At 44.0% G+C, this 239,923-nt stretch overlaps 54 protein-coding genes and 1 non-coding gene across 55 annotated transcripts; 27 read left to right on the forward strand and 28 right to left on the reverse strand.

The window, feature by feature from the left end:
- Positions 1 to 20,521: 20,521 nt before the first annotated feature.
- Positions 20,522 to 22,488, reverse strand: B0T23DRAFT_404946 (glycosyl hydrolase family 71-domain-containing protein; the record flags this gene model as incomplete). Its single annotated transcript, XM_062838951.1, has 6 exons — positions 20,522 to 20,794; positions 20,899 to 21,145; positions 21,265 to 21,450; positions 21,535 to 21,727; positions 21,789 to 21,888; positions 21,943 to 22,488. 6 exons carry the CDS (start codon positions 22,486 to 22,488, stop codon positions 20,522 to 20,524), a joined length of 1,545 nt encoding a protein of 514 aa, XP_062693420.1.
- A 1,170-nt stretch (positions 22,489 to 23,658) lies between these two features.
- Positions 23,659 to 24,649, forward strand: B0T23DRAFT_380916 (uncharacterized protein). The gene has a single exon (XM_062837232.1). It carries the CDS (start codon positions 23,738 to 23,740, stop codon positions 24,176 to 24,178), a length of 441 nt encoding a protein of 146 aa, XP_062693421.1. The 5' UTR covers positions 23,659 to 23,737; the 3' UTR covers positions 24,179 to 24,649.
- Positions 24,650 to 63,623: 38,974 nt separating this feature from the next.
- B0T23DRAFT_153336 (uncharacterized protein) lies at positions 63,624 to 64,821 on the reverse strand. The gene has a single exon (XM_062832578.1). The coding sequence runs from the start codon at positions 64,571 to 64,573 to the stop codon at positions 63,728 to 63,730; it is 846 nt and encodes a 281-aa protein (XP_062693422.1). The 5' UTR covers positions 64,574 to 64,821; the 3' UTR covers positions 63,624 to 63,727.
- Positions 64,822 to 65,374: 553 nt separating this feature from the next.
- B0T23DRAFT_153334 (uncharacterized protein) lies at positions 65,375 to 68,302 on the reverse strand. Its single transcript, XM_062832577.1, has one exon. It carries the CDS (start codon positions 67,898 to 67,900, stop codon positions 65,399 to 65,401), a length of 2,502 nt encoding a protein of 833 aa, XP_062693423.1. The 5' UTR covers positions 67,901 to 68,302; the 3' UTR covers positions 65,375 to 65,398.
- Positions 68,303 to 69,576: 1,274 nt separating this feature from the next.
- B0T23DRAFT_153434 (uncharacterized protein) lies at positions 69,577 to 70,486 on the forward strand. The gene has a single exon (XM_062832579.1). It carries the CDS (start codon positions 69,754 to 69,756, stop codon positions 70,285 to 70,287), a length of 534 nt encoding a protein of 177 aa, XP_062693424.1. The 5' UTR covers positions 69,577 to 69,753; the 3' UTR covers positions 70,288 to 70,486.
- Positions 70,487 to 72,872: 2,386 nt separating this feature from the next.
- Positions 72,873 to 74,909, forward strand: B0T23DRAFT_153581 (aldehyde dehydrogenase domain-containing protein). The gene is made up of 2 exons (XM_062832581.1): positions 72,873 to 73,119; positions 73,180 to 74,909. The coding sequence occupies exons 1-2, from the start codon at positions 73,057 to 73,059 to the stop codon at positions 74,605 to 74,607; spliced, it is 1,491 nt and encodes a 496-aa protein (XP_062693425.1). The 5' UTR covers positions 72,873 to 73,056; the 3' UTR covers positions 74,608 to 74,909.
- Positions 74,767 to 76,629, reverse strand: B0T23DRAFT_316090 (general substrate transporter; the record flags this gene model as incomplete). The annotated part of the gene is made up of 4 exons (XM_062834904.1): positions 74,767 to 74,995; positions 75,056 to 75,530; positions 75,592 to 76,330; positions 76,411 to 76,629. The coding sequence occupies 4 exons, from the start codon at positions 76,627 to 76,629 to the stop codon at positions 74,767 to 74,769; spliced, it is 1,662 nt and encodes a 553-aa protein (XP_062693426.1).
- A 474-nt stretch (positions 76,630 to 77,103) lies between these two features.
- B0T23DRAFT_153530 (uncharacterized protein) lies at positions 77,104 to 78,324 on the reverse strand. Its single transcript, XM_062832580.1, has one exon. It carries the CDS (start codon positions 78,121 to 78,123, stop codon positions 77,455 to 77,457), a length of 669 nt encoding a protein of 222 aa, XP_062693427.1. The 5' UTR covers positions 78,124 to 78,324; the 3' UTR covers positions 77,104 to 77,454.
- B0T23DRAFT_442855 (cytochrome P450) lies at positions 78,325 to 80,632 on the forward strand. Its single transcript, XM_062840831.1, has 3 exons — positions 78,325 to 78,815; positions 78,866 to 79,329; positions 79,417 to 80,632. The coding sequence occupies exons 1-3, from the start codon at positions 78,526 to 78,528 to the stop codon at positions 80,469 to 80,471; spliced, it is 1,809 nt and encodes a 602-aa protein (XP_062693428.1). The 5' UTR covers positions 78,325 to 78,525; the 3' UTR covers positions 80,472 to 80,632.
- A 35-nt stretch (positions 80,633 to 80,667) lies between these two features.
- On the reverse strand, positions 80,668 to 80,760 carry B0T23DRAFT_t190. Its single transcript has one exon. It is a non-coding gene; the product is annotated as a tRNA-Asp (tRNA).
- Positions 80,761 to 81,879: 1,119 nt separating this feature from the next.
- Positions 81,880 to 83,507, forward strand: B0T23DRAFT_442857 (FAD/NAD(P)-binding domain-containing protein; the record flags this gene model as incomplete). Its single annotated transcript, XM_062840832.1, has 4 exons — positions 81,880 to 82,362; positions 82,459 to 82,571; positions 82,625 to 83,107; positions 83,172 to 83,507. The coding sequence occupies 4 exons, from the start codon at positions 81,880 to 81,882 to the stop codon at positions 83,419 to 83,421; spliced, it is 1,329 nt and encodes a 442-aa protein (XP_062693429.1). The 3' UTR covers positions 83,422 to 83,507.
- A 642-nt stretch (positions 83,508 to 84,149) lies between these two features.
- On the forward strand, positions 84,150 to 85,948 carry B0T23DRAFT_404956 (uncharacterized protein; the record flags this gene model as incomplete). The annotated part of the gene is made up of 5 exons (XM_062838952.1): positions 84,150 to 84,285; positions 84,324 to 84,806; positions 84,903 to 84,906; positions 84,970 to 85,042; positions 85,667 to 85,948. 5 exons carry the CDS (start codon positions 84,150 to 84,152, stop codon positions 85,946 to 85,948), a joined length of 978 nt encoding a protein of 325 aa, XP_062693430.1.
- Positions 85,949 to 86,335: 387 nt separating this feature from the next.
- On the reverse strand, positions 86,336 to 87,890 carry B0T23DRAFT_380949 (kinase-like domain-containing protein). Its single transcript, XM_062837234.1, has 3 exons — positions 87,591 to 87,890; positions 87,036 to 87,527; positions 86,336 to 86,974 (listed from the first exon to the last, which is right to left on the reverse strand). Exons 1-3 carry the CDS (start codon positions 87,667 to 87,669, stop codon positions 86,607 to 86,609), a joined length of 939 nt encoding a protein of 312 aa, XP_062693431.1. The 5' UTR covers positions 87,670 to 87,890; the 3' UTR covers positions 86,336 to 86,606.
- A 447-nt stretch (positions 87,891 to 88,337) lies between these two features.
- B0T23DRAFT_404958 (uncharacterized protein) lies at positions 88,338 to 90,036 on the forward strand (the record flags this gene model as incomplete). Its single annotated transcript, XM_062838953.1, has 3 exons — positions 88,338 to 88,652; positions 88,721 to 89,659; positions 89,992 to 90,036. The coding sequence occupies 3 exons, from the start codon at positions 88,338 to 88,340 to the stop codon at positions 90,034 to 90,036; spliced, it is 1,299 nt and encodes a 432-aa protein (XP_062693432.1).
- A 1,107-nt stretch (positions 90,037 to 91,143) lies between these two features.
- Positions 91,144 to 92,182, reverse strand: B0T23DRAFT_153654 (mitochondrial ribosomal protein L27-domain-containing protein). The gene is made up of 2 exons (XM_062832582.1): positions 91,533 to 92,182; positions 91,144 to 91,401 (listed from the first exon to the last, which is right to left on the reverse strand). The coding sequence occupies exons 1-2, from the start codon at positions 91,719 to 91,721 to the stop codon at positions 91,279 to 91,281; spliced, it is 312 nt and encodes a 103-aa protein (XP_062693433.1). The 5' UTR covers positions 91,722 to 92,182; the 3' UTR covers positions 91,144 to 91,278.
- Positions 92,183 to 92,194: 12 nt separating this feature from the next.
- B0T23DRAFT_380952 (Utp14 protein-domain-containing protein) lies at positions 92,195 to 95,834 on the forward strand. The gene is made up of 2 exons (XM_062837235.1): positions 92,195 to 94,962; positions 95,171 to 95,834. Exons 1-2 carry the CDS (start codon positions 92,389 to 92,391, stop codon positions 95,351 to 95,353), a joined length of 2,757 nt encoding a protein of 918 aa, XP_062693434.1. The 5' UTR covers positions 92,195 to 92,388; the 3' UTR covers positions 95,354 to 95,834.
- A 233-nt stretch (positions 95,835 to 96,067) lies between these two features.
- B0T23DRAFT_380953 (Alpha/Beta hydrolase protein) lies at positions 96,068 to 99,427 on the reverse strand. Its single transcript, XM_062837236.1, has one exon. It carries the CDS (start codon positions 98,934 to 98,936, stop codon positions 96,435 to 96,437), a length of 2,502 nt encoding a protein of 833 aa, XP_062693435.1. The 5' UTR covers positions 98,937 to 99,427; the 3' UTR covers positions 96,068 to 96,434.
- Positions 99,428 to 100,615: 1,188 nt separating this feature from the next.
- B0T23DRAFT_429186 (uncharacterized protein) lies at positions 100,616 to 101,320 on the forward strand (the record flags this gene model as incomplete). The annotated part of the gene is made up of 2 exons (XM_062840177.1): positions 100,616 to 100,634; positions 100,710 to 101,320. 2 exons carry the CDS (start codon positions 100,616 to 100,618, stop codon positions 101,318 to 101,320), a joined length of 630 nt encoding a protein of 209 aa, XP_062693436.1.
- A 484-nt stretch (positions 101,321 to 101,804) lies between these two features.
- Positions 101,805 to 102,696, reverse strand: B0T23DRAFT_359059 (uncharacterized protein; the record flags this gene model as incomplete). Its single annotated transcript, XM_062836216.1, has 1 exon — positions 101,805 to 102,696. The coding sequence occupies exon 1, from the start codon at positions 102,336 to 102,338 to the stop codon at positions 101,805 to 101,807; it is 534 nt and encodes a 177-aa protein (XP_062693437.1). The 5' UTR covers positions 102,339 to 102,696.
- A 7,611-nt stretch (positions 102,697 to 110,307) lies between these two features.
- B0T23DRAFT_153724 (kinase-like protein) lies at positions 110,308 to 113,125 on the forward strand. The gene is made up of 7 exons (XM_062832583.1): positions 110,308 to 110,576; positions 110,653 to 110,775; positions 110,832 to 110,943; positions 110,998 to 111,202; positions 111,264 to 111,419; positions 111,517 to 111,968; positions 112,018 to 113,125. The coding sequence occupies exons 1-7, from the start codon at positions 110,534 to 110,536 to the stop codon at positions 112,841 to 112,843; spliced, it is 1,917 nt and encodes a 638-aa protein (XP_062693438.1). The 5' UTR covers positions 110,308 to 110,533; the 3' UTR covers positions 112,844 to 113,125.
- Positions 113,126 to 115,719: 2,594 nt separating this feature from the next.
- On the forward strand, positions 115,720 to 117,653 carry B0T23DRAFT_153748 (aspartic peptidase domain-containing protein). Its single transcript, XM_062832584.1, has 2 exons — positions 115,720 to 116,322; positions 116,394 to 117,653. The coding sequence occupies exons 1-2, from the start codon at positions 115,815 to 115,817 to the stop codon at positions 117,500 to 117,502; spliced, it is 1,617 nt and encodes a 538-aa protein (XP_062693439.1). The 5' UTR covers positions 115,720 to 115,814; the 3' UTR covers positions 117,503 to 117,653.
- Positions 117,654 to 118,174: 521 nt separating this feature from the next.
- B0T23DRAFT_153774 (uncharacterized protein) lies at positions 118,175 to 119,638 on the reverse strand. Its single transcript, XM_062832585.1, has 2 exons — positions 119,357 to 119,638; positions 118,175 to 119,195 (listed from the first exon to the last, which is right to left on the reverse strand). The coding sequence occupies exons 1-2, from the start codon at positions 119,547 to 119,549 to the stop codon at positions 118,375 to 118,377; spliced, it is 1,014 nt and encodes a 337-aa protein (XP_062693440.1). The 5' UTR covers positions 119,550 to 119,638; the 3' UTR covers positions 118,175 to 118,374.
- Positions 119,639 to 119,777: 139 nt separating this feature from the next.
- On the forward strand, positions 119,778 to 120,405 carry B0T23DRAFT_153801 (cytidine deaminase-like protein). Its single transcript, XM_062832586.1, has one exon. The coding sequence runs from the start codon at positions 119,867 to 119,869 to the stop codon at positions 120,371 to 120,373; it is 507 nt and encodes a 168-aa protein (XP_062693441.1). The 5' UTR covers positions 119,778 to 119,866; the 3' UTR covers positions 120,374 to 120,405.
- B0T23DRAFT_442867 (enolase C-terminal domain-like protein) lies at positions 120,406 to 121,904 on the reverse strand (the record flags this gene model as incomplete). The annotated part of the gene is made up of 2 exons (XM_062840833.1): positions 120,406 to 121,632; positions 121,743 to 121,904. The coding sequence occupies 2 exons, from the start codon at positions 121,902 to 121,904 to the stop codon at positions 120,439 to 120,441; spliced, it is 1,356 nt and encodes a 451-aa protein (XP_062693442.1). The 3' UTR covers positions 120,406 to 120,438.
- A 2,518-nt stretch (positions 121,905 to 124,422) lies between these two features.
- Positions 124,423 to 126,193, forward strand: B0T23DRAFT_153816 (uncharacterized protein). The gene has a single exon (XM_062832587.1). It carries the CDS (start codon positions 124,512 to 124,514, stop codon positions 126,150 to 126,152), a length of 1,641 nt encoding a protein of 546 aa, XP_062693443.1. The 5' UTR covers positions 124,423 to 124,511; the 3' UTR covers positions 126,153 to 126,193.
- A 647-nt stretch (positions 126,194 to 126,840) lies between these two features.
- On the forward strand, positions 126,841 to 128,561 carry B0T23DRAFT_153833 (mating-type switching protein swi10). The gene is made up of 2 exons (XM_062832588.1): positions 126,841 to 128,186; positions 128,413 to 128,561. The coding sequence occupies exon 1, from the start codon at positions 126,914 to 126,916 to the stop codon at positions 128,111 to 128,113; it is 1,200 nt and encodes a 399-aa protein (XP_062693444.1). The 5' UTR covers positions 126,841 to 126,913; the 3' UTR covers positions 128,114 to 128,186; positions 128,413 to 128,561.
- Positions 128,562 to 131,142: 2,581 nt separating this feature from the next.
- On the forward strand, positions 131,143 to 133,551 carry B0T23DRAFT_396265 (mannosyl-oligosaccharide alpha-1,2-mannosidase precursor; the record flags this gene model as incomplete). Its single annotated transcript, XM_062838235.1, has 4 exons — positions 131,143 to 131,297; positions 131,345 to 131,797; positions 131,861 to 133,178; positions 133,288 to 133,551. 4 exons carry the CDS (start codon positions 131,143 to 131,145, stop codon positions 133,549 to 133,551), a joined length of 2,190 nt encoding a protein of 729 aa, XP_062693445.1.
- Positions 133,552 to 135,364: 1,813 nt separating this feature from the next.
- On the forward strand, positions 135,365 to 138,690 carry B0T23DRAFT_153879 (Sodium/hydrogen exchanger family-domain-containing protein). Its single transcript, XM_062832589.1, has 3 exons — positions 135,365 to 135,938; positions 136,006 to 136,608; positions 136,659 to 138,690. The coding sequence occupies exons 1-3, from the start codon at positions 135,620 to 135,622 to the stop codon at positions 138,527 to 138,529; spliced, it is 2,793 nt and encodes a 930-aa protein (XP_062693446.1). The 5' UTR covers positions 135,365 to 135,619; the 3' UTR covers positions 138,530 to 138,690.
- Positions 138,691 to 139,531: 841 nt separating this feature from the next.
- On the forward strand, positions 139,532 to 140,377 carry B0T23DRAFT_153937 (uncharacterized protein). The gene has a single exon (XM_062832590.1). The coding sequence runs from the start codon at positions 139,662 to 139,664 to the stop codon at positions 140,097 to 140,099; it is 438 nt and encodes a 145-aa protein (XP_062693447.1). The 5' UTR covers positions 139,532 to 139,661; the 3' UTR covers positions 140,100 to 140,377.
- Positions 140,378 to 140,406: 29 nt separating this feature from the next.
- Positions 140,407 to 142,254, forward strand: B0T23DRAFT_429197 (uncharacterized protein; the record flags this gene model as incomplete). The annotated part of the gene is made up of 7 exons (XM_062840179.1): positions 140,407 to 140,458; positions 140,532 to 140,795; positions 140,870 to 140,875; positions 140,937 to 141,103; positions 141,556 to 141,632; positions 141,685 to 141,781; positions 141,835 to 142,254. The coding sequence occupies 7 exons, from the start codon at positions 140,407 to 140,409 to the stop codon at positions 142,252 to 142,254; spliced, it is 1,083 nt and encodes a 360-aa protein (XP_062693448.1).
- Positions 142,255 to 143,017: 763 nt separating this feature from the next.
- On the forward strand, positions 143,018 to 145,900 carry B0T23DRAFT_359087 (P-loop containing nucleoside triphosphate hydrolase protein). The gene is made up of 4 exons (XM_062836217.1): positions 143,018 to 143,827; positions 143,899 to 144,763; positions 144,821 to 145,117; positions 145,198 to 145,900. Exons 1-4 carry the CDS (start codon positions 143,342 to 143,344, stop codon positions 145,578 to 145,580), a joined length of 2,031 nt encoding a protein of 676 aa, XP_062693449.1. The 5' UTR covers positions 143,018 to 143,341; the 3' UTR covers positions 145,581 to 145,900.
- Positions 145,901 to 146,956: 1,056 nt separating this feature from the next.
- On the forward strand, positions 146,957 to 148,552 carry B0T23DRAFT_153956 (cell differentiation family, Rcd1-like-domain-containing protein). The gene is made up of 4 exons (XM_062832591.1): positions 146,957 to 147,383; positions 147,466 to 147,621; positions 147,688 to 148,063; positions 148,127 to 148,552. The coding sequence occupies exons 1-4, from the start codon at positions 147,026 to 147,028 to the stop codon at positions 148,305 to 148,307; spliced, it is 1,071 nt and encodes a 356-aa protein (XP_062693450.1). The 5' UTR covers positions 146,957 to 147,025; the 3' UTR covers positions 148,308 to 148,552.
- A 25-nt stretch (positions 148,553 to 148,577) lies between these two features.
- B0T23DRAFT_404977 (uncharacterized protein) lies at positions 148,578 to 148,799 on the forward strand (the record flags this gene model as incomplete). The annotated part of the gene is made up of 1 exon (XM_062838954.1): positions 148,578 to 148,799. The coding sequence occupies one exon, from the start codon at positions 148,578 to 148,580 to the stop codon at positions 148,797 to 148,799; it is 222 nt and encodes a 73-aa protein (XP_062693451.1).
- Positions 148,800 to 150,197: 1,398 nt separating this feature from the next.
- B0T23DRAFT_153968 (uncharacterized protein) lies at positions 150,198 to 152,211 on the reverse strand. Its single transcript, XM_062832592.1, has one exon. It carries the CDS (start codon positions 151,923 to 151,925, stop codon positions 150,300 to 150,302), a length of 1,626 nt encoding a protein of 541 aa, XP_062693452.1. The 5' UTR covers positions 151,926 to 152,211; the 3' UTR covers positions 150,198 to 150,299.
- A 1-nt stretch (position 152,212) lies between these two features.
- On the reverse strand, positions 152,213 to 155,094 carry B0T23DRAFT_153983 (prion-inhibition and propagation-domain-containing protein). Its single transcript, XM_062832593.1, has 2 exons — positions 154,631 to 155,094; positions 152,213 to 154,571 (listed from the first exon to the last, which is right to left on the reverse strand). Exons 1-2 carry the CDS (start codon positions 154,686 to 154,688, stop codon positions 152,365 to 152,367), a joined length of 2,265 nt encoding a protein of 754 aa, XP_062693453.1. The 5' UTR covers positions 154,689 to 155,094; the 3' UTR covers positions 152,213 to 152,364.
- A 1,205-nt stretch (positions 155,095 to 156,299) lies between these two features.
- On the forward strand, positions 156,300 to 159,239 carry B0T23DRAFT_380985 (uncharacterized protein). The gene has a single exon (XM_062837237.1). The coding sequence runs from the start codon at positions 156,482 to 156,484 to the stop codon at positions 159,032 to 159,034; it is 2,553 nt and encodes an 850-aa protein (XP_062693454.1). The 5' UTR covers positions 156,300 to 156,481; the 3' UTR covers positions 159,035 to 159,239.
- A 2,546-nt stretch (positions 159,240 to 161,785) lies between these two features.
- Positions 161,786 to 164,310, forward strand: B0T23DRAFT_359104 (Sodium/calcium exchanger protein-domain-containing protein). Its single transcript, XM_062836218.1, has 4 exons — positions 161,786 to 162,550; positions 162,610 to 162,821; positions 162,900 to 163,739; positions 163,808 to 164,310. Exons 1-4 carry the CDS (start codon positions 162,139 to 162,141, stop codon positions 163,889 to 163,891), a joined length of 1,548 nt encoding a protein of 515 aa, XP_062693455.1. The 5' UTR covers positions 161,786 to 162,138; the 3' UTR covers positions 163,892 to 164,310.
- Positions 164,311 to 165,663: 1,353 nt separating this feature from the next.
- On the reverse strand, positions 165,664 to 169,416 carry B0T23DRAFT_339018 (glycosyl hydrolase family 81-domain-containing protein). The gene is made up of 3 exons (XM_062835854.1): positions 167,351 to 169,416; positions 166,153 to 167,283; positions 165,664 to 166,088 (listed from the first exon to the last, which is right to left on the reverse strand). The coding sequence occupies exons 1-3, from the start codon at positions 169,293 to 169,295 to the stop codon at positions 166,072 to 166,074; spliced, it is 3,093 nt and encodes a 1,030-aa protein (XP_062693456.1). The 5' UTR covers positions 169,296 to 169,416; the 3' UTR covers positions 165,664 to 166,071.
- A 1,976-nt stretch (positions 169,417 to 171,392) lies between these two features.
- B0T23DRAFT_317144 (uncharacterized protein) lies at positions 171,393 to 171,671 on the reverse strand (the record flags this gene model as incomplete). The annotated part of the gene is made up of 1 exon (XM_062834981.1): positions 171,393 to 171,671. One exon carries the CDS (start codon positions 171,669 to 171,671, stop codon positions 171,393 to 171,395), a length of 279 nt encoding a protein of 92 aa, XP_062693457.1.
- Positions 171,672 to 171,712: 41 nt separating this feature from the next.
- B0T23DRAFT_154142 (uncharacterized protein) lies at positions 171,713 to 174,263 on the reverse strand. The gene is made up of 4 exons (XM_062832594.1): positions 172,905 to 174,263; positions 172,353 to 172,847; positions 171,988 to 172,254; positions 171,713 to 171,917 (listed from the first exon to the last, which is right to left on the reverse strand). Exons 1-4 carry the CDS (start codon positions 174,078 to 174,080, stop codon positions 171,783 to 171,785), a joined length of 2,073 nt encoding a protein of 690 aa, XP_062693458.1. The 5' UTR covers positions 174,081 to 174,263; the 3' UTR covers positions 171,713 to 171,782.
- Positions 174,264 to 175,735, reverse strand: B0T23DRAFT_154146 (telomere regulation protein Stn1-domain-containing protein). The gene is made up of 2 exons (XM_062832595.1): positions 175,343 to 175,735; positions 174,264 to 175,265 (listed from the first exon to the last, which is right to left on the reverse strand). Exons 1-2 carry the CDS (start codon positions 175,482 to 175,484, stop codon positions 174,448 to 174,450), a joined length of 960 nt encoding a protein of 319 aa, XP_062693459.1. The 5' UTR covers positions 175,485 to 175,735; the 3' UTR covers positions 174,264 to 174,447.
- Positions 175,736 to 176,575: 840 nt separating this feature from the next.
- B0T23DRAFT_315667 (uncharacterized protein) lies at positions 176,576 to 178,267 on the reverse strand (the record flags this gene model as incomplete). The annotated part of the gene is made up of 2 exons (XM_062834874.1): positions 176,576 to 177,366; positions 177,424 to 178,267. 2 exons carry the CDS (start codon positions 178,265 to 178,267, stop codon positions 176,576 to 176,578), a joined length of 1,635 nt encoding a protein of 544 aa, XP_062693460.1.
- A 2,164-nt stretch (positions 178,268 to 180,431) lies between these two features.
- Positions 180,432 to 182,791, reverse strand: B0T23DRAFT_154228 (PLC-like phosphodiesterase). The gene is made up of 2 exons (XM_062832596.1): positions 182,678 to 182,791; positions 180,432 to 182,607 (listed from the first exon to the last, which is right to left on the reverse strand). The coding sequence occupies exon 2, from the start codon at positions 182,512 to 182,514 to the stop codon at positions 180,772 to 180,774; it is 1,743 nt and encodes a 580-aa protein (XP_062693461.1). The 5' UTR covers positions 182,515 to 182,607; positions 182,678 to 182,791; the 3' UTR covers positions 180,432 to 180,771.
- A 1,152-nt stretch (positions 182,792 to 183,943) lies between these two features.
- On the reverse strand, positions 183,944 to 186,996 carry B0T23DRAFT_154244 (uncharacterized protein). Its single transcript, XM_062832597.1, has one exon. The coding sequence runs from the start codon at positions 186,805 to 186,807 to the stop codon at positions 184,060 to 184,062; it is 2,748 nt and encodes a 915-aa protein (XP_062693462.1). The 5' UTR covers positions 186,808 to 186,996; the 3' UTR covers positions 183,944 to 184,059.
- A 1,205-nt stretch (positions 186,997 to 188,201) lies between these two features.
- Positions 188,202 to 190,062, forward strand: B0T23DRAFT_381008 (Alpha/Beta hydrolase protein). The gene has a single exon (XM_062837238.1). The coding sequence runs from the start codon at positions 188,654 to 188,656 to the stop codon at positions 189,767 to 189,769; it is 1,116 nt and encodes a 371-aa protein (XP_062693463.1). The 5' UTR covers positions 188,202 to 188,653; the 3' UTR covers positions 189,770 to 190,062.
- Positions 190,063 to 190,375: 313 nt separating this feature from the next.
- B0T23DRAFT_316803 (uncharacterized protein) lies at positions 190,376 to 191,650 on the forward strand (the record flags this gene model as incomplete). The annotated part of the gene is made up of 2 exons (XM_062834958.1): positions 190,376 to 190,994; positions 191,076 to 191,650. 2 exons carry the CDS (start codon positions 190,376 to 190,378, stop codon positions 191,648 to 191,650), a joined length of 1,194 nt encoding a protein of 397 aa, XP_062693464.1.
- A 682-nt stretch (positions 191,651 to 192,332) lies between these two features.
- B0T23DRAFT_316183 (uncharacterized protein) lies at positions 192,333 to 193,421 on the reverse strand (the record flags this gene model as incomplete). The annotated part of the gene is made up of 1 exon (XM_062834912.1): positions 192,333 to 193,421. One exon carries the CDS (start codon positions 193,419 to 193,421, stop codon positions 192,333 to 192,335), a length of 1,089 nt encoding a protein of 362 aa, XP_062693465.1.
- A 2,047-nt stretch (positions 193,422 to 195,468) lies between these two features.
- Positions 195,469 to 195,798, reverse strand: B0T23DRAFT_396283 (uncharacterized protein; the record flags this gene model as incomplete). The annotated part of the gene is made up of 1 exon (XM_062838236.1): positions 195,469 to 195,798. The coding sequence occupies one exon, from the start codon at positions 195,796 to 195,798 to the stop codon at positions 195,469 to 195,471; it is 330 nt and encodes a 109-aa protein (XP_062693466.1).
- Positions 195,799 to 196,770: 972 nt separating this feature from the next.
- Positions 196,771 to 197,847, forward strand: B0T23DRAFT_286088 (uncharacterized protein; the record flags this gene model as incomplete). The annotated part of the gene is made up of 4 exons (XM_062834250.1): positions 196,771 to 196,973; positions 197,151 to 197,567; positions 197,661 to 197,687; positions 197,754 to 197,847. Coding segments are annotated over 4 exons (741 nt in total), but the record flags the coding sequence as incomplete, so codon positions are not given.
- A 1,377-nt stretch (positions 197,848 to 199,224) lies between these two features.
- Positions 199,225 to 199,986, reverse strand: B0T23DRAFT_396285 (uncharacterized protein; the record flags this gene model as incomplete). The annotated part of the gene is made up of 4 exons (XM_062838237.1): positions 199,225 to 199,269; positions 199,380 to 199,514; positions 199,604 to 199,646; positions 199,697 to 199,986. 4 exons carry the CDS (start codon positions 199,984 to 199,986, stop codon positions 199,225 to 199,227), a joined length of 513 nt encoding a protein of 170 aa, XP_062693468.1.
- Positions 199,987 to 200,064: 78 nt separating this feature from the next.
- On the reverse strand, positions 200,065 to 200,818 carry B0T23DRAFT_429214 (uncharacterized protein; the record flags this gene model as incomplete). Its single annotated transcript, XM_062840180.1, has 2 exons — positions 200,065 to 200,212; positions 200,694 to 200,818. 2 exons carry the CDS (start codon positions 200,816 to 200,818, stop codon positions 200,065 to 200,067), a joined length of 273 nt encoding a protein of 90 aa, XP_062693469.1.
- A 1,511-nt stretch (positions 200,819 to 202,329) lies between these two features.
- On the reverse strand, positions 202,330 to 203,161 carry B0T23DRAFT_453960 (uncharacterized protein). The gene is made up of 2 exons (XM_062841193.1): positions 202,721 to 203,161; positions 202,330 to 202,632 (listed from the first exon to the last, which is right to left on the reverse strand). The coding sequence occupies exons 1-2, from the start codon at positions 202,944 to 202,946 to the stop codon at positions 202,532 to 202,534; spliced, it is 327 nt and encodes a 108-aa protein (XP_062693470.1). The 5' UTR covers positions 202,947 to 203,161; the 3' UTR covers positions 202,330 to 202,531.
- Positions 203,162 to 204,048: 887 nt separating this feature from the next.
- On the reverse strand, positions 204,049 to 205,222 carry B0T23DRAFT_442897 (uncharacterized protein; the record flags this gene model as incomplete). The annotated part of the gene is made up of 1 exon (XM_062840834.1): positions 204,049 to 205,222. The coding sequence occupies exon 1, from the start codon at positions 205,025 to 205,027 to the stop codon at positions 204,050 to 204,052; it is 978 nt and encodes a 325-aa protein (XP_062693471.1). The 5' UTR covers positions 205,028 to 205,222.
- Positions 205,223 to 206,164: 942 nt separating this feature from the next.
- On the forward strand, positions 206,165 to 207,952 carry B0T23DRAFT_442905 (uncharacterized protein; the record flags this gene model as incomplete). The annotated part of the gene is made up of 1 exon (XM_062840835.1): positions 206,165 to 207,952. The coding sequence occupies one exon, from the start codon at positions 206,165 to 206,167 to the stop codon at positions 207,950 to 207,952; it is 1,788 nt and encodes a 595-aa protein (XP_062693472.1).
- A 463-nt stretch (positions 207,953 to 208,415) lies between these two features.
- B0T23DRAFT_381013 (uncharacterized protein) lies at positions 208,416 to 209,542 on the reverse strand. Its single transcript, XM_062837239.1, has 2 exons — positions 209,323 to 209,542; positions 208,416 to 209,228 (listed from the first exon to the last, which is right to left on the reverse strand). Exons 1-2 carry the CDS (start codon positions 209,396 to 209,398, stop codon positions 208,699 to 208,701), a joined length of 606 nt encoding a protein of 201 aa, XP_062693473.1. The 5' UTR covers positions 209,399 to 209,542; the 3' UTR covers positions 208,416 to 208,698.
- Between the last annotated feature and the right edge of the window lie 30,381 nt (positions 209,543 to 239,923).

The raw sequence follows: 239,923 nt of genomic DNA on the forward strand, positions 1-239,923 counted from the left end.
TTCAACTCCTTCGTTCTCCGACGCCCAACCTTCTTCTATTTCACTTATATCCTATTACTATTCCCTCTCTTCTACTACTATCCTTTAAATCTCCCTTTTAATTAAAATTATTCGTTTTATTAGCGCCCTCGCTATTTAATTTTCCTTTATTATCTAACCCTTCTTTTTACCTCCTTTAATAACTTTTATTAATAAGTAATCGCCCCTTACCTTCTATTCTTCTCTTTGCAATTATAATTTCCTTAATAGCTTATCTGCCCGATTTAATTTTCTTAAATAATATTTAATCTTAAAATTATATATTACTAATTCTAATACCTACTAATTTTACTTCGCGCTAATCCGCTTTTTTTTTAAAAAATATTATAAATTTAAATAATTTATAATTATTAGGAACAATTTATCCATATATAATAAGTATTGCTTCTATACTTTTAGTACTCCTACGATTATTAATAGCTCTCTATTTCTAACCCTATATTTAATTTCCTCCGGTAATTTCTTCTTCGAAAAGAAAATTACCGAATACTATTTATTACTATACAATTGTATAAGAACTGCCCTAATTACGAAATCCGATATATCCGTCTTTACTCAAATCTATAATATTAAATTAAAGTAGTATAATATAGGAACCTCCTAAAATAACTTTTTAAATTCTACGAATACTTCTTTTACTTCCTTTATAAATTCGAATAGCCTCTATTTATCTTCCTTTAATAATTCTATTAGGAGTATAATTACTTTAGAATATAATATTACAAAATATTAATAGAATTTTATAAACCCTAGGAAGACCTAAATATTATAAATACTCGCTGGAACCTCCTATTCTATAATTACTACTATTATCTCTAAATTTATTACTATACTTTCTAGGGAAATAATATATTTTAAAAATAATATTTACTTTATATAAAATTTATATTTATTTAAATTTATATAGAAGTTATAATTTTACAACTATTAAAGAACTTCCTTAATATAATTAATATAGTTTTTTTCGTTTTTATTATAAATTAGGATATCGTTAAGGTAAGTAATATATATAGTATTTATTAACCCCGTTAACGCATTATTAATATATATTTAAAATATCGCCGGCGTATTCACCAATCCTATCGGTATAATTAAGAATTTATAGTACTTGTACTTTGTACAAAACGCCGTCTTCTCTTTATTTCCTTCTTAAATCCGAATTTTATAGTATATATTTTTCAAGTTTAATTTTATAAAGACTTTAACCGATAATAACCAATTTAGAATTTTCTAAATAAGGGGTAATATTATCCGATTTTTTTTTATAACTTTATTTAACACTTTAAAATCGATATAGAGCCTTAATTTTCTACCCTTTTTTAAAATAAAAATAATAAGAATATTTACTAAATTAATAGAAGGATGAATTTACCCCTTTTAAAATACTTCCGTTAATTATTTATATAATATTTTTAATTCTTTAATATTTAATATATAAATTAATCCCTAAAACGCTAACTCCCTTTTAATTAAATTAATATAATATTTTAGCTAATTATATTAGAATAGGAGTATAACCGAGGTTTCGAATATTAATTAGAATTCTTTATATTCTAGTAGGATAATCGGTTTAGGGACGGCGGATTTACTTTCTATTTCCTTTAATAATTTTAGGGGTTATAGTAGCGTTAATTCCGTAGGGGGTATTAGAATAAGGTAAACGCTATTAAATACTACTTAAAAAATTTTAATTAGGGGGGTAAGGGCCGGAGGCGATTCGACCGACTCTGTTATAATAAATAGGGTTACGAATTTTAATACTAAAGAAGGGGGGATTTTAAATAGAATATTTATATATATAGAAGGGTAGAAACCCTCCTTTACCTTTACTATTTCCTAAAGGTTTAATAATAGAATTAAATTCTACTATAGCCCCGCTAAAACGGTTATAATATTATATACTTCTTTCGCTAATACTATACTCAATACGAAATCGCTAGCCTTAATACAAAACCGAAACAACTATCGCTATTAATTAATATTAGGATTCTATTTATAAAGCTAGGGGTAACCGAAAATAATTTTTATAACTAGGGATTTAATTATAATAAAAGTAATTCGCTTCATCCACTTAGTACTATAGGAATTATATATTTTAATAAAATAGGTAATTATATTATATATAGGAATAAATTAAAGGGAGAAATTAATAAAATAATAGGGTATTAAATTAATTTTTATATTCAACGGGAATAAATACCTATTAATTAGATTTAATTCTACACTTAAATTTATTAACTCTTATATACTCTACTAATTTCTATAAATCTTTACTAATAACCTTATTTTTAAATATATTTACAATTTATTTATATTATCCTAAACGGTTATAATTACCATTCTAATTATAATTAATTCGGTATTTACTCTATATAAGGGGGTACCTATAGAGATAGGATAATTCCGTACTAAATAGCTAATTTAATTATAATTATAATAAATTCAATTTAGGTATACTACTATAAAATAGCCCGTTATATTATATTTATAGTAAATATTCAATAACTTCAATTAGGTATACTAATTTTACGTATAATTTTTCTAATAATAAAGGAAATAAATAAATTGGAATTTATTTAAAAAGTAGTAGGGGGGCGATAGGGAAAATTAGAGGGGTTATTACTATAAGATAATTAAAAAGGAATATTCGAAGAGGAGGTAGGAGGGTGCGAAAATAAAGAAAACGATAGATTATACCTTAAAAATATTTAGTATTAGTAATACAATACGGACGGTTTAATACTTTTTAAACCTTCTAACCGTTCCGCGTATACTATTATTTTATTTATTGTATTAATATTAATTATTGAAAGGATATTTTATTTAAAAAAGGGGTATAATTGGTTAGTTTAAGTAATAATCCGAGTATATTCTAATTAATTATATAATAAATTAAGTTCTTTAGTATAATAATAATTATAGAAGTTACGAATAGTTTTTAAAGTACTTTACTATATATATTCGAATTTATTAAGAGTAGATTATTTAATAGCTTAGGTATTACTATTATATTCGATTTCTAAAAAGGTACGGAAATCGCTTTATATAAGTATATTATAAATAGTTGTTAGGAGGCTAAGAGCTCGTACATAGAGGCACCTTAGCGGCTGCTACTCCCCTTCGTTAACGGAAGCGTAGGATTATTTACGATAACGCCTATATTGGGTCGGACCCGCGGGAAGGATAATCCGGCACCGCACTAAGGCGCTAGATTAGTATAAGGCTTTATAATGTTCGTTAGCGGAGGAATAGAGTTTATATAGGTATAAAAAAGATTTAACGGAGCGTATCTTATTATAATCGGTAATTATTAATACACCTTTAAATTAACCCCTAACTTACTATCCCCTACGTACGGCTACGACCGTAGTCACCTTAACCTACCTTTCGCCTACGTTCTTAATAAATTAATAATTCTTCTTTTAGGAATTAAACCAATACTATTAAAATATATATATATAGCGGCCAATTTATCTCTTATACCGCTAAGGCTATTCCTTATCCCTCTCGTACTACTACCCCTATAGTTATTACAATTGAAATAATCTAACCCCCCCCGCCCTTATTATAATAATGCTAATTTATTATAGAGTCTATTGAAGAAGATAGTAACGAAGATTACCCCCCTATACTACCCCGGGCTCCTTATTCGTACCCCTAAACTTTAAAAGTTAATAAATTTATGTGTAAGTAGTAATTATTCGAATTTCAATTCGCTATAATTAAATTCCTCCTTAATTACTTCCCTTTATATATATCCTAATAGGAGTAATTCGTATTTATAGGCCTTACCGAATAAAATTTAATAAGAAATTACCCCTCTATTTCTATTAAATTTTATTACTAAAATTACTTCTTCTATAATTAAATTTATATTTTTACTATATTTCCCTTTACTATTCCTTCGTTAATAGTTATTATTATAGTTACCCCTTTACTAGCTGCGGCTACATTAGCCTATATTAAATACTATTTTAAATATAATATTACTAAATTTACTGGCGAAAATTTCTTATAGTTATAGAATTACTTTTATAATATCAATATATATTTTTAAGAATACCCTCGTACTTCCCTTTTATTCGCTATTAATTATATTAAAAGTAATCCTAAAAATATATAAATTAAATATATATTAGTTCTCTATAGTAAACCCGGGTATAATATTATTTATAATATATTTATATAGAGCGACCTCCGTACTTTTTTAGAGATTAAATATAATAGTAATACCTAAATTATTAAATAATCCGCTTTCAATAAATTTAAATATATATAGTAAAGCACTTCGGAGACTATTCGTACCTTCTATAACCGCTATTATACTAAAGAATTTAATTTATCGTACAATTAATTAGAATATATTTGGGTTATTATTTAAATTAATTAATTATACCCCTTCTTTAAATAAAGTATCCTTTCGACGGCCGGTATTAATATAATAAATAAAATAATAATATACGTAAAATAGTTAGAAGGTTTAGAAAATATTAAATTATCTATATTGCATTACTAATACTAAATATCTTTAAGGTATAATCCGTCGTTTTTTTCGTCTTCGTACCCTCCTACCTCCTCTTTGAATATCCCTTCTTAATCGTTCTATAGCAATAACCCCTCTGATTTTCTCCGTCGCCCCCCTACTATTTTTTAAATAAATTCTAATTTTATTTATTCCCTTTATTATTAGAAAGGCTATATATATAACCGGTATACTTAACCGAAACTACTAAATACCTACTACGAATATAATATAACGGACTATTTCGTAATAGCGTACCTAAATTAAACCTATTATAATTACAATTAGGTCGGCTATTTAGCATAGAATTGCTTTATCCCTATAAGTATCCCCTTATATAGAACAAATATTAAATTAATTATAGTTAGAATAGTAATTATAACCACTTAGGATAATACAAATAGATTATAAATATATTTAGAAATAAAGTTATTAATAAAGATTTATAAAAATTAGTAGAATATACGAAGGTTAATAGATTCGGGTGCGGAATTAAACCTAATTAATAAGTATTTATTCCTATTAAATACGAAAATTAATTTAGTACCCTATTATCTTATTAATTTCTCCCTCCAACCTATTCTTATATACGGTACAACTACCTATTTTATTAGAATATATAATTCCTATAGTACTAAACAAACAAAGCGAATTACATTTATTATAATTAAATCCCCGGCCGTAGAAATTATCCTTAATTACCCCTAACTTTATAAATAGAACTCTAATATTAATTAACGGTAATAATTATTTCGGTTTTATATTAAGGTTAACAATCTTATATTAAATATAGTACTAGCGAAGGAAGTATATAATATTATAATTATTTTAACGGGACTATAGTAGGATTTAATTCTACTATTAGACCTTTAAAAAATAATAAGGGTAAAGGAAGGTTTCTACCCTCCTATATATACGAATATCTTATTCGAAATCCCCTCTTCTTTAATATTAGAATTTATAACCCTACCTATCGTAGTAGAATCGGCCGAATTACCTCCGGTCCTTACCCCCCCAATAAAGATTTTTCGAATAGTATTTAATAATATTTACCCTACCCTAATACCCCCCGCGGAATTAGCGTTACTATAATCCTTAGAATTATTAAAAGGAATAGAAGGCGAATCCGCCGTTTCCGAACCGATTATTCCACTAGAATATAAAGAATTCCAGTTAGTATTCGAAACCTCGGCTATACCCTTACCCTAATATAACCGGTTAGAATATTATATTAATTTAATCGAAGGAGAATTAGCGCTTTAGGGATTAATTTATACATTAAATATTAAGGAATTAGAAGTATTACGCAAATAGCTAACGGAAGTACTTTAAAAGGGATAAATTCGTCTTTTTATTAATTTAATAAACGTTCCTATTATTTTTATTCTAAAAAAGGGTAGAAAATTAAAATTCTATATTGATTTTAAAATATTAAATAAGGTTATAAAGAAGAATTAGATAGTATTACCTTTTATTTAAAAGATTTTAAATTAATTATTATTAATTAAAGTCTTTATAAAATTGGATTTAAAGGACGCGTACTATAGGATTTGGATTCGAGAGGGAAATGAAGAGAAGATAGCGTTTCGTACGAAGTACGGGTACTATAAATTTTTAATTATATTAATAGGATTAGCGAATATACTAGCGATATTTTAAATATATATTAACAATACGTTAATAGGGCTAATAGATACTATATATATCATTTATTTTAATAATATTCTAATTTATAATAAAAATAAAGAAAATTACATTAATTATATTAAGGAAGTCTTTTAATAATTATAAAATTATAACCTTTATATAAATTTAGGTAAATATAAGTTTTATATAAAGCGAATATTATTCTTAAAATATATTATTTCCCTAAAAGGCGTAGCGATAGATTTAAAGAGGGTTATAATAATAATAGAATAGGAGGTTCCGGCGAGTGTTTATAATATTTAAATTTTCTTAAGGTTTATAGGATTTTATTAACGTTTTATAATATTATATTCCAAAATAATTACGCCCCTAATAAAATTATTAAAGGGGGATAAACGGAAGTTATTTAAATTTATAAAGGAATTAAAAAAAGTATTTATAAAATTTAAGAAACGGTTCTAAGAAGTTCCTATATTATATTACTTCGATTTAGCATTATAAATCCGAATAGAAATAGATATATTAGATTTTGTAATTAGGGTGGTTCTTATATAATTATATAGTAATAAATAGTACCTAATAATTTTCTTTTTAAGGAAGAAATTACTAAAGGAAATTAAGTATAGGGTTGGGGATAGAAAATTATTAATAGTTATAGGAATATTAAAAGTATAAAAGTAATACCTATTATATATAAATAAACTATTCTTAGTAATTACAGATTATTTAAATTTATAATATTTTTAAAAAAAGGAACGGGCTAATATAAAATAGAATTAGTAGGTATTAAAATTAATAATATATAATTTTGAAATTGAATATTATTTAAGAAAATTAAATCTAGCGGATAGGCTATTAAGGAAGTTATAATTATAAGGAGAAGAACGGGAGGTAGGGGGTAATTACCTATTAATAAAAATTATTAAAAGGAGTAAAGAGAAAGGTTAAGTAATAAAGGAAAATTAAATAGTGAAAGTATTAGTAAAATAAATAATTTTAATTAAAAAGGAGATTTAAAGGATGGCGGTAGAAGAGAAGGAATAGTAATAGGATATAAATAAAATAGAAGAGGGTTAGACGTTAAAGGACGAAAGGGTTAAATTGTAGGAAGAAAGGTAGAATTTATAGAAGAAGGGCGAATTAAATAGGGAGGGGAGGAAGTAAAAGGGAATTAAAAATAATAGTAGAGAGAATAGAATAGTAAGGAAGAGGGTAAAGTTCGTAAGCGAGGCCGCCATTAAATTAGGGAAAGGGGATGAAGGTATTATTATAAGAAATATAAGTGGGTATATAATAGTAGCGAAGGTATAGAAAAATGAAGAATAATTATTATTATTAAAATAATAATTATTAAAAATATAGAAGGAAGACTTATTTATTATTAAGGAAGTATAGAAGAATAATAAAGGGAGGAGACGGGCGAAGAATTAAAAAATAGGGGAAAATAGAATTTTATAATATTAATATTAGATTTATATTTTAGAATAGATACGGGCCGAATTACTCTATACTTACTATAATATAGCGATAATAGAATACCCGGGTTAAAGGAAGATATTAAAATATATTAATTAATTCTATTATTAATTTACTATTATAATTAACATTAAATTATACGTCTATAAATATCTAGCGTATTAGAAGGCTAAACCTTATAATTATTAACTATATAAATTATTAAGGTCGTTACCTATCCCTACTATCCTTTAATAAAATATTTTATATAATTTTATTATTAGAGTACTAAAATTATTCAACCCTATATTTAATCGGACTTATAATACAATCTTTGTTATTATTAACCGTTTTACTAAATATATTTTATATATCCCTATATAGAAAATAATTAATATTTAATAATTTATATTCCTTTTCTAACAAAATATTTTCTAATAATTTAGCCTTCTAGATTCAATTATATTAAATAGAGGTAGCCTTTTTATAAATTAATTTTAGAAAATTTATTATAAATTCCTAAATATCCGTAGATACTTTAATATAACCTAATACCCCTAAATAGACGGATAAATGGAGAGGTAAAATTAAAATTTAAAATTATACTTCCGGATCTTTTATAATATAAAGTAGGTCAATTGGGCTAAAAAAATTATATTAGCGTAGTAAATATATAATAATTATTTCTATACTATTATTAGAAAATCCCCTTCGAAACTACTCTTTGGGTATTATCTTCGGGGATTAACAGACCCGGAGTGAGGACGGAGGATAGTCCTTTTAATAGTAATTACTAATTGGATTAATAAGTTATTTTGTAAATAGTTAAAAATTGTAGCGGTTTTAAAGGTTATTAATTAAGGGTATACGAAATAGTATAATAAAGTTCGGAAATTAAAGGAGTTTAATATTAGAAGTTGGGTTTTATTTAATACGAAGTATATTAAATAATACCATCTAAGTACTAAGTTAGTAAATGAATTTTTAGGACCCTTTTAAATTACTAAAGTTATTAGGGAAAAAAAGATAATATACTAATTTGTACTCTCTATACGTTATTAAATTTACTTAATATTCTTTATTATTTTATTAGAATTATACTATAGGGATCCTATTATAGCGGTACTATAAAGGGAAATTATAAATATTAAGGAGGATAATATTTAATACGAAGTTGAGGCGATTATAAAGTATTATAAATCCGGTTACTAATATTAGTTTTAGGTTAAATAGAAGGGGTATCCGGATAATAAGAATTCGTAGGTTTTACAAAAGGATATAAATTGTCCGAACCTTTTTAAAGAATATAAAATTAAGGAGATATAGCGGTAGTATATTGGCGGCGGGCCGACCACTAGGTCGATAAGGGTTAATTAGGTAGTGGGAGGAGAATAATAATTATTTAGAAATTTAGAATAGAGATATAAAATATAGATATAAGCCGTAAAATAGAGATGTAAAATATAAACGTAAAATGTAAGATATAAATGTAAAATATAGATGTAAAACGTAAGATATAAATATAAAATGTAGATGTGAGATATAAAATATAATTATAAAATATAAATGTAAAACGTAAGATATAGACGTAAAATATAAATGTGAAATATAAGATATAAATGTAAAATATAGATATAAGATATAAGTGTGAGACGTAAGACGTAAATATAAAACGTAGATATAAAACGTAAAATATAAACGTAAAATATAAATATAAAACGTAAATATAAAGTATAAAGTAGGGATATAAAAATAGAAATATAAAGTAGAAATATAAAATAGAAACGCTAAAGGGGATAAAGGATAGGAAGGGAAGGTAATTTAATTTAATATAGGATGCTAATAAAGCGCTAGGTAGAATATAACTTATATTTTCTATTATTACTCTAAACAAAAAAATCCTTAGCGGCGTCCGTTAATATTAATATAGGATTGGAATTTACAACCTTAAGAGGAATATTCCTATGTACTATTATACTTATTAATAATATTTATAGATACTATTTTATACTATTTATTTATAGTCCTCCCTTATAAATTTTAATAATTCGTTTAATTTCCTATTTATAAATACTAGCCTCCTATTAATTATTTAACGCTAGGGACCCTAATTATAATTAGGGGAGGGGGTAATATAAATAGGAGAATTCGGTATAGAAATATTTATAGGAGAGCCGCCGTTATTAGTAATAAAACCACTAATAGGGGTTATTAAATTAATATTAGTATTAGTATCGCTAATATTATAGTAGTTAAATTTTAAATAACCTTTATAATTAAAATTCCTAATTCGGAGTATACTAAGTAATATTGTAGGGAGATTATTATTAATAAGGTGTATTTATATTACAATTTAAAATACTACTACGGACCAATATAATTATTATAGGAGGGGGGTAAATAGGGGGCTACTAGTATTAGTAAGGCGTATAATTTTAATTATTATATTTTATATATTATTCTGGAGATTATAAATACCGTAAAGAATTTCGAATATATAACGGCGTAGCGATAGCGAATATTGCGATTTTTCGTTGAATTTTAGAAGGAGAAGATGTTAGCGAAATAAAAAAAAAAAAAAAAAAAAAAAAAAAAAAAAAAAAAAATGGGAGAGATAATAGGGGAAAATAGCGTACCTTTGGTCTGGTAGGTGTGCGTGCTAATTAAATAGAGTATTTCGTATAGGTTTAGAATTGGGGTATTAGTAAACGCCTAGGCTAAAGTAATATTATATTTTAAATAGGCGAAGGGGCGGATATTATTAGAGGATAAGAAAGGAATAATTAATTAAAGGTTAATTATAGGCGTAAGGCGAAAGGAAGGAGAGGATAGAACGAAAAGGAAGAAAATAGGAAGGAAAAAATAAATATATTAATTAGGCTTATAAAGGAAATAGGGATTAGTATATAAATATATAGTAAAAATATATATATTTATAATGAAGGGTAATTTAAGCGAAGGGGTAGGCGAAGCGGTTATAGAGTTAAAAGAGGGGGTAATAAATATAATTATAAAAGTAAAGATAGGAGGAAGAAGAGAGGAAAGGCGAAGAAGGTAGGTAGAAGGGATATTATATAAATAAAGGAGGAAGTCTTTATATAAATATAAATCGAGGTAGGCGAGTATAATTTAAAGCGGGTAAATATAAAATAATATAGGGTAAGGAGAGTATTAAGTAATTATATAAGTAGTAGGAGGGGGTAAATAGAAGGATAAAATAAAGGTAATAATTAAAAAAGGAAGGATAGGACGAATAGGTAGTAGTAGCGGTTATAAAAAGGTAAAAGAAAAAGGCGGAAAATAGGAAAGTATATAATTCGGATTATAATAGGGAAGGTAGAGGAAATAGTTAGGAATTATATTATTAGAATAGAGGGAGTAATATAAAGAATAAAGTAAAGGTAATAGGAAGGCGATTAGGAAAGAATAATATAAATAAGGGAAGTTTATAGAGGAAATAATATATAGAATTATAGGGGGTAGAAGAAGGAAATAAAGGTCCCGAGGATAGAATTTATAGGGAGGGGGATTATATTTAGGTATTATAATAGGTTATAGTAAGTGCGAATAATAAAAAATAATTTATAAAAGGAATTTTAGGTTTTAATTATATAAGTATTATATAATAGGTATAAATAATAAAGGGTACTTTATAAAAATATTAAACTGTATTGTAAGCGTAGATAACGGAGAGTATTTAGGGAGAGGAATTATAAGGTATATTTATATTAGTATTTTAAAGTATTTATTAATATTTTTAAATTTAGCGTAGTATTCCTCGTTGGGTAAAATAAGGTTTACTACCTTATACGCCTACGGGATAACGGTTTTAGTAACGGTTAGGAACCTAACTAATTTTTAAATTTAATAATAATTTTATATTTATATTTAGAATTTATAAGAATAAATATTATAATATTAATATTTTGGCGGGCGGTACGTTATAAGAATAGATATTATAATACTAATATTCTAGTAGACGGTATATTATAAGAACGGATATTATAATGCCGATGTTCTAGCGGGCGGAATGTTAACGCTTTGTATTTAATATTGGTTTTGTGTTTGTATTAGAATTTACGAAAATAGATATTATAATACTAATATTCTAGCGGATAGTATATTATGAGAATAGATGTTATAATATTAATATTCTAGTGGGTAGAATATTAAACGTTTAAGCCCGATGTTGGTTTTGTGTCCGTATTTGGAATTATAAGAATGGATATTATAATGCTAATGTTCTAGCGGGCGGTATATTAACGCTTTAAATCTAATATTAGCTTTGTAGCTATATTTAGAATTTACGAGAATGGATATTATAATACCGATATTTTAACGGGCGGTTCGCTAGTAGCGGAGCGGTTATAATCTAGAATACGGTATTGGCGGTTATAGTAAGTAACGTTTAATAATATTATGGTACCCGGTATTTATTATAGAGGTTCTAAGGACGGAATTTATAAAGGGGGGGGTTGTATTAGGAGGCTAAGAGTTTGTATATAGAGGTATTTTAGCGGCTACTACTCTCCTTTATTAATAGAAGCGTAGGATTATTTACGATAACGTTTATATTAGATTGGACCCGCGGGAAGGATAATCCGGTACTGTACCGAGGCGCTAGATTAGTATAAGGCTCTATAATATTTGTTAATGGAGGAATAGAGTTTATATAAGTATAAAAGAGGTTTAATGGAGTGTATTTTATTATAATCGGTAGTTATTAATATACCTTTGGATTAACCTTTAATTTACTATCCCCTACGTACGGCTACGACCGTAGTTACCTTAACCTACCTTTCGCCTACGTTTCTAATAATAGTATTATATTCAGGCTTATTATAGAGAGTTAATATATATTTAATTTATATATTCTTAGGATTACCTTCGATATAATTAACGGCGAATAAGAAGGAAATATAAAGGTATTCTTAAAAGTATATATTAATATTATAAAAGTAATTCCGCAATTATAAGAAACTTTCGCCGGTAAATTTAGTAATATTATATTTGGGACAGTACTTAATATAGGCCGGCGTGGCCGCGGTTAGTAAAGGGGTAATTATAGCGATGGCTATTAACGAAGGGATAGTGAGGGGAAATATAGTAGAAATATAAATTTAATTATAGAAGAGGTAATCCTAGTAATAGAACCCGGTAAGAATAGGGGGGTAATTTCCTATTAAATTTTATTTAGCGAAGCTTATAAATGTAAATTATTCTTACTAAAATATATACGAAGGGAAGTAATTAAAGAGGAATTTAATTATAATAAATTAAAATTTGAATAATTATTTTTTATACGCAAATTTATTAGCTTCTAAGGTTTAAAGATACGAATAGGGAGTTTAAAGTAATATAGGGGGGTAGTTTTTATTATTATCTTCTTTAATAAATTCTATAGTAAATTAGTGTTATTATAATAAAAGTAGAGGAAATTAAGTTATTTTAATTATAGTAACTATAAGGGTAATAATATAAGAGGAATAAGGAATAGTTTTGGTAGTACGAGAAATAGACCGGCCGCTACGTATATATATTTTGATAGTATTGGCTTAATTCCCGGAGGAAGAGCTATTAATTTATTAAGAACGTAGGTAAAAGGTAGGTTAAAGTAACTATAGTCGTAGCTATACGTAGGGGATAGTAAATTAGGGGTTAATTTAAAGATATATTGATAGTTATCAACTATAATGAATTATATTCCGTTGAGCCTCTTTTATACCTATATAAATTCTATTCTTCCGCTAACGAGTATTATAAAGCCCTATACTAATCTAGTACTTCGGCGCGGTGCCGGATTATCCTTCCTACGAGTCCGACCCGATATAAGCGTTATTATTAGTAATCCTACGCGTCGGTTAACGAAGGGGAGTAGCAGCCGCTGAGGTACTTCCGTATACGAGTTTTGAGCCTCCTGATATTAATTATAGGGAGTAAAAGAGAAGAAGAGAAGTGCTACTTTTAGCTAGCACGGTTAAATATAGGAAGGAAGCGGGTCTTAAGGAGGGATGTAGCTAATTAAATAACAAGCCTGGATGCGATAGGGATACACCCAACTAGAGGACGCAAATAAGAGCACAGATTGCGGGAGCAGTCTTGGCAGTCTTGGCAACCAGTCTAGCTCAACTATAACATTTAGTATTAAACTTAATAAGTATTATACTATAATTACTAATAATATTAGGAGCCTTAACCCCGCTTATTTCCATTGCATTAAATTAATTAACTTTTCTTTAAGTATTAATAAGGTAGAGGTATTCTATTAGTTATATACTCCGCCCGACTATAGTTATTCGGGGCTATCCCCTTATAATAATAATTAATTGTCTAACTTTAATTTACGATTATTTTTTAGATATAATAATTGTATATTGGATTATTATTTGGCTAAATTTTAAGAGCGCTTCGAAGTTACTATTTAATTTCAAAAGAAATTAACTGTAAAGGTCCGCGTTATAACCGATTAAATTAAAAGAACCCGGGTTTTTAGTTCTAAAATTTTAAATTAGGGTAATAGAAGTGGTAAACTTCTTAAATTAAAGAATAATAGCGATCCGTTGTTAAATTCGAATTTTAAGGAGTCGGATTTAAGTAATTCGGAGTACGAGTGCTATTATAAGAAATATTATAAAATTAAGAAGGTTTATTATAATAAATATTATAAATTAAGCTATTGTAGTTATACTAACCTTAATTCTAATAATTTTAATTCCGAAGACGGAGATACTCTTTCTCCTTAGCCCCCTCCCGGCGGTAGTCCCTTTGGAAGCGGTCCTTCTAATAAAAATAGAGACCCCGAAAATGAATTTAATAATTATTATCGTATTAGTACTATCGATATTAGATACTCCTCCAATTTTTAAAAGTTTAATTTTAGGTTAAAATATAAAAATATTAAATAATTCGTTCCCTTCTATACCGATCCGGATAATATTAGTTTAGTTATTAATAATAAGATATTAGTCTATACGGACGCCTTCCTCTTTTATAAATACCTCCTCTTATTTTTCGAAAACGAGAATACCGCTACCGATACTAAGAAACAAATTATATAATATTTTTCTACCCTATTTGGTAGTACTGTTATATTATAGTAGAGTTGAAGAAGAGGAATCCGGGTCTTCGAAGAGGGTAATAGATTCGACGGTAGATTAGATATGGAAATCGGAAGGATGAATAATAAGGTAAAAATGGTCTTTCTTTCTTTGGTGAAGAAATAGGGTTGCAGTGTAGGAAATTGATCTTTCTCGAGGCATAGGCGTGTAGAGGAGTCAAAGACGAGTAGAATGGTATATGGTTTGTGTGTATAGCTCTTATATTGGTAAAGATATAGAAGAGTGACTATTTAAAAGAAAGAAAACTTCTTCTTTAAGGGAAGGCTTCCTTCTTATAGACTTTCTGAACTAACTAGTAGTCCTACGGACTAGCCGTTTGTTCTGTCGGATTTTTCGGTTTCCGGAGATTCCGGAGATGGTCTGTTTGTTCATTTCCGTTGGGAAATAGCCGAAGGGGGTAGTGGTGAAACCGATGAGTTAAACGAAATTAGGTCTCCACTTTTCATTTCGACCCCTGTCTACCCGGGAGATTTCCTCCACCCTAGAGCTCTTTAAGGCTCCCTAAGCCTCCCTGAGCCACACTGGGTTTCTAGGCCGCCTTAGCAAGCCTAGTAGACTACCCTCTACGAGGGTTAGGGTTATATAGTAGAATTTTAACTACGAATATATATAATCGAATAAAATCGATAAAAATCAACCAAAAATACTAGGTATATATATATATTATATATTACCTATATATAGTTGCTTATATTCGTAAAGTATAATATAGACCCGTAAATCGGTTATATCTATATAATATTATATAATATATATAGTAAGCCCAACAAGAGTAATAAAATCGACTTCTTTAAATATAAATATTTTTATTAAAACGGTTTTAAATTTATATTTAAAGCGTTAATTAACCGTTTTTTACTTAACTCTATTATTAAAATACAGTTCCCCTGGGCGGAGCCAATGTCCAGGGGAGACAGAGAGACGCCCCTAGAAATTACTTGCTATATAATTGAAAAAAGAAAAAAAAAAAAAAAAAAAAAAAAACTCAAAACTGAACTGAACAGGTAACCTTTAAAAAAGGTAGTAGTAAGAATAACCACTAAGCTACAAAGCTTTAATAGTTATTTAAATCAACTGTCGAGTTTTTTTCCTTATATTATTAACCTTTGAAAAAAAAAAGGGTAATGAAAAAAAGAAAAAAGAAAAAAAAAAAAAAAAAAAAAACTCGAAGGCAAAATTTTGAAATTTTTTTTTTTATTTTTTTCTCTTTTCCAGAATTTTCCATCTTGGACCCTAACCCTAACCCCCTCCCTAACTCTTTAGGGTTAATAGTGTAGTTTAGAACTTAATTATTTTTGGGACTTGGTCATTTCTAGGACTTGGTCATTTCTAGGACTTAGTTATTTCTGGGACTTAGTCATTTACTACGGTCGCAACTAAAATCTTCATTTTCGATTTCTTTTGCTTTTTTCTCAACAACCATCGCGTGCACCACAATGCAACCGGTACCAAAATAACCGCCTTTTCTTTCTCGTCATTCTAATACTATATGCATTTCGATGTACGCGACAGTCGCGGAGCAATCTCCATTGCAAAGGAAAAAGTAGCTTTTTCACTCTACTATTCAAACCGTATCCTACTTAGCGCCAAATTTTCCCTTTTAGGACTGCCAAGACAGAACGCACAGATCACAGAGTGACCATTTTTTTTACATTCTAGCCCATTATAGACAAATACGCCGCGCCTTCCTCACTTGCAGCGTTGGGTAGGCCCATAGACCACGACCTTTGGTACGGATCTTCCATGTCACCTTTCGGCCCACGACAACGCTCGAGCTCTGAATGCATGGGCGTCTTAATAATTAGAAAGTTTATTAAAAATCGCGTTAAATTTAAGGATATTACCTATAATAAAAATACTTTATTTTAATTCAGTTAGCGTAAATTCTATTATATTTGTACAATAGGTATTTCTTATTGTACTAGTGAAAATTAGTATAGTATCATAATTTAGATTTAGATTAGTATAGACTTTAAAATTAAATAATACTTTAACCCCCTTAGTAAGAAGGGTATATTCGCCGAATATTTAGTAGAAATTGAAAGTACTAAAGTAGTCTTACTAGTAGTTACCCGTAAATAATACTTATATATTTATTAAAAGATTATTAGTATCGTTATAAAGGTTAAGGTGATTATTCCTACTAATTAATACGGATAAAATTAAGATAATTGTACTAATTAAGGATTTTAATATAATAATCGCCGTAATAACTATAATCGACGCAATAATTACGACCGTTAGGACAACCGTAACTGCCGTAATAATTGTAATCGTTATAATAATTGCAACCGACGTAATAATTGTAACTAATATAACGACCGCAATTGCTATAATAATTGTAGGGATAGATTTTATTATATTAATAATACAAGTAATAAAGAAATTAACTAGAATTTGAAGGATAACTAAATTACTTATATTAGCGATATTTTGCTTTTATTAAGAAATTCCAATTCTACTAATAGTACCAGTATTTTCTATACGGCGGATATAGTTAATTCTAATTTTAGTAGTAAATTGAAGTATACCTATTATTATAAGAAATTCCTTTTAATAAAGGTAAAATACCGTTATATAAAATTGTATTTAATATATAAGTAATTATGTACGCCCTTTGTAATTGCCCCTTCGTATAGAATATATATATATTGCCTGGAGGTATTCCCTTCCCGAAATATTTTATTTAATTACGTTAATACTTACACTAATACTAAAATAGGGTATAGGTATTTATTTCTTCAGAAATTAGTATTTCCCGCCGACGGACTATTAATAATTAAGGTACCGGTTTATAAGGATAAAGAAATATTTAAGGGGCCTCTTTCAAATTATATTTATTTTTGTATTATAGTTAAAGCTTCGCCTAAGGTAGAAGAAACCGAAATTTACGTAGATTTAGGCGCTATAAAATTAATTATTAATTAAAATTTCTTATCAATATTCGAATATTTAATTTCGATAAAATATACTACTAAAATCTAAGGGGTAAATAGCCGGTCTCTAAAGTTTATTAAATAAGTAATTTTTATACTATATTTTAAAAGAATAGTTAGCCAAGAAGAGGGGACGGGGGAATGATGGTGAGAGCCAGGAAGTGGGAGCGGGGGAGAGGAGGAGCAGTACCCGTCGGAAGGGACGGAGGGGGGAGGTCGTTGCTATTGGACATGGGGGCGATGAGGAGGAGGAGAGGATAAGGAGGCTTGAGGCTGAGAGGGAGAGTGCGCGGTTCAGGGATTAGAGTCTGGTTGATTGATCTGGCTGGGGTTGGCTGGCTGTAAGTACTGTGGAGAGGGAAGAGGGGAGGGTTGATATCAATCTGGTCTGGCGGATAGGGGCCTGGATGATTTGTCTGGGGCTGTAATGAGAGACTTGGAGGGCTTGCGGATCAGAACATAACCTGGAAGGACCAGTGAGAGTTCGGGATACCAAGACGACTGCCCTTCACGGTGGCTCTTCCTACTGGGAAGGAGCGTGAAAATGGTAGATTATCTGCACTGGTTATAGGAATGAGTATCATGGATTCGGTACTAGGGTTTTACCCAACTACTGTGAGGCAGCCTCTACCAGTCGTCCACTTGCTCTCTTACCTGGTGTGACCTGTGACTTGTGGAAGTTCCGCGTTTCCTGGCACTTGTCATGTATGGGCTCTTGTATTCATGTCTAATGGTTCACATACAGGCAGACGCACATCCATATCGTGATGCCCAGCCATAAGCCCATATCAAAGCCTTGGGTGTATGATCTCATACTCGGCATCCAAGATAGACCGCCCAGTTATTGTCAAGTATAAACCATCGCCGTCGGACGCGGAGCCTCAACCGAAGAGACGTACGAGGTTCGCAGCGTCGAGATACTGGGAAGAGACACGGGGCGACTGGACCAAGCCACCGTGGCGTTGCCGCCTGCCGCCGTACCGTTGCCCACCGTCGTGCCATTGGCGAACTTCTTGGCCCCAAAGGCGCCGCACCTCAGGGACACCCAGTTCTTGATATCGAACGCCGAGGCATCGTAGTTATGGCAGCCCTCATACGGCGTGTAGGCCTGGCTCAAAGCGCTGTGGCTGCACGTGTTACTCGTGTCGTAGGCGGTGCAGGTGCCGCCGAAGACGATCCACGACAGGGGATGCGTCAGGGTGCTCTTTTCGCACGAGTCCCAGGCACCGCCGCCCTTGGTGAACCAGCGGCAGGTCGCCCCGTCGTCCGACGTCTGTGGGAGACTCCCGCCACGGAGAGCCAGGCACGGCATGTCCAGGGACTCGATGTTGTGGCCATCCAGCGAGTAGTAGTCGCCAGAGCAGTCTTTCTCGCTGTATATGGCCATCCGCCAAGTTGCGGTCGGCGTCGGGGCGCTCTTGGTCGTCGTGGGCGTCAGTCCGTGCCAGGACGACAGGCTGGAGAGGTAGTCTGCAGGATAGTCTGACTGGAGAGCGAAGCCGCCGCCGCTTATTGTGAGGAAGGCGCTCGGGTCGGTGTTGCTGCTGTCGCCGTCGTCGATGGCGGCACAGACCCCGCTGCCGTCCCAGGCCACCTCGTCGAGCAGCGTGGTGTTGGAGGCCAGCGTCACCGTGCCGTCTGTAGTTATGCTGAACAGGTCTGAGTCCACGAATGGTTCAAACGCACTATCTGGTGGGAGCGGTGCCAGCGGTAAGTGTGGGTAGAGGTTTTCCATCTTGTTCTGCACGTAATTGGCCAGGGCGTAGAGAGTCAAGCTGTCGGCGTTGCGGATTGTCCAGTCCGCGGCGTTTTGCCTCAGCCGCGCCAGCGCCTTGCACAAGTAGGGCGAATAGGCATCGTAGATCAAGGGGCTTGGCTTGTGCGGAAAAGATAGCTTTAGGTCCACGACCCTTTCGTTGTCGCCGTAGTCGCCAGAGAGTGATACCCAGTCGATGTGCAGTAGCTCGTGAAACCAAGTGGCCCCTTGGTTCGGCTCGTATCTCGTCAGGTCGGCCCAATAGGACAAGGGATAACCCTTGTTGGCGTTCTCCATTGCCTGGTCGAGGGTATCTGAGGCAAAGTATGCATCGCAGAAGTTGATGCTCGCCCTTTTGTAATTTCGGGTCGAAGTTCACTGTGTAGGCCTGCATTTTCGACGACCCTAGCTTGCATGTGCATTGCAGCGCCCAGTCATCGCACCGCACAGCGATTTTCCAGGCAAAGGGGTCGAAGATGTAGCCGGGCTGGATTGTAGCCAGATTGAGGAAGATGTCCTTGAAGTCCTGCCGCCGTGAGAGGGTAGATCCTGGTGCTCCGAGATACTCGACAGCGGATGCCTCGTTGAAGTTTATCCCCTTTGAGGCCAGCGAGTATATAAGATTCATAATCTTCCAAGACTGCTGCCAGCCCGAGTATACAGTTTGCCAAGGCCTCCCCTTAGCAGCTGTACATTCGTCCCAGCCGATGAGACGTGTGGAAAGGTCGCTCAGATTGTAGTTTGCGAAATCAGCCACGTTGATGCCGTTCAGCTTCAGTGCGGCGGTGAAATCATCTTCAAGCGCTTTTGGTTGAGGCGATGAGACACAAACGTCTGGACAATAACCTGTGTTGCAGGCAAATTGGCAGAGACCTTGGTCCTCTAGTCCGGCAATCCCCGTGGCCGTGAGTCTCTGATCCGCTGGCGGTGAGCTGATCAAAGCGCCCTGTGCAGTGCAAGTGCACGCATTTCTTGGGCAGTATCCTGTTGAGACTTCTGTTAGCAACCGGCCACACCGCAACCACGAAAGCGAAGACAAACAGTCGCGCTAGGTACGGGATCGAGCAGACTCACCGAAGTTACAGCTGTACTGACATAGACCCAATAGTCCACCCTGTCCAGTACCCTGCCTGCAAGCCGGGGGAGCGAAGTCCGAAACATCTGGAATGGTGAGCGGAACCTTGGTAGTCCCGCATGCGGAGGAAGGGCAATAACCATGATTGCAGACCCATGAGCAGAGGCCAGAGTAACTTGCATCCTCTCCAGTAATTGGGTATCCCTGGATACCTGTTTCCTTGGGTGCTGTGATGGGTTTGCCCATCTGCCGGCATGTACAGGCCGAGATAGGACAGTAGCCCTATCATAGTAGAAATTAGAACATGGACCAGGCGGACGTGGCGGTTGAAGAGTTAGCTTGAGACTTACAAACTGACAGGCATAACCGCAGAGCCCACCAAAGTTATTCACGCCTATGCCGCTGACGCATGTCTGCTGTGAGAGGGGGAGTGTCGGGCTCCTGGACACGCTACCAGCCACAGGAGCAGAGCCGACCCAAGCATTGTAGAGACTGGCAGGGCATCCGCCCCCGATTGCCCGTCCATTGATTTGGGCAATCTGAGCTCCATTCCGAACCAGTGTGACAACGACATTGCCAGTGCCGCTGAACGGAACGCTGCCGTGATAGACGCCAACCCTATCGTCAGGTTTCCACGTCCTTGATATAGTTGGGTTAGCATAAACTCAGTGGCAGCCATCAGGCATCTGCGGAGCAAGATAGAGATCAGAGCATACCAACCACCTCCCGATTGAGGTACGCCACCCACAGTGACCGAGATCGAGGCTTCGGAGGTGAGCAGGGCAGAGAAGAAAATCCTGTCCTGGACAATCTCAGCGGGCGAGAACTCGATCTGAAGCTGGCTGGCAGTATTGCCCGAGGTGCCGGTGGAAACACAGGCTGCACCCGGCGATAAGCGGTACCTGGTGTCAATTTCTCTTTAGCACTAGGCTCTCAACGTCACCTCCGGTGCCCAGCATAGAGTTGGCATGTCGACGCAGACTTACCAAGCCGTCAGACCTTCCTGGGTAATGGTGGCAGTCCCGGTCTTGAAAAGGTCAATAACATAAGGCAGGAACATTCGCCACCCGTCATGCGGCATGTCCTTCGCGAAGTTGCTAGGAGCTTGGCCAATGGTGAAAGCCTCCATCGCCTTGTCGTAAAGGGGACCGATGTAGTGTGACTCGCCATAATCATTCCCTATACAACGTCAGATCGCGCCAATGTGAGGCAGAGAGGTCAGCCACCAGGGGGTTCTTACAAGAGATTATCTCGACGAATTCTGTGCTATCGATGATGCCGGGGGTCGTCTTGTTGAACGCCGCCTGTACCCAGCGATCATACCATAGACTGTCTCCTCTCTATAGCCAGTTCTTGTTGTAACCAGGAAGATTGGTGAAGAACCACGGTGATACAGGCATCATGTATGGCTTCCCGTTTAAATACTGAAGGTATGAGGCATCGGTATATGTGTCCATGTCCTGGGGACCCCAGGGCCAAGCAGCCCAATTGAACAGGCCATCGGCAACACCGCCTCCCCTCAGTAAGGCCTCTTTGGCTCCCAGTGAAGACCAGTCAGGCATGAAAAAGACATTGTACTGGGATTTCAGATCGATCCAGTCGTCGGCGGAGTCCGGGCTCTCGAACGTGGAGACAAAGTACTTGCCCTTATATATGAAGTATGCTGGGAGTGTTCTGTACTTTGTGAGCATTGTACCGACACTGTCCTTGGGCCATGCCCCATGACCAGCGTAATCGAAGGAGAAGAAGAGCTTGAAGCCCCGGTTGGCAGCTGCTTGAAAGGCCAAGGGTAGGATGGAGTCCAGGTTATCCCTATAAGCCACATTGAGGGCAAATGCATCAATGTGAGCCTGTTGGGCGAGCTGTATATCTGTTGTCAAGTCACCCAAGGTGTAGTTGGAAGCATTGTCGACCTTGTAGGGGTCAGTTCTTGCTCTCATGTACTCTCAAAGACTGATAAGTGGTAGACCTGCCATAAAATGTGCGAAGACGCTTCTGGCCGACGCTAGACCGCTGCTAGAGAGGCCAAGAGCCAGGGTCGTGAGCAGCCGTACTACCCTCATCGTAGAAGCTTGTTGTTAGGGCCCGCTGCTGGCTATCTCTTCACGAATAATAATATTTCCAACATCGCTCAGTCGGCCGACAACACCGTGACCTTTATACTCCGCCCCTGTCGTCCTACTCGGCCGTCTTGCTACCAATGAACAACCCCGTGGTCAAGAAGATGTGCCCGATCAAGCGTGCCGCCCACGCACTGTTGACCGCAAGTGACACCAAGGAGGATGCGGCCCCGTCCATGGCGACGCTATCTGGCGCGGAAAACTCCATCTCCGCTGCTGTAATGGCACATCGTCGTCAATAGGTAGTCTGGTCAGTTAGCGTCAAGAATTGCACCTAAAAGGAGGGCTGTCACAGACTTGATGGCCGACTCACGTCCGAGTCCTCGAACCAGGTAGCAATCCCATCGTTGAACACAACGGCACACGGAAGTCACTTCCTGACTAAGGAGGAAAATACAAGGGCGCATCGGCGTTGCACCAGGAATGTTACGACTATCGGATTTGAAACTATCAGGGAGTAGAGCGACGAGTACATCTGCGTCAACATCAAGTCCACCCTTCCGGGGTTTGTAGAGCCTTAAAGCATTTATATAGCGGGCCTGGCTTCTATGTTACGTTGTAGTTAGATACAGCACGCAAACCGGGAACGGCGGCAACTCACCATATGGGAGAGGGTCGAAATGGGTTAGACTCAAGCACACTCAAGGAGTCGACGATGGCGAGAGAGTTGCGTTGTTGAGGGCGGTTGAGGGGGAGAGAAGTTAGTGTCGGAAGACGGCGACGGTCCGTGGGCCGCGGTCCGTAGGCGGTTACAATTGCGACAGGAAAGACCCTGACTATCGTGCTGTGCAGACGGAAGCCTCGGTTTATTGAGCCAGAGAGGAAGGTAGGGACGAGAATGGTAACCCTGTGGTATTTATCGGGATATAATGCTACGCTACTGTGATAGATGTAGTTCTGGGTCTACCACCTCGTCTCGTTCGATTAGGTCTATAGATAAGGTATGCAAGTATGCAGACATGGCTCGCTTAATTTCAATTCGAGGCCTCTTCGCCCCCTCCAAGCTTGAACTATTTACATGCCTCCTCAATTCAGCCCTTCCTCAGCAAATGCAGAACCATGAGCCGTGATGAACTCAATGGCGATCTTATCTACATGCCTCTACTCACTTGCCGGAATTCTCCTGCTCGCCTATGGCACTAACTTTATGATGTATAACGTCTTTACGGGTTCTGCATCGCATCCTCCGAGTAGAGAAGCAATAAGTGCAGGTACTGGATCCAGGGGTTGTCCCCATGAGCCTGTCGAACGCTTCAGAGTCGACTTCGGTCTCGGTCCCGGCGCGACGCTGTTCGGCTACCCGTCGAAGAAAGGCGGCGTCTACGTGCTAGAAGGCGTCCTGGGCGTGGAGCTTGACTTCCTGGGCCTGGACCGTTTCCACCCTACGCCACGAAAGTCATTTTCTGACCCTGCTGAAGAGGAGGCCGATGAGGATGCGTGGTGTTACAAGCGTATGTTTTCCTTATCCGTTCCCTTTATTACTCTTTCTTTTCAGCCGGGTAATAACTGACGAACCGGTGGGATCAGTACGACAACTAGGCGCAATCTGGTGGAAGGCCAGGTACGATTATGACATGATGTTGATAGGGGGGGACATCTGGAGAGGAGACGATCCCTTCGTCACGACCGGGTGGCCGGCGACGGGAGGAGTTTGGATACTGAAGACGACGAAGGGTGATGCTCGCGGGAGAGGTGTAGGTATCATACACAATGCGTATAATATGGAGGAACGGTGTAGGGCTATCGAGAAAGTCGGGGGTGTCTTTTATGCTGATCCGAAGGATTGTCCTGATTTGGATTTGGATTAAGGATAGTGTCTACCTACATCGACGACTGTTCTGTCTCTAGCTTAAACCAACCTCGACGCAGGAACTAAGGGATACTACAAAAACATAAAACATTGAAACAATGGAAGCTCAGAAACTTAGCATTAGCCGGTCCCCGGAGTTAACTTTGATACGCGGGGTAACTTACAGTGTGCGTGACCTTCCCCCACCCTGTCATGATCGCCCATTATCTATTGAGTGGAACTCCGCGGGCTGTATAGTTTAGCTACCGGGGCTGTACAGCCCGTACAATCCGCGGGCTGTATGCCTTATTGGGGCTGTAGGTCTGTGCAAAGCGCTAAACTGGGGTCCGTGTACGGCCCCAGCCTACTTAGATAAGATAGAGCTATAATTAGCTATAATTCAAGCCCCAATTAGCCGCAATAAGCTACAATTACAGCTAAAGATTCCACCTTACCAAGTGTTTGTTTATAGTACCAACACACTCTTGCCGCCGCGATTCCTTTATAACGCGTACGTGAAATCAATTCAAATAATCAACTGGTATTCTTTGACTGCTAATAAACACTTGTGTAGGTTTAACCGTATATAACAACTAGTATTTCGTCGAATTCTAGCGCGAAGATGTCGAACGCGTTTGTTACGCATTGGTGGGAGGATAACAATAATAGAGATACCGAACCGCCTGTATTAGGAGGACGACAGCTTGCAAGGTCTCCAGCCCACACGCCGTAACTAGAGAATTATAAAGCGGAGTTATTACGGGCAAAGGGTAGGTGGTAGATGTGATTATGTGTAATTGTACGAAGGAGAAAGGAAGAGAAGTGCAGCCGAGTGCCTAGAAGGCTAGCCTTATAAAGGCAACCGCCGGCGGGTCTAACAGACCCGCGGCAGGCAGCGTTCTAACTAATTAACTACCGGCAATAATCGGCTTACCGGTAATAATAATAATATACGGTAATTTTAAAAGCTATTGTACGCTAGTACTAGGTATAAAGTATATAGACTAACCCTATAATACTTCCTTAAATTAAAAGAAACTATATAGTTAACTAATATTATATAAAATAATAGAAATCCTTATTAAATAAGCGGTCCGCTCTTAAAAAATCCTTACTATTACTAATAATTATCGTTGTAATTTCCGCCGTAGAATTAGAACCTTCTGCTCTATTTCCTTTTTCTTTTCCTTCCGCTTTTTTTCCGCCGCTACCTAAGCCGGTAAGTATAGTACTTCCGGGTATCTATCGTAGAAGGCCCGTATTATATTGGGGGTTATAAATATATTAATATATAGTTACTATAATAATATATATAGGGGTATTTAAATTATAAGGTATTCCCAACGGCCCTTATTATTTTTTTAATATCTATTTATTTTTTTAAATTTATATTCGATAGAATCCTCCCTATTGTCGGTCCTCCTTATAGTTCGGCTATAATTAATGCGAACGTCCTATTCTTCCGAATTTATTTATCCTAGGAGACCATTTTTATTCTATAATTTAATTTTATTAATATAAAACGTTAGACTATATTTTATATTAATTAGAAATTTGAATATTACCTAATAATTATTTATTTTAAGGATTTCGAAAGGGCCCTTAAAGAGAAGCGTAAATTTAACGTAGGGGTAGTTAGTATTAAAATTCTTAATATTAAAAAGGACTTTATTTTTTATTTTATATTTTAGGGCGTCTGACTATTGAACGTTCGTATTATTTTCGTAATATTATTATATTTAACGGGCTTAATTAATAATAAAGTTTAAAATTTTCCTAAAACGGTCGGTTAGTTTATTAATTTTAAAATACTCTATTTATTGTACTATTAATATTTCTAGCGGGTATAATTTTACTAGTTTAATGCTTATATGGGGGTAAAATCCGTAGTTAGTAAAGAAGGGGGAGATATTAATAATTTTAAATATTAAATTATTGCTAACGAATTCTATAATTGGTAATTAATCTATTTAATTATCCTGAGTCTAATTAATATAAAAATATAAATATTTTTCTATTTCTATATTAATATATTTAATTTAATTATTAGTAGCGGAGTAGAAAGTAGAGGAGGGTTTAAGGGTAATTTCTAATTATAATAATAAAGTTCTCTAAAACTACGAAATAAATTAGGTGTTATAGTTGGAGATAATAAAATCCGGTAGATTATAAATATTATAAACCTTTTTAATAAAATGCTCTATTAATTCTTCTATTATTAGGCCGATAGTAGGGATATAGTACTTTATTTTAGTTAGGCGGTCAATAATGACTACAATGTATTTAAATTCTTGCCCGTAGTATAAATATAGAATTAGTAAAGTAATATAATTAATAGAAATATCCTTCTATAGTACGAATAGTATTATTAGTAATTTTAAAAAATTGTAGGGGGCGTATCGTAATAGCTTGGACTTAGTGTATACTAGATACGCCTTATAGTACAATTTAATAGTAGTATATATTCCTAATTAAAAGAAGGATTGCAATAATAATGAATAGGTCTTTTTACAGCCCGGGTATCCGGCCGACGGCGAATTATAAATATAACAGAGGAATAAAAAATAAAGTTTTATATTAATAAAATTAACAAGGATAATACTATAAAAATACGCCCGTCCTTAAATCGCTCGGCATTTAACAAATAGGACCCTCTTTATATAATCTTTAACTTCTTTAAATTATATTCGGCGGTTAGGGTCGGATAAATAGGCGATAATATTTTATAAAATAATTAATTTTTTATAACCTTCTATTACTAAATCATCTATTGACCTTTCGTTTAGAATTTCTAACTTATAAATATATTCGGTACCGACGGGGACCTTTTTACCTCTATCCTCTAAAACGAAAATTCTATTAATAAAAATATTATAATTAAATAAAACCTTATTTTTAATTAATAATTATTTATCGGCTTTATTTTTAAGTAAATCCTCCGACTTTCTATTTAGTACGTTAGAATATACTTATAATAATCCGGGGTGATATTTAATAGTAAAATTAAAATAAAAGAGAAAATAAAATTAATATATATAATAGGGAATAAATTGTTTATTAATTATAAAAGTTTTTAAATTCCTATAATCGATTAGAATTTTAAAAGGCTCTTAGGCTCTTTCTAATTCGGGGCGCTACTCTTTAAGGGCTTTAATAATAATTAATAATTCTTTATTATAAATATTATAATTATATTTAGCCGAAGAATATTATTAATTGAAGTAGGCGATTAAGTATAAAATACCCTCCTTATTATATTAGGATAGAGTGCTACTATAAGCCTAATTCGAAGTATCCGTTTTAATAATAGTCTATTTTAATTAATTATAAATTTAAAGTACTAGGCTACTATTAAAAGCCTTTTTAAAAGTTTTAAAAGACTTTTAATAGCGGTTGGTCTATTATTATTCTACCGATTTTTTTATTAATTCGTATAATAGACCGGCGATAATCGAGAAATATTTAATAAATTATCGGTAGAAATTAGTAAAACTTAAAAAATACTATAGTACCCTCTTAATTTTTAGAACCTCCTAAATTATAATAGCGGATACCTTATTAGAATCTATTTCGAGTCCTCCTAGGGTAATAATTAAACTAAAATATTTTATCCTTATAATATAGAATTCGTATTTATTAATATCGATTTATAGTCCAACTCGAATTATCTATTATAGGACTTCCCTAACGTAATTTTCGTAATTTTCTTTATTATTTAAATAAATTAAGACGTTATTGAAATACGCTATTGTATATATATTAAAAATATTATATAGGACGTTATTAATATAATTTTAGAAGGTTCCTAGGGCCTTTTAGAGGTTAAACGGGTAAATAATAGATTCGTAGAAATTGAAACGGGTAATAAAAATAGTAAGTTATTTATATCCTTCCTTTACGTAGATTCTATTAAATATAATAATTATATCGAACTTAATAAAAATCTTTACGTAGTAAATAGTATTAAGGGTCTCCTTAATTAGTAAAAGCGGGTAATACATTTTTAACATTATATTATTAATACTATAATAATTAATATAAATATAGACGCTACCGCCGGGCTTCTTTATTAAAAGGATAGGAGATGCGGCCGTAGACTATAATAAATAAATAAAATTCTTTCTTAAATTCTTATTAATTTACTTCTTAATAACGACGGTTTCGATCGGGGATATATAGTACGGGCGCGTATTGGGGGGGGTTATTCCCGGTTGGAATTTAATTTTATAATTGTACGAATAGTTGGGCGGGATTTCTTTAATTAATAATAGGAGGAAGGCTACTACTTTATTAATATATTATTATCCCTCTAATTCTTTTAAAATAGCGAGAATTTCGTCCTTTATTTTAATTAGATAATTAGCCTTATTAAGAAATTTCTTTATATTTTTATTAGAAATTTTAATTAAGTATATATAGCGGATTATTTCCTTATAGAATAAGGTATCTTCGTTAAGGTTTCTAATAAAGTAAATTATTTTAGTAAGGACTATAGCCTTTTTAAATTCCCTGGAAGAGTAAGTATTAGTTAGGTTATTAATAAAATTATAGAGGAATAGGGGAAGACTTTCTTTAAACTACTATCCGTTACCCTCTATTATACTAATAATTATTTTTTTAATTAAATTTATATCCTAGACTTCTACTATAGCCGCTAACTTTTTGATTTTAATATAGTTTATAATATACGGTTATAATTACTAAAATTCGTAGATAAAGTTGAAAGTAGCTACGTTAAACTTTTTAATATTGTTAGATTTAATAGGAGAAGCATCGTTGGAGTTATAATAATAGTAGGCTTAGGGGCGTTTTATACCCGCGGAGACGCGTTAACTATTAAGGCGGATATAAGGTTCGTAGGGTATTGGACTTTTAATTTTAATAAGAAATACGGCCGTACCTATAATACCGATTTTAGACCCGGCTTTATTAATTATTAGTATTTTAATAGAGGTAGAGGTAGATTAATAACCGGCTTCGAAAATTCTTAATATAGGGTTTAATAGTACTAGTATTATTTAATTAAGGTTAATAATTTTATTAATTAATATTAGTTCTAATAGTATTATAGCTACTTTAGTAGGGGTAGCGGCTTTATTCCTCGGGGTTAGTCGAGGAGTTAAAGTTAGTAAAGGAGTAAGAGCGGTCCTATTACGGATAGTTGTAATTGAAATTCGGTTAATAAGAATTTTCGGGGCTGCTAATTAGTCTTTAGTAAAATCGATAGGTAAGTAGCGGCCCTTATAAATAAAATTAATAAAATATATTCTATATTAGTCGTAGTTGATTTCGGGTTTATAGTATTATATTTATAAGAAATTTAAAATAACCGGGTATTTTTTTGAAATATTGTAAATTAAGAAGGTAATTATCTTATTATAGTACTTAATATAGAATTTAATTATTACTCTTTTAAAAATAATGCTTTTAATAATTCTATTGGCGAAGATAAACTTCTTTATATAGTAGAGGCGGAAATAGGGAAGGTTATATTTAATAATAAAAGAATAATCGATAAAAATAAATATAGAATAGTTAGTATTAATAAAGGAAATATAATAATCTTTATATAATTTAGTTATAATGTAAAATAATAAGAATATTAAATTTAGGGAAGTAGAACTATTTAATAATTATATTCTAACCTCCTTTAAACCTTTTAATTCCGAAGAACCTAAAATTTATCTCTATAATAATAATTAGAAGGGCCTTTATATGTAATTAAATATAAAGGTTAAATATTTTCCAGTTTATTATAGTATTTGCTATTAATAGTAGTAGCGGCGGGGGCTATAGCAGGAACGGCGGGGGTAGTAATAGGTATAATTTCGGCACTATAAACCTCCTTTCTATTATAGCGGCCTTTATTATAGCTTTTACTTTTATTCTTCTTATTTTTATTATATTAAGGGCCCTAAGCGTTAAAATTAATAAAAGTAAGGTAATTACTAGTAATATAATCGTTACTACTATAACGGCGGTATTTACCGTTATAGGTACGTTAGTTAAAAACGTTTTTATAAATAAAGATAGCGAGGTTAATAATATTAAGGTCTATCTTATTACTACCCTAGTTAATCGGAATGTTATTAGTGTTATAGGAATTAGAGGCGCCGCCCGTATTAATATTATTATTAGAATTTCTATCGGCGGCGAGGGTATTATTATTAAAAAGATAAATATTTATTTTATAGTAATAGTTAGTATCCTTTAGATTACCTACGATAGTGCGGTAAATTGCGAACTACTTTTTAAAATTATTAGCTTTAAGAAGGTTATAATGCGTAAAGGTATTGCGGAGGCGCTTATTAATTTTATTACATAGGTGGTAAACCTTTATAAAATTATCGAGGCCGTAGAAATTTATTAGATTAGTAAATTCTAATTCGAATTCCGTAAAAAATATATTCTTTATAAAAAATTCTTCGAAACGATAGCTAGCGTTTATCTTTAGGTTAATATTCTAAAAACGGGTAATTAAATATTCTATAAATTCGATACTAATCTTCCAACGCTAGGAATTTATATTTCCTTTATTTTAAATAATATTTAAATTATCCTAAATATTGGATAAGATTTCGGGACTTAGTAGTATAATAATATAAATAATTTTAATATCCTCGTTAATATAAAGAAAGGGGTCGTACTTCTATTAAAATAAAATATAGAAATGCTATATTTTAAAAATCTTACATTTACGGGCCGCACTAATATTCTCCTTACTAGTAAAGATCGGCGGGTTCTCTACAATCTGCTTTAAAAACGATATTTTACTAATATTAGTACTGGTAGTTTTATTAAAGTTATTAAATAAAGACCGGATATTAGTATTATAAGATTTGAAGGTAGTATAATTTATATTAAGGTTATTATATTTTTTCTAGAGGTCGTTAAATTCGATTGTTAAATTGAAATAGTCGAAATTCTTCTAATTGAAATTATCTTAGGTTCTAATAATTACTTTATGAATAATCTTTAATTCGTCCTTACTATGTTTAAAGTCGACGGCGACGTTTTTGTATTAAGTAAAATCGTTATAGTAAAGACGACCGAACGGGGTAATAATTAATTGGAAAATAGGATCCTAAATAATAATATTAGTTATATCGAGGTAGGCGCGAAGGATAATTTTCTTCTCCTTATTATTATTAATACTAATAAGAAGATTATTAATTATTATCGAAGGAAGGAATTTAATAAATATAATTTAAGAAATAATAATATCGGTAATATTAATAATTTCGTTAAATACTTTATAAATATTATTCAAATTAAATAATATACTCTTAGGAAAGGTATTGAAGTTAATAAAATCGTCGGTACTACTAACGGGAGAGAAGGATACGTAATTGCTACTTTTATTGTAAAATATAAGAAAGGTAATTATATAAAATAGTCTTTTATCTCTTAAATAAAGAGTATTTACCCTTATTTACTAAATAAAGGGAGTGAGATTATAATTATAATTATTATAATTTATAATTATTAGTATTTAGAGTATTAGATTCGGCGATTCGACGAATAAAGTAATTCCTATACGCGTGCTAATTAAGAATTAATAGTGTAATAAAAGAGAATAGGTTTGTGTTGTGAATATAATAATTAAAAGGTGTAATTAATTATTATGGGTAAAGGGTAGGTAGTAAATATAATTATATGTAATTGTACGAAGGAGAAAGAAAGAGAAGTGTAGTTGAGTGTTTAAAAGGTTGGCCTTATAAAAGTAACCGCCGGCGGGTTTGATAGACCTGCGGCAAATAGCGTTTTAACCAATTAACTACCGGTAATAGTTGGCTTGCTAGCGGTAATAATAGCGTACGGTAGTCTTAGAAGCTGCTGTACGCTAGTACCAAGCACAAGGCACATAGGCTAACCCTGTGACAGGAGCCGAATTGCAGTTGAGGTAGAGGATACGGCTGCGCTTGTGGATGTTACACTTGGCGGCGGAAAACGTAAGAAGCGATATTATTGAAGTAAGGATAACGGCATTCCGAGGATATTATAAGGAGGCCTACCTGGGCGTCAATTGTATAACAATACAGCGTCGGAGAACAATGTGGACTGTACCGTAGTGGGAAAATCTGTTTCCAGACATGCGTTGTGGTTATTGGACAATAACTACAATTAATGTTTCAAAAACAATGCATGTTTCTTATAGAGGGTAAGCGCTGTAATATAGTATCTTTGGTTTTAGAGCCGGGTCGGGTCCAAATTTCGAAATTTCTTAAAGTCTCAAAGTCCTACCTCGCCCCCCCCCCCCCCAAGGATATTTATTAAGGGAAAGAACTAGCTATTTCTTTCAGAAAAACCAATTAGCTAAATAGTTAAGCGGTTAATAAAGTAGTTCTTCATTTTCATTTCCATTCTTGCTCGTAACTTGTATTCGATTCCTATTCGTAGACAACTTTTTGAAGTTATTCTAATACTCTAAAATTAGATACCGGCCTTCTCTAAGGGCTACTAAAAGAAGGCTACTAAAGTATAGAAGGTTATACTTTATATTTTTTTTTTTAGGAGCTTAGGAGACAATTAATATTTAAGAGACAATTAATATTTAAAAAACAATTACTATTTTCTTTACACGTATTATTTCCTAAACAAAGCTTGTTACAACCTAGGGTTTCCCGCTTTAGTACAATTTAATAGTTCTATTTAATATAATATATTAGAATGTTTGGATTCGGGCCGAGTGAATAACCGGTTAGTTATATCACTCGTGTATATAAAGATTAGGAATTTCCCTTATCTATTCAGTACCCCAATCAAGCAACAACTCTTCTCTTACATTATGTAGTTTACGCGTACAATGGTGCCTACCTTCTAATAGGTTATAAGCCTGGAAGCGCTTTTACGAAGCTAAGTAACCTTGATTGGTACCGGATAATTGCTGAATTGTATATAGATTTATTTTTAGGGAAAGAACTTAGTTGTTTGCCTAATATTACCTAGTTGTTTACTTAATAGCGCCTAGTTGTTTGTTCAATAGCGCCTTGTTGTTTTGCCTAATATACCTGGAAACGACATTCTGTTAGGACTTTACATTATTTCTTAATAAACTTAGCTAACTACCTAATTTTAGTACTAGGCTCTAATATAGACTACCCAATTTTAATTTAACTCTACGGTTTTAACTTCTAAATATCTATCTTTGACTTTTAATAGATATTTCTATAGTAAAGGACTAGCTTTCAATAACTATTTCAACTCTTAACGAATAAAACCCAACTAAATAGCTCAACCAACCTCTTCCACAGCCGGCTCTTTAAACAAAATTACCGTCCTTAAATTTCTAAACGACTATATTAAGTAGGAGAGGGAGATTACCGATTACCTTACTATAAACGAATATATCGACCTTCGAGGAAGAAATAAGAGCCTACCGACTACTATTAATACTAATAATACTACGCTACTAGCCCGACTTGAGTTGTGGTATACTAGGTAGGAACGAGCAGTTGGGATCGTTATAAACCGTTGCGGAACTAACGCTCGAGTAGAAATTAAAATCTTACCCCTAGTTAATACTGAGCCCGTCTTACGCCTAGAGGATTGTCTTTAGGCTATCAAATAGCGCTTTCTACCTAAAGGAAGCGTTATCTTTTAGTAATTAAATAGGAACTATAGCTTACTTACCCTCGACTAGTGTAAGGACGTTTCCAACTTTATAGCTTGCTTTTAAAAAGTACGGAACGAAATCTACGAACTAGATTAGGACTATCGAATTAGAAAGTATTTCTTTATAAACAAATTCCTATTAGGACTCACTCCTATAGAACTATTCCACCTTCTTAATAACCTTTTACTAAACGTATAAGTTAATCCCCGAGTGTGATAACGCGGGTATTGTAACCCGGAAGGCCGTTACCTTTAATAAAGCTGTTATAACTATAGAAAAGGAGGAACAATTTCAACAACTTACTAATAAAACTATACTAAGTACTTTCGCCGCTATATAGAACGGGCAATAGTAATACACACATTATACTAAAACTAGGTATAAGGAGAGAGCTGTTGGAAACTCTACCTAGAACTCTGAGTCGAATTTTATAAAACGAGGGATAAGTACGAAAAGAAGAGGAAGAAGGTTAAGGAAGAAGACGCTACACCCGTTAGTACCTTAGCCTAGTAGCCTCCTTCTAAAATAGGAATTGTTTCTTTTATTACCTTAGTAGGATTTACTATAACCTCCTCTACTACTACGCCGAATATCGACCTTTTATATAGTAATTAGTTATTAGATATAGGATATAACTAGTATATTTATAGGGAGAAGGCCTTCTTTGAATAAGGATCCTTACGTCCCTATTAAAGGGAGCCTATTTAAAGCTTTAGTAGTATATTTAAGGAATAACTCTATATTAGGACTATACGGATTCTATATTACTTTTTAATTAAAAAACCCTTCTAACTTACACTACGTAATACACTCTTCTACCTCTACTTATCCGTATTATTATAAGTATATTCTAGACGACGTACGTAACCTATTTTTTAAATACTTTAACTTAGATATAACTAAAACGGGCGCCAATTTTATCCTTTCGGGCGAGGAAGGTTTGGCAGACTGTGTTATTTTTAAACACAAGGGTGAATCCGGTAGGAACCTTATAATATTTAGGGATATTAGTAGGAGCGAGGTAAAGAAGTATTTATACCTCTTTACGAATAGTATAAGTATTTATATCAGTGTAGGGGGAGTCTTTATTAAGTTGTAGGAAGATACGACTATTGCTTTAGGGCGATATAGGAGGTAGAGTAGCTTTATAAGTAGATTCGGAAGTATAGGTAGTAGAGCCGGAATAGGAAGTAGAGCGGGAGGTAGAGGCGGAGTTTACGCTTTTAGTAGCTATTTCCGCAAATATAATGGGTCCTTTTTTTATATTTACGAAGTTAGTAGAGTCCGGGGTAGACGAAGGTAGGTTTAGGATAGACGAAGGTAGGTTTAGAATAAGCGAAGGTAGTAAGGATATAGAATTCTTCTATAGAGTGGTAGTAATAATTCGTGTAAGGCGGTCGGCTTTGCGGGCGTAGGTTGGAGAGATAATAGAGAAGCGAGTAAGTTAAAAGTCGAGGGTAGCGGCGAAGGAGCGGTAGATTTCCGCTCTCGCGAGAGCTTTAGAAATAAAATTCCCTACGAAGGACGAGATAGGCCCGGCGGTAGTAGTAGTGGCGGTAGTGTAGATATAACGGACTTCCTCGTCCGTAGTTCGGGCTTTCTTAGCCGACTACACTGTTGTAAAGGGCGGGGGCGGGACGAAAAGGGTGTTTAGCAGAAGGGTAACCGGTATTATAGCTAGCGGCGACGGTTTGGGGGCCCTAGGGGGCGAAGGTGTAGATATTTCGTTGTTGCGGTTATTGAAATATCGACTATAAAAACGGCAATCTTAGTAGTGTTAAGGGTTTTACAAGCAACCTAGTGTTAATACTAATACTTAACGCTAAGATTTTTTATTGTAGGAGGAAGGTGTACTGTAAATTTAAAAAGTATTAATATGTAATATTAAAGAAAATAGTAAAATAATAAAGTATATACCTAATACGGTCTATTTTATATATATAGATTAGCTTAGTAATTAACAGTGCATACAGGTCGCTTAACCGCCCTGCCCAGCCCGCCTGCCAGGCTACAGGGTGGGTCTAAATAATAAAATAAGGAGGTGGGTCCGCCCAGATGAATTATATTAATCCATTTGCGTGCGGCTCCTACTCTTCCTAATTCTTCCTTCTACATCACACTTTACATAGGAATACTATTACTTTTATATTAATTATAGGGTTATTCTTTAAAGTACAAACAATCCTTATTATATAATAGCTACAACGATTTTAATCTAATTACCTTTTTAATACTCTTCTCTGTCAATCGAGTCGTAGTAGATCGTATAGAAACCTACAATCCAATCGAATTATAATAAGCTAGATAGTATTGTAATAACCGATTTAAGTAAATTGTATTGCTCCCCCATTCAAATAACCCTTCCCTTGCCTAATTGAATCGTAGTAAACTACGGCGATACGCACTTCCCCCATCAAGCAGTCGAATCGTAGTAAATTGCGTAATAAATTATTACTTCGTTAATTGGCCGAGTTGTAGTAGGCCGAACGATATATTACTCCGTCTAACGAACTTTTAAAGTTCTTACGCAATTTACCACCTGGATTTAAGGTTTTTAAATTGCTAAATTATAGTAGGTATACGCGAAATACCCTTAATACAAAAGGTTTCCCTCTATTCTCGAACTTAGGTAGATAGTAGGTATTTCCTAATCCTTTATATTTATTTAGCTTTATTTTTTACCCTTATTTAAGTATTAACAACCGAAAATCGAAATATTAATAAATTATCAACTAATATAGTATTATAATAGTTAAATAAGCCACCCAACGAGGACTCTCCGCCTAATTGTATTAAATCCAACGCCGGTACAATATTGCCCTTTAAACAATTTATAACACCCTACGACCTTCGAATTTTAGTAAGAAATATACGCTCTAAGTCGATTAGCGAATAGGTCGATTACGAATTTAAAATAATAAATTTACCTTTTAATTAACCTTAAACCTAAGGCGAAGAAAAGTTCGATTCCGTCCGGCTACCTATATTAATTGTATTTAAAAGAATTAGAAATAATACAGAAACGATAATATATACGTTAAATAAGATTAATTAGAATGCTTATAATTAAGATATTTAATATCGAAGGATCGACTATAATATTAATAGACTGCGGGCTAAAATAGATAAAACTACAAGCTATATAAAGAATATTAAGAATACCCTCGATAACTTTAATTAAATTAGCGATTAAAGATATTAAACTATAGGAGTAAGAATAAATACTATAGAGTAGAGTATAAATACTACACTCAATTTAATAATAGAGAAAATAGATAAAATAATAGTATATTGTACTCTAGTATTACTACCGGCCCAATTACTAAATCACTATTCCCTTCGATACTCTTCTTCTTCTTTAATAAACCCAGCTTCTTAAGTCCGGAATACCTAACTAAATAGTTTCACGCTTATAATATAAAGTTAATTGGCTAAAATTATAATAAATATAATAAAGAGTCTTAAACTACTTAAGAATATCGTTCTTCCCCCCTACAAAAATAATTCTTATTAGCTTTCTCCCTATCGCCTAAAAACTATAAATAAACAATATAATAATACCTTCCCTATTAATAATTTAAAGGATACTATTATTTATTACGGCAGCCTTTTAACCTAAAGTTAATTATTTAGGCTATTTTTAGGATTTTCCGATTTTCCTAAACAAAACAACTCCAATCTAATAATAGGATTCTTACTAATTAAATTAATTAAAGCCTAACTATCCAAATACAAATCGCCTTAGGCGGAAAAAGGGAGTAAAACCCTAACTTTAACGTATAAAAATCCTCTACGCTCGATAGTAACCGAACTAACTATTCCTCTTTTTTAAAATAGGGTCCCTATATATAATTTTTAAAATATTATAATACCGCCTTATTAGAGTAATTAATTAGCAGCGCCTAAAATTAAACCGCCCGTAATTCCGAAGATATAGTAAAATAAATAATTGTTAATAAATCTAATTTAGCCTTTATAAAAGGTTTAAGCCTTAATTATTATAGTTCCTTAAAAATATTAAGGCTTATTGGATTAATAATATTTTGCCGTCTAAATTATAGCCTAGCCGTAAATATCCTTTATCGATTTAACCTTATTAATAACTAAGTTTATAGCCCCAGCCTTATTTTAAGTTATAAGCGATAAAGTATTGTATAATAAATTATATAAAACTATTTAGAATATAGAACAGAACCCTATATTCGTTACCCTTATCCTATAAATAATTTATTACTAGTCCGAGGAATACTTAAATTTACGTATATTCGGAGAATATAAGTATTTTATTTCTAAAGTAGCGTAATTTTAAAACGATGCTATACTCGTTAACCCGTTAACCGGCCTACTAAACAGCCTACTAAATAGCCCGTTAAATAGCCTACTACTAAAAGTAAGAGATTTTAGCGATTTAAATAATAATAGTAATAACAATCCTAGCAATAGAAACGGCCGTAGCCTACCTTACCGTCCGTTTAATTGGGAGCGATTTTATTGCAAGCTTTTATTATATAAATTCGAAATAAGATTTAAGAGGGAAGAGATTGGCCAATTCTACCCCTATTAGGAAGATCTTAACGATATAGGAATTATTATTAATAGTTGTAATTTGATTTATACTAATGTATTTTATTTTATAGACCGGCTTCGGTCCTTTATTAAAAATAATTTATTATTTAAATTAATTGAACGTTAATTTAAAGTAATATTTTAAATCCTATTAAGAGGATTTGCTATTCGATAATAGAATATAGAAATATCCCTAAAAATTAGATGTATTTTATAGTAAAATTCCTTCGAAAATTTATTAAACGCCCTTATTAAATATTAGACGCCGGATCCCGTTATTGCTATTAGGAAGTTTATTGAAGGCTCAATTTCCCTAAAAGACATTATAATAAACGAGAACGCCCTATCCGACTTTATACAAAAACAACTACGCTATACCCAAGCTATAAGTATCCTAGGTAAAAATACAGCAAATTAAATAGGCGTCATAGTCTAGATTTGGTCTAAAATGGATTTATACATCTAGACTTACCTTAAGCTTCTAAAATACGGCTTACTCGGCGATTATATTAAGGAAATTAATAAAGTTAAAACTATATTAATATTGGTAGTTACTAAATGTTACCCCTATATTAAATATATTATATATTCTTTAAATAAAGATAATAATATTAAGTTATTGATTAAATCGATTTAGTAGGAAGGAAGAAAGAAGTATTGGAATAACCGGAGCGGTTATAGGGACTAGGGATGAGACGGTAATTATAATTGTAACTATAATTAAAACCGGCGTAACTTAAATTAATACGACCCGGACCGACGTAATCGGGATTACAATAAAGACCGGGCTTACTATGTAGTTAATAAGTAAACCGCCAATAAGGTTTATTATATTAATAATAATAATATTATATTTAACTATTCAACTTTATTAAATTCGGACAACGAGATCGTTTATATAGTCTACAATACCTCCCTTATATACTATAAATACTATTATACGTTCGCATCCAATATAAAGGTTTAACATTACTAATATAAATATAAGCTGAATAAGCGGGTAAAAACCGAATTAATAGTACTTAAACTAATAAAAGAGATTTATATTTATTATAGATATTAAATATTATCCCGAAACTCGTTCTTTCAATATATAAAATATTATACTAAAGTTAAGGCCGGTATTATTGATAGAATACTGGTGGATTTATTGTATTTAACCGAAGAAAGCGATAAAGAACTAAAGGAATATAATGTTGTAGAAGTATTATTATTAGATAAATAAGATATTAAGAAGGGCCTATTATTAAATTACACCTACTTAAAGGTAAAAGTTAAAGCCAATTTACAATCCCCTAATACCGAAGTCTATATTGACCCCGGCGCCGGAAAATCACTAATTGACTACGAATACCTATAATCCCTCAATTATATAATCGAATATAAACAACCACAACGTATAAAGGGTATTAGCGGATCTTAAACTATTAACGAATAAGTAACTTTCTATTTATATTTAATAAGTACTAAAAATAGTAAACTAATTTTAATAAAAATAATAAAATTAATTTAGATTGTAAATAACCTTTTAACTAAATTATTATTAGCTAACGACTTTATAGATATTAGATAAAGTTATATCGATTATACTATTAGAATAGTTTAGTTTAAAACAATAGAAGGATTTATACTTCTATTTATAATAGACTACTAGTATATTCCTTATATAAAGAAAATTACTACGCTAAAGAAAATTACCCTATTGCCCGGGTAATAAGTTTATCTTCCGGTAAATTATAAACCACTACCTAAGGGTAAGAGTTTTATATTTAATATAAAGTACGCCCTCGCTATTAATACAATTATTAATACTAAAATATTAATAGTAGTCCTTATTAAAAATAATACTAATAATATAGTAATAATTAATAAACGTTTCTACATCGGCTCTATTACTAAGAATAATAAAAGTATATATTTTAAAGCTTTATAGGATAGAGTATAAAGAGCGGTAGTATTAAATTAAATAATAATTGCCACTTAGGATTACTCTAGTATAAATAGTCGAAGAGTATGTAATATAATCCTTACTCTACTAGCAGTACTATTAAGAGGAGAGTTTAATTTAAATCCCCTTACTCAAATAATAACCTCAAATATAAATCCAATATCGGTTATAAACACCTTTTATATCAATGTTCTCCTATAGTAGGAATTTACAAGGATACTATAGTACGAAGATTCTACTAAGAAAAAGCCGTATATACTTAAAAAATACTCTATATTAGGAATCCATATAAATAGCGACATCCCGGACAAAATCTCTAAGTAAGGTGTCTACGTATATAGAGGGTATTTAAAAATAGAGTTAGAGGAATTTATAGATCTAATTTATAAATACAAAAATATATAGAAGAAGGCCGAGTAATAAAAGTTAAAGAAGAGGATAAAATGAAGGTCCTATTGGTCGAAGGTTGGTAAAACTAAAAAATTAGTATAAGAATATACCTATTGAGTAGAAAAGACTAGGTTGTGGTTGATAAAGTCTTTAATAAACTCTATATTTAGGGAAAGATGAAATGGTGTAAGGAAGCTACGCTATTCGCCTACCCAATTTTTATTATATAGAAGATTGTAAAAAATAAAATAAAAGGCCGCCCCGTTATCGATTTAAGAGCCTTTAATTGTATTATAATTCTAAATAATTACCTACTACTATTTTAATTAAAAGTTATTATAAAACTTCGTAGTAAGCGATATATTATAATAATTGACGCTATATTATTCTTCTATTAATTCGGTATATAGCCGCTATATTGCAATCGCCTTACTTTAATTAATTATCGAGGATTCGAAACCCTAATTATTACCTTAATAGGCTTTCGCAACTCGCCGGCTTATATATAACAATTTATAAATAGGCTACTCGTATTGTATAAAATATATTGCTAAACCTTTATTAATAATATTATTATTGCGTTAAATATATTAGAGGATCACCTCAAATATTTAAATATAATTTTCCGCCTTTTTACACAGAAGGGTATTTTAATCTCCCCTAAAAAATCTTACTTCGGTTACCCTAATATCAAATTATTAGAATTTAAAGTTAATACACTAAGCCTCTCGATAATTATTAAATATATTACGGTATTAAAAAACCTAGCCTTCCTAAATTAATTTAAAGTACTCGAATAATATATTAAGAACTTAAACTTCTTTAAATACTTCGTTCCTTATTATATTTAATTAACCGAACTTCTTTAAACGAAGAAAATTATATTACTAATTAAAGGAAGAGAATTAAATAAAATAATAGTCGGTAACCCTAATAAGCAAGCGTATTACTATATTGCGATTAAATACGAATTAATACTAGCCGAATTGGAGTCCTTCCGGGCATTCTAGGAAGCCCTATATAGTTTAGACGACGGTAAGAAACTAAATATCCTATATTATTATAACCTAGACAAACAATTATTTATATAAATCGATAACTCCTTCGAATAGGGTTTCGGAATAATAATTTTTTACCTTAAAGATAAATACGAATAGCGAATAGGAATTTAAATCCCAGCTAGCCAAATATTACTAATTATATTTTTAAATAAATATTTAATTAAAGTAAAGACCCGATATAGCCCCTCCAAATTAGAAGTAGCGTACCTAGTATAAGTAGTATAGCGATTTTAAATTATAATTTATTTAATAAACTAACCTATTATTATATTTATTAACTATTTAGTAATAAAAGGAATCGTAGAACAAACTAATTTATATATAATATCGACGGATCGAACGAATAGACGCCTTATTAATATATTTATTTATTTATCGTAATACGACCTTTAAATCTTCTATATCCCCGGCAAGCTCAATTTCATACTAAATACTTTTAATTATTTACGTACGGTCGGCGACGGACCAAACCTAAACAGAGAACTAGCCTTAGATAATTTGTAAAAGGACAATAAAGTTTACCCTACGGTAAAAGAAGAAGGAGACCAATACTCCTTTTTAATAAAAGTAAAAATAAATAAAGTACTTCGGGCCCGTATAGCAAAGGGTTACGGCTCTAATATAAAATTTAAGAAGGTACTAGCCGACTTAAGGGAAGCTACTAAGGATAGTAGAATACTTTACCGACCTAGCTACCCCTTCGTAATTAATAAATAAAACTAACTTATCTACTATAATCGCCTAAATAGTTCTAGGGTATTATATATACCTTTCAATTATATTAAAGAAATCTTGTAAATAACCTACAATAATAAATATTATTTCGGTAAATAACGAATAATATATAACCTTTGCGATTTAACTATCCCTTATAAAATAAATTTAATTAAAAAGTATTTAAAGTACTATTTAGAATACTAATTAAATTAAACAAGCCGCAACCCCCCTAACGGAAGCTATTAAATAATTAGATTAAAGTATACGTACGTACTACCTATAAGCGTTATTATTATTAATTTTATTATAGGTTTACCTAAAGTTTCTACTAAGAATTCACTATAGAAGTTTAATAGGTACGATATTTTTAATATTTTAATAACTATAACCAATAAAGCTATTAAACGTACGCTCCTTATTTTAAAATATTTTTTTTATACAGTAGAAGAATAGGGTATAGTATTAATACGATAATTTATTCTAAACAATTAGGGTATACTTAAAGGTATTATTTTAAATAGGGACTATAAATTCACTTCTAGCCTATAGATTAGTATATAGAAGGCGTAGGGAATTAGGCTATTAATAATAATTGCTTACTACCTTTAAACCGATAAACTGTCGGAGCAAAAGAATTAAACTATTAAAATCGCTATACGGTTTTACTATTTCCGCTTTCCTAATTCTAATTAATATAATATCCTCCTAATATTCTAATAGAATTTAAATAGTACCCTTATATAACTAGCTAATATATCCCCTTACGAATAATTATACGGATTTAAATTATACGGCCCCCTCAATACCCTACTACTATTAAAATACAATCCCGAAGCACCCATTCTTGAAAAATATTTAAAATAGGACGCTATATTAATAATAGACTTTATAGTAGCCAATATAAAAAGGAAATACAATAATTACTATTACGATATTCAATTCTAAAAGAGAAATAGGGTATTTTTACGATTTTACTACGGATACTATTATCCCGGTAACCCCTCGTATAAACTCTTATAATAATATTCGGGACTATATATTGTATTAGAAAAAATCGGAAACCTTATATACTAGCTTAAATTACTTCGGGGTATAAAAATTCATCCCGTAATATTTATAGCGTATTTATTATTAGTACTTAATAGAAAGGATATCTTTGGACGAGACTTATTACCTCCTAGCCCTATTAAAGATTCCTAGTATAATAATAAATATAAAGTAGAGACAATTTTAAAATATAAGAAAGTATAGAAAAAATTGAAGTTCCTTATTAAATAGAAGGGTTGGGGATATTAATATAATTACTAGATAATAGAGAAAAGTTTAGAAAATTATTAGAAATTATTAATAGAGTATTAGGATTATTAAAGAGGAAAACCCGGCTAGAAACGTAGTAAAGGACGCTTTAAGGGGTCGGGAAAAAAGAAGGTCTAATCTTTGAGGATAGTTGAAGATAATTGTTTTTTCCTCCAGCGAGCCGGGATTTAATATAGTCCATTTCATATATATAAATTAATTTAATAATTAACAGTATATATAGGTTACTTAACCGCCCTACCTAGCCTGCCTACTGGGCTACAGGGTGGGTCTAAGCAATAAAATAAGGAGGTGGGTCCGCCTAGATGAATTACATTAATCTATTTACGTGCGGCTCCCACTCTTCCTAATTCTTCCTTCTATATCACGCTTTACACAGGAATACTATTGCTTTTACATTAATTACAGGGTTGTTCTTTGAAGCACAAGCAGTCCTTATCAATACCTATTCTATAAATACTACGCGCGTTCTTACTAGGCTTTAGTCTTCTTACAAAGCGAACGCTTATATATTATTATTGTAAATTCGTCGACGTTAGCAAATGCTCTTCTTTTCCCTTCTTCGATATCGAGTATAGTCGGCGGTATTAGCGGTTTTTATAGCTCTATCCCTTCCGTATTGTATATAAATAGAGTATAATCGGCGCTATAAAATTTAAATAATACCTTCTTAAACTATAATAGTTAACGAATTTAATATATTTAAAAGGAGAAATTTATTAGAAAACTCGGAAGGAGGGTTTTATATAAAAAATTAACGTAACCCTTATAATATAAGGGCCGTAATTTATATAGTAGAATTAACTAGGAAGAATAAATATAAAGTGAATATAATAAGAATAGGATAAAAGTATACTTGTTTGGTTCAGTTAGGAATTTGAGGGTAGAGACGTAATATATATTTTAAAACCCTTCTAACTCGCTTAAAGTAATATACGTACTATAACGGCGCGGCTCAGCCGCTAGTTAACACAGGTCTTATAGGGCCGGCACGGTAGGACCTATAGTAATAGGGCTGTTACTCTTAGCAACGCACAGGATTATATCTGTCGCGTTACAACTATTCTTTATATTCTAGTTTTTCCTTTTTTCTTTATCTTTCGATCTTCTACCAAATGGGATCATTGTTGTTTATTACAAGCCTTTCCTCTTTGCTATAACACGTACGGAGAAGAGTGTTTATTAAAGCCAACTATACCTCCCAAAAGCTAACTATACTTCTTAAAAGCCAACTACACTTCCTAAAAGCTAATTATACCTCCTAAAAGCCAATTACACCTCCTAATTAGAAGTATTAAATATATAGAATAGGAGTTAGGGGTAAATAGTAGGGGTAAATACCTTATATAATATATACCTAACCTAGGTATTTAATTAGGTTTGGCGTAAGTAGAACGGTACATTCGACAGCGAAGGTAATAGGAAAACGGTTTTAAAAACAGGGGCGGCGTTTTTAGCTGAGTTATCCAAACCCCTGTCGAAAACAGCTCCTATAAATAATCTTCCCCTTACTAGCTTATTTATAAGAGAGCGGACGGGATCCCGAGTTTTCCAATAGGTATAGTCGTATGTATTTATTTTGTTTTTTTCAGCCGCTTATAAAGTCTTTAAGTAGGTAGCTACTATTGAGTTGTTGTACGCCCGCCCGCGCCCGCCCACAAGTTACTGCGCGGGGGATGTCTGCGCGGAATACATACGTGGACAAAACATCACCGTGTGGTTCACAATCTTAGCTACCGAGTTTAAACACCTTAATTACCTCTACTTACTATGAGAGAGAGAGAGTTTTTTACAATTCTAAAGAGTTGTAGCGAGTTACCTACCTCTAGGTAGAGGGATTTTGGCCGTGGGGGGGGGGGGGGGACTGGAGGATCTTAATATTGTAGCTAGCAGCTTGGCAATGAATACCTCTATAATCTAAGACCCACTTATTATAGTTACGTACTCTCTAGAACTCTTCACCTATTTAAAACTAGCTTGGGTGGGGTTCTTCGGAATCTTTTCCCTTTTCTTCTCTTTAACCTACTTTACACGAATGAAGAACTATTACATTTTATAGTGGACAATACCGGATGTCTATTGAAGTTCTAATCTTCATCAACGCTTTGTCTTAATTTGAACGAACGAAACAAAACGAATTATTTTCTAAATTATTACTTTTGTATACTACACAACGTATTAGAAACGTCACTATGACCAACCATCCGATACGATATCAACACCCCACCCTAACATCACGCACATATACTACTACCTATTAAAATCCAAGAAGTCTCGACAAGTCTCGATAACCTTCGATAAGAATAGACAAATCAATTATCGAACCCCGTCCTTGGGCACTATTTTTGAATGCCGATTAATATCGATATCGAACAGCGAACTAGACTTCTAATACCCCGAAACAAAAAAAAAAAAATAAGACTTCGGACGGAAGACCCTTCTCTCAAGTACCCGAACCTTAAAGTATTAGCCCTATACTTTAAATATTAGACGGAAGATAAGATCGGTACTGCAGTTTACTCTTAGTAAGGCTGAGTTTGTACCCCGAAATCTAGGGTTATAGAGTAGAAGTACCTTTTTGCTTCCTACAAGATTTTAGCTATTATCAAGCAAAGTTTTTGTATAGATAGATATAACTAAATTAGGAACTCTAATACCCAAATGTTTACCCTTTATCGGGGGTACTTAGTACTATAATTATAGGGCGTCTATAGCGTCCGCACTTCTAGAACGTTTTATTTATTTCAATTTATTTTAGTAAAATATTTATAGGACCTTCTTACGCACGTTAAAACTTTGTAAATTACTAATAACCTATACGTTACTAATAACCTACCCGCTGCTAACCTAGAACTTAACAACCGATAAAATATTAATATCGGAGGTGCCGAACCAGCGATATCGTTCTTAGAAATCCTAGTAGGCCTAGAAGCTATTGAAGATCTCTCAATTAATTCGGGAACACCCCTTTTCGGGACAATAGTAATACTAACCCTCACAGAAGTGTTACTAGTAGGAATTCCCGTCCAAATAATCCTAATAGAATCGCAAGTAATAATCCCGCTAATATTGCTACTAAACCGAACGGGGACGACGATACTGTCGCTACTAATAAATATTTCAATATCCTCGAAGGAAAGTTTACCGTTTATTTCCTAGCCGAGTCCGCTACTAACGAGGCTACGAATGAATATAGCCAATTTGATATAGCCGTACTTCGCGGGATGGAGTACCGATAATATTGGTAAATATATTAAGGAGATAGAAGCGACCCTAGCTTTGGCTAGAATTAATAATATTAGCCAAGATATAGTATTTAAGACTTAATTCCGGAAAGGACTAAGAGGTAACGCGAAAGCATAGTAGAAAGTAGAATTGGACGCAAAGGAGAAGACGGGGAAGGCGAGTATTACGTAAACAGCGAAGGCTAAGTGGGAAATAACGATAATAGACTCTAATATTATATCAGACATTGTAGGACTTTGAAGAAGGTTTGAGGAGTCAATCGATAAATATTTTAAACGGGCGGAAAAATTATTTATTAAAATTAAATTAAAGGAACTAAGGTCTATTACGGCTAGTACAGTATTGAATAGAATAGTAAGAAATAATTAAAGAGTAATAATTATTAATAAAGGAATTAAATAGAGGTTGGAGGATAGATTAATAGTATTGGGGTATATAAAGTTAACGGGTTCGGGTGTTACGGCACTGGCAGATCGGGCCCAGTCGTGGCACGGCACAATGACCGGCACGGTAGGCATCGACCGCGTACACAGGCCGCCTAGGCTCTGGGTCAAAACCCCAAACGTAGGGCGCACCTTTGCACGTTTCCCTCTTTTCTTCTTCATCTTATAATTCTACTATAGACCTAGAATTAATGTATTAGCTTGCTTCTCGTAATTACATCGCTCGTAACAATTACAAAATCAATTTTACACTTTCCAAGGAGGAAATCAAACATCCTATCACTATAAAAAGACAATTTGATTGTATTATATATAATCCTAATTGTGTTGTATCGCTAAAATTACCTTGTAATAGTATATACCCCCGAAGAAAAGGCGACGGCCTAGGCTTCGCCGAAGAAGTAGAATACTATATTAAAGGTGTCTACCGCCGTAAATATTCAAACTAGTAAGGTTTAAAAGTAAGCTATTAGAGCCTAGAAAAATAAGGTTACTACCGAATAAATTATCTTTAATATTAATAATATCCCTATTACCCCCGAATCTGTAATTGAGTAGGATAACGCTTTTCGTTAACGTTCGTTAAACGTTATTACTATTAAAGATAAATAGAACGCCTAATTTAAGACGTTAGATATATTTAACCTAAATAATAAGGAGGCGCCTAATAACGTAGAGGAAGCAATCGTATTTTTCAACTAGGAAATTACCGAAAAGATAGCCAACGTTCGTTACACCTTTAAAAAAGAAGACTTATATAAATTCCTATATACGAAGATTAGTACGATTATAAAATATTATTCTAAAAAGGGTAATAGCCCTTCATTTACTTTCCGGCTATTAATAACTATTAGTAAAGAATATTAATTAGATTATTTATATTATAATAAATCTCGCGCGGGACCTTTACTAGTAGATTTTCCAATATTTTAGAATATTTGCTAGGACTTTACTAGCCTAAAGGCGATCTTCTAAGAGATTAAATTACGCGCTATCTTTATAAAGGCAGTATTTACCTAGTAACGTAGATATTAGGTTATTATTATTAATCTAAATACTAACCTAAGTAAAATATACGAATATGCTATAAACTTTTTCAATTATTAGAAATTAACTGAGGATAAGAACTTCGAATTCAAAAAGAAAGTAATTTTCTTCGAAAATACTATAATTAATTCCGGTACTCCTATAGTAATTATTAATTATAGGGACGAATTATAGATATTACGTTATAAAAACATATTACTACGCAAAAAGAATATTAATTTAATTAAAGAACTATACTTAAAGTTTACTAAGCTAGGCACCGCTATAAACAGCTAAATAAATAATAATATTAAGGGTATTAATAATTTTGAAAATTGAGACTATTCCCGTCCCAACTACCGAAGTTCGTATAACGACCGGAGCCTATTATTTAATCCCCCCTATAATTACGAATAGTCGGACCCCGAAGAATATTGCGAATACCCTAAATTATTAATTAAATTAAACGAAATTAAATATAACCTCGCCCTAACGTATTACGAACTATCTATAGTTAAAGATATACTTATTACTATCGAAGCTTAAGTAGAAGAATTAGGAATAGAAGTAGCCTTAAAGGAGGGAGAGATTGTCGATTTGAATGCCGTTATTATTTGCCTTACTAAAGAAAATATAGATCTGTAAAAGTAAAAAAAGAAGGTTACTATTAATTTATCCGCTTAGAAAATCCTAGAGTAATATATAAGTAATTATAATTCTAACGACAATTATAAATATAAAGGTACCCCGGCCTCCAACCTCTCTACTTCCAATATTAACCGGTTATTAGCGAAAGAAAAAGACCCGCCGTACTTCTATAATAAGAAGGATAAGGATACTATCTCTTTTAATATATAGTACCGCTATATCTAAAATAAGTTAAAACTTAATACTAACTATTTTATAAACAACGAGGCTAAGAAAATATATATTAAGAATCGTACGGCCGGTAAGGCGGCCTAAGACTTAGAACCCTATTTAGAAAATAACTTATATTATTTTAAAATTTCTTAATAGTTATTTAACTATTTTAAGAATAAGTATTACAATTATAATTGTAAGGAGAAGGCTATCCTTAAATTTAATAAACTATAATATAAAATAAGTCAAGATTTCTAGGACTTCCGCAATACCTTCGTACGTCTGGCTAATAAGTACAACCGCCCAATCAATACTTAGAAGTAAGAATTTAATTAAAAACTCCCAACCAATATCTAAAACGCTCTCCTTTTCGATTATAGAGAAAATATAATTAATTTTATTATTTTTATACGTATGGCGAAGAAGTATATCGAAAATAATTAATACTTATAGAAATCTAAATAGAAGGATAAGGGTAAGGATAGAGAAATTAAAACTTCTTCTTCTTTATCGAATACTTTTAGTAAAACTAAAAATTTATCCTCTTCTTCCTTATCTATAATTAAGGGTTCGGGCTTAAGTTACTAACATCCCTCCAATATATTAAAGGAGGAAGCCCGTAAATTATTAGAAGAGAATAAATATTTTATTTATAAATAAACTAGCTATTATTTTAGGGATTACCCCAATAAACGTAGTAATTCTAACCGTATTAATAAACTAATTGAGTAATTTATTCGTAAGGCCGAGAGGGATGCTAAGGAACCGAAAAACTAATTACCCTAGGAATTATAAATTCCCTCCTAGGGATTAAATTAATAATAGAAATAAAAATAGAAATAGATTTCTTAAATAGTTATCTAAGTAGGGAAGTATTACTTACCTCCTATATTATAGTAAATAATAAAAAATCTTTAATTACAACTAATATATTTATTAATTTAGGAGCAAATAGAAATATCTTTATAAATAAAATATTCGTTAACCGTCTTATCGATTAAATTAAAATTAAAAAGCTTCGAAGTTTTAAATTATATATAGTGGGTAATTATAATAGTAAATATAGTAAAATAATCGATTTATACCTTAGGGGTACTCTTCAAATCTAGAACCGTATTCTCTCCAACGAAATAATAATAATTATTAATTTAAGCTACAACCTAATCCTTAGTAAGTATTGGATATAGAGATATTGCGTCCTAGTAGATATAGCCAACTAATATTTTATCTTTCCTTAAATAAAGGAAAAGGAGGCTATTAAAAAGCGGGAAGAAAGGGCTAAAACATCACTCCTTAAAAAGGTACACCGTTATATTTAGGAATTAAAATTAACTATTAATCAAATACCAAAACTAAAGCCCCAGCCGATAATACCGGTAAATCGTCCTATTAAATTATTTAAAAAATCTAAAGTTAGGGTAATAGAAAAGGGAGAAAATAAGAACCTAGTTAAAATAGAACATGAACTCTATAATCAATACTTACCTCTCAAAGAGGCCGATTAATAATTACTATTATAATAGGAATATATAATAATATTAAACGAAAAGTGCAAAGCGGACCCTTATTAAAGAAAAGACGTTCGGGGACGCTACCGGCTAAAAAGGGACAGACTAAACTAATATAAACATTATAATAATTTAATAGTCGTAAGTGCCGAAGCTTTCTTTAAATTTATAGAACGGGAATATATCGGAATTACTAATTTTTACGAACTAAATCGGTTTATCGAAGACCAATAGTAAAAGGACTAAATAATAAAGGACGAAGAGGAGTTTAAAGAAAGAATAAAAAAGGAGGTACTTGAATATACATACCAATACTTCGATATCTTTAGTAAAAAATAATCTAATACTTTGCCGGACCATCGTCCGAACAACCACAGGATTGATCTAAAAGGAGGGAGATTTAAAGACTTTAATTATAATCCCCTCTATAAAATAACGATTAATAAACTAGAAACTTATCGGAAATACATTAACGAGGCTCTCGTAAAAGGATTTATTAAAAGTAATTCAACCCCGTAGGCTATACCTATCCTTTTTATACCTAAGGTTAATAGCGGTTTATATTTTTATATAGATTATTATAAATTAAATACGATTATAAAGAAGGATTAATATTCATTATTACTTATTAAAGAAACTATCTCGCGTATTAGTTAAGTAAAAATCTTTACAAAAATTAATATACGGCAAGCCTTCTACCAGATTCGCATATATTCCAACGATAAGGAATTAACGATATTTCGTACTCGATATAGGGTATATAAATATAAGGTACTACCTTTTAGGTTAATTAATAGATTGTCGATATTTTAATAATATATTAATAATACTTTGATAGGATATTTAAATAATTTTTATAATATTTATATTAATAATATTCTTATTTTTTCTAATAATTTAGAAAAATATAAGATATATATTAAGAAGGTCCTAGCTAGATTGGAGACAACCGGTTTATAAATTGATTTAGATAAGTGCGAATTCTACGTAGAGAAAACGAAATTCCTAGGTTTTATTATCGGTAAGGACGGCGTTATTATAAATCCCCAAAAAATTACTATTGTAAAAGACTAGTAGATTCCAATGAATATAAAAGGAGTATAGTCCTTTTTAGGATTCTATAACTTCTATAGGAAATTTATTAAAGATTATAGCCGTATAGTAAAGCTATTAATAGTACTTACTAAGAAAGGGGAGGAATATAATTAGAATAAAGATTGCTAAATAGTATTCGAAGAATTGAAGTTACGCTTGTTAAACACGCTTATTTTAATTTACTTTAGGTATAATCGGCTAATACAAATCGAAACGGACGCTTCTAACGGTATTATAATTAGTATTCTATCGTAGGAAGTGGAGGGTAATTAGAAGCCGGTCATATTCTTCTCCGAGACTATGTATAGTATAGAGTACAATTATTCAATCTACAATAAAGAGCTTATAGCCATCATACAAGCATTGTAGTGCTGGCGAGTGGAATTCGTAGGACTATAAACGCTATTCTTAATTATTATGGATTATAAAGCATTAAAGTATTTTAGTATAAAACAATTATTAAACTTTTATTAAATAGATTAGGCCGAATTCTTAGTTTAATACTACTTCGTTATATCCTATTATTTAAGTAAAGATAATAGAACGGCCAATACCCTCTCTAAGAAATCCGAAGACCTAAAGACCTAAAAGGTAAAATAGGAAGTTCACCGGACGATCTATATTTTTAAGACCCTTAAAGACGGCTCTCTAACACACACGGACGGCTCGGTCTCTACTATTAACACCTACCTACCCAAAATTATTAGTACTATTAGTATAGTTATTATAAAGGTAAATCCGGAAATTATTAGAATACTAAGGGATTAAGGGGCATTAATTACGGATAAACTATTGGAAGGCTACGTCCTAATAGATCGCTTAATCCTTAAGAATAAGATTAATATTAAATTCGAAATCTATTAAAATATAATTCGCCGGGGGGAAAATAAGTATCAATTTATTGCCTATAATAAAATACTAATACGATATAGAAAATTAATAGTACTACTAAGTATATTATAGGTTGGAGTAATCTATAAATTATATTTTAAAATTATAATTACCTACCCGGATTATAATAAGATTAGACGGTTGGTCGCTATTTAATATTAGTAGCTAGGGATAATAGGAGATATCGATTGTTTTATTGTAAATTACCTAATATACTATACCTTAAAAGTCCTTTATAATAAGACCCTAAGAGAATTTTATTTATTATCCGTATTAGAGCGTACTTAGAATAATTTAATTATAAATTATAAATTAATATTAAAAGATTATTATAGCTTTAATAATATATTGGTTATGATCGACCAATTTAGTAAGGTTATTTAGACTATCCTATATCATACGAGCGTAATAGTAAGGGATATAGCGTATATATACTATAAAGGTCTATATTGTATTTACAGCCTACCGAAGGAGGTTATTTCCGACTATAGTCTATAATTTATTATAGACTTTATTAACGAATTAGTTAAAATCCTAAATATTAAATAGAAATTAGTATTATTAGGATATAATTAGATTATAGGCTAGGTTGAAATTATAAACGAATACTTCGATTAGTACTTGCGTCTATTTATAAACCACTTCTAAGATAATTAATCTAAAGCTATTCCGGCTATAAATATAGTATAAATAAATATACTTTATAAAAACCTAGGAGGGATATAACCCTACGAAGTACTTCGCGGATTCCCTATACCTAGTACTTTCGATTAGGAATTATATATTAACTTTAATAGTGTCCGATTATCGATATAGGAGAAGTTTAATTGTAAGGATGCCTAGAATATAGTTAAAAGGATATAAAAATATATTATTAAAGTAAGGGAATTGATATTAAAAGTGTAGAACTGGATAATAAGGTAGGCAAACTAATATTACTATATACCTAACTTTAATATAGGGGATAAGGTTTTTATTATTAAGAAGAGTGAGTTATCCAATAGGCCCAACTATAAATTAGATTTCCCCTTAATTAGTAAGTGGTTTACAATTAAGGAAATAAATAGATATTTTTATTACTTAAATATATTAGAGGGTTGGCGGGGCACCGATATTTTCTATACGGATTGTTTAAGGAAATACTTAAATAACCCCTTACCTAGATAATATACTAAGGAGCCGGATAGCGAATACGTAGGGGATAATATTAAATAGAAAGTAGAAGAACTCCTAATATCGAAGATATATTGTAGAAGGCTTTAATACTGGGTAAATTAGAGGGGATATAACCCCAACCCGGAATATTATAATATATAAAATTTTAAAAATTCGGTATACTTTGTAAAGGTATTCTATAAAAAGTATTTAAATTAGCCGGGTCCTTTAAAGAAATTAGATTATTAATTCCGAATAGCGGAAGTAGAGGAATTCGACCCGGATTATAATAATAATAATATACCGGTAAAAAAAGGGATATAATATATAAGGCGGCGTATTAGTATAAGGAAATAATATAATTCTATATTAGGAGGAAGAAATATATTAAGGGTTTACTTTAATATAGTTACCGGGTAGGTTGTTCAATATACTATAATAAATAGTTGGCGCAGCTAGTAATAGCGTAGGGGCCTAGAACTAATTAACTAATTAAAAATCTAAAGATACCCCCCCTTTATTTAGAAAGTAATTATATTCGAATTAAAGTAACGGCGAACTTTTTTTTTTATTTTTTATATATTTTTTAATTGGTAGATATAGGCTAGGGGCCCACTTTATATATATTTAGCTTTGGATGGTGCGTTGTGTACGACTCGGGACGAATCTTTTTGTACCGGGGGGGTAATATTACGGCACTGGCGGATCGGGCCCAGTCGTGGCACAGTACGATGACCGGCACGGTAGGTATCGGCCGTATACATAGGCCGCCCAGGCTCTAGGTCAAAACCCTAAACGCAGAGCGCACCTTTACACGTTTCCCTCTTTTCTTCTTCATCTTATAATTCTACTATAGACCTAGAATCAACGTGTTAGCTTGCCTCTCGTAACCACGTCGCTCGTAACATCGGGTATAAAGGAGTTTATAGCGTTATTTGTAGAAATAAAAAAGACGGTGAGATCGCTGGGCGTAGAGATAGGAGTATACAAGGAATCGGATAGGGAGGAGGACAGTATAGTAAAATTAAAGGACGTAACGAAGTTATTTAAACAATTTCCAAATCTCGGAATTGGAGGACAGTAATAATAGATATAGACGCCGATAATTACAATTTATAACGCAAATTTCTATAACCCCGGCGGATAAAGCGGATATAATACCAATACGGGCTATAATTCTAATAATGTAGAATATAATTCCAACGGTCCCGGATATAACTCCGGAATGTCTAACTATAATAATAGGGGAAACGGGGGCTATAATAGATCGATATTAAGAATATACTATAATAATAGTAATTATAATAACGGTTAATCCCGCCCCCTACCTAAGATTTCTAATTCCTAGGATCTTTGGAAGTACGGATTATCGCCACACAGAACGTACTAGTATAACAACTATGCAAACCTATAGGGCGATTACATAGATTCGCAATATTCGTTCCTAAGAATTGAGAATTGGATAAAGATAGCTAACCGTCGGAAAAGAATATAGTTAATAAAAGTAAATAATACTACAATTCTAAGTTCGAACTAAACTCAAAGTTAATAAATTTAAAACTAGCTATAGTAGAACCAAAGCTAACGGAATAATAGCGCGCACAATACCCCACAAAATCACCAGAAAACAATACATAGAATAACGAACTGGCGTATAAATTTCGAATATTACAAAGGCTCTTTGGATAAAATCCGCATATTAGAGAGAAAGGCGAAAACTAAAGGAATATAATTACTAAAAACCGAACAAGAAAAAATAAAGCGAAAATCAACTACCGTAGTAGAAAGAAATATTATAGTAAATACTCGCGCTTTCAATAATTTGCGTAAGGACGCGCCCTACAAACTAAGAAAGAAGACGGCCTAAAATTTAACGGTTATTATAGAAAATACTCTGAATAAAATAAAAGAAAGAGAGAAATAGGCAGAATCTCTTCAGTAGAATACTAGAGAAATAAATATCGATATAGGAGATATTTTCGGTAAAGAGGAATTTCCTAGAGACTTTGCGGAAGCCCCCGATGCGGTGCCGCCAATAATATAAAATAAGAAATATCGGGAGAAAACTTTGGATCCAACGTTAAAAATTACTAAATAACCACTACAAAAAAAAGGATTAATACTCTAGCTGGTTATAAAACCGAAAATAGTAAAACCGGTTATAATAGGAGATAATAATCCGAAACCAACTAAACCACACCTAACGGCTATTGTAATAGGATTAATAGAAGTTTCGGAGAAAATTAAAAACCCCCCTCCAAAAATTATATAAAATATTATTAAGGAGATAGATTAATAAACTAAAGAGATTCTAGAGAAGGCCGAAGAAATTTTAAGAATAAGGTATGCCCGGTTATATATCAAAGGTCTAGAAGAATACAGTATCGAACTATTCGATATTAGAAAAATCTTAGTAGATATAAATCTTCCTATTAATATTCTTTAACTCTTCAACGCCGCACCAAAAATTAGAATAAATTTTACAAAATCTATTACGGCAACCCAAAAAACAAATAAAGGAAGGAAGCTATTAAGGAAATAAATTAGAGCGTGCTTATTCGAAGCTATCGAATACAATACTATAAATTTAAATTAGAGGAAGCAGGTAATAAATACCGGCCTAAATACTAAAGAGTTCGGAAAAGTAAATATTAACTTCGTTAAAGGGTTTATTTGCAGAATAAAATCATTATTTATTTTATTAAATAGTAGAGCTACAATAGAATATATTAGTGTACTATTTACGAGAAAATTGGGATTAATAATTAGGAAATTTCTATAGCTATAGAGGGTGGCGTTAGCGAACGATACGGTTAATACAATTAATAATTGGGCTATAGTTAAAGTGAATATTAATAGGATTATGTGTGCAATAATAGCAATAGTATATAGGAGCGGAACTTACTGTAATTTTATACTATCTCAAATATAGCTTTTAAGAGTTAGAGCGATATAGGATTAGGGAGAGAGAAATATCATATTATATAGGAAGGAAGGCGCAGTAAAGAAGATTCCCTTTTATATAAAAGAGAAGTCGAAGGATTTGGCGATATTAGCACTAGGCTAGGAAGAGAGCTTAGGTAAAATAATAAAGAAAAGAGAAATTGTAAGGGATATAAAGGTAAAGGGAGGTAAGGCAAAGGATAATAAGGAGGTATCGGACGCTAAGGGAAATAAAACGAATAGAAAAATATCAGAAATCTTAGAGGGATTGGAAAGTATTATTATCCTCTATTCATATTTAGAAAGAATAGGAATAATAAAGAAAATAGAGGGTATCCCAACTACAATTTAATTCTCAACTCAGGGAAAAATTATAGTTTAATAAATAAGGCTCAAACCGATTAAACCTCCTTATATAAAGAGCCGGCCTAAAAGCCGGGGAATTCATTATTATTACTATTATAAATAGGCAAAATATCTTTAAAAATAGAACGCGCTATCCTAACATCCATAGAATATATAAACAATATTCCCCGCTACTTCAATAATAATAATAAAATAAAATTCTCTATTACTTCGAGGGCGCTTTAGAAAAGAAAGACTATTACTAGGATATTCGAAAGAAGTCCTACTCCACTATCCTTAATAATCCGAAGTTTTCTTCTAGAAAAGTCGATATTAGCGACTATTGAAGGAAAATTAAAGAAGATCGAAAATTATTTTTTAATAGTTCTAGCGATAATAAGAGACGGTAAAAACCCGGCAGATATTCCGAAACTAAGTTTGGAATAAAGAATAAATAAATTATTGAACGCCGATTCTTTAACTAAATTCGTACTCCGAACTACTAAATACTAGGAACCGGAAAACGAAACGACAACCAAGAAATATCGAAATATACTAGCGCGAAACCTAATAAATATAAATACATTATAGGCTTCCGACGCCTATAGATAAAACTAAATAATTAATTTAATCGAGAGAGTCCGTATATATATTATCGACTATAATGCTCTATTAATCAAAGTATCGGGAGTAAAGGTTTTTAGAAAGCTTCACCTCAAGAATAAAAATATTGAACTTCGGATGAAAGATACGATAAGGCGGGACGGCCTACTAGTTTAAACCTTATATAGTAATAAAGAAATAGCTTCATTTAGAATCAGAATTCAAGCCCGATTTTTAATATCGGAGGTAGAAGTACCGGTCTTAGGGTTATATATAGGGAAGCAACAAAGCAAGGGAAATACCTTCAAAATCTGGAAATTCCCGCAAAATCGTATATTTACTATAAAAAGTATAGATAATATTAATATTTAGTGGAACAAATATAGTATAACAATTAGGGATTGGGCCGATACCCTAAATAAAGTCGAATTAATAAAAAGACTTTATTATTCCTAGAAAGATTATTTCGCACTATCGTTGCAAGACTTAATAAAAATAGAAATTATAGAATATACTATTAACCTTATAGAAAATTTTCGACCTTAAACTTTTCGACCTATCTAATATTTAAAGGATATAAGGGCATTCGTAGAAAAAATATTCCTAGTAATAAAAGAAGCGGATATAATTTTCTATACTAACTCCCTATATATTATAAATATACTTCACCCCCCTAAACCCAATATAAAAATAAGGAGAGAACGAAGAACTATCTATAATTTCCGCCCTATAAACGCTAATACTATTAAATCGGCATATCCGTATTACAATATAAAAACTAGCGTAGATAACTTATTCGTTAATAGAATAGCGGTAATATCTACAACGGACGCGAAAAATGGATATTAGGCTATAGGAATAAGACCGGGATATTAATAAACAACTAGAATACGGACGCCGTACGGGATATTCCTATATAACCGAATACCTTAGGGAATAAAAAATTCAATAATAACATATACTAGGATAGGAGATATAGCTTTTAGAGCCCATCTACCGAAAATAGCGGTTCTAAATAAAAAAATATATAATAAATATAATAACTCAGTAAACGGATTCCAAGAGAATAATAAAGGCAATTTCAATACTACTTACAATTAAGTAAAATCGAAAGCCGGAAAACTAAATAATAAGGAAGTTCAAAAATTAAAAAGGGAAGGGAAAGAAATATTATACTTTCCCGTAGAACTATCAATCTTAGGATATAACACAGATATAGCCAATACGCTATCCATTTATATCGATAATTATTGTATAGTTAATATAGATTTTTAAATATACTTATAATTCCTATTAAAAAAATATTTTCCGTATATAGCCTTCAAACCTATCCTACTAGCGGGGGATAAAACAAAATTTTTTATAAAGGATGCCGAAACATTAGGTTTCTATATCCGTAAAGGAAAAATTTTACTAATTAAGAAGTATAAATAAAAATTCTGGAGATAAGTAAATAAATAGTAAAAGGAACCGCCAAAAATATAGGAAGAAATTTAAGAACTAACATACCTAATACCATTTATACGTAAATATATCCCCGGCCGAACGGACCTAGTTCGAGTACTATATAATGCCTTCTATATCCGAATACTAAAGAAAACAGCGAAAGGAGGAAAATCTATATAGATTAAAGTAGTTAGGAGAGATAACCCGGAGTAGGGGGAAACCCAAATAGTAGTAATAAAAAATATATACAAAGCTATCGAAAATAACGTTCTAATTAGAATTAATTACGGTAGAGGAATTTATATTACAATAGATGTGTCTAGAACGGGAACGGGGGTAGTAATATTCTAAATTAATAAAAAAGAACCCGTAAAAAAATATAATAAGAAGAAATACTAGAAGGATATAAAAATTAATATATTTATATTATAGAACCTAATAAACATAGAATTTCGATATAATAACCCTAAAAGAGAAATATTAATAATAGTAAAAATATTAAAAGAAACCCAATAAATAATTCAAATATCGGAATTTCCAATCTATATTTATACCGATCATACCTCTATTATCGATACTATAAATACAAGGTTAATAATTTACTCTAAAGTTTCCAAATAAATTAATATAGTAACGGAATTTAATATATATTTTCACCATCGCCCAAATATAGATAAAATAATCCGAATCGCTAATAGCCTATTACGACTAACCCCGAAACTCTACAACTCTCTAAGAGCCGAATTGGGGAGGGAGTTACTAATAAAGGGAATAGAAATTATTAATTAGGGAGATATAGTACTACTATTTTCCTTTAGCAAAGAGAATATTATAGATTTTAAATATTCGGAGCCGGGTAGGCTAGAATAATATAGAAACATCATCTCTTAATTCTTCGCCGGGGATAAAGGTTTACAATATTAGAGGAAACTAGAAAGAAGAAAAATCAAGAATAGAACAACCCATTTTTATATACTAGAAGGAAAACTACTACAATTCAATATAAACAATACTCTAACGGAATATATAATTCCTAGAGAACGTGAGCGAATATTACGAAGAGCACACAACGGCTATAGACATTATTCTACCGAAGTAACGTCCCGAGAACTCCGAAGGAGGTTCTAGTAGCCGATATAAGCGGTAAACGTAATTAATTTCTATTAGAATTGCTAAATTTACTAATAATATTCGAAAAAACAACCGGCAGCCGTCCTAAGAATTATTACTGTGTTTTAACCGATAGGGCTATTCGGTATCGATTTCTTAGGACTACTTTCTCCGAAATTAAAGGATAGGAAAGAATTCATATTAATAAACGTCGATTACTTTTTACACTTTATACTAGCAACAGCATTAGAAGAGGCTACGGTATTAATAATCGCCAATACGTTATTATATATATAGTTCCCAATTTTAGGATAACTATAATAGACTTATTCGGACAACAGGAAGCACTTCCGAAACGAAGTACTAAAAGCTATCTTAACGAACCATAGGACGGAGATACTATTCGGCCTAGTAACGAGTCCCAAATTAACGGGCATAATTGAAAAATATATTAGCTTAATTGTGAACCAACTGCGAAAATAGGGAATATTGAGAAATAGTAAGAATTTAGGAGTGTAGCCGGCCGTGTTGCCATCTATAGTTAGCATATTAAATGCCAGGTTTGTATTAAGTATTAGAACCATACCCTCCAAGGCCATATTAGAATTCTAGCCGGAATACATCGAATTTACTAATAAAACAACTAAGTAATGTGAAATCTTAAAATAAAAGTCGGAGGAAGACGAGGAAAGTTACAATAGAGTATTATCTTTTATAAGTAAGAGGAAAGAGGAAAGAGCGAAAGTAGAGGATAAATATATATCAAAAGCGGTGAGGAACGGGGATAAAAAGCCACGGAGGTAGTTTTGTATGGGGGATTGGGTATAGGAGTAGAATCGAGATAAGATTTATTTAAAGTTTAAACCTTTATAAGTGGGGCCGTAAGTAATAATAGAAGTAATAACCCTATAATTATACGAAGTAAAGTATATTAATAGGAAGGGAGTGAGGAGGAAGTTATATATAGATTATATTAAGGAATATAGGGGGCGTATAGAGTGGGCGGAAGACAATACTTTATAAGAGATTAGCGAGGTGGATGTAGTATTGATTAAAGAATTGAAGAAGTAGGATATAAAGGCGGGGTTTGGAGAGGAAGTTTTATTGTATCCGGGGGAGGAAGTTTTATTGTATCCGGGGGAGACTATTTAGAATCGAGCGAATGGGAGGTTTTGGTGGGAGCGGTTTACTTCGAGGACGAAGCTATTTTGAGAAGGGTTAGGAGGGTGCTAAGACCCACTTATTATAGTCACGTGCTCTCTGGAACTCTTCACCTATTTAAGACTAGCTTGGGTGGGGTTCTTCGGAATCTTTTCCCTTTTCTTCTCTTTAGCCTACTTTACACGAATAAAGAACCATCACATTTTAGATCTAATCCACCCGGGCAGACCCGAACTCTAGTCTATATTCTACAGAGACACTCGAAGGGTTTAACGGCTTCCCAGTGCATTGTATAATCAAAAAGATGACGAATGAATAAACCATACCCAAAAGAGTTCAGACACCCGCTTTTCCTTTTCTTTTTCTTTTTCTCTTTTTTCCCCCCTTTCTACAAGAACTTCACTTCCCTCTTTTTGCTGCTGCAAGATACGTATGGATTGCTTGCTTGATGGTACAAGCTGGCCGTTGGTGGGTGGTAACAGTTTGGATAAAATGACCCTAGAATAACCCAACCTGGCTGTTGGTGTTGTACTTACTAAAGAGATGTTGGAGACGGGATTTGGTGGGGTTGTGAGTTACTAAAGTTGATTTCTAGTGTACACTTCTGAAAAGCGTACAGGACTGGACGGGGATGGAAGGACGGGGGCATGTTGTAACTATTCAGCAGGTGTTGAATGTTCTCTAGATGTGATTTAAGGTATCAAAAAAATTGATACAAGCGTGGCGTAGAGATATTGGTGTAGTGAAGTCGAAGAAAGGTGTGAACAGTGATTACCATGCGAAGAAAGAAGAGAGGAGTCTGTGGGATGGACGCGCACTTGACACACTTAGTTAGCAGAGAGACGCAAAAGACTGAGGCAAAGACTCGATCGTCGGTCGTGAAGGTGAGACGAGCAAAAGGTCAGTTTTCTGGGGAGTTGCTTTGTACAGCAGTCCTTGAAGCATCGCCCTCAAGCGCTCTTGCCAATTCCAGCCGATGTATCTTTCATGTTCCCAGTCGTGTTTGCGCATTCATGGAACAATCACGACAACGGAGGAAAGCGCGACCCAACTTCAGCGGACTTTTACCCAGACCCGGTTTTGGACTGGAGGGCAGGTGCGAATGTCATGCGTATCTGCCTGCATGATGGCAGCGAGGCGGCATCTCCAATCGCTGCACGTCCGCATCACCATTTGCACCATTTTCACTGCGCCCTACACGAAACATCCATCGTCCGCGGGCTCCCTCGATTCTAATCAATTTCCATTGTTTCTTGTTTCCAGGCTTCAACTACCTTGACTTGAACAACATCAACTGCCGCGAAACTTGGTAGACTCCACTCCCTCGCCCACTCATCCACTTCCTTGTCCGCCCCCATTGGCAATTCCAACAAGCTCCCTTCAATTAGAATGCTGTATCAGGACCCCGAGTTCCATAATCGCTCCTTCATCATTAGCCGGACAATTAGCGATGTGTTTATCATAGCACTAAAGGCGAAAAGACGCTTTGAAGCGGCCGCTATCCTGACCGCTTTCCAGAAGTTAGCACATCACGGACACTCGTCAATTCCAATGCCGACAATGAGGTACGGCGCAAGAACAAGACCCCATGTGTGTCACATGATGCTGAAATAACACAGCTCTCCATGTTAGTGGACTACGCTTTCTCTCAATCCTCAATTCTTTTCCCCCAAAGGCACCGTATCCTCATGGCATTTGCCGCAATGGAGAGCACACTTCTTTACACTTGGAGAACTAGGTAAGCTTCCTTGGACAAATGTGCATCAACAAGCTAACATTTCGTGGAGACACTGGACAGAAAGATAACAAACCAACGACCAACCTATTTACCACGAAGCTTTTGCCCAATGCCCACGACGGATTTGTTGGTTTTGCCATAGCAGCGTAACCAATAAAGTCTGAGGGCGGTAACAACAACCATGAGGGTCCAACGGTCGCCCATCTCCCCTGAAGCAGCCGCCCCCTTCAGCTCCAACACAAACAAGTGGTTAACAGACATTACATTGCAAAACGTAAGGTCGGCGAGTACCTCGATTTCCTCTTGTGTCGAATAGGAGGATGAAGCTGAGGTGGACGAGGGTGGCGGCCGAACGAGAATAAACCGGGCGTGCTGGGTGTTGGTTTTGTCCTTCCCGGTCAACTTCCTCCACTCAAATTCCTCGCGACTTTTCATCTTAAGGCCGACCTCAATGGAGAATCGGAACAATACGGTACCGTCGCTGGTCTTTTTGGCGTACATGATTTCGGTAACCAAGTCGCGGGGGTTCTTGACCTCGACGTCCGGCGGCGGCGGCAGCATGATGAGACTCTTAACGCTAAAAGTCGACATCAAAAGGGGTTCTCGGTCTTCGTCGCCGGCGGCCGCCAGGATAGGGGCCTTGGTCCCCGTCCCGTTCCGGAGGTAGAGGCCCGGCCTGAAATGGAGCGGTCCTCTGGGGGTAAGGCCGTGGTGGATCTCAACGACGTATAAGAAGTCGCTCTTGTCCGCACCACAGAGCTTTAATGTGGTCACTGCGTCAATGACACCAGAAAAGTTGCCGTAGAGATTGATGACCGGAGGGAACGGGCGGTATCCCGAAAACCATGCTGCAGGCATCCTGCTCGATGCCGGACGGACGTCGTCGTCGTCGTCGTCGTCCAGCGATGTTATGCTCTCGGTGCTATGCATGATGCGGACCCAAGCTGTTATTGACTATGGAAATGGTTCAATGTTTGGTGAGTAGAACATGAAGCGAGCAAAGAAATGCCAAAGGCCGCCCCGCGCTGGCTTTATCGCCGAGGCCACACAGTCAAACGGGTAACGCCATGGTGCCAACGGCTAAAGAGACACTGAGCAGCTGATGCACTCGATACCGTATTTCCGCTGCAACTATGAACCAACAGTCAGTTTTGGGGAGATCAGGGTAACATCAGAAATTCGCCTGCCTAATTCTGGAGCCTTGGAGCCAACAAATCGCTGCTGCGGATTGGACCCCGGCTGAGGCATTTTTGCAATGAAGAAGTCGGACCACGTCGCGAGGAAACATGTGAATCCGGTTGGTCACCAACAGAGTCGGACCACCTTTAGCGGAGCAGATTATACGAGCTTGAGTTCCTGTTCTCCAACCTACCCCCACTGATTGCTGGAATGCTGCCTTCTGGCAGTTGATTCTGTGTACTGTTGGATGCTCCTAGGCATCCTACCCCTATTATGCCTGAAAACACCATTACATGCACCGAACTGGGTACTTCCAGAGGTTTCCCACCGCCAGTTTTCCACCCCCTTCTCCGTTCCCCTGCCAACCCCAATGCTTCATTCGCCAAATTCTCTTCAAGAGGCCCTGTCATGTTCTTCTTCTCCGAAGCTCCATGGCATCATAATGCTGATAAGCTCCATGTACCCGTCTTTTAGGTGCACGCTGAGACCTGCGCTTTCGCCTCAAATGTCACAATATACAATCAGTTGAGTGCCTAGTCCCCCGTGATAGGTATACAAGACTTCTATTTAGCAAAATCAGCTGGCCGGTACCGCGGGGAGAATACTCCACAAGTGATCCTTGGTCCCATTATCCTCAAACTGCACGATATCCGCGCCATTAGCAGTCGACATGCCATCCACGCCAACAAAGAGACCGCTATTCTTATTCTTGAGCAAGAAAAGGCCGTTCCCTTGGGAGACGACTCGCCAAAGATGGTCGCTAGTGCCGTTATCTTCATACTGCTGAAGCACAGCGCTATTAGCAGTTGACGCGCCCTGCACGCCCAGCAAGAGACCACTATTGAGGTTCCTGATCTTGAACCAGCCGCCCGGGGCGCGCACAAACTCCCACAGGTGGTCGCGTGTGCCGTTGTCGTCGTACTGCTGGATGTTGGCGCTGTTGGCCGTCGACATGCCGGCAACCCCCATGAGCTTGCCACTGTTCTCGTTGCGCAGCTGGAACACGGCCGGGGTCCAGACTTCAAACTCGGACAGCCCCCAGCCGTTTCCGGCACCTGGGTTGGGTGCGATCACGCGCAGTTGCGAGGTGACGATGGTCGGAAAGGTGATCTTGGTCTGGCTGTTGGAGGTAGCAGCGGACATGGACCCCCCGCTGCGTTGCTGGTCAGGCACCGTGAGCCAGGCGTTGCCGGTCCAATACTGGAGGTCGTAGCTGGCGGGCCGCCGAACGCCACCGCCGTCGTCGTAAAAGTACAACCTGACGTCCGACACGGCCTGAGGTCGCCGGAGGTCTAAAGCGAAGTAGTCTCGCGCATTGGGACTGCCGTAGGAGGTCCAGCGGCTGTTCTCTGGGATTCCAGTGCGCCAGATAATGCCGTCGATGGCTCGCCAGACGTCGTCGTACGGAGAGGTGTAGGAGGCAGAGGGCGTGGTGCCCTGGGGGAACTTTTGGCCATTTGCGGCGATGTTGACCTGGGAAGAAATCGTCTGGGCCACAACGGGCCCGACATTGACTGTCAGAGACCCCAAAGTGCTACGGCTGCCGGCGAGGCTGCCGTCGACATATACCCGCAGGCCTTGGCCCTGGCCATAGTAAGACCCGGTGCTGTCCCACAGAACGGTCACGCTATGGCCGTGGTAGGCAGCGTTCTCGAGTGCGAAATGGTCCCATGAGGACGGCGCCAATGGGTTCACCACCAAGGTGTCGTCAGGCTGAGCACGCAGGCCGATGAGGCCGGCGATGATGTTGTCCACAAAGGTGGAATGGTTGTAGTCCTCGCTGTGGTCGTGGGTGTCATACATCCAGACATCTGCATCAGGATCATGCGCCTCGGCCACATAGGGCTGCCCGTTCTTGTATTGTGTCGCAGCGTACCCTCTCAACAAGCTGAGGTAGTCTGCCGCGGAAAAGTACGTCTGCGCAGGATAGTCGTTCAGCAGATTTTCCACCGCCGTCAACGTCTGTGAGGTGGCAAAAGGCCACGAGGGTCCGTCCCATCGGCAGCACGTAGCGGCTTCGTGCATATACCACTTGCTGCGGCGCTCAGCCGTCGTGGGCCCATACCTGGCGGAAAAGCCCTGGGGGTCCTTCAGCTGCGCAAAGGCTGCCGAGTGACTGGCGGCCGTGGGCAAGTTGAACATCCACGGCAGATAGCCCATGATCTCGCGCGTCGTCAACAGCGCTCCAGACGGATTATTGTCACGGGCCCTGTGCTTGTAGAAGTGGGCGTTCGTGTCCCACAATATCTGCTGCACCGCCTTCTGCAACGCATCAGCGCGCTGTGTGTACTCCGTGTTGAGGTCCCGATTGCCGGCTAGGGCGGCAATGGCGGCAATAGCGCGCGCATCACCATACTGGTACGAGTTGATGGTCGGTCGGTAACCCGCACCGCCATGGTACGGGTCGCTTGACTCGTACGACGCAGCTGTGTACTCGGTGGCGTCCCAGACCGGAACCTGCCAGTACAGCCCAAGGGAGCTGTTGAAGTGGTTGTCCCATCCACGGTACTGCTTAACCAGGTTTTCCAGCTGGCCCACGACAAAGTCGCGATCGCCTGTAGTCAGATACTGCCGCCAGAGGGCCGTCGCAGCCCAAAAACTGTACTCGTGGGCCCAGTCGCGAGTATCGGCGTTGACATTATCTGAGGTGGGCTTGGAAAAGGTGCCGGGACCGGATAGCCAGTAGTTGACTATGTCCTGGCCGTACTGGTGGTTGCGCAGCCAGCGGCTCTCGGTTATGTGATGGCCGGCAGCGGCTACCACGCCGCCGTAGGGGGCGCCGTAGTCAACTGGGTGCAGGAACTCGCTTGCCATGTACCCGTACTGGGCACCGGTGTAAACGAGATGCTCCTTGTAGGTTTGGCAACGGTAGTAGTACACTGCTTGGATTTGGGCGTCAGGGACGTCGAGAAAAGGGATGTTTTCTTCGAACCAGTCTGGATCTTCACGGCCGGTCAATAGCGAGGTGTGGTTGAGGAAGTTGGTTCCCAACGCTGCTATGGGTCGGGAGAGTAGCGTTAGGGCAAAGACGACACTCATGCCCATGCCCACGCCGCTTGGGGCATGCATGGTAGGCATGAGAATTACTTTCACCGACTGCTGTGGAAGTGGAAGATATGGAACGAAGACAAAGATGAGCGAAAGGATCTGTTAAATTGAAGATACGGAGAAGGGAATAAGGGAGTGAATGAGGTTCACGAGGTTATGAACATGACCTGTGTGGGAAACGATAGGATGTCGACAAGACTGGCACGATGATAGCCGTGTTCAACTTTCAACAGATGCCGTGGATGAATACGGGGTTTAAGAAACAGTCAAGACATTTAGAGTTACCTACGTGTAGCAAGAGAGGTCGACAAAGACATACCGGGATTCAAAAAGACATTATAGGTACGGGGGATAGAAGAGGCCAGGAGGTTCGTACCTCTATGATCAGAATCGAAGAGGGACCCCAAGCTGACCGGAGTCCACCTCAGCATGAGATTGATCTACCCCATCTCGCCACGGCGGACGTAGTTACGACATCAATCCCCAGGGATAATAACTGCCTGCCGCCTTTCAATGTCGGAGGTAGTAGGTGTACCTACTTAACTCCAGGCGGTCGGTTTCCTCGGTTCGCCAGCGAGATTCGATGCGGGAGTTGCATGTTGGAGGCAGAGGTGAGATCAGGGTGTCCTTGAGATCCTCCAAATGAGCCGGCCGCCCCTGTTCTTTCCTAGTCTCTATCACTTAACCTCCGTCGACAACGCTTCAGCGGACCCGCCCCACAAATATGTGGGTCTCCCCTCCTCGAACTTTTGTGCTAGGTAGGGTGGGGTGGGTTTTGGAGGTTAAGTGGGTCTGAGAACTGAGACTATTCTTTCCCCGTACTTGTCCAGACCCATGCCGCTTACGGAGACTAGAGGTACATACGCCACATTACTTACTGCCTGTGTCGTGAGGTTTATGTCACAGGTAGACGTTGAGATCTCCGGGGAAGCTAGAGGTATTTACATCTGTGGGGTTTCATGTGAGAGCAATGGGCATATAATACTCGGATTTACAATAATCTAAGCACAAGGTAGTATTTCCGGTTCCCTACCAGGTATTGTGGAGAACTGGCCCTCCATCCACAAAGGTCATCATCTGCAGAGTTCTTTTTTCTCAATCTGGGGCATCTGGACCTGCGTCCCGGGCTCGACTTCCGCTGCATGATTGATTGGTGACCCTAACGATGTATGGGGTATAGGTACCTCTAGGGTGATCACTGATCCGTACCAGGCGGGCAGATACCTCTAGGCATGTTTGGGGAGGAGGACTGCTCATTTCAACAGCGAACGCCCTTCGAATGACTATCTACCTCTAGGTAGGACCGTTGGCTGCCCAGAGTCTTACGTTATATTCCGGTCGTAGCCAGCTGTAGGTGCATACCTGTCGTTGTATGCGTGCGACCCTGTTCCGGCAAATACCTACCTCTATCATGCGATTGAGTGCCTGCGTTCATCCATTCCGCGTCTTCTCGCCGCCATTCGTGGTTTGGAGCCTCCTTCAGACTCTTCACCAATCCTTTTGGCACGGGCTTAGGCGCTATTCTCATGGGCTGACAGGATCAATCGAAGAGGAGAAGGAATGAAACCATGTCATCCGTGATTTCAAAGCATAAGATGATGATGATTACCAATTCATAGGCTTGACCGGCGATATAGTTGTTCCTCTGAGACTGGTGAGAGAGGCATGGAGTTTAGAATACGCGGACATGAACGTATAAAGGGGACGGCAACGTCACTCTTCAACGATTCCCTCTTGCTCTCCGATCAGAGACAACATCAGCCCTCAGCTCATCTCCTCATCCATCCATCACTCTCAACGAACACACCTCAACAACAGTCTCGCACCCACACAACTAGCAACCTTCAGAAATCCTCAATCAACTTACCCCCTACGCCATCACAATGCAGCTCTCTTCCACTCTCGCCCTCCTAGCCTCCTACTTCGGCCTTTCCACCGCCCTCCACCTCCCCGACGGTGTCTGGGAAGGCACCATCCTCGCCAACGGCACCTACTCCATCAAAGCCGCCGGCGCTCCCGACAGCGACTCCTTCCTCGTTGAGCCAACCACCACCACCACCACCACCCAAAAGCGGTCCGGGCCCATTGCCAAGCGCTACGTCGGGTGCTTCGGCTACCAACTCGATGCGAGCGGCGTCGACGCCGCCGTGGTGGGCTTGAAGAACTGGGCAGGCAGTGGCCACACGCTGACGAGCGGTGACAAGAACACGTTCTTGGCGGTGTCGGCCGAGGGCATGATTGCGTACTATTGCATTGATGCGCCGAGGAGCAGCGGAAACCTCGATGTTGATGATGTCAATTATGCGCTGGCGCAGATGGACGCTACTTGCCGTCGGTACGAGGCGAGTTACTTCAAGTGGGACGGTAGCGTGGAGATTGTCGGCAAGGGTCGCGCTGGAGACAATGTCTGCGTTTGAGAAGGGGGTGAATGTTGGTGCTGGTTCGCGGACTTGGGGTTCAGAAGGGAAGTGATGTAGCAGATTTTGGGGAGTCGGTCGTTATAGTTTGAGGAGCTTTGTCGGAATGGGAACGGTCGTTACCTACCTGTACTGTTTGATGTTTGGCGGAATGGAAAGAAAGGGTCGCGTGTTAGTTTGTCTAAACTCGTCTGGTTCATTCACTCTCTCCCACTTTGGTTGAAAGAAAATATGGAAAGGAATTACCACTTGTTGATCTGCCTCAACTTCACAGACATCGCCTCCGTGACCTTGAATACCCCCCGTAGTTCCTTCTCGGAGACATACCCGTTGTAGACATATCTGTAGACCTCGAAGAAGGCCTTGATGTTGTTCGGGTAAGTAGTAAGCAGCTTACTATGGTAGACATCAACTCTACCACGCTGCCTGCTAACCAATCAAAAGGCCGCGGCGATGCAGGACGGCCCGGCCCCTTTGAGCGCCACTCAGCTCGGGAGGATTTGTTAGGTAATCATCCGCCCGCCTGGCGCTCAAGGGGGTACTCATCTCTGTAGCAAGCTCTCCTGAGGCCCTGCTAGGTCTGACCCCTCACCGGTTTCCGCTTTCTTACCGGAACGGCGAGATCGCCATGACTGCTTGAGAGCCTGCTTGAAGTCGTGTTCGTTGTCACAATCCCGACATTACCTCCCGCTTCTCCTCCTTCCTTACCCGTCAATGAAACAGCTTGTGTTCCTCTTTTCAGATGTTCTCACCCACCGCAAAAGAAAGCTAGTTATGCCCTAGATGACGAACCATTCGGAATGCAAGGGCTTCACCTCCAATTTCTCCCCCAGCAAGGCTCGTTGATGTAGGTGCTCCGGAGAACATGAGAAAGAGACACTTACACGACCGCGCATCTTCCATCCCCAACGCGACTTCTCAATCACCGGCCACGATCCCACATCTCACTCACTCACTCACTCACTCATGAGCCTTGACCGAATCAGTTTTGAGGCTTACAACCAAAAAATATCGATGGCTAACAGGAGCTTTGGTCTTTGGCCCTCGCTCTGGAGCTTTCGATAGTGTCCGCAATGTCATCAATGTTTCCGGCAGGACGACCACCGGTATGCGGCAAGAAGAAAGTTGGATCCTGGCCCTGAAATGGAACGTACAGCTGTACGAAGTGTATGCCCCCGTTGACTTGGGTTTGATCTGGAACGACGACGACGACGACGATGGAAGTATCTATTCGAGAGAAGAGGTGTACTGCTCGTTGGAAGTCGATCATTTCGCACGGAGGGTTGAGCGACGAGCTCTTTAGCTGGGGTTCATGGTTGCTGTTCAGTTCTGTTCCATATCGCCGACGGGAGTCGAGAGGTGGGAACACACTCGGGGCCCGCTTGCCATTACAAGAAAGAGGAAGAGACGGTGATGTATCTGTGTTGATGCGCTGCAAAGCATGGGCGTACATCGTGCAATTGCAATGTTAAAGGAGGGAAGGCGTGCCCAACGCATGGCTTACATATGCGATGAGTGTTGTCCGCGTCCATATGACCCGCGTCTCTTGTGTTTCTGGAGCATATGGGGCTCGGAAGCAAGGTACCACCAAAAGGGTACTGGGGTGGACAGAAGCTTCTTGATCAACGGTCAGGGAGGCAGAATAAGATACAGCTCGTCTTTGAAGTGACTTCCAAGTACTTACCTAGGCACAGGTCGTGTTGGTCCCCGGCTTTCCTATCCCGTATCCCTGGTTGATCTCCTTATAAGGTAGATACCAAGGTACTTGGGCACAAAAGCATGCACTCTATCTCGTGCCTATTCACTGATTGCCGGCGTAGGAGTAATTGGGGGTTTCACTTGAGAGAGGGTTCATAATAGTCAGTCAGACATCTTCATCCTTCGAAGCATATGTAGGTGTTCCAAGCAGAAAAGATACCCTGTGATAAGATTCCCGTCTTCGGTTCTCGATTGGTCTCAGGTTTCTCGCTGATGCAACCACCTATCTTACTGTACCTCAAAGAGGTATTCATCCCGTAAGCTCCTCAATAGGTTGCGGGGAGACGTTTAGGACCTCGCAAACAATTTACCTTATCAGCAAGAAGGTAACATGAAGTCTTGGTTGCGGGGCAGATTCAGGGGAGTTGACGCCATCAAGGTGATATTGCATGCTGCCGAATGGAAGAACCCACGATGATTGGGCAATAGGTGACAGTCCTTCGTACTGCCCTGTGGGTTATGGTAGCAATGGGGATATTGGTGTAGTGGTCGATTGTCAGTCGAAACACCACAAGACACCAGTCGTGACGACGGCAGAGAAGGTGAACGAATCCGGTGGTACTCTGTATGACATGAAACCCAGTGAGTTGCTCACAAGGTGGTGTGGATGATGACAAAACACTCCGCCTGGGCCATTGATCATCGGCGGCCGATGCGGCCGCTGACCGCTGATGAACTCGGAATTTTGCCTGTTGTACCTGTAAACTCCAGACTATGTTGATTGCCAAGAGTCAATGTTCGACAAGAAGAAGAACCGGATGGTTGAGTTTCATTGATGGTAACATCCAGATCGGGCAGTCGAAGCGATGTTTGCCCCTCCCCTTGTGTCCCCAGGCTTCATCATCCTTGCTCACTCTCGTCCTTTAAAAGTGGTTGAATCCCCCCTCCCCGGCAGTTTCAACCTCAAGCATCAACCGGCAGGACCATCTCGACATTGTAGGAATCTAATATCGAGCCGTCAGTCATCAATCCACCTCGTATCACGAGCTTCACCCATATACACCATCCAAGATGTCGACTTCAGTAAACATCAACGGTGTTGAGTTCCAGCCCAGGCTTCTCATCAACGGCGAGGTAGGTTACTCTTGTCACACCCTGATGAACGAGCAAGGCTAACAAACACCCAACTGCCAGTTCGTCGAAGCCTCCGACAAGGGTACCTTCAACGTGTTTAACCCGGCCACCGGCGAGATCTCGTGTAAGGTCCCTGAGGCCACCGAAGACGATACCAACCGTGCTGTTGCTGCGGCAAAAGCAGCACAACCCGCATGGGCTGCCCTCGACCCTACCAAGCGCGGTGCCTACCTCAAGAAGCTCGCCGCCTTGATCCGTGAGCACAAGTCGACCCTCCACCACCTCGAGGCCATCTCCATGGGCGTGCCCGTCAACCACTTCTTCCACGCTGACTTCGGCGCCGATGAATTCGACTACTTTGCCCAAGCATGGCCGCACATCCAGGGCCAGTCCAGCGTCAACACGCCCGGCTACGTGACCATGACGTTCCGCCAGCCCTTTGGCGTCGTTGCCTGCATCATCCCCTGGAACGCGCCCCTGTACTTATTCGCTGCCAAGGCCGCTGCCGCTTTGATCACGGGTAACACTGTGGTCCTCAAGTCCTCCGAGAAGGCTCCCCTCGCCGTCGCCTATGCCGCGGAGCTTGTCGCCAGGGCCGGTTTCCCACCTGGCGTCTTCAACATCCTCTCCGGCCACGGCCTTCCCTCCGGCCGCTGCCTTGCCCGCCACATGGACGTGCGCGCCATTTCCTTCACTGGCTCTAGCCGCACCGGCAAGTTGATCCAGGAAGAAGCGGCCAAAACCAACCTTAAGAGCGTTACGCTCGAACTAGGCGGCAAGTCCCCTGCCATCATTTTTGACGACGCCAACATCGAGCAGGCGCTCACCGATACCATGTCGAGCATCCTTCTCAACGCGGGCCAGATCTGCGTCGCCAACTCGCGCGTGTACGTCCAAAAGAGCGTAGCGCCCAAGTTCATCGAAGCCTTCACGAAGCGCATAGCCACTATTCACGGCGGTAACCCGCTAGACCCGCAAACGCAGATGGGTCCTCAAGCGGACGAGGTCCAGTACAAGAACATCTTGTCCTACATTGAAGAAGGCAAGAAGAGCGGCAAGTTGGCCGTTGGTGGCAAGGGCAGGCTGGACGAGACGAAGGGGTACTTTGTGGAGCCGACGGTGTTCCTTGATACGCCGGAGGACGCCAAGATCATGAAGGAGGAGATCTTTGGGCCAGTGTTGAATATCAACACGTTTGAGACGGAGGAGGAGGTGGTGGCCAAGGCGAACGATACCGAGTATGGATTGTGGGCGGCCGTGTTTACCAATAATCTTAGTAGGGCGATGAGGATGGCCAAGGCGCTGGAGAGTGGCTATGTCAGTATTAACTGCTCGAGTCCGTCGATGGGGAGGGATTTGCCGTTTGGGGGGTATAAGGGGAGTGGGCAGGGGCGGGAGGGGAGGTTGCACAGCATGAATCACTTTTTGGAGGTTAAGAGTGTTATTATCAAGCTGGATGAAAAGGCTTCCTCACAGTGGAATATGTAGAGGGAGAGATTGGTGGTGATGATGGAGATACCAACGCGGAGGAAAATAAAACGGAATATTTAATCGGATGTGTTTTGAAATGGTAATGTGAATAAGTGTTCTTGCGCTATCAGATCCCACCCATTCTGCCGTGATTCCAGCACCTTTCCTGTTAAGTGACTAACTGGACACCACCCGCTTCACCTCTTCCGCATGCACCAGCTCGTCGCCCTTCTTCTCCCAATTGACACTGTTCTTGTCCCACTCGTTTGCAACACCACCACCACCACCACGACCAACACACACAGACTTGCGAAACTTCCTCGCCGGTAACCGCGCCTCGAACATTTGGTCAATCTCCTCCAGGGTACGGCCCTTGACTTCTGGTAGGTAGAAGTACACCCAGAGACTACGCGCGCTCTTCTCGTTAGCGCATCGTCAACTGATCGGGGGACAGGGGAACACTCACGCAGAAATCCAACACGATGGCGTCCAGATATACCCATATTTCGGCCCCCAGTTCATCGACTCGGGGTTGATAAAGTACGGCGCCGTAAACGTCGTCAACCAAGCCGCAAAGAATCCAATCGCTGTCGCCAGCCCGAACGTGTACGACCGCAACCTCTGCGAAGGGAGTTCGCCGCCCGAGATCCACGCGTACGTCGCTACCATGCCGTTATACCCCAGGATATAGACAACAGCGAGTCCAACTATGGCTTGGCCAGTGGACTTGGTGCCCGGCTTGACGGTATACACAACGGCTATAAGGAGCTGGGCAATACCGCAGAGGATCAGACCGCTGATGAGGAAGACGCGCCGACGACCAAAGTGCGTGACCATAGCCGAGTTGACGAGGATAGCCACCACGCCAAGGGATGTCAAGATGACGTGGTTCTCGAACGGCTTGCCGATACCAGCCATCTTGAAGAAATAAGTGCCGTATGCTGTTGCTCGTCAGCCATCATCCATCACCACCACCACAAGGTTATCATGAGTCAAACATACCAATCATATACATAGCACCTGACGCCCCTTGCACCGACAGCCCACAAACCGCCAACACCGTCCGTCTCCTATTCACCGGATCCCTAAACATATCCCACACACTCGCCCCCTTGACCGTCTCCCCCTCCGCCGCCAGCGCCAGCTGAATATCCTTGATCTCCTCCTCCACCATCCGATCCGTATACGGGCGATGCCACCTTAGACTGCTTCTCGCCTGCTCTTCGCGTCCCTGCATCATCAACCACCGTGGACTTTCAGGAACCGCAAAGAGTCCCACACTAATCACCACAGGAAACACAAAGATCAACCCCAGTGGGATCAAGTAACTATCCCTTCCATCAATCTTCTCAGTAAAGTTATCCACCACCCCGCCAATCACTGTACCTACGCTCGTCCACACCTGAAAACTGGAAATCATCAGTCCGCGATACCGAGCTGGCGCTACCTCTTGGATGTACAGCTGCGAAAAGGTCATGTAGAACCCGTTTGCTAGACCAAGTAACAAGCGGCCGGCGTAGAGACCGCCGATGGAGGTGGTGGCCATCATGATGACGTTGGAGACGATACATAGCAAGGAAGCAGCCCAGATGGTTTGGCGACGGGAGAGGAAAGTGGCGGTGGGGCCGGCGAGAGAGGAAGACAAAAAGGCGCCGAGGGTCATGAGCGAGGAGATTAGTTGTTGTCGGGAGGGGGAGATGTTCCAGCCGCCGGCTACGTGGGGGGCTGGGTGGCCGAAGACCTGTTGATGTTAGTGTCTCTTGGTGGTGAAGTGGGAATGAAGAGGAGGATGGAAGAAGGGGCTGAGGTTGTTTAAGGTACCTTGAGAAAACCAATCATGGCTTGCAACCCGCCGATTAACCCAAAGTCGAGCCCATATTGGAAGGGACACATGGACACTAAAGTGCAGGCCGCGAGACACTTCCAATGGGCTTTGATGCCGTACTTCTCTTCGACTTCGGCGGTGATGGCTACGGGCATGTCGACGGGATGTTCGACGTCCTTCTCTGCCATGGTGGAGGCTATCTCTTTGGCGGACATGGTTGGTGTTTTCTCGCACTCTGACCGATGGACAAGCACTCGATCAAGAGGGAGCTGGGAGTTGAGATCAAGTCAAGCTAGAGTTGCAACCTTGGGGGGGATAGTGGGACGATTCCAACGTCGATTGCGTGGGGAATTAAAGGGGTTCCATGGTCTGGAGAGGAGAAGGAATGAAGACCACGTGCGAACGTACGACTACCGTTGGTGATCAACACTCATACGGCATCGACACGGCATCCAGAGTTCCAGACATCCAGACCGTGGCGGCAAGATTCACCGACGGCACAGTTCTTTCTTTTCGAATGTGAAGGTGTAGTCTTCATTTCGAACCGGTCAATCCCGCACTACTGCACAAGAATTTAGGAGCTCGACAACCAATGAAGATGGTCCATAAGCCGACTGCCAATACTGGCCATTCCGGCTCTAGACGCTCCTATACACACACGTCTTTGTATTCGTACTCACTTCTGATTTGCGGTCGGCCGTCTGTTAATTGATATTGACAGCCCAATTCCGCTTCTGTCCTTTCTTTCCATATGCATATGGCCACCAAACCGCCTGCACAGCTCCCGTATCTACCGTGGCTTTGTCCTCATACCAGCTCTTTCTAGGCTCCTCCACCATGGTTCATCGCCATTCACTACTCCCCCTCGGACTAAACCCCCAATGTTTGTCCAGTTTCATTCTGCCTCCTCACGGGGCGAACTTGTCCATCTCTTCAGGTCCAATTATTTCAACTACCGGCGTTTGATCAACCGTCTTTGCCGATAGCATACTTGTATGTATGTGTCTTATGTATGAGGGGTGGTACCCATCGCTTGAAGCCTAGCCGGTTAAGTGGGCACTGGCCGGTGACAGGGTGTAACGAGGTGATCTGAAGATGGGAACCATATTCGCCAAGACATAGACGAACGTTGGCCGGCAATGAACCAGCCGCTCATTCTGGATACCTACTGTACATCCGGCACGTCCTAAAGTTCGGTTGGATGGCCACCCGGTGTATGTCTTGGATGGATTGGTCCCCGTTGAGTGTGGGGTAATGGATGAGGTTGCAGCAGAACCACAGTTTGGGAGGGAGGGAACTGAACTGGGGAATGAGGGGGTGTAAGTTGGAGAGAATGGGAGTGGACTGTGTCTTTTTGAACCGTCGTTGTCGTGGTGTAGAGGAGAAGAAGCCTCAAGCGGGAATGAGGGCATCTCGATGTTTCGGATGGCACGAGGTGGACGGATACGGGGGTGATGGGAAGGTCCGAGCTGTGAGTTAAGATGTTCAAGTTCAAGGGCTTGTCTGACATTCGGCGTCATTCTTATTGAAGCTGCACATACGAAACCGAAGGGAGATGAAGAGCAATGGAAAATGTGCAGTCGATCTAGCTGTTTGCTTCCCACCTCGCAAACACAACTACATACGGCATGGTATATTCCTCCTCCCGCATTTTCCCGCATTTTCTCGCACTTCTCAACATTCCGTTGGACAAAAGCATGGCGGGACATAGATCTATAGCCGACACGGGATTCATGAGGCTGTGGGACATCACGTCAACAATAACCATCCGAACCGCAGCAATTACTCTTCCTCATAGGCGAATCAGATCCTGGCATACCCCTCTTGCTACCTCGTAACCTCCCACCCACCATCCGTAGGCTGAAAGGCTTCGTGATGGCTTGTATCAGGTCGAAAGGGATGCTATATTGGCCAAGTCAAGAATTGGGTATGACTTGATGGGATACGGCCCTTGAGTTTTTACAAGTCACTTAATCTGCATCCCAGACACTGACTGCCAGTGTCGGCCACATTTCAACAAACAACCCTTGGCCATCAAAGACGTTGTTGATTTTCCTGTTCTACAGAAGACAAACAGAAGAGTTTGCCCAACAGCGCTACTGACGGGCAAAATGCTGTCAGACAAGCTGCTAGATCTATTCGCCCTCCACAAAACGGAGGAAGCTCTGACCAATGTCAATCTCTACAAGCTCTTGGTCTTCACTCTCGCCCTAGTGCTCACCGCAATCATCATCATCGACTATGGCTACATGCTATGGCTTCGCTCCAAGATGCCTCCGGGCCCCTTCCCGTGGCCCATCATAGGCAACACCTTCTCTTTACCAGAGAACAAGCCATGGATTTATTTCGAAGAGCTCTCCAAGAAGTATGAGACGCCACTGATCACCTTTTGGATAGGCCGGTACGCTCATCCCCAACATCACCATAGGTCCTGTCACTAACACATCCCAGTAACCCAACAATCTGGATCAACGACGCCTGGTGCGCCCACGAAATCCTCGAAAAGAAAGCGCAGATCTACGCCTCCCGCCCTCGCATGGTCGTCTTCGGCGAACTCGGCACCGGCCAAAACAACCTTGTTACCATGCGCATCCTAAACAACAATGACCGCGACCACTGGCGGATTCACCGCAAGTTGATGCACCTGGGTGTCGGCATCCAGTCCGCCCGGGGGTATCGAGAGATCCAGAACAACGAGAGCAAAGTCGTTGCCTTGGATTACTTGCGTGAGCCAAAGGAATATGTCAAGCATTTGGAGCGGTATGCGACCAGTGTTGTCAGTATCATTGCGTTTGGGAGGAGAGTAGCGAGTTACAATGACCCGATTATCACGGAGGTGATTGCGTTGATGCAGTTAGCTGCTGATTTGAACGTGCCGGGGAAGAGGTTTCCCATGTTGCTTGAAACTTTTCCTTGTGAGCATCCCCCTTCTCTTTCCCCTTTCCCTCCCTCTTTCTCTCCCTGTCTGTCTCTCTGTCGATGCTAACAACCCAAACATCAAGTCCTCGCCCGCTTCCCCCGCTGGCTCCCCTTCTTCCGCGGCACCAGCTACCGCAGCGGCGGCCGCGGCGGCGGTCAAAAAGGCGGGGGTGGGCACTACTTCTTCCACTCCCTCGCCCTCGAAGCCCTCGCCCAATACGAATCCAAGTCCCCCCTCGCCAAAGCCTCCATACCCACCCCCTACATCAAAACCCTCATGGACGCCTCCCGCCAATACTCCCTTCCTGAAGCCGAGCTCTCCTCCCTCACAGGAAACCTCTTCGGCGCCGGCTCCGACACCTCCTCCTCAACCCTCATCACCTTCATGCTCTCCTGCCTTGCCTTCCCCGACGCCATGCACAAAGCCCAATCGGAACTCGACCGCGTCCTTGGCCCCGCTGGCCGCTCTCCCCACTGGGACGACGCGCCCAATTTACCCTACATTAACGCCTACGTGAAGGAAGTCCTCCGCTGGCGCTCCGTCGCCATCATCGGCGGCCAACCGCACTCTAATACCTCACCAGACTATTACAAAGGGTACTTCATCCCGCCGCATAGCTGGGTGCAGGGCAACGTGTGGGCCATCCACCACCATGAGCGCGAGTTCCCGGACCCAGACAGGTTTTATCCGGATCGGTATCTGCCGGGGAATGATCACCACCGACCGTTTCCGGGAGAAAAGGGGTACATGACGTTTGGATGGGGACGAAGGGTTTGTTCGGGGCAGGCGCTGGCGGAGCAGGGGACGTGGATTACGGTGGCGAGACTGTTGTGGGGGTTTACGATTGAAAAGTATAGAGACCCGGAGACGGGGAAGGAGGAGGAGGTGGATATCTTTGCGTATACGAATGGGCTGAATATGCGACCGCAGCCGTTTCGGTGTGAGATTGTACCGAGAAGTGAGGAGATTAGGAAGATGGTGGTCAGGGAGGGGGAGCAGGCGTTGAGGGATCTGAACGTGTTCGATGGGGAGAGTAGGTATCGGATGAGCACGTTTTACCAGCAGAAAAAGAGGGAGGTGGCGGAGATGCCCGAGTTTGATGAAAAGGGGAATATTAAGATGGTGAAGGTGAAGTGAAGGTGGTGTTTCCGGACTTGCTGTAGGCAGCTACTGGTTGTGACTAGGTTGTCGGCTGGGTTGGGATCTGTGCAGTTGGAAGAAGCTTGTTATTGACGTCTATAAAGCCGTCGTTAAAAGAAGCCAGGGGGTTTCTTTACATCGAGTGGATCCTCGTCCCCGATTATAGTAAAAAAAAAAAAAAAAATGAATTGGTCTCTCCCGCCGGGAATTGAACCCGGGTCTCGAGCGAATCGAACTGATGTTCAAGCTTGACAAGCTCACATACTGACCACTATACTACGGAAGATTCACAGTTGTTGAGCAACTGTCGTAGCTGATTGATGGGGACGAACCTTGCACCTAGTACTCATAAAGGCATGCATAATCTTGGTGTTTCGCATTTCCATTTTGGGCAACACCAAATCTCAATGCAGACAGTCTTCGATACTGTCCGCGATAATGCAATTTAATAATTCCCAATCCTTTATTCCGGTAGAGAAATGGTAGAAGCCACCTTCTAATCAAGTCGCAATTGCACGACCTTTTGCGGACGGAAATGAGCCCTCCTTGGTGACTGCCACTGCATCGCAAAGACTCCCGGAGCATGGGATGTGCAGACTACCTTACCAATATTCTGCGGGGAAGAGAGAATATACCAGCTTCTACCGTTATACTTTGTACTGCGGTTGCCCCCCTCACGAAAAAGCCTTAGTATTACGTACTTGGTCCCTTCCGTCACCCACATGCACCCGTCACAGTGTACGGTATCCTCCAGACCATAATACCCGGCCAGACTGGAATGCGGATGCGGCAGCAGGGTGAGGGGTAAGAACACCACGGCTAAAGAGAGCAATTCCAGAATGCAGCTATCATAGGTAGGCTAAAAAAAAACGATGCTGTTGGAACGCAACGCTGACTGCGTTTTGGAAAAAGGGGGAGCTTGGGGTCCGGAAACAAATTTCTGGGGTGATGGTTGACCAACCCGGCAACCCGCCTCGAGAACCGCAGTTTGTCCGGCTTTCATTAAAACACAACGATAAAAGAGACGGTAACCAAGTATTGAGACAAACACAACATTGAGCAGCTCGAGTATTGGTTTCTGGGGCACATGATTGCACATCCAAAGGAATCCCTAAGCCAGTAAGCGGGTTGGGACTTTTGGAGTTCTCATCAAGCCAATCCTCGGGCAGTAAAGCTTGTGCTCAAAGAGGGGAAAGTTGTCCTTGCCTTCAGCCAACGGAACAGATCTCAGTTACGGAAACACTTCTGCCCCCCGAAATCACTGTCCTTGGACCACGCCCCCAGACTCCTCATCCGTGCTCTTTCAAGGAAATCTCACCACTACTGCATCTCATCACAACATCACTACACCTCACCATTCACCTCCACCTCATCACTCACCTCAACACCACCTAATCCAACAACCATGCCCTCCCCATACCCCGCGCCTCCCACAGGCATCTCAATCCTCATCGTCGGCGCCGGTTTCGCCGGCCTCACCACCGCCATCGAATGCCACCGGCACGGGCACTCCGTACGAATCTACGAATCCTTCCCTACCCTCAAGTCCCTAGGGGACATCATCTCCTTTGGCGCCAACGGCGGACGCATCTTTGCGCGTTGGTCCGATGGTACCATCGCTGCCAAACTACGTTCCTTGTCCATCGATCTCACGGGATATGGATTCAGGATCCATAAGTACGATACGGGCGAGGTGGTTTACCACCAGCCGACGCCGGCGCAGAATCCGGAGGCGCCCGTGTTTAATGGACATAGAGGGGAGTTGCACCAGGTGGTCTTTGAGTATGCGCGGGATGAGTTGGGGATTGAGATTCATTTGGGGAGGAGGGTGGAGGGGTATTTTGAGGATGGGGAGAAGGCGGGGATTGTGTTGGGGGATGGGGAGAGGGTGAGTCTGTTAATTCTATGTAGCCGTTCGTTTTCGAAGTGCGGGTATTGTATTCGGAGACTTGGAAAGGATGACGACTGATGAGGTGGTACCTAGGTAACAGCCAATATTGTCATTGGCGCTGATGGCGTCCGCTCGAAAGCACGCCAGTTGGTCCTTGGGTTTGAAGATAAGCCCAAGAGCAGCGGGTATGCTGTTTGGCGAGCTTGGTATGTCACTATCATTCTCCTCCTAGGAATCAAACATCAGCTAAACGCATCAGGTTCCCAAACACCGACATGATCGCCGACCCCCGAACCTCTGAATTCTGCTCCAATGGCGACACCTTCAACGGCTGGATCGGTCCCGATGTGCACTTCCTCTTCAGCACCATCAAGAACGGTTCGGACTGCTGCTGGGTGCTCACCCACCGCGACGAGAACGACATCGATGAGTCTTGGTCCTTTCCCGGCAAACTCGAAGACGTGTATAAAGTCATCGAAGGGTGGGATCCCATTTGCAAAGCCATTGTAGAGAAAACACCCTCGCTGGTGGACTGGAAGTTGGTCTACCGTGATCCGCTGCCGACGTGGGTGAGCAAGCATGCGAGGATTCTGCTGGTAGGAGACTCGGCGCATCCGTTTTTGCCGACGAGCGCGCAGGGGGCGACGCAGGCGATGGAGGACGGGGTTACTATTGCTGTTTGTTTGAGGAGGGCGGGGAAGGAGGGAGTGCAGGCTGCTGTTAGGACTTATCAGGAGATCAGGTGCGTATTTAAACCTTGTTTTTGCCTGCTTAGAAGGGGGATGATTGCTGACACTGATGCGCAGATACGACCGCGTGAGAGCTGTGCAAAAGACTGGGGAAACAACAAGGGATAGATGGCACAAGACTGATTGGGAAAAGGTTGCCAAAGACCCAACGAGCATTGCCTTTCCTCGGGAGGACTGGATTCATCAGCATGACGCTGAGAAGCATGCTGAAGAGGTGTTTGAAGAGATTTTCATAAGGTTCACCGGCCCGGAGAAGGATAAGAATGAGTCGTTGCTTCCCAAAGAGGAGCCGGTGGCAGTTGCGTGAAGGCTGAAGAACAAGGGGAGGCGGCAAAGATAACCAAGCATTGGTATGAACCAGCACACTTTTCATGAAATGACAGTATGAACAGTGCCATCACTGCTACGCTTGACCAACCCGGCCGTGCGCACCATTTGAGGTTGATGTTTGACTTCCAATCATAAAGCTACCCGAGTAATCACACCAACTGCAAAAGTGCAAACTCTTTCCTCTTATCTCTCAAATCCCCCATGGCAACATCAATGTTCTCTTCCAACTCCTCGACACGATCAAGCCAACCAGAAATGATCTCTGTTTCGCAAAATGCTGAGAAGAGACCCATGCGGCGATAGGTCGGTAGCCAATCCCGGATGCCCAGCGACTCTACCAGCAGACCGCCTACGTATCCAGAGCAGCTGTCATTCATCATGCAGTACATCCGTAGGGGAAGAAACCTAAGGTCTTCCTGCTTGATCGAGTCGATCAGGGGTCGATCAAGGACTATACCGGTGTCGAATTTCAGAGTCCGCTCCCCGTCGATGGACAATGAGACTTCAAGACCATCTAAGGAGTCTTGGGTGGTCCACGTTTGGAGGACTTTCTCGGTATCAAATTGTTGGGCGATTAATCCGCGCAAAACGATGCGTGATCCTGTCTCGAACACCGTGTAGGTATCCCCCGGCTTGAGTGACCGCAAAGGTTGGATGGAATCAACTTCAACCAAGTCCTCAACATGGTGACCCCTACCCAAGCCCATGGTTTGGAAGAAGATCTCTGAAGGACATGAGGCCCAAGACCAGGAAGGGAAGAGGTCGAGAATCTCTCTTGCGCGAGCATTCATGTCCTCGTCGTCCTTATTCATCTCACCACATCGTTCCCAAAGTAGTTGCCGTACGAGATGCTGCTTCCACAGCCCAGCCACGCACCAGCCCGGCTCGCGCTCGGTCCACATATGCCCAAACCGGTTGAAGATACCCCGGAGAGCAACCAACCTGTCCGTCTGCTTCGTCACCTGAGTCTGGGCATAAAGCTTCACGATATTTTCCCAAGTGTCACGCGAGTCCTCGAGGAGCATAAATCGTGCTTCCAAAGCTTGCTGCCGGTGAGCGTGAACAGACATTTCCGAAAACGGATCATAAGGCCCTCGCCAGATCCACGACGGAAAGGCTTCGCTGGCCATTTGGCGAGGACATTGCCAGACAAGCTGCTCGCCGAAATAGACGGTGCGGGTGGGCAGGACGCGCTCTTGGTGGCACCATGCTCGTCTGAACAAGGGCGCAAGGTCCACAAAGCTGTTGGCACCGTAGCCTTCGAAGCAGGCAAAGTGCTCATACCGCTCCTCGTGGTCGTTGAAATCAGTGGGAAGACGATGGGATATGATGCACGGCGAGACAGCCAGCGGATCTCTTTCCGTCTTGAGACCGACGGCTCGATCCGCAAACATACCGGATAAGTTCAGGCGTGCGTGAGTGTAGATGCTATCCATCATGGATGCTTGTTCGTTCCAGTCTTGTGCAGAATCTTGGATGATGCAGAGGGAGTCAATCCAGACGTAAGGGATATGTAGGGCCCGAGCGACTGCGGCGGCCTCCTTGTAAATCTGAGGCAAGGTCTCAGTGGGTATGGAATCGTGGTAAAGGGCGTTGTTGTATGTCCTTAGGCTTGTAATGGCTGTTTCGGCCGTCCAGCGATAGCTGAGGGTGATGTAATTAATGCAGCCCTCCTGCCTCTCAAGAGTTTCGCCATCGACCAGCCGAAATACTGAGTGTTCATCGGTTCCAACGTCAACGAGACGGATTTTGCTCTGGTAGCTGTAGTTTCCATCGTCACTACTGAAGGTAAGTAGTCTTTCCGAGGGTATGCAATCATGATGACCCTCTAAGCATTGCGTCAACCACTCTCGGACTTGTTTGATTGAGGACGAGCCGAAGGTAGTGGTTGATGTCGGTTGGGCTATCGTGAAAGGGCCATACCGCGATGAACTACCCAGGACGTCCATGCTTGTATCCGACATCCAGGCTGTTCCGTTGGTACACTGCCCCGACAAGTCTGGATGGACAGACTGGAATCGCAGTGTCTGAACAGAGGAAGTCTTGAACCTTTCACCCAAGGTATATTGCTCCTGATAGTTACTTAGAATCGACAACTTTATGGGGAAGTCTACATTCTTCCAGTCCTTGTCTAGTGAGCAACGGAGTTGGATTTCTTGATTAGCCTCGTACCACTCAGCATATCCTTGACGGTTTCCCACGATCATATCGGGTGGGAGTAGGGAGTCCAGAAAAACTCTGCACAAGTGACAGCCCGTCCCTGCCGACTCGTGAAGGTCGCGAACGCTGAAATCACGCAGGTACCAATCATCTTCGTCTGCAAGCGCGGCATCTTCCAGGTCCCAGAACCACGGCCCAATCGTAGGGAACACTGCTTGGCAACCATCACAGAGCTTGTTAAGCTGTCTGGGAGGGTAGCTAGACTTTATGACGGGTTCCTCTGCCAAGGTATTGTCGATCGGTCCATGGTTGAAGTGGGAAGATATTTTCATGGTATCCTTTGATTATGAGAAAGTCTGTTGTAAACATGGGCATCGGGATGACATGTGAAGAGGTAGCCAGGAGATTCAAGGGAAAGAATGGCCATGGACAAGTTCATACAAAACAATGGGACCGATGGGGCGCACTGGCGAGTTATGGTGAACTTTTTTCGACGGGATTCGCTCGTTCGAATTCGGTGATCCCTCTGTATGTCGTGAAACTTGAGCTGAAGGTAAGACAAGGAAGGGTTCCTTTGAAAATCAGGTGGTGGTTGATCAGAATAAAGTAACTGGAGGGCAGAAGAGGAAGAAACTAGGGAAGCTAGGTAGAGATACCCCTCATTGCTAGGCACACAACGTACCTTCCCAACGGCAACCAGGCAAAGGGCAAAAAGAGGTTAGGCAACAATCAACAAGACCCAAACCCTAACCCTATTAAAATCCCCGATCTCTCTCCCTCAACAATCCCACAACTGAAACAAGACCCCCTTGAATCTCGGACAGGATTCACGGGGGTGCTTGGAGGCAAGGCAAACTTGAACTTGGGGTATATGGTATATTGCAATTGGTTGTTGGGAGCTTGTGTTTGGCGTGGTGGTGGTGACCCATGAGCATCACGTGATCACGTGTGCCATGTCGTGTCCGTTTCCGAAATGTACTGGCCCACGCAAGGTACATAATATCAAGAATCGACAGGATCCTCTCCCTCACCTTGTAGCTGCTCGTAGAATAACCTTTCGGTCCAGTCGAAAATGTAGTCGTATTTGAATCCCTTTGCTCGAAAGAGACGGCTGAAAATTCGACGGAGGTACGAGTAGTCCGGCTTATCATCAAAACCCAGTGATCGGGTATAGTTGATATACGTAGCGAATTCTTCAGGGAGAAAGCCGTCACATAGTTCCTCACCTGACAAGCTCTCCTTGATTTCCCCTACCCGCGCCCTCCGTTCGTCCTCGGTGGCGGCCTTGATGCCCTGCCACGGTAGGGAGCCGCGGGCAAATTCTACCAAGACATAACCGAGAGACTCCAAGTCGTCGGCCCAAGATTGTTCTTTCCGGCGCGTTAGTAAAGGGATGGATGGATGACTGTGATATTATTAATTTTTACTTACGGCGGCCATTGTGGGCTCTGACGCTTGCGTATCGTCTGGTCCCAACTAGCTGGCGACCCGTTGCATTCCTACAAGACTGAGCCTCTTCAAAAGACTGTGCGATGCCAAAATCGATTGCGTAGAGCGTATTGCCCTGCTTTCCCACCCCCATGACGAAATTTTCTGGTTTGATATCGCGATGGAGGATGCCCTTGGAATGGATGTATTCGATCCTGGAGATGGCTTGGTCGGCGATGAGAAGGATGGTCTTGAGCGAGAAGCTTTTGGCGCAATAATTGAACAGGTCCTCCAGCGACGGACCCAAGAGATCCAACACCAGCACATAGTACTCGTCCTCGAAAGTAAAGAGTCGTACTTTGGGGATTCCCACCCCGCCGGACAGCTCCTTGTACACATCGTTTTCCTGTTTGATCAGCATAGGGCCGGCGCTCTTGGCCTCATCATAGTATGTGAGTTTCAAAGCGACGTCCTCGCCCGACTGCATGTCCGTTCCTACCGAGCGCAGTCAGCAACACAGGGCGGCAAACGGCAAAGGCAAGGCACGCACGCACGTACCTTCATAGACAAGCCCAAAGCCTCCCTCGGCGACTTTGCGGTTAACGCGGTACCTGTCGGCACAAATAATGTCCTTCATGGTTGGTCATGATGAAATTTGAAATTGATGAGACTCCCTGACTGGAGAATGAGGTTGAGAAACGAACGACTGGAGAATGGAAACCTGACCCCCTCCCCAACGGGCATATGTATATGTATGTATGTTGGTACTGTGTATGTATGGTCCAGCCGGGGTTAATTAGCTAGCCAGCTGCCTGCCGCAGTCCTTGATTAACTCGGCACCCTTGGCACTCAGGCCCGCTCCACTCTGATTTTCCAATTCTGTAGTATTTAGCTTCTCATCCAGCCGGCCATTTAACCCCATGCATCTAAAGAACCCCCAGCCTTCATCAATTTCTCTTCGAACACGCTCCGCTTCCGCGTCCATCTCCCCCCTCCCCCACCGGATGGCGTGGGATGACTTGGACGTGTCGCCGCCCAATGGCTTCCTGAAAACTACACCAGACCACAACAGACTGATTACCTTACATACCGGTGTCCATGCCAGCTCGGTGCTGCCTATTATGTATGCAGCCATTCCTTGGAGCAACTCGGAGGCCGTCCGTCTCGGTACGCGCTAGGCCCAATCCATCGTCACATCACGACAACACAGCGCAACGGCGAGCAGTGCCAGCTCACCTGCAGTCCTTTGTGCTTCACAGCTCCGCGCCCTCCCCCGTAGCGGCGCCGGCTCGATAAAAGCCCGTCATGGCGAGCGCGGAAAGTCGAAAGAGAGCCCGCGCGGACAACGACGACGACGACGACGACCTCTCCCACAGTTCCAGCAGCAAAAAGATCAAGTCGGGTCGCGAGAATACAGTTGAACAACAATTTTACTGCCGTTACTGGCCTCCCAAAGTCTGGGATAAGCTATCCAGGGTTCCGCTCGCGCGTATCTCACTTCGAGAACTCGACCGGCGGAACAAAACGCAGCTTGCCCCACGGCCAGCACCAGCAGTGCGTACCGCTGACCTTGCTCGCTTCGCACGACACGGCGGTCCAGATCTTCGTCATCTTCGAGGGGTACGTAGGTACCTACCTATGCCTACGCTGCAGCATATTGGCAAGACGGACGCTGACCCGCTGTCAAGTACCCCGATCCCCAAGGCGCCGTACACACCATGGGTCCGCCTAGTGGTGTTTCCACCAAGACGCCCAAGACGTCAGCGTACAATGGTGCTTTCGAACAGCTCATGATTGACTACTGCATCTATCCTCCGTTTTATACCTTCCCCGACAACCCGGACGCCGAGACCCCGGAGCCAAACAATCTGGAGGAGGAATGTGAGGTCCTTTCAAAAAGGAGGCCGTCCCTTGACTCATCCCGCTTTACCAAGAAGGAGTTTCGCATCTTCCAACGCAAGAACAAAGCTGCGATTACTGAAGCTACCGTTGAGCGCACCGTGGTCCCATTGATTACCGGCACCTCCGACGACGACATCCGCAATTTGAGCAACCTCCTCTTCTCCGACCTTGAGCCGATCGCTGGTGAAGATGTCGTCACACCAAAGCCGGATTTCTTCGACGGAGCTGACATGGGGGCTATCCATCCAAAGATCCGAAGTGCTAACGAGGATGGCAACCTGAGAAAGCTAATCATCCCCACAAACAACGTCGATGCTCCAGTACTACCCAACTTCTTTATGGAATTGAAACGTCCTGATGGTCACTCGCGCGTTGCGTGGCGACAAGCAATGCACGTTGGGGCAGTCGGAGCCCGTGCTATGCATGCTTTAATGAATTACGGTAAGGAGGAGCCGGTCTACGACGGCAATATGTATACATACAGTTCAACCTATCACGACGGGAGACTCAACTTGTACGCGCACCACGTCGCGCCGCCGACCGCGCCAAACGACCGGCCCAAATATTATATGACTGCGGTTAAAAGTTACGTATTAGAAAGCGACATGGACTCTTTTCGGCAAGGAGTTACGGCATTCCGGAATGCACGGGATAGGGCGCGATGGCACCGAGACAATTTCATTCGGGCGGCGAACGCAAAGGCATGCCAGTCCGACGGGGTGGTGGTAGCAGCGCCACCTGAAGCAGGAAGCACAGCTGCTGCCGCGGGCGTGACGGCGCAGTCCGGGGAAGCGACAGCAGAAACCACAACTGCTGCGGCGGGTGTGGCAGAGCAGCACAAAGAATCGACTGTTGATGATGACCTGGGGGGTCGCGACACTGATGCTGAGTCGCAAAGTACCATAACTTCTATCGGCGCCGAGGAGAACTACACTGCATCTCAGGACTTGGTCGCCGGGGAACCGGCTCACTCTCAACGGCTGCTTCATCAAGTGCCTGAGCCCAGCCAGGAGTCTACATTGCGGGGTATTGAGCCGGCTACAAGCCTCGCCACCAGCTTAACGTCGAGCTTGAGCCAAAGCCAAAACAGCACATCTGGTAGTGCGAAGCGAACTAGGGTATTCGCTGATCTCCTGTCAAATGCAGGCGGCAAGAAACAGGATGGAGAAAGCAAGCGGGTACGTCGGGGTAGCTTTTAACCCAGCAGTGCATTGGGAGATGTCCCTATCCCCCCATATTTGTTCCCCTTTTGCTTTTTTGGAATTCCGTTCATGTCCGCTCGTTCTTCTCCCATGTTGGTCTACAATTTCACAATTGTTGATCTGCGTCTGATTTCTCTACATTTACAACCATGGGTATATACCCCACCCTCTGCTTGCATTTCCGACGGCGTTGATACATAGAAAGCGTCAAGTTGCATTTCCATGATACCCCCAAGACCTTGTTTCCCTTTCCTGTCATTGTTGGATTCCCTTGGAAGTTTGGGACATGGGGGACAGTTGTGAAGGGGTGGGTGGCCAGCCAGAAGATTCAAAGTAAAGTAAACCCATGGACATGATATTTATGTAAAACAATGGGATCCATCCATGGAGCGCACTGGCGAGTTATAGTAAACTTTCTCGACGGGATTCGCTCGTTCGCATTCAGTGATCCCTTATTTGAGAAGTAAAAAGCAACACAGGAAAAGGGTAGAAGAGGTTAGTTAGGCGACAATCAATAAGAGAGACCCTAACCCTAACCCTATTGAAATCCCCGACATCACATCTCTCCCTCAACTAATCCAACGACTGGAACAAGAACCCCTTTGAATCTCGGACAGGTACCATTGGACACCTTTGGGCATAGTCATATTCTCTGCCTTATCGCTTCTAGAATAAAAGAAATGTGACGGCGGGATCATCAAGGCCTAAAAATTCAAAGGGCCAATCCGAAAAGAAGATGTCTCGTGGGCACCTCTGAATGTGGGCGAATGTTGTTTTAGGTATGGTTAGCAGGCTGTATCTCAATGGTAGGAATGTCGAGACCATCGGCCTAGGTAGCAGCGTAGTGACTCCAAAGGCAGAGAACCTGGACATGTTCCGATTTCACATACGACCCGGAACAATGGAGCTGCTAGGTGGTTGATTCTTGGTGGTCAGGTCATATAATGTACAGTGGAGAGTGGCTCGTGGTGCATCGAACGGGTTGTGTCGGCAGCCTTTCGGAATGTAATCAGAACTTGGGTATATATTGCGTTGGTAGTTTGATAGTTGAGTGAGCCTCGCTCCATTCGTCGCCGTGGTCTGGTATCGTAATGTCCTCCTCCTCTCCATCCTTTCCCCCTCGATGGTAGCATGACGACCATTTAATCGAGACCGTTCTCAGACTTCCAGCGAGCAAGGTAAGTGGCGGGGTTCTTGGGGCCGAGCTTGTCGCCGGGGAACTGGTCGTGGACGGGGCGGATGGTCTTGGAGACGAAGGGGGTGAGCTTTGTTGTTGGATCTTGTTAGCACTTTTCTTTATTCTCTGTCCTCTATTCTCGGTCATTCCACCAGCACCAGATCCCCCATCTCATCCCATTCCAACCCCAAACCCGGACGATAATAGAGGACCACCCACCTTGAAGCCGGTCAGATCCGGGCACACATAGGTGCGGACCTTGGTGTAGTCGATCTTGTAGGTACCGTAGCTGGTGTGCGTACCCATGGAACCGGTACGGTTACCCTTGTAGAAACCCTTGTTGACATCCTTAGTGGTCAGGCGCAACTTGCGGTACTTGAGACCTTGGAGGATGCGAGTGGGCTGCATGGTGGGCTAGGAGGATTCCGCTTTGCGGGGCGACGACGACGGAGGGTTGTTTTTTGTTGTCGGTGATCTGGGTGGTGGGAAACCCTCGATTGGTAGAGGGTTGAGGTAAGCGGAAGTAAGACGGAGACGGGATCCGCTACAAGGGATTGAAGATCCGGCGCACGCAACAGGAACGGAGACGGGCCTCGGACTCGGACTGGCGCTGGACAACACGGACGGCGACGGGCGACGGGCGACGGGGTTGAAATCGAGAAATCGCATCCAAGCCGGGGCCGCGCCGGGTTAAAGTGGAGCCTTGTCAAGAGTTTGGAGCTCAATTGAGCCAATGATGTGAGATTACGAGAGACAGGTACCCTTGTAGCCTGCTGCGGCCCCGCAAAATAGGTGGGTGTTGCGCGCTCACCGCCCAAAAATTATCGATTACAGAGGCGGCAGAAAAAGTTTCGGGGGAGCTTGTTCACTGGCAGGAAGTTGAAGGCTTGACTGGAGTTGTTGAAGGGACCTGACCACTTCGACCTTCTCAGGACCCGTGCAGGCCAAAGTTGGACATTTACATCCATTCCATTCAACGATAACCTCGCCACCCACTTTTGCTTGCCCGACCTCAAACTTAATTGACTGAACTACCCTCTGACCCCCAATCAGTCAATCCCCAAATACCAGCGAAATGCCCGGCCGTCAAGCCCACGGCAGGCCTTTAATGCCCAAGTCGGGCGGCGGAGGGCGTCCCAAGCACAGAGTCAACAACAAGACCGCCGATAGGAAATCCCGAAACAATGTCCTCGACGCCTTCGCCATCGCCGCCGAACAAGTCCCCCAGAAGAAAGCCAAGGGCGTCCGCACACGAGACCTTGACGAGCCCGAAGAGCGCCCCCAGAAGAGACAACGAGATGACGAAGACGAGGACGACGAGGACGGAGACGAGGATGAGGAAGATCTCGAGGACGCCAGGCCACAAAAGAAGAAGGCCAAGAACAGCGACGACTTTGAAGGCTTCTCCGACGGTGGCGAGGACAGCGATGGCGAGGAATGGCATGTTGGTGTAGGCGCTGATGACGAAGATTCTGAACTCGACTCTGACGAGGCCTTTGGCGAGAGCGACGAGGAAAAGTTCGATGGCTATGCCTTCAGCGGGAGCAGCTCCAACAAGAAGGGCAAGAAGGCGAAGAAGGGTGGGAACGACAGTAATGAGGAGGAAGAGGAGGAAGATGAGGACGATGACTTGGAGTCGCTCGGTTCCGACGCCATCGATCTCGCCACAGCACTGGATCAGTATGAAAGCGACGAGGAGGAGGAGGGCGAAGAGGAATCCGGATCGGAAGACGATGCGGACAGCGAATCGAGCGAAAGCGAAGACAGCGACGACGATATGGAGGACCCTTCCAAGCTCGACGACCTCCAAAAGATGATCTCCGGGTTTGCGGGCGACGACGACGACGACGAAGAGCAATTAGGCTCGAAACCAACAAACAAACTCAGTCTCTCAGATCTCGGCCTCCTTGGCGTCCAGGACCCCCACATGAAGAAGTCTCTCAAGCTCATGAACAAGGAGGAAAAGGCCGCCAAGCCTGGGCAATCCAAGAAGCTCGACATCCCCCTCGCAAAGAGGCAACAAGACAAGCTCCTCCGCTCCGCCGCCTACGAAAAGACCTCCGAGACGCTCGAGCGCTGGATCGACACCGTCAAGCACAACCGCCGTGCGGATCACCTGGTTTTCCCCCTCGCGCAAAATGCCCACGACGCCGGCCTCGACAGTCAAGAACTCCTTCCCGTGACCAAGACCACGGCCGGTACCGAGCTCGAACAGACCATCCTGGCCATCATGGAGGAATCCGGCTTGGGACCCACCAACAAGCCCAAGAAGGAGGACCAGGATAACGTCGAGGAGATTGCCGCTCGCAAGGGTCTCTCGGCCGCTGAGATGCAAGAACTCACCCGTCAAAAGCGCCGCGAGCGTGAGCTCTTCTCTCGCGAGCAGGCCCGCCAGAAGCGCATCAAGAAGATCAAGTCCAAGGCGTACCGTCGCATTCACCGCAAGGAGCTGCTCCACGACGAGCAGGAGATGCATGATGCCATGGTTGAGGCGGGAGAGATTGATTCAGAAGAGGAGCGCGAGGCTCTGGACAGGAGGCGAGCCCTCGAGCGTGTCGGTACTCGTCACCGGGACAGCAAGTGGGCCAAGCTCGGCAAGAAGGCCGGTCGCGCAGTGTGGGATGACAACTTCCGCGCTGGGTTGACGGAGGCTGCTCGCCAGAAGGAGGAGCTGCGCCGGCGGATCGAGGGACGCAGAAAGGGCGAGGAGGATTCTGAAGACAGTGGTTCCGACGATTACTCTGCTGAGTCTGGCGATGATAAGCACAACAAGAAACGGTTGCTGGAACAGCTCGAGCACGCTGCTTCCTACGCGGACGGCGAGGCCGAGTCGGGGCTAATGCAGATGAAGTTCATGCAACGCGGCGAAGCCCAGAAGAGGAAGGAAAACGAGGAGATGATTGCACAGATCCGCCGAGATCTCGACTCCGACTACGACTCTGACGATGTCGAAGAGACGGATATCGGTCGGAGGCAGTTTGGTATGGGCAAGAAGGAGATCATACTCCCCGGCCAGCAAGCTGCTCAGAAGAAGAAGGGGAAGAAGAACATCACAAACGACATGTCCAACCTCCAAGTAACACCACAACAAGCAGCCACAACCCAAGTCGAGGACACTTCCCTTGCCGCCTCCGTCGCCGGTGCCTGGTCCAAGGCTCCCCAAGAAGGTCGCAAGAGCACCAAAAAGGCCGCCAAGGTCTCCGTCGGCGAGTTGGACCTCTCCAACGCCGCCATGCTCGCTTCCAAGCCCAAGCCCAAGTCCAAGGACGCCGGAGCAGCCAAGGAGAAGAAGTCCTCCTCCTCTGCTCCCGCCGCCACCACCGTCGACGACTCCTCGTCCGACGACGAAGAAACCATCCACCTCCCCCTCGCCATCCGCGACCAAGAACTCATCAAGCGTGCCTTTGCGGGCGAGGACGTCGTAGGCGACTTTAACCGCGAAAAGGCCGAAGTGGAGAAAGAAGACGACGACAAGGAAATCGACAACACGCTTCCTGGCTGGGGCGGCTGGGTAGGCGAGGGCATCTCCAACCGCGAGAAGAAGAGGCACACAGGCCGGTTCGTCACCAAGGTGGAGGGCGTCAAGAAGGAGAAGAGAAAGGATTTCAAGCTCAAGGGGGTGATTATCAAGGAGGGACGGGTTAAGAAGGTTTGTTCTTTCCTTTTCCCTTTCTCTCTCTCTCTCTTTTTTTTTTTTTTTTTTTTTTTTTTTTTTTTTTTTTTTTTTTTTTTTTTTGGGGGGGGTTCTCGCTTCGCTCGATATTTTCTTCTTTTTTTTTTTGCGGCCACAGTCTCAAGTTTTCTTTGGTTGAAGTCATGATAAACGGAAAGCTAACACACATGAAACACAAAAACAGAACGACCAATACCTCGCCACTTCCCTTCCCCACCCCTTCGAAAGCCAAGCGCAGTACGAGCGCTCGCTCCGCATCCCCGTTGGTCCCGAGTGGACTACCAAGGAGACTTTCCAGGATGCTACCAAGCCCAGAGTCATTCTCAAGCAGGGCATCATTGCGCCCATGTCGAAGCCTGTTCTCTGATGAGTTTGGACATACCTATAATAGGTATATGTCGGACTCAGTTGGGTTCAACTTTGTGGTTATTTTTTACAGTCGGTTGGTTGGTTGGTTCGCTGGTTCGCTGGTTCGCTGTTGTTGTTCGAGGCTTGGTTCTTTGGGTACGATACCTAAACATCTACTCTGTTTTTTTCTTGTTTCATAGTTTTATGTCAAGGGGCTGGGGACTTTTGTGATAGTCGCATACAAACATACCCACATATATAAAGTGTCTGTTTGGGGACAAAAAGGGGAGGGTATCATTATCAAAGTTCAAAAGTTTTGCATGTTTACACCAAGTTTCGGAGGAGAGGGGACTACACTCACTACTTGTGTAAGAGTAGCTAGGTAGCCTCTTGTGTTTATATAGATGCCGTGGTCGGGGAGTTAATGGAGGTGTGGTTGGTTACATGACATGCACGTTGCAGTTCGTTTATCTAGAGAAAGTTGTTCTGGAGAAAGTTCTGGGTGAACAACTAATTACCTAGCTGGCCATGTCTTTCGACAACGAACTTGTCGCTCTCGATTCGAGTTTGCAACTACATTCAGGAAGAGGGCTCTAGCTGAGGTTAGTGCGTGTGATTTCACCAACGTTCCTTAATCACATCGCCCTCTCATGTTTCGACCTAGGGCTCACGGATTGACTTAACAAGGCAAGTTAATACCTCTCCTCTTCTGAAGGAATCACCATGGTGAACGAAACAACTACTGACTGAACGCGTCACTAGCAACTCAATCATTGACAAAACGCTTACTAGTAAAACAGTGGTATCATAACTCAAGGAAACCTCGACTCAAAACTAACTAACTGAAACGGAACAACAACTAACTTATCACCGTGCCTGGCACATATTATTCCCTCCACTTTTACCCCAAACCACTCACTCCCCCCTTTGCTCGCTTGATGGATAGGTATCAAACTGACTGATTGACTCTTCCAAACTCTCAACCGACAAAAGAACAAAAGGATATCTATTTTAAATCAGACTCAAACTTGAGGGATATCAAACCGTAAGGAAACAACAATTACATAAAAACACACTCCCCCGAGATCTCTACTCAGAAATCAAAGACCGTTAAGCTTGGGCTCACTAGCCGTAGGAGTAGGAGTCCCCCCCGTACTGAAAAACTCATCAGCAGTCACGAACCGATCCAATCCCGGCCTGCTCCCCAGCGTCCCTGGTGTTCCGGGCGTAAGAGGCGTAGGCAACGACATGCCGATTCCCCTCGTGGCATCCAGTGGGAGTGTAGCATAGTTCCTGACCTCTACTTCACGGGGGACGATGCGTTCTTCAGCCTTGCTAGCCTCCATCTTCTCGGTTTCAACCTCCACTTCGTGCTTCAGTGCACTTCCACCAGTGCGGTTTCCAGCTGCTGCTGCTTCACCGTCACCTTCGGCCAATGAAGTGGCGTCATCAGCAGCACCAGGCATCAGCGACAAGTTGTCCCTTGACGCACCAGCGCTGGTGCCCGGCGGACTCTGCAGAACGCCGGTGCCCGCTGTCATCCTGCTCTTGCCACTCTGCAGCGTAATCATGCTAGCTGTCTCGGCCTTCTTGCCTAGACTAAACGGCGTAGCCAAGCCATCCACAATGGGCCTCTTCCCCGTCGCCCCGACCTCCGGAGGCTGATGGTGCTGTTCCTCCAGCTCTCCCTTCCTGTACGCCAGGATATCCTCGATCTGCGGCCTCTCATGCTCGTGCTCGTCATCATGCAGATGATGTTCCCCCGTCTGTCCCTGGTCTGCAACGCTCTTGTATCTAGAGCCCGACGCTCTGGTTCCGAGACCGGGACGCTCGACGCCCGCGGCCGTCTTGCCTTGGACGCCGGTCCCTTCCTGGTTTTTGATGTCGGAGTAGCTGCGAGCGCCCTCGCCGCCGTCGGCCGCCTGGACGGTCTTGGTGGAAACGTCTCGGCGGTCGGCCTTCTCCCCGCGCGCCACAGTCATCTTGTCGTGCTTGCTGCCCCATACGCCCCAGAGACTGAGACCCCAACTCTTCTTGTCCTTCTTCAGGTCCTCCTCGCGGTGGCCAATCTTTCTGCGGCCTGCGAGTGCCGAGGGAGGAGGGACGTCACCGCCAGGAAAGACTTCGTAGCCGCCTTCGCGCATGTCCTTGATTCTCTGCTTGTGAACCTTGGACTTGGTTGAGGCAAAGCGGGAATCGAATTTCTTCTTGTGGGCGAGCCATTTGCGCACTGGACCGGGTTTGATGACGCCAATGGCGTTCCGGTCGACGCAGCAGGCTGGGAGGTCAGAATGCTCAGGAAGGGGGAGGAGCAGACCGGTGGTGGTCACGCGTTGGCGGATCATGTGATGGTGGAAGGGCGGAAGAGGGTCGCCGGCTTTGCCGACGGCGTTGGCCTCGTTCTCCTTTTCGGCAACCGTCTTGACTCTCTTGTTTTTGGACCTTTTAGTCTTTTTCTTGGGCATCGGCTTGGGATCCAGGTTAGGTTGGGTTGGGTCAACGGCAGGCTCGTGGGTAGCGTCATCAGAGTCATCCTCGCCCTCGTGGCCGGAAATGACAGAGATGTCGTCATCATCGAGAATGTCAATCTCGGTCCGCTGAGCGCGAGCAAGTGCCCAAGCGCCGAATTGGGCGATGGCTCGGAACTGGTACTTGGCTGGCCGTGTGAAACTCAAAGTAGGAGCCACATGGCACAGGTCATCCCAGACTTGGAGCTGGACGTCGGTTGGTGGGTATTTCTTCACTTGTGCCCAGGCGTGCTCATCCATCATGGCTTCGGGTGGAAGGTATTGCTCGGGGTTGGCGCACTTGTGGGCCAGGTAAATCTGCTCGTCGCGCAAGATCTCGGCGCCGCCGGTCATGATAAGGAGGGGAGGGAGACCACCCAGTGTAGGTTGCAGAACAGGGCTCACAAGAGGGTGGTTGAGCATCTCATTGGTGGTGTACATCTGGATCTGCTCCTTGATGTCGATCTGTTGGCCGTCGATCATGAGCGACAAGCGAGTGGGTTTGTCGATAACGTCGCCAATGGTGGGAATGCCGCTGTTGGAATCCGAACTGCCCTCTTTCACGCCGTCGCCCTTCTTTTGCTCGATGGCAATCTTCTTGAGCTCCTCCATCTCATCCTCATCCGGTGGTGGCCATGCCCTCGACGGCCTATGATGGAACCCAGAAGGCGGAACGTAGTCCAATGGACAGTCTCCCGCAACACTGGGAAACGAATGCGTAAGATCGACCCAGGGACTGATCAAAACTGCACCAGCGGGTAATGGGATGCCCTGGTCTCTTAGAATCACCAACAACGACAAGACCATGCCACCACCCGCCGAATCACCCGCCAAGATGATCGTTTTGGGCTCCTGCTGCGTCAACAGGTACAGGTAAGCAGCCAGGCAGTCCTGCAATCCACACGGGAAGGGGAACTGCGGCGCCAGCCTGTACTCGGGCGCAAACGCTCGGGCCCTCAGCTTCCGCGCATGTCGCTGAATCATGAAGCGGTGCTCATTGACACTACCAAAGAAGTACGCGCCTCCATGAATATAGAACATGACGCGATTGCCCGGGTCTGCGTTCTTCTTGCGCTCTTCGTAGTCGGCCTTCATCTCGATCCACTCAGCCTTCAACGGGCTCTTTGGTCTGCGCCATTGCCACCACTCGCGACCGCCGACGCGGCGAATGCCCTCGGGACCGAGTTGTTCGTGGAGAAGGTTGGCGGCGTAGGAGAGTTTATCTTGGGGGATCTCGACCTCATCGACGCGAACCCAGGAAGGATGAGGGACCCATTGGCCGGTGAAGGCCTGGAGTTCTTCGACAGGACGGGTGGAGGCAAAGGCGAGGAAGGAACGGATTAGGTGGAGGCCTTCGTCGTACGAGAGTCGCTCGGTGGGTTTTTGGCGGACTTTTTTACGGTCGAGGTACTGATTTGAGTCATGTTAGAGAACCAACCATGTGTGGGTTTCTTGATGTGACAGAAACAAGATTAAAGCCCGTTCCTCCCGGTGGTGGATCGCAAGTAAAAGTGGAAGACGGGATGATTATACGTGGAATAAATACTAAAGAAAAAGACTTACATGACTGAAGAGGGTGGAGACGACTGTTGGCGTGACAGCCATGCCAATCGTCGCCGTGTTGAGAGGAGGCATCTTGCTCTCTCTGTTTTGTTTACTTAGGTATTCATGAATGAAGGACAAAGGTGTTTACTCGGGAAAAGGAACGGAAAAGAGAGAAGAGCACAGACAAGATCGATTAAATATCAGCCAAAAAAAGCCCAAACCAAGGGATCGGGCAAAGTTGAAACGAGAGCTGTCAAGGGGCTGGGATGGAGGCCTGGACTGGCTGAGTGGCCATCTGAAAAAGGGATTGGCTGGTACCTGAACAGGACACGGGAAGGAGCCTGGAGCGGGCGCTGATTTGTTTTGTCAAGGAACACCATCCAATGGGCGACATGATGTCATCCCGTCCATTCACAAGGAAAAGACGGACTAGTGAAGAGCTACAGTATGAATGGACATGTTTGGTTTCCATCGAGTGGGGGCAATCACATCTTGCCGCGTTGTGGATTAGGCGTATTCGGTATCGAGTAACACAAAAAGGGGAAAAGAGCAACTCCAAAATTGGATCAAGTGTTGGTGCCGAGAGATTATTGAAATGACGATATCTTCTGAAAGGGAACCTCCAGGGATCATTCCAGGTCCAGGCCTTCTTTATGCTCGTCAGGTCAGGCACTGGAAGCAGTCTGGGGTGCATAAATGATGTGCTGTAAGTGCACGGGCCACTTGGAGTCACATAGGTAAAGCGATAGGCACCATTGCACGCGTGTTTTCAGTGGATGCTTCCAGGGGACCAAAGCCCCGCGTCACCTCGAGCTGCCTGTCTCGCCGAAGCTATTTCCACTGCAGCACGATTTGTATCCAGGTCATCCGCATCGTCTTCAAGATTATACCTAGGTACCGAGATTCATCTCCATCATATTACTCAAGGAAATTATATAGTCTTGCGACACCAACAATTCAGGTCCATCTTCCACTTCTTCAGCTACCATAGTGTTGCTTTCGAATTATTGTCCTCACAAAGCGACCCAACTCCTCCACTCAAGCCCCAACAGCATTGCGTCGGTATCACCTCAACACCCCGCAGACCTTGAATCACAGGGCAGAGCTGCGCACCTTTGACTCGACTCTCAACCTTCACCCACGACCATCCTCACGAGTCCTCCCAGCATTACCATCTCTCCAACACAGTCGCATACCCAGTCCAGCTTCGGCGCATACAACTACTCAAAATGGCGACCCAATACGAAGGTACGCTCCCGTCTCCTCTCCCCCTCCCTTCATCTCCTCCCACCAGCGCATCACTAACCATCCTTCACCCTCCAGTCGAACACAACATTAAACCCTCCTCCATCGCGCCCCGCCGCCGCAAAGTCGACATGTCAACCTTTACCTCCCATCTGCACAACATCGCCCCGGAGTCCTCCACCTCCACCTCCAACTCCTCGCAGTCACAGTCGCACCACCACAACCCGCACGCGACCCCCAACCCCGTCGACCTCGCCGCTCTCTACCGACTGCTCCAAGACCAAATGGGCGTGCTCGCCCTCTCGGCACCGACCGACGAAAACCGCAACTTTCTCAACTCGCTGATCGATTCTCTGGAAGAGGACATCCACCGCCCGCCCACGCAAATCGAGGGTGTCTCGCAAGAGTTTTTGGATGGGCTGGACAGGGTGGACAGGAAGAAACTAAAGGAGGACGAGCAGTGCCCTATCTGCGCCGAGAGGTATCTGGATGATCAGTATTGTCTGGTGGTGGAACTGCCGTGTCATCATAGCCATCGGTTTGATCTTGAGTGCGTGGGGCCGTGGTTGAGGAGTAAGGGGACTTGTCCGATGTGTAGGAAGGAGATGGGGAAGAGGAGGGAGGTGGTGACTAAGAAAGAGGAAGAAGAAGAGGAGGAGGAGGATGATATGGATGGGTTGTATGCTTGAGGGATTGGGTAGTAAAGGGAAGGAGGAATGAATGAATGGGGTTTCGAAGGATGGATGGTATACCACGTGGACACTTTGCGCTGGATGAGAGATATGTATATATATGTAAAGCGTTAAATGATTGATGTTGAGCACAAGGAAGCAAGCATGATGTCGATGTCTATTAGGCCTATATGCCGATAGGAGCAACAGTGCTGTTGTACCTGTACCATCTCCCATACCATCGATACCTATAACAAAACAAAAGCCAACAAATGAAACCCATCATATCTCATAACACAAGATGCAACCCAGAACCGTCTTCTCGTCTCCGGCATAGTCCTCCATGGCGCTCGATCCCCTCATTACATCGCGGCAGCCCCCTCCTCGTCAACACGAGTTGTCTTTTCCTGGCAGAATACTGTTCCTTCATACCAGTCCTGTTGTGTAAACAATATCGCTCTCATCCATCTCAATCCCCTCAAGCATCCATCGCACTAACCCCCTACTCCTTACTCCCATGATAGTTCGTCGTCCCCCCCTTCTTACTCCCCGCCGCCGGCCCACCACTCTTCTTCTTCTCCTTGCCCCCACCAGCCGTCGTCTTCTCCCCCCTGGACATGTCGCCCTCAGCAGGATTATCGCCCTGGGGCTTGGAGAACTGTCTGTTGGCTCCACTGGTCTCCAGCGGGTTGCCGTTGGACTCCTTGCCCGCTGACTCGGTCTCTTCCTTGGGCGAGGTCTTGTTGGGGTCAAAGGCCGTCTTGTCGAGGTGCGCCACGTCGTCGTCCGAGGCCGAGACGGTCCCTTCGGAGCTGGCTGGGCGGAGGGTGGTCCGGTCGGATTTGAAGTCTTTGGCGGTTTGGAGGAGGGGAGTGGAGTGGTAGGCGCGGGTTGACCCGGACATGAGGGGAGGAGTGGATCTCGTGATGGAGATGGAGATGATGGATCCGGTTTGAACAGGTTGGTTCGTGGCGGCGGCGCTGGCGCTGGCCCGGAGGAGGGCCGTGGCGCGGGTGAAGAGGGTTCGGGAGGCCATTTGTGATTTTGTCCTGACTTGGTTTCTTGGGTAATTTAATCTTCTAACTGCGAAATCTGCAAAGTTTTTACTCGTTTTCTTTTTCAGTTTTGTTGTGGTGTTGAGGAAGACGCGATCACATTGGAAAGTGTTGTTGTCCGGTCTAAAGTGAAGTGCCTTGATGCCTGTCAGGAACAAGTGACGTCACCAAGGAACAGATCGTCCGCTGTGGGGCCAATGGACGGCATTGAGGTTTAACAACTCAGCATCTGATCCAACACATTATCTCGATGCCGGCGAGTATTGAGCTTTTATAAGAGCACTAATGGATATCAAGAGTGAATCGCTTGTCAACATTCTCTGGTGGTTTTCGATTGTTAGAGCATGTTCTGTCCAAACATCCCTCTTCTGTCTCCGGCCCTCTCTCCGTCTCTTGCCTGCCGCCGCCCACCACCTGCTCTAGTATCTGTTTGACAGTATCTGCCTGCCAACACCACTCTGCCATTTGACGTCCGTGCGCAAGTGCAATTTCCGCCAGGTGCAGGGAAGTTTGCACTCGTGCACAGGCCATCTCTCAAGACCTACTTAAACAGGGCCTCCCCTCCCACTTCTTAGCCTTTTCTTCTTCTCTTTTTTTTCTTCATACTTACCTTGGTTGACTGCGCGGAGATCAAGAAAACCGAGTAGTATGGCGGAGAGCCTGCATTGCACATCGTGGTGCTAGCCGTCATGAATTGTCCTTCGGGGCCGTTCCGGCCGTAATTTTTGATGTCGAACCAAAACAAATCTTTTTTTTCACTGTGATCGTTCCTCGAGGGGGGCGACGTGGGGAAGAACGAAGCTTCAGTTATCATGGCTCGGGATGTGATACATACAATGGTGATATTACGCTGATATTTCTGTTGCTGTGGTGAGCAGGGCTAAGTTCTGTCGGTCGACTCATTTCGTGATCAACAGACTTGTCGCCGTCGTCATTCTTGCAAGTCGGCAGGCAGCCACCGCGATGTCCAGCGCTGCCCGTCTCTTGTGTGAGTGATCTTGACTGTAATTTCCCATCCTCATCTGTCACAGCAACGAGCTTTCATCTCCCGGTGCCGTTCCATTCGGATCACCGGCACCGCATTTCCTCGCAATCCACCTCAGCTCGTCCCCGTCGCATTGCGGTCCGTGATGCTCCCGTCTTGGGTTTCAATGGCAAATCTCCACGTTCCACCATGTTTCAACCATCAATCTCCATCAGCTCCCTGCCGGCTCCACGGACGGACGTTTATCAAGGTCGGCTTGCAACCCTATCCCACAACATCACCGCCGAGGACCCTTGATGGCTCAGCATTAGGTAATCGGTCCCTTCCGGCATGTTCCGTTTGCCATGTAGTATGTATTTTGCGCTGCAGATTGCGGTGAGATGTTGATGGGATCATAATCGCCATATCACAGATTTGATATTCCTCACAACGGGTTTGCCAAGGCATACGAGATGTCGTACCATTATCTCGAGCAAGCTAAAATGGTTCATTGTGTCTCCTTGTTTCCGGTAAGATCTTCAGGAAACAATTTCACGACGGTTAAAGAAAGGGTCAAGACAGATATGATAGAGTCTCTCCGACTGGTCAAAGTGCGACGTCAGTTACAGTAGTTGTCTTGGATTCGAGCTTGAAGCTTATTCATGCTTGCACACTGAAGCTATCGTCAACAGAGCTACACTAGGTAGTTTCAGAGAGGCACTAGCCTAGTTCCAGCACTGGTGCATCCGGTAGTTCTCCTACCGAGGCCGTGCCAAGTGATGGATTGATGGAAATCGCGGAATCGTTCCATTGTCTCTTTCAGTTGTTTCCCCAACCCATTTCAGCATGTCCGCCCTCAGAGGCACGACCAAGGGAAGTTGAGAGAGAGAGAGAGAGAGATGAGCGAACCCCCAGATTGGATGACGTATAACTGTGGTTCGGTTTATTTTCTCCGCTGCTTTGTTCGATTTACGCCGGAGTAATATCCGAAGCGAATCCATCGTTAATTTGATCTCGCAGACTGCTATCAATCACGGACATCAGGGCATACCATAGGTACCTATCATATCGTAGCTGATATGTAATCAAGGATCGGACTGCTTGCAGTACGCTAGAGGTAGCTTTCGGAATTCGGCTCAGGAGACGACGATATCGAAACCTATTATGATCGGTATGCTTCCGCGATGAACGAACTCTCCGAGAGCACTATCTCTAGATATCCAAGCACTGTGTTTCACAAACCATTAGAAACATGCTAACTGCTCTCCACAAATATAGTCTCCCGGCATATCACACTGTCTTAATGCTACGATATATAATGTACTATCAAGGGTAAGTAGCGTAGACCGCTAAACTAATCTAAAGAGAAGTCACCAATCGATGCCCTCGTTCGTCTTCGGTAGTTGTAAACGGGAGTAAGAAGCAAGATATCCGATTACGAAGAGATTCAGCCATTGTCTAGGTACGTGTGCCTAGAACTCTAGGGAAGCGAGATACACTATGTATGTATGTACCTACCTGTGCGCACAACTCCTCCTGCTCTGCCTAGAGGTACACTACCTACCTACCTATGTAGACTAAATATCTCGGAATGGCTGTACCCTTCACCGATTCTAACGGCGTTGCCTATGATATGATGTTTTTCCATGCCCTCCCCCTTGAGGTTCATGTTCTCCACGATCATGATGTTTGAGGTACCTACACACGGGTTAAGTTTTAGACCGGGCATCAATGATCACAAAACAGTGTTTGTTAGTACGTAGAGGAATGTAGTGAACATGGAACAAGATTGCATTGCAGATAGCGATCTCTCGATGCAATGATCCCAGGTTTACCTACCTACCTACCTTATTCAAGGATAAACGTTCAATAGGTAACCCCCGTCGCACGATCGATTTGGATTTGAATTTCGTTTAAATCTTCCACAACGGGAAAGGTAGACGACTAGTGTAGGTAGACGGACGGATTTCCCCGAACGTCACACCGGATAAGATTGAAAAACATCGGAACATACGAAAATGGAAAGCTTCCAGAAGAGCGGTAGAACAGTGGACTGGGCATTACCCATCCTGGTTCCGGGGGGGTCAAGTGTCAGGCCAGACACGCGCGTTGTCGGTGGTTGGGGTTCGAAAACCAATCAAGGCAGTGAGCCGACCAATCGACCCCGGATCACGTTCACCTCTCTTTCTTCAATGGCTTTTGTCACATTCGGAGGAGGAGGAAGAAAGAGGCGGGCGTGGCGGGAGGCCAGACCAGGTCTAGTCAAGCCAAGGGGGGCGCTCGTGTGCGTGTGCGTGTCGTGTGCGTGTGGTGTGGGAGAGACGGAGAGGCCCTTGAACGGACAATGAGCGGAACGGAAGGATGGCAATGGTGGGATGGTAGAGATGCCCGGGGATGGGATTTGGTTGTGTGCCACTTGACAAAACTGGACCATCTTATCCGTTTCTTGCTACCATAACATGATGAATTGATGGTAGGTACATACACGGCAGCTGCGATGTAACCCCCTCATTCGTTTCAGAGTGAACACAACTTGAAGTTGGGATTGAAACAACATCGATATCAGTCAGCACCATTAGACAACTTACTCTCACCAGGACTGGAGCGCATTGATACCTCCCGCTATATACGATGCGCTGCTATCGCGCAAGAAGTACTTGGGTAGAGGTAGGTACGAACCGGGTGGGTTGAACGACATGGACATACATACCTATATGTGTAGGACACTACATGTACATACCTGGGCGGTGATAACTGATAATAATAGGGACTCGCGGGTTGTGGTTGCGGATGAGTGCTACCTACGGTTTGTAACGGTGAGAGGGTGAGACGGTGAGACGCGTACAAACATTACGACAAGATGTCACCTACCCTTGGGTGTATTGATAAGTTTGATGATATGCCTGGTCGTCAGTCGAACACGGTAATGAGAAAAAGAGAAAATGTGAGCAATCAATTACTCAATCGATATGTTTCATAGGTAACCTTGGTTACGCCAATTGCTTGTAAATTAAGTAGTTGCGAGCAATCCTTCAACGTTGCAGCTACCCGAACGTTGGTTAAACCAGGCACAAAGCACAAGGAAAGCACGAAGCACGAGAAGTCGAACGGGCCCCTGCCGTTGAAGGAAGACTGTGGACGCGTAGCACTATATTCTTGTCATCTGTTTACTTACACCAGATGAGAGTAATTCGGGCAGGCCGTGGTGAGAATGTTATTATCAGCAACTCGTTTCGGATGATTTGAGTTACCGTTGGCGTTGGAGGTTTCTTCATGTCGTTTGCCTAATATCATCATCATCAACATGTAAGCACTTGTTCCTTAGTTCCCAACAAGATGGTAATCCGCAGTCAGTATGCCCAAACACCCTAAAGATAACCCGCCATCAAGAAATCATGGTTCTGAACGTGGGTAAGTAACACCAACCCAATGAAATAAATGGTGGTTGTGACGGTTACACACATCTGCACTTGCCATGCTCCAATCCTATAGATTATCCCATCCTGCCGCCTTTCAAACAGTGATAACTGGTGCATATGTAGTGTAGTGTAGTGTAGTGTATGCATTTCTTGTGCCGTAGTTCGCACGTGGTAAGGCAAGGATATTCCTATTCCGCCCTCGTTTCTGCCTTGTGTCAATGGTTACTAGTGTAGAGCCAGGGAAAACGCTGCCAGGTTTTGATTCATGGTGCGGAAATGGCGGAAGGAAACCTAATTCTTTTTTCCTCTTTTTTCTTTTTCCTTCTTTTCTTCTCGAAGATGACTTTTTTTTTTTTTCTCTTTTTCCTTTTTTCTTTCGTTTGCAGTTGGTTTTTTCTTTTTCTTCTTTTCGTGTTTGGTGTTGAACCGAGATTTTCGCATATCAGGGGGGGGGGGGGGGGGGGGGGGGGACCTCTACACGTGTACACTTTGCGGTTTTCTCTCGGGTTTTGTTGCGGTGAAGCATTGATGGCTTGGTATCAGCATGGTGTGTGTGCAAGTAAAATGACGAGACGCTGTGATGATCGAATCTGATCTGCGTCTGTTGGTGCCGATGACAACCCCCCTCCATCCCATGTTCCGTTTCAGAGCAAACAAGAAGGAAGGATCAATGTCGGTTTCCGTGATATTCATGACCAAAAAAGGTGTCTTTGTCCTGCTGAACACACGTCAAACGCATAATGTCGTGAACTCTAACGAAAAGATGACTCGTCTGTTTTTTCTTCTTTTCTTTTTTTTCTTCTCATTTCTGCGAAATCAATGTTTCGTCTATTTCGGTAACTTGTATGCGGGGATGTTGCTGGTATGCGCATTGTTCTGGATGGTTTCCTTTTCTCGGAGACAAGTTTCATCCTGTCTCCCGGCAGACATGGGCACCACGCGCACAAAATGTGACAAGGTAGTGTAGGAAAACGGGAATCCGACCGAACACATGTTCCCCCAACAAAAACGAACGAACGAACGAACTGTGAGTGACCGGTGACGTGGTCAGCGTGTTCCGTTGGTTATGGTAGACGCCACTCTCACCGCGCTTCGACTTTTCATGCATGGACCGTCATGTCGGAACCGAGCTAGACTGGAAAAGCACGATAGTACCACCACCGACCGGTTTCGGACATGTCCGGCTAACGTTAAAACTGGAGATTTCCTAGTGTACACACTACGGGGATGGGTAGTGGAAGCGAGCGAGTGAGGAACCGAGGATATTTTGAGGCTTCCGCTTCAGTTTTGCAGGTAAAAGAAAGGGAAATTGGGGAGTGGAGGGTTGCTTGGCGCTCGCCTAGGGAAAAAAAAAAAAGAGAGTTGAGGTGGCAGGGCATGATTAGGTAGGTAACGCTCGTCCATCCGCTAAACTCGAAACAGTCCACTGTCCACGAGGAGCTAGGTCGCCCAGGACGCCAGGTGGGTGTGATGGCGGTGGTGGTGAGCCCAGCCCAGCAGCCCAGGCAGCCTGAGGCGAATGCCCAGACTGGCGCTTTTTTTTATTTTTTATTTTAGTTTCCCACGCGATGGCCACGCTCTGTCGGCGGGCACTTTTCTGGGCATCACACATCTTGCGCAGGGCAACCGCATCTCATCACACTGCCCGCCTGGCATCCTGCCATGGACCTGACATGGTTTCACGCAGGACGCAGGGGCTGGTTGTCTAAAATGTAGGAGCTTGTGATCATGATGTTGCGTTGCTTGCGATGCGACTGTCGGTGTCAGTTTCAGTTTCCCCAGATTGAGATCTTGGAAATTTGGAATGTTCCATTTCACTTCTTCTGTCTTTTACGTATTTGCAGATGACAGCGGACAACTAAAATATTCACCACGAGAAAGAAAGCGTGGGAGAAGCAAGGAGCAGTAAAATCATATCGGTGGATCTGTATCTCTCTCGCTGTCTCTCCCCCCTCTTTCTCCAACAGCGAGGCTCTACACTAGAGGTAATGGAAAAGGCAAAAGGGGGAGTTATCACCAATCACAATCGCCATTTGCTCAGAACCTCGGAATCTCGCAAAGACACAATATCAAAGACCACTATCCCCTCATACGGTTGGCGGGCGCTGAATGGTGTTTATCTCGGGAGTGGATCTCCCATCTGTACCGGTTGCCCGTCTGGCTGGGATGGGGCGTGTATAACATGGCCCTGGACGGTGGTGGGCATTGGCCACTAATCTGGCGCATGTCAGGGTACCCACGGAGGCTGCCTTTTGCGCGGGCCACCACTGGTCACTGATCATTTTAGCTGTTAGAGGTGGTCCCCACCACCCACCTGCACAACAACCCAAGGACATGCGACCAGGGCACCACCACTCACTAGAGGTACTACCTAAGGTACCTACCACCACTGCACCACCACGGACCGCTTTCCGTTGTTGTCGTGTCAATTGTCTCTTTTTCTTTCCGTCCGTTGCCGCCCCCGTCCGTCCAGCAGTCTTCCTTGGTGTCCCCGGCTACCTACTTACTTACTGCGTGGACTCCAGTCATCCATCCACACGCATTGGCATTGCATCCTGTCGCCGCCGCTGTCCAACCTACATTTTTCCGTTTCGTGGTCGACGGTCTTCGTTGTCGGTCTCTTCAGCTTAGGTCGGTACAGTCCCATGAACAAAGCACACCAAAAGCAAACATAATTTCGACCCGTCGTCACCCCAACCCAGCACTCTCCCCCTCGCAATTGACAACGGGGTCACCTCAGATCTCCCCCATTGCGGCACTACACTAAAAAAGCGACGGGGACCTCGATCCATCCCTCCACTAAAACGAAAGATAGACTACTATCGCTGCTCTTCATTCCGGCCTAAACCCCCCCCGTTTCCCGAGACTCGTTCCAAGACCTGGCTGGTTGAGCCTGGAGCTTCTTCCGCTTGTCCCCGCTTCCTCCAAAGTCCTCGCTCGTGTCTTTCAGTAGTCTGCTAGTGCTCACCATTCTCCGGCTCTGTCCTTCTCATCTTTCACGTCCACGAAACTCCAGGAAACTCGAGTCGAATCGACCACAACAGCAACAACGACGACGACGACCACACCACCACCAGCTGCCGTCCACCACACTCAACCGAGTTTCGCAAGTTTCACATCCTCGCTCGCCAATCGCGTCTCACCGCATTCCGCCATCGATACCAAATAACATTTGTTAGTCGCATACGATAGGCCCCAAGATCCAGGGTCCAGATTTCGTGTGTGTTCACGAAGCGCGCAAAGTCAACCGCCACCTCAGACAAATCGACAACCGTACCCGCCAGTCCACCGCGGTGGTCTCGACCAACGGTCATCCTCAACTTTTGATCCGACCTCGCCATTCGCTGCGGCCAGTCCGTACCGTGCGTGACGTAGACAAACAGAAAAGAGGATTTCAGCCAGCACACTCCACACACCCGAATTTGCGTGTTCAGGAACGAAGAGACGGAATATCGCCGCTTCGAACCCGAAAGAACAAAGAGACCAACCTCGGGCCGTCTGCCGTTCCAAAACTTCTTCGTGCGCTGCTGCTTGGACTCGACTAGTGCCAAGACCTGAAACCCGAATAATCATTAATCTTGGGTTCCCACTTGGCGACTTGTGACAGACCCACCAAGCCAAGCACACCACCAGGCACACGCAACACTTCCAACTACCAGCAGCCCTCTCAGCTGTCCCCGGCATGGACTGTGTCGCCTGAATATCCTGTTCGATCTTTTATCTACTTTGAAAAGAAGGGTACCTAGTCAGCCGCGTTTGTCATCGCATCTAGAGCAGCTGTCGGCAGGGCGGGATGGGAAACAGCCAGGGAAAGCCCGTCGATCTTGACGGCGAAGGTAAGACAATTTTCTCCTTTGGGCTGAAATGGCCAGATGATCTCAGGTTGCAATGCTGACTGAACGTATGTCGTAGTGAACCTGAATCACTTCCGTCTCCTGCGAGTAGTCGGTCGAGGTGCCTTTGGCAAGGTGCGCATTGTCGAGCGAAAAGATACCGGTCTGACATTCGCCTTAAAATACATTAGAAAAGATGAAGGTAGGTCTTGTACGACTTTTCGAGTATCCCAAGGCACAATGGCTGACCCTCCCTAGTTGTACGGTCCGAGAGCGTCAGAAATATCATTCGAGAACGGCGAATGCTCGAACATGTCAACCACCCCTTTATCTGCAACTTGCGATACAGCTTTCAGGATATCGAGTACATGTATGTGGCCACCAAGCTCGACATTGGCGGAAAAATCAGCTGACAGTGGACCAGGTACTTGGTTGTTGACCTCATGAGCGGCGGTGATTTACGTTTCCACATCTCGAGAAAGACCTTTACCGAAGCGGCGGTAAGGTTTTGGATTGCAGAGCTCGGCTGTGCCTTGCGCTACATCCACGGGCAAAACATCATCCACAGAGACGTCAAGCCCGACAACGTGCTTCTCGATGCTGATGGCCATGTCCATTTGACTGACTTTGTGAGTTCCAAACCCTGGGCCCCTATTTTTGTGTAACCAGGCTAATTATATACGCTATCAGAATGTTGCTTCGGACATTGTGCCGGGAAGGACATTGACGAGCAAGTCCGGTACCTTGGCATACCTTGCCCCAGAAGTCTATGCTGGTAAGGGCTACGATGTCCGTGCTGATTGGTGGTCGTTGGGTGTTTTGTTCTACGAGTGCATCTATAACAAGGTACGTACCGTCAGAGTTCTGGGGATGGCAGACTACATTGTCTTGCTGCGCTCTCTCATTTGACAAGACAAGCCATGCTGACCGACTCTACCATCAGAGGCCATTCGAGGGCAACTCCGAACAGTCACTCAGCCAGACTATCCAAGCCGCCAACCCCAGATTCCCCGTAACACAGCCTCCAGTTCAGTTGAGCTGTATGTACGCCATAAAGGACGCTTTGGAGTTCAACCCAGATAAGCGTCTGGGTCACACCTGGGAGAGCTTCATCTACCACGAGTTCTTCTCTGGCATCGACTTTGACGCCCTAGAGAGGAAGCAGGTAGAGCCCGTGTTCGTCCCGTCATCGGAGAAGACAAACTTTGATGCCACATACGATTTGGAGGAACTTTTACTGGAAGAAGCACCATTAGAAGCTCGTGCAAGAAGGCAGAAGCCGCGCGAGAAGCTAAAGGATGACGCCACAGAGAAGGAGATCCGTGAAGAGGAACTCTACCGGATGATTGAGACCGACTTCCGTCCCTTCGATTACACATTAGCTGCCTACAAGAAGTATGTCCGACATTCTTTGCACTACGATCACCATGCTAACAAACCCCAGAATTACCGAAGGACAAGCCGAGACACCCGACGGCCAGCCTACCCCCGTGACAGACGAAAACACCCGCCCGGCACAAGCCCTTACAACAGACGAAGCGACACAGATGACCTCGCACGCGCCGTCGCACGCGCATTCGCACTCACAAGCGGTGCAAACCCACCACCCCAACGGCAGCCACTCCTCTTTCCAACACTCCAACGCCCCCAACGGGCAAGTGGCTCACAACCCAAACATACCCGAGCGAAGCAACTCGATGCCCAAAAGCTCTGAACGAAACGTTCCTGAGAGAAGCAACTCGATGCCAAAGAACACCGAACGAAACGTCCCCGAACGAAGCAACTCGATTCCCAAGAACCCCGAACGAAGCAACTCGATTCAAAGCGCCCACTCACATTCCCATGGCTACAACGCCTACGACTCGCAACGGGCCGCCGTCGGTCCCCGACCTACCAGTTCGCACCGCCCAGGCCGCAGCGGCGGCGTCCCGGCTAGCCGTCCTCCACCATTACCTCCTTACCCGCAGTCATACACCACCCCGGTTCGTCAGGGCCGGGGCAACGGATCGTCGTCGTTGATGGTGGGGAGTCCGACGGGGGGTGTGCAGGTTACGCTGGATGGAGGGGGTAGCTGGAGCGATTTGGCGAGACAGGATGCCACGCTGCCGACGGATGCGGCGGCCGCACTCGGTGGGGGCGCTGGTGGGAAAGACAGTGGAGGTGGAGGCATTTTTGGATTGTTCAGAGGAAAGAAGGGGAGGGGGAGCAGTCCCAAACCGAAAGAGAGGGGAGTGCTGGGTAAGGAAGGGGCTAGGGTTGTTGTTGGTTAAATAAATGGGGGAGGGTAGAGAAGAGACGAATGGAAAATGAAGGAGGAGGATATCACGGCCATATATAACGAAACTACAAGGGAGGACCTTCTACAACAACAAGAAGAAGACTAGGAGGAGAATATCTCAGGGGTATCATTGGGTGCATACATCATCGTCTTTCCACATTTGTCCATGTCATACATATCATCATCATCATCATCATCATCCATCAGCGCCATGTTGAAGGGAGTTGGCTCATTGGGAAGAGTTGGTTCACGGGCGCAAACGGGAGGGTGGGGTTGGTGTTGGTTGGGGGGTTTTTAGAAATGAGGCATCAGAGAAAGCCGTCACAAGTGTTTTGTCGAAACAAGGTATAATTGAATCCATAAAAGATACTGGAACTTTGTTTCGAGCTGCCCTGTTCTTTTTGTTTTAATCTGTGTTGAAGATTTATGCTGTGGTAATTGTGTTTGGATTTTACTTATCCGTTTAGGTACTTTGTTTTTTTTGCGTTGTCTTGGTTCGTTGTTTGCAAGATCTCCTCTTTCTCGATACCCACCCACCTAGATAAAGAATAATGTTATTGAAATACTCTTGATATCTAGGTTTCTTGTATAAGTACGGTTAGTTCTCAACTGGGACCCCTCGAGGGGCAACTCGCCGTCGGAATTCTTTATCTTCACATTTTGTGATTGATCTGTCTTGACTCTTCTTGACCTACATCCGCTAGTCACAGAGGTACGTATGTACCTATCAACTGGGTATTGTACCCGTGAGGTGTCGAGCAGGAAGAATGTACAAGTGGCTCGTGCTTTACTTGGAATATGGGTTTAGTTATAAATCTATCTTAGTTCACTAGTCTAGGTGGTCGGCACTGACCCGACCGACCAACCTCATGGAAGTTTGGATGAACCATGCGCCCATGCGACCATGCGTTCTGCCAATTGACAACAAGATAATAACCAGGGTACCTACCTAGCCAATAACAGCAACCCGCAAAGCTATCCCAAAGCGAAAGACCGAGTGATGGGAGGCATGGCATGGAAGGCCGTACCTACCTACCTACCTACCTACCCTCCTACCGTGCCAAAAGTGGACCAGATCTTCAATACATACTTTATGGCTTCGCTCCGTTGCTTCGATGCGTGGCTTTGGTGCGTGCCTGGCTTTGCTTCTTGTGGTGTAATGGTGGGCTTGTGTCACACTCCCTGTTGTGTGACACCAGCACGTTGTGATGGGCAATGAGGACGGTGAGCACGATGGAACAGCCACCAGCCTTGACGATTATGCTTGTCGTGTTGTGTCGGAGTGTCAGGCACCGAGAAGCAGGACTGGCAGGCACCAAGAAGGCTGGCTGGGCTAAGGTGCCGTGGTGGTGATAGTGATGGCTGGTGGCTGAGGGTCCATTCGATGGTTTGCTGAAAGGTGCCTCCCTGGAAAGAACGGAAACGTGCCAGTGACGATGACAATGACAGCGACAGTGAGTGATGTGACACTGCCTAGGTGCCCAACTGCCCCGCAGTGATGGTCTGCCCTGGTGGAGGCTACTTGAGGCTTTGTTTATGCTGACAGCGCTGTCTTTTGAGGCTTTTTGATCTCATTTACAGGCACGCTCACTCAGCTCAACAAGCATTCCCCATCACAAATCACATATAACCGTTGGTTCACCGTCATCTCGACACTTTTAGTGTACATAAAATCTTCAAAGTCAAATGTGGAAAGGATGGAACAACCTAACCAAGCCCTGGAAACAAGGTTTGACTCGCCTGTATGTAAGAAACCGCTAGCGGCCTTCTAGCGTGCGGGGAGAGAAGAGAGAGGATGGGTGACACTGGATGAATGGAGGGGCTTGAAGGGGTTGAGGTTGCCTGGGGTGGGGATTATGCCAAGCGTGGCGTTTACAAAAGACGTTAACGAAACGTGAATTCTGCAGAAAAAGGACGGGAGCTGTGAGGTGAAAGGGTGTTGAGAGGAAAGAAGGCTGGGTTGTGACATGAGTTGGGACAAGACTCTAGGTTGAAGAGACAGAACAGAGTGTAGGTAAAGAGAAGGAACTCAGCGTGAGGAAAAAAACTGTAGTAAGACGAGGCTCGAGACTCTTCAAAAACGAACCTCAATCCTCACTTATCACATATCTCAACCTGCTCGTTTATTGACGTCGCACCAGCTGAACAAAGTCAATCCCACCTCACTCTTCCCTCGCCAACCCACCCCTGTCTTTCCTCCTCCTGCTTTACAGTAACAGAACACCCTTCTCAAAATGAACGAACCCATAATGACTTCTACCTCTACCCAAAAAAAAAAAAGCCGACAACATGCGTCCGTCCCGGATCAGAGCCACAGGGGCTGAGGATAGCTCGATACAGGCGTGCACAGTACACAACACCAGCTAAAAGACAAAAAGAAACAGACAAAGAGACAAGAACTGAAAAGAGGCTGAGCCGTCTGCCTGCCGGGCATCCGTCTACAACATGGATCAACAACTTGACACTACAGTACGACCCTGATCATGGTCTGCATGTTGATCCCCCCCCTATACCCCTGTCACTGCCACCCTCCAGTCGACCACCTCTCAAAGCTCATTGGGTGTCGCGATGCGCCATCGAGTGTTGGAAAATCGCCTCCTGGATCCCTCATCTGGACAAGAGCCGAGACAAGGACTGGTCTGACTGGACACGCTATCAGCCTGCCTAGGCTTGGTAGTGTAGCTAAAACTCTCGGTGGCACGAAAAGGGTATACAGCTTGCAGACTGGAATGGAAGCTGGGGTTGAAGCCCAATAGCCTCGTAAGCGTAGCATGGATGGATGGATGGATGGTTCTGTTCCATTTTTGGTAGGTAGATAGATGGGTTATAAGCCATTCACATAAAAGATCCCATGGTTCCAGCTCTCTCTCTCAGTCTCATCGAGAGTTTGACGCTGGTCGTCTATGTCTGGTTTCATACAATTTCCGGGCCGTTGTTGAGCACCCCGTCCAACCTCCATCACCATGCTACCTCTCACCACCCTCTCCCTATATGTATCCCTGCTTTCACCAGCAGCAGCAGGAGTCTTGGCATCACCAAACCTACCCATCAAACTCCCAATCTCACCCGCCCAAGGACATCGTTCAAGCCCTTCACTCATAAGTCGCAACGGCAATGGCAACGGCTTCATCCGCGCCTCCGTCCACGCCGCCCACGGCGCTCCTCGCAAGCTTCGACAGAGACAGGAAGACGAAGGGCTGAAGAACCAGAACCTAGGCACGACTTATACCATTGACATTGACATCGGGACGCCTCCGCAGACTGTGACGCTCATCTTGGACACGGGGTCGCCGGATCTGTGGGTGAACCCGCAATGTGAGACTTCGGGCCAGGAGAAGTACTGCAACAGTTTCCGGCAGTTTGACTACACCAAGAGCAAGACGATTCAGGATACAGGGGCAGCGGATATTTTGAAATATGGGAAAGGGAACGTGACGATTGAGTATGTGACTGATGATGTGATTATTGGGTGTACGTACCTTTTGTCCCCCCCCTTTTTATCACCCTTTATTCCATGCCAGTAAGCTAACAACCACCAACAGCCGCCAAAATCAAATCCCAAATCCTCGGCATCGGCTTCGAATCCATCGACATCCCCCTCGGCATCCTCGGCCTCTCCCCCTCCGTCTCCCCCGACGGCCAATCTCCCTATCCCTACCTGCTCGACTCCATGGCCTCCCAGGGCATCATCTCCTCGCGCGCCTTTTCGCTCGATCTGCGCAGCATCGACAACCCTAGCGGGGCAATCATCTTTGGCGGCGTCGACCTCGGCAAGTTCTCCGGCAGCCTCGCCAAAGTGCCCATGCTCGATCCGTCCCAGACCCCCTCGGGCGTCGACCGCTACTGGATCGTCTTGTCAGGCGTAGGCATGACGTACCCCGACGGAGAGGAAGTCGAGTCCGAAGAGATTGGCGTCCCTGTTTTTCTGGACTCGGGTGGCACTTTGTCCCGGCTGCCGGAAACGATCTTCCAAGCTATTGGCGATAGTTTCCCTGGCAGTCAGTATGATAGCGAGTCAGGGTTTTATGTCGTTGATTGCGCGGTGGCGGAACAAGCTGGCTCGGTTGATTTCCTTTTTGGATCGTCTACATCAGCTAATAAAAAGATTCGGGTTCCTTATGGTGATTTCATCTGGGAACTGCAAACGGGGGTGTGTGTGGTGGGGGTCCTGCCGACGGATGACGAGCCCGTGTTTGGGGATTCGTTCCTGAGAGCGGCGTATGTGGTGTTTGATCAGGATAACCGAAACTTGCATCTGGCGCAGGCGGCAAATTGCGGAGAGCAGATTGTGGAGATTGGAAGTGGGCAAGATGCGGTGCCGTCCAGCACGGGCAAGTGTAAGGATGGTTCTGCGGGATCGACGAAGACGGCTGGGGGTGGGGGACTGGATGTTACGGCTACGAGAGCGCCGACGAGGACGGCGGGGGGGAGTGGGCCGGCTGTGACGAACTCGGACTTTGGACCGGGACCGGCGGGGACGAGGGTTAGTACGGGCGGGATTGGGTTGCCGACGGGGACTGGTGGGGGTGGAGGTTCGGAGGGTGGAAATGGAAATGATGATGATGATAGTGCGGCGAGTGGGTTGGATGTTGGGGTTACGGCTGCGGCGGTGTTGGCTGGGTTGAATATGTTGATTGTTTGGTTGCTATGATGACGGGATGTAGACGATGTTATGACTTCCTTGGGGATGGGTATTGGAAGATCGTGATTAAGCATGTTGGCGCTGGAACATACCGATATACACCGTCGATCAGTAATACTGGATGTGTGCCGATGATTCGAAGGGACCATGTGATACACTTTCCTGTTACTGAGCAGTAATGGGAATTGAACACAATCCAACTTTCGCTATGGAAGGTGAGAGTGAAGAGATGTGGAATGATGGATTGAGAGTGAAGAAGCAACCAGCTGTTTTCCTGCGTTGGAGGCAGAAAGACTGGGGAACTCTTCAAGTCAAAGTCTTCTCAACGTCACCTCCTTCTCCCACACAGCTTCGACTTTCATGGCCACAATATCGACACAAGGACTGCGACGCATCCGAGCGAAAAGCATAATGACCCGAGAGTGGAGTTGGAGACGAAGGGGACAGTGACGGTTGCCGATAAAGAGGCGAAGAGGGTGGAAATGGGAAAGGTAGGAGTTGGAAGGGTTCTCATGTTGAAGGTCATGATACCCACAAATAGACGCTTGTGAATAACGAAACATGGATAAACTCGCTGGGTTTGTCTCGGACTGGGCGTTCAACAAAAGAATCGTCAGTATGAAGAGAATGTGGTAAAAACATATTTCGAGCTAGCCAACCTGTGAATAACCAGCACTTGTCAGAGTCATCTGCTGGTTTCGCATTGATGATTGATGTGCTGATGTTGAACGAAACTCGCAACGTTTGGTATCCCTTTGAAACATTCATAACCAGAACACCATACTTGAACAAATTAATAAACCCACAAAAGGACCGGAACTCCAAAACCCATTGACCCGTTGCAACCACTTGGAATCATACTCGGACAATCAAGCACTTGCTTACGCCTTTCTCTTCTTCGCCTTCTTCGTCCCGCCATTTGACGGACCGCCCTTCCCCAACCCAGCTTGTATCCTCTGAAACTCCTCCTCATCAATCTCCGGTGGCTCCTCCGCCTTCCTCTTGCTTCCCTTCCCCTTCGGCTTAGCTCCATACTTTTCCGCCAGTTTATCAAACATATCCCCCCTACTCTGCTGTCTCGCCAGGATCAACGCAGCCAGGGCACCTTCACCATCGTCCTTCTTGCCTTTACCTCCCTTAGCCCCCGCCTTTCCCTTTGTCGCCGTCTTCGCATCTCCAGCTTTGGAACCCATAAGCTTATCATAAACTCCCAACTCCTTGGCAAATTCCTCCGCCTCTTTAGCCTCGCCCCTCGCAGCCTTTACTCGCGCCGCCCGCTTCTTCTTCGTCTCCTTGGTATAACTCGGATAAGCCTCCACCTCCCCCTTCTCTATCGCTTCATTAATCCAAGTCCTAAACCGCTCATCATCTTCCAGAACGTCGGAGAGCATCACGGTCTCGTATACCCCGTCCATGTCGCCCTCAAAATCAGTGTAAGCGGCCAGGACATCTGCTCGTTCCTCGTCGGAGTTTTTGTACGACTTGGCAAAGGCTTCGATGGTATCGGGGGAGATGGAATCGGCGAAACAGAACTTGTAGTATTCGGCCCAGTTGAAACCGTCATCGGAAGCGAGGGTTTCGGAGGTGGAGCCTGTGGTGTCGTAGAGTTGGCGGCGGGTGGGAGAGGAGAGGATGGCGTAGGCGAGGGCGATTTGTTGGAATTTGGCGGTGGCAGAGTCCTTTTGTTCGGCTGGCACCTTGTCTACATAAATGGAGATGGGGTTAGCATGCTGGTATGAGGAAGCAATAGGGGAAAGAAGGATGAGGGAAGACGCTGGTGGGAGAAGAGGAGGGGTGAGGACTGGAGGAGAAGAGGCAAAAGGGAATTGGGAATGGGGATGGAAAAGGGAAATGGAAACATACCGGGATGGTTCGTCAACGCAGACTTCCGATACGCAGTCTTGATCTGGTCGGCTGTCGCATCGCGCTCGAGACCAAGGACCTCATAAGGGTCGATGGTGGGGGGTTCTTCGACGTCGGAGAGGTCATGTTCGTCGTGGTCATCTTCGCCGGAGTCGGAAGGCGGTTTCGCGGCTTTTTTGCTGGGACGTGGCATTTTGACCTGAAGATGTACAACCAGGTTTCGAAAATACGCGGATATTCTAATTCTGACGATGCGATGCGATCGATTGTTCAGTTGGTGATTTAGGATAATCACTGCTTCTGGGGAGACGCGACGACGCGGCTTATCTTATCGGTGGAACAGGGGTCCGTGAATCTGGGGGTGGGGTCTGTGATGTCGTTGTTGTGAATGACAGACCGACAGCTGTCAGCGGCAATGACGGACCGGCCAAGATCCCCGAGGTGTTGGCAGTTCAGCGCTGCCAATTGTCCTCTCTCTTCCCTCATCATCAACCAACAGCAAGTCTCAAGATGGCGTCCTCAATCCAACCAGGAGACCACAAGGCATACATGCGCCTGGCCCTCTCCTTGGCCCAAAAGTCGCCTCCAAAACCTACCAACTACCGGGTAGGAGCCGTCGTCGTGGATGTCCCCTCCAACACCATCCTGGCGACCGGGTACACCTTGGAACTGGAGGGCAACAGCCATGCCGAGCAATGTTGTTTTATGAAACTAGCCCAACAGCATGGAGTCCCCGAAGAGCATCTGAGTGAGGTCCTGCCCTCAGACTTGGCTCTCTACACCACTGTTGAGCCGTGCTCCAAGCGCTTGAGCGGGAACTTGCCATGTGTGGAGAGAGTGCTGAAGCTGGCTGGATGTATCAAGACGGTCTATGTTGGGATTTTGGAACCTGAAAAGTTTGTTCAAGAGAACACGGGCAGGAAGTCTCTGAAGGACGCCGGCATCGAGGTTGTTCATGTCGAGGGAATGGAAAAGGAGATTTTGGACGTTGCTACAGCTGGGCACGTCAAGGAGTGAACAACACCAAAAAGACCACTATCAAGGCACGAGTTCAATTCCACCGCTACATCGCTAGCTTTTGGCTAAAACTTGGGTCCCTCGAGAATAGGCTTGGCCTCCTCAGTCCTCCACCAGCTTTTCTCACCACCAGGATACTCGAACCGATCCATGCTGTCCGCCTTCATCTCCACGGAATACCCAGGCTCGGTGGGAGTCTGATAGTACCCATCCTTGATGACAGACGGATACAAAAAGTGCTCATGAAGATGATCCACATACTCCAACACCGACTTCTTCCCGCTCACCACCACATAGTCGATCGTGCTCAAGTGCTGCGTATACTCAGGCAACCCAACACCGCCCGAATGCGGCACGATCGGCACGCCATACTTCTTCGCAATCAGCAACACCGCCAACACCTCATTGACGCCTCCCATCCGGCACGCATCAATCTGGCACACATCAATCGCCCCGCTCATCAACAGCTGCTTGAACACCACTCTGTTCTGACACATCTCGCCCGTAGCCACTCCAATCCCATACTCCTTCAGCGCCTCCCTGATCGCCTTGTGACCCAGAATATCATCCGGGCTCGTCGGCTCCTCAATGAACCACGGCTTAAACTCCTTCAGCTCCTTCATGTACTCAATCGCCTCCGGCACGCTCCAGACCTGGTTCGCATCCACCATCAGGACATTCCCCTTATCATAGCCAATCACCTCCCTCGCGATCCCCAGCCGTCTCTTATCCTGCTCAACACTACCGCCCACCTTGAGCTTGAAATGCTTGTACCCCTTCTCCATCGTCTCCCTCAACAACGCCCTCATCTTATCCTCCCCGTACCCCAACCATCCCGCACTCGTCGTGTAAGCCGGCACGGCCCTATTCGCCTCGGCGTCTTTGATCCTTTCCGTCTTGGTCTTCTCAGTCTCCTTCAACATCTCCACTGCCTCCTGGGGGGTGATGGCGTCCGTGATGTACCGGAAATCAATACACCGTACAAACTCCTCGGGCGACATTTCGGAGACGATTCGCCAAACGGGTTTGCCCAGCACCTTGGCCCATAGGTCCCAGAGGGCGTTGACGACGGCGCCGAGAGCAAGGTGGATGACGCCCTTTTCTGGACCGATCCAGCGCAGTTGCGAGTCGTTGACGAGGTGGCGCCAGGTTTGGCCCCAGTTGGCGACGAGAGAGGAGAGGGTGCGGCCGCGGATGCGGTCGGCGACGTGGTTGATGGCGGAGCAGACAATGTCGTTGCCGCGGCCAATGGTGAAGGTCTGTCAAAGAGATTGTGTTAGTTTACATGATTTTTTTTTTTCCTTTTCTTGAAGACTCCTTTTCTTGAAAGGGGAAAACATTGGGAACAAAGGGAAGAGAAAGGACGAACCATGCCATGTCCGGTATATTTGGAATCAGTCTGGAGAATGCAGTAAGCGGCCGAGTAGTCGCCGGCGGCGTTCATGGCGTCGGAACCCGTCTTGTCGAGGGAGGTGGGGAAGCGGACATCGCGGGTGGTCCAGCCCGTTATTGTGATTTCCTGGTCAGACATGTTGACTGTTCTTCGTAGGTGTGTATGAGTTGAGTATGCCTCTTGGCGAGTTGTGGTATGATGGTGAGAAATGCAAGACAGGAGCAGCTTTGTTTCACGACGACGACGACGACAACATTGAGGAATTGGGGACAAGATGTATTTCAGTCTACAGAACAATAATTCCCCCGAACCAGCGAAATACTTTCTCGGTCTCGGTTCATCATTCGCGCGGCCCAAAAGCTGCCCGTCGTCGGTCATCTTCACTACACTAAAGGCCGTTGGAGACTGGGGGTAAACTGGGGGAAAACTGGGGAAGAGGGGACAACTTGTGAGGGGCATGGTGGGGTTACTTGGGGGGATGCCTGTTAGTGCAAGACTTATTGTACCCAAAGTTAACGCGCTTTGTGTCCAGTACTCGGCTAAACTGATATTGTCGCTAATTGAGCCTTCTGATTGATGGATAAATACTGGACAGAGCTCCTCCAAGTGGGGGTCACTGGTGGTGTTCATTCTTCACCTTGGAAAGAAGCTATCAGGGGTCGCAAAGTCACCAGACATTGAAGATATCGCAGGCTTCGGATCCGAAATAGGATTCTTCCAGCAGGTCCAATATGGGGTAATGCTGCGTTTAACTCAATCAAGAGTGTGTTGGAAGGGAACCTGTGCTCCCATCTCGATTCATTGCTGAATAGACGTAAGTTAGGTATGGAGTTGAGTCGAACGAGTCAAGACTTACACGGTACCTCTACACGTGGATATCGTCATCCTCAGGAACGGCGCCATGCAACTGGCGATTATCTGCGAACACTTGGTCAGTGACCGCGTTCGGGTCGTCCAGGGGCATGACACGACAGGCTGTCAAAGCGGACGAGGTACAATAGGTATCTGTGTACACGAGTGAGATGAGTCTGTGCAAAAGACCAAATTGATACCTCTAAGCTTCGGTCTCATCAATCCAAACTTCAGTTTGCCATCACGAGCAACAATTAACAAACCCAACTTTGAATCTTGCTTTGAATGACGGGACCCAAACTCCGGAAAGTCGAAAAGATGGTAAATTTGATGCCTTGATTTTCATGTACCTAAGGATAACAGACTTGGCAACCCTCTTGCAATGGCAAAGTTTACTTAGGTCGACGGATGTTGGCCTGTTCCGATGATTTTCATGCGGCAACTGAGCTGAGCTCACAAAGTCAAAACTCAGGTCGATCTGCTGAGATCTGTTGGAAAATGTTCGCCGCTTTACTAGTGTAGGTCACTGTTGCTTGATCGCCATGGAAGTTTTCTAGAAACCTTGTGTTGTTGGATCGTCTGCTCACAGCCTCGTCTGCATCATATGAAAGGGCAGCGTGGTACAGCCGAGGAGCTAGTGGTACTACAGAAAACTAAAGTTCTACTATAATTATGTATACCATTTCCTGTACAGACTGTGGCACCTTGGAAGTGAAGACATCGCCACCATCAGAGATCGCCCAATTCACGAGGTGCCCTTTTCTTTTTTATATATCCATACCGTTGCTGGTATATAACTTTTAAACATGGTTTTCTGGAGTGGCAATGAATTACCTTCATTTGGTACAAGTAATAGCCCATTTGGACGTCAGCCCATCGCTGTTTCTTGTAGAGCCTAGCCTCCCTCCAAGCTGGCACGTTACATGCCAGCAGAGGTGGAGGCTCTGGTCTCACAATTCTGATTTCTCTGATATCTCAGACAGTTACGCATCTACCCCAAGGTACCAGACTTCAACGCCTCAAACAATGTTTCTGAACCATTCCAAGAATCTGGGGGAAGCCTCGCAACATGACCTCATTGGACAGTCATGGACAGGCACATATGTTGGGGTTAGGCTTGACACCGTCGAGATGCACTAACAATTACCTCCAACTTGGACTTTTTCTTTTTGTGGTCGAGAAACCGTTGATGAGCACGCAGCTCCACATTCAACCTCGCCCCATCGGTGTCGTCAATCAAGATGACCGTTACGATGAAGGCTCTCCCTGCTTTTTTTTACACAGTAACTGCCTCTGTTCCTGCATGAGTGGAATCGATACACGTGTACGGATCATCGATCAACTAACTACACGTACACTACCGCAAGGACCGAACCGTGAAAACCTAGCGTCAGAAAGCTTGGATGATCACGGGGACTTGGTGGAGGTCATCGAGGAACGCTTTCAAGGGTTGTCCCAGAATCAGCATCTTTTTGCGTTCTAGACTTCGACTTTACACTGGAAGCCCAGAATGGTTAACGTCCAATGACAATGCGTCACTTCCCCGGACCTTTTTCCCTGACCACCCTCTTCCCGCTCCAATGGAAGTAGTCAGGGTGCCAGCCCTGTGAGCTGAGTGAAGCCAAATCCGGTTTTGGCATGGGGGTGGGAATACGCCATAGGTCCCCCATCCACTATCAAACGAGTGACATGATGGGCGTTCCAACGTCGTCATATTTTCCAAAGAAAATCCAGCCCTCGTGATGAAGCTTCACATTCAATATGAAGTGCCCTTACTATTATTATTACCCCAGCGGTGTTGCACCCATTATCTCCTTTCATGTTGACTGACCATCACCAGAAGTCCTCTGTCTGTCTGATTGTCAAACCACCACCATACCTACAGCTCACACCATGCCAGCAATGGAACGAACAAGAGAGGCCTTCCACTTCCTGACCTGCACCAACAAGAAGGTGCCAAAAGTGAGGAGCAAACTTCGGAAACCTGTCACGAGGCAGAAACGCAAAGATGATTCGAGGAGGGTGGTATCGGACACTCACGGCAAGAGCAAGTCCTCAAAACACCGTAACACCACTGCCGACATCAGCATTACCATCACAGCAGCACCCCCACATCTGCCTCCCGTGACAGTCTCACCGGAATTCAAAGGGCCAGAATGGTTGGAATACCCATGGTCATCTTTTCCGCGGGCACAACCGGGACCTGAGGATCTCCCCGGGCCACTTCCACCCGCCGGAATCATTCCCGAGTTCTCCCACCTTGCCGTCAGCGATGCAGACCGCAGTGATTTCTTGTCCCCGGCGGCTCAAGTCTCACCAAAACGGCGCGCAAAAACACCCATCTTATTCATCGGCCAGCTGGAAAGTGCAAACATTCCTCGACCACGAAACGCCCTAGCGAACGAGGGGCGTTTCAGCGCCTCGCTACTCGCCGAAGAATATCGGGCCCTCCTCGATTCCCCCAGCTCCTCCCTGTTGGCCCCCACCTGGTCAGATCCGACTCTTATTGCCCGGGAGAGGCTGAGGAGAAAAAAAGCCAGCTCCTCACTACGAGAAGAGCAGTCACAACCAGCCATTCCGCGTAGAGGCAGCATAGCCCCTCTCAATTATCACACTGGGAACGTCAACAGCCAGAAAGTCCCCCCTCAACTATCCCTCTTTGCCCATGTGCACCCACCACCACCGACTCTCAACAGTCAAAGTCTGCAACCAGAACCATCCCTCCGATCAGACGCCGACGCCGACACCCTAGTAGCGATCGACGAAGAAGGCATTGACTTGAAGCCAGAATTTGCTCCCCCTCCTCCTCCTCGCCCCCCCTCATTCTCACACTCAAGCTCCGACTATTCCCTCCCCCCGTCCACGTCCTCATCTACGCCCACGTCTGCATCCACCCCCACCTTCACATTTACGTCCCCGTCCACTACATCCACGCCCACACCCATGTCTACGTCCGCGTGCACGTCCAGGTCGACATCCAGGTCCACGCCCGCGTCTAGATCTACATCTACATCTACCTCTACGCCCACGGCTCCGGCCACATGCACATCCACGTCCAGGACCTCGCCGACTCCCCCACCCATAGTTCAAAAAGACCTATCCCTCCAGATCTGCCTCGACCTTCTGACCAGGGACCTCTCATCGCACTTGATGCCAGGGTTAAGACGCAGACAGAAGCGCAACTCGACCAAAGGGATGGAGAATAGACTGTCGACGGAAACGGCGGCGTTGCAGGTGTGGGTGATGATTGAGGGGTATGAGAAGTTGAAGGAGGAGTTGTTGATGCGGGAGCGGCAGCGGCAGCAGCAGCTGGAGCAGGAAGGAGAAGTGAACGATGGGGAGGACTCGAAAAAGGATAGGAAGACGGCCAAGGCCATGTTGGAGACGTGGTTGAGTGCCTTGTATAAGATTTATGATGAGTTGAGTGTGGAGGCTTTTGAGGGGAGGGGTGAGGAGAATGGTGAGGGGAGTGATGAGGGGAGTGACAGTAGTTTTTCGGGGGATTATGGGGATAGGGGGTATGGGTCGGAGTAGAATGATGGGTGGAAAAGGCAGAGGATGCCCTTGGGAAGTAATGGTACCTGTTGGAATTAGGAATAATTGTGTTTTGGGGGATTCAGGTGAGTGGTCTGGAGGTTATGGATTGGATATGACTATACCCTGGAAAGACATGTAGGATGCAATGGCTAAGTTGGAAGTTTTGGAGTTTAGCTTTCGATTGTTTAGAGACTGTTCTACAGGACAACCCATTTGGTACATGTTCGTATCATGTTCATTCATATTTTCTACGTGATTAAGTTACACGACCGTTGCCTATCTTCGAACAAACCATGATGGAAAAAAGACCATCAGGGGAAAGTTTTCCTTCGATTCCAAAGGAGGCTTCGATCCTCTCCATCATCACGGCAGTACTACCGGACTCTCGCCTTGGCTACCGTTCTGTATTGTGTCAATCTCAACGCTTGTGATGATCACCATGAAGATCCGTCGAGTAAGGATTGGCTACCATTTGCTGTCGCCCGGAGCTTCCCGAGAGGATATGGTGAATGGTGATCACTGAAGGCTTTGTTTACATTCGTGGACAAATTCACTGACGTCATTGTGCCTTTCGCGACGTACCGTAAATAAGCAAACATGACACTGTATATTGCACGGTCCCCGCATCGCACTCATCAGGCAATTCCCTTCGAGGCTTCCCCGGATCTTGGCACATTCAATCTCCATTTCATCATCCTCGATCTGAATTCGCGATTCTCTCGTCGCGTGTAACTCCCACCTTAGGTAGCAAAAACAAAATGGACGACGACTTTGACGATGCCGAGCTCCTCCAAGCTCTCGCCGCCTCCGAAGCAGCAGCAGCAGCCAGACAACAACCCCAACGCCCACCAGCACCACCACCAGGTCGCGGCATCGTCCAACCCACCCCCCAACGCCTTGACAAACCACCACCCTCCAACTCCTCCTCCTCCTCCACCACCGGGCCGCGAATAGTCCAGCCCACCCCACAACCCCTCCCCGGCGCCCGCTCCTCCTCGGGCTCCTCCATCCTCGTCTCCCCGCGACAAAAAGGCAACCCGGTGCTCGCCTCCATCAAGTCCACCGCCTGGGAATACTCCGACATCCCCGCCGACTACGTCCTCGGCACCACCACCTGCGCCCTTTTTCTGTCCCTCAAATACCACCGTCTGCACCCAGAATACATCTACACGCGCATCCGCCTGCTGCAGCAAAACCGGTACAACCTGCGCATCCTGCTCACGCTCGTCGACATCCCCAACCATGAGGAGCCCCTGCGCGAGCTCTCCAAGACGTCGCTCGTCAACAACGTGACGGTCATCTTGTGCTGGTCGGCGCAGGAGGCGGCGCGCTATTTGGAGCTGTACAAGTCGTACGAGCACGCGAGCGCGAGCGCGATCAGAGGCCAGCAAAAGACGACGTATGCGGAGCAAATGGTGGAGTTTGTGACGGTGCCGAGGAGCGTGAACAAGACGGATGCGATAGCGCTGGTGAGCACGTTTGGGAGCTTGCGGAATGCGATCAATGTGGCGACGGAGGCGAATGGGGAGGAGCGGTTGGGGAACGTGCAGGGGTGGGGAGAGAAGAAGGTGAGGAGTTGGAGGAGGGCGGTGGAGGGGAGTTTTAGGGTGAAGAAGGCGGCGGCGCAGGGACGGAAGAAGGCTGCGACGGGTTCCGGTTCCGGGTCAGGAGGAACACAGTCACGGACGATGCAGACACAGACACAGACACAGACACGGCAGAAGGAAACTGGATCATCACTGGACAGGAGGGCTGGCGCTACCGGGCACGGGCACGGGCCGAGGGGGGAGGAGTACGATGAGATGGAGGCTGTTATGGCTGCTGCTGAGGAGGCGGGGTCGACGGTGGCTGCGGGCTCGAGTTCTACCAACAACAACACTCCAGCTTCTCGGAGACAAGAGGAGGAATTGGGCGGTGGGATTGCTGCTGCGTTGGCCAAACTGAGGCAGGGAGGTTGAGGAAGTGTTGAACCCTTCAGACACGTTGTCTGGGCGGACTAAAACACGCCTGTCCTACGATGAACACGTGGAGATATCGAAGAAAAGTCTCAGCTCAACGGGGTGTTTCGCTCATGTCTTGACAGACACGACGAACACAACACCACAGCTTACCCCTCACAAGAAACGTGCGGTGGTAGTTCCCTTGCGGCTCGCTGCAGGTTCCTGGACCACAAGAACATGTTCGTCTTAACACAACATCCGCGCGTGGCCAAGGATGAACAAACAGATGATAGACAACATCCTCCGTGCACGGGAACACCAGAAGCCCGTGGTTGTACGACAACCACAACCCGACACTCCTTCTAGAGTACCTAGGCATTGATGCCGAGCCACAAGTCCCAAGACTCAGTTTATTCCAGGTCCATGTTGGGACCCTTTGAAACCAAACCAGACGAATGACCACATCACGTCCAAATTACCTACCCAGACATGATTACTACAAATGTATAACCGTTGGAATTACTGTCATGCATTCATCCCATTTGCGATACTCTGTTTACGCACACTATGTGGGTAGATGGATGAGGAAACGCATTAGGCCCTGGCAGCTGGCAGCTCTGAATTCCTACCTCTATCTATGTATCATTGGAGCAAGGCAGCACAATACACGGCATCTCGTATATAGATATGCGATGCAACTATGGACGGGTCGGATGCCTTGGTTTATCTAGCTTGGGGTTGGGACTGCGAGGAATCGATACAACCCACATTCGGTCGGACCTTTCTCGTCGTGATGCTGGGTTACATTTCTCCCTCTCGGGTCGAGGAAAACAGGAATCGGAATTGGGCAAGGTACCTACCTACCTACCTTGGCCTTGTATACCTGGTATCATGAACATGAAAGGACCTCTTTCGATATCTCCTTGGTCCAGCTTCAATGTTTGTTGTTGTTGTTGCGCGTGCAGTCAGTCAGTCATTCAGTCATTCAAGTTGCATCGTACTATCAGATCTGTTGTGAGTTGGGTTCAGCTTTTACTTTTCGAAAACAATTTAAAAAATCCTCGGTCGATCTTGGTTTCCATGTCTAGAGGTAGGTAGGTAGGTACCTAGGTAGGTACCTAGGTAGGTACCTAGGTAGGTAGGTAGGTAGGTAGGTAGGTAGGTAGAGCTAACTGGACCAAACTCTTGATAATCCTCGCTTTCTCTCCTTCCATGTCCATGATGTACATAGCTGAGGTTTATTCACCACACTCCTATCCCTACCTAGGTATCTTCCAGAGTCGGTCCCCCTTTTTACTGTGATTGGAAGGGGAAAGTTACTAGTTACCGCGTTTGTTTTGTGTCTTGTGATCCCCTTGGAAAGAGAGAGAGAGAGAGGGAGAGATGCAAGCATGGGAAGGATGAAAGGAAGGAACCAAGGCCATCTTGTTACCTACCTTTTGGCAACCAGGGTACGGCGCGCCAGGGGTCGTGTAAGGGAAACCACAGCTGTGGCAAGGGTTTACTGCGCCGGACATTTTTGGTAGGTGGTTTGGGTTTGGGTTGAGATTTGGTAAGTGATGTCTGGATTTGACACGGTCACTAAGTGGTTGTGATGAAAGTTTTTGGTGTCGTGGGGTGGGAAAAAAGAAAAAAAAAAAAAAAAAAAAAGGGAAAGAAAGAGCAGAGGGAAAGTTATTCTTTTTCTTGAGGTATTTATACTATTCTATTTTTCTCTTTTTTTTCTTTTCCTCTCAGTATCTCCATCATGAGATGGGGGAAGAAGGAAGGGGGGCAGCTGAAGTCTGCGGGACTTCCTTCTAGTAGTTGCCTCACTAGTCAGTCTACAATAAGGTATGTAGTCCCTTGGGTTATTTCCAACAATCTCTTGCCCTACTAAAATGCGATACAGCTTTCGAGAGATGGAGGAGGATCAACGAGACTAACGAACTGCATCATGCGGCTGAATTCAGATTTTCGTCGTCGTTTCAACATACGTAGGTAGTGTATAGCCGTTCGGACATAGCACGAGAAAAAAAAAAAAAAAAGGAACAAATGCTGCAGTGGCCTTTTATAACTCCGGGAAAATCCACCGAGCTGAATGAGACTCATCCACCCATTCCCGGTTCATTTCCCCGCCAAAACACCCCGTAGCGTGTACCAAGTATGCACATCACTTCTTAGCTTGTGTAGATCTTTCTCCAACCTTGGAGGGCGGATGCAGGTTTTCGGTCTCCTGGCCATTGACACGAGCGTTGGTGTACCTGTAGTGCTACACTACCGAGACTACCATACCTACTTAGTATTTGAGAGGAGGTGAGAGAGGCACGGGACAATGTCCGTTGACGCTTCAATCCCAAGTTATCTACACCTTCTCACAGCTTTCAAGATATTAACCAACCAACCCTTTGTGATTCACTCAAATGAAGAGGTAGTCGAAATCCCATCTGATCCAGAACCCCCATCAAACCTCGACGGACAAGTCAAAACAACCGGCCTCAAATCCTGCCTGTAGGATACTGCATACCTAGTGGTACAGAATGCATTGCATATGTTGTCCTGCTGCATACAACACGACGATGTATATGTAGAGGTACATAGTATGCGGTGTAGGTATTCAGTGACAGGAAAGACCGGCAAGAAAGACAACTGAACCTTCCGCATTTGTAAGGCACATACATGCCTACCTACCTAGAGGTAGATACCTATCGATCCAATTGCCGACCTCCTCAATCAATCCTCCCTCACCCACTCCATTTATTGGCCGAACCAAGAAAGTGATTGACACCTCATGACATCTGGAACCATCCGATTGAACCTCCAGGAACCAGGTTATTTCTGTCTTTCTTTTGCCAGATCCAAGTTTGTGGTGCCTGGCCTGACCACTCTAAAGACCCCAACCCATGTCAATACAGAAACTGAACGAAACGTTGTTGATGAATCGCGGTGTGAATAAAGGTACACTAACCGGGGGGCCGGGGTAAAGATGGCGGGCGGGGCCTTGGCGATCTTCGGTAGTGTAGTGTAAAGAGGTATGAAGAAGGAAGGAAACCGGAGTTATATACATCATGCAATTCCCACCTCCCGCCGCCTTTCTTGCTCTTTGTGCTTGGAGTTTGTTTGAAACTGGGCACGCAGCGAGGGCACGGTTGAACCCACTCTTTCTTAGTTCATCCCCTTCAGTCGGTCTATCCTTCACCTCGGTCTCTCTTGCCTCTGCAGAGTGAGTGAGTGAGTGAGTGAGCGAGCGTGGGAAATTGCCTCTCACAGTTGGTTCCTTCAGTCGGAACACTCATTGACTCGTTATCTGGCGAGCCACGGTAAATCCCCAAGTCCGCGTTTGGACCACCGTTTGACAAAGGGGCCATTGTTTACATCCGAGCAACAACAACAACAACATTGCTCGCTAGCATCGTTACCGGTATCGTCATCGAACATCATGTATCCCAAGTTCAACAACGTTGGCCCGGCGGCCTTCTTGGTCGGCGCCTTGACCCTCACTCAAGTAGTCACTGCAACACCTTTCTCTCCGCCGCGACAAAAAAACATTGGCACTAGCGACGACTCTGCAGCAGCATCATCATCATCCCCTCAAGCCGCCTCCAACCAGGAAAGACGAGACGCCGTCAAGCAAGCCTTTCAAATCTCCTGGGACGGATACTACAAATATGCGTTTCCTCACGACTCACTGAGGCCAGTGACCAACGCTTATGAGGATGACCGGTAATTCCCCCATTCTTTTTACCCCTTCTCGGCCAACTGAACACCACACTAACACCACGGCAGAAACGGCTGGGGCGCCTCAGCAATCGACGCCTTCTCCACCGCCATCGTCATGCGCAACTGGCCCGTCATCAACCAAATCCTCGCCTACGTGCCCCAAATCGACTTCACCCGCACCTCGAGCGAGATCTCCCTCTTTGAAACCACCATCCGGTACCTAGGCGGCCTACTCTCCGCCTACGACTTATTGACCACCCCGCCTCTGTACGCCAACGCCAAAGCCGCAGACCCAGATGTCCATCTCAATTCTACTTCTTCCCAAACTGCCACCGACGCCATCCTGGCCCAAGCCATCCGCCTTGCGGACGCCCTGTCCGTGGCCTTCGACACCCCCTCGGGAATCCCGGATAACAACCTCATCTTCGACCCCGTGACAGGCCCGAAGAGGACAGGGTCGCAGACGAATGGCATCGCGACCATTGGCACGCTGGTGCTCGAGTGGACGCGACTATCGGACATAACGGGGAACAGCACCTACGCGCAGCTCGCGCAGCGGGCCGAGTCCTTTCTGCTGAATCCGCAACCTAGCGCAATCGCTGAGCCGTTTCCTGGTCTCTTGGGGACCAACGTCAATATCACCAGCGGCTTGTTCGTCGACAGCAGCGGCGGGTGGGGCGGCGGGACCGATTCGTTTTACGAGTACTTGATCAAGATGTACCTGTATGACCCGGACCGGTTCGGGTTGTATCGGGATCGCTGGATCTTGGCGGCCGATTCGTCGATTCAATACGTGGCTTCGCACCCTACTACCCGGCCGGACTTGACGTTCCTCGGCGGGTGGAAGGGACCGAGAGGGAACACCACGCTGCGGTTCTCGAGCGGACATCTGGATTGCTTTGATGGTGGTAATTTTATCCTTGGCGGATTGACTCTGTCGAATAAAAAGTATTTGGACTTTGGACTGGAACTGGTCAAGTCGTGCGCGGAGACGTACTCGGCTACAGCCACGGGGATTGGTCCCGAACTGTTTAGCTGGCAGGACAGCCGCACGCCGCTGAATGCGACGAATAATCGCGGGCCTCCCTCGGCGGAGCAAAAGGCGTTTTATGAAAAGAACGGATTCTGGATTACCAACGAGCAGTATGTCCTGCGGCCGGAGGTGATTGAGAGTATGTACTACGCGTGGCGGGCGACGAAGGATGAAAAGTACAGGGAGTGGGCGTGGGCGGCGTTTAAGGCGATCAATGCGACGACGAGGGCGGGGAGCGGGTATAGCAGCGTGGCGAATGTGAATAAGGTGGGAGGAGGGAGCAAGACGGATTTCCAGGAGAGTTTTTGGTTTGCCGAGGTGTTGAAGTATTGTTGGTTGATTTTCCAGGATGTGAGTTTTTTTTTTTTTTTTTTTTTTTTTTTTTTTTTTTTTCTTTTTCTCCCTTAGTCTCGATGTGGAGGAATCAATGATAAGAAGAAGATGCTAACGAAAAAAACAGGAGGATGACCCCTGGCAAGTCAAAGCCGACCAGACCAACGAGTTCGTCTACAACACCGAGTGTCACCCCATCAGGCTGGCAAAGGGACATGAGACTCAGCCCTCGTCTTCATCCTCGTCGTCGGATTGGGGGTATGGGTCGGCCGATGAAAGAAAGAACAACGAGCAGCAACCAAGGGGGCGTCCCGGTGTATGGAAACACGGCGATGATGGAAGCTGGAGCGACAGGAGGGAGAAGAGGTTTGCCGGGCCTAGGTATGCGTAGAGGTAATGAGAACAGGCGGAGGACTTACCATCAGAGGTAGATGAAGCGGTAGTAGTACAATTAGGATAAATAGTATATGAAAGCGGATAATTACTCTTGTTAATCATTGTCGGTGTGAAGTGCGTTCATCAAGCGAAGGTCGAGTAAATCAACGAAGCCTATCGGTGAAGAGTAAAAACACCCTCTATCTCGATCTCAGAGAATTGGTGCTCGGCGTCGTCCACTCTGTTCATGAAACCTTTTTGAGCAACACGACTTGGTAGTTTGACCGGTAAGAACGACAGCCATGACGATGAAATTGACCTGACTGGTAGGTGGTGACCAACGAGATCAAGCACCAACTGGCAAAGCACTAGCGCTGCTCTCATCTTTGCCGAGACTTTCTTGGTCCAAAGGAACATGAATGGAAGAAGTTGGGTTCGCATTCAAAGAGATACTGATGGGTTGACATGAAATGGCCACTGCGCCACTTGGACTCGGCCGTTTGTACTCGCGTGGGTAGGTTACCGAAAGGTGTCAAACTCCCGGGCGTGGCTGATAGAAACCACACCGGTTCGAGTACTTGTACGTATCTCGTGATCATCCTTGAAGCGAGGTATGTACTGCGCAATGTACAAGACAAGAGCAGAAGAAAAGCCTTGCCTTGCCTGCTTGCCCTATCTACCACCGTGAGGGAGGGAAAATGAATGCTATGGAGAATTAATTGGTGCTCTGTGATGGTGTTGTGGTTCGGAGAAGACCCGAGTTGGGCTGTTGGGGTGATCCAGGAATTTAATTCGTGTGACAGTTTCGACCACTCGGAAAGCTGTGTGACTGTGGCATAAACCTAGAATCGATGTTTGGTGTTGCCATTCAGCTTGGGTTGATAAGGACACCTGCAAAACCTAAAGTGCCAAAGTGATGATGATTTCTGTGGTGTTTTTGGCAGAAGTTCGCTGCCAAGTCCAGGGCACCACTGAAACGTGAAAATGGCCCTAACCCCGTAGATAGTGGAGTGCTCTAGTGACTAAATGCCCCACTTACAGTGGATCCCCTCGATCATGCAAAAGTGGAACTGCCCGAGATCGAAGGGAACATGGATGTGGACCTTCCCCAAGTCTTGTCATCTTGGCTTTTTCTCCTCTTTTCTTTCATCTTTTTCTCCTCATCACTTCCATCAATATCTTATATCGCAACAGGAATTCCCCACAAGCCAAGATGTGAGATCAAGGCAAGTCAGCTGTGGTCAGTCAGCGGAGCATCCATGGCTTGGATGGCTTGTAAACGCGATCCAATGGCCAACTGGACCGAGAACTGGAGACTACCCCAGATCATGGTCCCGAGTCTAGACCGCCACAGGCCCTCTTCATCGTCAAGACGTCAACACCCTCGGTTTTGCGCCATCGACCTTGTATGGATCCGAATTGGAATCCCAAGATTTGTATAACACACTATCGGGTAGCTCAGTTCTTAGCATGCCCAGTAAGTTGCGCGAGACAGCAGGGTGGTCCCATTCAGCTATCACCTCCCTCTCTTGTGGTGTTGGTGTCCATGTGAAAGCGAGAGAGGAAAAGGTGGACGAGAACTGAACAAATGCAAATCTCTTGGCCCAGCAACACGAACCTCCTTGATGGTGTTCCCCCCATGATCCTTTTGACTGACAACTGCAATTGGACCCTTTGGGCTTCATGTCCCCGAAACGAACATGATCCCCTCTTCTTGGCTTGGATACCATCACGTGGAGGCCCATTGCTTTAGCTGGTGCTTACTTTGTACAGCCAGGCATGCAACCTCTATCTAAAAGAGGCGGACGTACCAATAGATCCCCAGTGTCTCGGATCTAGGTCTGTTTTATATATCTTTTCTTTTGTGTTGTCGAGTGACAGCTTCTGTCTCGGACCTCAACCTTCTTCAATGCCTGGTCCCCTGAGGCCACTTTGATGCTGTTATATATACCTTTAATAACACTTAAGTGGTTATTCAAACACTGCATTGACGCACGTTTCGGTTGCTTTGGTCTTAAGCCATCCAGCCTTTCATCAGTTGGCTCAACAAGCAGACCACATCCACACCGCCAACCATCGACACGATGGCCTCAGTCATAACAGACGCAGTTCTCAAGACCGTCATCCGAGCCGTCGCTGCGACTTCATCGAATACCTCTCCAAATGCGACAACTCCAAGTGTCAACGGCCAGGCCGGTGTTCTGGAAGGCGCCAACCCAGCAAAATACAGCGCCTCGGCACCCATCACCTTGTTCATCATCCAAGCCGGCATCGTCATCATCTTTTGCCAACTACTCGCCTATCCACTGCGATGGATCAATCAACCCAAAGTCATTGCCGAAGTCATTGGCGGCATTCTACTCGGTCCCTCCGTCATGATGAGGATACCCGGTTTTGAAGCTGGTACCCAACTCACTTATACCCTCCCATACTCACCCACCCTCTTTCACTAACACACACAATTTGGTAGCCATTTTCCCCAAAGAATCCATGCCCGTCTTCAACAATGTCGCCAACCTCGGCCTCATCATCTTCCTCTTCCTCGTCGCCCTCGAAGTCGACATGCGCATGTTCACCTCCAACTGGAAAGTCGCCCTCTCCGTCGGTCTCGCCGGCATGATCCTCCCTTTCGGGTTAGGTTTCGGCATAGCCTGGGGTTTATACCACCAGTTCCATAATGACGGGACCACCGTGCCTATCAGCTTTGGCGTTTACGGTCTCTTCATTGGCACTGCACTCGCCATCACTGCGTTCCCTGTGTTGTGTCGTATTCTGACCGAGCTCAAGCTGTTGAGAAGCAACGTGGGCGTGACGGTGTTGGCGGCGGGGATTGGGAATGATGTTACCGGCTGGATTTTGCTGGCGCTTTGCGTGGCGTTGGTGAATAACAACAGCGGGCTGGCGGCGCTATGGGCGCTACTGTGCTGTATTGGGTGGATTCTGTTCTTGGTGTTCGCCGTGAGACCGCCGTTTATGTGGTGGGTGAGGAGGACGGGGAGCTTGCAGAATGGACCGACGCAGGGGGTGGTCGCGTTGACGTTGCTTCTCGTTCTCTTTTCTGCGTTTTTCACGAGTAAGTCGTACCTGTTCGATATCTTTACTTACAAATGCTGACTAGTGAAGACATCATCGGCATCCACGCCATCTTTGGCGCATTCCTCGTCGGATTGATTTGCCCCCATGAGGGCGGCTTTGCCATCAAGATGACGGAAAAGATTGAAGACCTCATCTCCGTCCTCTTCCTTCCTCTCTACTTCGCCCTCTCTGGTCTAAGCACCAACCTTGGTCTCCTTAACGATGGGATTACATGGGGCTACGTGATTGGAGTCATTACGTGCGCCTTCGCCGGCAAGATCATCGGCGGAACTCTCGCCGCTCGTGCTAACAAGCTCCTCTGGCGCGAGTCTTTCACCATTGGGAGTCTGATGAGCTGCAAGGGTCTTGTCGAGCTTATCGTCTTGAACATCGGTCTCCAAGCCAAGATCCTCTCTCAAAGAACATTCACCATCTTCGTCGTCATGGCCCTCGTCACCACCGTCGCCACCACCCCTCTCACCAAAGCCTTGTATCCCCCCTGGTACCAGCGCAAAGTTGAAAGATGGCGCCGCGGTGAAATCGACTGGGACGAAAACCCTCTTGTCCCCAACGAATCGGGCTCCAACATCTCCGTCCCCTCCAAACCCGTCGGCGACCAATCCTCGATCCAGCGCATGCTCGTCTACCTCCGTCTCGACAGCTTACCATCTCTCTTTGCCTTCATCACCCTCCTCAGCCCCCAGCCCGAACAAACCACTTCCAAGCCTTCCGGGGTTGAGTCGACCGACAAAGGCACCAACCCTTCTCCTCCCACCCGCAAGCAAAAACCCCTCGAAGTCCACGGCCTCCGCCTCATCGAGCTCACAGACCGCACCTCCTCCGTCATGCAAGTAACCGAAGGCATAGCCGGCGAAGAGGAGGAGCTTTATTCGGTGCGCGACCCCGTGATCAACACCTTTCGCACTTTTGCCTCTCTGTCGCCGAGCATGTCCAACAACGTGGCTGTTTCCGGGCGCGTAGCCGTCGTTCCCGAGTCTTCGTATGCTGAGACGCTCACTTCGTACGCGGCAGATACGCAATCGGAGTTTGTGCTGATTCCTTGGAGCGAGTATGGGAGTTTGACGGATTTGGGTCAACCGCTTTCGCGTTCGGTACTAGCTGGTGCCAATGCAGGCAATGATCGGTTCAAGGGTAGTGCTCATCTTGAGTTTATCTATAAAACTCTCGCTAGGGTAGAAAAGGTCTGCAACGCGGGGATTTTTATCGATAATGGGTTCGGTGGGTTTGGTACTCGGGCCCAGGGTCTAGACTCTCCACATCACCATACACCCCAAGAGCAAGACCAACCAACAACCTACCCAACCACTATCACAACCCGCACACACCACGTCTTCCTCCCTTTCATCGGCGGCGCAGATGATCGTGTGGCTCTAAACTTGGTCCTCCAATTACTTGGCAACAACGACAACGTAACTGCTACTGTTGTTCATCTCAGGTATACCTCTACCGCCTCCACCTCCAACTCTATGGGGGAATATAACGAGGACGCAACAATGCTAGCGACGTTCCGCGACTCACTCCCCGTGGGAATCGCCTCGCGCGTGGTCTTTGAGGAATCGAACTTGACAGAGGGTAAGAATGACTTGATGGAAACGGTGTTGGGATTAGCGAACGTCACGGTGGGACAACAACAGCAGAAAAAGAAGGGCGGCGGGGCGGGTGATGTGGTGGTTGTGGGACGGAGGCATGGGGTTGTTGTTGATGGTGTTGAGGGGGCTGTTGGTGGTGCTGGTGGTAGTAACAGTAGTCGGGTGGATGTAGGTGGTGGGACTGCGAATGGAGGGGGGTTGGATCTGGGAAAGACGGTGGGTGTTGTGGCGGAGGGATTGTTGGTTAGAGGTACGGGGGCGGTTAATGCGAGTGTTTTGGTTGTGCAGGCTGGTGGGGAGAGGAAGTAGGAAATAAGTAGTGGTGATGGTTGTTGGCTGGTGGTGGTGGTTATAGGGATGGATGTGGAGGATCATGACGTGATGACTGATGTAACGGAGTGGGCAGATTGGATAAGTTGAGGAATATACACTAAGTTTGTGTCTGTTATTTACACTACGAGACATGACTTGTAAAGATCTAGTATAGAATGACCCTCGATGTCTCGCACTCAACTGTACTACATACATATGTCCATACCCACTACGCGTTCTGATCGATAGTCGATCATCTCAATTAAACTTTGGATCTGAATCCAAAAAGTGGAAGAACAAAACTCGACAAAAAGCGTCACTATCCCAGCCGACCCAATGACGTGAACCATAACCAGCCCTGTCGGGATTTGCAAAAAGCTCGGAAAAGCTCCATAGGATTGACATCAGAAGCGGCCAAAGCTCCCTTTTGTTTACATACCTTTTTTTTCCTAAATAAATACCTCCCTTGACATGTCCGGGAATACCTTCGACCGCTCAACACCACCATAACTAGGTACCACCATCACGACCGTGGACAATGTCACGCCAATATCAAACATGGCTCCGACAAGCCAAGCCAAGATGACGGAAAACAAAACAAACCGGCGGCGGCGACCAGCACAGCAGCGGCATCAAATCAACAAGGAGGGGTGCCTGTGCAACGCGTCGGTCCATGTGCATCATGCCTTGCCCTTCCCCTCTCACAAGGACCAGGATGCTTGTGACACATCCGCTCATTCAGGGCGACGGTGGTTTGCAATTGGATAGCCAGGAGGCTTGGCGGTCCACCTCTTCCCGCGTTTGCTCTGCTTACCCCACTCGTCCATGCCTGCCCGCCGGGTCCATGCTTTGGTTTTCAGTGGGTTGAGTGCCTGGTTTTGGCTGTAACCTTAGCTAGTGTAGGTAGGTAGGCGGGCGCTATAGCGGCAGTTCCGAGGTTAGTGGAGGTATGTATCGTCGTCGTCGTCGCGTTGCTGACGGGATTGTTAGGTACCGTAGTGTAGCGCAACAGGGCAGGCATCGGGCTTTGACTGGGGGCACCATCGTGTGCTGCAGCAGCAGCAGGAGACCGGTCGGCGCTTGGTTGTGACGGGAGACGGAACGAAATGTTTTCTTCGTTTCCTGCGTGATGCCGTGCGTGCGAATCCCATTTTTCTCGTTTCTCTTTTTCAGTCCTTCCTTGTCCCAGATTCACGGCAGTTCCTTCAGTTGCTGCAGCAGCAGGACAGGGCCCGTCCACACTCCATTCCACTTCTCTCAGCCAGCCCGCGGGCCCCCCTCCCTCCAGCAATCCTCCCACTCACAGGTCACCCCATCCTTCCACTTCCGCCGCGTTCCCTTCCTAGGTCCAGTCCTTTTTCAATCGCTCCTCCACTTTTCTTCCCACCCACCAACACCCACCGTGTCGCATGCCCGTCACAGCTTCTCCTCCAAACATTCATCATCCTCTTCTCAACTGTTACCAACCATCATTGCCAACTTGGACGGCCAACCATCCAACACAACACCGCGACGACGACTTTACCCGCCGATTCGTCGCGTGATTTTACGTCTTGTCTCTGATTGAATCGTCGAGTGATACAAACACCCACCACAACCCGAACTTGGCTGACGCCCTCTTCTACGCTTCCCGCCTCTCCGCCCAGATTGGTCTCTCTCGTGCCTGGCTTGCACTTTGACTGGTCGGCCCGCGAACAAGGCTCCGAACAAGTTGACGCAACTTTTTCTTTTCTTAAACGAGGCTTCGGCAGGACACAGCACGTCGTCGCGCTTATTACCCCGACCAACCCCCTCCTCACCTCACCAGGCTCCCGATCTCGTCCGTCGTGTCAGCCTTCATCCTATATAGGTCCCACAACCAGCGACCCGACACAATGACTGAAGTATCGTCGACCCGTCTCTACTTGGGCAACCTGCCCCGGCACGGTGAGTTTTCCGGATCTGCAACATCAACGTCATCATCATCACCACCACCACCACCACAGCCACCGTCGACCAGCGGCCGTCTCCCATGATCAAACATCAATCGCCGCCTTGTCGCTGCGAGGCTACCTCTTCTGTCCAGTTGTCCCTGCTCTGGCGCCTGGTCTGGTCGGCTCCCATCCGACGATACACAATGCTGACTCCCGCAAAGCAACCAAGGCCGATGTGGAAGCCCACTTTGCGACTCACGGAACCGGCGAGATTACCGAAATCAAGCTCATGAACGGCTTTGGTTTCATCGAGTACAAGGATGCCATGGACGCCCGCGATGTTGTTCCTGGTAAGTTGCTCTTTTCTTATGTGCATCATAGCAATCATAAAAAGAATATGTGCTAACAATCATTCTCTCTTTAGCTTTCCGTACGTTTCCCACTTCTAACCCCCCCGTAACTTGCGATATCGACCGACTGACAATAACAAGATGGATCGGACTTCATGGGAGAGCGTCTTACCGTTCAGTTCGCCCGTGGCGCCCGTCACCGTGAGGGAGGTCCCGGTTTCACCCACGAGCGTAACAGCCAACCCAGGCCCCGACGCACGCCTCACCGGATGCAAATCTCTGGCCTTCCCAATGAAACCAGCTGGCAGGTCTGTCACCCTTCCACTTCCTTGTGCGCCGCTTGATCATCATATGGATTTCTCTCTTTTTCCGGGCTACCCATGGATTCCACACCCTACTCTGTTCTCGCCCCCACCAGCATGGCATATCTCCTGTCACCGTCACACCCAAGTTTGGCCATTCGGACTTCGTTATTTTTCCTATTACCGACTGGTGGGGGGTCCGGCCGTTCCAGCTGAACGCACTTGGCTCTCTTTTGTACACCCAACTGGCTCTTTCCGGCTTCCTTCACTACATCCTTCTCAGTCTTCCCATTGGAGTTTCTTGTTACGGGCGGGACTATGGCAGAGGACACCCCAGAGCCGGATGACAACCTGCCATACACAATCAGCTTCCTGGACACATTTTACTGGTGGTGATGCATGGGAGGACCGCCAACTGCCAAATCCCGGACCTCAACTTACTCGACTTGCCTTTTTAGGACCTCAAGGACTTTGCTCGTCAGTCCGGACTTGATGTCGTTTATAGCGAGACGACTCGCAACCAGAACGGTGAAGGGTATGTGGCCACGGTCAGAACCTTTCTACACTTCCGCTGACCGAAATTACAGCTTCGTTGAGTTCGAAAACGCCGCCGATCTGAGGACTGCTGTTGAGAAGCTCGACAACCGCGAATTTAAGGGCCAGCGCGTGACCTGCGTCGCTAACGTAAGGAATATCCTCACACCTCGATGAGTATGGTTGCTGACCTTTGAAATTAGACTCAACCCGACATCCCAAGAAACGACCACCGCGCTCGCTCGAGGTCGCCGCGTGGCCGCCCATACCCCCCTCCCATGGACGATTACGACCGCCGTGGACCCCCTCCTCGCGGATACAGCCCCCGCCGCGACGGCTACCGTGATGGTTACCGTGACAGGTCGCCCCCACCAAGGCGCGAGTACTACGACGACAGGAGAGGTGGTTACCGCTCGCCACCCAGGCGCCCGATCGATGACTACCCGCCTCCCCGCGGACGTTACGATGACCCGTACCGTGCTCCCCGCGATTACCCTCCCGACCCGTACATGAGCGGACGCGGAGATGCTTACGATCGCCGTGCTCCTCCCGTGGACTTCCCTCCGCGTGACCCGTACCCTCGCGAGCCATACCCGCCGCGTGACTATGGTCGTCGTTACTAGATTCAGCCGGCGGCTCGAGAATACGGCTTCAAGGATTGGTTATGGAGATCGCGAAGTCGGCCCAATCGGTCTTTAAGGACTCCGGACGCTGAGCTGAACTTGTCTGAAATGAGTGATTGAGATTCTTGGCTCGGGGACAGTCTGAGGCCGAATAGCAACAATGCGGAACACTGCCGTGTGGTGCTCCAAGAGTTGGACGATGATTGATGGAGAGGCTCATGTAACAGATGGACAAAGGTCATGAGAGATGAATGCTGAAGTATTTCCTTGTCATCAGACTTTTATGTTCTTATGGTTTGGTAAAATGTTGGCGTCTGAGGTTTTGTGTGATGACAGCCTGGTATGGAAGGTTCGCGCAAGTGTAGATTGGTGTGGTCAATTTCGTTTCGTGTTGGATGAATAGCTTGATTCTCAGCGCATGTTACTTGCCTCTGGTTATGTGGCTCGAGCGAAAAGAAAACGAAGAATGGCTTTAAGGATTATGGCTTATGTCAAGATGTATTTGTTTCCGGTAGTAGGATTTCGATCAAAGTTAGTCTAGTAGCGAGTTTGATTTTGTCCAGTCGTGATTGTAAGGTATGATTCTCGGTCCCATCTTGAGCCTCAACAGCCTCGTAGGGCTCATGACTGAAGGCTGACTACCTAGTGTAAGATCGTGGACCTGCGTTGAAGGTGGCAGCCCAGATGATCGATCCCCCTGGTCGCTGTGGAGGTTCAAGTTGTTGGATTAAGCTTTTGTGGGGCAACGAGCTGCCGGTGCGCTAGCGCCTATGCCCACTGTGAAGTGGACTGGTAGCGCCGCCCAATCAGTGGGTGCGACGCCTGGGCGAGTCCCCGTCGAAATTTTTCCCAAACTTTTTTGGTCGATTCGAGGAATTGGCATCCATCCGTTTCGTAGCTTCGAAGTGCAGCCCCTCCTCCTCCACTTCCAAAAACATTCTTCATCTTCCATCTTTGTCTCTATAGAACCATATCACGACCAACTTTAGTCGACTGATCACCAACCTCGACCGTGTTATTTACTTTTAACTACTGTCGCGCAAGAGCAAATTAATACCAAACTTCACAACCTAGATACCCCGACACAATGGCCAAGCGCAAGTTGAACGAGACGGACGAACCGTCAGTCGTGACCGAGCCTCAGACCCAGAAGAAGACCAAGAAGTCTTCAACCGAGAAGAAGGAAAAGAAGGAGAAGAAGTCCAAGTCGCAGAACGTCAAGACACAGGAGGAGAAGCCCGAAGCGACCCAACAACAAGAGCAGCAACAAACCGAGGAGGAGCAAGAGCTCGAGCAACAACTAAAGGACGAGCAAAAACAACAAGACGAAAAGGACGAGAAGAAGCAGGGTGAAAAGGACGATGCCGACTTGACCTTCTCCGACCTGGGTCTCGACCCTCGCCTTGTGCAGGCTGTTGCGAAACAGAGCTTTGAGAAGCCGACGCTCGTGCAAAGGAAGGCGATCCCGCTTGCGCTGGCGGGCCAGGACGTGCTGTGCAAGGCGAAGACGGGATCGGGCAAGACGGCGGCATATGTGTTGCCTGTGTTGAGCGGCATTCTTAAGAGGAAGGCTGTGAGTTACCTTGACACCCGGGAGAATAAGTTGTGAGAGGGTCGGATGCTAACGAAAAGGAAACCAAACAGACCGACCCAACCCCCTTCACCTCCGCCCTTATCCTCGTCCCCACGCGCGAACTCGCCGACCAAGTCCACAAAGCCATTGATGCCTTCTCCGCCTTCTGCACCAAGGACATCCAATCCGCCAAGTTAACCGACAACGTGTCCGACGCCGTCCTCCGCTCCCTCCTCGCCAACGCCCCCGACGTGATCGTCTCCACCCCCGCCCGCGCCTGGCACAACATCGAGTCCGGCGCTCTCAGCGTCGCCAAGCTGCAGTACCTCGTGCTCGACGAGGCCGACCTCGTCCTGTCCTACGGCTACGACGAAGACATGGAGAACATTGCCCGCTCGCTGCCCAAGGGCGGTGTGCAGACCACCATGATGAGCGCCACTCTCGTCTCCGACGAGCTCGACACGCTCAAGGGCTTTTTCTGCCGCAACCCCACCATGCTGGACCTGAAGGAGGAGTTCAGCAACGAGGACGAGAAGCTCACCCAGTTCTACGTCAAGTGCGGCGAGGACGACAAGTGGCTTATCAGCTACCTGATCTTCAAGCTGCAGCTGATCAAGGGCCCCTGTCTGGTGTTTGTGGCGGACATCGATCGTGCGTACCGCTTGAAGTTGTTTTTCGAGCAGTTTAGCATTCGCAGCTGTGTGCTGAACTCGGAGTTGCCGATCAATACACGGATCAAGATTATCGAGGAGTTTAACAGGGGTATTTATGACATTATCATTGCGTCAGATGAGAGGAGCGAGGTTTTCTTGGAAGACGAGAAAACTGAGGAGAAGAAGGGGGAGCAAGGTGAAAAGAAGGAGGGCGAGGAGAAGAAGAGCGGCAAGGGAAAGAAGAAGAAGGGCAGGAGGGATCAGGAATATGGTGTTTCGCGAGGTAAGTCTGTCTGCTTTTTGGTCCTACATGGTTCTGGATACTAACCAACTTTTCTAGGCATCGACTTCAAAAACGTTGCCGCCGTCATCAACTTTGACATGCCCACTTCTTCCTCTTCCTACATTCACCGGATAGGCCGCACCGCCCGTGCCGGCCGCGCCGGTATTGCTCTATCGATGGTCGTCCCTCACGACCTCTATGGCAAGCACAAGCCCACCAGCATCAAGCAGTGCGAGAAGGACGAGAAGGTTCTGGCCAAGGTGATGCGCCAGCAAGCCAAGCTCAACCGCAAGTTGGAGCCGTACAACTTTAACAAGGACCAGATGGAGGCTTTCCGTTACCGTATGAACGATGGTCAGTACCCCTTCCTTCTCCATGTCATTATCCCTACTTCTTTCCCCGCAAGTTCACTGACCGTATATATGCAAAAATAGCCCTCCGCGCCGTAACAAAGGTCGCCATCCGCGAAGCCCGCACCCGCGAACTGCGACAAGAACTCCTGCGCTCCGAGACTTTGAAGCGCTACTTTGAAGAGAACCCGCACGAGCTGTCGCACCTGCGCCACGATGGCGAGCTCGGCACCAAGATGCGCCAGCAAGCCCATCTCAAGCACGTGCCTGATTACTTGCTGCCCCAGGACGGAAAGAACGCTCTCACGGAAAGCCAGATTGGGTTCGTGCCGTTTAAGAAGCAGGGCGACGATAAGAAGACGAGAGGCAAAAAGGGGGTCAAGGGTGGAAAAGGTGGGCATGGGAAGTATAAGAAGGGGCCTGGGGGGAGGAAGAATGTGTTGAAGACTTTTAGGGTTAGGAAGTAGAGGACTGGCGTCTGGTAGATGAGACGAGACGGGAAAGGGGGGGTTGCATTTTCTGGTGTTTATATGTGTGTGTGTGGCTTTTTTTGTTAAAAAATACCTAGGCTAGGCTTGGTGGTCTGGAGGGGAATAAGATATCATTGCGCAGAGGAAAGGGATAGCCTGATGTTGGATGTTATGTTGATATCACTGCGTATTCCACTACAAGCAGTCAATCTCTTCAACTTGGTCTCACATTAATGATAGACATCACCTCAAAGATGGGGGAGGAAACGCCAGTACATGCTTTCTTGTAGTGTCAGGCTGATAGCAATCTGAGAAGGGATGAAGAGACGGTCACGGTATTTTGATTGCTCTTCCGGACGGAACTTGGAATTATGGCAGGTTCTGCTGCTCCCCCCTTCCATCGATTTCATCCAACTGGGAATCCGAAAGCGTTGATCACCCGAATTTTGATTCACCAAAGACAGCAGATTTGATCTCGAAATGCAGACGGCCTCTGTCATCCAATCAGGGCGTATTATCCCCTGACCATCGCAGGGTTATATGTGACCACTGCCGTGTTCCAGGGTTAACTGTGAATTCGGAATCCAACACTGGACCGAAGCTTCCCCACATGTTGAGCTTGATGGTCTGTGCGCAAACTGTCCCCGTCGGGTGCGGCTCTGGACCGCTCGCTCTCTGGCCGCTGTGGGTGAGTGGGTGTGACCCTTGAACGCCGGCAGGAGCAGGAGACGAGTCGACTCCAGCAGCCATCCACCGGGCAGCTCTTCGTTCTTCTTTCATCTGCTTGATTCCCTTCTTGGCCGCCGACAACACCACAATACATACGACCACCACCCACCCACTCACTCACTCTACATATCCACCTCCGTCACCGTCACCGACTCCAACTCTAACTCTGCCTCTCCACCCACAACACCAACACTCACTCATTTTTTTTCCATATTTCGCTTTCATACCAATACATACGTACTGTACTTCCAAGACCCGCCGCCATCGTCAAGCCTTGCCTGCCGGGCCTGTGACTAGGTGTTCTGCAATCTGCACTTTAATCCGCCGCCGCCGCCGCCGCCTTTGTTCAACAGCCCGCTTGCTCAAAGCACAACCTCCTCGCTACCCGCCTCGACGCCGCCTCGCCCACTTGTCTACCTTACTACTCTACACGGCCCGCCCGACGACGCCGTTGTTGACCGCTGCTCTGTCTGATATTCGCAATCGAGAAGGACCCTTCCTGCGCCCCACGACACCCCTCTCATGCCGCCCGGCCTGCCGTTGCTCCATCGTCAAGTTCCTGGCGAAAGATAATAACCACCACCACCACCACCAACAACAACAATAGCGCCACCCCGAGTCCTCCATCGATTATTACCCACACAGCTCCGACGTCTTTGACCCACCACCTCGCGCCGTCGCTACCATTTCTTCGTTCCAACACATAGCCCAAGATGATGCAGAATCCCCATGTCTACGGCCACCACCAGTACCCCCAGGCCGACTCTGCCTGGCTTCACCAGCAGACCTCGCACCATCAGCACGCCCAGGCTGCTGCCGCCGCCGCCAATGTTGCCCAGCAGCAGCACTACAACCGCCTGGCCGGCGCACACAACAATGTGAACGCCCTTGCCGCCGCCACCCACGCGCAGGATAATGCCATTGAGCCCGTGGTCTCGGACGACAACCGCCGCACCCTGCAGTACATTGCCGACTTGCTGAATGAAAATACCAGGGAGGCCGCGCTCCTGGAGCTGAGCAAGAAGCGGGAGCAAGTTCCCGAACTGGCCCTGATCCTCTGGCACTCGTTCGGTAAGTACAACCGACCTATACCTCGGAGCCCCTCCCCCTCCTTCCCCCCGCCGATCGATCATGCGCTAACCCCCATGTCTAGGAGTCATGACATCTCTCCTCCAGGAGATTATCAGTGTCTATACCCTCCTCAACCCCTCTCAGCTCACCGCTGCCGCCTCCAACAGGGTCTGCAATGCCCTCGCCCTCCTTCAGTGTGTGGCGTCTCACAACGAGACACGTACCCTCTTCCTCAATGGTAGGTGCCCCTTTGTTACAAGCCAGGACCGACTAGCCTGCTAACCTTTTTTTTTTTTTTCCTCAGCACACATTCCCCTCTTCCTTTACCCCTTTCTTAACACGACGTCTAAGTCGCGTCCTTTTGAATACCTCCGGCTCACTTCGCTGGGAGTCATTGGTGCGCTTGTCAAGAACGATTCCACCGAGGTCATCAACTTTCTGCTTACGACCGAGATTATCCCCCTCTGCCTGAGGATCATGGAGACCGGGTCCGAGCTCAGCAAGACGGTTGCTATCTTCATCGTGCAGAAGATCTTGCTTGATGACAACGGTCTTAACTACATCTGTGCCACTTATGAGCGCTTCTACGCTGTCGGCACCGTCCTCAGCAACATGGTTGCTCAGCTGGTAGAGCAGCAGACGGCTAGGCTTCTCAAACATGTTGTTAGGTGCTTCTTGAGGTATGTTCTCGCCCTGTTACTCGATTTTTGGTAGGTCTCTGTACTGACTTATCATCCAAACAGACTTAGCGACAATGCTCGTGCCCGCGAGGCACTCCGCCAGTGTCTGCCAGAGCCCCTTCGCGACGCCACCTTCTCTTCGGTTCTGCGCGACGATGCCGCCACCAAGCGTTGCCTGGCGCAGCTCCTCATCAACCTCTCCGATAATGTAGTCGAACCCAGCACCAGCGGTCTTGGAATTTAAACCACCCTTTGCGATTTGGCCATTTTGCCACTTTGGATGCTCGGCTTTGCAGCAACTCATGGCAAAGGAACAAACTGCTAACTCGAGATTTTTCTTCCATTTGGTTATAGGGTGAGAAGTGGATTGATCGCTACTACAAGTAGAGATGGAAATATTCAGGGGTGGGGGCCACCGGTCGTAGATGATCGAGTGGTTCAGAACTTAACCCCTAATAGCAGCGCATAGCCATACCTAGGACCGCACAAGCTATCCGACGACGAGAAGGGTCCTATGGCTACACCTCAACATGTCAAGAGTACACCACCAGCACTCGATGATATTAGACGCAAAGACCGAAACCCCAAGAGGACCAACGACAGTCAGCATAGTGGAGGAACAAGGAGCCGAGAGACGATGAAGGTGTCAGCGGAGGAGGGCAAGAGAATCATTGATGACGAAAGATACCCCCAAATTTTACGTAGCTTCCTTAACTCTTTTTTTCTGTGTGCATAACGCCTATACAGTGCTTCATAGTTTTCTTTTGGAGGTTTTTGGAGGCTGCCGCAGTGTTGTATTCATCATTTGGGACGAAACGGCGGGGTCACGAAGTCCACGGTTCACATATCTTATACCCAGGAGGAGGGGAACGGAGGGAAGGGTGGCCAGTGGCGTGGTCGAAGACCCTTGGTTGAGGATGCGAAGGACTGGTGGCGCGGTCGATATATACTTTGGAGTTCAAACGTGATCGGTGGCATGATCACGGACAGGCACATACGAGGCGGACGGGTCGATGCTACCCGCTGGACCCTTCACTCGGACTGGCTCGGATAACATCAGCGAGGGAGGGCAAGTCAATCCAGTGGCCGATCAACGTTAGTGGCACCCATCAGACACATTCGTATGGGCGGCAGGGACAATTGGATGGCACCCGTTGTTCCGTGGGCACGCCGAAGTTGGTCACAACAATCACACCGCTACCCGGACGGATCAGACGACAACAAGCCAAGTCCGTGGGCAACAATACCTCTCACCTGGTCGACTCACCTCGAACACATCAACAACACCGTCACCGCCAAAGGTATATACCACACAAAGGGGAGATTCCAGAGAGAGAGATAGGAGAGGGGGCTACCTGATAATGTCTTATGAGTAGAGGGACCTGTTTTCAAGAGGAGGGAAAAGCGAGGAATAACTGGGATGCATAGGGTTATAGAAAAAGGTGGGAAGCGGGAAATGCGGAATGAGGAAAGAGAAACAGAGAAAGAGAAGAGAGAGGTGGAAGAGGCGTTTTTCTTTTTCACTTTTTCTTCTTGTCCAAGACACACCAAAAGCATCATCATCATCATTCATGTATCTATCTTTCGGCACGACACATGGGAAAGCGAGGATTCCATCATCATATCACTTTTACTAACATTGGGTGGGCGTTATTTTGTTGATTTTGGGAGGGGAGAGAGGAATGGTGGGCCAAGGGGGAAGAAAGGGGCGACGGGAATAGGGGAAAAGGGGGTTATGGGTTAGAGGGGGACGACCTCGGGGGAGGGGGGGTAAAGAGAGAAAGCATAGGATATGGGGTGTTGGAGATGTATGAGTTACCATAGTGGATAGGGGATATAGGAATTGCGGTTGTATGCGATGGTGGGCGTTTATGAACATGATATGCTGTTTCCTTCGGTATGTGAGCTGAGGAGGCGACACTCCATATTTGAGTCTCTGGGCTTATAATCTTGCGAACGTCTCCAGTTTGTGTTACCGAACCTTCAAACCTTCTTGACTCATTACCAGTTCGATAGTCAACATGTTTACCAGCGGTCGTGGGTAGTTCAGCACAGGGTTTGATGGAGAATGTGTAACAATGGTTTTCTTCTGGGGTATAGGACAAATCTGTCGTGAAACATTGCCATAAGCAGGTCATCGTTGACAAACTCTTGTACAATTCTTAAAAGGGGTATTCTACTTTTGCACCACCTCTACCTCTATCCACCTCTACATCTATCCTGAGAAAACTTTACTTCACTCCCCCTTCCACTTCCACTGAGCCTTCCTATGCAAAAAGTAATCCTTGCTCTGAATACTCTTCCAAATGCCATAAAACCCCCCAATCGGCTTCTTGGCCAACAACCAATGCCGCTGCTTCTTGCCCGCCTTATCCGCATCCACATGGATCTTGTCCCACACCGTCGGCAAGTGCTCGGCATGATACTTTTTTCTCAGCTCATCATACCACGTCCGTCCACCATACATCTTCCAGAATTTCTCTTGTTGATAATACGTATGCGCATAAAACCACTTCATCCCACCCAACTCCTTTACCTTGTTCTCCAATTCAATGTTCTTGGCGACAAACTCGTGTGGTTGATCGGGACCCCAGCCCCAGACGCCAATGTTGAGCATCATTTTATCTTGCGCCTTTTCGTCAGACGGGTGAGTGCCAGGACGGGTAGTATGCGGATGAAAAGTCGGGGGCGCGCGGCGCTTCAAGGGGCAGAGCCATAGTGGCCAGATGTTTAGAGAGGAGGAGGTGTAGTTGATGAATTCCTCGGAGGTCTCAAACGGCATGGCGATGTCTTGCACGACGAAACGGGCGGACTCGCCGGACCCGTGCAAAGCGCGGTACATCATGCGTGTGTGCAGAAAGTCGTCGAGGAACCACCGCGTGAGCCGGGTGAAGGGAACCCAGCTGAAGTATTGAAAGGCTGCGGCGCCGACCCAGAATCCACCCCGGTCGTAGCGGAAGAGGTATTCGGCGAGGGGGACGTAGTCGGTCGCCACCGGGGAATTTGTGGTGGTGGTGGTTGAGGGAGAAAGGGTTTGGGACTGGCAGTGCAGGTAGAACCAGGGGTCCCATGGTCCACTGAAGGTTTGGGGTTTGATTGGCTTTTCGGAGGAAGAAGAAGAAGGGGGAGGAGGTAACTCGTTGACGAGTTTGCCTGTTACGATGACGCCGTGGTCTTTGCTGAACAAAATCCCGTCCACGTAGTCGTTCTCGGCATTTTGGGTTTCTTCGCGCACCATGCGGATCGCTTCCGCTACGCTGTTGGCGCGCTTGTATTCGGTCTTGACGAATTTCTTGGCGTCCATTAGTTGGACTTCTAGGAGTGTTGTGGTGCCGAGAGTTCCTACGGCACCGGCTGCTCCGCGGAAGAGATCCCCTTTTTCCACTTCTCCGGTTTTCCCAGCCGCTGCCTCGAGATCCGGATTCTTCACTTTGACCACCTCCCCATTACCAAGAACCATCTCCACTTCCCGCACGGTATCGTCAAAAAACCCATGGCGAAACGAACTAGACTCCCCTGCTGTTCCGGCGAATCCACCACCGGCAGTGATACCGGGAAATTCCATGACGATGGGCGGGACTAGGCCGTGAGGCAGCGTGGCTTCGACGAGCTTGTCCATGGGCACGTTGGGTTCGACGAGGGCTGTCTTGGTGGCGCGGTCGACGGAGAGGACATTGTTCAGGGAGGAAATGTCGACGAATTTGGTGTTGGTGCCTTTTTGCGTGGGTGGACGGGTCGAGTTGGTGGAGCCGTGGAAGATGCGGTAGGGCAGGCGGGCGGCGTAGTAGGAGGAGATTTGGGAGGAGAGGCGGGTGACGGCGGTGGCGTGGCGCTCGAGGGCGGCGGTGATGTTGCCGGTCATCGTGGTGGACTGCAGTGCTCACTGACTGCCGCACCGGAACAACGGAGTTGTGAGACTTGAGATCGGTCCCGGACGTTGTGAGACCCGAGGTGATGTGATATGTGGTGGGCCGGGTCAGAGTTGTGACACCAAACGCTGTGAGACCAGAGGTGAGATGAGGTTGAAATTTCACGGGCACCGATATTGAGTGAAATTCGGACTTCGGCCGGCCGATGCCGTAATGGGCGGGGACAGTTACGGCTCGGCGCTGCGGGACGGAACAGGGTTACTGTAAATGTGGGGACTCACAGTGCTCATTGGGGTTCTGTAATCTTGGCATTTGAGGGCATCATCTTCAACTTGAACATTTTCTTTCATCCATTTGTCCAAAACCAACACCATCATCATCAACAGTGGATCGTAACATCATGAACTCTTCTACCTTGGGACATATTCATCATCAAACATTCACGCCCTGAAGCTCCTCAATCACATACTTGGTAAACGCCTCCTGCAATCGGATCCCAACCCCCGAATCCGTCGATTGATCCGGAAGGTCCTCCACTCCGAATCCCTTCTCGCCGTGAGCCCACAGACACCTTTCCACGGCCCTGGTATACTTATCTCCCATGAGGTTCCGAAGCTCCCCCAGGGGGTTGACTTTCTTGGCCTTAATGAAGGGGGCATCACCCAGCGTACCAAGCAGCCAGTCCCTTGCCTTCTTGGAGTCAGAAAGGCTTACCGACGGCGGCTTCCTCTCAGGCACCACCGTTTGAACAAACAAAGGCATCACCGTTACCGTTTGATCAAACGAAGGGGAAGGTTCCGACTCCTTTAGGCACAGAATCTCATCAAGCGGCTTCCAGTGCCCAATCTCAAGCAACACCAGCCCAAGACTGTACAAATCATACGTCTTGCGAGAATTGTGATCGGTCGGATGCTCGCGCTGGATGGCCGGCCAGCGGTAGAGATCCCACGCCATGTTGAGACTGCGTGCGGTAGTCTTGCTCTTCTCGGGTCGGGAATACCCAAACCCACAGAGGTAAGGTTTCTCGGGATCATAAGCCTGCTTCATTTCAGGCCCGTTATCGCAGTCAAAGTAGAAGAGGACGTTGCCACTAAAGATACCCTTGTGCAGCCAGTTGACAGTGTGCAGGTTCAGGACGGTGGTGCAAAGCTTCAAGGCCAAGTCAAACCGTTGCGACAGACTCGGCTTGAACATCTCCATCTCTGTGCCCAACAAATCGTAGAGGGAGACAATTCTATGACCCCAAAAGAGTCTTTCCTTCTCCGCCTTGAAGATGAAACCATACATGTCCGCTCCGCATGCATCCCGCGCATCCAAGTAGCCGATACATTTTGGGACGTGAAGGGAATCGGGCTTGGGAAGATGCAGCATCTCCGCGAGGGTCAGCGTGCGCAGATCGGCCGCTTTCTCTTCGATCGAGCCTTCTGCGTAGTCCCCCATGGGCTTCCACTCAATCCAGACCGGGACTTCAGCCATGCCTTCTCTCACGGTTAGGTAACCCTGTGGTCGTTTAACACGAGCGAGGTTACCAAAGTGCAATTCTCCGTCGGAATCTCGATCGCCATCGCATATAATAAAGACCTCCAGAAAATCTTTCTGGCCCTTGCGTGGGTCGCCAAACTGGGCAATAGTGATCTTGGTATCGCTCGCCTCGAGTCTCGACGCCGCCGTCGGATCTTGTCCTTGATGAAGCCTGGAAAGCAACTCCTCCGATACTCTCGCCATCTTCTTCAGCCTGATCAAATCCTGCACATCATTCACCATCTTCTTCTTCCTCCCTTCTCTCCCTCCTTCTCCATCAGCCGCCACCTCCATCCCTTCCACCATCTTTCCCAGCACATCCACCATATCCTTCAATTCCCCAATCCCGTCTCTCGCCAGGATCATCTCTCGGTAAGTCTTGCCAATGATGTCGTCCATCTTGGACTGCTGATACCCCCGCATCAGCTCGTCCAGCCTCTCCGTCAAAGAGTGCAAGTCCAAGAGCAAAGCCTCAAAGGCTTCCTTGTCGACCATGACCCACCGCACGCGCGAGGGGTGGGTAACTACATCCTTGGATGTGCGAAAGAAGCGGCGGATGTGGTTGGTTCCGCGTCGGTGTTCGGCCTCCTTTTCCTTTTCGACCTTGAGTTTCTGCTCCTTCTGGGATTGGTCGTAGGATAAGGCCAGAGAGGAGATTTGGGAGAGGAGGGCTTCGTCTGTTGCTGGCTTTGGCTCTGAAGAGGTTGATTTTTCTTTGGACGAGGAGGCCCCACCGACAGCTTTGGGATCTTTACCTCTGCTGTCCGTACTGTTGCCTTTGACGTCCTTACCGGAGCCCTTGACGTCCTTACTCTCTTTACCATCTTTCTCCTTCTCTTTATCTTTTGCAGGAGAGATATCGGATGGAACAAGCTCATTTCCATACCTGGCGTTCAAATCCCTAAACTCGGCTAAAAGCCACTGGATCCGAGCCAGAATGGTGATCAGCTCGGTGGCATTGGTCCCCAAGGTGGAGGCTAGTGAAGAGCTGGGAGTGATTTCAATGAGTCCGGCGGCTTTGGCCCAGGCGAGAACTCGATTATATTCGATGATGAGCTGCAATCGGTATTTCTCGCACTCTTCGGGGTATTCGACGAGGGCCGAAACGAATTTGAAGACTGTCGTGATATTAGTACCTACGGGTGGAGTGAATAAAGGGAAGGGAAGGGTGACACACGCCGGACGGTGTTGTCCAGGACTACTTGGGCGAGTTCAAAGGCTGATAGGGGGTCCATTGTGAAGGGCTGTTGAGCTCGATGAGTGTCAGCGCCAAGACCCGGTCGTGATATTCACCACGGTGAAGCAAAGCAACTCTATCCAGAAGAGCTTCTTTCACGGAATTGTTGTCAGATGGAAAAGTGAAGTTTTCACGCACACAGGCAAACATCAGTGCCTACCTAGCACATTGCCTAGGGCTGAAGGTCCCTTCCATCGTCCTGCCGGACGGGGGACTCAGGTTACCCCTCTGTTTGGCGTTACACTCTCAGCCCAAGCATGACGCTACCCGAACGACCAATCATTGTGAGCTTGGGCGGTTGATCTCCAGGCCTCACGCGGACCCCTCCTCCTCGTGGACATCAGGGACAGGCAATTGTCAGATGCACGTCAGCTCCATGATAGCTTCACATTTCTCGGTAACGGGTGCTACACCAGTTCTCAGCATAGCCATCGGAAACTAGCCTTACCCATTCCATTACGTTTTTTTACACGGATGAGGCTCATCTCTGTCAGATCGTGAGATTCGAGACTCGATCACATCATCGCGAGAAGAGATGGCAGCTGAGTTGACTTACAGAACCGAAGTTAGTTCACAACTGCCTCATCGCAGCATCACAGCAGCACAGCCGCGCATCCATCACTCTTTCCAGTGAAATTCATGCAATCGAAAACTTGCAAACAGCAAGTTCCAGACGGAAACAGCAAGCAACCGAGATGCCTGCCTGTCAACGTAAACGGCCAGAATGTCAGTGTCGACGTGATTGTTGATTATTAGGTAGTTTGGGTTCCAATATTTTTCAAATACCACCAAAGAAACGAGCAATCCGAAGATGTTCAGAACACCAGGCGTGCCGCAAGAGCGGCCTCCTGGTCGCGGTGGCAGTCTCGCTTGTAGTGTCTTGAGGTCACACGGGTATCTAGGTATATTTCTACCCTTTGTGGCAGATGAAGCACCATGGCAGTCAAATGGTTCCCCAAGCAAGTGCTATCGGAGATATCACAGTGGTAGAGCTTCAACTCCATGGCTTTCTGGCGGTAGAGGTCGATTAGGTAACTCACAGCCTCGATCGCCTGGCGTTGTATGCAAAACAGTTCCTTACATGGAATCATTCTTGATGGCGATACAGGCTCGACAGGAATACCTAGAAGGAAAGATATCGATTGCCACGGTCTTCATTGTAAGGTGTTTTGTCAGATGTTTCGCGCAATCCCGACGGCCTGGCACACGACTCGCCACTCCCTTCTGGAACGGCAACTGTAACTAGAGGTATTCCCGTTCAGGGGCAATTCTCAGCGAGGCTCGTCATCTGTTTCTTGGACTGGTGACAGCTTCAGCCACCTATGACCACTGAAAAGCGGCTGGTGATGGTGAACGATGCAGGGGGGGCTTTATCGCCTGGTATGGTCAGCGAACGGGAGGCCAATGGTTGCACGAGAAGTGGAATTAGGGGGCCGGACCAAGATACACGAAATCCGCCCAATCGGGGGGTCCTATGAGCCACTCAATCAGTGAGTAACACCTTGACGCCTCAAACGGGTTGATGAATGATGGGACGGGCGACAATGTGACCAGTAAGAGGAGAATATTAGAAGGCTGGAGTTCTGGTCGTTAACTTTCCTTCTTCATTCCAAGTTTGGCAATCAATCAGCCACAGAGTCCATTGCGACTTCTTTTGCTCGGTGAGCACTTGAAGCCATCATCATCAACTTCTTGGAGTTATCACTGGCGAATGCGCAAACAACCGCCAGACAAAACCGCGCGTGTCGTTTAAACCAACAGTGGTCACCTCGGTGACCCAAAACAGTCAACATGACAGAAGTCCTCAATCCACGCCGCCAGCAACAACCCTCCTCCTCCTCAGACTCACCATCACGAGAACGTCCCCGTCCTCCCGCTCTCAAAACAAGCCACTCCGCTCTCCGCTCCATCAACCGCCCGCCCAACGTCCGACGAATATCCAACCGCGTGTCCATCGCCGAGCCCGAACCCCAACCAGAAGAAACTCAACTCAAAGCAGAAACCATCACATCCTCCGTCCCGAAAACTCCAGAACCAAGTCATGACAACCAACCCAACCACAACTTCACAAACCCATCTCCCACCCTCGCCACAACCGCAAACCCCATTGCCCACACCGCCTCCACCCTCAAAATCGCCCAAACCCTACACTCCTCCCTCTCCTCCCGACTGCAGCTGCACGTCACCACCACGCCCTGGGCAACCCGCAACATCCTCACGCTCGACGGCGGCGGTATAAAAGGGTACTCCTCTTTGATCCTCCTGCGTACCTTGATGCAAGAAATCGCTGCTCTCGAGCAATCTCTTAGTCCACCGGCCTTTTGCTCCGCTGACCCGACGGGCAACGAGAATTACTACTTTACTAAATCTGACGACGAAGAGGATCGTCACTTTTGTAGTGGTGTCGAGACGGAAATGGAGATGCTGGACTGCGAGAAGAGGGCGGGGAAGTTGCGAGACATGCACATGAGGGGAAAAGGGAAAGTGAAAGTGGGTGAGTTAAAGGTGGATGTACCCCCGGAGACGATGAGAAAGGGGGAGTACCTCCCTAGTCATTACTTTGATTATATTGCTGGGACGTCAGTGGGGGGATTGATTGCGATTATGTTGGGGGTGATGGGACGGACGGTGGAAGGGTGTTTGGAGGAGTTTAGGAATGGAGGAGAGGGAAGGAGTAGAAGGGATGGGAGGGGGCTGCCGGTGTTGTTTTTGGAGATGGAGGAGGATGCTGCAGCGGAGGAGGAGGAGGAGAAGAAGCAGGTTGATGTGGGCGATGGAGGGAGTCAAAGTCAAAAGAGGGAGGAAAGCAGCAGCAGGGCGGAAGGAAGAAGAAGGAGGGTGATTAGTTTCCCCGGTTTGAGCGGCACTTTTGAGATTCCGCTGCCGGGGTTTCATGGTGGTGCGGATAGGGAGAAGGATAAGAGGAGGACGACGTGGCCGACCAAGAAGAGTAGAGCGTGGTTTGACACGTTTGCCAAGTTCAGTGTGACTAGTACGGACTTGACTGGAAGCGGGAACAATACCGCTGCCTCGCGAGCAATCGTTAGCGACAGTGAGGATATCTCACCAACGACTCAACGGGCGAATACGAACAACACCGTCGCCTCCAGTTGCTCGAGCACGACAACCAGCAGTCCGACCTCGTCGATTTCTTTCAAGAAAACATCCTTTCAATGCCAGACCCTGGCCTGGTGCAGCGAGATCGACGCGGCCACTCCCACAGAACGACAACCTTATGCGTTCTGCACGTACGAAGAAGTCCTCGTGGCCGACGGTTCCGACGAAGAAGGTAAAGTCCCTTCGATCCCTGAGGTTGCCAAGGCCATCACCACCCCTTCGGACTCTTCACAATTCAAGCCATTCAAGCTCCCCGCCATCGGCCAATTCGTCGACGGCAGCAAGGAAATCCGCGACCCAACGCTACCAGTCCTCAAAGAGATTTCTTCCCTGTTAGGCGTCGACCCTTCCACTCCTTCTTCTGTCCCAGACACCTCCAACCCGCCCATCGATTTACTTTTGAGCTTGGGAACAGACGAACACAACGCTTGGTTTTACGAAAAGCTCGTTCAACCTTTCTCTTCCCGATCTTCCCCGTCCGAGTATTCCTCCTCCATGTCCCCCTCCACCACCAGTTCCAACTCTCCCTCCCCTACTTCGTCCCCATCGGCATCAACCACCTCCCCCTCCCCCTCGGCCCCCGCCTTGGAAGAACTCCGCAATTCCAAAGGCCATCTTTACACGCACTATCACCGCTTCCAAGTCTCTCCACTCTCCCTCTCCCCTTTTCCTTTTTCTTTTTCCTCTTTACATGCACCTTTCCGTCGTCGTCATCGGACCACCAATAACCACCACCTCGACGAAATCGAACAAGCCACGGAACGTTGGTTATCTGCCAATAACGGCGAACAACGACGGTTGCTCAAGAAGTATGCAGAGGTACTGGTGCGTAAACGGCGGGCGAGGAGCGCGACGACGAGGTGGGAGACGTTTGCGTTGGGGGCGAGGTACTTTTGTTGGGTGGAGGGGTGTGAGAGGAATCCTTCTGAGACTCATAAGGGGAAGGGACAAGGGAAGGAGAAGGGAAAGGGATATGGGGATGTAAGTGGTGGGGGGAGGGGGAAAGATGGGGATGGGAATAGGGAAAGGGAAAGCAGAGAGGGAAGGAAGGAAGGACAGGAGGGAGAGGAAGGAGAAGGAGAAGGGAAAGGAGAAGGGGATAAAGGATTTGATACGCGAGGAGACTTTTGGGATCATTTGAATGGTAGACATGGGTTGTTGTCGAAGAAGGGGGCGAGGGAGGTTGAGGATGAACTGGATAAGGGGAGGAGGTTTGGGTTTGAGTGATTTTGTGTGTTTGTGTTTTTTGTTTGTGATACCCTTTTGTGCTTGTGGTTTGGATTGGGATTGGATTGGGATTGGATTGACGAACTATTTCAAAGGCAGAAGTACATAAAGGAAGAATGCATAGCGATGGAGTTTGGGGGTTTGTCAAATTGTTAGTCTGTTGCTATCCCCGACCAGTTGTTGTAATACCACAATTCGATTTTCATCGAGATACCAATCCCACCACGGTGCAACTTCCTGTCCTCATCCAAACTTCCGGGTGACTGATTCCGAGTATCGGGACGGGTGACCCACAAATCCGGTAGTCCAGCCCCGGTCACTCGGAGGTAATGCGGGGGAGACGATTTGTCTGGCGATGATTGTTAACCACACACACTTCGTCTTTTCGTTTCTCCGCGTGCCAATGGAAGTTCAGTGCCCAACCGGTAGCTAGCACGCCGTTAATAAGAAATGGGGATGCACACATAGAGGCACACAAACGGCATTTGTACCTGGGTCTCATTATTGGCTGAATATGGGCGGAGGCCTCAAAGTTTCCCCACTTTATGCCGCCCAGAAATGCACTCGACCTGTTGTTATAGACTTGTAGTATAGTATCGTAGTCGGCATCCATCCGCGACTGGTGGGTGGTTTGTATCACTGAAGCACTCCGAGGCATTTCTGGAGTACCATTCAGAATATTCTGTTTCGGAGGGTGAATTGGAGGTGGTGTTGTGTTGTGCTGTGCTGCCTTGCCATTTCTTCCCCGCATCAGTACCTACCTAAGTACATATACCAGATGTTGAGACATGGAGCGTCAAATAGACTAGACCATGCATGTCTTGTGACCCTTTTCTCTGGCGCACCGACTGCACTGTCATGACTCTTGTCCGCGTTTCTGGTTTCGGTGGTGCGACAAGGTGGTTATCCACGACATGGTCCTTGACTCGCTCTCTCGTGTCCCGATATCAGTTCCAGTTCCAGTCCCAGCTACCTCGACATACTGCCCCTCTTCCTGTGGTCCGTCGGTCTCGGGAGTCCGTTGAGTTGAGGGAAGTCAATAAAGGCAGGTCGTCGCCCATCAGCTCGTCAACAAGGGGGGCTCTTGGCAAAGGGGCTGTGCAAAGAAACTTTCTGGAACTAAAAAGCTTGTTCGTTACCAGTCAATCTTTGGCGACACTTGACTGGCCTGCCGGTGACGTATAGTCCCACTCTCTCAAGCGATAATGTCATGGATCCAGATGGAGCTTTACCCTTTTCAGCGAGCAACAAATACCCAAATTGGTGTGTGTCGGCGTCTTCGGGACCTCACCACACTCATCACTCCCCCAAACATCATCCATCTCCTGGAGATGAACATGTTCCCCTGCATCATCTCGTCATCGCTACCATCATTGTCCGGTCGATCGGGAAGTCAATCGCTCGCGACAAGTTTTTGGGAAGGGCCATCCTGTCCTTTATATACTTGTTCATGATACATATCCACATTCCACACTGTAACACAACACACATTACCTAGTCTTGTTTCCGTTTCCCTCGTCTTCCGAGAATATGTACGCGGGAAGGAAACATCAAACGGATTCGACGCAATGCCGGCGCCTAGCGGAACGGCACGGACAAAGGGTAGGGCAGGCCAGGGAGTCAGAGAGGTTCAAGGAGGTTCATGGTATTTATGTTTGCTGCCAACGAGATCTGTATCCCCCAGTGTGCTCTGTGTCTCATGCTCCCGAATTGTGAAAAAGTCTGAGACTACACAACTCGCCAAAACCACATCTGACACCACGAGTCCTTACGTACCTAGGCACACCGCGCCACCGGATTTACAATACCATCGTGTAAGTTACTGTTTCTTCTTGGCAATATGCTTGCATCACCCAACCGTTCCCGCGTTGGGTCTAGATTGATTGATCAGGGACACACAAGAAAACACTTGGGCTAAGTACCCGACCTAGTGTGTGTAGCTCCTGGGCGGTGGTTGAGCTTCAGTTGCCAGAGATGAGCTGAAAACTAGAGGATGTAGGATGAGTGCCCGGGTTCCTTGATGCGCACGGATCGATATGCCATCTCAACATCCATCATTCAGTGACGTTGGAGACCTCTCTCCAAGCAGGAACGATCCGGATTCAATGACAAACCCGCATCTCTGCCCCGAGTTTTCAATTCTTTTCCTCAAAGAAGCTCCCCTCATTCTTTTTTCTGTCCTACTACCCGACACTACACTGCCAACATCATCAGATCTCCCATCAACCCTTTGGAACCATTTATCCATCTCGTCACCTCCCGCCAACCATTGCCTTTCCGCGCATCCTCATTGTGGCTTTGCCCGACAACCACCATCTAGACTGGACTAACCAACCCAGATTATCCCCTTGGCTTGCCCTTGGCAGCACTTTCTCGATCCAACACTGCCTGGCTGGCCCTTTGAACTCGCCCTTCACCCATCCGGCAACCAAAAGTGAGGGTGAACGCCCAGGAACACGCCTTGTCTGGGCAAATACTCTTTCAGAGGGGCGATACCTACACAAGAACACCCCACCCGTCTGCCCATCCGCTGCCCCAAGCCCTGTCAACGCCTGGATCGAGTGAGTATTCGACGGTTCAGTTTTGGGCATCCGCACATACCGGCAAAAGACACTGGTACTTGCGGCGCATAGGCAATCGGTAATTACTTACCCAATCTGAACAGGGGACCCTACCATTGCGAAACAACAGTCCCTTGATATATCCAGTAAACATGTCCTGGTGTAAGTTAACTGACAGACCCTTATCGTTACAATCCATATACATGCCATCCCATCCCTCTCCTTCAATATACTATACCCCATATTTTACCCCCTTCCCCTACCCCACTCCCTTGATTGTTTCAAGAAAAAGAGAGAGAAAAAGGCGAACTGTTGGATTCCCGTCCTTCTCCAAACTACATACCCATCTACACGTGTTTTTCCATCTGTTCGCGACGACGGGATTGTGATATCGCCTGTATCCGTTTCCCCAACGCGCATTTTCCAAGATTGCGCTGGTGCGGCGGACTGCTTGCAAACAAACAAGTACATCCCGTTGGCGGACAGGACACCACCACCATATCCTCGCTCTTTTCGTCTTATAATTCGCTTCGTCGCAAAACCATGGGCAACCCTTTAACAAACCTCATATCCACAGTCACGCTTCCCTTCCGCGCCCAAATTCGTCGCGCGTCCAGTATCGTTGCGCCCAAACATCAAGGCGACCATCCCAACGGCATCTCCAACGGAAACGGTTATACCCACATTAACGGTACCAACCCAAGCACCAACGGACACCTCAACGGTCACATTAACGGGCATACCAACGGATACACCACCATGGACTCGGAACGCCGCCCGCTCCTCGGCAACGGAACCAGCAACGGCGGCCGCTGGACCACCGAGTCCCACTCGGACTTTTCATGGCGCGACTTTTTCCTTGATACCACCAATACCCCTGGCACCAACCATCCCAATCCCCTCGTCAAGTACCCTACCCGAGTATGGAATGTCACCAAGGTCACTCTTCTGAGCTGTATGTATCCCATGAAAATCGCCCGTTCCATAGAGCGCACGGCTAATATATGTCCTCAGCATGGATCAACATCCTTCTTATCTTTGTGCCCCTAGGCATCATCGCCGGTGAGCGAGGCTGGAGTGCGCCGGCAGTGTTCACTCTCAACTTCTTCGCCATCATCCCTCTGGCTGCGGTCCTCTCCTTTGCAACCGAGGAGATCGCCCATAGACTGGGAGAAACCCTCGGCGGTCTGGTTAACGCGACATTTGGTAATGCTGTGGAACTAATTGTATGCCTTTTTTCACACCCAAGTTCTGACCAGCCCTTTTTTTTTATCTTCATAGGACTAACCATTCCGCTCTTCCAGGTCAGTATCGTTGCCCTCCGCGCCGGCGAAATCGAAGTGGTCCAAGCCTCGATGCTGGGCTCCATTCTCTCCAACCTGTTGTTGGTGCTGGGAATGTGCTTCCTCCTCGGCGGCATCTTCAACATGCGCGACTCCAACGGCGTCGGCATCGAGCAGACCTTTGCCTCCGGGACCGCCCAAACCACGTGCTCCATGATGACGCTTGCCTCGGCCTCCCTGATCATCCCCGCGGCGCTGTACACCATGCTCAACCACTCGGACAGCCAAGAGAAGCAAGACAGCATCTTGATGCTCTCGCGCGGTACCGCCGTCATTCTCCTGCTCCTCTACTGCGCCTACCTCGTCTTTGTTCTGCGCACCCACAAGGAGTTGTTTGAGCCCGAGGCCCAAGCCGTCGGCGATGTGGTTACCGAGCCCAAGGAGGACCCCGTCTTGTCGCCCTGGTCTGCCGCCTTGGTCCTGATTGTCACGACGGTCATTATTTCGTACGCGGCTGATTACATGGTCGACTCGATCGACGACATTGCTGCCACGGGCGCCATGAGCAAGACGTTCATCGGTCTGATTTTGATTCCCATTGTCGGCAACGCGGCCGAGCATGTGACAGCTTGTGTGGTGGCAGTCAAGAATAAGATGGATTTGGCCATGGGCGTGGCGATTGGCAGCAGCATTCAGATTGCGCTGTTGGTCACCCCGTCTTTGGTGTTGCTGGGTTGGGCGATTGGACAGCCCATGTCGCTGCATTTTGAGACGTTTGAGACGATTGCCTTTGCCTTGTCGGTCATGGTGGTTACGTATACGGTGCAGGATGGCAAGAGTAATTATTTGGAGGGTGCTATGGTGAGTTGTTCTCCCTCTAGATTTGATGCATGTGGAAAAGGAAGAAATGCTAACAGGTGGTAAAACAGCTTATGGGACTTTACGTCATCATTGCCCTTGCGTTCTGGGCGAGCCCGGCTGATGCTCTTCAGAAACTTTCCACCATTTTCTAAATGCAAAGTTACAGGTGTTCCCTATGGGAGACCTTGACGGCATTTTTTTCTTCTTGGTTGTTTTACTACCTACTACATCCAATTCTTTGTGTATTTTTACACGAACATTATTTTCCTTGTCACGAATACGTTTTTCACATTGGGAGGTTCTCTGGTAGGGAGCTCCCAAGAGCGAGCATAGTTGTTGGGAAAAGGGAGAAGGAAGGATACCCAAGTGTTGTTGGAAAACTGAAATGGAAAAGCGGCTAGAAATCGGTCACTGTTAGGCCTTTCACATGGAAGAGAAGAGGGCTGGCGCAGAGCAGAAGCAGCTTGGGATTTGAAAAGCTGTTTGCATACATACAATTCAATCAAGATTATTATACGTTGTACTCTTGCTATACTGCATCCTTTTAAATAGTCCCGGTACATAGGTAAAGGTAGATTTGGTGGCAGGGCATCTGCTTCAATCTGCTCGAGAATATGACATGATTGATGTATATAAGTGTCGTACCCTCCTGATACTAAGTAATAGACAGTCCGTTCCAACGAAAGTTTATAATAATGAAGATCGGTGTACTCCGTCTCTACGAAACAAGGTCTGGTGTTTAATTATTTATCTCAACTAACCCGCATAGAGGTAGGTGTGTTGGCGTCGGTGTTGGGTTTGCTCTTTGGAGAACCAACGCTCGGAACGCATCCTTTGGCTTTTCTTTTTCTTTCTTTTTTTTTTTTATCCCTTTTTTGCCCTACTCTTAGTTCGATCAAATTGATTCACACTTTGGAGCTACTAGCTATTTCCTTACCCCAGGATCATCGAGTCTGAACTTGAAGTATTAGCCATCTATTATTGGAGATTACCTAGTGTTGGATGTACCTAGAGATCCAAATCCAGATGTATGTAGCTTGTGTTGTTTCTAGATGTATATAGTATGTAGATAGGTATTGCTATTGCTAGTGTTATATAATGATATTTATTTACGTTAGAGAGACAAGGGGATCAGTTGGAATATATCTTGTAATGTAGGACTAATAGCTTTGGTATAGGAGAGGGTGGGAGGGCCGGGGGCTAGTTTAGTTTGTTAGTGTTATGTGGGGGTTAGGGGCTGAGATGCTACGGCACATGCACGTGCACTAACTAGCTGTTAGTACCAAGCTTGTATAATGCGGGTTCAGGGCAATGCAACTAACTATTTCGATATAGCATTATTCCTACGATCTCTGCAGCAGCCCCTAGCACTACTCCATAACTTCAATTATAGCGCATTCAGCCGGCAGGGGCTTCTATTGCAACCAGAAGGGGAAGTAGGTAGGTAGACAAGGAGATAGATATATCGGAGGGCTATAGTAGGTAGGAAAGGCGATAACAGAAAAGGGTTGTTGATTCTTGTAGTTGGTTTGTGTGAAAGAGGGGAAAACGGAAGCTACCTACCTAGGCAGCCTACCTTACTGTATACAAGTAGATATACCCGGAAGGGTGGGTGTGCCAGTGAATAAAATAGGTGGGCAAGGCTACTACTGTACCTAGTGAAGGCGGCCGGCCTAGAGCGCGGACCTCCATCAAGATACCTACAGAAGCTTCTGACATTCCCTCTTCGATTACCTACCTTACCTAGGTATCAACGATGACACTCACCCACAACATAACATACCTTACTCTTAGCTCCTTTTGAACAAGAACAAGTGAAAATTTGGGCTTACTTACTCGTTATCACACTTGACGAACGGATTTATTATTTAGTTATTTACGTCTATAGGAGTGAGGGTTCTAAAGAAGGCAAGCGATAGTAGATGTGTGATTAATTCTTGTAAAAAGCCTGTAACTGATAACTCCATACCGATGCAGTAGACTATCTAACATCTAAAAATGCTCAAATAAACCCAACTTCCATTTGCTCCAGGGCGCCATAGTATACGGGGTATCTATCCAACTCCAACTCCAAATCCACAATCCGGTCCGTCTAAATCTAGTTCCAGACTCTATCATGTAGTCTACTGTTTGAACCAATGCGTTCATTGACTTTTGCAGGTCATCCATCTTGTCAGTGATATCCTCTTTCATTCCATCTTAACCATAAAGCCAAGTTGTGTACTCCAAAACTCCGTTGCAATGTAAATGAAAGGCAAAAAAAGAGCTTTATGAAAGAGACAACAAGAAGGAAAGTATAGCCAAACAGAGGGGATTTGTGCCTGCTCGCGGTTTATAGTCCACCAAGAGCTATTTCCAAAGTTAGCATCATCCCGTTACAACAACCACAAGGGGGAAAGAAGTGATAACTTACCAGCACACCAAGTCAGATACCAAGTCAAACTCGCGCCACCATCAATGTTCTCGGGGCCGAACCCATCCTTCTTCGCCTTTGGCAGGGCAGCACGAGCAACAGGCATATTCATCTTCCCCTTGCCCTTCTCCAACGCCCTCCTGATCGTCCTCCTCACCATCTTCGATGACATGGCACCAGGAGTAGTAGGCACAGAGGTTGACGTAGGAGTAATCGACCCCGGCGTCGTCGTCGTACTCGCGGTACTCGCGGTACTCGTCATCGACTCTCCCGTTCCCGTTCCCGTAACGGTAGTACCATTCCCATTCCCACTCCCAGGAGAACCAACAAGCTGACTTCCGCCCGTCGGCACCCCAGCAGCAGCACCACCCGTAAACACCTCCCAAGCCCCCCTGGGATCAATCGTCGCATAATTCCCATACAAAACCCCCTTCCACCCTCCTTCCGCCTTATTTGCCGCCCCGCCAGCAAAAAAGGCCTCCCACTCTTCCTTGACAAACTCCCTGTCGCGCACAAACAAGGTATGCGGCATCAAGGGCAACATGTGGATACCCTGGATATACTCCTGCTTGTTGCCAAAGAAGGTGACATGGTCGATTTTGTTCTCAAACAAAATCCCGGCTACTTTATTGCCCACAAACTCCTTTGGTTGGATGTTTGAGGAAGGGTTGGAAGAGGAGTAGAGGTAATAAGAGTTCAGCGACCGTGAGAGGAGAGAGAGTTGCAGGGCAGAGCGCTGGTAGAGCGCTTGGTTGTTGGTGGCTTGGGCCCACATGAGCAGGGCGTAGACGTGCATGGAGTCTTCCGAGGAGGATTCCTGGTCTTTGCCGTCGCTGGATTCAAAGAGGCCGTGGGCCCATGAGTGGCCGTGGTACCAGTCGAAGGTGCGGAAGGAGGGGAAGTGAGGGTCGAGAGAGGAGGAAGGGTTGGCGACGTCGCGGACGAGGGAGTTGACGTAAGCGAGGTTGGATGCCGAAGAAGCCCAGGAGGGGTCCAGGTGGGCGAGCACGGCGCCGGTGTAGATAAAGTAGCCGTAGTGGAAGTGGTGGTCGTTGTAGTAGGTGTTGCCGAAGTCGACGCCCGCGTCGCCGGTGGTGTAGGAGGCCGAGGAGACGATGCCGCCCCAGGATTCTGTTTGTTGTCAGTATACTATTGTAGATCGGGCGTGGCGGGAATGGAAAGAAAAAGGAAAACTCACGATCATAAACCAACGGATACTGCTGCTGGTTCTCCGAATATCTTGTAAATGCAACCTTCAACTGATCTAACCCCTTCTTCGCCATGTCCGTCTCACCCAGCACATCATTGACAGCCACCAAAATCGCCGCAAACTTGGCCAACGCCTTGCCACCAAAGTACATACTCGGCTGGTCCGTCTGGTTGAGTATGTCTTGGCCCTGCGACGTGCCCAGCAGTTCCTTTTGAGCCACAGTCTTGATGTACTCCTTTGCTGAGTCGCTAATGGTCTTGATAGAGCCCGCCTCAGGCGTCCAAGGGACGAACCCCATGCTCATAGGCTTACTGACGTCTTCTTCCATGGTCCATTGGTCACCAACCACAGCAACGGCGACACCCTTGGTGGTGGTGTCGAGCTTGACAGAGGGGACCACCTTGGAAGCCGTGTCGGAGCTGAAGGATGCCTGGTGGTGAGGCAAAGCGAACATGACGAGGCTAGAGTTGGTGGAAAGTCCTTCCTTTTGGAAGTTGAAGGTATACCGACCCGTTTGCCCATCCACGGACCCGGAGAGCTCAACACCAGTAGCGTACGTGCCGCAAGCAGCATCGTACAACTTCTCAGCATCAGCTACTCCCTCGGTCCCATTGGCACCACCCGGCAACTTTGCAACCTGCACCATACCCGTGAAACTGCCCTTGGCAACAGCCACGTTATTCCCCTGCACCTCCAACTCCAACCCTCCCGGCTCCCCCCTCTTGATGGCACTTACATCCCCACCCGTCGCATAAAGCAACCAAGTGGCGCCATCCTCCATCACCAGCCGATACTTGACCACACCCGCCTTCACCACGCCCATCGCCTTGGTCACCATCTTCCACCCAATCCCCGACTTGATCACCGGCGTGCCCTGCTTATACAACGCAGTCACCATTCCCATCCCCTGTACCACAGGCGCCTCCAACTTCACATCTCCTCCCGCAACCAGCTGCACACGGATGCTTTGCTCCTTGACATCCTGCGTCATGAGCTCTACACCGCCCGTCGCATTCCCCTTTTCCAGTCCTTGTTCAGAAAGAACCACGTCCGCTCTTCCCACGGGACTTCCAAACCACCGAGCCGCTCCGCTCCCATTAGGATCTTGCTCGCCAAAGACGCGCTGGCTTGCATCGGTATGGGAAACAGCCAGACCCCAAGCGCCGGAGCTTCCTTGCCCCTTGGCCCATTGTAGCGAGTATGGGTGCGTCCAGACGGAAGAGGATTGCGAGCCGAGAAAGAAGTTGGCGTGGAATTTGTTGGTTGGGATTGCGGTACCGCCGCCCTCTTGAGACTGCTTGATGCCCTTGCGGGGGGCGGGGTGGTTTGGTTGCGAGGGGATGGATTGCGGGATGGAGAGGTCGGGGCTGATGGGGGTGGAGAAGAGGTCGCCGTCGGAACGTTTCGAATTGGAATTATTGTAGTTTCTTTTGTTGATGGGCGGTGATTGTTGGCTGTATCCCTTGGAGGGAAACGGTGATGAGGAAGCAGAGGAAACGGGAGAAGGCTTCAAATTGCTCCCGGTGCCCTTGCACGACGGGCAAGCATAGGAAGGCGATGGGGCCACCGTCGGTGTGGTGACAGACATTTTGGAGCTGCTTTCGCTGATAGTCCTTTGTGAGGTCTTGTACAGCTCGTCGGGATTCCGGGCTGTGAGATTGACAGCGCCGTCTGATGTCGTCGCCGCTTGGACGTTGGTACTTGCGTCCGCGTCTGCACCCAAACTTTCTGGAGTCGTCTCCTTTTGGTTCAACGATCCTCGCCAATTTGGTGCAAAAGGATAGTAATATCGTGTGCCAGCACGTGTTGACTCTGGCAATATCGCCAAGCAGGCTGCTTGTTGAATCTGTAGCAATGTTGTTAGCCACAGCAACAAGAGCCATGCTACCGGCGTGCTGTGCCGTCGTCTCTCGGTGTTGATGAATCCAACCATATTGGATATCGTTCATCAACGAGTGATAAGATCAAAAGAGAAACAAGGGATGTAAGAGCAAAAGGGGGGCATGGAATCTCTGCAGGAAGGACATGATGTTGTTTATGTAGGTGTGTCCCTTCCGGGGGTTCGAGTCAGTCAAGATGTTTTCCATGTTTGACTTAATCCTTTGCCTTCACCATGGGCGGTTCCTGTCGGTATCCGGGGATGTGCTTCAAACTTCCAAGAATACCGAAGTCACAAGTATATCAAGCTTTTCCCGGTTCCTCATGTAAACATGCACCGGACCGTGCATGACGTTGGAATGTATTTCCTTGTCTTGTCTTGTCTCAACCAACTCGGTGCAGAACTACCCCGGCCCGCAATTTTCAAGTCACCACCGCAGGAATGTTCACTCCGTTCACTAACCTATTTGGCTTGATCAAGGCTCGCGAGCCTGTACACAGTCTAGAATTGTGATCGCCACGAGAACTGTCAGGTCCCAATGCTTGTTGAGAGTGGCGCTCCAGTGAAAGCTTCTAGAAGGCTTCGATAATCAAGTATGGAAGGAAGTTATGAACGTGCGGTGGCGGTTTGTTTCGAGTTTCCAGCCAATCTAGAAAGAGAGGAAAACAAAAGCGATGTTTCGAAACGAAAAGTGGGCAAAGTGCCGTGCGCTCGACCCTTCAGCGTCGAGCAGGGCTATGAGGTGTAATTGTGTGGTAGGTTCGAGTGTCGATGCGCTCTTTGACCGGCGGATGGTATTGTGATCTCTGGAGGGGATCCAATCTGACAGTATAGAAAAGACCAAAGGAAAACAAGAGCAAAAGGAGATAAACCTAGGAAACGAAGAGAGATTATGTATGCGTGTCGTTAAGGGTCTCGGGGCTGTCTAATGCAGTGAGAAGCAAGGAAATAAGCTTCGACAAACTTCGACATCAAGCTGGAGACGGAAACTGGGCACCACTCCACGCTGGCACTCGACCTTTCTCGCGGAGTCCACAACGCTTGCTTCGAGCTCTTTTTGACATGGAACCCAAGGTACCTCCCGTCTAAGTCAGGTAGGCACAGCTCGTCTTTCACCACTCGATGGTGTCGCTTCTTCCTCCCTTCGGGTCATCCAGGTCCCGGTGTTTGGACGCCGCATAATGTCGCTGGGGGGGACCGAAACGACGAGATCCAAAAGAAGGAACAGCATTGACATGACAAACGCTGTTGATGATGAAGATGCTTCCTTTGTAAAGGAAAGAGACAACATGATGGTCGCGGGGTAGTTGACCAAAACGAAGCTCTTATCTTATCTAACGGGCACACTAAGGGTAGCCTTTGGCTTTGTGCTGTTAAGAGTACAGCATAAATGACACTCAATACCGAGGGGGGCACTAACAGCCTGTTAGACTGCCGAGTTCCTTGCACTAACACCAACTAAGTGCATTCCAATCCTGCTTTGTTAGTTAGCTCGGTTCCTACTGTAGGCACTCACTCCTGTTACACTGGACGAGGTATCTTTCAATTTGTTTGAATGTCAACTTAGTCTTCAACAATTCACTGATCATTCAAGGAAAAGAACTTTCATCAGCGAGCAAACTTTGCTTTTCCGTCATTCCAGAAGATACTGAATGCAACGAGTGCCTCCTCATTATCACCCTTGATCGCTTAAATCAAGTACCGCAGTCCATCGCTAGGACGAAGAGATGAAGGGCACCGTCATATCTCAATATTCATACGCTGTTCTTCTTCTTATGCAAAGCTACAAGCTTATCTCCTACACAACGACGTTATTCCCCAAATCAAGCTCATAACGCTATTCAAAACTCCAACCCATGTGATTCCCATCCCCAACCATGACCCAAATCGCCCTCCCAATCGCCATCCCAATCGGCCGTAACTCGCAACGCACGCAAAACATCATGAGGACGGACCAGGCATCGATCCTGGAAACATTTCCGAAGGGGGGACCGAACCCAACGGAACAAGGGCAGTCGTTGTTGAATCCGAAACCGTCCAAGAAAGAGGAGGAATCAAATCCATGATACCCAAAGCCTCAATCGTAACCAGCATCCACTCATTTCTTTTTATCCACTTAAAACACCCAAGACAGTCTGTTAGCACACAAAGCTACATTGCTGTACCAAACAGAAACTCAAAGAAACACCAGGGAGAGGGAAACCGACGAACCTTCACAGGATACACATCCAACCGCTTCTTCAACTCACCCCACCTCTCATTGATCACTTTCGCCTTCGCGTCCCGCGTCATCGTCGTCACGCCAAAATCTCCCGTCTTCGAAGCCAACATGGTCTCACAAAACATCTCCAGCTTCTTCCTTTGCTCTAGCTGGTTCTTCATCAACTGGCACGAGAACTGACAGAGACTCGCGAGCGCTTTGTGCTTCATGTTGAATTGCTGTTGTTGTTGTTGATATGGTATCTCTGGTCCGGCAAACCGACACAGATGCAGGACAATGTCAATGTATACGTTCTGCTCATAAAAAGGTTCCAGTGCCTTCTAGATCTCGACAAACTCTTGAGCGACCATGTAACCATTGGCGCGCAGGAACTCTCGGTGGGCTAACGCGAGATAAGACTGTGCCGAGCATATGTATCCGGCCGTGATGTTACAGAAGGACAGTAAATCCACTAGCTGAAGTGCGAAGAAAGGATTAGTAAGGGAGGAAGAAAGAGACTCAATTCTGGGGCAATGGATCAAGTACCGTATTCCTGATTTCTAGACGCTGCTGTGGACAAATTTCTGCCAACCAGTACGTGTCCAACCAAAACAGGTTGCGTGCGATTGAGTCTCGAAATAGTCCGAATGCACCAAATCTAACTGAAAAGGTATCGGGGGTGTCTCGAGCCATTAACTTCATCCGACTAAGGCGTCCTTGGACACATTCGCGCACAGCCCACCCTCTGCTTGTCTCCAGGCATGCCGGCGGGTTTTTGGCGACGCGTATCTCCATGTTGCAATGGAGCCATGTCTGGAAGGAAGCGATATTCATGTAAACAGCTGCCCCTAATGGAAAACGCAACCTGTAGGCCTGAATCTTTCAGGAACAAGACGATTGGATCCACTTACTTCTTTCATGCTCCCTATCCAAACATTCCAAAGGAAAACATCATCATACCCCTCCAAGGTCGGACGAAGTGAGGATAGTTCATTTTGCACGTATAATAGACTCGTGGCGTCCCTCACCCTCGAGTGGACAATATCGAGAATCGCCTTGCAATGTTCTTGGAAGAGGTTGTCCATAACTCTTCGCGTGTTCGCAGCCGCAGCCGCAGAACCGCCACTGACTGGTGGTGGACCGGTGTCCACGGTATAGTCGGTTTTACACTCTCGGTTGGAGCCTTCACAGAAGGCGCATTCTTCGTCAATGAAGGACCTCTGGCATGCAGCGCCTGTACCCGCGCAACTACGACATGGTATTGGAAAGGCCTGGTTCAACGTTGCGACTGTTTGTGCCATGGCTACCGAGCTCATGCTCTCTAGCTGACACGGCGGGGCGGCTAGTCGCCCAAGAACCGGGCTGGCGACATCGTCGACAGGTGTGTGATGCATGAGCTGGAATAACTAAAAGGCTATCTCAGTCCAGAGCGAAATGGAAGGTACACAGCTGCATTGGCTTACCCTTGATTCTAGGCGTATAGAAGCTTCCAGTATCGGTTGAGGCACAGGTTCTCGAGAGAGGTCTATTTTCGCCTGCACTGTGGAAACCAAGGCATTGTAATCTCTTTGCAGCTCACGATAGACGTCCATGGGCAAGGTGGTCTCTATGCCTTCGCAAATTGCCGCCAGGCGTGTCAAGGCAGCCATCACTGATTCGATGGTCGCTGACTGTTCTGCTCCTTGACCGCCTTGAGCAGAGGTAGCTCCGAGGAGTGCTTGGTTGGCAGGGGAAAGCGACAACTCGCCTTGTTGACTGCCAAACATTATGAGTGCTTGGTTGGCGTTGAACTGCTGTGACTCGCCTTGCTGATTGCTAGACATCATGGGCACCTGGTTGGTAGGGGGAAAAGACGACTCGCCTTGCTGATTGCCAAATATCATGGGCCTTTGATTGGCGTTGTACTGCTGTAACTCGCCTTGCTGATTTTCATACAGGCCAGGCATTTCGTTGGCGTCGAATTGCGGTAACTCGCCTTGTTGATTGCTAAACATTATGAGTGCTTGGTTGGTGTTGAACTGCTGTGACTCGCCTTGCTGATTGCCAAACATCATGGGCACCTGGTTGGCAGGGGAAAGAGACGACTCGCCTTGCTGACTTCCATACATGCTACCGGTAGGCATCTGGTTGGCGTCAAACTGCTGTAGCTGGCCTTGTTGATCGCCAAACAACATGGGCGCTTGGTTGGCGTCGAACTGCTGTAACTCCCCTTGCTGATTTTCATACAGGCCAGGCATTTCATTGGCGTCGAATTGCGGTAACTCGCCTTGCTGACTTCCATACATGCTCTCGGTAGGCATCTGGTTGGCGTCAAACTGCTCTAGGATGACTTGTTGATCGCCAAACAACATGGGCGCTTGGTTGACGTCGAATTGCTGTAACTCTCCATGCTGATTTTCATATATGCCAGGCAGTTCGTTGGGGTCGAATTGCGGTAACTCTCCTTGCTGACTTTCATACATGCTACCGGTAGGCATCTCGTCGTCGCCAAACTTGGGTGACTCGCCTGGCTGAGCACCAGATATCATGGGCCCTTGATTGACGTCGAATTGCGGTAAGTCGCCTTGTTGATTGCCAGACATGTTGGGTACTTGGTAGCCGACGAATGGCGGCCACTCGCCCTGTTGACTGCCGGACATCGTGGATGATCGGAGAGCTGGGTGAGACAAGTTGTGAGGCAAGCAGGCTTGGTACGCGACGACGCTCCTTGGGTAGGGACTAGATTGGGAGGAATGATGTATTCGGAGGAATGCCAGTAGTGCGTTGACGATAGACAATTTATCAAATGTGATAATGTGATATGGGGTGGAAAACTGTCACTGAGTCTGGTGATGGAAGTGAAACAGATTGGATGATTGGGGCGGGAAAAACAGAAGAGTCAACAAGAAATACTTATGGACTGTATTGGACCTTGCCCATATTATGGTGCCACTCGCGGACGAAATGGTCCTGGCCGTGATATCTGGAAGGATATATCCAACCTTCCTTCTTTCCAATAGTCCACTGTCACAGCCCAAGAGCCGTGTACTTGCCAGTTACAGGAACCACCCTGTCACTACTGACCGACTTGGTCTTTCTTTCCAGACCCGTAGGCTCCTTGGGTCTCGTTGGTATCGGCGGCCTCGACACGATCTTTCTTTCCAAGCCCGTGACGTTCCTCTTGGTCCTCGTTGGAACCACCACTTGTAGTGCCTGCGTCTTTACCACAGGGTCAGGAGTAGCGACCTTTCTCTCCCCCTCTACCCTCCTCTCTTTTTCCAACCTTCTTCTCTCCTCCTCCAACCTCCTCCTCCTCTTCCTCTCTCTCCTCGCTTCATCCTTCTCCTTTTCCCTCTTTGCATCCCGCTCATTTACCCCCATCGCCTCCCTTCTTAACCTCCTGACTACCTTCTCATCCAGTTTCCACGGCTTATCCAAGATCTCTTTTCGCAATTGCACCACTCTCTCCCAAAAGGCTACCTCCTGCTCTGTTGTGCATAGATGGACGATCTTCTCGACTTTGACTTGTCGCTGCTCGCGAAACGTGCGAAGAGAGCCTTTGATATCCAGGATGTGGCCAATGTCGATTTGGGAGTCGATGAGGGGTAATGATTGGGGTGGTTGTCGTTGTTCCTGTTTGCCTAAAGAAGGAACGGAGGGAGCAGAAGGTGGAGGAAGCGGGACAACGCATTCAATGGTATGCCCACTACTATCATCGATGGTGATCACTTGTATCTGCCCCTTGCTTCGTGAAGAGGAGTCACCGTAGACGTCGATGGCGACGACGATACCGCAGATACGAACCCATTTGATGGGGTGGTTGAGGTGGAAGTAGAGGTCTTGGCCTGGACACAATCCGTTTGTCAGACTCTCGACATAGACTTAGAGAATCAACCGGAATTGAAAGATGGAGGCGAAATACCTTGAAACCCCGGGTGGCTCGACAGGGCGATAATATCGGCTGCTCGTAGATGACACCACTTGTTGATGGTGGGCGAGAGGTGGAAGCAGTACTGGGGATAGAGCTCGGGAGGTGGCTGACCCTGGGCCCCGGAGTCGGTCATGGCATGTTGAGTGGACTGCGAGTCGCGCAACGGCACTGCTCGCCTCGACAAATCTAGATCCTAGCCGTCCTTTGCGTGTGTGTTCATCGCAGGGAGAATGTCGAGGTCGGAGGTGGTGAGCTGTCCTGGCGGGTTCAGGGCGATGTCCGTCGTGCAAAGTGGAAGTTGGCAGCCGAGATTCGCGTTTACCGCGGCGTGAGCTTCGATGCCCGACACGGTCAGCTTACGCGGGGTCAGGTGAGCGCCTATGTGGACGACCTAGGCCTGGAAGTGGTACTCGAAGCTGCCCGAAGTGCGCTGTGGAGCGCTGTGTATTTTAGTGGGCTTTTTAGCGGGCAACGAGAGCCTCTTACCTCGTATCTTGGCATGGACTTTCACAACACTTCCATGCGTTCCTTGAATGGACATAGACTTCACCCATTCAATCAAGTATTGAACGCCGACTTAACCGTTCTCTATCCTTCCATGCCACCACCCTTCCCAAGTTCAAAGCCGAAACACCAAGCCGTGTACGGTTGTCCACCAAGACTGGTCATAAGAAGAAACCATCCCATGGACTTAGTCCCAGCCTCAGAATCACATGTTTGAACCTTGGGACGGAACTAGGTACATAAGTCGGTAACTGCCGCCCTTCCTACCAGATGGTCCGTTGGTGTAATGGGCAACACATCCTAACCGCCTGCTAGTCGTGTCTTCGGACCTTCTTTCAGTACGAGGGAAGTTACCGGTTCGACTCCGGTGCCGATCGTCGATTTTCCTTTTTCTTCTTCTTTTTTTCTTTCTGTTCCCTATTATACATACCGTTCCTCATTTCACAGAATCTATCTCATCTTCTTCGACTTTGGTATCGCAAATCCATCAGAACCAAACAACACAACGTTCATTTCGGGGGATGAAAATGGTGGCATGTTCAGGTGTCAGGGTCACGTATCCAATGAGATGGTGGAAAGGGGTTCAACATCGATTGCCCGTTGTTCATCTAGGCGAGTAAATATCATGTGATTAACCATCGGCGTCATAATCCGTCACCCTGTGTGCGCGTAAAGAACTCCCTCTGCTTGCCAGTATTGCCAACATATCCATCACTTCCCTTATCGCTTATACCATGTCGATTTGAATATACCCCGTCCTGAGACGTCCGCCTTCCACTTCATCACATACACCCTTCTCGTCTCCTCACCACACGCATTGTACTTGACCGCACTTAGCGGGTTTTCCTCAAGGAGATCCAACACCCCAATCATTTCCTCTCCCGTCAACTCATCCGTATACTTGCTCTGAATATCCTCCACCGCCGCACGGAGGGCCGCTTCGCCAGGTAGAGCTGCAGTCGCACCGAATCTGTTGTTGCCTGGGAACAAGCTGGATATTCCGTCCTGACTGGCCTGATAAGCGCCCATCAAAACCTCCGCAATCCCCTTCAGCACCTCGCGCGTCGTCTTCTCCTCTACCTCTGAGGCAATTTGCTCAGCAATCCCCTTCCTCACGTCCTCGGTCCAGTCCGCTTCCACTTTGTCGCGAAGTTCCTCATGTTGCAACCTCACTTCTTCAGTGACCCGCTCCTCCGCCTCGACCTTGATCGTGTCTTCGAGCTCGTGGCGTATGTCATGAATGCCGTCTTCGATGCGCTGGTCGATCTGACTGAAAACGTGCTCTGCTTCTTCAGTGTCATAACGGCAGGGAGTCCGGGTGCGATCGGTGGCGGCAACGAACTCGGTTATTAACGAGTCGAGTCGAGAGGAGCAGTGATCGAGGCGGGTTTCGAGCTGTGAAATACGGTTGGAGAGGGAGGTGTTGTACGTGAGAACTTGGCGCAATGCTGAAACGATATCGGCGTTGGTTACGGGGGAAAGAAGTTCTGCGGTACGTTGACGTTTACGGTCTGCGACGGACTTCGTTAGAAAGGGCAGATTATCAATTGTGGATAGACAGAACGTACCAGATGGGGTTGAGAAGTGTGCAGGACTTGCGGGGTTGCCACTCCTGGTGTACGGCGGTTGAGGCTCTTTTCCTGGTGTTCCGTATCCCAGTACACTGGAGTCTGAAGCTCCGTGCTTTTCCGTGCTGTGAGCAAGCAAGGGTTCGCTGGCCCTTCGCTTCCTACTTGAGGGACCAATGCTTTGTCCCGAACGCTGGGAGTCCCCTGGTGAGTATGGCGGGGGTATGGCGGCTCCTTCCTCAACTGGATTTCCCAACTCCTCGAATTCCTTGGTGGAATCACCGTTAGAGACAGGGGCAGCACTGGTCAAGTCAATGACCTGAGCAAATGTGTACTGATACAATGAGCTAGGGGGCGCCCACTTCTCGTCCGCCTGTAGCCGGCCGAATGGACGGACAGACGAGAAGACGGAGGGCAGCAAAGCCAGTTCCTGTTGGATCTCCGGTGAAAGGTCACTTAGGTAAATGGTGAATCGATTAACCGAGCCCAAAGACGCGATAGTATCAACAACAGCTTGGTACCGCGGCTTCGACTCAACACGCCGATCCTTTGGTATCATGAGGTTTGGCGGTTGTGTCATGGTGAAACGCAGAGAAACAGTGCTGTCATCGGGAATGTTGTTCATTATAGATTCGGGCACAAAACGGGCGCGTTCGAATTCAAGCGACTCAACCTTTTCCGGATAAACAAGTAGAGAAAGATAGGCTTTGTGACCGCCGCCTTTGGAATAGAAGAAGCCATGGAGGGCAAAAACAGCTTCTCGCTTTGCGGTATCCACGGATAGGTCGATGCGCAAGTCTGATGTTTGCTGGTCCTGATGGTGGGCATCCTCCCAAATCACCATCCCGCTAAGATTGCGTAAATCGATCTTGCAGTGAATTTCATCATCGCGCGAGCCAGAGGCGGTCGATGCGTCTCCGTCGTCATGTCTACCGGGACTTTCGATCAACTCGGTATGAAGGTTTTCTCCATAGTCCTCACGACGCTCGTTTGAACTACAAACTTATCAGTATACTTAACTAACACAGTGCTGCTCCCATACAAACCAAGGGCCCCAGTCCTTCCACCAGGTGTACCTGATGGGTAGGAGTTGGCATTTTATAACGACCCCTGACCGATATGGTCGCACACTTTCCCAGCAACATTCCCACACAAACCAAGGGCCCCAGTCCTTCCACCAGGCGTACCTGCTGGGTAGGAATTGGCATTTTATAACGGCCCCTGACCGATGTGGTTATGTGCTTCGGGTTCATCGTCCGCGAGAAACGCAGTACCTGTATGACTGAGCCTACTAGCTCTGGTGATTATCCCACCGTCCTTGCATAGCAATACCGCTCTGAGAATTGCTCCCACACAAACCAAGGGCCCCAGTCCTTTCACCAGGCGTACCTGATGGGTAGGAGTTGGCATTTTATAACGACCCCTGACCGGTGTGGTCACAAACTTCAAGCCTGTCGCCAGCAAGAAACGGAGTAGCTGTGTATTTGGGAGTACCGAGCGCTAGCCCGGGCATCTTCCTACAGCTGCCCTAGCGAGACGATATATCTCCCAGAACTACTTCCACACCAACCAAGTGCCCCAGTCCTTCCAACAGGCGAACCTGATGGGTAGGAGTTGGCATTTTATAACGGCCCCTGACCGGTGTGGAAGGCGTACTTTGAGCACATGGTATCGCCGGGGGGAAGGGTGGCTGCTCACTGAGCGGTGACGGGAAGGAGAGGAGGTGACGGATGGAAGGGGAGTTGGGAGAAGAGAGAAGGGGATGGAAAGACAGGAAGCCGGAGTGTGGGTAAGGATGGGAGGGAAGAGAGCAGAGAGCAAATGAATAGTGTGTGTGTGTATCGTTGTGATAAAGAAAACCGTATGCCAGTCACAATCGACCCGCTAACTATGACGATCAGGCAGTGCTGCAACAAGTACATGGCGATGATTAGCTTGTCTGTCGCTAGAGGGAGACGGAAGACGGGATATGGAAGAAGGGGGCGGGAGGCGGTGCACGTTTGAAGCCAAATAATTGGTGTACTAACGGACAACTCACACTAGGGACGAAGGCAGTTGAGTTGATGCATCATGTTCGTCGTCGCGGATGTTGTCATTGCGATACTCGTCGTGGTCGGGCAATTGAGCCGGTGGTGCTGGTTCCGGTGCTCCATCGTCGCGCAGGTCAAAGGATTGAGTAGATGATAGTGGTGAATGGGGCCTGGAGTCCGCCATCTCCGAGCGCGATTGATGGTATCGACGCGATTGATGCGATGGGATTGACCTGGTGACCTGAATGATGTGATGGTGGAGATTCAAGCGAGAACGATTCCCTGATCACAATCTGAGGTCACGTGCCTTTCCGCTGGCAGCCTTTCTGAGTGTGTCTGTGCGTTTTCCCTTTGTGGCTCGTGCACGACCCAATGGCAACAACCGTGACAGCTAGGCTACTACCTATTGGCTGCTTACGTGAAGCAGTTCAAACACAGTATCCACCCACCACCCAGTGGAAAAGGGGAGGATGACCTAGTTCCTCTATGGTACTTGGGCAGAACGCGAACACTTGTTGGAAACAGGTGTGCAGTTCCATTCGGATTTGAGCAAGCACTTGTATGCGATATGTTCGAGTCGAGTACTTGGTGAGTTTCCAGGGACTCAGATAACGGTTAGCTATCTTAAGGAAGGGTAAGTTCTACGTTTTAGTTGTGATGCCTCCAGACGATGATACCTCGAGTGATGACCATGATGTGAGGTGATGTGAATATGACAAGTGAAGCTGATAGGGCTTCGTATCCCAAGAACATCCCCTTCAATTTCTGTTGATCCGACCACTAGTACAACGAGTCAGTTGAAAAAGCGTCAAGACCGTCGAAACGGGCAATACTTCAATCAAACTTGACATCTAGATCACAACGTCGGGGTTCTTTTCGAGTCCTGGATTGAACTTCTATATTGATCAGGTTGGGGTGGAGAGGAGCTGTGATGATTGGGAAATGTCATTCATGAAAACCGGCAAGGTCAAGCAAGACGATGGTTCAGATTCGATTGTACTAAATCTGCTTGTGGTCAGGAAACTTTGAAGAGCAAAAGGAAAAAGTACCGACGTGCAGGAACGCCGAGTAGAGGACAACCACCTGATCCCGTCTCCCCATAGCAATAATCACATGACGGCGGAAGGAGCCACGATGAAGATGGCAGGACATTGGTGTAAGTACACCAAGCTGACATGTAAGAAAACAAAAATTACTGGTAATTAATTGTGTGTACTGAAAACTAAAAATCATCTCAATCACATACCTCGTTTCTTCCTGGCTCGCGTCACAGTTTCTGTATCAAGTTGTATTACCAATCAATTCCTCCTCCACGAACCTACAACGCAGGACACTCCCCCGTCAACCACCAATTGATTGCCGCCACCAACCCAGCAACCTCCCCATCGCCGTCAAAGGCATCAACACTCACCACATTCGGATACGTCTGCCTCGTCATTCGACCCTGCGCCCACAGCTTCTCTCCCAAGGCCATGTTGGCATCCTGAGCATACTTGACAATACTCCCGATGATCGTGGTCTCGGGCGGCTGCGTCAGCGTCCAGCTGAGCAAAAACATGGCATCATCCGCCTTGGTGCGATGCGTCTGCATCTTGGCGAACTGGTCGCTGATCATGTCGTTCAGGTTGTTGGTGTCGGCATACGAGTCAAAGATGGCGAGCTGGCCGCGGAAGAAGAAGCCCTGGTTGGCAAACTTGGAGAGATCGACGCGTTGGTTGTTGTCCGAGGTGACGTCGTCGACGACCAAGAGAACAGCCGAACCGCGGCGGGAAGCATCACCATTATCGGAAGGCGGGAGCAGATCGGAGAGAGAAAGGTAGGTGAGGTCGACGTTAGGCTGGGTGATGTGCGTGGCCCGGTTCTTGACAGCCAACAACTGCGTCATCAGCTTCTCCCACTCCTGCTGGCTAAGGTGGGCATTAGGGTTGCGGGAAAAGGTATCCGTGTTGAGGCCATGACTGAGGTTAATCACCACCAATTCCCCCGGGTTCTTTTCCGTGAACTCGTTCACCTCCCTCACGATATCCGCAATATACTGCCCGTTCCCGCCCTGCCACCCTTCCAACACCATCTCCTTATCTCCCCCGCCCAACTTCCCAATTTCCTTGGCCAGATCACCCAACCCCGGAATCTTATCCAATCCCCCCGGCAACTTGATCCCGTTGAAAAACGTGTAATGCCCCGTCGCCCACTTCCCGCCCGCAATCACCGGACGGACATCAAACCACCTTGCTCCGGCCTCCAGCTGCTTGCCCACCGTCATCTGACTAGCATGACACTGCACCGACTCCGGCCTGGCCTTCACCAGGGGCGTACCGCCTGTAAGCAACGACATCCCACTATTATGCGTTCCGGGCAGGCTGATTTCCCTCAGCTTCAAACAATGCATCCTTTCATACCCCTGCTTCATCCACCCTGCCGTCGGCAGCCCAGGACTAGCCATCAACTCTTGAGTCGGATCAAAGTTCGTGTTCTTGGCCGACGGCGCAGCAGCCAAAACAAAAGGGACGTTATTTCCCTGATGCCAAACCAACTTCCGCACCGAGCCCACGGGGTTGTTCACGGCCGCCAAACTCTTCCACGCCACCTGCAGGACGGGACCGTCACGGCCACGATACTGGAACTCTACTTCCCTTCCGCCCAGTTCGTCAACGACGTACCTCATCTCCGCTGCGTCGTCCTTGTGCGTCTTGGCTTCGATGTAGACGCGTACGCTCTGTCCTGGTTGCACGAGATCAGGAAAGGAGTTATCCCATGCGGGCATCTGGTAGGAATGCCCGCCTGTCCTGCGCAGAGTGAAGGGCGTGGCGTTGATGAGAAGCAGGTAGGCTTGGTTCTTCTGGAGGGCCGATTGCGCAGACGAAGAAAGGGTGGAGATGGTGTTGAGGCCGGTCGGGTCGGAGCTGGGGGTTTTCAGGTCCAGGTGTTGGGCGGCGTTGGGAGGGTTGGTGGTGAGGTGAGTGAGGAAGGCGGTGACGGAGTCGAAGAGGGGGGCGGCTTGGACGATTGTGCTGCCGGTCAAGGCGAGTGCTGCGACGAGGGGCTTGAGTGGGAGCAGCATTTTGGTTGTTGTGGTTGATGTTGAACAAGTGAGGGAACTAACTGGGGTCAGCAGTTGGTGAGGTCTAAGAACCCCTTCGGCGACCGAGTGAACCTTTTATTTAGATCTGGAGGGTTAGTTTTGACCTCTCGAACCCAGAATATTTGAAGAAGAAATACCTTGCTCTTTATCGCAATCCGCACCGACACTTCCCAGTTTTACTACACCTACTCCTAGTGGAAGTTCACCTGAAGTGAAGTGACCGAGACAAGTCTCAAGTTGTGTTGAACCAACCCCAAAGGCCCAAACTTCAACTTCAACCTCTACTCTGTAACTTTGTTATTTCTCGAAGCCACAACAAACGAATTGTGTCACTTCCAGAAAACCGAACCCAAAACCAACAGAGGAGGGGAAAAAAAAAAAAAAATCCCATCTTGAAAGGCGGAGGAGGAAACTTCCCCCTTTTCATTTCATTTCATCCATGATCCCAGATACCCCCATCTAGTTAGGGTACAAATGGGTATGGGGACATGAGAAGGGGCGTGGAGTGGTGGAGTGGTAGAACGAGGGTGGTGGAATGAGGTGATCGACATTCTGCAATGCATCCATTCAATCTCGCTAACACCCGCCGCCCGTCGTTCGCGCCCACCAAACAACCAACCGGGATCATCTCTGTACCCGTAACGTTGCAAGCGAGCGGGACCCCTCGAATAGGCGGCGGGAGGGCATTAACTACCTCTAGATTGAGATGAAATGAGATGAGATGAGATGAGATTCCCCAACAATCTTGTACCTTGAATGCAAAAAGGGAAAGGGGAAAGGGAAAAGAACTCAAGAAAAAAAAAAAACCGTTGGCGATTGTGGATCGAGGTTTTCAGAGCGCACGTGGGTTGGGCAATGGTAAAGGTGTTTTTCATGTTCGTTTTATGTACCCATCCCTGATAGCTGACTGCTTAAATAGGATGGTAGTAGTGTAGTTGATAAACACATGCAGGTAGTAATTGGAGGCTTGCGTTTTGATAGGAACCAGTCGTTGGTGTCTATCAGATATTGGCATTGATATAATGAAAGGTGGTATGATCGAGGATTTAGATGAGAATCTGCATGTGCGCACCGGTTAGATTTCGAGTTTGAGACATGTGTTCAATCACCGTGGCCGGAGGAAATGAATGACTGGAAGAAACAGAGCAAGTTGCAAATTCGAGACCAATGTTGGGGGAGATGCAAACAACCGGGAAGTCAGAGAAATACAAGCCATGTGATAGAGACGAGTTGTTTCATTCCCATTACCACCTATTAATCTATATTACTAGACTTCCACAACAACAGTACTAGACCAAGTCTCATACCGTAGTGCGATTAAAAACGTCTTGTGACTTTGAGTGCTGGTAACTGAATATGGTATACAAACCAAAAGGGTATCGTATCGTGTATCAAAACCGATGAGCAAAGAAGAAAACAAAGCAAAAGAACATAACTGTAAGTGCATGCCATCGTGAATGCCCCGTCGTCATAACCATTAGAAAAAAACCATCAAATCATAACCCATGAGCCGCTTCAGGCCTTTTACATCTCATCCTCAAAGAACTTGATAAGTGTCCTCACACCCGAGACACCCAGACCCATAAAGGGGTAACAGATGTACACCAAATCGTTCGTCGCGCCAAACTTCTCGCGGAACTCGGACTTGTTCACCAACTTCAACTGCTGGCAAATCGTCTTGTAGGTATGGCTCAACATCTTGGCTCTCATTCCGTTGAGATGGCCGCCAGTGACCATCTCCGGCAAGGCGCCCGCGCCGAACGTCACGTTCCTGACACCGGCCTTGGCCAGCATCTGGATCGCTGCCGAGATCAGGGCCTCAATGGTTCCGTTGGGAGAACCGGGGAAGTCTAAGGCGAACTTGATCTGATACCCGTTTGCGGGAGAAAGACGGGCGAGCACGCACATGGCGACAATCTCGCCGTTCTTGTCCTCGGCCCAAAGGTAGCGACGGTGCTCCATGTCGACCCACGGGCGGACTTCGGTGATGTGCACCTGCTTCTTGCCCTTGCGGTTGTCCTTCCAGTCCTGGATGCGCTTGTCGCACTTTTCGCGGATGTGTTCGGGCACGGGCTCACCGATGGGCACCTCGTGGATGGACACACCAGCTTCTTCGGCTTGACGCTCCTTCTTGGCCACCTTCTTGGCCGAGTCGACAGACACGCGCTCTTCGGCGACGCAAGAGAGCGAACGCCACCCGAGCTTGGAGCCGAGAATCTCCTCGACTTCGGGACCCACCAAGAGCCAGAGAGGACGGAGGTCCTTGGTGTGGCGCATATCTTGAAGGAAGGCGCGGATGACGAGCTGGTATTGGCGAGGGTCGCAGAGCGGGTTACCCATGACAAGGGCGTAACCGTTGTCCTCGGCGTAACCAATGGCAGCACCCGTCTGCTCATGGCGCCAGACGTGGTACCGCTCGTCGAGCCAGGAGGTGTTGGTGGCATCACCGTAGTTGACAATGAGTTTCTCGACGGGGGGGAGCTCAAGTCCAGTCGCGCCATGGTCGTAATCGTAGGCATACTTGATGGTGTCGGCTTCGGGGTGGGGGAGCTTGCCAACGAGTTCCTTGTGTTCGGGGAGGGACTTGGGGTCGCGAGGAATGAGAGAAGCGTTACGGATGTCGCCCAAGTTGAGGAGGAGGAACACGATACGCTCGAGGCCAATACCGCAGCCGGCATGGGGCAGGACACCATACTCAAAGCCTTGAAGGTATTCCTGCATGCCAAGAGGCTCGATACCGGCCTTCTTCATGCGCTCCTCCAAAAGGTGAGGCCTGTGGATACGCTGACCACCAGTGGTGATCTCCTGTCCACGAAGGAAGATGTCAAAGGAGTTGGTGAAGCGGTCATCCTCGGGATCAAGATGAGTGTAGAAAGGACGAACAGAGGACGGGAACTTGTCGATGATGTAGTAATCCGTCTTGTACTTTTCCTTGATGACCTGGCCCAACTGAATCTCGGCACGGGTGCTCAGATCCTCAGTCTCCAAAGCGGGTTTACCGTGATCGTCGGTCCAGCCGGAATCGTTGAGGAGCTTGATGGCATCCTTGAAGGGAATGATGGGGGTCTCTGGTAGCCAGACCAGATCCTCATGAGGAAAGCGGGTCTTGATGATCTCGATCTCCTTGCGGTACTTGCCGTAGATACCCTTGAAGATCTCCTTCATCAAGCCGTCGATAATGTGCATGGCCTCGTGGTAGTCCTGCTCGATGGCCATCTCCAGATCCATACCGGTGTACTCGGTCAAGTGACGATGGGTGTTGCTGTCCTCAGCACGGAAGACGGGGCCAATTTCGAAGACACGGCCAAAGTCGGCCGAAATGCTCATCTGCTTGGCCAACTGGGGGCTTTGGGCGAGGAAGGCAGTCCTGCCAAAGTAGTTCACCTTGAAGACCTCAGCACCCGACTCGGTCGCAGCGGGCTGCAACTTGGGAGTGTGGATCTCAATGAAGCCCTTGTCTTCGAGGTATCGACGGAAGATGCTGCAAATACCGGCATTGATGCGGAAGATGGACTGAGCGGTGGGTGTACGGAGGAAGGCAATGCGGTTAGAGACACGGACTCTGGTCGAGGCCAGGGACTCCAGCTGATTTGTCTCGCTGTCCACCTCGACATGGTCAATCGAGTGGACGTCGACAGGGAGATGCTCGTCAATAGGGACAACGAGGTGCATGGTATCGATCAAAACCTCGACATTGTGGATTGTGCACCCCTTGATCTCCTCAGGAGGTTGCTGTAGCTTTCCCTCGACGTGTACAAAACTCTCGGCCGTGATGTGCTCGGCCCAGCGAACAAAGTTCTCCGAGACGACGCCATCTCTGACGGACAGGACGCCCTGGACCGTCTCGATCTGGTCGCGGAAGACGACGAATGCGAGTTTGGAGCTAAGTGCGCGGACGTGGTGGACGCGGGCTCGGAAGCTAACGGTCTTGCCAATGTTCTGGTAGTCGTTAACGAGGACTTGAAGGGACTTTGCGGGAGCGAGGGCTTCCTCTTCCTGTGTTCCGTATCGTCGAGCGATCTCGGGGCCGTCGGCTTCGTGCCACCTCTTCTCTTCCTCGCTGCGTTTTTGAATCATCAATTTCTTTTCTTCCTCGAGTTGGTATTCCTTTGCGCGCTTCTCCTGGATCTTCTGGATGTTCTTCTTTGCGCGCTCGTCGTCGAGCTGGTCGATGTCGCCGATCTTGGGTTTGCTCATGTGGTTCTTGGCCGAGGAATGGCCGATGATGCGGTTGAGAGCCAGCAATGGCTTCTTGAGCTTGCCTGGCGACATGATGGCTGTGGATTCGGGGTTAAGGGGTATCTTGTTGGGTATCTGTTCTTGTTTATTAATTGGTGATGTTGATTGCTGGGGACAATAAACGACTTGTGAAGCTTGTGGACTGTGTGGCAGCCCCAAGACAAAAGGCCGTGTGTGCAATTCGCAGATCTGATGGTGATGGAGAGAGAAAATGGGAGGGACAGCAAGGCAAGGTGGTTATAAGGGAGAAAACAATTAGTAGGAAAGAGAGGGTGACCAGAAACAAAACAGAAAAACAAAAAAACAGAAAACAGAAAACAGGCGATGACGAATGTTCGGGAATTTGCTGGGGAACCTTGATTACACCCCGGTCATTGTGTGCTTGGTCAGAGGCATGGATGTTTACACTACATGAGAGCTTGTGATTCAGGGCAGGGGGGGCAACAGCAGCCACTCAAGAACAGCCAGACTTCGGACGCCGGCGGAATGGGAATGGGACGAGATGGACCCATGCTTGATTTTCAGTATTTGGGATGTTGTGCCTGGAAATCCGACAAGTTTGATACTAATCACCTACGGTATGTGGGTGTAATTCTTGGCCTGGGCATTCCGAATTTCCGATGGTATCTACACTACTCAGTTGTATCGGATCGTGATCATCACCAAGGACAGGCATACCGTACGTACTTGGGGGCATATCATGGATACTTGACTAGTGAGAGGAAACACCCTCAATAATCCAATGCGTTGATCCAGTCCATGAATATGACGGAGAGTCTAGACTGCGTGGTGCTGTCATTCCAATGTTTCATACACTGCAACCGTGATTTGTTACAGACAAGTGCCCTCTTCCTGGAGCCATGTGCATCATGAATGCACTTGCTCTGTCAGCGAATGTCCGCTTGTCGTTGGTGACTGCCCCCCCCCCCCCCCCCCCCCCGCTTGTCACAAATTCAAAACTAAAAAAGGCCGGAAATCGATCGATGGTCCAGGCCACCACCCAGCGTGGAAAGAGCAAACGACGTCATGGGGCGTATGACGTCACCGTTTATGCAGCGCCAAGAACTCGTCAGCGGCCAATGTCGGCGGAAAGAGGACAACTGACTTCAGTTTAAGCATGAAACGAGACAAAACATTGCACGATTCAGAGGGGAGTCTAAGCGCGAATGTCTCACTGTAAAGGGATAATATCACTATTAACGATTGTGTCCTCCTTTGGGTGGTCAAGTTGATGAACGTCGCTCTTTCTCTTCACATCGGTCGATCTTCTGTGGAGTTCTTTTTCTTCTCATTGCTTTCGCGGCAGGCACCTTGGACGAAGGTTATTCGATAAGCCCTTTTACTTATCAGTCGGGTATTTTCGCAACCTAAGCCAAGAGTGTGCCTGGCCTAGCCTTGGCCTGAGGGAAAATGAACCAATCACAAGTCAGGCCACTCGATGCCGATGACATCAATTCCCCTCCTCTCCCCTCCCCTTCCTCTGGACCTCAGGGCAGCTCTTTGTCCCTTTTTTGGTCCCCTGGAGCCTGAAGTACAATGGCGCACAGCCGTGATAGTTCCAGTCCGTGTCCTGTTCCTGTTCCTGTTCCTGGACTGATGCGTTGAATGGAGCACAACAATGACGGGTTTTTGTTGTGGCACTCATGGAGGTAATTCGACACACGAAGATCGACAAACATTACATAAATCGCTGAATTATCATTTTGTCCACATCCCACCTTTGGTGCGACCTGTCCCATACTCCCATTGACACGACATAACTACCAAACTACCTCGCCCTGATACTATCATCTAACGTAACTCTTTGCTGACTCTTTGGTCGCAATCTCCTTGTTTACTCTCTACAGTTTGCCCCCTAATTGATCGAATCGTCAACACCATGACAGGCAAAATTCCCACCGTCGAGGGGATCCCCGTCCTGCCGTTAACCCACAAAGACGATGGAAGCTGGGTGAGACCCGAAACCGCCAACGATGCCATCAACCCGGCCCCATCGAGATGGTATCTCAAGGCACAGGCTTCTGCCCTGCGATCCGGTCTATACCTCGGCATGACCCTCCATTACATGGCTAGCCCTCGACCACCAAACCCCAATTTCACGCTTACGATCCCCTCGCTTCTATCCAAACACAAGGGTACCTTTACCCTCCAGTTCTACACTCCAAAGGGCTACGAAGATGCCGCCAAACACGGCAAGCGATATCCCGCAGTCGTCAACTTCCACGGCGGTGGCTTCACAATCGGCAACGGTACCGACGATGCCCGATTTGCTCGCTACGTCCTCGAGACCTGCGATGCCGTCTTTGTCTCGGTCGACTATCGCCTCGCGCCCGAGTACCCATTTCCGACCGCCGTCGACGATGCTGCCGATGCGCTCTTCTACCTCATTCGCCAATCCGCCGACCTACATATTGACCCCATGAAGCTCGCGACATCCGGTTTTTCAGCTGGCGGCAACATCGCAATCACTGCCACGCTGCGCTTCAATGAGCACTTGAAGGAATTGGCCGACCCCGATAACAAGGCTCCGCCAGTCCCCGAACACAAGATCCGCGCCATCGCGACTTGGTACCCCGTCACCGACTATAGCATATCGCGCGCCGAGAAGCGCGCCACCTGCGTCAAGCCCGAGAGCACGCTGCCTCCTGCCATGACGAACCTGTTCGACGGGTCTTACCTCTACCCTGGTGATATAAAGATGGCGCATCCCTGGCTATCGCCCGCCCGAGCCAGCGATGACGAACTGAGGGAAGCCATACCGCAAAACGTGCTCGTGTACACGTGCGAGTGGGACATGTTGCAGAAGGAGGGAGAGGCCTTCGCTAAGCGGTTGGCGGCCGAGCCTCTGAATAAGACGGTCCATCACAGGATGATTCCCGGGGTTGCCCATGGTTGGGACAAGAGTCCAGATCCGTTGAAGCCGGCGATACATACGCAGGAGGTGTATACAGACTGTTGCCGGAAGTTGTTGGCGATCTTTAATGCAGTCGATTGACTCATGCCCCGGAGGAGTTACTGGCAAGCTTGTTTGGAAAGGGAAAAGCTGGTCGTTGACTGAAGGTTGCAAATGAGGAACATACGAGTTCGAATGAACATACCTTAATGCAAGTAACTTCTCCTCGATTTCATGGTTACTTCTATCATTCAATATGACAAATGATAATGGCATCGGAACTTGCCCAGACCACAACCTTTCGATGTATGTACTTCTCCATAGGCTGCCTGAAAACCATCAGAACAAAAAGGAAGCTGACATTGACGATAGGCAGACACCGATCGTTCTTGGCATCATGCGTTGGAGTGCGAAAAGCGTAACAGGAACGGCGACACGACGCAGTAGTGCTTACCAATTCGGCGTTAACGACATATCACGACATGGTAGATTACCAATTCGGCGACTCGTACTACTCTAAATCCGTAAAGTATTAAACACCGAACATACAAATCGAACATCTTCAAGATGTACATAAGCCCATCTTCATTTCTTCAGACATTTCTACACCATCCATACACCAACAGCAACCCCAATCGTCCATCACCTACCTATCAAACCGCACACCACCAGCATCCCATTGACTACCCCATTCCAAACGCAATCATCATGGCCCCAATCCGCGTCGCCCTCATCGGCCTCAGTTCATCTTCCCCCTCCTGGCTCTCCCTCGCCCACCTCTCCTACCTCTTGTCCGCCAGAGGCCAACAGAAATTCCAAATCGTCGCTCTCCAAAACTCCTCTCTCTCCGCCGCCGAAGCAGCCATCAAGAAATACAATTTTGATCCGACCGTCGTCAAAGCCTACGGTAGTCCTGAGGACTTGGCAAAGGATGAGGATGTAGACCTGGTGGTCTCGGGCACGCGAGTTGACGTCCACTATGGGACTTTGAAAGGGGTGTTGGAGGGGTGGAAGACTACTGGGAAGACTGCCGGAAAGGGAGTGTACAGCGAGTGGCCTTTGGCAAGCAATTTGCAGCAGGTGGAGGAATTGGTTGCCCTAGCTAAGGAGACGGGCATAAAGACGGTGGTGGGCACGCAGGGGTGGGCTAGTCCGGTGGTCAAGAAGATAGGGGAGGTGTTGAAGAGTGGAAGAGTAGGGAAGGTGTTGAGTTCGGAGTTGTGGTTGAGTGGAGTCACGGCGGAGAGGGAGGCGATGCAAGAGAAGACCGAGTATTTCACTAAGAGAGAGACGGGTGGGAATATGTGGAGTATTGGAGGTGGGCATTGTGAGTCTCTTTTTCTTTTTCTTTTTCCCTTTTTACCAGAATTGTTTGAACAGAGATAGGAAGGAGACTAACAAGAAGCAGTAATCGACCTTCTACAAAATGCCCTCGGGGAACTAACCAACGTCAAATCCCACTTTCACACCCAACGCCCCCTCGTGCCCCTCAAGGACAGCGCAACAGGCACCATCACCCGCACCGTCACCTCCAACACGCCCGACCTGCTCTACGTCGTCGGTTCCCTTCCTGCTTCCGACACCGTCCAGCAGAACGCATCCCTACACCTCCGTATGCGCCGCGGCCCGCCCTTCCCTGGCGAACCAGCCTTTGTGTGGACTCTGACCGGAGAAAAGGGCGAGATCAGAGTGACCAGCAAAGAGTCGGTAGCCATCATTTTGGGCGCGGGGGAAGTGGAAATTGAGATTCATGATTACGAGACGGATAAAGTGGAGGAGGTGGAGTGGAAGTGGGAGGAGTGGCAGGAGGAGTTGCCAGCGCCAGCAAGGAATGTGGGGAGTGTTTACGAGGGGGTCTGGGAGGCTTGGGCGGAGGGTCTCTCTACCTCTGAGGAGGGAGGGGAGAAGAGGTATAATGATTGGGAGGTTGCTGGACGGAGGCATGAGTTGCTTGAGAGGTTGTTGGTTGATAATGGGTTTTGAGGTGTGATGAAGACGATATTGAGCTACCTATACTTCCAATGGTAATAACTTGAACAATCTGATGGCGTTCTTTGTAGCGACCATCTTTTGCTGCTTTGTTCTGGGAGATTGACTCCTTTCCAACAGGGTTGTGTTTCGGAGATGGTTTCGTAGGAGTAGTTTTGTCATGAAAGTCAATGGCAAAGTCAGTTCTCCCACAAGTGTCAGTACGTATTTAGATAACCTACGATGTCTTCCTCTTTTGTTTCTAGCCGCATCACTTTGTCACAGGACCCCTCCTCACCACGGTGAGTGACACACGCGGAATGACTTCATTTCGTCTTCCGTTTTTCTTGTTCTAGGTGCCTAACAACATCACCAAAAGCCACACAAGCACAGTCATTCTTCAATCATTCAGGATTTTTTCTGTGAACAAGCTGCTTTAGGTAATTTCCTGAGCAAACAAATATACACACACACACACACTGGATCTGCTCAAATCAATCGACAACAATCATCACTTGCTAACAGTAATCCTTTCCTCTTTGACTAGGTAGAGGTACCTGTGCTGTTCTGGTCATCGCCTCCATCCTCCCTAATCGCCCGCTTTTCAGATTCCATTGGCCATCCAAACCCCAAGTTGGCGCTTGCACAACAAGTCCCCAAGCCCATAGACCCATTGCCCCCAAGTCCCGACAAAATTCTATTCATGGCCGCGGCGGTAGACGGTGGGCCACCCCGCTGGTATCTCCCATGGGACCACCTGGGTCGCAACAGTTCCTGTTTCCCTGTCATACCGCCCCTCGAAAAACTTCCGCTCCTGGTCTACCTGGGTATAATGATTCTCCCGTGGCGCCGCACCTGGTAATCTGTATCTGTTTACCGTAGCGACATGTATACCCTCCATGACAACGCCTCTCTTGACGTTGCCAGCCAAGTACGTCAAAAGTTCAACCAAAAATTCGGTATGCTGCCACTCCTCGCGGATGAAAACAGTTATTCTTTTGAGTCTTGACAAACTGTTTGTTCTCCAAGCCGTTACGATGGCCTCGTTTTCAACAAACAATTGGAGACATTGTCGTGCGGGCATTACCTCGGGGCCTTCTCCTGTTCCGATCCACAGTCGCCCAAACTGTATTTCGAGCTTCATCAACCCTCGGCACCGCTTCGTGATGGTGTTTCCCATGTTCACGAGCTTCGCAATCCAGGCTCCCGTTTCCCTGTTTCTATCAGACTCTTGATAACATTTGATCCTCAAGTGTCTGATGTTGAACGAGTTGGGCCTTGTGATCCTTACCAGCCACACCCTGTGATGTACCAAGTCCAGGTGAAAGGTGTTGGTGGTATAGAAGATCATCGCAGCCTCGCGGGCGAACTCCCGAGATACCCGCAACAAGGTTGGGAAGGTGTGGAAGAGCGGACCGGCCGCTCTACGGGCATCTTGGGCCTGATAATGGAAAGTGGGTACCGGTAAGGTGTTGTGCGGAACGATGAGCTCTTCTGAAGTGAGCAGGGCGCCATACACGATATTACGAATCTCTGGCGGCAGTTGGAAAAATGGGAATGGCTGCCGGAGGGCCAAGGGCCGGGAGGGAGGAAGGGTCAAGCTGAAGCTGGCGGGAAACGGACGTAACGGAACAGCCTGACCGAAGGCGACAAATGACGGAACGACCACTGGGCCAGCTGAGGGGTTGTTGGACGTGACGCTGGGGTCGGCAGCAGAGGAGTCCTCTACGATGGCCGTGTTTTCGGCACTCTCGTTAACTAGAGGAGACTTGTGTGTTAGATCCATTTTGGTGTAGTCACTGGGGATTCCGAGAAGAAGGCATGCAAACACAGGTATCTATATACATGGAGAGCACAAAAGAGGAACGCGCAGAACAAGAAGGAAGGGGAGATATGGGACTTCCTGTCTCTTTTATGTTCGGATTCCATTATCTGGTGATAAGCTTTTGGAGGTGAATAACCCAGATGGAAAAGCCGGCAAACACAGACATCAACAGAAAAGGTGACCGCAAAAGGTGTGTGCGTGTGTAGGTGTAAGGAAGGCGTGATAGACGAAAAGCAGAGAGTGAGAGATATGATGCAAGCATCAAAGAAGGGAGGAAGCCAAGCAAACAATCGCCGTCGAGCATGAAAGATGACTGGAAGGACAAGGCGTGAAGCAAAGCGTAAAGTTTTGAGTCATTGAACGTAAAAGAATCATCACTCGCATGCCCGATTGCCTTTGACTTTGTTGTTATGAGGCTTCAGGATGGCGACAGGCTACTCGGAGAAGAAACAGCAAAAGCAAGACCAGCGATTGTGTTGAGGCCCAAACAAAAGAGAGACATGATCAGAGGGCTGTAGTGTTGAGGCTCAGATACCTCTAACAATCGAGAGCATTGTCGTCAAGACATCGAACTGTCAGAGCATTTCGGCCACCCGGCCTGGAACCGATGTTCCAATCACTATAAGCCATGAAAGCCGCTTGGGAGGACTTACATCTCTTTGAGATGGATAACGCCATTGGCCCAATTAACGGCGAACGATATGCATGCGACGTCTACCGCCGTGGGCTCTGGCGATTCGCATACATCAAGGGGGGCCCATGGAATGGATTTGAGAAACCCATCGATATGGGAGGCGCTCTGAACGATCATGGCCACGATGAACTGACGGCCCAACACGACACGCCCAGAGACAGCCCGGACGAGTGGGATAGCTCATCGCAGGAGTGAACGTGACGGATGTCTTCCTGTCTCGGCTTCGTCCATCGCTACTGCCTGCCTTGGTCGCGGGTATGCATGGAAGGTGATACACCGTCGAGGGATATGGAAGGGTTGGATGACCACATCATCTGATTCAGGCACGGGCTCGCTGAAGTCGCTGAAGTCGCTGAAATGCCAACGACAGGGACCGAAAGAATCGCACTCTGTTCTCGGAGGTAGCTTGAAGGGGGAGGAACGAAACCTCTGTTTCCATCAACGGAGCGTGGTAGCGCTTGGTGAACAGGCAGCGGACGATCCAACCAACGATGGCTGGGGCCTGATCGCGTTGAGCCGGATCCGGCTTGTGGAAACGGGTGACGTGGTTGAGCGGAGAGGCCTGGGACTCGCGCGGGGAGTGATGAGTTGTAGGAGCCATTGTGACTGAGGATGATGGTGGTCTGGTGATGTAGGTAACGGAGTGAGCCCTCGATGGGACGGGTAGTCGGAGCCGTTGTGACTGGGGATGACGATGGTGGTGATGTAGGTAACGGAGTGAGCCCTCAAAGTCAATAGTCGGGATTCAGAGCACTAAACGCCAGATGAAGGCAATTTGATACTCAGCAACGCGAGCCGGAGTCGGAAAGTATCTCCAACAACCGAAAGTTGCTGAAGAGAACAACATTAAACTGAAGCAGGCCAAGCGGGCGGGAGGCGGGAGAGGTAGAAGTTTGGTGTTGCGGCAGTAGTAGCCCACCAATCTCGCATCACCTAGCAACTCTTCGGGGGGTGGGTGGCACCGACGTTTCTCGGTGTCTTCTTTCTTGCTGGTGTTGTTGCGTTGGAGACACAAGGGGCGGGGGAATAGAGCAAAGGTTGTCCGCCGCGTTCAGGGCCTAGTCCTTTTGCGATTTGTCTGTAGCATTTAGGAATGATGAGATGGTGGGTAGAGTTAGGATTGGACGATTGCGTTTAGCCATGTTGAGAAATGCTGGTGGTTGGTTTTGGTCGGAACGCCCTCTGCGCATATTGGGGTCGGTGAAAGGGTTCTGGCCAGATTCCCCGTAAGAGAAAGCTGCGATGTTCTCTGGTGTGTGTCTTGTTGGCTACGTTGCGATGTGCCTCTCCCAGTGTTGCGTGGCTCTTGGTGTCTCAAGCATAGATGTCACAGCGACCAGAATTTGTGTATTCTTCATGTTCGTTGGCGAAGGAAAACTGTAGTGTGAACTGTCGGTTGAAAGTGGGCGCAGGGAGGGCAAACAAACGGAACCCGTCACCCACAACATGATAGTCATTCTCACTGATACCGGTCGTAATGCGCAAGCCTCCGTCAAGGGAATAATGCATGGGCAAAGGTGGGGAGATCAACTTATTTTCGCCTTCCTCTAGGCAATCATTGTCCTGATCTTCGCGGATTTCTCCCTCCTCGAGAAATTCGGCATGGTGAGTAGCAGAAGCATGAGAAGAGCTGGTGGAGGACATGATGGACTGGCTTGTGAGGTGGCTGACTGGCTGTGGCGGTTGGAAGAGTTGAGATCGATGGAGTCGGAATAAGGAGGACTGAAACAAGGCGCAGTCTAGGTGAGAAAATCGATTGTCAAACGGGAAAAGTATTGAGATAAAAGATTGCTTGAATGATGCTGTTGGGATATCGTGTGTTGTCGAGATTGGAAGTTTGGGAAATAGAGGAGAGTAGGAAGGGAGATCTGAGCAAACAAATGGTCTGTCGAAGGAGAATTCACTTCTCGATTGCTCAAGTGAAGGGCAATTACTGTCTGGATGGGATGAAATAGATGTGGTATCTTGGTGATTGGGAGTGATGGGTATAGCAAGCAAAATGTGAGTGAATGGTTTGCTTGGCGGAGTCCAAAACCTGACTGCGACCATTAGTCATGAACCAGCAGCACTTGGACCGTCAGACAACGGAACAGATATATAGGGTGAGGAAGCAAGTGTAATTCAGTAGGGGTAGACACACGTGGATCATCTCTATGATCTATCTGTATAAGCCCGGAAACTCTGTAAACAATTTTTTAAATTATTGATCCATTACATGCCGGAAAACCTCTCTTGCGCTCTCTTCGCCTCCGCAGCAATGCTGTACGGTGGCAGTGGCTGAGAACTAATCGGCCATGACTCCCAACTGGACACGGGACATCGGGGGCAGAAGCCTTCTTATCTTGGTAGGAGAATTCGGTTGATGATTTCAATGTCGACAAAGTGGGAGGGGTTGGGGAGCTGAGGATTGTGCTGAGTTTGGGGTCGGTATTCCAGTCCAGGCTGAAGTACGTTTCTTCGACTACGGTTGTAGTTGGAATGTATTCCTTGATTTGAAGGGGTCGGGGTATTCGGGAGGGTGGTGACCGGGGGGACAGCACACGGTAGAGGTACCGAAAAGCGTGCCTTCAAGTGTACGGAACCCGGCTGTGACAAGACATCAAGACCAGCAATCTTCAGATCACTGAAGAGATTGTCGAGAGAAAGATGGAGCTCCTCGTAGGCAAACAGGGTGAAATGTTGAGGACGCCTGCGGCAAGGCATACCATCGCCTTGTACCAAAGAACCGGAGAGGCATCTAAGAGCCGGCCGACGACTAGAGACGCCGCCCTTCATAGGAATAATGGGAAGGATCAGAATTGGAGAGGAATGGATTCAAGGTTGGGAGTGAGTGGATGAATCATGATTGCTTCCTTCCTCTTCCACAACCTTCTTCTTCATTCTGTTTCGTTGCCACAGAAGGAGCGGGACTGAAGCCCTCTTTCCTTCCGCTGCCCCCATTGAGAACCTTGATGAGCTAAGCATGCACATCTGCATTCTGCAAGGCAGCCAAGCAGAACCCAAGACTCAACTCTGTCCTTTTCGTCTTCTTTTTTATGTATATATATACCACCTCATCGGCCTTTACTTTCCACAACGAACCCCAAGAGAACCGGCAAGATGGCGCCAGTATACGACGTGGAATACGATTTCCACCCAGACGGTACCGCGATCCCTTACCTGGTCGAAGTCGATTCCTCCTCAGCGGCTTCCAGCCCGGTCCTCCACCACCCTTCCGATCTCGAAGATGTCGACTACTGGTTTCGACTTGAGTATGCCGACTGGGAATCGGCTGTCAATAAGGACCCAAAGACACGTGCCTCTTCAGCTCCACGACCTGTTGCTAGGAACAAGAGATCGTCGAACGGAAGAGGCGAGATGGAAAAGCGTGTTAAGAGGCAGAGGCTGGACCTCGGTGGATCTTTCAATACGGCGTGAACATCGCCCAAAACACTTCAAACTCAACAACAAGACGGCGAGGTCTACAGCACCTGCCTGGTGTTTTGTTTGACAACACATACGGACAGGACCTGGGACACACCAGTTCCAGAAAAGTATGCCACTTCTTCCCACCATGTCGCATTGTTCTGAAGAGCACTAACTGATCACTGCGCCAACAGTCTCCTCGATAAACAAGCCATACATCGCAAGGGCACAAGCAATCTGACCCACAAATACAACTACCGTTTCTGGTTCTTGCGTGCTACGGCATGAGTGAATACGAAACTGCCGACAAAGTTACAAAGCAAATCGTTGGCAATTTCTGCCAAAAGCCCACATCCGCCTTGAGGTTTTGGAACACGCACCGCCATCTCGGACATCGCCCTTACCGACACGAAACACCAGAGTTGATGCCACCGCAATCCTTCCCCGGGCCCATAGGCCGTCGTTGATGAACACGAATCAGCGTCCGCCGCGTTCATAGACTTCACAGGGGTAGCGCTCTCCGTCCATAGGACCGATGGTGATACGGGAGACTTCGCGGAACTAGCAGGTCAATCCCTTTCCACGACAATCTTTCCCGAAACATCACACCACGAAAATCCCATCTTCTGCCCGCTCGTGTTAATGGGTCAGTTGCTCTCCGGTGTCATCATTGCTGTGGTCTCAATATGGCACAGGATGCCAGTCGTCGGCCGGAGGAGGGGCAGAAGGTGGCGGGCATGGGGGCTTCCCATGGAGGCAAACAACATCATCGCCGCATTTGACTTCTGAAGATGATGTGCCGATGGCCTGGACCGCTGTACGCCCACTTGGCACAACTTGGGTGGGTTGAGCTTTCTTGGGAGCAGCGGTCTGGGTCTTTGTAGCGAGGACCTGCTTTGGCCTGCCATCCTGCCTTGCTGGCGCCTTGGCCATGAGCTTCTTGGGAGCAGAAGTCTCAGTGTTTTTTGCTCAAATATGTTGAAGGTGAAGACGAGAAGTGGTTGGGGACGATAATTCCAGCTCTCAAGGGGGGAGCTTGACGCTGGGTGGTGTCAGGTCGTGCCAGGTCACATGAGGAAGAGGTGGACACGAGCTATAGGGGGAATAGCAGGAAAATGTCTAGTGTCTGGGAAAGGAGAGCATAGCAAACCATCACCAGATTTACAGTGATTCGTCGAATTCACTCCACCTTTTGAGAACTCATTCCGTCGTTCAAGGCGTTCCTTATTGAGACGCTTCCGGAGTACAAGACGGCTGTAACTCGAGATATACGGGCGGCGGCGGTGCGGTGTAGGTCTTTTGATGGAGATCATACGCGGCCTCATACGTCGAGATTTTGATAGTACATTGGACTAAACGGAGCAATTGATTTCCAAGTTCGTAACCTCGCAGCCTTTTGTCACACCATACTTGTCTTTGGTGCTTGAGCCCATGTACAGTTTGGACGGACAGTTTGGCTTCTCCATTACAAAGACGTAGATACCCTAGACTTTGTCGTTGGGATCAAGAATCGGGAGTGAGCGGATCACAGACATCAGGGCCTTCACCACTCTGATCTGGGAGGGAGCAAACCTCTCCAAGGTCTTCACCCTACCCAAGGGTCAGCATGACGCGGTGGAACTTTTCCGTGCTGGCTTTAGAGGTTCGTACGACCGGGTTGACCCTTCATGCATCATCGACCCCGAAATATCCAACACCATGCTTAACCAACTACGGGAGATCAGCAAGGTGTAGGGCCACAGGTGATAGGTCCTACACCCGAGCATCCAAAATACAATCCGCGATGACGGCAATACCGTACAGCACACCACCACACTCACGAGCTTCGTGACTGTGGTTATGCGTCGCCCAACAGAGACATTCTCGGTTGCCCAGTGTGCAATACACTGAGCCACTTCTATGATGCCTGCAAGAAGAGAAAAGTACCTATCTGGGGAAGACAGGCGCCATGAGGACTGGAAGTTTCTCAAGTAGTGATAGTGGATATGGGTACGAATACTCCGTTGCGTCTCCCCAACGTCTTCCGAACGGGGTAATGACGAACCTGTCTTCGAACATCCCGCCCTTGATGCTCCGGCTTGTCCGGTCTTTTGAATGGGAAAAGAAGTTCTAGCTCTCTTCCAAAATATTGACTGACTGTGGTCCCTCGTCCTCATCGTCGTCCTCTGCCTCATCATTCCTGTCGTCCTCATCTTCCGGCCAAGGACGCTTCCTCAAAGACGAGGCCGGGAGGGAGTAAGAAGGAGAGGGGGTGAGGCGGAAGAAAAAAGAGGGGGGAGGCGGCGGCGGCGGCGGAGAGAGGAGAGGGAGGCTGGATAGGAGAAGAGGGGTTGGCGGCGGTGGGGAGAGGAGAGGGAACGGAGTGGAGAGGAGAGGAGGGAGCCAGGGAAAGATAGGAGGGACTGGCGGCGGCGGGGAGAGGGTCATTGCCCTGGCGGGCCGGCTTGAAAAAAATCGCCGATCGGGCGATTGTTGGCCGAGACCTAAATCTTCTGCTTCTTACCCCTAGGGGCGCGAATGGGTGCCGTGATTGGGGCACGGGTGGCCCCCGTAACCCCGAATTGGGTCAAGGCCGCCTGTTTCGGAGCAGGCGCGGGCTGGGCAGCGGGCCGAGGAGCGGGCTAGACGGCCGGGCGTGGCGGAGACGCGAGCACTGCGGCGAACGAAAGTCTGCCCGACACGTAGCGGGCAATCGAGCACCAGCCCGCCTAACACTGGCACATCGGCCAAGATCTGTTTATTGATGGACATTCACAGATTCAGATCTTTTGGACGGCCCGGCTGACAACTCAAAATGCAACAATCCAGCACGAACGAGTTGTCCCCCACTCAGCACCTTCTTTATAAGCCTCATGAGGGTCCTCTGGCTTCTCTTCACATCGGCCGCTCACTGCCTCATGACCTCAAGCTGATAGGGAAGAACTCGTTCATGACACCCGGTTATCCAAGAATTCCCCTACCATCCAGCCAATATGTTCCCGCTCTTCTATCCACGTCCGAGACACGTCTATCCGATGTTTCTTTTGTGTCGTCAAGATACCTTTCATCTTGACTTAAGATCCGGCCTATCGTCTTGTTTGCTTTTTTAAAGGGAGCAAAGACCAGCGTTATTGCAGACGAAGCGCAGTTCTTACGCAACGGCGAGAGCGCCGTCTGGCGGTGGATTCGCAAAATCCCGCGCGAATCCACCGAACGTATCTTGTTCTGCCACCCCGCTACCTCTCAACAGCGTCCAGGACATGAAGGCGTTCGCAGCCATGCTATGGGAGAACGTAAAGCTCCCGGTCACAATGACCGAACCCTTCGAGTTCCATAAGTTCCAGTGTACTGGAATTTGCAACAAGGCGGATCCACAACTTTACATTTTCAGCCGCGATGCAATGGACATCTTGCAGCAGTCCCGCTCGAGGCCCCGGGCGTTATCGAACGAGTATGAGTGGGGTTACAAGTGATGTGTCCTCCACCCCAAGTTCATCTGTTGGGAAACAGGCCAAAAAAACGCTGAAGAGCAGCTGGCCAGGGTTACCAGAGACTTGAAGAAAAGGGCCGAGGATGACGCGAAGATGGTTACCTCTAAAGAGGGAGGTTCGGGAGAAGGCAGAGAAGGTCGAGACAGAGAAGAAGGAAATAGGAGAAAAGGGTTGAGAAGACCTAGAAGCTAGGTACCGAGGGAGATCAAAGAAGAGAAGGAAATACAGAGGCAGGAGCAGGATAATATGCCACAAACACGTTTGGTTGGGGCGCCTGTGCTCGGCTGTGAAGACATGGCAATCATTGCCAGCCAGTGTCAGGACAGTGAAGTCGTCGCGGCGGACGAAACCGGAATGGTCAACGAGCTTGATACGCTTCTGCGGTTGAGCTGCGATGTACCGCTACATGGTCGAGTGCGCGACAATGACATCGGAAGCAGGTTGAGAGGAGCGGAGCGCTAGAAGGGGCGTAACCACCATGTCGATCACTAACCCGCTACGAAACGATCCCCCGGCAGCACCAGCTATAGTCGATGTGGGATTGAGACCCACGACCTCAGGAGGAACACTCCTGCGCGCTACCGCGCCCATCGACATCACAGGCCGGCACCACCACACGCTATCTACTCATCATCCTCTCCACGAGCGAGCGAAGCTCATCCAACTTCGCATCCATGGCGTCCAGCTTTCCGTCGACAGCGCGGCGCCGTGGGGCGGGGAAGAGCGAAGTCTGATGGAAGAAAGCCGGTAAATTGCCCCCAGGGAACGGGGATGTTCGGAGATGAGGGGTTAGCGAGGCGGTACCAAGGGAGTTCGTCCTCGTGTTCATGGGAGGATGCCTTGCGCTTGAGGGATATTGGCGTTGGGATTACGGTGCAATGGCCAGAGCTGATGGTTGGCAATCTGGTGGTTGTGGCAGATGACGTGGAATACCCGTCCTGGGGTGAATAGCAGATGAAATTCAGGCATTGATCTTTGATGTTCAGCGCTTTATCTTGCCAGTCCCTTGCCGCCAACACATTATGAAGTGTCTGTACATGGTCGTTGGGCGCGGCGATTTTGTCTTCGTACCGCCGTCGGCAGGATTGGTCCCTGAGGCGCTTTCCGAAGCAAAGTTCGAGGAGGATGATGTCTAGGTAGTTGGTCGAAAGAGGAGCCTTTCCGCACGGGTGGTCCCTGGCTGTGGTTTGGTGTCTTGCCTACAAAGGTGTGTTGAACGTAGGGTTCGTTCAAAAAGACCGGCTTGTCTTCGGCGAGTAAGTGTGGGGGGGAGTTTGGATCTACGAGGGAGATGATGCCCGTCCTAGTGATGGTCCTGGGAAGCGTTATACACCACAGTAAGAAAACCAAATTGAGGTTAAAAAAAATCCCACTTCTTTTTTGTTTTCACGAGTCCATGTGAGCGACTCAGTGATGATAGCTATCCCAACTCAATTCTTTTCCCACTGCCAGTCCTTCCAGGAATGAATCATACCCATCAATTATCCTCGAAGTTCAACCCCTTACGCACCCTGGCGAAGTCTGCACAGAGGCCTTCCCCTCTCCAACACCTTGGCGTTGCAGGTCAACCTCGAGTCCTCAATGCACGTCAATCGCTCGCCGCCTATTCATTATGATGTCTTGATTAGCATTCCATTCTTCTCTTTCCATCATCTCCCAACCGTCACAGTCACTACCAAGAAAGTACTCACAGTTGTTAACACCTGCAGGCACACATCTGCCCGACTGGCCATTGACCTTGCAAACATCCTGCTTCAAGCTGGTGTTGGCGACGCAGCAGCCGCCGTTGGGGACGGGGCGGCCGGCGTTCTGGCGGGCAAAGATGTCGCGGCGGAGAACCGAGGTGTCGGACTCGATGACGGCGGCGTTGACGGAGAGAGCCGTGAAGAAGAGGGAGGTGAGGATGGTGAATTTCATTTTGGCGGTTTGGAAGATTTGACTGGTCGATGGTTGGTGGTGGTAGAGGTAGTAATGGGTATTGGGACAACCTGGCTGGTTGTTGACGAGAAGTGGGATGTAGAATGAAAGGACCGGCCGGCGGTTAGTTGAAATGAAGTTTGATGAGTGAATGAGTGAGTGTGTTGATGAGGGACGTGAGTAATGGACAGGACGCGAAAAAAGGTTGACTTTATACCAGATTCCCAACGTCCCCGAGGAGGCGACAAAAGGACCAAGGACATGATGTCACCCTATTACCTCCTGTCAGTCGGAGTAATGGCTTGGGTTCGGTTACCTAGGTTAGGGAAGACTTTTGGAAACGGTACCGAGGCCCCTGTCCGTGGTACATACCTGCAGGAGTGATCAAGATCCCCAGATTGACAGCCTGGGGTGGTGCCGAGTGAAGGTTAGTAACCCATCCGCCTCCTTGACGCCGGAAACAGTCAGTTCCCGAATGACAGGTACAGCGCTTGAGCCCAAGCGGGAGCCGAGGGTAACTTGACGGAACGGTGACAGGGCGGTGACAGGCGGCTAACCCCCAACCGAAGCGACATCTTAGAGGGGTGATGTTGCAACAGGAGGCGTTAGACATGGTAGCATCGCCAGATCGCGAGGCCCCTTGTGGTGGTTTGGCTGGGCGTCTTGAAGCCCTACAAGTGTAGGGGCTCAGGGGGTGCTGTTAGGGGTTGTGTTCGTGTCGCAGGTGCCCCACCTTCCGTATTGGTCAATAACACCCCCTCTTATTGGCTGTACCTGGAAAAACGGTGTTCTTGGCAGGGGACAGCCTGGGGACAACCGAGGAAAGAGACAATTCAGACGACGGTGACATTGTTGAAGCCTACAAGTAGAGGGAATCAGCTACGACGAGGTAGAGTTAGAAAAACAAAAAGTCAATTGGCTATTATAACCTGGAGCAATAACGATAAAGATTGGCAACAACACAAAAAAGTGGAGTGTTTATTCTGGTGCCCCTCCTCGTCCCCAACCCCTCTGTCTTCCCTTTCGCTTTTTTTACTCTCATCTGATCGCTTCTCCCACCGGGCATCTCTCCCTTTGCCACATACACATCAAGCCACGATGCCTCAAGCTCCAATCTGCGCGCCGTCAACCCCCGTGCTAAAGTGACTCTTCGTCAGCAACCACTGCTCCATCGTCAACATGCCCGGGTGGTCCCTCCTCCTCGCCTCAATGTCAGCCTTGTAGCCCTCGCTCGCGAACCAGCCAATCATCAAGCCAAGCTCCCTGGCAACAAAGGTCAACAGACTTCCGGCAAACGAGTACGTCAGCGGCATCGGATACCCAGTCGCCTTGGAGAAGGCCCTGCTGAGCTGCTCAATCGTCAACTCATCCCCCGCCAGCCCGACCGCCGTGTGATTCCAGTCCTCCGGGGCGTCAAACACCTTGGCTGCAAAGACTCCGATATCGTGCACCGCAATCCACTGCAGAGACTTCCTGTTCTCTCCCAAGTGGTTCTTCAGCCCAGTCAAGAAGAGGCTCGTCGGCATGCCGGGCTTGAGGTTGTCCATGAACGCCACGGGCCTCAGAATAGTCCAGCCCATCCTGGATCCAGGCTGCTTGCCGCACGTCACATTCAGATAATCCTCAATGATCTTCTTGGTCTGGAAGTGCGGGATAGGCGTCGAGTTCTCCCAGCTTCTGGCATCGCCGCCGCGTTCAACAGAGCTGTACACAAAGTGCTGAACACCGTTGGCAATGGCTCCGTCAATGAGGGCCTTGCCTTGCTTGACCTCACCGTCAAAGGTCACGCCGGGACCCATGGAGACTTGAACCGAAAAGACGCCCCAGATGGGGAGTTGCTGATCGCCTGCGATGATCTTGGCCGACTCGAAGAGGGCCGGCACATTCTCGAGGTTGCCTTCAACCAGCTTGACGCGCGGGTAGCGCTTGACGAGGTCAAGGGCGGCAGGGCTGTCGGCTTTGCGGGTGACGGCGAGGATGGAGAACTTCTCGCCGGACTTGTCGAGGTCCATGAGGGCGTCAATGACGGCACCGCCTTGTTGGCCGGTGGCACCGGTGACGAGGATGGTTTTCTTGGTCATTGTGGGGGGCGTGTCAAGTGTGCCGATGCTAGATTGACAGGTTGTGTTCGATGACAAATGTCAGAGTTGAAAACGAGGAAGAGGACTCGAGTGAGTGCAAATGCGAGAATCTCCTTGAGTTTCCTGTTAGCCACTGCAAATTTCTCAAGTCAGAGTTTCTTGGATCAGGTAACCAAATGGAACACAAAGTTGTGAGGGCAGTGTTAGTTCCCATGACCGACGACACTGCATTGTCACGCTGACATGAAGATTCCAACGGAGTGGCAGTGGCCACCGCAGCATCCGGGACTGCACCTACACAGACACATCCAGGGAGACGACGTTGAACTTGGACCATTTTGGAATCTCGCAACTGCCAACTGCCAACTCCCATCAAGGAAACGACACCGGCATTACATTGCGTGACCTGCATTCTCACCTTCCCTAGCGCCATTTTTCGGGCTTCAACCCTTCTTCAAATGCCTGCAACACATCATTTACATGCCTGAGTGTGGTTTTCTGGTATTATACCGCACGTACTGGGCATGAGGATGGGCGCAGAGCATGCACCAACATGGGGGCAGGGGCATATACGAGGTCTTGGACTGCACGAGCCTCTTCCCCCCCCCCCCCCCCCCCCCCCAGGACTAGGTTTAGCGATGCACGAGCCCAGATGAGTTCAGATTGGAGAACCCTTCACCCGTCATGTGGTACCTCCTTGCATCTGTCAAGGAAGAAAAGAAGGCAGTGAGCAGCATCTCGGGTCCGGTTGATCACCGCCCTCCACGAAATTACTACTATGCTTCTTCTTCGCCCAGAGCCAAAGCTTGCTGAGCCTGTCTCGCACTCACCCTGACAGCCACTTGACAGCTTTTGCAGTGTTCACATGGACCTCATTTCAGGCTTTCGCTTGAACTAAGCCACGTCGTCGCCGCCTAGTCTGTACGTTGTTTGCGCTAACATAAACGGCAAATCTTGAACATCGTCAACCCGACACCAACAACCACATACCCTCTTATTGACCCAAGTTATCCAGCCCTTATCAAGGAGGCAATCATCACCCATCAACTATCGCCATTTATCACAATAGCGAAGTATCACCGATCTTGACAGACATTTGTCGGAACACTCAAGCATTCATCCTCACCAACCGCCAAGATGGCATCGCCCTCCACTCCACCATCTTCTGATCCCACTCTGGAACACTCCATCCAACACCATGTCTATTCCGGCTTACCCCATCCCCAGTCCGTCGCCGATACACGCCTCAAGACCCTTCGTCGCCTGCTCAAAGGCTACAGCTCCCTCTCTGCACCTACTCTCCTTCAACCCCTCAGTCCGAATTTCACTCACGAGGTTCTTCCCCAATCCTTGGGCATGCCAGTGAGGGGCAAGGAGGACTTTGCGCACCATGCCGCCATGGTTTTCTCAGCATTCCAGAGCCTTGAGATGAAGCCTACAGAGCTGTGGGAGGATCCGGACAGAGGGGGGGTGATATTGAGGTGCGCAATGGAAGGGATCTTGAAGACCCAGGAGAAGCCTGAAGGCGAGAAGGGGGAGGGCAAGGCTGAAGAGGGTGGGAAAGTCGGGATGGAGGCCAAAGAAGAGGTCACTCCCCAAGTGGATATGGAAGACGTGTACAACCCTGATGGACACCTAAGTAATATCTTGGGAGACCTAGCAGAGTCACCCGAAATTCCAGAGACACTCCTGAGTCCCATCACCGAAGTCACCGAACCCGGTTCAGAAATCCCTCCTCTTTCCTCTCTCAGTCTCTCCAACCCATCGACATTTTCTTGCCACGAAGAAGAACAAGAACCAACGTTGTCTTCACCCCCAACATCATTAGAAGATGCACACCCTTCACCCCCATCACCAACACCACCAATCCTAGAAGAGCCGTCATTTCAATCTCAACAAGACAAATCCACAGATAAAGAGACAATCCACTGGAACAACGAATGCCTCCTCATCATCTCCTTCACCCCCTGCGGCTCGCAAATCTCCAAAATCCAAGAATTCGTCGACTCCGCCAAAGCAGTCGAGATGAAGAAGAAACATGCGCCCAAAGGCTTCGACGAGGCTTCAGCACCTCCCCCACCCACTTACAAACCCGCCACATACCTCGACCTCGACACCCTCAAACTCAAAGACGGAGGAGGTGGATGTCGCGGGTCCGGAGTTCATCACCATCACCATCATCACATGCCTCACATGCGGCACTCATCAGTGACTGTCACTGAACTTCCCCCGTCGCCGGTACAGAGTCTGGACTCCTCGGAGGGGGGAAATCGGGGGGGTTCGCCAAGTAAAGTAATGGGTTGTGAGACCTTGCATACACTCAGACATGGACATCAATTGGGGATGGACAGGCCAGTTCAATATCCCATGCCCATGAACGGTCTAAACAGTCTAGACACGTCCGACACATTCAGTACTACGACCGAGTACCCTTCTTCCAACCAAAACTCGCCGCTAAGGTGTCTGGTTGATCGGTCGGCTGAGACTTCAGGTCCTCCATCTACCAGTGATGCAGATGCGGAAGAAGCAGATTGTACACCGAAATGGAAGAAATTGCGATTCGCTACTACCAAAAGCACAAGCCCAGCCAAGGGACCCGAAGCTTTTAATTCTGGTTCTGGTTCTGGTTCTGGTTCTGGGCATGTTCATGTCTCTAGTTCGGGATTGTGGTGGTCGTCAGGTGATCTAGTTGACCATGAACATGGAAGTGGAGAGAACAAAGGTTGGAGCGGCACCATTGTTGACACAATCGAGGTTATCAACCAATTTTTTCCTTCACGGCTACTTCCTGTGCAGTTGGACGGCCGGACTGGGCAGGTGGCTGTCAAGAGGGAGTGGGTTTCGGGAGCAGCGACTTTTGTGGCGGGGGTTGCGCTGGGGAAATTTTGGTTTGGAGGTGGGAGAGGGGGAGGGAGGGTGGGGTGATTCCTCAGGTACGGCAAGACAAGAGAAGAAGAAAAAAAGGAAAAAAAAAAAAAAAAAAAAAAGGGAAAGGAAAGACAACGGACAAGAAGACAAGTAGTATGTTATTGACGGAGATACACCAGCCTGGTATTTGACGACTCAAAGGCGAGAGGTTTTCTATGTCTGTTAAGCTCCTTACAAGCATTATTTTCCTTCGTCATCAGTAGATTTACTCACTAAGAATTACCCGGGCAAAGACGCCCGTCTGGTGGCCATGTTGGTCCTCGGTAGTTCGGCAGTACATGGTACCAGTAGACTTGCAGAATCAAATAGTCAAATGGAACACCTTCAGACATGATTAGTTCGTCCTTGTGCAAAATGTAAGAGAGAAAGAACTCTGTTACTTGGCGATCCTGGGAAGATAAGGGTCATCAGGATGCCACTGCAATAAACTTCTACGGCCAAGTCACTGGTCTGAACCTTGTCTTCGCCAAACCGTATTTCTGATTTAATCATGAGGCACAGCTCGTATTGTACTTGAACACTCCTAATTATCCCCATTAATGACCGTTTGTTGCCCATGTGTCTACACCATACACATTACACTCTGCTGTTTTCCTTATCGTCTCAATACATTGTGAAACAAACCTGTCTCGTCGTCCTCATGACAAACAATCCTCGTCGCAACCCAGCCTCTCCCCAAATAAAAATCATAGCATGTTGTCATCTCCAGTGATCCTCTTCTCCCCTTCCCTCGCTCAATAACCTTAAATCCTCCCCCCGGCACCGGCACCGGCCCTCAACGTAGTCCACAACGCCACACTCCCCGCCACCGCCGGCATCACCAGCCTCACCAGATTCAATTTCGCCCACTTCCTAGCATAGTACTCCGCCAGCGACGCATCCGTCTTGTTCTTGTCCCCCTCTCTTCTATTCAACCCTTCAATCTTGGCATTGATCGGCTGCATATTGACCGCACTATGCACGACCGTGATCAAATGGCACAAGGCACTAATGGCATAAAACTTCCATGCGTTGTTGTTGTTGCTACCCGAGGTGACAGTGGTGGAGGAAGAGGAGGAGGAGAAAGAGCGAGAATAGCTGGCCCAGGCGGCGTAGCCGTAGCCGATGATGCCAAAGGTGGAGATGGGGCGGAAAAAAACGTTGCCGACACGCCAGAAGACAGGCCATTGTTGGCCGAGGTGTTTGGCGGCTTGGGGGTGGGAAGGGGAGGAGGGGTGAGGAAAGTTGATGAGGAGGGCGGGGACGCCCATGAAGGATTGGGTGATTGCGTTGCCTGGTGGGGAGAAGGAAGTTAGTTGGTGGCTATGTTTTGGAAGGGAGGAAGGGAGGGAGGGAGGGGCATGATGGCAGAACGGAACGAAACGTACCGAGGAGGATGAAGGACATGGCAACGGTGGTGCCAACGATGGCCTCGGTGGGGATTAGGCTGGAGGAGGAAGACATGGCGGCTATGGAGATTGCTGTATCTGCCTTTCGTGGTGAGTTGTAACTGTGTTGTTGGTGAGTTATCAGAAAGGAAGTTCGCGATGTTCACAATGTGGATTGTCAGAGTTCAAGTCAGCTGCATGAAGGAATTCGGTCTTGATCGCTGAAGGGAGCGAGGGAGAGAACCCCTCCTTTCCTAGTGCCGGCAGTCCATGTGATGCCGTGGAACCACTGCACCCTTCGCCTGTCTCCGGCCGGCAAACCTTGTGCAACGATTGATACTTGCAGGTAAGTAGCGATGTACCTCGCGGTAGATAGGAAGGAGCAAATGCAGCTCTTTCCTGTGAAACTCGGTATAGCAGAGCACATTTCAAGCGTGGTTGACAGATGAGAAGGCGCAATTCGACTCAAATTGATTCGTTGCTCGTCTTGGCAAAAGTCACAGAGAACTTCATCCGCGGCGTGTCATGCTGGGCAGTGCAGAGCGCAGCAAAAATACCTGTTGACCTGTACCTTGACATCGATGTCAGTCTTGAAATCAAGAAATGTCGGACTTGGCCACAAATCCCGTTTCCTGATCCGCCTCCTCATCGGGTATATGATCTTGCCCCTGGGCACTTTCCATTACTTTTGGGGGCGTTGGTCTATGGCACTCCGGGGAATCTGGTGGTAAGACACATGAGACAAAAGTTGTCGTGTACAAAAGTTCAAGTGTTCAATATGATACCAATGGCATACAGAATTATGACAGGAATGAAGCTTGGGAGTGAAGACACTGAAGGGCATCGTAATAAACTGTTGATTTCTGGTGATGGAGATCTGGACTGGCTACGCGAAGAGAGTGGGTGTTGCAAAGCCAGCTCAAATCACCGCAACTAACTTGGGCTAAACCACAACGGTTTCGGTCTCTCTTTGGAGTTCTAGGACGCTTAATTGTGCAGCCCGAGTGCTGTCAAGGCCCGACATGACGAGCGTCGAACTCGCCTGATCCGTCCAAGCCGCTTAGGCCAATGCATTGCAATGCGTTAGGCACCGCGTCTCACGGTTCTTTTGGGTTATAAATAAAGGTTGTGATTGGTCTAACGAGCTCACTCACAGTTTGCAACCGTGATGCCTAACTAAATACTGTAGCTGGTGGTCTGTACGCCGATGCGCACCTTTTATAATGCTCCCCCTTTTCCCCAAGGGTACTACCGTATACCTGAAACTAATTAAATACCTAACTAAACTAACGAAAATAAACTTAATAATCCTTCAATAATATACAATCTTAATTATCTCTCAAATTAATATACCTCCATCTTTAATACCTTCTTACTACAATCTTATACTAATTCCAATTAATAGTATTAATAAAAGAACTACCGGCTATATTTAGACGGGGCCGGTTGTAAGCGTTGGGCTGCGGTAGGTTGTATATTGAAAATACCCTAATTTTTAATAATATTAAACTACTCGACCTATATAATTAATAGTCCGATAACCTAATTTAACTATATTATTACCATATATAACTAATAGCCTTTAATAGTACACTAGGATTATACCAATTTAATAATTAATTCCCTAATAAATAAAATTCCGACTATAGTACTAAATAAACCAGCGACTATTCTAAGTATCTACTACGTAATTATCCCTATTATTCTAACTACTATATTTAATAATTTCAAATTATTAATAATAATAACGTACACCTATTTAAAGATACTACAGGGGCCTTATACATTACTATTATATATATTACAATTCGCTATAGCTAGGGTAGTTATTGTATTTTGTAAATAAATACGTATTTCGCCGTTACTTTCGCTATTACTATTAATTTCAATTTTAACCTCGGTTGTATGTTAAAACTTACTAAGAATATATACTAAGCGGTCTATATTACTACTTATTAAAAGGATTTTAAATTCATTAGTAAATAAAGCTCTATATATATCTATTTTATATAATAATTATCTAATTACTATTTTAATTATTTTAATTAATTTTACATAGATAGGTCCTTAATAAACTATATTACCTTATTTATTCAATTGGATTTAATCCGGGTAATTATAGTATTCGTTAATTATAGCTACAAACTCTATTATCCCTAATAAATCTTAACGAACTATTATACTTCTATCCTACTTTACTATATATATAAGCTTAGCCCTTAATAGGAGGGTTACAATTAATTTCTTTTTTATTATAATATTCACCAAAATTTCTACCAATTCCTATTTAATATTAGTACCGACTGTATAAATTCTAATATAATTATTATTCTATTTTACTATAGTAAATTATATCCAATTTACCCCAAGGTTTTTTAAAGTCTAATATAAGTTTATTATACAAAAAAAATATAAATAATTAACTATAACTATTATAAAGTAAAACCCTAGTCTATAGTATTTAATAATATTATTTCGATATATAAATTGGCCGGAGGGAGGTATAAAGAAATCTAGCTCCCTAATATAATATTCTAAAACAATACGTACAATATATAGGATCCTTTTATTAAAATAAAATATAATAAGCCTCTACAATTCGCAAATTAGTTTTAGTTTTAAGTATTTTCGTTCGGGTATTATTAATACCTATAGTCGGCGATAAATATATAATTCTCTTTTTCCAAGAATAATAATTAATGCTAGCTTACCCTATACCGGTATAGTAGTTTATTTGATATATAGATTGCCGGCGTATACAATAGGCCTACCTAAGTTATTAAGTATTAAATTATTATTATAACCATTAGGGTATTCTTAGAAAGGGTATTCTTATATATCAATCTCGTCCATCCTATCGGTAGTATATATATAGATAGATCGTACAATATTAAAGTCTAGGAAATAGCGGTATAATAATAATAATAAAGTTATTTTAATATAGTAACGATATTTATAATATCTCCCTCTTTTTTTAATAATCCGGTCGTACTTTTAGTATTAATAATTATATTAATTATGATAAATAATAGTAAGAGAGTATAAAAAAATCAATATCGGTTATAAGCCCTATAATATTTGCGCTTTAATACTCCTTATAGTCTGTTATTAGTATTATTAATATAATAATTTTAATAATAATTCTAATAATAATTCTAATAATAATTCTAGTAATGTAATAGCTTCTAAATCCTTTAATAAATACTTTTAATTCCTTTTATTCCATTCCCTTACTCCTCTTTTTCTTATTTTCCTCCTATTATATATTATATTAATATATTTATATTCCCTTCTTTATTTTATTTTACAATCGTACCCGTTTATTCTCTCTCTCCTCCTCCCTATTCTTAATAATTACTAATCCCTCTATTAAATTAATTCCTTCTAATATTATTATTACTAATTCCTTTATTTATTTAACCTCCCTTTCTAACTTTATACTCTTCTAAAAATCTATTTCTTTTATTAAATCTACCTTTCGTATTTCGTTAGCTAATTACAATTTAATATTATTTATATATACTTTCCTAACTTTCTTCCTTATATTTAAATTAATTATTTTTAATAATACTAGCAATACTACCTCTATTACCTCCTAAGGCCCTATCTACTTTAATATAAATACTAGCGCCCTCGTATTATTATCCACCCTCTTAGCCTATCCTTTCGTTCGTATATATCCTAATTTTATATTTTTCGTCCCTATAATTAATTCCTATACTAGATCCCTTATAGTATATAGGTTATTAAATAATATATTTCCTATCTCCCTAATTCGTTTTTCGTTCTAATCTTTCCGTATTGTCTCTCCCTCTTCTATTCGCTAATCCTCTATATCTTCCTTACTCACATCTTTACTATTACTTATAAAATCTAAGATTCTCCCTACATTTATTACTATTAATCCTGCTACTACTTAATTAATTACTATTAATCGCTATTCTATTTACTAATCTAATAATAATTATAATATATTATATTTACTTCCTACCCTTACCCAACTATTAAAATTAATTACTAATTCTTCTAATACTAATAGCCAATCCTCTAAATCTAGATAATTCTATTCTCTCGCCCATTTACGTATCTCTACTTTTAATAATTTCATATAAAATTCAATTAAATTATAAGACCAAGGGCTATATATAAGTCTATATATTACCCTTATACTATAATCCCTAAACAACCTCCTTATTACCCCTAATAAAAAATATATAGTATTATTATTATATATTTCCTCCGGCCATCCCAGTACCGGTATTGTCCGCTTCTACACTTGGATAGTTCCTAAACTAATCGGTTTACTTATTATTATTACAATTAGGAATTGTAAAAAATAGCAGACCTATTATCACGGGCAAAGGGTAGGTGGTAGATGTGATTATACGTAATTATACGAAGGAGAAAGGAAGAGAAGTGTAGCCGAGTGCCCAAAAGGCTGGCCTTATAAAGGCAACCGCCGGCGGGTCTAACAGACCCGCGGCGGGCAGCGTTCTAACCAATTAACTGCCGGCAATAGTCGGCTTACCGGCGGTAATAACAGCGTACGGCAGTCTTAGAAACTGCTATACGCTGGCACCAGGCACAAGGCACACAGGCTAACCCTATAATACTTCCTTAGATTAAAAGAAGCTATATAATTGATTAATATTATATAAAATAATAGAAATCCCTATTAAACGAGCAGTCCGCTCTTAAAAAAATCCTTATTACTACTAATAGTTATCGTTGTAATTTCCGCCGCGGAGCTAAAACCTCCCGCTCTACCTCCTTCTTTTTCTCCTTCCGCTTTTTTTCCGCCGCCGCCTAGGCCGGTGGGTATAGCGCTTCCGGGTATTTATTATAAAAGGCCTATACTATATTAGGGGCTATAAATATATTAGCGTACAGTTACTATAATAGTATATATAGGAATACCTAAATTATAAAATATTCCTAACGGCCCTTATTATTCTTTTAATATCCGTCTATCCTCTCAAATTTATATTTAATAGAGTCCTCCTTATTATTAATCTTTTTTATAATTTAATTATAGTTAATACGAATATTTTATTCCTCCGAATTTATTTATTCTAAGAGACCCTCTTTATTTTATAATTTAATTTTATTAATATAGAATATTGGGTTATACTTTATATTAATTAGAAATTTGAATATTATTTAATAGTTATTTACTTTAAGAATTTTAAAAGGGCCTTTAAAGAGAGGTATAAATTTAGCGTAGGGGCGGCTAATATTAAAATTCTTAATATTAAGAAGGACTTTATTTCTTACTTTATATTTTAAAGCGTCCGACTATTGAACGTTCGTATTATTTTTATAATATTATTATATTTAATAGGCCTAATTAGTAACGAAATTTAAAACTCTTTTAAAATAGTTAGCTAATTCGTTAATTTTAAAATATTCTATTTATTATATTACTAATATTTCCAGCGGGTATAATTTTACTAGTTTAATACTTATATAAGGGTAAAATCTATAATTAATAAAGAAAGGGGAGATACCGGTAATTTTAAATACTAGATTATTATTAGCGAACTCTATAATTGGTAATTAATTTACTTAATTATCTTAAATTTAATTAATATAAAAACGTAGATATTTTTCTATTTCTATATTAATATATTTAATCTAACTATTAGTAATAGGGTAGAAAGTAGAGGAGGGTTTAAAAGTAACCTCTAATTATAATAATAAAGTTTTTTAAAATTATAAAATAAATTAAGTACTATAATCGGAAATAATAGAGTCCGGTAGATTATAAATATTATAAACCTTCTTAATAAAACGCTCTATTAATTTTTCTACTATTAAACCGACGGTAGGAATATAGTATTTTATTTTAATTAGACGGTCGATAATAATTATAATATATTTAAATTCTTATCCGTAGTATAGGTATAAAATTAATAGAGTAATATAATTAATAGAAATATCCTTCTATAGTACGAATAGCACTACTAACAGTTTTAAAAAATTATAGGGGGCGTATTATAATAGTTTAAATTTAGTATATACTAAATACGCCTTATAATATAACCTAACAGTAGTATATATCCTTAATTAAAAGAAGGATTATAATAGTAATAAATAGGTTTTTTCGTAGCCCGGGTGTCCGGCCGACGGTAAATTGTAAATATAGTAGAGGAGTAAAAGGTAAAGTTCTATATTAGTAGGGTCGATAAGGATAGTACTATAAAAGTACGCCCGTCCTTAGATTGCTCGGTATTCGGCGAATAGTGAAATGGCGAGAAAACCACAACAACAATACCAACACTACCACGACCAACACGATATATAAGGATTATAATTCTTAGCTATCTAATTAGGTAGAGTGGTAGATAATTTTTAAATCTTTTTAAATGGTCGAGATGGGAGGTATTAAGTTAGATACAACTTATTAGAGTTACGTATTTGTTGAATGGCTTAATGTTTAGTTTTCGCCGGAAAATGAGGGTAATTATCGGATCTTTTTATATTTTTCTTTCGGATATAAATAGGAATACGAATGAGTATTTCCCTAAGAAGGATAAAGGATTACTTAGTATATTAAATAAATAAAGATAAATAATTAGCGATTATTAAAAATTAATTTTATATAATTAAGAATTGTTAAAGAGTTAGAAATTAATTATTTAGTTTAATAAAAGGTTTATGTTCTATTGATTTTTTATTTTGTTTCTTTATGTTCGATCTTTTTTTTTTTCTATTCTTTTTCTATATTAATTGTTTAGGTTTTTTCAATTTAGAAAGTACTTCCCTGATCTTGTATATTTTGAAAATTTTTGAAAAAAATTACTATTGAAAATTAATATATATATTCCTATATATTACCCTAAATTAAATTTTCCCTTTGAGTTTGCGATAAGTCCCCTAAATAGATTTACCTTTATATATATATATATATATAATTAGTACCTTCCTTTATTATTTCTATTACTCTTATATCTTTTCTTATTTTTAGTAATTAAATATTTTTTTTAACGCTTTTAGTAAGGAGATAGTTATTTGTTCTTTAAATAATATTATCCTAGGTTATTCTAATAAATTGTAAAGGTCCTTATAATTTTGAACGAATATTTAGATTAAATCTTTCTTTAAATTCTATTGTAATTTAGGAAGGGTTATTAGAATTATATTTAGGAAGGTTATTTAAATTGTATTCTATATAGTAAATAGGGTAGATTAAAGAGTTTACTATAAATTTATATAAATTAAAATTAAATAGTATTACTATTTGTAGTTAATTAATTATTAGGCTTTAGCTAGTAATAGGAATTTTTCTAATTGAGTAAAAACTCTTAGATCCGGATGTTGGGGATAATCCTTATTGCGATATAGGTACGGAGTTTAATGGTGTACGCTTATATTGAGAGGAATTGGAGGGAGTAGACGGGTTTGAAGGTTTCTTAAGATTTAAAGAGATTAGTAATTGATTAATCTTTTTTACTTAAATAAATATTTATATTAAATTTATAAGTAATCCTAAAGTATTTAGTAGGTTAATACTTTTCGGAATTAATAGAGTTTTATTTTTTAATAATAGTTTAAAAGTTTTTATATTTCTAAGCGGAAGAGGAGTTTATAGTTATATACGATTTATTAGAATATTAATAGAAAGAGTTATAATTTCCCTAGGAGGGTTGGATATAATTAATATTAGATTTTAATATATTTAATTATTAATAATTAATTAAATAAAAGTATTTCATTTTTTAATTGAATAAAGATTAAGAGGTAACAATATTATTAAACGAAACGAAATTAGAAGAGAGGCTAATTGATTTATTATTTTTAAGTTTTGAGAATGAGTTATAATTTGTCGAAGCGGAGTTGGGGTTGGAATTGAATTTTAGGAAGAATTTGGGGGTAAATAAATATTATTTGAGGAAGAGATTGATTTTTTAATTTTTTTTTATTGTATTATAGAAGTAGGAGAAGAAGAGTTAGATAATAAAGAATTAAATAATAAAGAGTTTTTGTTATTATTTTTTTTAATAAGTTTGGTTGATATGTATTGGAATGGAGGAAGGTTAATTATAATATTAGGGCTATTATATAGTTGGTAGCGAGGAAAGATCTCTATGCCTCTAAGCCCTTATAATCAGTTTTCTTTAATTTAGGTAATATAATCCTTAAACTATACAAAACGCTAGGGCTTTTCTCTAGTACTATATATGTATTTGTTTTATTGGGAGAGGATATTATTAGATTTATTATTTATTATAAATAATACTTCTCTTAAAGGATTCTTAGGTAGGCTTTTAGGTTATTATTACTTTATCCGTAAGGTATTATAAATTATTTTCTAATATTATCGTATTATAATGTTTTTTTTCTACTTTTATTTAAATATTATATATTCTTTTAATACTGTACTTTACTTTTAAATTTTAGGTATAAGTATTTAAAAGTTTGGATTATATTCTACTAGTCTTATTCGTATAGCTTCCACCATTATTAATCTATAGATCCAGTCGAGCCGTTAGGAAGCGTTTTTATAAATATTTAGCGGTTTTGGGGCTAAGGGATAACTTCTGAATTAGGTTAGATAAATAATAGCTTCCCCTAATATGGTGTTGAATTTAGTTTAGGTTGACGCTAAGGGTGGTTGGCCTTTTGGTTGCTATACCTATTATATAGTTTAATAAGATAAGCGGTTGAAGGCATTAATTATTTAGATTTTTGGTAAAAAGTACGTATTTTTGTTTATTTAATTAATTCTTTATTAATTTTCTTCTTTGGATATTAGTAATTCATTATAGTATAGCTGCTACGTTTCAATATACTAAAAAGAATATATATTAGTATTTTGCGGTACCTCTAACGAATTTGAATAGGCTATAATTATAAGTCTTTTTACAGAATATTATTTATTTCTATTACTTGGTTTTAAGGATGGTATTTGTAGTAATTGTATATGGTATTGTAGAATGGCTAAAGAGTGTATTATAAATTCTATTTCTTTAGAATTTATTTCTAAAGTAGGTAATTTTAGTAAATTTAAGGTTGGATAGTATAGTAGTCGGGAGGTTTAGATTATAATTAATATTCTTCCTTTACGGTTTTATATTAGACTATTCTTTAAGGGTGAAATTAAGCTTTAGGTTGAATATCTTTAACGGGAAAGGGAATTGTATATTAGAAGTCTAGGGTTGGATTCCTCTAGTATATAAAGGTCGACGCGGTATTCTAGGACGGGAATTCTAGTATAGGAAATATATAAAAAAATTTTTCTCTAAGGGTAGTAGGGGTAGTTATTTCAAACGTCTTTAAACGTCTTGATTTTTTTAGTTTCTTGTATGTTACTGATTAGGAATGAGGTGAATTTAATAGTGTATAGGGAGATGGTAAGTGAAGTTTATAGGGAATGTTTCTTAGTATTATAATAATATATAATCCTTTTTGTCTTTTTCTTCCCTTTAAAAGGAATAATAATATTTATTCGGTTCCTTTCGTACGAAATAGTAAATTGATTAGAGTTCCTTATTTCCTGGCCTATATGTCGGTTTCTAATTTTTAGGCTTCCTTTTGGGTAAAATAATTTTAAATTTCCTATTATTCTATTATACTATTTAATATATTTGCCTTTTACTATTTTATTTAATTATATAATTTATAGTTTTTTTAATAGTATCTTCGTTAATTATAGGTTCCTCTAGGGTCTCTTTCGAATATAGTAAAGGAAGTGTCTCTTGTTTAATTATATTATAATCTGGTTTTAATTATATATTATTATATAAAAAGTATTTTTTAATTCTTTTAGTTGGGTAAGGGTTTGTAATATTAATTCTATCTAAGGTTTTTAAAAGGTATTTATATTTGGAAGTAATTTTTTTAATATAAAACGGGCTAAATTAATAATAGGTGAGTTTTCGAATTGAATTTATATTAATTTATTAAATATAATTATAAATTAATATTAAATCCCCTACTTATAATTTTGTAATATTAGGTTTGATTTTTCTTTTATTTATTATATTATAGTATTCTACGGCCTTCTGTTGTATCGTAGAAATTCGTTCGGCTGTAAGGGTAAATTAGTATTTATTATTTTAGAGTAAACGGGTTTTAGTAAATATTAAGTTGAGCCGGGCTTCTAGTAATCTATTATCCTATATATTATTTTATTATATAATTTTTTAAGAAGGTAAATTAAATTTAATTGGTAAAATAGGATTATATCCGTAATTAAAATAGAAGGGAGTAAAATTATAGTTTCCTTAGATTATAGTCTAATTTATAAATAAAATATAAGGTAATTAGGGTTTCTAATTAGATTTTATATTATTTATAATTTTTATTAGTATTATAGTAATTAGGAAATATTTAATTTTATTTATTCTATTTACTTTAGAGTTGTAGGGTAAGATTTTAATAAAAAGAATATTAAATTTCTTTAATAATTTTTTATAATTTTTATAGAATTCCGATCTGTTATTAACGATAATTAATAAGGGAAAGCCCTATTAATAAATAATTTATATTTTAATAAAGTAAGTAATATATTTCGAATTTATTATAAGGAGGATGTTTACTTTAATATAATTAGTGAAATTATTTTGCGTTTTAATTATTCTTATCTTTTTTCTATCTTTGCCCGGTATATATTAAATATTTAATATTTATTTATAAAATGGTTATAGTAATAAATTAATATATTAAAAGGTATTAATAAATTGTTTGGGATTTTATTTTTAATAATTTAAATAGGATTTAATATAGTTTTTTATATAGGAATAGATACCCTTCTATTAGTAGAAGTTGGTAATACGATAGTAAATTATTTTTCTTCTCTTATAGTTAATTTTATTATAATATTTGTAGAAGATAATATTGCGATTAATATCGTCGTTTATAAGTTTGCGTAGCGCCTGATCAGTATGTATAGGCTATAATTATAGGGCTCCTTCTTGGAAGAAGAATTTTAAAATTTTTATTTTAAAGCGTTGTTATTTTTATTTAGTAATTAAATTAGTAGGTAATTCTAGTATTTAAAAGTATTTAGTAATCTATTAAGAGTTATAAGTCTAATAACCCTTTAAAGGTTCTTAGGTTTTCTTTTTTTAATTTAATATTCTATTGAATTTAATTATATAGATTTATTAATTTATATAATTATTAATATCTTTTTTATTAATTTTATTCCGCTAATTTACTATTGAAGGAGGTATATAGGAAAGGTTATTGGTAATGATGTTCTTTTTCCTAGGGATATATCTAACCTCGAAATTAAATAGTTGGATTTAAGTAATCTAATATATAATTATTACTATTAGGATATTAAACGCTGTACTATTTAATTAATGTACTATAATTTGCGTATTAATTTTAATAATAAAATAGATACCGAATAGATAGCGTTTCAGCCGCTTTAAGGTATAAAGTAGCTTTCGAAATTCTTGTTTAGTAGTATTATATTTTTTTTCCGCATTTGATTAGATACTACTCTTAAATTGATAAGGGTAATATTGGCCATTTAGGTTAATTTATTTAAGGACTGCTCCTTAGCCGATTAGTAATATATTTACTATAAGGAAAATCTTGTTATAGCGGGTATTATTATAAATAATGGGTATAAGATAAGGAGTAGATAAAACTTTATACTATAAGTATTTTAGAATAAATTATTTATTTTTAGTTTATTACTATTTAGTATTTTTTTTAAGTAGAGTATATAAGGGTTGAGCGATAGTATTAAAGTCCTTGATTTAGATTTGGTAATACTTAATAATCCCCAGGAAAGTTTTTAATTATTAGAATTTTTTACCCTTCTATTTGGTAAATTTATAATCTTCTTATTAAAGGATTTTAGATATTTTAAAGGAAGAAGGTTATTGATTATTCTCTAAATAGAAGTATTTTACGAATTTAATTTTGGGCTAATACTATTTGGACTTCCCGGTTGTAATAGTATAGTTATTAAGTTCGATATTAATTAGGATTTTATCGATATTTACTAAGTAATTAAAAATATATTTTCGTATTCTAAATTTAATTTTAAATCCGTTATAATTTGTAATTATTAATTTAATATAGATATTATTTAAGTAGGGCCGATAAATAGTCGGGATTAGATTATATAGTACCTTAGTTATTATTTTAGAGAATTAAGTAATGGAGTTTGTTCCTTTTTGGGGTAGTATGGTTATTCTTTTTGCTCCTATTACACTTTAGAAGGTAGTTATATTTTTATTTTTTTTATTAAAAGGGATTTGGTTATAGTTAGAAAAGAGGTTGAGGAGGGAAAATATCTTAAATCCTCCGAATTCTTTATTGAATTCTTTATAATTAGGAAGGATATTAGAATTTTGTAAAGTAATAATATTAATTTATTAAGCGTTATTAATTAATTAAAGGCTATTATCTTTCTTAGATATTAGGAATTAATTATTTTAGTAAGTAGTATAGTTATTTTCTAATATTCTTTACTAGACTCGATCCTTTAATAATTTATAAACTTTTTAGTAATTAGCCTTTAGTATTAGGATTAATCTATATTATTATATTAAATATAAGACCGTTCTAATTTTTTGGGGAGGGAAAATGTCGGGTTCAATTTTCCCTACGTAGCTAAAATCCTAAGTAAAAGTTGCTTTATAATTATAAAGAATATAAGTAAATATTTCTTATTCCTCTTTAGTTAGATTATTATATAAGTCGTTAAATATAGTTTGAAAGCGTTCGGGGGTTAGCCGTTCTCTTTTAAATATTTTTGAAAAATATAGTATAATGATTTTATCCTATAACGATAGATGAGTCTTCTTTCGTTATTCTAATCTATTTTTCAAAGTTATAAGATACTATAATTTCTATTTTGGGTTTCTTTTTAATTTTAATTTATTAGAAAGTGCGTTGTTAATTAGTGATATTTTTTAATTTTTTCGCTTATATATAGTATAGGTAGCGAAGTTCTTAGAGGGTATTATATTGTTTATTAGTAATTTATTAGTTTTCTTATTAGTAGGTGTAGGTTTATTGCTTTTATAAGTTTTCTTCCCTTAGTCTATACGCCTTAATTGTTATACTAACGTTTGATATTGAATAAAGTTATATATTTATTTTTTAAATTCCGCTATAAGTTTTTTTTTTTTGATTATAGATTGGGGAGTACTCTTTATAATTATTATACTAAGTGCGTTACTTAATTTATTATAGTTAGTATTATTAAGGTCCCTAAATAAAAATTTTTCGAATTGTTTAATATTAAGTGGTTCGTTTTATAAAAATTCTTAGAAGAATTTTAAAATAGCCTTTTTTAATGAGTAATGTCTTTTTTGAATGTGCTATAAATATTTTAATAATTTATTAATTATTAAATTTTCTATCTATTTAAGGATATTATTTTAGATTTCGCTATTGTATTAAGTAGGAGTTAATATATTAATTTTAAAGTTAATTCTTAAATAATTAGCGAGCCTATTTAAGGGAGACGGTTATTCGGCGAGTTCCTAAGTATATGGTAATATTTATATATTTAGTTACGCTTTTTCTTTTGGAATTAGGGCGGTTTTGACGATTATTTCCTTTATTAATATATTTACTAATTCGATGCTGTTAATTAAATAATTTAATTTTATTTGGGTATTTTTAAAGAAGGGCTGTCTAAATATAACGTTATAATACAGTAGGTAAGTAGTAGTAATAAAGAAATATATTTCTTATAGAATATTAGTTAGCTATATTTAACTATATACTTCCTTAATAAAGTCTTGTTTATTACTATTATTATTTATATTTAATACTCCGGTACTAATAATAATTAATTTATATTCCTTAATTAAATTGTAGGTAATTATATTTACCTTTATACTAATATTAAGGAGGGTTTTAATCTTTAGCCCTTTTTATTATAGGGAAATAAATAAGGTTGGTAGAATAGATATTCTAATTGTATCCCTTAGATATAATAGGTAGGAGAGTTTGTATAAGTAGGTATATAGTTGTATAAGAGTAATTACTTCTATTATATAATTAAAAGCGGATTTTAATATATTTTCCCGAATAAATTTAATTGTACTATTTAATCTTTAATTTAAGTAGTAGATAGAAGTTTCGGTAGAATCCGGATTTTCTATATTATTATTCAGGTTTCTTATAATAAATATATTATTAATTTCGTATTAGGTTAAGGGAATAACCTTATTCGTTTCTTTAAATTAATTAATTATCGTACTACTTTTATAGGAGATTTTAATAATATTCTCTTTATTTAGGCTAGTTTTATACTAAATTAGAGTAATAAATGTAATAGTAAATTATTAATCTATATAATATAATTTCCTAATTCAATAAAGAATATTATAGTCGATAGTTTTAGAAATAAGAAGGTATTATTCTTTTACCCATTAAATAGTTTTTTTTATAATAGCATTAGTATTAATTATTTTAGTAGGCTTTGTAAATAAAGTATTAAGTTTTATATTTTCTTTATTGGAATCGGGGGTTGGTAGATTAATTACTTCATCTTTTATAGTTGGTTTAAAGATCTTTATTAGCCAGTTTATTAGAGGTATTTAATTAATTTCCAGGGAAGTAGGTTAGGGTAGATTATTCTTAAATATAATAGTGCTATTGTTAATAGTATTTAATTACTGTAGTTATTTAGTTGGATGGTTAGGAAAGGATACTTCTCTTATAAAGTTTATAATTTACTTACTAAACCCTTTTATATTAGTGTTTTAATTAAATAACTTCGGATTAATTATAATATTAGTTATCCTTTAATAGGTATTTTTAATTTTATAATTTAAAAATTATATTTTTTAAAGGAATTATGCCTAATTTACCCTAAATTTATATAGTATTTCTATAAGAGTTATAAAAGGATTTCGATATTTAAATTATATAGAGGAATTTATAGGGGCTTTTATATAATATAAAGAAGAAAATATTTATTTAATAAATATAATATCGCTTTCCAATTTCAGTATATCTTTAGGGAGCGTACTTAGTAGATTATTAATTAGAGGTAATAATAGTCTTATAATAGTAGGATTAGATTCTTCCAATATATTCCCTATTTCTTTAAGTATTTATCCTTTAAATAATAGTTAAATTAAATAATTTTTAATAATATAGGATTAGCTTGTAAAGTAGTTGCCGAGGTTTTAGGGATATTCTACGGGCGTTTAGCGGATTGTAACGATTTTATACTTAGTTAGAAATCTCCGGTATACCTTTTAGATAATATTTAATCCGTTGGCTATATAATAATAATTTAATAGATTAGTACCCGTTATATTTATAGAAGTATTCGTATTACTACTCTTTTATTACTATTAATTATAGGTATTACTAAGTAGTAAGGAGAATTTTGGTTCGAAACGGTATTTTTTCTTTAGTATCTAAATATTCTTTTCTTAGCGGTCGAAAATAGTTTTATATTCGGGAGATGTCCTATAAACCGCTATTTAGGATTGCGTTAAAAGTTTCAATTTCCTATTTTTAGTAGTTAAAATTAGTGAATTATTAGGAATAAAATTATTATAATTTTTTTTATTACTAATAGTAATAGTTATTTGGGAAGTGTATATAGGATTCCGAAGTTGAAAAATTACTAATTTGCCCTTTTGGATATTATCTACTATCTTTTGATATTGGTTCTAGTAATAATTACTATTATACTAATAGTAATAGATTTAGTAGGAGTCTCTACGGCCTTAATTCCCTCCTTTATTACCTTTTTGTTTACCTTTTGTAAAAGAGCCGCCTATATATCCTCCTTCTTTATTAATAGTGTTTTTTTAATTAGTTATCGATAAATAGTTAATTTGAATTTCCTCCTTTTATTTCTTTATTAATTTTTTATTAAATTAGGATTATATAAATTTTATTTAGTTAAATTCTTCAATTATTTTATCAATATCCGATTTTTTAGTTAAGTAGGAAATAGTGGGCGTTAAAATAGTAATTTAATTTATTAAAGGAATTTTCTTATAAGAAGGTTAGTCGGAATTACTATTTAATTCGATTAGGCTACCTCTCTTTTTAATAATTATTAATACCTTCTTCTTAGTCCGATCTATATCGAGGCTATTGTTTAATGAGATAGCTACTTTATTATTAGTATAAATATTATTTTCGAAATTAAAGTACTTATAAATAACCTTAGTTACTTCGGTATAGAATTATAATTAAGTTATTTAGTAAACCTTTTCTTTAAAGCCTATAGTTATTATAATTATTCGCTTAGTCCTTTTTATAAATTTTTTATAGAAATTATATATTACTATAAATTGAGCGAAATCCTTCTCTTTGTCCGGTTATTTCGTTAGAAGTATTAAATACCGAAATACTATTTTAATAATCTTCTTTTTATTATAGGGAACTAATTTACTATAAAAGATTTTTAATAAAGTAGTTTTACTATTTATTTAATTAAGGTTTAGTACTAAGAATTTTTACTTTAGAAAATAATAAAATTCTTTTTATATTTAAATACTTTTATTAATAACGTTCTTCGTTATTTTTTTATAAATTTTTCGGGCGTCTAATATATACTATTAGTACTAAATATTTAATTTAGTTTTATTAGAAAGGTAATAACTTTAAATCCTATTATTAAATTCCTTTAAGTATATAAATATATTCTTCCCTTTGAATCGTATATTAGGTGTGTAGTCCTTTATGAAGGAAGTTGTAAAAGTTTTACTTATTAATATTTATACTAAATATATATTAAATAGACTTTTAAGTAGGTTTGTGTTTAAATTTTATTATAATTCATATTTTGGCTCTTACGGTTGTTCGGATTATTTAGGTATTATAATATTTAGTTTTAATAATTCTAAAGAAGGATATTAACGATTACTAAAAGGGGTAGAAGTAGGGGTAATAGGATAATAGTTTTAAGGGTTTAGAGAATGTTATTTAAATTTAAAGTTTCAGGAATAATTAATTTTTAATTTAGTACAATAAAATCCTAAAGGTAATTAAATAAATTGTAAAAAAATAATACGAAGAGGTGGAGGCTAGGTTTGAATATTAAGCAGAGGGGTAAATAAGGTATATAAATATAGGGTACGAATAGAATTGGGTAGGTTTGGCAGTAGGTTTTAAATAATAGGTTGGTTATATTTATTACTATCTTTATAGTAAGGGATTTAATAACGGTTTTTTCTATTTAGGTTAAGTGAAAAATTTTTTAAGGGGATCGGCGATAGGTTTTTTAATAGGATAAATAAAGGCATTAGAGATTAATTAAATTTTAGAAAAAGAAAAAAAGTAATTTTTAATATAAGAATAGAGGAAGGAAGAATAGAATTTGGGAAAAATAATAAGAATAATTTTAATATTAATATAGGAAGTTAATTTAATACTCCTTAATTAGTATTTGAAATTAAAATTATAAAAATATTCCGGTTATTCTAGATCCTATTAATATTGCTTATATTATTTTGTATACTTATTTTCGTTTTGTTTTTTATTGTGCCCCCCTTTTTCTTTTCTTTTTCTCAGTTAAGGATTTTTATTCCTCTTTTAATTATTTTTCTTCTAGTAAAATATTTATATATTTTTTTTAATTAGAGATCTCTTATTAGCGTTCTTTTTTTTATCCTTCTAATATCCCTTTTCTCTTTCTTTTTTTAAATAAAAGGAATTTCTTCGGTTTTTATTCTCTATTCTTTTCCTTTTTACTACTTTTATTATTAGTATTAATAAAAGGTAATTCCTATTTACGTTAGTAATATCGTTATTAAAGCCCTTTTAATAAAGATTTATAGTAATTAATTACCTCCTTTCGGTTTTTTGAAATGTGATGATAGTAATAATTACGATCCCGAAAATTTATTAATAATAATAGTCGATATATTCTACGAAGGAGGAATTCGGAGATAATAGTTAATACCTTTCCCTTTAGGGAACTAATTATAAATTTTCGAGGAAAAGGGTCTAGGGGTTATTTAATCTTTCTACGTTTAGGCAAGGGTTATATACTATTAATTTAAAGATAGCGGTCCTTAAAGGCCTAATACTAATATTTACTTTAATTATCGACGGATTTTTTCGTTATTTATTATTTTTAAATAGTTTTTTAATTAAATTACTGTTTAAATAGCTTATTAATTATTTATTTTTATTATTATTTAAGTACTATTAATTAAGTATTTGTTTATTTATCGGATTATATAATTGAGTTGCTATTATTTAGTAATTTATTTATTATTTATATTTATTTATATTTAATTATTATTACTTGGATATTCATTTATATATCTTTCTTATTTATTAATTATATTATTATTTGTATTCCGACGTTATATCCGAATAGTAGTCGGGTAATTATTAATTAGTTATATTATTACCGATTATAGTACGGCTATTATATAATTATATATCGGCTATTATCGAGGGCCCCGGATTATAATAAGTATCCGGTGTTAAGGATCTTTATTCTTTTTTGAAATAAGGCTATTTAAGCCTTTTCGTAACAATTAATTAGATATCGTTAATAAATATCGGGTAAATTTCAACGAGGATAGGAAATTATAAATTTTTTATATTCGTTTTGGCTAATTTAGTATAGAATTTTAATATCTATTTCGTCCTTATTACCAATTTAAAATAGCGAGAAAACTATAATAATAATACTAATACTACTACGACCAATATAATGTATAAAGATTGTAATTCTTAATTATTTGATTAGGTAGAGTAGTAGATAATTTTTAAGTCTTTTCGGATGGTTGAAATAGGAGGTATTAAATTAGATACGATTTATTAGAGTTACGTATTTGTTGAATAGTTTAATGTTTAGTTTTCGCTAGAAAACGAGGGTAATTATCGGATTTTTTTATATTTTTCTTTCGGATGTAAATAGGGATATAAATGAGTATTTCCTTAAGAAGGATAAAGGATTATTTAGTATACTAAATAAATAAAGATAAATAATTAGCGATTATTAAAAATTAATTTTATATAATTAAGAATTACTAAAGAGTTAGAAACTAATTATTTAACTTAACGAAAGGTTTATGTTCTGTTGATCTCCCATCCTGTTTCTTTATGTTCGATCTCCTTCTTTTTTCCATTCTTTTTCTATACTAACTGTCCAGGTTTTCTTAATCTAGAAAGTATTTCCCTGATCCTGTATACTTTGAAAATTTTTGAAAAAAATCACTGCTGAAAACCAATGCATATGTTCCCATGTACCACCCCAAATCAATAGGACCCTCTTTATATAGTCTTTAATTTTTTTAAATTATATTCGGCGGTTGGGGTTAAATAAATAAGCGATAATATTTTATAGAATAATCGATTTTTTATAGCCTTCTATTACTAAATTATTTATTAATTTCTCGTTTAAAATTTCTAGTTTATAAATATATTTAGTACCAATAGGGACTTTTTCGCCTCTATCCTCTAAAATAAAAACTCTATTAATAAAAATATTATAATCGAATAAAATTTTATTCTTAATTAATAATCGTTCGTTAACTTCGTTTTTAAGTAAATCCTCCGGCTTCCTATTTAGTACGTTGGAATATATTTATAGTAACTTAGGGCGATATTTAATAGTGAAATTAAAATAAGAAAGAAAATAAAATTAATATATATAATAGAAAGTAAATTATTTATTAATTATAAAAGTCTTTAAATTCTTATAATTAGTTAGAACTTCGAAAAGTTCTTAGGCTCCTTCTAATTCGGGGCGCCACTCCTTAAGGGCTTTAATAATAATTAGCAATTTTTTATTATAAATATTGTAATTGCATTTAACTGAAGAATACCGCTAATTGAAATAAGCGACCGGATATAAGATATTTTCTTCGTTATATTAGGATAGAATGTTATTATAAGCCTAATTTGAAGTATTTATCTCGATAATAGTCTGCTTCGACTAATTATAGATCTAGAGTATTGGGCTATTATTGAAAGCCTTCTTAAGAACTTTAAAAGATTTTTAGTAATAGTTAGTCTATTATTATTCTACCGATTTCTTTATTAATTTATATAATAGACCGGCGATAATTGAAAAATATTTAATAAATTATTAGTAGAAATTAATAAAATTTAGGAAATGTTATAATACTTTCTTAATTTCTAGAGCCTCCTAAATTACAATAGTGGATACTTTATTAAGATCTATTTTGAATCCTTTTAAAATAATAATTAGACTAAGATATTTTATTTTTATAATATAGAATTCGTACTTATTAATATTAATTTATAGCCCGGCTCGAATTATCCGTTATAGGACCTCCCTAATATAGCTTTTATAATCTTTTTTATTATTTAAATAAATTAGGACGTTATTAAGATACGCTATTGTATATACGTTAAGGATATTATATAGGACGTTATTAATATAGTTTTAGAAGGTTCCTAAAGCCCTTTAAAGGCCGAACGGGTAGATAATAAATTTATAAAGACTAAAACGGGTAATAAAAGTAGTAAACTATTTATATCCTTCCTTTATATAAATCCTATTAAATATAATAATTATATCGAACTTAATAAAAATCTTTATATAGCAAATAGTATTAAGGGTCTCCTTAATTAATAAGAGTAGGTAATATATTTTTAATATTATATTATTAATACTATAGTAATTAACGTAAATATAAATATTACCGCCGGGCTTCTTTACTAAAAGGATAGGAAATACGGCCGTAAATTATAATAAACGAATAAAATTCTTTTTTAAATTCTTATTAATTTACTTCTTAATAATAATAACTTCAATCGGGAACATACAGCGCGGGCGCGTATTAAGGGGGGTTATTCCCGGCTAGAATTCGATTTTATAATCGTATAAATAGTTAAACGGGACCTCCTCAATTAATAATAGGAGGAAGGTTACTATTTTATTAATATATTATTATCCCTTTAATTCTTTTAAAATAGCGAGAATTTCGTCCTTTATTTTAATTAAATAGTCGGCTTTATTAAGAAGTTTCTTTACGTCTTTATTAAAGATTTTAATTAAATATATACAATAGATTATTTCCTTATAGAGTAGAGTATTTTCGTTAAAGTTTCTAATAAAATAAATTGCTTTAGTAAAGACTATAACCTCCTTAAATTCCTTAAAAGAATAAATACTAACTAGGTTGTTAATAAAGTTATAAAGGAGTAGGGGAAGATTTTCCTTAAACTATTATCTATTACCTTCTATTATATTAGTAACTATCTCTTTAATTAAATTTATATTCCGGACTTCTATTACGGCTATTAGCCTTTTAATTTCGGTATAGTTTATAATATATAATTATAATTACTAGGATTTGTAAATAAAATTAAAAGTAGCCGCATTAAACTTTCTAATATCGCTAAATTTAATAGGAGAGGTATTATTGGGGTTATAGTAATAGCGGGTTCGGGGGTACTTTATACCCGCGGAAACGCACTAGCCGTTAAAGCGGATATAGGGTTCGTAGGGCATTAGATTTTTAATTTTAATAAGAAGTATAGCCGTACCCGTAATACCGATTTTAAATCCGGCCCTATTAGTTATTAATACTTTAATAAGGGTAGAAGTAAATTAATAATTAATTTCGAAAGCTCCTAATACAGGGTTTAGCAACGTTAGTACTATTTAATTAGGGCTAGTAATTTTGCTAATTAACGTTGGTTCTAGCGGTATTATAACTATTCTAGTAGGGGTAGTAGCTTTATTCTTTAAAGTTAATTAAAGAATTAGAATTAATAGAGGAATAAGAGCGGTCCTATTATAAATAACTGTAATTAAAATTTAATTAATAAGAATTTTCGGGGCCGCTAATTAATTTCTAGTAAGGTTAATAAGTAAGTAGCAGCCCTTATAAGTAAAATTAGTAAAATATATTCTATTTTAATTGTAATTAATTTCGGGTTTATAGTATTATATCTATAGGAAATTTAGAATAACTGGGTATTTCCTTAAAATCTTATAAATTAAGAAGGTAATTATCTTATTATAGTACTTAATATAGAGTTTAATTATTACTCCTTTAAAAATAATACTTTTAATAATTCTATCGGCGAAGATAAATTTCTTTATATAGTAGAAGCGGAAATAAGGAAGATTATATTTAATAATAAAAAAACAATTAATAAAAGTAAATACAGAGTAGCTAGTATTAATAAGGGAAATATAATAATTTTTATACAATTTAATTATAATATAAAATAATAAGAATATTGAATTTAGGGAAATAGAACTATTTAATAATTATATTCTAACCTCCTTTAAACCCTCTAATTCCGAAGAGCCTAAAATTTATTTCTATAATAATAACCGGAAGGGCCTTTATACGCAATTAAATATAAAAGTTAAACATTTTCTAGTTTATTATAATATTCGTTATTAATAGTAGTAGTAACGGGGGCTATAGCGGGAACAGCGGGGGCGGCAGCGGACGTAACTTCGGTACTACGGACCTCCTCTCTATTACAACAGCCTTTACTATAGCCTTTACCCTTATTCCTCTTACTTTTATTATATTAGGGGCCCTAAGCGCCGTAGTTAATAGAAGTAAAGCAATTACTAGTAATATAACTATCGCTACTATAATAATAATATTTATTATTATAAGTACGTTAATTAAGAACATTTTTATAAATAAAAATAGCGAAGTTAATAATATTGAAATCTATTTTATTACTACCCTAACTAACTAGAACGTTATTAATATTATAAAAATTAAAAGTACCGCTTATATTAATATTATTATTAGAATTTCTACTGGTAGCGGGGGCGCTATTACTAAAAAGACGAATATTTATCTTATAATAATAATTAGTATCCTCCAAATTACTTATAATAATACAATAAATTGCGAACTACTTTTTAAAATTATTAACCTCAGGAAGGTCACAATATATAAAAGCATCGCGGAAGCGCTTATTAATTTTATTATATAAGTAGTAAACCTTTATAGAATTATTAAAGCTATAAAAATGTCACAGCACCATATAACATAGTCCCGTCCCTCTCGGCGTTCCGCTACCGCAACCCAACCGTCCTTTAGTCAACTCTATCGAGTCTCTACTTAATTCATATACATAGTCTAAGAGTAGAATTTTCGCTACTCTCTTCTAATCTTCTCCTCTTTGTATAATATTACATCTTCTCCAAATCCTTCCTAATCGGCATCGTAATAGTATATTACACCTTTTCTACTAAATTAACAGTCCGACGACCTCCTTATTATTTTACTTCAATTTACTTTAGAATTAGTACCGACCTCTCCTAATCCCCTAGTCCCAGCCCTATTACGCCATACATATAACCCAATTATACTTCGCCAAAACTCCCCTTTAAAAAACGCCCTAGACTAACAACTTTACTTTCACTACTATATTCCATTACTATTATACTACATACCCCAACTACCTACAATACCTTACCTCCTTTTCCTTACGTAACGCACTATTAACATTCTATTACTAAAATCCCTACGTTAAACTATAAATAATTCTATGAATTTATTAAGCGTGCCTACCTCTAATTTTAATACTATACTTACCTATAAAATTACTATTTAGATTCTCTTCCGTTTAAATACCCTCCCTTTTATTTATAAAGTAGTTAAAGGCCTATAGGAAGATTTCTCTAATTTTACTTCTATTTTAAAAGTAGACCCTAACGTTCTTATTTAATTCTAATTTTACTTTACTACTATTGAAAATTATTTCGGCCGGGTTTATAACGAATTTCGCGCTGTTCGATAGGAAGTTTTAAATGTTTAGTAAATAGTTAATTAAATTTAATAAATTACTATTTAGAACTTTATTATAACTTCCTAAGTATAGTAGAATTTTGTTAGGGTTATAATTGAGGCCGCTACTATAATTATATAGGCCTAATAAATATAGTAGTAATTTATTATAATTAAGGACCGGGCTTAATAATAAAATATTAATATAATAGTAGTATTAACTATAACCGCCCTAACTATTAGCGTTGCCCGCTTATATAGCGCTGAACCTCCTATATTCAATAATACTAAAATATCCCTATTTAAATACTAGGAAGAGTATATTAATTAGTAGTCCTAATTAATTACTAAATTAATACTCGACCTTACTACGTACCTAACCTTAATTAATTATATCCTTTATATTTTTTAATACTTTTTCGGCGATATTTATATACGTATTCGGACTAAGGTCGACATTATTACTTTTAACTTTTATAATGCTTTAATTTAACCGACCGGGCTTTCCGACTTTTAGAATATCCTTACTTACCTCAATTCTTATTATATTACTTTAAATATTTATATTAAAATAGTATAGGAAATAGACCGTTTTAAATAGGGTAATACCCCCTTCGTTAATTTTATTATTATTTTTATTAAATTGGTTGACTAGTACGAATTCGACGGATAGTACTATATTAACGCCCTTAAATCTAAAATTAATAGCGCCTTTTAAAATGCTTTAATTAATATTACTATACAATTAACGGCCGACGATTTTAATACGTAGGTTGAATTCCTCCGGGTTTTAATTAATAATATTAATAATTACCGCTATTAGAATAATAGTTCTTCGGCTCCGTTCTGTCCGCCGCCCCTAACTGGTAATATTAGCGATCCTATAGTTTTTAATAAAGTTAGCGCTTTTTAAAAGGGACCAATCTCTTAAATTAAGAAGGACCGCTATTAAAAGCTTAATTTATATATATACTATAGTGCCTTTAATTATTATATAATAGTTTATATAATAAAAGCTAAACTAAAACCCGCTAGTTTTACTACTATTTTAATACCTCCTTAGGACGCGGGAAAAGTTTAACTTTTAATATAAATTGTTATTGGAAGTAAAATTCGAGGAAATTAGAGGATTTATATTTATATTCTATAGGATTTAATATTAGTTTCTCTTTTTCGAATTCCCTTTATTTTAATGCCGGTTCGTTAGTCCTTTATTTTATTATAATTAATTCTAATTATTCCTTAATAGGTTTTATTAATTCTTTATTTGTATACTATTATAATATTCCTATTATATTACTCCTTCGGTTATATACCCTTCGCTTAGCCGATAACCGGGAGGGTAGTAAAATTTTATATATTTATATCCTATCCTACTTTTTAGGTTTATTTATAAATTGTTTAATCCTATTTATATAATTATTTGGCAGCCCGGATATAATCCTCGGCCTCCCTTAATTATAAAAGTATAATTTAAGGATTGATTAGTTTAATAATTCTATAAAATTCCCGGGTTTTACCGCCGTTGAAGTTCTAGCCCTTATTAAACCTAACTAATAAATACCTAAAAACGTCCCCCCTAATCTTAACCTAACTAAAATTAACCTTCTAATTATTATATTAGCTATTAAGCCCGCCCTCTAAGATAGGTCTAAATTTATTACGAAATTTAAAGTATTCCGCCGCTATTCTATAATAGTAGGGAAATTACAGCTACTAGCGAATATATATCCGAACGGCCGTACTTAGCCCTAAGATACCTCTATCCGGATATTATCCGCCCCTAATTTTATCTTTGTATATAAAGAGTCCGGCGTTAAAATTTACAAATATACGCTGGATTAATTCTATTACCTTACCGAACCCTCAATATTAGAACCCCCTAGTACTATAGATAATGCCTAAGTACCTAATAACTTAGCCGACCCTAATTAATTTTTCTATAGTTTTAATAATATTATATTTCGGATAGTCTTCTAAAGTTAACCTACCGAATAGCCCCTCTCCCAACCGATCGCTAACTATAGGAATTAAATAGTAGAAAGGCTATAATTTAGGGCCGTTTTAATAAAGGATATTTAGAAGTATATTAATAGTAAATTATTATTAATTTAGTAAGAAATCCTCGACGCCCTCCTAGATTATCTTCGGTCGAAATAGAAGGCCTTCGACTTTAATACTACTAAAATAATACTACCCTACCGCCTTTTTAATTATAAGATCGATTTAATCCCTAATTAGAACCCCCTTTACTACTACCTACGGTTTATATTTTAGAAGGAATTCCGCGCTATCTATAAATATTTAAATAATTATTTTACTACCGGCTTTATTCGCCCGAACTCTTTATTAGTAGCTATTCTAATCCTATTTACTAAAAAGCTTAATAGGAGCGTCTATATCTATATTAATTATAGGGGTTTAAATAATACTACTATTAAGAATAGGTACTTTATCCCCCTTATTAGGGAGATTATTAATACCCTCCGGAAAATAAAATAATTTAGTAAGTTTAATATTATAGTAGCCTTTAACTGGTTACGGATTATTCCCGGGGATGAATAGAAAATTATATTTATTATTAAATTCGGCCTCTTTAAATACTTTATAGCGAATTTCGGTATAATAGGCGCACTTGCTTCTTTTTAATACTATATTAACCACGTTTTATTCGATGTCCTTAATAAATATATTATAGCCTACTTCGATAATATACTTATTTATAGCGAAATTAAGGCGGAATATAGGCGTTACTTCAAAAATATTATTTTATAATTTTATAAAGTAGGCTTTACAATTAATATCCAGAAATACGAATTTTATAAGTATAAAATTAAATACTTAAGCCTAATTATCTTCTAGGACGGCCTCCATATAGACCTAAAAAAAGTTAATGCTATATTAAATTAGGGTGCCCTTAAAATATTAAAGGACCTCTAACGTTTTATTAATTTTATAAATTTCTACTACCGCTTTATTAAGGGTTTTTCGAAAATTGCCCAGCCCTTAACCGTATTAATATCCAAAGATAAATAAACCTTACCTATACCCCTAACTATTATAACTATATTCGAATAATTAAAAGTCGCCTTTATTTTAGTATTAATCCTCGTTTATTATAACCCTAATTAGAAAATTATTATCGAAGTAGACGTATTAAATTAGGCTTTTAGAAGTATTTTATTATAAATTAATAAGGAAGGGAAATACTACTCTATTGCCTTCTTTTTATTAAAATACTCTCTAATAGAATATAATTATAAGATTTATAATAAGGAGTTACTCGTTATTATTAAGGCCTTTAAGGAATGGCGCCCCGAATTCTAAAGTATAAAGGAATTGGTCGAAATTATTATAAATTATAAGAATTTATAATACTTTACTTTTATAAAATTCTTTAATTAATAATAAGTATAATAGTCCGAATTCCTTAGCGACTTCCACTTTTAAATTATCTACCGTCCGGGTATTTACACTACAATCCCGGATGCACTATCCCGCCTCCCCAGTAGTATTTCGGTTAATAAATAGGATATTAGCGATGACCGAATTACTAATTATATACGTACGCTCTTACTTAAAGAAAATTAAATTAAAAAATTAAATTATAACGAGGCTAAAACAATATTAGCGAAATTATTCGTCCTCGATACCGAATCCCCTATTAATAACTATATTAATATAGTTTATTTTACTTTTCTAGAAGCTTTAGCGGCCCTTATAGTACTTTAAAACCCCGATTATAAAGTTTTCCCGAAACGGTTATAAAAAGTTATTAGTATAACTATAACCAATTATATAATAGTTAACGGTAGGATTTTAATTAATAATAGGATTTTTATTCCCTCCTATTCCGAAATTAGGTTCTAAGTCCTATAGTATACTTATAATTCAACCTCGGACGGCTACCTAGGACGGTTTAAAATTTACAATTTTATTCGGCGGATTTATATTTAGCTAAACTTCTCCTATAATATAGCTATTTTTATTTAAGGTTATTACCTTTATACTAGGGTTAAAAATTCCCGCTTTGTACTACCTAACTTCTTTAAATTATTACTAATCTCCTTTTATAATTAGTTTAATATCTCTATCGATTTTATTAGCCCCCTCCTAAAAATAAAATTAGGTAGCTACACTTATATTTATATTATAATTATCATCAATAAATTAATAAAAATACGCTACTATATTGCTATTTATAGCCTATTAATTAGGGAAATTATAGTTATTTTCCTTTGTAAAATCTACTACTTTTATAGTACGCCGGATTCTATTATCTCCGATTGCAGTACTTAATTCATTATTACCTTCTAGTAAGAATTTTATTGTTTATTTAATATTAAATAAAGACTATCCTCCTCCGTCTACCCTAAAACGGATAGTTAAACGGAAATTATTAATACTTATATTAAATAGTACTTCCGTACCTTCTACTCCTACTATTAGGACGATTAATTATAGTAGTTTCCCTTTATTAAATTTGTAATTAATAACTATATTTCTAAAACTACCGGCCTCTTACTATTCTTTATTAATTATAAATAGTATCCGAGGATGGGTACCGAATTTCTCAACTATTAGACTAGCCTTATATCGGCGGTACAATACTAAAAATTCTTCAATACGTATAGTATTAAAAAGCGGGTTAATAGGGTTACTTTTAAAGTTTAATTATTTATAAAGGAGGCTTAGGAATATTACTATTATTATACTAATTTATATTAATCTAACGCCCCCTACTATATTATAAGTAATAAAGTTTAAGTAAATATATAGTACTAGAATTAGGGCTATTTAATTCTTAAGCTCTTTAATAAATAAACAGGCCCTTTTACTATTAAAAAGGTATACTATTAGGTTATTACCGTTACTATAAATCCTTCGTATAAAGTCTTTTTAATTTTCTATATTTCCCTCGTCTACCTTTACTAAGAAGGCCTCCTAAGCTAGGCCGTATTTAACGAAGCCCTAAATTAATAGGCTTATAACGCTATTATTTTATTAATTAATTTTAGGGAGGAAGAATAGTACTTCGAGCGTATTCTAAATTTATAATAGGACGAAAATAGTAACTTTAAATACCAAATTAAATAGCTAAAGCTCTACTACCCCGATTAGCGACTTATTAAAGATTTTTAAGCAAATACTAACGATATTAAAGATTTCTATACTAAGAACCTAGGGAAGTCCGGCCTTTAATTGTATAAGGATAGTACTGAAATACCTACTTATTATAGGAGCGCTAAGTTAGTAATTAACGTACCATTAGAATAATTACTATTATAAATTACCCCTTCCTATTCCTAACCGAACTAAGTAATTGGGATAATTATACCTAGCTTTAAGTATCCAGCAAAATTTCTACGGTTTTTTCTTTACGGTTACTCTATAATAGTTTTACAATTTTTATAGTTTTAAGGATATAGGACCACTTCGTTTAACATACTTAATAGCGAATTACTATAGTTATACCGCCTTTTTAATTACATTATTTAAATATTCCACTATAATTACCCCAGCCGATTACACTCCTAGAACACTAATAAAGAATTTAATCTCCAATTTCAATAATATAGTACCTTCGATATAAGAACGTTAGTATATTATAAGTAAGGTAGCTATTTTATATTTTAATTTAATTCAAATAATTAAATATAGTCTAACTAATAAATTCTTTAATATTCTTAAGAATCGTATCTTCAATATTAGTAATTATATAAAATATTTTAATTTTAATACTAGAATAGAATTAGAACTTCGCCAGGGTCTACTACACGTAGTTAATATTTCTATCTATAAAACAGAGCTTAATATCTTCGGCCTAAGTACAATATTCGACTATAAGCGTATTAAAGGCGGGGCGAGGACCGCTAATAATCGCAAATATATTGCAATATAAATTAGCGGTAATATAAATATCGGCACGCTAATATAATATTAGTAATTCGTCTAAATACCCCTATTAGTACCCTACTAGCACAATATTACTTATAATTTTCTTAATAGCCTTTTTAGTACTAACAAATCCCCAATCGCTACGGACGTCCTCTTTAACCATTGTAAAATTTTCGAAAAGTTTCTATATTTCAGTAACGATACTTATACAAATAGCCTCATTTTAAATAAATTCACTATCCTCTTTCTCTTAAAAAGAGGTAGCCTAAATAATTAAAATAGTAATATTAGAAATATCTCTAATTATTAGTAGAATAGTTTTATTTCGTTAGCGAAGCTTTAGATTTAGAATTTTTAAGAATACTTACAGAATCGCAATTATCCTTAAATATATAATAATAATAATACTTCTTCTTCTTCCCTATAGGAAGAAGGTAGGGGATTTTTAGCGGGGTAGTACTATCAATCTTAATATTTAAATTATAATAACGAAAATAAAGTATATAACTAAATTTAAACACGAAGGTCGATATTACAACCTTATAACCGGCAATACGTCCCTTAATTATTTTAGTAGTATAATATATACTTCCTTTTAAAATTTTCTTTACTTATAGTAATAGCAGAAAAGCGAAAGTAAAATAAGAATAGGGTATAAATATTTCGTTAATAATACACTATTATAAAGGGAAATAATAATATATTATTATTAAAAAAAGAAAGGAAAGAGTAAAAGTAGGAGGAAGGAGTAAAAAAAAAAGTAAAGGAAATACGCAACGTACAGCACTCGTACTACTAAAACCGAATTGGGATTAGTATAGCGCTATTTTTATTACCGAGGGCAACGGCCAACGTACGGTTAGTAATACGTTTTAATAAATATAAATATATAATAATACTACTATAATAAGGGAACGGAGAACTTACAGTACTTTTATTTTATTTATAATTGAGGTTAATTGTATTTTAAGGCCGGGGGTACTATTACAGTACTATATAATATAGTCCCGTCCCTCTCGGCGTTCCGCTACTACAATCCAACCGTCCTTTAGTCA

Source organism: Neurospora hispaniola (assembly GCF_033458365.1).
Source record: "Neurospora hispaniola strain FGSC 10403 chromosome Unknown B0T23scaffold_4, whole genome shotgun sequence".
Taxonomy (NCBI): Eukaryota; Fungi; Ascomycota; class Sordariomycetes; order Sordariales; family Sordariaceae; genus Neurospora; species Neurospora hispaniola.

What these genes read in the sequence shown, in the direction of transcription:
- B0T23DRAFT_153879 (XM_062832589.1), top strand. Translation starts at nt 135,620, where the DNA reads ATGGCCTCAGTCATAACAGACGCAGTTCTCAAGACCGTCATCCGAGCC. An exon ending in GATACCCGGTTTTGAAGCTG is followed by an intron (nt 135,939 to 136,005) that starts GTACCCAACTCA and finishes ACAATTTGGTAG; the next exon opens with CCATTTTCCCCAAAGAATCC. An exon ending in CTTTTCTGCGTTTTTCACGA is followed by an intron (nt 136,609 to 136,658) that starts GTAAGTCGTACC and finishes TGACTAGTGAAG; the next exon opens with ACATCATCGGCATCCACGCC.
- B0T23DRAFT_153816 (XM_062832587.1), top strand. Translation starts at nt 124,512, where the DNA reads ATGCCAGCAATGGAACGAACAAGAGAGGCCTTCCACTTCCTGACCTGC.
- B0T23DRAFT_381013 (XM_062837239.1), bottom strand. Translation starts at nt 209,398, where the DNA reads ATGTCTTCCTCCTCCAGCCTAATCCCCACCGAGGCCATCGTTGGCACC. An exon ending in CATGTCCTTCATCCTCCTCG is followed by an intron (nt 209,229 to 209,322) that starts GTACGTTTCGTT and finishes TCTCCCCACCAG; the next exon opens with GCAACGCAATCACCCAATCC.
- B0T23DRAFT_381008 (XM_062837238.1), top strand. Translation starts at nt 188,654, where the DNA reads ATGACAGGCAAAATTCCCACCGTCGAGGGGATCCCCGTCCTGCCGTTA.
- B0T23DRAFT_153983 (XM_062832593.1), bottom strand. Translation starts at nt 154,688, where the DNA reads ATGGACCCCCTATCAGCCTTTGAACTCGCCCAAGTAGTCCTGGACAAC. An exon ending in CCTGGACAACACCGTCCGGC is followed by an intron (nt 154,572 to 154,630) that starts GTGTGTCACCCT and finishes ATATCACGACAG; the next exon opens with TCTTCAAATTCGTTTCGGCC.
- B0T23DRAFT_380949 (XM_062837234.1), bottom strand. Translation starts at nt 87,669, where the DNA reads ATGAAGGACATTATTTGTGCCGACAGGTACCGCGTTAACCGCAAAGTC. An exon ending in CTTTGGGCTTGTCTATGAAG is followed by an intron (nt 87,528 to 87,590) that starts GTACGTGCGTGC and finishes TGCGCTCGGTAG; the next exon opens with GAACGGACATGCAGTCGGGC. An exon ending in CAGAGCCCACAATGGCCGCC is followed by an intron (nt 86,975 to 87,035) that starts GTAAGTAAAAAT and finishes CGCGCCGGAAAG; the next exon opens with AACAATCTTGGGCCGACGAC.
- B0T23DRAFT_153937 (XM_062832590.1), top strand. Translation starts at nt 139,662, where the DNA reads ATGCCGTGCGTGCGAATCCCATTTTTCTCGTTTCTCTTTTTCAGTCCT.
- B0T23DRAFT_154146 (XM_062832595.1), bottom strand. Translation starts at nt 175,484, where the DNA reads ATGACCGACTCCGGGGCCCAGGGTCAGCCACCTCCCGAGCTCTATCCC. An exon ending in GAGCCACCCGGGGTTTCAAG is followed by an intron (nt 175,266 to 175,342) that starts GTATTTCGCCTC and finishes GATTGTGTCCAG; the next exon opens with GCCAAGACCTCTACTTCCAC.
- B0T23DRAFT_380952 (XM_062837235.1), top strand. Translation starts at nt 92,389, where the DNA reads ATGCCCGGCCGTCAAGCCCACGGCAGGCCTTTAATGCCCAAGTCGGGC. An exon ending in AGGAGGGACGGGTTAAGAAG is followed by an intron (nt 94,963 to 95,170) that starts GTTTGTTCTTTC and finishes ACACAAAAACAG; the next exon opens with AACGACCAATACCTCGCCAC.
- B0T23DRAFT_453960 (XM_062841193.1), bottom strand. Translation starts at nt 202,946, where the DNA reads ATGAAATTCACCATCCTCACCTCCCTCTTCTTCACGGCTCTCTCCGTC. An exon ending in GCCTGCAGGTGTTAACAACT is followed by an intron (nt 202,633 to 202,720) that starts GTGAGTACTTTC and finishes CATAATGAATAG; the next exon opens with GCGGCGAGCGATTGACGTGC.
- B0T23DRAFT_153434 (XM_062832579.1), top strand. Translation starts at nt 69,754, where the DNA reads ATGCAGCTCTCTTCCACTCTCGCCCTCCTAGCCTCCTACTTCGGCCTT.
- B0T23DRAFT_380985 (XM_062837237.1), top strand. Translation starts at nt 156,482, where the DNA reads ATGACAGAAGTCCTCAATCCACGCCGCCAGCAACAACCCTCCTCCTCC.
- B0T23DRAFT_359104 (XM_062836218.1), top strand. Translation starts at nt 162,139, where the DNA reads ATGGGCAACCCTTTAACAAACCTCATATCCACAGTCACGCTTCCCTTC. An exon ending in GTAATGCTGTGGAACTAATT is followed by an intron (nt 162,822 to 162,899) that starts GTATGCCTTTTT and finishes CCGCTCTTCCAG; the next exon opens with GTCAGTATCGTTGCCCTCCG. An exon ending in ATTATTTGGAGGGTGCTATG is followed by an intron (nt 163,740 to 163,807) that starts GTGAGTTGTTCT and finishes GTGGTAAAACAG; the next exon opens with CTTATGGGACTTTACGTCAT.
- B0T23DRAFT_153530 (XM_062832580.1), bottom strand. Translation starts at nt 78,123, where the DNA reads ATGTCCCGCCATGCTTTTGTCCAACGGAATGTTGAGAAGTGCGAGAAA.
- B0T23DRAFT_339018 (XM_062835854.1), bottom strand. Translation starts at nt 169,295, where the DNA reads ATGGTTGGATTCATCAACACCGAGAGACGACGGCACAGCACGCCGGTA. An exon ending in GTATCCGTTGGTTTATGATC is followed by an intron (nt 167,284 to 167,350) that starts GTGAGTTTTCCT and finishes GACAACAAACAG; the next exon opens with AATCCTGGGGCGGCATCGTC.
- B0T23DRAFT_153336 (XM_062832578.1), bottom strand. Translation starts at nt 64,573, where the DNA reads ATGCATAGCACCGAGAGCATAACATCGCTGGACGACGACGACGACGAC.
- B0T23DRAFT_380916 (XM_062837232.1), top strand. Translation starts at nt 23,738, where the DNA reads ATGAACTCAATGGCGATCTTATCTACATGCCTCTACTCACTTGCCGGA.
- B0T23DRAFT_153801 (XM_062832586.1), top strand. Translation starts at nt 119,867, where the DNA reads ATGGCGTCCTCAATCCAACCAGGAGACCACAAGGCATACATGCGCCTG.
- B0T23DRAFT_154244 (XM_062832597.1), bottom strand. Translation starts at nt 186,807, where the DNA reads ATGTCGCCAGGCAAGCTCAAGAAGCCATTGCTGGCTCTCAACCGCATC.
- B0T23DRAFT_153774 (XM_062832585.1), bottom strand. Translation starts at nt 119,549, where the DNA reads ATGCCACGTCCCAGCAAAAAAGCCGCGAAACCGCCTTCCGACTCCGGC. An exon ending in TGCGTTGACGAACCATCCCG is followed by an intron (nt 119,196 to 119,356) that starts GTATGTTTCCAT and finishes CCATTTATGTAG; the next exon opens with ACAAGGTGCCAGCCGAACAA.
- B0T23DRAFT_153968 (XM_062832592.1), bottom strand. Translation starts at nt 151,925, where the DNA reads ATGACCGGCAACATCACCGCCGCCCTCGAGCGCCACGCCACCGCCGTC.
- B0T23DRAFT_153654 (XM_062832582.1), bottom strand. Translation starts at nt 91,721, where the DNA reads ATGCAGCCCACTCGCATCCTCCAAGGTCTCAAGTACCGCAAGTTGCGC. An exon ending in CGGATCTGACCGGCTTCAAG is followed by an intron (nt 91,402 to 91,532) that starts GTGGGTGGTCCT and finishes CCAACAACAAAG; the next exon opens with CTCACCCCCTTCGTCTCCAA.
- B0T23DRAFT_153334 (XM_062832577.1), bottom strand. Translation starts at nt 67,900, where the DNA reads ATGCCTACCATGCATGCCCCAAGCGGCGTGGGCATGGGCATGAGTGTC.
- B0T23DRAFT_154142 (XM_062832594.1), bottom strand. Translation starts at nt 174,080, where the DNA reads ATGTCCGGCAGTCAACAGGGCGAGTGGCCGCCATTCGTCGGCTACCAA. An exon ending in CTATACGCCTAGAATCAAGG is followed by an intron (nt 172,848 to 172,904) that starts GTAAGCCAATGC and finishes ATAGCCTTTTAG; the next exon opens with TTATTCCAGCTCATGCATCA. An exon ending in GTCTAGAAATCAGGAATACG is followed by an intron (nt 171,918 to 171,987) that starts GTACTTGATCCA and finishes TTCGCACTTCAG; the next exon opens with CTAGTGGATTTACTGTCCTT.
- B0T23DRAFT_359087 (XM_062836217.1), top strand. Translation starts at nt 143,342, where the DNA reads ATGGCCAAGCGCAAGTTGAACGAGACGGACGAACCGTCAGTCGTGACC. An exon ending in GGAATATGGTGTTTCGCGAG is followed by an intron (nt 144,764 to 144,820) that starts GTAAGTCTGTCT and finishes CAACTTTTCTAG; the next exon opens with GCATCGACTTCAAAAACGTT. An exon ending in CCGTTACCGTATGAACGATG is followed by an intron (nt 145,118 to 145,197) that starts GTCAGTACCCCT and finishes ATGCAAAAATAG; the next exon opens with CCCTCCGCGCCGTAACAAAG.
- B0T23DRAFT_153581 (XM_062832581.1), top strand. Translation starts at nt 73,057, where the DNA reads ATGTCGACTTCAGTAAACATCAACGGTGTTGAGTTCCAGCCCAGGCTT. An exon ending in GGCTTCTCATCAACGGCGAG is followed by an intron (nt 73,120 to 73,179) that starts GTAGGTTACTCT and finishes CCCAACTGCCAG; the next exon opens with TTCGTCGAAGCCTCCGACAA.
- B0T23DRAFT_153748 (XM_062832584.1), top strand. Translation starts at nt 115,815, where the DNA reads ATGCTACCTCTCACCACCCTCTCCCTATATGTATCCCTGCTTTCACCA. An exon ending in TGATGATGTGATTATTGGGT is followed by an intron (nt 116,323 to 116,393) that starts GTACGTACCTTT and finishes AACCACCAACAG; the next exon opens with CCGCCAAAATCAAATCCCAA.
- B0T23DRAFT_380953 (XM_062837236.1), bottom strand. Translation starts at nt 98,936, where the DNA reads ATGAAGGCCGACTACGAAGAGCGCAAGAAGAACGCAGACCCGGGCAAT.
- B0T23DRAFT_154228 (XM_062832596.1), bottom strand. Translation starts at nt 182,514, where the DNA reads ATGCTGCTCCCACTCAAGCCCCTCGTCGCAGCACTCGCCTTGACCGGC.
- B0T23DRAFT_153956 (XM_062832591.1), top strand. Translation starts at nt 147,026, where the DNA reads ATGATGCAGAATCCCCATGTCTACGGCCACCACCAGTACCCCCAGGCC. An exon ending in GATCCTCTGGCACTCGTTCG is followed by an intron (nt 147,384 to 147,465) that starts GTAAGTACAACC and finishes CCCCATGTCTAG; the next exon opens with GAGTCATGACATCTCTCCTC. An exon ending in ACGTACCCTCTTCCTCAATG is followed by an intron (nt 147,622 to 147,687) that starts GTAGGTGCCCCT and finishes TTTTTTCCTCAG; the next exon opens with CACACATTCCCCTCTTCCTT.
- B0T23DRAFT_442855 (XM_062840831.1), top strand. Translation starts at nt 78,526, where the DNA reads ATGCTGTCAGACAAGCTGCTAGATCTATTCGCCCTCCACAAAACGGAG. An exon ending in ATCACCTTTTGGATAGGCCG is followed by an intron (nt 78,816 to 78,865) that starts GTACGCTCATCC and finishes AACACATCCCAG; the next exon opens with TAACCCAACAATCTGGATCA. An exon ending in GTTGCTTGAAACTTTTCCTT is followed by an intron (nt 79,330 to 79,416) that starts GTGAGCATCCCC and finishes CCAAACATCAAG; the next exon opens with TCCTCGCCCGCTTCCCCCGC.
- B0T23DRAFT_153724 (XM_062832583.1), top strand. Translation starts at nt 110,534, where the DNA reads ATGGGAAACAGCCAGGGAAAGCCCGTCGATCTTGACGGCGAAG. An exon ending in CGTCGATCTTGACGGCGAAG is followed by an intron (nt 110,577 to 110,652) that starts GTAAGACAATTT and finishes CGTATGTCGTAG; the next exon opens with TGAACCTGAATCACTTCCGT. An exon ending in ACGAGTGCATCTATAACAAG is followed by an intron (nt 111,420 to 111,516) that starts GTACGTACCGTC and finishes CTCTACCATCAG; the next exon opens with AGGCCATTCGAGGGCAACTC.
- B0T23DRAFT_153833 (XM_062832588.1), top strand. Translation starts at nt 126,914, where the DNA reads ATGGACGACGACTTTGACGATGCCGAGCTCCTCCAAGCTCTCGCCGCC.